General features: G+C 37.7%; 3 protein-coding genes, 1 non-coding gene and 1 pseudogene across 35 annotated transcripts; 1 reads left to right on the top strand and 4 right to left on the bottom strand.

Moving 5' to 3' along the window:
• Positions 1-41,916: 41,916 nt before the first annotated feature.
• On the bottom strand, positions 41,917-47,065 carry LOC100718414 (cyclin-dependent kinase 4-like; annotated as a pseudogene).
• Positions 47,066-51,386: 4,321 nt separating this feature from the next.
• Positions 51,387-58,998, bottom strand: Epm2aip1 (EPM2A interacting protein 1). The gene has a single exon (XM_013156307.3). The coding sequence runs from the start codon at positions 58,744-58,746 to the stop codon at positions 56,920-56,922; it is 1,827 nt and encodes a 608-aa protein (XP_013011761.1). The 5' UTR covers positions 58,747-58,998; the 3' UTR covers positions 51,387-56,919.
• Positions 58,999-59,124: 126 nt separating this feature from the next.
• On the top strand, positions 59,125-120,913 carry Mlh1 (mutL homolog 1). Of its 4 annotated transcripts, XM_003473471.5 has the most exons (19): positions 59,125-59,314; positions 60,421-60,511; positions 62,771-62,869; positions 66,384-66,457; positions 75,991-76,063; positions 77,505-77,596; positions 79,096-79,138; positions 79,249-79,337; positions 81,422-81,534; positions 83,793-83,886; positions 85,457-85,610; positions 88,938-89,314; positions 91,287-91,435; positions 96,064-96,172; positions 99,023-99,086; positions 101,896-102,060; positions 102,632-102,724; positions 103,003-103,116; positions 104,216-104,514. In XM_003473471.5, exons 1-19 carry the CDS (start codon positions 59,199-59,201, stop codon positions 104,381-104,383), a joined length of 2,277 nt encoding a protein of 758 aa, XP_003473519.1. In that variant the 5' UTR covers positions 59,125-59,198; the 3' UTR covers positions 104,384-104,514. The 4 variants fall into 4 exon arrangements, with proteins under 4 accessions (XP_003473519.1, XP_063116407.1, XP_013011744.2 ...); XM_063260337.1 differs by lacking the exons at positions 59,125-59,314; positions 103,003-103,116; positions 104,216-104,514 and adding exons at positions 59,327-59,524; positions 115,680-120,913 and having other exon boundaries at positions 60,426-60,511; XM_013156290.3 differs by lacking the exons at positions 59,125-59,314; positions 103,003-103,116 and adding an exon at positions 59,329-59,524 and having other exon boundaries at positions 60,426-60,511.
• Lrrfip2 (LRR binding FLII interacting protein 2) lies at positions 105,657-217,540 on the bottom strand. 29 transcript variants are annotated; one of them, XM_063260341.1, is made up of 30 exons: positions 217,352-217,540; positions 215,888-215,959; positions 202,263-202,573; positions 186,020-186,164; positions 167,961-168,047; positions 166,729-166,779; positions 162,010-162,066; positions 161,873-161,917; positions 158,199-158,267; positions 156,406-156,471; positions 154,768-154,842; positions 153,140-153,190; positions 153,014-153,058; positions 152,163-152,210; positions 151,670-151,726; positions 148,912-148,980; positions 146,572-146,661; positions 140,864-140,908; positions 139,497-139,613; positions 136,451-136,522; positions 131,156-131,326; positions 125,149-125,241; positions 122,794-122,886; positions 118,122-118,223; positions 117,759-117,891; positions 116,128-116,177; positions 111,997-112,117; positions 108,022-108,101; positions 107,362-107,466; positions 105,657-106,945 (listed from the first exon to the last, which is right to left on the bottom strand). In XM_063260341.1, exons 4-30 carry the CDS (start codon positions 186,107-186,109, stop codon positions 106,835-106,837), a joined length of 2,193 nt encoding a protein of 730 aa, XP_063116411.1. In that variant the 5' UTR covers positions 186,110-186,164; positions 202,263-202,573; positions 215,888-215,959; positions 217,352-217,540; the 3' UTR covers positions 105,657-106,834. The 29 variants fall into 29 exon arrangements, with proteins under 29 accessions (XP_063116411.1, XP_013011746.2, XP_013011745.2 ...); XM_013156292.3 differs by lacking the exon at positions 202,263-202,573 and having other exon boundaries at positions 105,657-106,602; positions 106,819-106,945; XM_013156291.3 differs by lacking the exon at positions 202,263-202,573.
• LOC111757892 (small nucleolar RNA U13) lies at positions 130,733-130,830 on the bottom strand. Its single transcript, XR_002792146.2, has one exon. It is a non-coding gene; the product is annotated as a small nucleolar RNA U13 (small nucleolar RNA).
• Positions 217,541-218,079: the final 539 nt, after the last annotated feature.

Here is a 218,079-nt window from a genome sequence, read left to right as displayed (position 1 = left end):
AGACAAACAGATTGTATCTTCTTCCCTTTGGGGTCTGATATAAGCTGCTTGAGCAGGGATCCAGGAATTCTCCTCCAGACCTCCCAGAGGATTCAAGAAATCTTGAGGGTATCCCTTCCAATGGGGACCTGGAGAAGTCCTTATTCCATCCATGAGGGCCACAGCGGGTGACCAAAGATATCAGCATGGTCAGTCAGCACCAGCCAATGCATCAGATGGAATGGCAAGCAGAAACACCAAAATAACACCCAGGATTTGGGGGCAGGTTTATTTGCATTGATGAACACTGATCAGGGTCACTCCCTAAATATCAGGCCCTGATCTCTGGTGCTCTAAGGCTTACACTGAATAAGAAAGCAGGAAGTTAAATGTAGAATGGTTTATCATTGGGGATAGGCTTATACAATGTGTATCATATGGATCAGCTATGCATCATAGTGACCAGTCGTTTCTAACAGAGAGAAACAACAGGGACTGGAGTAGTAAATACTTGGGCAACTAAGAAACTGAAGTATAGGTGACTTCCGGGAGAACATGGCGGACAGATAACAGCAACTACCGGAGGCTCTCTAAAAGACTCAGCTCAGAAGCCAGGAATGGTGTGGACTAAGGAGACATAAGCAGGTGGAGATATGCTCTGCTGACTCAGGAACGAACTGGGCTGAGAGAAGCCAACTTGGAATGCAGTCCTGGTGCTAAAACAGGAACAGAAAAGACTCGGTGTGGAGGCTGGAACCGTGCCATTGTAAGCCGCGATTTGGGTTTCCCGCCGCGCAGCGGCTGGCTGCCTCTACAGCGGCTCGGCAAGGAAAGAGACGCGCAGAAGCTCTGAGAACGGCAATCTGCGAACGGCAGGGAGGCGTGCACTGACTTGTGGTGAGGTGAGTGAGAGAAACTGACACTCTACCACAGTTTGACTCCAGCAGAGGACTTTCTGGGCCCGAGCAGTCCTGCGGGAGCAGGGCACGGTGGCGACTCCTGCCACACATCCCCCTCTCGGGCGGGATTGGTGAAAAGTGCCTGGCCTGCGTGACGCTGCCGGCGGACCTGGTAGGCTGTCCCAACCCAGATCCCAGAGCCTGACGGTGGCCGGGAGGGGAGACGCGTAGGCTGCCTGGTCCGTAACTCCCTGGTGCGCAGCGGTGAGCGGGAACACCTAGCTGGCGCAATTCGATCAGGCTGTGGCTGACTGGGAGAGAAGCTGGGCCTCTTATATAAGCTTGCATATATAAGGAACAGAGAAGAAGAGGCAGAATGGGAAGAGGCAGCAACAAGAAAGGCTCCTCGGCCCCCAATTCTGAGAAACAGGCAATAGCAGACACCGCACCAATACACATAAGGCACCATATAGAGAGCCTCATAGATCAATTCAGGAATGAAGTTATCAATGACCTGAAGCTAGAAGTATGCAGAATAGTTAGAGAAATGCTAAGTACCACCCAAGAAAAAACAGGTGGTGGAATGGAAGAACAGAAAAAAAGGGGAGAATTGTTGGATGGAGAAAACAGAGAAAGCATAGAATACGTGAAGCAGGTTCAAAGGGACTACCAAGATACTAAGAAGTCTATAGAAGACTGGCATAACAGCTTGAAAGAAACTAAGGACAGACTATCTGAACTGGAGGGCAGACTTGTAATATGGGAGAATGAAATGAAAAACTTCTTAAAAATAACAAAGAAACAAACAGCAATAATACAAAGACAAGAAGATGATAAGAGGATCCATAACTTAAGGATTAAGAACATAAAAGAAGAAGTAGGGACACAAACAAATGAACTACAAAAGCTACTCACAGAAATAATCCAGGAGAATTTTCCTAATTTAGCAAAGGGTAAAGATACTCAGATGTATGAGGCATACAGGACCCCAGCTACCTACAACCCAAACAGAGCAACACCCAGGCATATAATAATAAAAATTCCAGAAATTCAATACAAGAACAGAATATTAAAAGCTGTAAGAGACAAGAAACAGACCACTTACAAGGGAACACCCATCAGAATTACAGCAGATTTCTCTGCACAAACCATCAAATCACGAAGAGCGTGGGGGGAAATAATTCAAGCATTGAAAGATAATAATCTCCAGCCAAGATTGAGATATCCTGCACAACTGTCCCTGGAAATTGATGGAAAAACAAGGTGCTTCCAGGATAAAGAGGAACTGGGGGAATTTGCAACCACCAATTCAACTCTACAGAGAGTATTGCAGGATATTCTAAAAAAAGAAAAATACAAAGAATCCAGAAATAATGGCAGAGAGGCCACAGCGAATGGAGCAGAGAACAAAATGAAGAAGACAAACTGACAGCTACTGACAGAAAAAGAGCTTAACAGAAATGAGGCAGAGAAGATTGGATGATAGGAACAGCTATTTTGGAGAAAATGACATCTTAATAGGTAATACTGATTTAGTATCATCTTGTTTTGAAGTCTCATCTAGCTTTTGTCCTTCTGTCTCCAATGGTCTAAATAGGCTGTATCTTATTGGATTTTATTATGTATGATAGTATAAGCAAAAACCTTTTAAAGACAAGGAGATTATACAGAAACCATTGTTCATTTTCTGTTAGTCGATTCTAAATACTCTGTAATGCTGTCATTCTCTTGAATGGTTTTACATTGTTTTGATATACTTAATGCTATAGTATACGAAGTTGTACTCAAGGATTTCAAAGAAAGAAACAATATGGTAACTACTTTTAGGTTAGGATTATCTGGTGGTGAAACACTATTCTGCTTAAATGGTTATGTTGTGATCTGCGCTGTTTCGTTGTTATGCCCTCTTTTATCTCAATCTCCACTCCATTATTTACTTTTTTATCTTTATCCTTTTAATTAAAGAAAAAAAATAGCAGGATATATTATAGTAACCCACTTTGACTTTTCATTACCTTGATTTAAAGCCCTGTATTACTCTCACCATCTGGTTTTTAACTGATGTTCCCCTATTCTGTTTTGCTGGATAGTATCAGGTTCGAAAGTTTAGGCATCAGCTGTGAAGATAATGAGATTCATTATGACGCCCATTCTTGTTGACTTTTATCTACTTTTGAAGACCTACAATGTCTCCAATGTTTTGGTTTTGTCGGTTTTATTCTTTACTGTTTTGTTCAATTGTATTATAACTAATGATATAGGCAATTCTATTAGAGATAGCGGGAGGCATTATGGTAACCATTGTTGATCACCTTGTATTATGTTTTTACATTATCTATAATGTCCACCCTTTTGACTTGACCGATTCTGTTCTGTTATGTCACATTTGGTTTTACTCTCTTCCAAAAAAGTAATAAGAACCGTGGGAGCAATGAAACCCAAAATGTGTAATAGTCATGGTACAAAAGAGAGGAAAAGAAAGTGCTCCAAACTATATAACTGCATGTATATTTAAGTGTATAAGATAGAAAATGATATCACAGAGTTTTATTGGATCAATGAACAGAACTGTTTGCAGTATCATTGATGGAATGTCCACTTTACAAGCTTTAATTTTGTGACTTGAACAATTATTTCTAAGATGACAATATGTAATCCATTAACTAGTGATTTCCTACTGTTCATTTTTTTTCTGTAAATCTGTATAACTTGTACCCTTTCCCTGCTTTTTTTTTCTTTTCTCCTTAAATAAAATTAAAAAAAAAAAAAGAAAAAAAAAAAAAAAAAAGAAACTGAAGTATATTGGCTGGAGGGGGTAGAATTTTCTGTTACAGGGTAGCCTTCACAGCCCAGTGCTGGAAAATAGCCTTGATGATCAGAGACCAGATTGGGACTGCACTAAACTTGAATAAAGAAACTCTGAAATAATTCTTTTCTTCCATTAGCTTTTACAGCCCTTCCTCAACATGCACCTATTGGTTAAGGAATTTCTTAACATCCCTAGAATTCATTTCCTTATACCAGGTAGACATTTGTCATATCATTACTTCACAAATGTATTTTTATTTGTCTTGAAATAAAAGTACTGGGATGGGGATTTAGCTCAGTGACTTAAGCACCTGCCTGGCAAGCGCAAGGTCATGAGTTCAATCCCTGGTACAAAAAAAAAAAAAAAAGTATCAAGCTTGGGACATTTCTTTGGACTTTTCTTTTTAGGAAAAGGGCCCAAGTACATGTAAAATTAATAAAACTGTTCTAATAAAACTATTCTCTTGTTAATCAATTCTTACATTAATTAGGTTTCAAAGATCCAGCCCAAAAGCCCACACAAGAACTCTCTCCTTCAGAGTTTGCCAACAATATGTGCTCTCCTTTACTGGCTGGCACGGTGCTCACTCCAGGGACACTAAAGCTGAGATTGTAGACCTCCGACAAAATGCTGCCAACAGGTAGTATATCTTTGCCTCCTGAATCTCTGTTGTGGGAATGTTTGAGGCCATAGTGGTAGGACTCTTCTTGTTTCTTTCCCTCTAAAAAATTTAGATTGGCAGAAAACACTTTGCAAACTTATTTTAAAAGGCAAGAGAAATTTTGAGTGCTTTGTGACTATTATGGAACCCTACTTGTTCTTTTCATCCATTTTGTCTTCCGGAGTCATTTGTGAAAAGGAACAAGCCCTTAGGAACAAACAAGATATAGTTCTGTAATATATAAGCCTATTATTCAAGGCAGGTGCTGTTCTTCTGCAGACTGGTGGGTTTGTGGTTCCCACCAGACAATGTCTATTTAAGTAAAATTTTGCTGGGAGCCCTAAGACTGAAGGAGGTGGCCCATTCATCTTGTCTTATGTTCTATGAATTTGGCTTTGTATTCAAAGAGGGCATCTTCTCTGGTCTCTGCCATCTCAGGAACACAGATGTGGGCTTGTACCTGGCAGCCAGCCAGAAGTCTGACAACTCAAGATTTGTAAGATATTAAACAAAACTCTACATTGGACTGTGCCAAGCACTCAGGGATATTTGTGTTAATAAGAGCCTTCAGTCCACTCTGTTACCTGGGCTGGTGCTGGGAAAGTCCCACCCTGGTATCATCTGCCTGTCACAAATTAGCAGGTCTGTGGCCGCAGGCATCTCATAATTCTATGGGTGACTAAAAACAGTATGCACATAACCCTTAACTACCTGTGGTGACAAAGGTCTTTGGCTTTCTAGTCTGTCCTAGTTTGTCTCTGACAATAAACTTTGGGTCATATGTGTCAGAACTTCTGCAGTGATTTCCAGAATGCCTCTGACTTCTCTGATCCAGTTACCACTGTTACATCAATTCCTGCAATTCAGTTGGCCCCTGCTCAGCTTTATTTTTTATTCCAATTCACCTTGACTCACAATTTGTTTGCAAGTTAATTGTACCTGTCCTGCCCCATAGAAAAAACTTAAAAACCTAATGAAAAGCTCTCAATGAAATTCTGATCAGTATATCACAGACTGTGCATGCAAAGTCCTTTACATTTAGAACTCTGTCGAGTTTTGCCACGTCTTTGAAATAACTTTTAAAACCCACTAGAATTCCTTTCTCAGTATATTCTCATTTGCTTAGGAACATTTTAAAAATTATTTCTATGACTCAAATTTGGGGTCTGCCTTGTAATTTACTTCTCCCATAACAGCTCCCGGTTTCTTGTTTTATCCTACCTACGTCTTATCCTACCTAGATACCTGTCTTTCTGTCTATAAAGGAACAAAAGCATTGTCTGACCTTGTGTGCAGAAGGCCAATAAAAAGGTTGGAGCCCCAAAATATGGTCTAACAGAAATGTGGCTTACAAGCTCACTTTTCACTACTCAGTGTTTCTTTAGGTCGGCATTGACAGGGCTACATTTTTACTCCCTTTGTAGAGACCTTGGTCCTTATTTGTTTGCTCCACGTATGAATATTTATTATACTTTGAATCATTTGATTTAAAACTCTGATTTACATTTAAAACATCAGAGCAATGTTTGCTTTTTCTCTGGAAGTGAAATGAAACTGTATACTCAAACATAAAAGAAAGAAATAAGATAATTTATTAAGACATTTCAATAACAAATCCCTCTAAATCCAGAAAAGAATTACTTTTTTATTTCCATTTCCATATTTGGAAAATGTATTTCTCTGCCAAATTGTAGATAGTACAGTTGGACAGGCATGTTGTACCCTTGAATCATTCAGGCTATAACACAATTGTTATGAGAATTAAAAACTATTTTGCCACACAAACTGAGTCCAAACTATACCTTTAAAACTAGCCCACCTATAATCCTAGAATGAGGCAGAAGGATCATTGATGAGTTCAAGGATAGTTTAGGCTACATAGTGAGTTCAAGGTAAGCCTGAACCATAGAGGGAGACCCTGTCTCAAATCTTTTTTGGCCAGGCATAGTAGCACACACCTGTAATTACAGCACTTGGGAGGTTGAGGCAGGAGGATCTCTGTCTGGGCTACACAATGAGTTGAAGAACTAGATAGCTATTTGCATAGCAAGAAAAACCACCAACAGAGTGAAGAAATTTCTTCCACAGAGTAGTAGTAGAATTTCTTCCAAGAAATTTTTGCCAGCTATTCTTCAAAGAATTACTACCTAGAACATATAAAGAATGTGAAAAATCAGAACCTCCCAAATTTAAAGATCCAATCCAAAAATGGGCATCTGAGATGAACACATGCTTCTAAGATGAAGAAGTACAAACATCAAATAAATATATGAAAACATGTTCAACATCAGTGGTCATGTGAGAGCTGCAAATTAAAGCAACACTGAGATTCCTTCTCTTTCAGAAGAATGGCTGTTATCAAGAAATCAACCAATAACAAATGCTGCCAAGGATATAGGGAAAAAGGAACTCTTTTCCACTGTTGGTGGAAGTGTGGACTGGTGCAACCACTCTGGACATCACTGTGGAGATTTCTCAGAAAACTAGACTACAAGTTGTATTTGACCCAACTATTCCCCTTCTTGGTATCGTTCCAAAAGCATCATAACATAGCAATATATGCAAACCCATGTTTGCAGTAGCACAGTTTGCAATAGCCAAATCTTGAAAATCACACAAAGCTCATCACTTGGTGAATGGATAAAGATTCATTTTTTTATACAATGGAATACTATTCAGCCATAAAGGATAAACGAGGCCTTTCTAGGGAAATCGATGCAACCTTGAAACCATATCCTTGGGTGAAACAAATCAGACACAGATGTAAAAATACCACATTCTCTGGTGTGATTAACTGAAAGTATAAATAAAGACCAAAGTGTATTTTAGACATTTTGAAATAGGAAGAAATTGTTCCAATGGGGAGGGGAATAAGAGAAGAGGAAAGAAGAAAGGAAAAGTTAAAAAATGATAAAGGAGGAAAACACAAGAACAAAGCTTTTTTTTTTTTGAACCAGGGATTGAATTCACAACCTGGCACTTGCCAGACAGGCGCTTATGCCACTGAGCTAAATCCTCAGCCCAACAAAGCTTTTGTAAATAGGGAAGGGAGAAGAGACTGACGGAGGGGAAGGAATGGGAAAAAAAGAAACATACCATGTACACGTACAAATTCTCTATGATGAATTGATCACTATGTATATCTAAAATGTACCAATAAAGTCTGATTTTAAAAAGAGAATTACATCAACAGACTCTATTTCCAGAAAGAAAGCAAGCAAGAAAAAGAGAAGACTATATAAAAATTATCTCACCAATTTGCTCTCAAAATGCTTATAGATACTATAAAAATAAATCAGGGAAACAGAAATGATACTTTCCTACATTAAAAAAAGAAAAATTTAGTGATAACCCTACACATTTAATAGGTAAATATATCTTGTAAAACAACTTTTGCTCAAAATTTATGGTATTTCTCTGTATTTTTAAGATGTAAATTCATTTCCAGTCTTACCTGAAAACATTTTCTTCTAAGTTCAAACTTCAAGGGGAGTGATTCCCTTGGGGTCGGGGCGGGAGTGGAAAAAAGCTAAAAGTATTTGTTGCTCATCTCTGGTGAAATCTGATAATGAGATACTTAAAAATGAATTAAGAGTTCTATGATCAATTCATTTTAATTTAAAATTGATATTCAGGGTATGTGTACATTTTTGAGGCCTTTATTTCTCTGTTGGGTCCAACAGCCTTTGTAAATTAGTAAGCTTTTGGACTTGTGTCATGGATTAAAATTTCAAAATGAAAACTGTAAGATCTCTATTTTTGTCTGTACTTTGATGTATACATGTATACATGTATATGTGGTACACTGTATCAGCATGTACATTTACATATCTTAGCTTATTATCTATATAGTAAAAATTGACTCACAGCACTCATTAATTAACTCAAACTGTTTTTAAAGGTTATGTAATCTTAGTAAACTTTGATATAAAAATATTAGTCCAATTAAAACAAACATTAACATTCAATATAATGCAGAAACATAGCTTTTAGCTCTAGGAATTATTGAAGGTTATAAAAATTCTGAGCTTAACCTAAAAACAAGAGAATCAAATGTAAATGTGATGTAAATTCATAAATGTACTTTTAACAGTAGGTATATTTTAACAATAATAATGATTAAGCAAACCTATCTCACTCTCTTAGGAGAATCTCCATATAACACTAATAAACTTAATGCTTTTTTCTTATTCAGCTTTTGTATTAATTGGATTCTTAGGTCCAGCCAAAGAGCCCACATAAGAATTAAGGAAAGTCAGCTTTCTCTACAATAACAAGATTACTTTATTTGATTTTGGGTACCCTTTCTTTTTAATTAAAATTGTATCAGAAAATGCCAAAGAACAGTCAACAACCCAAGATCAACTCCAGAATGCTGAACGTAGAGACAACTCCAAGCTCTGTCCAAAGAGGGCAACTCCTAAAACTGACACCTTCCTGCTGAGGAAGGCACCATGGACAGCTGTGATAAGACACCATATTCAGACCTCAGCCTAAGGACTCACTCTGTTTCCTTTGCTTCCCTTCCCCCATGGGAACGCACATGTTGGAATGGCAGAGTATGTATAGATTGTTTTAAATAAACTCAAATCTTTCTCAGACCTCTGGAAAAGTCTAAAGCACTATGTCCAAGCCTTCCCTCCCCAGTGTTTAAATGGAACAAGAAAGATGTTCACTTGTGCACCTTGGGCTGTCTTATCAGCCTGCCCCAACTTACAAAAACCCAGTTAAGTGGCCTGCAGAAAACTTCAGGTTGTCCCAGTGTAGCTTCCCCTTTGTGCATCAACTTTAAATTATTCCTCCTTAATATACACAGCTCCATTTATACTAACGTCAGGACCAGTCAACTAGTTCAGCTCTGAACTGTCTTTGAAAAATTTATATACTAGAAGTTATACCACCAGGAAAAAGTTAACATCATAAATAACTACCTCCCTAATTTCCGGTCTTTTGATTGTTTTTAAAATCATATTTCTTATAGTGAAGTTTCAGACATTCACTCAACATATATGTGTCTCCCAATTGGATCTATGAGTTAGAATATTCCAATCCTACTATTTATACAACATTTACTTTATACTAGATAATATGCAAGGCAGTCAGGAGTTTGATGGTAAAAGCATAGCCACTATCCTCAACACCCAGGAGTTAACTATCTGTTAGAGAGGGTATAAGAAACTGTGCAACAAAAAAAATATGCAGCTTAGATTATAGAAGGTCAGCTTGGGATGGTGACATACACCTGTAATCCCAGCACTCAGGAGGCTGAGGCAGGAGGATTGCCATAATTTGAGGCCAGTTTGGACTACATAGGGAGTTTAAGTCCAGCCTGGACTATAAAGCAAGACCCTGTCTTAAAAAAAAATTGTAGAGGGTCAAAGGAAATCTGCCTTGCAAACTGAAATTGGCATTTAAACTCAAGCTCCAGAAAAAACATAGTTAGACCAGTGAACAGAGGAGGTAAGTATCCAAGCCTGAGAAATGACATATGCAAAAGCTCTGAGCTTCACAACTAAAGAAGTGTCAGGTTAAAAAAATTATAAATGCTAGAAGAGTAGGATACAAAGTGAAGTGGAAGGAGTAGGTAATGACTGCAGGATGGATGACAGATGACCTTCAATCCTGAAGGTCATCAGCATGGTTTATGTAGGTGGCCTCCAGGCCTTATGCATTTGCATTATGCATTTGATTGGTTCATTGTCTACAGCTTGGATAGATGGTGTCAACGCTACATCCACAAAGGGGTGGAGCCAGGATATAATGTATGGTAGGAAGAAGGTGTGTCTTGCTCTTTTGCCGGTTTCTGCCTTGCTGTTTGCAGTTTCCATGAACTGCAGCCTGCCATGCCACCCTACCTTGGAGCCAACTGAGTATGGACTGAAACCTCAAAAAACTGTAAGAAATAAACCTTTCCTTTCCCAACTTTGGGCTTCAGGTATTTTGTCTCAGCAATGAGTAAAAAGTAACTAAGACAGAACTTGCTACTGAGGAGTGGGGTCATTTGCTGTGACTATACCTGACCATGTTTTCCCAGAGGCTTTGGAAATAGCTTGTGGGCAGAATTTGGAAAGGTTGCCTAGACGTATAGAGCTGGAGCAGCCTAGGCTGTTCTGTAGTGGAGATTTTGGTCAGAGCTCAGGAGGCCAGAATGCTGATAGAAAGCCTCATGGTAAAGACCAGGCTTGGGAGGTTTCTGTAGGGAAGAAGGACTGCATTGGTTGTTGGACTCCCCGTGATGTATGTTATGGCTTGGCAGAAAGTTTGTCTGCATTTTGCTCATGCAAAGAGACTTTGCCTGAAACTGAAACAAAGGGCAATGGACTGATTAATCTAGAAAAGGAAATTTCAAAGCAATCGAATATTGAAACTGTGGTGTGGCTATTGTTGGGTGCTTTTAGCCAGCTTTATGTTGCAAATCAAGAGCAAAGAGCCCTGCAGGATAATTTGCAATACTGTGAGTTTGTTTAGAAGGAAAATTCCAGGAATGCTGTGGATTGCAAAAACAGAGTTCAGACTTTGATTGCTGAGGAGAAACACAGAGATAAGTAAGATGGCCCTGGGGCATCCCAGGAAACAGGTCCCCACCCTTTGCAGCCTCACTGCAAAGCTGCAAAGGTGAAAGAATTTGCTCAGAGGAAAAAGCTGTAGAGCACCATGCTCCAGAATGGCAATGAAGGCCACATGAGGTTCCAGAATGGTGGCAGCATAGAGAAGCTTTTCCTCACAATCAGGTAAACAGAGCCTAATGATCCAGGCAATCAACCTCTACAGCCAAGAGAGAGAAAAGCCTGGCTACTGCACCAGCTAACAGCAAACCTTGGCAGCATCCTCATGGTGCTGATTTTAGATGCAAGGAAAATGCACAAATTCTGAGGGTAAGACGGCTTCCACTTTAATTGCAAAGGGCCTGGGAGGCCAAGCAATGTGCCCGAGAGGGCAATTTGTAAAGATGTAAGGGTGAAGCCAAAGGTGCAGTGGAGACCCCAGAAGTTTGGAAAAGCCAGGAACGTGGATCATCCAAGGAAAGCTGCAAAAAGTAAGCAGAGAGGATTTAAGAGAAAAGCTGCAGGAACTGAAATCCCTGGAAGTGCCATGGGGGTGGAATCACCCAAGCCTTTTGGAGCGTGCAACCATATTGCTTCAAATGCTGAGCATGGAACTCTAGGACTTAATGTTTGTCCTGCTGGATGTTGGACTTGCTTTGCTTCCAATGCTTTATATTCCCCTGTTTGTAACTTTTGGAATGGTAATGTTTATCTTGTGCCTTTGCATTTCAGAAATGTTTAACCTTGTTTCATTTGTATAGGGGGTTACAGGTAAAAGAGTTTGCCACAGAACTTGCCACAGGAGACTTGGGACTTGGACTTTTCAGCAATGCTGAAACTAAGGACTTTGGCAACTCTTGGAGATGGACTAAATGTTTTTTTGTATAAAAGATGTACTTGAGTCCTGGAGGCCAGGATGGAATGTCATGGTTTATGTGGGCGGCCCCACAGGCCTCATGAGTTTGCATTATGCATTTGTGATTGGTTCATTGTCTAGAGCTTGGATTGACAGTGTCAGTGCTATACCCACAGAGGGGTGGAGCCAGGATGTAATGTAATGGCAGGAAGAAAGTGTGTCTTTCTCTTTTGCCGGTTTCTGCCTCGCTGTTTGCAGCCTCCATGAACTGCAGCCTGCCATGCCACCCTATGTTGGAGCCAACTGAGTGTGGACTGAAACTTCCAAAAACTGTAAGAAATAAAACTTTCCTTTCCCAACTTTGAGCTTCAGGTATTTTGTCTCAGCAACGAGTAAAAAGTAACTAAGACAGGATTCATGTGAAACACAAATACAAAAGCAATAATATTCATTATAACTCTAACATGTATATATCCACCTTCATTTAGAGGCCAAAGTAAGTTGAATTCAGGAGACACAGGTAGTAAGAGTTGCCAAAGAACTTCACAGGCATGAAAGTAAAAGGCAGGGAAAATTAACTCAAAGGCTTTTAGGAAAATTTTATTCTGAGTTACGGAAATAAAGGCTCTGGTTTCAAATATAAATATAAATGCTGAATTTTCTTTTACATGCACATGCATGTAAGTTAGGCCCCTAAGAAGAATTATTCTGATCCCACTGACCCTAATGGGTGCAATATTTGCTCTATGGAGTACACAAAGTTGAGAAATATACAAAAGTCTGAGAATGGATCACTTATGACTACACTTAGAATGTGTAGGAAAATACATGTTGTGAGAAAAGTATGGCATCATAAACCCTTTACAGAGTTTTAGCAAATAGCAGCACATACAGGGAGAGGAGGCAACATCCAGAGAGCCACTCTGTGCTCTGAAAAAGAAGTCCTAAGCCCTTATCTCTTACTAATGCATTAAGGTACAACCAAAATGGACCAAGAATACACATATTAAAACAGAAACACTTAATCTGCTGGAAGATAAGGTAAGTGAAACTCTTGAAGATATAGGCATAGGCAAGGACATTCTGAACAGAATGCAATTATACAACAAATAACATCCAAAACTGACAAATGATCATAGGAAATTAAAAAGCTTCTGCACAGCAAAGGTAACAATCAACAGAGTGAACAGACAACCTACAGAATGGGGGAAAAAATTTCCAAGTGTTCTTCAGACAGAGGACTGACATCTGGGATATATAAAGAACTAAAAAAACTTAAGACTCCCGAAAAAAAAACTCAATTTTTAAAAATGGGAAACTTAAATGAATACACACTTCTCAGAAGTACAAATGACCAATGAATAAATGAAAAAATGTTCAATTTCATTGGCCATTGGAGACATGTAAATTAAACAACATTGAATGTCTATCTTACTCTAGGAATGAGTATCATCAAGAAATCAAGTAACAACACATGCCTAAAACACTGCAGGGAAAAAGTAACTCTTCCTTTACTTTGTTGGTGGTAATATAAATTAGCCACCATGACTGTCAGTATGGATATTTCTCAAAAATGTGAAACTAGGGCTGTCATTTGACTATTCCTCTTCTAGGTATCTTTCCAAGAGTTAGTCATCAAATTATAGTGATACATGCTTACCCATATTTAAAGCAGCACAATATAAATCTAGATCTTGCAAACAGCCTATATACCCATCAACAGATTATTAAAGAAGAAAATTTCACTTGTATACAATGAAATATTATTCTGCCATAAAGGATAAATGAGGTATTTGTACATAAATAGATACATATTAAGACCACAATATTTGGACTTCCAGAAGAACTTGGCAGATAGATAGCAGCAGCTACAGAGGCTCTCTGAGATACCCCACTTAGAATCCAGGAATGCTGTGGTACATGGAGTCCTAAGCAAGGGGAGATACACCCTGCCGACCCAGGAATGAACTAAGCGAAGAGAAACCAACTGGAAATCCAATCCTGTGCTATAACAGGAACAGATTAAATTTCAGCGTGGAAGCTAGAACCCACACCACTGGAAGCTGTGATTTAAATTTCCTGCTGCCACTGCTGCGTCCAAATCTGCAGGGCAGGGAGAGAGATGTGCCAATGCTCTGAGAGTGGGAATCTGGGAACGCAGCTGAAAGCGGGACTAGCAGGGAGCCCTGCATCAACTTGCAGTGAGTCAGCAGAATGGGGACCCTTTCATAGAGTAGGAGGCTCCAGCAAAGGACATACTGGGACCAGGCAGACTTGCTGGAACAAGGCGCTGCAGTGACATTAGTCACATATTCCCCTCTCAAGCGGGATTGGTGGGGAGTGCCTGGACTGCATGACGCCACGGACTAAGACCCAGTAGGCTAGCCCAAACCAGGTCCCAGCGCCTGGAGGTGCACCCCAGGTAGGTTGACCTGGAGGGGCGGGCCCAGCAGAGGCTGCCCAGGTCTGTGTCTCCCTAGTGCACTGCAGTAGGCGGGAAGACCTAGCCAGCAGATTCAAACAAACTGTAACCAAAAAAGAGAAAAAAAAAATTGGGCCTCCCACATTCGCTTGTATGGAAGGAACAAAAAGTATGGGAAGAGGAAGCAACAAGAAAGGGTCCTCAGTCCCCAATCCTGAGAACATTGATCCAGGAAAGGGAAACGCAAAGGAAGACAGAAAACATGCATTATCAGACACGGCACCAACAGACATAAAGCATTATCTCCAGAGCATCATAGACGAGTTTAAAAATGAAGTATTTAATGAAATAAAGCAAGATATAAGTAGAATAGTTAGAGAAATGCTAAGCACTGCCCAAGAAAAAACAGATGGTGGAATGGAAGAAAAGCAAAAAAAGGGGAGAATTGTTTGATGGAGAAAATAGAGAAAACAAAGAATACGTGAAGCAGGTTCAAAGAGATTACCAGGAAACTAAAAACTCTATCAAAAGCTGGCATAACACTTGAAAGAAACTAAGGATAGATTATCCAAATTGGAGGGCAGACTTGTAATATGGGAGCATGAAATGAAAAACTTCTTAAAAATAAGAAAACAAACAGCAATAATACAAAGACTAGAAGATGATAAGAGGATCTATAACCTAAGAATTAAGAATTAAGAACATAAAAGAAGAAGTAGGGACACAAACAAATGGACTACAAAAGCTATTCTCAGAAATAATCCAGGAGAATTTCCCTAATTTAGCAAAAGGTAAAGATACTCAGATGTATGAGGCATACAGGACCCCAGCCACCTATAACCCAAACAGAGCTACACCCAGGCATATAATAATCAAAATTCCAGAAATACAATATAAGAACAGAATACTAAAAGCTGTCAGAGACAAGAAACAGATCACTTACAAGGGAACACCCATCAGAATTACAGCAGACTTCTCGGCACAAACCATCAAATCACGAAGAGTGTGGGGGGAAATAATTCAAGCTTTGAAAGATAACAACCTCCAGCCAAGATTGATATATCCTGCACAAATGTCCCTAGAAATTGATGGAAAAACAAGGGGCTTCTAGGATAAAGAGGAACTAGGGGAATTTGCAACCACCAATTCAACTCTACAGACAATACTGCAGGATGTTCTAAAAAAGAAAAATACCAAGATTCCAGAAATAGTGGTAGAGAGGCCACAATGAATGGAGCAGAAAGCGAAATGAAGAAGACAAACTGACAACAAACGACAGATAAAGAGCTCAACAGAAATGAGACAGAGAAAATCAGATCATAGGAACAGCTATTTTGGAGAAAACAAGACATCATAATAGCTAGTGCTGATTTAGTATCATCTTGCTTTGAAGTCCCATCAAGCTTTTATTCTTCTGTCTCCATCGGTCTTAACAGGTTGTATCTTAGTGGATTTTATTATATGTGATAATATAAGCAAAAACTTTTATAGACAAGGAGATTATACAGAAATCATTGTTCATTTTCTGACAGTTGATTCTAAATACCCTGTAATACTGTCATTCTCTTGGATGGTTCTGCATTGTCTTGATATGTTTGATGCTACAGTATATGAAGTTATACTCAAAGATTTCAAGGAAAGAGACACTATGGTAACTATTTTTATGTCGGGATGTCTTGTGGTGAAACACTATTTTGCTTAAATGGTTATGCTTTCACCTGCACTGTTTTGTTGTTATGCCCTCTTTTATCTGTCTCTTTTTTTTACTTTTTTATTTTTCTTTTTAATTAAGGGAAAAATTTAAAAAAGCAGGATACATTATAGTAACCCACTTTGATTTCCTATTAACTTGATTTGAAGCCCTGTATAGCCCTCACCATTTTTCTTTGACTGATATTCCTCTATTCTGCTTTGCTTAATAGTACCAAGTTCAAAAGTATAGGCAACAACTTTAAAGACAATAAGATTCATTATGACGCCCATTCCAGTTGACTATTATCTTCTTTTAAAGCCCTGTAATTCTCCAATGTTTTGGTTTTATTCCTTACTGTTTTGTTCAATTTTATTATAACTGATGATATAGGCAATTCTTTTTAAGAAAGCAAGAGGCAGTATGGTAACCATTGTTGATCACCTACTATTTTGTTTTTACATTATCTATTATGTGCATCCTTCTGATTTGACTGACTGTTCTGTTATGTTACATTTGGTTTTACTCTCTTCAAAAAAAAGTAATAAGAACTGTGGGAGTAATAAAACCCAAAATGTGTAATTGTCATTGTACAAAAGTGCTCTAAAGAATATAACTGCATATATATTTAAGTGTATAAGATAGATAACCATATTACTGAGTTTTGTTGGATCATTGAACAAAACTATTTCAGGTCTCACTGTTTGAAAGTCCACTTTATATGCTTTAATTTTGTAACTTGAACAACTATTTCTAAGATAACAATATGTAATCTATTAACTAGTGATTTCCTATTGTTTATTTTTTTCTGAAATTCTGTATAACTTGTACCCTATTTCTGTTTTTTTCTTTTTCTCCATAACAAAAAAGACCACTATATTCAGTGAAATAAATTAGACACACAAGCTTAAGTGTCACATATTTTTACTTATCTAAGAACCCAAAGTATAAATAAAGAAAAAAATAAAAGATAGTTAATAGGAAGTAGGTAGATCTTTTTCAAATGGGAAAGGGAACAAGAGATGGAGGAAGGAGTGAGGGAGGAAGTAAAAAGATATTTTTTAAAAGAGTTGAAGAAAATCTAGAAATAGAGCTTTTCCAAATAACAAAAGAAATAGGAGCTGGAGGAAGCAGGGAGGGATAGTAGGGAAATGGAAGTGTCATGTACATAAACAAAGACCCCATTATAAAGTTAATAATCATGCACTAAAAACACATGGTAATAAAAAAACTTAAAAAGAATAAATAAGCTATCTGGTCTGAGAGAAAAAAATGTAAAGAACTCAAAAAAATTAGATCTTACAAAATAAGAGACTTGGCCAAAAAATGGGCAACTGAAATGAACAGACACTTGTCAATAAGAAGGAGTCAATAAATACATGAAAAAATGTTCAGCACTGCTGACCATTAGAGAAATACAAATTAAATCAACACTGAGATTCTATTTCATCCCAGAAAGAGTAACAAATGCTGCCAAGGCTATAGAGGAAAAGGAACACTTCTTCATTTTTGTTGAGAATGTAACTAGTACAACCACTCTGAAAAATCAGAGTGGAATCAGTATGGTGATTCCTCCAAAAATTAAAACTAGGAATTCCATTCAATCAACCTATTATCCTTCTAGGTTTAACTCTAAAACAGTTAAAGGCATCACACATATTGCAGTGATATACACATACTCATATTTATAGCAACACAATGCAAAATAGCTAAATCATGAATGTGGCCTATATAGCCCTCAGAAGATAAATCAATAAAGACAATGTGGTATCTATGCTCAGTGGAGTACTCCACCATAAGAAGTAATAAACTTGAGTCATTTGTAGGAAAATGAATGCAACTTGAGAATGCATGGTAACTGAAATAAATCAAGACGGGGCTGGGGATTTAGCTCAGCGGCATAAGTACCTGCCTTGCAAGCAGGCAGTCGTGAGTTCGATCCCTGGTACCGGTAAAAAGAAAAAAAAAAAAGAAAGAAATCAAGACACATAAGCACATTTCATGGTGTTTCTTACATGACAAACCCAAAATATAAATAAAGAGCAAAATAAAAGGTAGGCAATAAGAAGTAACAAAACAAGCCTTTAGCATATGAGAAAGGAGCCAAGAGGCAGGGGGGCTTTAGATTTGATTTTTTTTAAAACTGGGGATTGAACTCACAATCTTGCGCTTTGCCAGGCAGGTGCCTATCCCGCTGAGCTAAACCCTGGCCCTAATTTTTTTAAAAAACAGAATTGTGATTCGTTGTGTAATTGATGCATGTAATTGTTGGGTACAACAAATGTGTGCAAATAAAAATACAAAGTTAAAGAAAATAAAAGATATAAATAATGCTATGGTTAAAAATAAAATACAAAACAATTATCATGCAATAGTAATGAAAAGACACAGAGTAGGGAGCTGTCAATTTCATTATCTTAAACAGGCTCAATTTTTAAAATATTTTTTACTGAGTTAAAACAATAATATGTATAATATACACTAATCCAAAGTGTTTGGTTCATTTAATTTTTATATAACTCCCACCTAGATCCATATTTGAACCTTTTCATGGTGTTAGAAGGTTCACTGCTGCCTACTACTAGTCTAAACCCAACTCTATCACTACTTTGTCCTCTAAAACACAGATGTGTTTTATACAGTGGGTTCTCTTTGGTAAGTTTCTTTCCTTAAACATTATCTGTGAAACTCGCCTACACTGTTTCAGGTATTGGTAGTTCCTTTCTCTTATTATGGCATGTGTTGGACTATATGAATACACCACAATTTGCCCACTCTGTCGATGAGCACTTTGAATTTGTTAGAGATAATTATGAAGTTGTTATAAACATTTTTGCTTATGTTCTTCAGTTAACAATATCTGCATTTCTTTTGGGTACATTCCCAGGAGTAGATATAGAATCACTGGGTCACAAAGAGGTTATACTGTTCAATTTAAATAGATTCTGCCAGTTTTCCAAGTGGTTGAATCAATTTATACTGTGCTGAAGTATAAACTGCCAACATTTTTCAATGCCAGGTATTATCAGTGTTTATAATTTTAGGTAATGTTGTATCTCACTATGGTTTTAATTATCATTTTCCTGATGACTGATAATGTGGTCTGCCTCTTAGTAAGTTTAGTATCCACATGAATGTCCTCTTTTGTGAAATTCACCCTATCACGGTATAGTGTTGTTTGTAATAAGTAACCAGTAGATAATAAGTTATGAGACACAGATTAGTCCATTTTCTCAGTGATATTATCACTACCAGATGGCTTGGGAGAACAGTGGACTCTGACTTAGTCTCCAGACCTCCATCATTCAGCTACAAAACACACAAACTATCATAAGCTCAGGAAATAAAATTATTCTAAAAACACTAATTGCCAATAAGTGCCTGAGATTTTACTAGATTCCAGTGATAGCCTGGTGTCATAAAATGTAATAAACACAGGTTAAACTTTTAAGGCAGAAACTTGAAAGTTGACCCCACTAACAATTAATGATATCTAATTCTGAAGAAGTTTTTAAACTATAATGATCCAATTTTGGCCCCTTGAAAGTAGCTTCCCTTGGCTAACTGAACCCAAATTTTCTTTGGGTTTGATGTGCAATCCAATCCCCCTGTCAAAAACTGGTTCAATAGCGAATATAGGGCACAATTCTTCCTCTTATACTTAATTAAATACTTGTCGAAGGACCACCAGGAAATCTTTCATCACTTTTCTGAATAAGCTTCCAGAGAGGATTTTTCTATTAATTGAGGCACTGTCCAACATGGAAGCAAGACTAGGAATCTAAACTTTGAGTTGTACAGATGCATAGCTCTGAACTTCACCTTAAGAATAAAGCCAACACTCAAAGGAACAGGACAAGCCCAAGGAATCACAGGCAAGTTAGTGGGAGCCATTGATGAGAAAATTCTTAAGCTTGCCCTATCTCAGGACTTCTATCTATGTGAGTATATCACAGGCTGCATTTAGTTGCCACAAACAAAATATGTGTCATTCGCTTGAACTGGAAGGAACAATTTTCTCTGATAATCAGAAGCCATGGGGTAAGAGGACATCTCTTCATCTCTCTGTGACTACATCCTAAGGACACTGGCTTTTTGCCCTCTCACTTGTCCTCTCGAAACTCCACACAGCACCTTCAAGGTAGGAAAAGGCTCTCCCTGCCTCCACTCAACTCTTTTATTAAAAAAGAAAGAAAACTCCCAAATGAACATCATGTTTCACTGGTCAGAAATAACAATCTGGGAAAAATAAGCATTTCACTCTTTAATGGGGAGGAGCCAAGGAAAAGGTTTACAGGGACTGCTGAGTCTGCCAAACAAACAAAATGAGGCAATAACTATCCTTATTACTTAAATTAGATTTCTATTAGTTTGAGCTAAAAGCTCTGGCTATTACTACTCTTCTGGCTACCATTATTATTCTATCACCATTCTATCTGGAATTCTGCCCACGATGATAGCAATATATAGATGCTGACATTTTAATTTAAACGAACTAAAATACAACTAAGGCTTCAGGCACTAGACACATGTTAGGTACTCCATAACCACAGGTGGCTAGTGGCTACCATTCTGGACAGTGCTGACCTAGAACTGTCTCTCTCACTGCAGAAAATTTTACTGAAACACATGGCTAGAGGACACATAATAACATGCCTGACATGTTATGTTTCTACTCAAGGAGAAAGTAGCCTTCAATCCCATGTGTATGAGCGCAACAGATAACCAGAGCTGCTTCCTAGTTCTGGCATGCAGTGCACACCCCTGAAGTAAGTATTTCTAAACTCCCTGCACTCTTCTGCTACCATCCCTGAGCTTCATGTAGTCCTTCCACCCTAAACAGTATTTATGCATAAATATGAATACCGCCTGAAAAAATGAACTATGCTGCTATGGAATTACTTATGCATCATATTTTGGCATAGAATATAGGGATGCAGGTTGGGCTGAGTAAACCAGCCACCCAGCTCTAAGCATCCCATTTAGTGCCTACAGTATTATAACTGGAAACCAGATCACTGCTCTGTAGATTCCCTTTAAGTAAAGAATTTTTTAAGTTTCTCTTTTACTTAAAAATGGAGCTAAAAGCTATAAGAGCAAATTCTGGGCTGCGGGTTTAGCTCAGCAGTGTAAGTGCCTGCTTGGCAAACACAAGGTCGTGAGTTCAATCCCCAGTACACACAGACAAAAAAATTACAACTAAATAAAACTGCTATTTTGATCTTGCAAAGCAAGCATGAAAGAAATTTTCTGACTTGATTTCACAAAAGAAATTTTTGGGGTTGTTTTTGTTTTTGTTTTTTTAGAAGGAGATGGGAATAAGCCTTCTGTAATCAACTGGTTCTAGCCCTATTTGACTAAAGCTGTGTAGAATTTTTAAGACAGCCAACTTTTAAGTCCTAAATTTCCCCTGATATTCATATTATGTCTTGACTCACCTCCAACTGACTCACTTGTTCCCCCTGACCAAAAAATTCAGAATATGTTTTTCATTTACACTTTAGATTACAAACAGAACAGTACACTGTGTGAGAAAAGCAGAAGCAGAGTTCCCAAGTAGGTTCATTATACTGATACTGCTTCATAATTTGATGATTGCAAGCTTAAATTAATACAGGACTAAAATAACTTTTATCTGTCTATCCTGAGGAAACAAACACTGATTTCCAAATGAAAACTACAGTAATAAGAAAAATTTTATTTAAAAATTAATATATATAATTCTTATAAAAGCGTATTTAAAAGGCTCTTTATAAAATATCCATAAACATCATTAAGTTTATAGGACTTACTAGTAGAGAAAAAAAAACTTCACTCAAGAAGTGTGACCCTGAATTTTAAAAATATACGACATATTTCTAAGTGGGAAAATTTACCATTATAAAATATCAAATCTTCCCCTACTAATGAATGTACACTTCCAATAAATCTTCAGTTAAAGACTAGAACTTTAAACAAATTAATGAAAGAACTCTCAAGTTCATTGAAAAACATAAACAATCCAGAAGAGCCAAGATATTTTAATGAAAACTATCAATAATACAGACTATTCTCCAATATTTTAAGTGTATTTATAAAACTGATATAATCTTCTGTGTGTGTGGTGCTGGGGACTGAACCCAGGGCCTTATACATGCAAGGCAAGAGCCCTACCACTAAGTCACATCTAGTCCCAAAACTTACATAATAAAGTGTGGCTCTACCGTGTGAGAATAAACACATCAGTGGTCAAAACAGAATATCCAGATATATTAAGCAACAAAAGCCAGACTCCAAAGAGTATAAACTGTAAGAACTGACTTAGATGAACTTCTAGTGCAGGCAAATCTAAGAAACCACAAATTGTGGTTGCCTAGAGAGAGAGGTGTTTTCACTAGAAAGAAGCGTAAGTGAGCTCTCTTAGGCAGTGGAATGGTTCCATACGGTATTTTGGCCATGGTTCTTGGCCACACATCTGCAAACACTTGATAAAATTCAATTAACCAAGTAGACTTAAATTGTTTTATTCCACAAGCAAGTATCTATTTTTTAAAAAGCATTAAGAAAAAGAAAACAAAGGGCACTAAGGGAAAATGGTACAAATCTTAGTCATTTTTAAACTCTCTAAGTAGAAATTTGCCAATATCTAACAAAGTGATACATGCACATGGCCCTTGATATGGGACCCATCTTAATGCCCATAAACAGGAAACTAAAGTATAGCCCTTCCACCACAGAATGTTACACACAATTAAAAAATGAGCATACATATATTCTGACCTGGAATAATCTCCAAAATACATTTGAAAAGTCAGATTTAGAACACTGTGCATATTATGCTCCCTTTATGCAGTGATAAATAAGAAAGGCTGATTGAGTATATACTTGTATCTGTTCAGAGGCATGGGGCAGAGAGTGGAAGAAACTTTTCTTCACATCTTTAATATTTTGGATTCTTAAATTACATAAATTGAATTTTAAGGCAGTGAAAAATTTTGCAGGGAGCACAATGGCACACAGCTGTATTCCCAGCTACTCAGAAAACTGAGGCAGCAGAATCAAATTAACAGTCTGGGCGATTTAGTAAGAACTTGTTTCAAAGTAAAATGAAAAGGTCTGGGAATGTACCTCACTTATACTTCCCTAGCACGCACAAGCCCTTGAGGTATATCGTTTCAGCACTGCAGAGAGAAATAAAAAGTTAAGTAATCTTCATATTTGAGCAGGCCATTCTAAAGAGATTGAAAGAAACACAGAAAGTGATACACATCAATCTGTGAAAACTGCAAGCTCTGGAACATCAAAGGGCCTTAGAAATAATTTAATGATACCCTAAACCAGCAAGATGAAGGGTAGAATCTTTCTCACACACTACGGACACTGGGATAAAGTCATATAGCATCCATCTATAAAAACGTTAAAGTACAAATTTATGACACAGCTGTTTAGCTACTGGGAATTTATGTACAAACATACTTTATTCAGCTATGTGATGATGTTCACTTCCTAGTTCTTTATACAAGCAAAATTATACAAATCCAAAAGTCCAACAACTGGAGAAATCTATACCAAATGTGATACAGCTTAGAACAGAACCTTGAAGATTTAAAATTATGAGATAAGTCTATATAAAAAGAAAAATGTCAAAATATGCAATTAAATTGAATAAATCACATCAGAGCATATTGCAGAGCAAGTTGGAGAATAAATTGGAGAGCTTAAGGGTATGTGTGTGTGTATATGAGTGTGTGCATGTGCGTGTGTGTGTGAGAGCATATGGGTATACATCTGATCTTTTGAAAGAATTCCTGCAAGGACACTTAGGAAATTAACGAAAGTAATTACCTTTGGGTAATAGATCTGGAAATGGGAAGAATGCTCCCAAACTATGAAATAATAAATGTGTAAGTCACTCAGTTTGTTTTAATTCGTTATTACAACCAAAGAAAACCAATACTGAGCATGTTAGTTAAATCACATAAATAGGGTTTAACAAGCTGAAGTGGTTAGATCACAATTTCTACAGCAAGTAACCCAAGACTTGAAGATTTAACAGCCTGAGCAAGCTTTCACAGTAATGAGCACCACACATGAAACCCAGGCTCACTTCTTGATCTTCACCCTAGCGCCTTATCCCCTACACCTGTTGATAGGCCAAAACGCCAGGACTAGACCATAAGTCTTGTTTCTGGTGTATGATGGTTCAGGTTATCAGCACAAGGGCTGTGGAAATCGTGGCTTGTTATTTGAGCATAATTCCTGCAACATTTACAGAACCTTTGCTTTGTTTACCCAGCAAAGAGAAAATATTTGGTGAAAACACAGCCCTCATATTTGCCTACTTTCCAAAAGGGTTCTCTGAAATTACCAGTCAGTTCAGCTGCCACTGAGAAAAATCTGTGAAACTGAAGGCCTTGCCCCACTTTCCAGGACAAGCGAGGCTAGAAGGGTGAGAGGCGGATAAGAGGTAGGAAAGGTCAGCACTGGGATGTCTGAAGATGGCCCAAGTCTTTCGACTGTGGTTGTTCCTGGGAGGAGAAGGATTTCGGTTCACAGGCCCTAAGAAACCCTTTCCCACTGAAGGACAGCTCTCCACGTAGGCCCGATACAGTCTGGCTGCTCAGGTACTACAGAGGACTCCTCAGGAGAGGGCTAAAGTGCAGAGGCAAGCCCCAGGGCCTCTGTGCTCTCAGTGCACAAGGCTTGCCAGGTGAGGCCCCTTGTGTGGGAGTTTTTGAACTGAGACTCAGGGAAGAGTCCTCGGGTGATAAAAGTTGGGGCAGGAAGCCTCAGACCGGGCAGCCTCACTTTCCACACTGACATGCCAATCTGAGGTTGAGAGAATATGATACCTACACCTAGGGAAAAGAGAAGCAGAAAGCGGCTTTGGGAGCTCTACAATTACATATTCCATTGTGCTGGATGACCAGCTGCCACATCCTGGGGACTGAAACTATCACATTCTGTCAGAATTTTAAGTACTTTTAATTTTTTTTCATTCATTCATTAGAAAAGCAAGGGAGAGGGTCTTCCCTTCTCTCTACAACGTTAGACAAGAGTTTATATCAGCAAGACCCTACCTCCACCCTACCCTAGACACCCCTGTTCACACTATTCCTTCCTGTAGGACCTGAAAAGGCTCCAGAACCCTTTGTACAACATTCATTCAACAAAACTGCACATTTGTGCCCCAAATAAATCCAATGTGCCATTTCCAGTTTCTGTGGTAATGACTGACCAAACACAGTATCCAGAGCGCCTTCATCAGGAAACAAGAAGCCAAAGATGAAAAGTCAATTGATCCCCAATTCACCCTTGGCTTCATCTCCCCTAAGAAGTATTTGGGCCCCAGAACAACTGTCTCTGAGTTGAGTTCACACACACTCCCAAGATCTCTTCTTCACCCACATTCATTAATATATTAGCCTTTTCATTACCCCTTGCTCCAGCCTCACCCACCTCCCATGGATGAGATCATCCCAAATCCATCAGATTTTGCACCAAGTCCAGGTTTTAAAAGCTTCCAGGAAGCCAGCTGTGCTTATAATCCTAGCACTCTGGGAAGCTGAATAAAGGACCGTAAGTTTGAGCCCAACTTGGGCAAATCAGTAAAATGATATTTTAAAAGGAGTAGGGGGATAGTTCAGTGTGAAGGCCCTGGGTATAATCTACTTGTCAATGTCAAAGGCAAGGAAAAAAGCCTCCAGGGCCACCCAGACCCCACTGCTTCCCATACACGATTTCCAGGCACATCCACTTTTCTCCAGGTTCTCTGGGCCCTTCTCTGGCCACGCGATTGCGATTGCTCTGAACACCTCGGCAAGGCCCTGTGTGTGCTTTCCGCTCATTCTCTGGACAAGCTCCTTCTGCCTCAGCTTTCCTTGCTGTACTGCGTCTCAGCAGCTCTGTGCTGTATACTTTTTTGTGCAAATGCTTTCCTCAGAAGCCTGACCTCTCAGGGAAGGGACTAAGTCTTAGTTTTTCTTATTATTTCTGCAACTCAAAAGCTCAACATTGTTAAATAAATAATTCCCTGGGCACTTCTTACTTATCGGAGACAGATGGTTAAGCTGGAGGAAAGGGAAAGAAAGAAAGATGGAGGGAGAGTAATTCAAATTAAATGATTTCACTTGTAATAGTGAATTTTTGGCCATTTCCTGGAAAGTCAAAACATATTGAACTGTCCGCTGTTCCTTGGGGTAAAGATACAAACTAAATAAAAGCCATGCACACACACAAAGAACAAGCCAGAAACAAGTAAATCCAACCAAAATAAAGTCATCAGAGCTGCTGGCTACTTGGAAAAGGAAAAATATTTCCATTAATAAATATTTGTTCAGAATTTAATGTTCAGCATACAAGGCCACATATCTTACTGTGCAATTGGTCCTGAAAATTAAAAAAATAAAAAACATTAAAAGCAAAGAATAATCCTGTAGACCAGCAGGTTTTAGATTTTTGGAACTGACAGTAACATTTGTACACACACATATACACACACAGAAGTTAAAAGGAACTTAAAGTTGCCAACTTTTTATTTTGCCAAAGAAGAATTTTTTAAAAAATAAGTACCAAGGGCTAGAAATTTACCTCAGTGGTATCAATGCCTGCCTGGCAAATGTGAGGTCATGAGTTTGATCCCCAATACCAAAAAAAAAAAAAAAATAGTGTCACCTACTATCCCTATAACTGCACAAAAGAAATAATATTTTAACTCCAAAGAAAAGAAAAAATGTTAATTGAAACTAAAAATGGAAATGTCTAAGCAAGGACCAGCAAAGAACCCTATATAAAATTTTAGTCTAGGATAGTATCCAGAGTATTTCAGCCCCAAAACTGTCAGACCCCTAGAAGATGATCAAGGAATATCACTGAAGAGCGAAGATAAATTAATTTCAATGCCCGGTTCAACTGACCTCCAAAGAGGAGACACTAAAGAGGCCTGTTTATGGCCAGTGGTGAGCCCACAATATCTCATCAGTGTCTTCTTGTATCTCTATTTGAATGAGAATAATTCAGGCAGGCAGCTGTGTATTAACAGATGAAATGCATTGAGCACTTACTAAGTGACAAACTCATGCTACACCCCTCTCAGGAATTTTGTCACACAACATCCCTAACATTTATTAAAAGAGAGGTAGGATTATTCCACGTGTAGGGGTGCCTGTGAGGGGCAGGGAGAGACAGGGACAGACAGACAGAGACACGCACTGGGGACTGAACGTTAGGCCTTCATATGGAGCTATATTCCCAGTCCTTTTATTTTTTATTTTTGAGGCAGGGTTAGTTGCTGAGTTCCCCAAACTGCATTTGAACTGCCTCAGCCTCTCAAAGTGCTGGGATTATAGGCATGTGCCACCACACCTGGCTGATTAGGCCAATTTTACAGGCCAGGAAACAGAATTAAACAAGTAAAGGGACTTCTCCAAAAAAGGCACAAATCCAAGTCTAAAACAAAAATCTGTGTTCACAAATCTAGGAATAGATGATGTACACACAGCAGGAGGGTGACTGGGAAAAATATAAAGGATGAACTTTAGAATTAAAAATCAAATCTCTGAAAAATCCAGCAAGAAAAATAACCAAAAAGTCAGCAACCTGCACTCTCAAGACAAAGGAGGAAGTTAAGCATCAGCCACCCACAGGGTACTCATAAGTCTTGACTCAGGGATTTGTGCTAAATCCAGGCTGATGAATAACTCTAACCTGTTTTCACTTAGGCTTCTGCTTTCCCTCAGAGAACCAGAGAGGTAAAAATGCCTGTCAAGTTAGAGAAGCCACAAGGATAAGAAACTCCTGCCACTGTCCTTGAATGAGATGTTTCTCATTCAAAGGAGAACCTGAGTTTACATAATAGCAGCCAAATCATCTCTCCCCTCAAATATCTCATGTATTTGGTAATGTTCTAATTAGTGACAGACTGTATATGTGAGGGTGGTTCCATAAGACTGTATCATGTACTGACATCTTACCTGTCTCAGTTTGTGGGAGAATACACACTACCATGTTCCCAGTCACAAAACTGCCTAAGTACACTTCTCTCAGAAACTTGTTAATTAAGACATGCCAGTATTTTAAATGCCAACGAATGGTCTCCATTCTGCCTCCCAAAGACCACAGCAATTTGCTTCCTTTTCAATATGAAGGGGGAATCAGCCCAGAATACAAACTAAAACATCATCCACTACTCCATGGAGAGGGCCCAGAGGGAACCAGGTGCTCCCCAAAAAACAGCCCCTGCCCAAGGCTACAAGTGAAAGGTGGTCCCTTCTGGATATTGGCCAGGCTAAGGTATATTCATCCACATTCCCAACTCCAGAGTTACCTTATAAATAAAAAATTAGAACTGTACATAAACATGCCTATGTGCTCTTTCCACAGCTCCTAACCTTGTTTATAAAAAAAGCCCCAGTAGCTCAGATTTCCACACACACACACACACACACACACACACACACACACACCTCATGGTATCTAGCATTCTCCAACACCGTGTGCCTACCATGTTTATTCACATGAACCTGGATTCATCTTGCTCTCTCCCACAGGCAAGTTTTTGTATTGCAATGTAACAGGGCTATCACTGAAGGCCAACCAATATACAGGTACAAGAGTCCTCTTCACGGAAGAAAAGAAAAAACCCTAGAAACTATTACCTCCTCTCTTCTAAGCCTGATAGCAGGCAGCAATTCACTTACCTCCAAGCCTCACTTTCCTTACTGCAAAGGATATTGTCTTGCATGACTGGACTGAACTCACCACTTCTTTCCTCAGTAAATAGTAACAGAGTGTCTACTGTGTTCCTCCCCCAAATGCTTGGAAGACTAACAAAAGACTAACCAAAAAAAAAAAAGTAAGACTAACAAAAACTCCTACCTCTCAAGACCCACGTTCTGGTACAGGTTATGACCTCTGAAATATGGATTGCTCATAAGAGTTCTATAGGATTTAAATAATGCATGAGCCACACTTTACATAGACCCTGGCAAAGAAGAAACTATTACTATAGTGATGTTCAGAGCATAAACCCTTTGGTCCATTATTCTTAAAAAGCTGCTCCTCTTATCTGGATGTTCCTCTCTTCTTGTGCCTCTCATTCTGCTTGAATTTTTCTTCATCTATCTCAATATACCTTAAAACTGAACTCCCTTTGTCCCAAGGAAGGATTCGGGAGCCAGAAACTTCTTTTAGTGATTGTCTACCTCTCCATTAATCCATTCTCACACCTCCACCTGGCATTAATCCTGTTCTATCACCATTAGAAGAGCCTAGGTCTTCTATGTTTATACACACCTTGGCCCAATATGGTGTTCTCAGATATTTCCAAGGAACACCACTAACCTGAAGAAACAAAAATCAAAAAGAGGTGAGGATAAGAGGAAAAGCATTAAAGAAAAGGTCTGGGGAACATGTTATAAGGACACTTGATACCTGGTCAATGTGTTCAGGTTTCAGTGAGCCCTGGAAATGAATAATTTTTGTGCTCCCCCAGGCAAAGAGTTTGCCTAGCCATGACCAAAGAAAACAGCCCGGGAGGCCACAGCTCCGCCCGAACGATGACCTTCCAGCTGACCACTACTCTCACTATGCTTCTCACAGTGCATCAGTTTTTCCCAGTATGGCACTAGAATTCTCTTTATTTCCTGTGTTGTGCACCGCTGGCCCTGTTTCTTCTAACAATTCTTTCCCCGTTCCAAGTGCTGCCTCCATTGACGAGAAGATTCAGTACTCCAAAAATACAAATATTCCAATCCAAATGTCACTAGACACACATCCTAAGCTCCACTTCACGTTCTTATAAACTCTTCTTCAAACACGGGGCCTGCAAGCGCTACATCAGCTACTAAAACAGTCTTCACCCCAAGAAGCAAAGATAAAACAAAAATAAGGTATACACCATAGAAATGCATCTTTGATAGCAGCTACAGGAGGAAAAAAACAGAACAAACCAGCAAAGATTAAGCGTTCTATAAATGTAAAGTCTCTATTTGCCGTGTGTTGAGAAGTCAAGAGAGTATTGTCTAATCCCAGATCCACCACTAACCAGCAAGTAAAAACAACTGGTGGCCTTTCCTAGACCTCAACTTCTTCATCTATAGAATAATTATGGTCCAGCTTTTGACACAGCAGTTGTGAAATTCTAAACAAAGAATCCCCAATAATGTCCTTTAGAAGTCAAACTGTGGCAGGTTTGAGTCACTCTCCTTATCTTTTCCTTCAAAATAAATGGAGGGGGGAAAAAAAGAACTATGCCCCCACGTCAGTGAGACCTGGCCTCAAAAAACAAAGGGCTGAGTTTGTAGCTCAGAGGCAAGGCCTTTAGTTACTCAGTACAAAGAAAACGTCCTAAAAATCAAATAGAAAACATCATCGTGTCTCACTTTGTAGAGAAAATAACTATCCAGAAGCTACTGATGCAGTTCTACATGTACACGAGTGGACATAGGTCCCTACTGTGGGTCTTGGCCCAAAAATAAGACTTAATAATCCATAGGCCTACAGCAAGAAGTTCCTACTCTGGGACTGCATCCCATATATACCTATCACACCTCTAGTTTTTATAAAGGATGCAAGAACCTGCAAAGGGTACTTGGACTCAAAAAAACCCATCCTGCAATTCTACAAAAGTGATCTAACTGGAAAGCAGCGGAAACTCAGTTCTGAGCCCCTGCCCCTTACAAGATAAGTACTTCCTAGAAAGCACTGAAGAGGACGCTCAGCAAAAGACCGCGCCTTTTCTTTACAGCCTTGCTTCTACGAGGCCTCCCAAAGGAACAGCTCCCCGCTAAGCGGCAAGGCCAGAATGTGGTGCTAGGGTCACAAGTCCCTTGCGTTGGCCAACAGCAACTGGAAGAGACAGGTTAGGGAGCTGGAAACCTCAAAGCCCCTTTTCGAATTGTTTCCTTCATTTTTCAAATTGTACACCTCCCTAAAACAATTCCCTAGCAAGTACCGAAGCTTACAACCGCCCAGAGACGCCCCCATCTGCGCGCAGAGATGGCCCGAGCGCAGCCCAATTCTGCTGGGTGGCGGGTGCGTGCTCGAGCCTGCGGGTTGGGGAAGTGAGCGCGGCGGAGCGCCTCGCAGGCAGCAGGCTTGGAGCCGGCGTACGGAAACGCTCCACGCGGAAGCCTGGACTTCCGAGAATTCAGCCTTGGTCCTGACGCTATCCGGCCCCTGGCTCGGTTATCTCAGGAAGTGGGCCGTGCCGCCCCGTTGGAGCAAGCCCTGCCAGGCGGTCAGGAAAGAAGGCCTGCTCTTGCGGGAAGAGGCCGACGCTCTCCCACACCCCCCTGCAGATCCCGCTCTTGCAGGCTGGCTCGGTCTTGCACCGCCGGCCCCGCGCCCAGGCGCCCGTCGGCCACACTCTGCGGGCGCTTCGCTTGCCGAATTGTGCGGGGGGCCCGATGCCGGGGGAAGTGGGCGCTGGGGCCGAGGATGCAGGCTGGATGTCCGGGTGGGAGCCAGGCAGGCCGCGCGCCGCGCAGTTCTGGCGCAGCGCGTGCCCCGGTCCCCGGGAGGGGAGGCCGGCACCGACCCCCCAAGCGCGACCCGCGTGACGGCCCAGGTCTGCGCTGGCACGGTCGCAGGCCCCGCCAGGATGACCAGGGGCCCTGCCGGGCCACCCTCGCCGGGGTCGTCAGCCCCCTCGCGGCCGCGTCCCGCCGAGCAAGGGCGCAGGCCCACAAGGCCAGAGGCGCCCCGCGTTCCTCGCGCCGCTACGCACCTCGCTAACCGCGAGTCCCACATGGCGGGGGCCGCGGAGCCCGCGCCGGGACCGCCGCCGCCTCGGGAGCCGCTGCCCGGGGGGCGAGGGCGGCGGGTGGAGCGGAAGCCCAGGAGCTCCGGGCGCCGGAGCACGGGGCAGGGGCGGCGCGGGGCGGCGGCCGCCCGCGGGAGCCCCTGCTCCCCGTGGCTCCACTCCTCGGCCGTGGTGAGCGGGACGGGGGCGCCGGGACCCCGGCGCCGAGCGAGTGCAGCCGTAGACGGAGTCCAAGTTTAAGCGTAGTTGCTACAGCTGGAAACTGTCACGTGCACGTCGCCGCTGGGTGGGAGGGGGTGTTTGTCATCGTGTGGGAAAGGGGCGTTTCGGTGTCTCACATCCTGCACGCGAAGGCTCCAATGGGGTGGCTCTAGGCCGCCTCTGGAAGACGAGCTTCGCGACGGCTCCCACGAGGCGCGCGCACGTTCCGTCCGAGGGTCGCGGCGGCCGTGGGTCTCCTCTACACGGTGGTCCGGGAAATTAGGACCCAGACCTTGCTGGGCATGCGCTCCTGGTCCCTTCAGGTCTTCCTCTAACAAAGAGCGGCCCTCTGCTCCCACTTGGCGGTGGCCTCCAGCCCTCGAGCGAACCTCTGTACTCACTGTGGGTTCTGGGGACTCTGCACGGTCAGGGTGCAAGAAGGCTGTGGGGCCTCGGTTGTCTCGAGGTTCGTGGCTGAATGGATGTCAAGTAAGAGCTAGAACCAAAAGAGGGGTTTGCCTTGTTCCCCTACGTCCTGTAAGCACAGTGAAGACCAAGACAGTCGGGATGGGTACGACCGCAGGCTCCTGCATTCCCAGCAAGAGACTGCACGCCCTTCGGGACCACCACCGCTCCACCGGGTGTGGGCAGCTCCTCGGAAACAGGAGACTTTAAACCCGCAGGGAGAGCCACCTCAGAAAGGAAAGCCCCCGCCGCTCTCCCCCGGGGCCAAGACTCCACCTACACTGCCTCCTGGTGGCGCTTATGTGCTTCTGGGAGACCCCCATGCTAGACACACCTGGGGAGGGAAGACCCGGGAGTACCACTAACACACAGGCCCTAATACACACACACACACACGGATAACCGTGGGTCAGGGACTAGTCTATCAGTCTAGCTGCTGGTTTCCTTACTTCTACAGTCTTCTTCTTCTGTTCGATTTCTTTCGTGCATTAACACTAATCCAAATGTGCTACATCACTTCCAGTTCCAGCCTTCAGCAATTTCGCATTGCCCGCTACAGACCAGATTAAGGAAGTAGGCATTAAAAACTACTAGTCACAATTTTATCCTACCCCTCTAGTCGCCCTTATTAGTGCAGTGGATACTCTAGTAGTTCTCAAATTTGGGGATATTTTAAAAATACTAATGTCTGACTCTCACTCTGCCACAATTGGTATGGGGAATGTCATGAGCATCAGGATTTTTTAAAGCTCCCCGGGTGAGTATAACAATGAACGTTTGGGCACCACTGTAAATAATCTCCAAATAATTGAGGCTACTTCGTATTTCCCAAACCTCCTTGAATCTTTCACTGTCAAAGAAACTGCATATCCTTCCTTCAATGCTTTTCCAATCTCCCAATTCTATATTTAAGAAAGATTCGTGCCACTTCTAGGATGCGTTTCCCTCTCAAAGAGTTTCCACTTCTCAAGTTCTTTCTTATATCCAGAAGAGCAAACCAAGAAATTGGTGAAGGAGCAGGAGGTTGAAGAGTCTCTGTACTTGACTGCTTTACATTAGTTTTCATAAACATCTTAGAATTCTATCACATTTTTTCTTCTCTCTTTAATTATAATCTTCAAAACAATCACATCAGTGTATCTTTTAAAAATTATTTCTTTTGCTTCTGCTTGTATATTTTTATCAGTTACACACTGGCACAGTTAAAAGAGTAGTCACCTAAATATCTCCCCAGAGAGCTGATTCTATGTATTTTAGTTAATTATTTTAATACCTGAGTTCATGTGTGATTGTTACCTTTGTTAGCCACCACCCCCTCCCCCAATTTCATAGCATCAGATACATTTTTGAGCTTGTGCTTAACCCGAAACCTTTACAAACTACTATTGAATTATGTCATGAGGACCACAATAACCACTTAATGCCATGATACCTGCATTTGGTATAATGGTCATACTATATCCAAACTATGTACCCAGATAGCTCAATCATATGCAAATACACAGCTCAGCAAGTAAGAAGAAAAACAAATCTTAAATAGATAATCAGGAACATAGAGTACATTTTGTCATGCACTTCATAATGACTTTTCTGTTAACAACAGACAGGGTATATGATGATGATCCCATAAATTTATAATAGTGCTGAAACATACAAATCACCTAAAGAAAGCGTATATGTCATGGTGTTGTAGTGCAATGCACTACTCACATTATTTTTGATAATGCTGACATAAACACTGTACTGCCAAGTACATAAAAGTGTAGAACACACAGTTAAGCATTGCACGTAATAATTAATGTTAATTACTGCTTATGTTACTGGATTACATATTTACTACTCTATATTATAGAATCTATAGTAATTTAATCATCACTGCAATAGCTTGTATCCAGATGTTCCCCTACACCTCTTGTTCTCATAGGTGGGACTTTTGGGAGGGGCTGGATCATGGCTGTGTGATGCTGCATTAAAGCATATGATATTGGAATTAAAGGTATGTCAACTAGGTTAGATTAGCATAGTTCTGGGTGTAAATAATAAAAGTACCATACTGAGTATAAGTGCTACAATTAATAGGATCATAACCTGGATGGCAATAGAGAGAAGGCAGGCTCACTGCTTGCTGCCTCCTGCCCGCTCTGCCATGAACTGTCTTCTATGATGCCCCTCTGTCATTCCACACTGCCTTGGAGCCATCTGACCATGGGCTGAAATCTCTACAAACTGTGAGCTGAAATAAATCTTTCCTTCTTTAACTTTTGATGTTGGGCACTATATATAGTTTCACTAATGAGAAAAGTAACTAAGACAGTTATTTAGAATATGCTCAGCTACTCATTTAAAAGGTCACTGTAAAACTGTACATATTACACTGGCAGCAGCCTCAAACATCATGTGATTACTGTGTCTTGATTGCATAAGGAGGCCACACCACGTGACTCACCTATACTGTATAGATTTGTGTAACTTCCTTTTATGAAGTTAGCACAATAACAAAATTGCCTCACAATACAATTCCTGGACTATGTCCCATCATTAAACAACACATGACTACATGTAAATAGATACTAGTTGACTCTCTGTAAAAGCAAGAGCTTATCAAATGCTGTATACAGGAGGAAGTAAATTTCTGTTTTTGTTCAACACTTATGTAGCATGATTTTTAAAAATCTTTATAGTAATGTAAATTGGTCTCAAAACAGTTCTCTAAGAAGGGAAGCATCTTATTTACTTTCCTCATTGCTAAAACAAAATATCTGACACCTAAGTTTAAAGAAGGAAATGTTTATTCAGCTCACAGTTTGTAGAAGTTTCAGTCCATAATCAACTGGGTCTGAGGCAAGGTGGCACATGACAGAGAGGCAATGATTCATGCACTAAAAGCAACAAGAGAGGTGAGGAGAGAAGGAGGAAGGGAAGGTGAGAAGGAGGGAGAAAGGGAGAACCTAAGGAAGAGGGGAACAAAGAAAGGGATAGGGAGAAAGAGAGACAAGTGAGGGAGAGGGAGAGGAAGACAGAGAGAGGAAGAGAAAGCTGAGAGAGAGGGAGCGGTCCTTTTGTCCTTTTTTGGTCCCTTATACTGCATGCATGCCACCCAGGGTTGGTGTAACACACGCATCCTTAATCCCAGCATTGGGCCATGAATCAACCACAAACTCTAGATACCTGCCCCTTGACTGCATGAGACTTTGTTGGGGATATACACATGCAAATCATAACAAGAACTAATTTTTCTCCTTTTACAATAAGGAAAACTAAATATGAAGCAAGTTGCTATGGAACTGACCGGTCAAAGCACTGAGACTGTAAAACAGAAATGAACTCAGAATAGGACTGGCTGAGTTTCTTGGACTCTGAGCTCAGACCATCCTGGATTGTGAGGCTGATAAATGATGTCACTGGAGATCACTGGGGACACAGTGTATTGAATTACACATTACATATGCCTACAGCTGGTCTATACAACAGAAAAACTACTCTAAAGCAAATTCTGTTTCTCAGTTCAACTTCAGTGAAGCTGATTCTTCTGTGTAACATTCTCAGAATGCCAATTAAGTATGTCATAGAAGTTACTAATCTGTTCTGACACTATAGGAGAGGTGAAGTGAATTACTCACATCTACCCAACCTCGAAACATAAACATATATCTCCTCACAAAGATACCGTAGAGATCCAGCTTGACCTGAATACAAGCATCTTACCTGCCAAACAGCCTTGGAATACATTTGAAACCCTAAAGATCAACGTAGTCTTAAGACAGTCACCTGAGCATGCTGTCCTAGTCATAAACGTTGTTTTGTTATGTTTTCTATTTAGAAGTACTAGGAATTCAATCCCAAAACCTTCACACAGAATGATATCCCTAACCCATTTTAATTTTTGAGACATTCTCACTAAATCACTAAGTTGCTGAGATTAAACTTGAACTTGCAGCCCTCCTGCCTTAGCCTCCCAGAATGTTGATATTGCAGGCATACATCACCACAGTGGCTGTTTGGTTTTGTTTGTTTGTTTGTATGTTTGTTTTTGGAGAGGATCTGGCTATGTTGCTCAGACTGGCCTCCAACTCCTAAGCTCAAGGAATTCTCCTGCCTTGATCTCCCAAGAAGCTGGGTCTATAGGAATACCACTAAACCCAGCTCAGACTTTTTCTCAGCAGACATTTGATAGGTTAGTATTTTTTCAGAAACTTCAGACATATTCTGGTCAGCCAGTCTCCTCCTTTGTCTGTTTTATTCTCTCTTTTTTCTAGAAATGTAGGAATCCTCCTATCTTGCTGCCACTGAAGACATTTCTATCCATAAATTGACTTGTTTCTTCTGTATTTCAGCACCTTACCTCTTTGGCAGTCAGTTCTTATATGCCAGGACTAGGCTTTTATAAAACAGATATCTACTTCCATACAGAGAATGTCACATTCTCAAAAATGCATATGTAGAGAGTAGACCAATGAACATGCTCATTCAGAGCTTTACAGGTATCCCTCCACACGTGTGTGTGTGAACGTGCACGCACACACACTTTCTCTCTCTCTCTCTCTCTCTCTCTCTCTCTCTCTCTCTCTCCTTCTCTCACAGAGAGGTCCTTTGTTTTGGCTCCACCATTTTTTATGAGCACAGATCTTCATATTGAGCCCAACACCAATGCTCCACTCCTTGCCTGCAGCAGGAGCTGCCCCTCTCGGCCCCAGAGCCAGACAAAGCCAGAGATAGATTTTTATCAATAGCTTCCACACTTAAACTCTCACTACATACTTTGCCCATCTGGATAAGCTAATATTGGTACCTCTATACTCTTACAACAGTGATTCTCAACCATAGGTGATTTTTTTCCCACAGCAGACACTGGGAAATGTCTGGAAAGATTTTTGTCACAATTCTAGGGGGAGGTGCTTCTGGTATATGCTAGGTAGAAGCCAATGATGCAACTAAACATCATATAATGCTCAAATAAGTCTCCCACAAGAAAGAATTATCCAGCCCAAAAATATAGTAGTTCCAAGGCTGGGAAACCTTATCTTAGAGCAATGGATGATTGTCCTGCCTTTAGCCACCTGCTAATAAGTTACCTAGAGATGCCCTGGTTTGAACCATGAGATCCCAACTTTGGACACAGCTACTTGAACTGGAGTGGAAAGTCACCTATCCCAGGGCAACCAGCTTACACACTGTTGAGTTCCCCCTAAGAAAAACTGCTAAAAAGATGTTCCAACAGGGACCACAGTGATTTGTTGAATCAAACCATTACTCAGCAATTTGACATGATGTTTAGGATGGAGAACAATGAGAAAGGGTAGTAACAAGAACCATTAGGGCTAGAGTTAGCTAAAGCCATCGATTTCTCTCTCTCTCTCTCAGAGAGAGAGAGAGAGAGAGAGAGAGAGAGAGAGAGAGAGAGAGAGAGAGAAGCAATTGGTTGAGAAAGGGAGGCATCATATTACATGATCAGTCATTAAAGGTCAACAAGACCTTGACAATTAGACAACAATTAGACCTTGACAACAAGACAATGACAATTACATGTCATTAAAGGTCAACAAGAATCATACTACTCTGAAGAAATAGCCACTTTATTCCCAATCTGCAAGAGGCCCAACTTAAAGGTAATTTTTATGACTCTTTGAGTAAAATCTGTGATCTGAAATACATGCAGTCATGAATTGAATTGTATCCCTCAATAAAGATATGTTGAAGTCCCATCCGCCAGCAACTCAGAATGTGATCTTGTTTACAAATACAGCTGTGAGTCATTTAACATCAGTGATATGTCCTGAGAAATGCTTCATTAGGGAATTTTATCACATTGGAACATCATAGAGTATACTTGTACACAAACCTGGATGGTATGTAGATATGTGGTCTGTGTGTGTGTGTGTGTGTGTGTGTGTGTGTAAGACTGTGGTAGATATATAAATGGTAGGGATGTATATGGAAAACAAAAAATATTATGTATAACTTACATATTATATTTTATATAATGTACGTAATAGGATGCAATAGAGATGCAGTAAACATGAGATGTATGTACTTCCATTTTAATACAGCATAGTATTAAAGATATTAGTATTAAATACAGCATAGTATTAATAATAAATAAAATAAGATATTATTTTAATACAGCATAGTATTAAAGATGTAAGTACTTCCATTTTAATACAGCATAGTGCTCCACAGTAGACATCTTATGTAAGCAGAAGTATATTCTAAAATAAAGACAAAAAGTATACTATAATAAATTTAGAAAACAGTACAATGGCTACAATGTCACTAGGTGATTAGAATTTTTTAGCTCCATTTTAATCTTATGGAATCATTGTTGTCTATGCAGTCCATCATTGGCCAAAAAGTTATGCAGTGCATGATCATATTGCTTTGCAGATATAATTAGTTAAGGCTAGATCACACTAGAGTAAGGTGGGCCTCTAATCCAATATGGCTGGTGTTCTTTTAAGATGACCAGACAGGTATGGTGATACACAAGTGCAATCCCAGCATATGGGAGGCTGAGACAGGAGGTTTGAGAGTTTGAGGCCAGCCTGACAGTTTGAGACAGTGAGGCTCTGTCTCAAAAAAAAGGAAGAGGGGGGAAAGAGGAGAAGGAGAAAATCTGGTCATATAAAGACATGATACATGGTTTCCGGGAGAACATGGCGGACAGATAACAGCAACTACCGGAGGCTCTCTGAAAACTAGGCTCAGAAGCCAGGTATGGTGCGGACTAAAGAGACATAAGCAGGTGGAGTTATGCTCTGCTGACTCAGGAACGAACTCGGCTGAGAGAAACCAACTTGGAATGCAGTCCTGGTGCTAAAACAGGAACAGAAAAGCCTCGCTGCTGAGGCTGGACCCCACGCCATTTGGGTTTCCCGCCGCGCGGTGGCTGGCTGCCTCTACATCGGCTCGGCAAGGAGAGAGACGCACGGAAACTCTGAGAACGGGAGTCTGTGAACGGAGTCGAAAACAGGACAGGCAGGGAGGCATGTTCTGACTTGTGGCGAGGTGAGTGAGAGAAACTGACACTCCACCACAGTTTGACTCCAGCGGACTTTCTGGGCCCGGGCAGTCCTGCGGGAGCAGGGCGCGCTGGCGACTCCAGCCACACATCCCCCTGTCGGGCGGGATTGGTGAAAAGTGCCTGGCCTGCGTGACGCTGCCGGCGGACCCCGTAGGCTGGCCCAACCCAGATCCCAGAGCCTGACGGAGGCCGGGAGGGGCGGGCCCCCGCGTAGGCTGCCTGGTGTGCAGCAGTGAATGGAAACACCTAACCGGCGCAATTCAATCAGGCTGTGGCTGACAGAGAGAGAAGCTAGGCCTCTCATATAAGCTTGCATATATAAGGAACAGAGAATATGGGAAGAGGCAGCAACAAGAAAGGCTCCTTGGCCCCCAATTCTGAGAAACAGGCAATAACAGACACCGCACCATTACACATAAGGCGCCATATAGAGAGCCTCATAGACCAATTCAGGAATGAAGTTATCAACGACCTGAAGCTAGAAGTATGCAAAATAGTTAGAGAAATACTAAGCACCACCCAAGAAAAAACAGATGGTGGAATGGAAGAACAGAAAAAGAGGGGAGAAGTGTTTGATGGAGAAAACAGGGAAAGCATAGAATACATGAAGCAGGTTCAAAGGGACTACCAAGAAACTAAGAAGTCTATCGAAGACTGGCATAACAGCTTGAAAGAAACTAAGGACAGACTATCTGAACTGGAGGGCAGAATTGTAATATGGGAGAATGAAATGAAAAACTTCTTAAAAATAACAAAGAAACAAACAGCAATAATACAAAGACAAGAAGATGATAAGAGGAGCCATAACTTAAGGATTAAGAACATAAAAGAAGAAGTAGGGACACAAACAAATGAACTACAAAAGCTACTCACAGAAATAATCCAGGAGAATTTTCCTAATTTAGCAAAAGGTAAAGATACTCAGATGTATGAGGCATACAGGACCCCAGCCACCTACAACCCTAACAGAGCAACACCCAGGCATATAATAATAAAAATTCCAGAAATTCAATACAAGAACAGAATATTAAAAGCTGTCAGAGACAAGAAGCAGACCACTTACAAGGGAGCACCCATCAGAATTACAGCAGATTTCTCTGCACAAACCATCAAATCACGAAGAGCTTGGGGGGAAATAATTCAAGCTTTGAAAGATAATAATCTCCAGCCAAGATTGAGATATCCTGCACAACTGTCCCTCGAAATTGATGGAAAAACAAGGTGCTTCCAGGATAAAGAGGAACTGGGGGAATTTGCAACCACCAATTCAACTCTACAGAGAGTATTGCAGGATATTCTAAAAAAAGAAAAATACAAAGAATCCAGAAATAATGGAGGCCACAACGAATGGAGCAGAGAACAAAGTGAAGAAGACAAACTGACAGCTACTGACAGAATAAGAGCTCAACAGAAATGAGGCAGAGAAGATTGGATGATAGGAACAGCTATTTTGGAGAAAATGACATCTTAATAGGTAATACTGATTTAGTATCATCTTGTTTTGAAGTCTCATCTAGCTTTTGTCCTTCTGTCTCCAATGGTCCAAATAGGTTGTATCTTACTGGATTTTATTATGTATGATAGTATAAGCAAAAACCTTTTAAAGACAAGGAGATTATACAGAAACCATTGTTCATTTTCTGTTAGTCGATTCTAAATACTCTGTAATGCTGTCATTCTCTTGAATGGTTTTACATTGTTTTGATATACTTAATGCTACAGTATATGAAGTTGTACTCAAGGATTTCAAGGAAAGAGATAATATGGTAACTACTTTTAGGTCAGGATTATCTGGTGGTGAAACACTATTCTGCTTAAATGGTTATGTTTTGATCTGTGCTGTTTCGTTGTTATGCCCTCTTTTATCTCAATCTCCACTCCATTATTTACTTTTTTATTTTTATCCTTTTAATTAAAGGAAAAAAATAGCAGGATATATTATAGTAACCCACTTTGACTTTCCATTACCTCAATTTAAAGCCCTGTATTACTCTCACCATCTGGTTTTTAACTGATGTTCCCCCATTCTGTTTTGCTGGATAGTATCAGGTTCGAAAATTTAGGCATCAGCTGTGAAGATAATGAGATTCATTATAACGCCCATTCTCATTGACTTTTATCTATTTTTGAAGACCTACAATGTCTCCAATGTTTTGGTTTTGTCGGTTTTATTCTTTACAGTTTTGTTCAATTGTATTGTAACTAACAATATAGGCAATTCTATTAGAGATAGTGGGAGGCATTATGGTAACCATTGTTGATCACCTTGTATTATGTTTTCACATTATCTATTATGTCCACCCTTTTGACTTGACCGATTCTGTTCTGTTATGTCACATTTGGTTTTACTCTCTTCCAAAAAAGTAATAAGAACCGTGGGAGCAATGAAACCCAAAATGTGTAATAGTCATTGTACAAAAGAGAGGAAAAGAAAGTGCTCTGTACTATATAACTGCATGTATATTTAAGTGTATAAGATAGAAAATGATATCACAGAGTTTTATTGGATCATTGAACAGAACTGTTTGCAGTATCATTGATGGAATGTCCACTTTACAAGCTTTAATTTTGTGACTTGAACAATTATTTCTAAGATGACAATATGTAATCCATTAACTAGTAATTTCCTACTGTTCATTTTTTTTTCTGCAAATCTGTATAACTTGTACCCTTAAAAAAAAAAAAAAAAAAGACATGATACACAAGGAGAATGCAATGTGGAGATGAAAATTAAAGTGTTATACATGTTAGCCAAGGGTTGTCAAACTTGTCAGAAACTAGGAAAGAGGCATGGAACAGTCTCCCTGGGAAGGAATTAATTCTCCTGAATCTTGATTTTTGACCCTCTAGCCTCCAGAACTGTGAGAAAGAAAGTTTCTGTGATTTTAAGCCATGCATTCATGGTATTTTGGAACTGTTGTGCCAAAATTCCTTTATCTACAGAAACATAAGTATATAGCTGTTCCTGTCAGCACTTCAGCCCCAGGCCTGGACTTTATGACTCTCTCCTGACCATCTTTCTACACCCCAAAGGTGTAGAGTCACCTGGCCCTTGGGGCTATATCTTCCAGACTACAGGCTTTTTTCTAATACATGTTCTTAGTATCTAGAACCCCATAATTCCCTAATTAAATAGCTCTTTGTCTGTTTTAAGAGTCTGATCAATCCTGATTCTTTTTTTGGCTTATTTTATTTCCCTATGTAAAAAAAGGACCAGTATCAAGAAGGTAAGATGGGGGAAGAGATATACCTGTTAGTATAGAGAAATGAAGCATGAAAAGGATAAGCCTCAAAAGGAAGATGAGTGGGGAATGTTATTAAGGCAGAAAAATATTCTCTGTAAAAAATTGCAGGAGCATCACAGCTTCAGAGACACCGGCAAGGTCCCCTTCTCAGTGGGGTTCTCTCCACTCAAGTGTCCAGAAAGGAAATGGCAGCTTCTCCTCCTTCTGTGGCAGCCATTCCACTGCTTACTCTGGGTCCCCATCTTTCTTACGTAGGTAAGGGTGTTGCAGGGCTCAGAAGGCAGAGGCTTGCTTGTGAAGATTAAATGTCAGCATTTTTGGCAGCAGCTCTGCTCCAGACTCCTCCATCTCAGATCCCACTGACCCTCCTATGAGAGGCCCTCCAGAGGTAAAGGCTCCTAGGGATAAAGATACAGCTCTCCGTCAGTCATGCTCCGGAGGCAGCCCAATCAGGTCAAAGATTCTGCCCAATTGATCAGCTTCAGAGTTTCCACAGAAAAGAGACTTTTGATGAAACATCTCTGCAAAGATACAGGCCACACACCACATGTCCACAGGGGTTACATATATAGATTTCAGAAGAATTTCAGGAGCCTGGTATCAGAGTGTAACCACCAGTGGTGTAAGGGCCATCAGGAAGCTTTAGATTCTGGCGAGGCCAAAGTCTGCCAGCTTGACTATCCCACCATTAATCACCAGAATGTCCTCTGGTTTTAGGTGTTGGTAAACAATGCAGAGAGCGTGCAGAAAATCTAGGCCTTTTAGAAACTGGAGCATCAGATCCTTAATGGTTTCAGTTTGCAAGCCTAGCGGAGGTGTCTTGTCCAGATCCATCTTTAGGTCTTGGTCTACATACTCAGACACTGGGGTCACCTTGATCTCCCAGTTAGCCATCAGCTGGACAACACTGAGATTCTCAAACGCCTTCAGCTGCCTTAGTAAGGCCACCTTACTGACTGTACTGACAAGTAGGCCTCCTCCAGCTCCTCCCTCCACTGAGGACTCTCACACTCTTGAGGCCCATGAAGTGTTTGTGTGGTGGTCATGGGCCTTGTACATAGTCCTATAGGCACCAACACCAATTTCAGCACAGGCTCATAGAGAGAGGTAGCCATTCTCAGATCAGGGGAAACCCTCCAGCCAGGCCAAGAGCTGCATAGATGGCACATTATCAGGGCCCCAGATCCATTCCTGCAGGACAGCTGGACACTATGAGCTAAACCATAGACACAGGCTGCAAGCTAGAGATTCAGACCTCAATCCTGGTTCTTGAGTCTGTCCTCCTAAAAGCAGACCAAGCACCAGCATGCTACTCCTTGGCCCAAAAAGTAGCCAAGGACCATCTGTTTGCCATGAGTGAAGAGTTATGAACAGAACTTGGACACGTGAGCTGGGCTGTGATCTTGTAAACATGGACACATGCACATTATTCTTTGAGATAGAGGTGAGGATAGGAACATAAATGGAGCAAGCTGTAAGCTGTGGATTTCCATTTATACTCTTTCTTGACCATGTAATAGTCAGGGGTGGGCATATACTTTCATCTTCACAGACCAAGAGTAATGTCCAAGGAACGTGTCCTAATCATGTTCTGTATGTACTGCTGCCTCTTTTCTCTTCCTGTGCTCTGACCCATGCTCCTATGGATACTGTTCTGCCCAATCAATCTCAGTGACAGGACCAGCATCAGCTCTGTCCCTTCCCTCACCATCCCAGGAAGAGAATCTGCACCAGACTTCATAAGAATCCCAGTTAATTCCTTGAACTGGAACTCCTAAATATGTCAAATCCAAAGTCAAAAATTCAGCTACCTACAGAGGGCAGGCAAATTTCACAACGGAGTGAATCTGACCAGGTATAAATACCAGGGAAAGGTAAAATCTGCAGCAACTTGGCTCAGCCAGCCTCCTTCTAAAGGATCCTAAATGTTGCCATGGAGATGGTGGGCTTGAAGGAAAATATCTCAACTTTTTTTCAGAGTCTGATAAATTTGATTTTCTTACGTGAAAATTCCCACTTGACTAATGCACCAGATAAAACCTAGCCACAAACAAGCCACATAGGTTTTGAAAACTTATTATTACTACTAAAATGAAACACCTAGAACAGGCCTGTTAATAAGTGGAGGCAAGCCCGGAGCTTTCCTCCATTGGTTTTCACTCACCTCACTGAACTCCAGCAAAACTGAGGAACTAGTGGGTTCTCATGTGTCTTTATTTTTGCAACATAATAGGACCTTCCCACCCTTTTCCAACTGGCGTCTATTTCACTCATTCCTATCATCACCTCTCATGTATAAGCCTGGCCTGGACTCATCTACCCAAGACCCAGCCTATTTCCACCACTTCTTGCTTGCTGCTCCTTATTCGACTCTGTTACAGCTCTTTCTATCTTGTTTTATATGTATTTGTCATTTATATACAAAATCTAAGATTTTTATCATGTTCTTTCTACAGTCCCAGCTCTCTGGTAGTTAGCTGACAATCCTTCTGGAATAAATAAAACAATAAACAGTATATATCAGTAATGAGACCAGTGGCATGAAACTACTAGATATAATTCCAAATTAGAATTCATGACAGTAAGTTTACCGTCATAGGACATCAGGAGTGGAACAAAATAACATTCGACAGGATGGCATTTGAACTGGAAAATTAATTCTCTTGGGGAGGCAGAGGAGCAAACGAAGGATACTTAGAAAATGAAACTAAAGTCTTAAAGACGAACAGAAAGCCTGAGGTGGACTTGATGGGGTGCTGAGTAAGACAGCAAATGAACTGAAGTGATTGAAACAGGTTCCCCAAGAGGGAACAGCCAAAGGAGGACTGAGTAGGAGCAACTAAAGTGGCAGGACGATAAGACTGAGAAGGTGCTGCCCACCATCCTGAGCCGTGCCACACTCCTGAAGATGTCTATTCCCTATGATGATGCTGTGATTGCTGTTTCTCTTCTTGGTCTGGAGAACCGGACCTAAGCGCCTCACCAGGCGCTGTTCCTCTTTCTTTTAGTATGCCGCCACCGTGAGGCAGGCGTTTGCACGTACAGGACTTCCCGGAGACTCGTGTTTTGTTTTTACCTCCAACCCAGTGGAACTCAGTACGTTCGTGGATCCAAACTGAAAGTCCTTTAAGTATTACACAGAGATATTTCTTTATATCATCTGAGACCAAGCACAAGAAAGACCAGACATTACAGTCTGAACCAGGTCCTCTCTCTTTAGTGCACGTTTTTCTCCTTACTAATTTATAAACTTTTACACACACACACACACACACACACACACACACACACACAGACTGCCAAGGCCTTCCACTCTGCAGGTGCTTTAAAAAAAATCTCTGTTTAGTGAGTTTATGTGAAAATTATATTTTCTAGTAAATTTTGTCTTTTTTTCAGAAAAATGAGAGTAAAAATATGTCACCCATAAAGCTAACATTCTAAAAGTCATTGGTTTTGTTTTGTTTTGTTCGTTGGTTGGTTGGTTTTTGAGACAAGTTCTCACTATGTAGCTCAGGCTGGTCTTGAACTCACAATACAGTCCAGGCTGGCCCGGAACTCAAGGAGATCCTCCTGCCTCAGCCTCCCAAGTGCTGGGAGAATATACACAAGCACTACCACATCCAGCTAAAAAAGTCACTACTGATGTTTAACAAGCAATTCAAAAGAGCTAGATTTGTCCACACTTTATGTCATGGTTTATGTCAGTGGCCCCAAGCTTCATGCCTTTATATTATGCATTTGTGATGGGTCTGTGCAGCGCTTGAACTCGGGGTGTGAGTGTTACACTGGCCTAGGGGTGGAGCCAGAATGTGATGTAATAGCAGGAAGAAGGTGTGTCTTTCTCTCTTGTGGTTTCCGCCTTGCTGTTTGCAGCCACCATGAACTGCCCCTGCCAGGCCACTCTGCCTTGGAGTCAACTGAGTATGAACCAAAATCTCCAAAAACTGTAAGAAATAAACCTTTCCCATCCCAGCTTTGGGCATCAGGTATTTTGTCTCAGTGACCAGTAAAAAGTAACTAAGACACTTTCTATGAACCATTAGCTATATATGAAAGAGTATAGAAGACTATGGGAAAAGGCTTACCTCAGATTAAATGAAAATCAGTTCTATTTAAGATTCTTTTTGGCTTTAAGTAACAGAAAACCCACCTCAGATTAGCTTAAATAAAGATGCACATACTTGCTGCAATGGCTTGTGCGTAGCATTTTTCTGTCCTATAAATTGATGCAGCATTTTAGAGTTTAAGTTAGCAATAGCAATTCATGTTTAAAATACTCTGTTTTTGGACTCAGAACTTCCATTTCTAGAGGTTAATTTCCGATAACAACATAGAACCAATAATATTTGTTGGTGGCACTTTTATTTAAACTCAAAAACAGCCCAAGCATCAATCAGTAATGAAATAACTAGTTAAAAACCAAAAAGTCAAGACACTGGTAAAATTGAAAGAGTAAAAAACAAATCACATAAGAATAAAATCTAAATTTATAAAAGTGATTAACAGAAAACCAATGATACACCTGTAAAAACTAATAGAAGAAGGAAAGAAGTGGGATGATATACATTAGTTAATCCTAATTAATTATAGGCAATAGACCATGTCTATCATTAAGCATATTGAGAAAAATCATATGAAAATTAAGCAGATAGAGAGATAGATGAAGCCAAAAGATCTAATCAAAGACAAGCTTATACATGGTTGTTACTATAACATAAGAATGAGGAAGGAGAAGAGTAAGGATATCAAAGCTTTTTATTATCTCTTTGGCATTATTTAAATTTTCTTTTATTTTTAAAACCATTAACAGACCTGAAAATGCAGACTAAAAGCAAATATTTATTGAAGACGATTTTTTTTCTTTATGTGTACCTGCTGTGGACATGTTCATGCCTGCTGCCTGTCACATTTATTAAGTAGGCCCTGTTGCCAGGGAAACAAGCTCTTCACGATACCAAAAATAAGATTGAAGCCTGATATTTATCAAGCAACCTTTCTCATGAGCTACAATACGTTTTTGAACTATCTTTTGGTTCTGTGTGATGCTGTCCAGCTATAGAAAGCTTGTGACACTGTGGCCTAGGGCACTCGATATAGGAAGGTTGTGACTACTAAAAGTGACATAAGAAGAAACACACTATCTGAATAGATATATAACAAGCCAAGAAATTGAATGCAAGATAGACAATAGGAAACAGACACATCTTTTGCAGATGATAAATGAACCAAGAAATTGGGGGGGGGTAAAGATAATTAAGATACAACATGTTACATACATGTAACAACTACCCACAATGAATATAATCATTATGTGCAGCAAATATGTACTGATAAAACCATTTTAAATAAATTTATTTTATATTTATAGATGATTTTATGTACAATGAGGAATAGATTAATTTTTAAACAAGATTTGAAAGTATTCCATTCAGGGATATAAAAAATAATGGAAAAAGGATACAAAATAATGAATGAATGAAATAAAAGAAAAGAAATCCATAAATTACAAAATAACAGTATTATATAAGGCGAGAGCAAAACTCTTTTAAAAGAACAAAAAACAAAAGCAAAGCAAAACAAAAACTTACTAGTGAGGCTAAGAAAAAGATAAAGACTAAACTTTAGTAATGTGAGAGAGTATAAAATCAAATAGAGAAGACAAAGCAAAAACACCATGAATCACTCACCATATCTGAAAAACCTAAATGGAAACTTTCCTAAGCAAATAAATGAAATTAACTAAATGTGTAAGAGATATAGCTGAAATGAAAAAGTCATTAGTAACTAAAGTAGTCCCAGCTCCATTTTAGATAAACTTTTCAGGGCTTCTGAAACAAGAAGTATTTGTGCTTTTAAAACATTTCACAGTATGTACATTAAATAGAAAAATTTTGTATTTTGTCTTATATATCCAATATTTTCATATCTCAAAGAAGTTTACGAGATTTCTGTGTAATCACTGAAGATTTCCTGTCTTAGTCACTCCTAAGTAGCCACTACCAAAAGACACAACCAGCTGTGAGGATTCTGTGATTTTCCACCATGAAAACAGGTTTCCCTGAAAATGAGTGAAGCGTGACTCCGGTCTAGTAGTGATAGCGATGGCAGAGTGGGGAAAGCATGGAACAGGTCAGAAAACTGGGCTTTCATCCTAGGCTTGCTAATTAACTCACGATAACCTTAGCCATTTCTATGGGACTCAATTTCTTTACATAGTAAAGGAGCTGGAGTAAATGATCTATGGGCCTTTTAACAGTTCCAAAAGTTCCGACTGAGAAGGTTCAGTGAGAACCTTGAGGAGGCAAAGCAGATATTAGGATGACTGAATAAGATAGCTTTTGGTGTGCTCAGCCCAGACCCTCCTGTAGTATTCTCCATCCACCCCAACCATGGTACTGGTGGCCGGAGTCACAACTGTTCTCCCAGGAAAAGAAGAGAGCATTTGAAACTAATGTTCAGAGAGAAGAAAGTGAAACACAAAGGGCCACAGACAAGCTGCATAAGGGTGAACAGTTTCTTTTGGCATCCTACTACACCAGATCAGTACCTGGGCCCAGCAAGCCTTTATTAAATAATTGTTGATTGCTGAATTTAATTCCTTCACAAAGCTTCCATGAGATATTCTTGCATTTCTCTAATCATTCTGCCATGACCCATGTGGTTCTTGAGGTTCTTGGGGTGAAGGACCATGAGAGGATGAAAAAATAAAGAAGAGACAAAGCTGGGGCCAGGTAGAGCCTTATCGTTCCTGTTGAGGTGGAGCCCTTATCCTCCTTATCAGGGAGGACAGCAGAGAAGGAACTGCTCAACCACTGTAGCACGTTTATTTATACCCTCCAAAGAAGGTCAATTTCAACCCTACTGCCTAGCAACTTGTTTGCCTAGCTGTCTTGGGCCCCTTGCCTTCTTGGAAATGGAACAGCTTGTTTATGTGGCTTGTTTTGAGCTCTCTGGGTTTTCAGGGCTGGTATTGTTTAGCTTCACACATGTAATCAATCTCTAGCTTCAACAGCTCCCTATATCATTCATTTTTTGTTTCCTCCTCCTTGTATGCTGGTGAAGTTACCAGGAAGACCTTTCAAACAATATGGGATTCTCCCCTTCATAACCACCACTCACCTCACTACAAGTATATGCCTGACCTCAGGGAGATAACATTAAGACCGAACTGCCACAAGTTCCTAACCAGGAATATGCAATTGGCATATAAGCAGAATGAGTCAGTGGCACTGTAAAGTTGTTACAGAAACCAGGGAGGTACACAGAAGCTGACTGGCAATGTGCTAAGATACAGGGAAGGAAAGTAGACGATGATAGTTAAAAGAGATATCCCCACATATTCCTTTATGGACAGAATGTTTGTCCTTTGCCAAGTTCCAGTGTTGCAATCCTAACCCTCCAATGAGGCCATTAGTAAGCAATGAGATGATAAAGGCGGACCCCCTCAAGGTAGGATTGGTATTCTTACAAAAAGACACTTGTTCTCACTTCTTGCTCTCCACTAGAGGGAAAAATGAGAAGATGGTCACCTGTAAACCCTTGGAAGCAGTCCCTCCCCAGACACCTTGACTCTGAACTTCCCAGTCTCCGTAACAGAAATAATTACAACAGCCTACACTGAGACAGCAACTTTCACTGAAGCTCTTTTTTCTCCTTTAAGTTACAAATTTTCCTTCCCATTATCAAAGCCAAATGAAAATTTTCACAAGTGGCATTCACACTTGATTGTGATACATTCATGGACTATTGTGAATCAAATTTTATTCTTTACTCATGCAATTTCTTGCTTGAAGTGCACAGGAAGTTATAAAAAGATGCACTAATAATAGTATGCTAAAGGAAGTCTCTTCATGAAACTGCTATTTTGGACTTGAGATTTTATTTATCTCACTGCCTTCCTAGTGCTTCTACCCCCAGCTCCTACCTATCTTCATGAACTGAGCAATTATAGTAATTCCTAACTATCTGAAGTCTAATTTACAACCAGTAAAACGAACATACAAGGCCTTACATGTTTTTATCAGTTTGTATTTTAATCTAAATCCCTTTTGGGAGTTAAATACTAGTGTTCCTTGGGATAACTTACCATAAATCAATGTTATGGTTTACATCAAAACCATTAGGGCTGGTCGTGTTATCTCAGTAGCAGAGCGTTTAACAAACAATCTCTAGCATCAAAATCACCTCCACTAAACAAAACCTCTTTGATTGTCTAAGGACAATCAAAGCATTTGATCCCAAGTTTATAATGTCTATTACAGAATACAGTAATCCAAATTATATAGGCCCTGACAGGTCATTACAAATAGATTTTTGTGGGTTGTTTTTGTAGTACTGGGGTTTGAATCCAGGGCTTTGGACACATTAGTGAACAGTGCTACCAGTGAGCTACATCCCAAGCCCTTCTATTTTTTTTTCCCCCTTTTGAGACAGAGTTGCTGTTACCAACTGGTCTTGTGGTCTTGAACTTGCAGTTGAATGCTCAGCCTAGGATATGCCACCATGTCTACTCAAAGTCCTTAGAGGATTTTGCAGCAAGAACTGGCATCACTTGGCTTATTTTTAAATGAAATCACTCTTAGCCAGGCATGGTGGTGCAGGCCTGTATTCCCAGGACTCAGGAGGCTGAGACAGGAGGATCACTGAGTTCGAGACGAGGCTGGGCTACCAAGTGAGCTCAAAACCAGTCTAAACTGAATGACAAGACCTTGTCTTAAAAAGACAAAAACTAAACTGAACTAAAGAATCACTCTTGTTCCTGTGTGGAAAAAATCTGTATAAAGGAAATATGGAGGCAGAGTACCAAAGAGTATGCCAAAAGGAATACATACACATGTTCACTGAAACACAAAAATTTTCATGGCAACTTTATTCATAAAGATCACAAACTGGAAACAATCCAAACTTACATCAACATTAGAATGAATAAATTGTAGAGCAATCATATAATGGAATAGTACACACACATAAAACATGAACTGCTGCTACATACAATACAGATTATTCTCACAGACAATATTCAACAAAAAACTGCACATAATGATCTCACATATAATTTTAAAATAGGCAAAACTAATTGATGACAATGAGTCACAATAATAGCTATCTGTGTAGGAGAGGTATAAAGTACCTCTTGGGATGATAAATATTTTCTACCTTGATTTGGGTGGTACATCCATGGGTATATAAAAAAATCTGGAGGTATACACTTACATCTGTAAACTTTTATCTCAATAAAAAAGCAAAAATATACTGAAAAATTATGTAATAGAGATATTATATGTTAGCAAATGTTTGTCTTCCAAATACTTCTGGTTTTCCTGTGATACATGGGGTGATTCACACTCCTTCACCTTTGGCATGCCCAAGGGCTGTAAGAACCTGTTATTTGCCCAACTTTCTTTTTTCAGTTCCCAAGTGAGAAGCCAACCTTGATGCTATCAGCCTGAGTTCCATAATGAGGACAATTTAGAGCAGGGACCAGAGATCTTTTTTCTATAAAGGGCCACAAGGTAAGTATTTTAGGCATATTAAAACTACTTAGCTTTGCTTCTGTAGAGAAAAAGCAGCCACAGATAACACATACATGGACAACGCTGTACTCCAACAAACTTTATTTAGAAACACATGACAGATTTTATCTGTGGGTTGTAGTTTACCAGCTTCCTACCTAGAACAGTCTTTAACTAAGCTGTCTGAGCCACTAACATTTTTGCAGTTGTTACCTCATGGCAGCCTAGCCTATCCTGACACAGGAACTAGCTTCCTGTTTTAAAAAGAACTAAAATACTAAACAGACTGATTTAGTGATTTTTTCCAGAGTCTTATGGAGGCACACCCCAAAAAACATTATTTAAATATTATCTAAATATTACTTTGATATATAATTAAATTGGCCATAACTAATTAAGTTTTCTACACTAAAAGCAACAAGGTTTTCTTAAAATACTAAAATATTCTTGATTAAACTTACGAAAGTAGTTTAAAAACAAGGGTTTCAGTATTTTACTGAGACTATTTTTTATGTATTCCATTTAGTCTTAAGGTTTCTGAAAAAACTGAACCTTAAGAGTTAATGAGTTGGCAAAGATCTAGAAAATTGCTATTGGAGGATGAAAGAAAAAATTTACACAGAGGCAACTCCTATTATACAGAGGTGAAACTGTCCCTTGAGAGAAACAAGAAGACCATCTATTCTTTACTAAAGACAACATAGAAAAATAAGTTATTTTGCTGTTGTTGGCTGCATTTGGCAAAATGTACAGAAAAGATGAACTCAGAAAGGAATTGGTCAGTTTGTAGGTAGAAATGAAAAGAATAAAGAGGCAACTTTTCAATTACAAGATAAAAATTAGAAATCCTTTTAACCAAGGATTGTGGCAAAGATGACTGTCACACCTACCATTAAATCCAATCACGAGTATAACAAAAGTTAATGCTTCAAATTTGACAAAAGTAACTTAAGGAAAGAGATTAATGGTATGGCTCTCTTATTCAAACCCAAAAGGTTCCTATTAACCAGAAATTGAGTTCAGAGATGCATGGGAACAAGAAAAGAAATGTAGCAAATCTAAAAGTACAAATTAATTATACCACATTGTCTCCCTTGAGGAGAAGATGATGAGGACATTCTGCAGGTAAAAAAGCAAGTGAAATGAACATGTAGTAACCAGAATGCCTGAGTAACCCTTTTAATATTCTGTTAAATTTACTTACTTTTAAATTCCACAAGAGCCAGACATCAGCTGTAAAGCAAAGTAACAAGTGAATAATATGCTGTTTTCTCTTGTAGGTTGATGCCTACAAAAGGAAAAATGGATATTAACTTGTATGAGGTATTATCTTTCTTCAATACCAAATATAACTTTTTGATTACCGAAGTATTTAAACAGCTGTCCAATTTCCTTTTCCCTATATGTAGGTTCCTTTGGAAATTTAAAAAATCTAGACTGTATGTCATGAATGTACTTATTACAAAGCAGATTTATGTGAGTTTGAATTCTACTCATGTTTACTTAAATGTTTTTTTAACCACATTCACAATATTCCAACCACACGCTAAGCATTGCACTAAACTCTCTGAATACAATAACAAGGCTCCTAGTCACAAAGACCTTAGCTTCACTTCTTAATTTATAATATGAGACTAAGAACTGCCCTTAAACAGGCAAGATGACTGTAAAGGTCAAATGAAACTTGTAACAGAGCTTCAAAGATCATAAAATAGTATACAAATACTTAGTTATCCAAACATTTAAATGCCAGGCACTATGCTAGGCATTAGAGATGTAACAACGAGCAAGACTTATGGTCCCTGCACTTACAAAGCTTACTCTAGAAATAATCAACAAGCAGCAATAACAAGTGCTAAGTGTATGGCTGAGGAAACACAGGAAGTATAGAGAGTGTACAGTTGGGCCACCTGGTTTAGAGGGCATCAATGAAGGCTTCCTAGATGAAGTAGTATAGAAACTGAGACCTGAAAGATGAATACAAATTTATATTTCATTCTAAGAGCAATGAAGAAAGCAGCAGAGTGACATTATTAGACTGACTCAGTTTTTGCTTGGGCAAAGGAAACTACATAGTTGGCAATGCTGGTGCCATCCAACTATGAAAGAAAAAAAAGGAAAAAGAAAGGACAAGCAAGTTTGAGGGCAAGATCAATGGTATGTTGTGCCTGTGAAACAGCTTGAGTGGATTTATGTTAGCAAATTTGAGGAGAAGATGATGAGGACATTCTGCAGGTAAAAAGGAACTTAGGAAAAAATCTAGAAAGGGGATATGAATTGGGGATTTGCATACAGGTGGTAACTGAAGCAGGAGGAGAGGAGATCAGCCAGGATACAATTCAAGATAGGTTAGGGCAACCAGCATTAGGCAGACTTCAAAAAATTAATAAAGTAAACTCTTAAAGTCAGACACTTAAGGGAAAAGGGGTCTGCAAAGAATGAGAATGTATGCCTGGAGATTATCTCCTGTAAGCTAAAATAAAGTAATTGAGTATTTCCATAATTGTGAGTTTGGTAGAACAGTTTGAGTGGCAATATGGGAGACAGAGATAGCAAATCTTTCAAAACAATTAGTAGAAATGAGATATGGAGAAGTAACTGTTAAGGATACAGTTTTTTTTTTTAATGGTACTTATATTAACTATATTCACCAGTACAACAGGATCAATAACTCTATACTTTAAAAAAAGTCATGCATCTATAAAATTACTTTACACAGAAAACAGTAAAATACACTTTGTTTTTCTACAAACAAGACTAGTTATAGCAAATTCCCCAGTGCCAAGGATTAAATTTTAAATCCTTGGCTTATATCCCCATCCACTCCCAACACATGACTAGATTTGCAAAACATACTAGAACATCACAAAATGTACACAATTTCAATATTTGAGGAACTGAGACTAGAAAGCAGAAACAGCTTCCAGGTCTCCAATAAAGCATTTGCTATGAAAGACAATACTTGAAATTATCAGGAAATTACCGGCAGGTTATTTTTCCAGTTTTTCACTACGCTGTTTTTTCAGACACTTAAGCTTAATCTTTGCTGATCAAACTATATTTTCTCCACACTTTTTCCGCCCTAATTATAACAACAGATGCCCTTTATGTTTGACCTTACCAGCCAACCTTGGAATGTTGAAATTAATCTTTCCTATTAAGGATTCCCTCCAGTTGTCTAACTCGCCTTCTGATTTTCTTCTACCGGTAATTTGACCTTGAAATAACATAATGTACATGAGGAGGGTCTACTGGCACTCTGGGAAAGACAATTCTTCATCTTGTGAGGCTGTCCTGTGTACTGCATGGGGGAAGGAATGCTTAGGCTTACATACCAGCAGAACCCCTACCCTTCCTAGTAAAAAAGGACAACCAGTCAGATTCCCCAAAATATTTCCCAGCATCCACTGCAAGGATTACTACCTCTGGTTGCGAACCATGAACAGCTTCTTTTTAGACTGCCTTGGAATCAGGCCCTTCTAAATTCTAGGATGCATCCTGGTTCTTCAAATTTACCACATTAGTGATCATGGAGTAAGGTGCTACAATAGTTAAGACAGGACTTCGTAGCACAACAGTTTTCAAATTGTGCTTGAGAATCTGAGTTACAAGTATTACAAGTATTATTTTTTATTTTAAAATCAATTTCACATATTAAATTTTGCACAGGCAACATACACTGAAAATTAATTACTGTCATGGCACAAAGCCAGTGTCTTACTAGAAATACAGAATTACTACAATCTGTCAGTAACATTTAGGAAACTTTACATTATAGGAAGTCTCCTAAATCAGCACTTCTTGAGAGTTGAAATTTGAAATTGGCTTCTTGAGATCTGAAATTTTTCTATTTGTGTGCTGTCTTAACTATTGAATGTATGAAGCAGTTTTAATTCTAGAATAAATCCATTTCCAGCAGCTAACAAAACCTGATACTGTATCACTTTAAAATAGTGTTTCCTTTACCCAGATTTCTTTATACGGCCATGCAGACAAAACAGGTACGCTAAAATATCTCAAACCTATAATCCTGAAGTGCAAAAATCTTTTTCTTCATTCTTTTGGTAGAGTGAAACTTCTATCCAGAATAGAAAAAAGAATTACTAACTGGCAACAGTTAAGACTCTATACTTACCATAGTCTTGTAAAAGACAAGCTGATAAAACAGCCCCTAGCTGTGAAAAATTCCTGGAAAATCTCTAAAGTGATAATTTAGGAAACTCCAAATTATAGGAAGTCTCCTAAATCAGCACTTAAAAATAGATTCTTGCTCATCTGATTAAAATTTTGTTTGATTACTATTAGTAGTATGAATGGGGTGGGTGGGGAGAAGGTAAGAAGGAAAAAAAATCAGTCAATATCTACTTTGGACTCAGAAATGCTTTAAAAAAATAGTCTCGAACATTTTGTTAGACAAAATACTGTATGTCTATATGCTTTTCCTTTTCAGAAATTTGTGAACTTGCTGAGTTTTTGGAAACTGAATTAAATATATTTAAGGAGTTGACAATTTTATACTATGTAACAGAATTTTAACACTAAAGAGCTAAAATTTTTGGCATGTATCTTCAGAACACCTTAAAAACAGACTTCTAATTCAACTCGCTATCAATACTAAACTTTGTTAAAATCAATTATATCATAAAAAGATAATGACTATGCCTTTAAGCCAAGTTTCTAAAGTGGAATTCTCATGTTTCAGTCCTAGGCTGCCACAGGAGATGAAAAAAAGGCAACTGTTGAAAGGATCTGAATTCTGACCCATTTTGATCTTGTAATAAACTTGGTGTTTTCCAGGAATCTAAATTAGTAAACTTAAAAACTTTTTTTTTCTTTTAGAATTGAATTCTTGTTCCTGTGCTTTACTACAAAGACTTATGGATTAGATTCAATTCTTTCTCTCATAAGATCATCCCAGCGGGGATCCATTTCAGTTGTGGCAACCCGGAAAAGGGCTTGAAGATGCTCATCTGTCAATGGCTGGCTCAATGTGTGTTGGTTTCTCGTCAAATATGCAAAAGCTTTGTCACAAATTTGGTTACTATCAAACAACGATGCCACTTTATAGGCAACCCCTTTAATAATTGGATAAGATTCAGAAGGCAATCCAGCATAGAACTGCCCCAAGTCTTTGACTCTGTATTCATTCCAAAGGTTAGTGTTTCCCTGAAGTTTTGTTAGTTCCACTCTTACTGAAATAGGTGCATATTCAGGCTTAAAGTTAAACGGATTTGCAAAAAGTTCTAAGTCTTTTTTAATGAATCTGAGGTCCTTAAAATGTCTCTCAAAATCTTTTTGTAGACGACAGATCACCATTTGATACCTGTCAGGCTCAAATATTTTTTGATCTTCCTTAAATTGCTGTTTTAGCTCATCAACAACTTCGCAGAAGGCAGGAAAGTCTGTTAAATCTTGTTCCTCAATTTGTCTTTGAAACAAATTCAGCTTACCTTCAAAAGTACAAATATGGTCGAAGGCAGTAGCAGCAAAGACTCCACTAATTTGTAGTTCTTCACTGAGTTCTCGAAGGTGGTCCATAATATCCACCAAGAAGCCAAAGTCACAAAGCCACTGCTTGTCTGTGAAATGGACAGTTGTTGCCCCTACTGAAACCAAAAATGCTTCTATTTCTTTTCTTAGTGAAAATATTAGTTTTAAAGTTTTCCCTCTTCTAAGCCAATTGTTCAGACATCGTCCATTGATCCTTTCACCATGCTCTGATTCAGACTCAGTTAGTAAAGGCTGAAATTCTGGTCGCCTAACACCTCTTGTCTTAATCATAACTATCCATTCAGATATGGTATTTATGATCTGATTAACATCTACATCATAAGAACTCAAAAGTTCCAAGTGAAGAAACCCTGAATAGTGGATAACATTCCAACAGTTGGGGCTTACAGCCTTTTCTCTCATGTATGAGACAAGTCCTGAGTTCTCACCAATCATCCTCAAAGTGTGTGTGGTGGTCAGTCCAACCATTCGCTGCAGGCTAAGCCCTGCCGTCTGCAGGGCCTCTAGAATTGCTGACATAAGCGCACCAACACTGAAGTGATGAGTTAGGTTGATTATGGTCAGAAGGTCTTCTTGCACCTCCAAATCAGAGTCCACGCCACGGATAAAGACAAGGAGATAGTTCTCATAGGCCACAAAGGCCTGGTCGTCCAGAGCAAGGGAATAAGCCCTAAAGTTCCTGGCTCGATTAAAAAGCTGACTACGCAGGTTATTGTCAATGCTGAGAATCCTCTGCCTTGTGATCTCCGGAGATAAATCAATGCCTTCCAGGACGCCTATGTGATCTGGCAGTACCTCTCTCAGAAACACCTCCATGCACTGGTACACAAAGTCCCCTTCACCCCAGCCGCGGCCCTTCAAAGCCAACAGGCGACAGAGCCCAAGGCCTGCACGAGCAGCTTTCTCCTCAGGAGTGAGAACATCGGCAATCGACAAATCGCCCTGCCGGAGACGCTCCACCAGGGCCGCACGCTCTTCCTCTGTCACATACCGCTCATAGAATTCGTGTTCGGCCTCATAGTGGCGCCTGACATCGCGTTCGCGGGTAGAAGCGACGAGACGGTGACACACCAGGCACAGAGCACCGTTGCCCTCCGGAGGCTCCACCACCAAGTAACGCTGGGTCCACTCTGGCCGGAAAATAAGAGCTTCGTCGACTTCCATCTTGCTCCTTTTGGGCGTCATCCACATTCTGCAGGAAGCCACAAGAGCACCGCAAACCTCAGAGAGGCTACAAGGAGAGGGGAGGAGCCGGTCGGGAGAAAAGCAGCTCCGGGGCTCTGCGACAGATCACCTCAGCGGGAAAACACCGGCCTCCGCGATGACACCTCCCCTTCCTATTGGCTGGCGATTTCGTATTCTCCTGCAGCGCCTAGGAAAAAACCAATAGGAAAAGCAGACACATTTTTCCAGTTGGTGGGCTGCAGACGCTTTAAGGCGGGACAAACAGATCCAGACACACACGCAGTTAAGAAATTTGACTGGCATATAAATTGTCCAATCGGGAGTTTCTGCTGGAGGGTGGTGCAGGATGTCGTAAATCCGTAGTGGAAGGAAGAACGTAGACACGAGGCACTGAGGTGATTGGCTAAAGGCACTTCCGTTTAGCATCTGACCTCCGCCTGGGCTCCTCTGGCGCCAAGATGTCGCTTATAGCGGGGGTTATTCGGCGGCTTGATGAGACAGTGGTCAACCGCATTGCGGCAGGAGAAGTTATCCAGCGTCCTGCTAATGCCATCAAAGAGATGATTGAAAACTGGTACGGAGGGTTTCGAGCCAAGTTCTCTTAAAGGCAACGACGTAACGGGCCTCTCCTCTGAATAGTGCGGACGCATCTCCATGCCTGGGCGGAAGCGCGTACAGCGCATGCACCAAACTCGGGCGCCCGCGCTGGGCCAGCTTTCAACCTACCCTGAGCAGAAGCGAGAGTTTCTGGAGCGCTCTCACTGGGTCTTTGTAGTGTTTGGGGGTTAGTAGTAGAGAAGTATATATGATACTGTTTTAATAATGCCTGTACGTTAGAAGCTGCTTACAACTATATATGTAAGAAGTGCAGAAATATACAAAATATAAAAGCTTATGTTAGGAAAAAAAATATTCTTCAGAGGATACCGTGTTGTTAGTGTTACCATTCCAGAAATAATCCATAGACACCCAGGGGCACAACCTGGTCTTAGTATTTATCAAGTTGCCCTTATTTTTGAAGGAATAATTTTCTCTTTCAGTGAATAACTTCTTTTTTTTATGCAACCTCTGGGCTGAATTTGCTTTCTTTATAGTTGCTCTGACCATATGGGCTACTCTTTGAAAGCACAAAAGATTTATTGATTTCTTAAAGAACTTTATACATTGCCATTTTTTTCTTTCCTTTGTCATAAGTGTATTTTCTTAAAAAGTAATGGTAGTGGGGCTGGGAATTTAGCTTAATGGCATAAGCACCTGCCTTGCAAGTGTGTGGTCATGAGTTCGATCCCCAGTACCGATAAAAAAGAAAAAGTAATGGTATAGAAAAACATTTAGCATTTTAAGTACATTTTATTAGAATCACTTAGGATCCAGAGGTTGAATAAAGTTGAAGTAACTGTAAAATTCGTTGAGGATAAGAGGCATATGCCAAAAGAATCCTACTTCTGCTAATCTTTTTTTCCATAGAGGAAGAGTGATTGGAAATGATTGTTTTGCCCTTCTCTGTTATACAATATGTAAATTCATATAATGTAGACGTTGAGCCTGCAAAACAAAGGAAAAATATATCAACCTAGCCCTTTCGTATTAGAGTTTTTGTCACTGTTTGGTCCATATTGAAATACATGCATCAAAGTTAAGTGGAGACTAATGAATTATTTTCTGTCTTTGATTTGCTAGTTTAGATGCAAAGTCCACAAGTATTCAAGTGATTGTTAAAGAGGGAGGTCTAAAGTTGATTCAGATCCAAGACAATGGCACTGGAATCAGGGTAAGTAAAACCTCGAGGGAGCAGGATGTTCCTGTGCTTTATGTGGTAACTTTGTAGGAAAAGCCAGAATCTTTCCCTATTCTGAAACTTGAGGTCTTTGTGGATGGGATTTTTGAGTGAAAAATTCAACTGCAATAGTAATTATGTATTGAATACCGGTAGGCACTGTTCAGGAGATAATGGTAGTGAAAAAATAGCCAAAATTACTTTCTCTTCTGGTGCTTCCATTATAGTAGAGGGGAACAAGCATTAAATAGGTACAATAAATACTGTCAGGTGATGTGAGAAGCAAAAGCAGGGAGGAAGATAGAGAAGTGAGAAGAGTGACACAATTTAACTTGAATGGTTCAGAAAGGCTTTAATGTGGATGTGGTGTTTAAGGAGAGACCTAATGAAGAACCAAAGAGCAAGTGATGAGACCGTCCAGAGAATGAATGTTTTAGGCAGAGATACTAAAGAGAAAGACTACGAAATAGAAACATGCCTGACACATTTAATGACCAACAAGGAGACCAGTGTGTCTAGAACAGAATGAACAAGGGAAGAGTAACAGGAGATGAGATCTGAGGGAAAATATGTAGGACCTTTAGACCCATGATGAAGTCTGTGGCTTTTATAGTGACTCTGATAGGATACAGTTAGAGGATTTTAAGCAAAGTGGTACATGATTTGGAAAGTTTTTTATAAAAAGTCCTTTTTCTGCTTTTTGGAAAATAGACTGCAGCAGGACAGGGTGGAAGCAGGAGGTTCTTGCAACATCCAGAAGAGGACAACAGTGCCTTGATCTAAGTTGGTGGCAGTAAAGATGTAAGAAGCAGTGATTCTAAGTTAATTATGAAGGCAAACACTCAGAATTTGCTGATACAGAGTGTGAGAGGAAGAGTCAAGAGTGATTTCAAAGTTTTGACTTGTGTAAACGGAAAAAATGTTGCCTTACTGGAGATGGGAAAGATTATGGAAGAAACAGGTTTGGGGGAAGATAGGAAGTTCATTTGGGGGCATATTTAATTAAGGTGGCTGTTTAAGATGTAAAATAAGTCAGAAAAAAAGGATAGATATATGATTCCTATTATATGGTGTAGAATGTGGAAAGTAGAATGATGGTTGGTAAGGAACTAGAGAATGAGGAGAGATGAAGAGTTATTACTTAAGGGCATCTTGGTTACTTTTCTGTCATTGCTGGGACAAAGTGCCCAATCTCAGAATTAAAGAAGAAAAGGTTTAGTTCAGAGTTAGTGAGATTTCAGTTAATACCCAGCTGGCTTCAAGGCAGGGTGGCATGGCTGAGGGGCAACCATTCTTGGTGGCAGAAAACAGAAAAGCAATAAGAACAAAAGGGGAAGAGTATATGAGAAGACTCTTTTAGTCCCTTATACCGTATATAGGCTAACCACCCAAGGGTGGGTGTAGCACTCATGCCTATAATTCCAGCACTGGACCATGAATAAATTGCAAATTCTGCAAGCCTGTTCCATGACTGTATGGAGCTTTGGGGAGCCATCTAGACAAAACCATAACAATGGAAATAGAGATTCAGTTTAGGGAAGATGAAAATGTTCTGGACGTGAATGGTAGTGATGGTTGCACAACAGTAGTGAAGTAACTAATGCCTCTGAACTGCAACACTTAAAAATATTTTAATGAAAATTTTATATGTATTTTGCTACAGTTTAAAAAGTTACTTAGCTGGATGTGGTGGTACACATTTGTAATTCCAGCTATTCAGGAGACTGATGCAAGAGGCTTAGAAGTTCAGGGCAACTTGGGCAACACAGGTGAGAGCTTGTCTCAAAAGTGAGATATAAAGAGCTAGAGGTATAGCTGACTGAGAGTTTCTTTAGCCTTTGTGAGGACCTAAATTCAATCCCCAGCACCACAAAAAATAAAAGTAAAAAGTTCGCTGTAGATTTGAAGTAATATTTTCAACTCTTCAAAAAAGACCTTGACATTGACTGAAATTACCAGGATAGTGAGTGTAGACAGAGCAGACATCTAAGGATAGAAAATCCTGGGTGATTCTGTTGTCAGGAGATGGGGACATGAAATGGAAGCAACAGATGATGCTGAAAATGAGCAACGTAGTAACAAGGGAGGATGTCAGACAATGTTGTAATCTGAACACCAAGTAGGGAAGTTACTGCAAATTTACAAACTCTGTTGAGAGGAGTTCCTTTCTGGATTAAATCAATGAATTATAAGTTCAGAAAGATTTGGAAAAGTGAATAACATAATTATTTACTGATTTTCTGTGTCTTGTAGAAAGAAGATCTGGATATTGTATGCGAAAGGTTCACAACTAGTAAACTGCAGTCCTTTGAGGACTTAGCTAGTATTTCTACTTACGGCTTTCGGGGCGAGGTAAGCTAAAGTTTAAAGAAATATGTAAACTATCTTGCTGATGACATTGTCATTTATCAGCGTATATTTCTCAACAGAGGTAAATAAGATTTGCTGTTTTTGCCAGTTGTGGTATTGCAGCACGCGGGAGGCTGACGCAGGAGGATCACAGTGAGGTCAGGCCAGGCTGGGCCACTTAGTGAGATGGAATCAGCCTGAACCCATGCAGCAAGACGCTGTCTCAAAACAACCAAAACAAATGAACAAGCCAAGATTTGCTAATTTTTACTTGTTAAATACAGTAGTACCTTGATTCAAAAACTTAATATATTCTACAATTTTGGAAAAGATGGCCATGATTATGTTTGTCACCCAATACAGAGTTGCACACAAAAACAAAGTTTTGCCTAACACTTCTATTTGAGAAACATTGTTTGCAAACAAAAGTGTTTGTGAACTGTAAATTTACATATTTGTACAATCTTGGTTCTTTCCATGATTGTGGTTGTAACTGTAGAATTAACCTTGCTATCAAAATCATGGAAAGAATTGAGTTCATGAATTGAGTTACCAATGTATATGCAAATTTTAACTTTATTTAATTTGGCTTTCCAAAGCTGTAAATTATTCATTGGTACTTAATATCCAATAAACTATTTTAAAGCTTAGATATTATATGTTGTATATACCCAACACAACATGTAGCTACATCCATGTAGCTTTTTTGGCAAAAAAAAAAAAAAATGAATCATTTAGTCAATATATAGATCTAAATACCAACCTACAGAAAATATAGGCTACATGCAAGGATAGTAAGTGATACTAACAAAACTACATGACAAAAGACTTGACAAAAACTACAAGGAAGGGCTGGGGGTATACCTCAGTGGCATACGCCTGGCAAGCATGAGGTTGTGAGTTCGATCCTGGGAACAACAACAATAAAAGATAAACATGCTGAACCCATATTGGCTGTTTGATAGTATTCAGTAGAAATTATTAATTTTCTTAATAAAAAATATTGTGAGGTGGCACATGCCCATATTCCTAGCAACATAGAACACTGAAGCAGAAAGATCACCAGCCTTGGCAGTTTAGCACTGAGGATTCAATCCTTAATACTGAACAAAAAAATACTGTGGCATTTGTAAATTATTACAGGAATATATGATATAGAAAATAAAAAAATTAAGTCTAAAATGGGATCCTCTTGTTTTTAATGACTTAATTCCTTATGGATACCTTTCCATCCAATAAGTGTAGACTTATATAGTTCTTGATGGGTATATACTATTCCATTATGAATAATGTACCTATATGAAGTTTCATCAAATGATTTTCTTTTGAACATTTAGGCTACGGTTCTTTCCTGTTTAATGCTCTGATGAATATTCTTAGATATACACTGTGTTTTGTTATTCCTTACTTACAAATTTACTAAAGTAAAAATACACATTTTAAAAATATTAGTAGTAGATATTTACTGCTGGTGGCCCACCAATCACATAAAATTGATGGTTTAAAAGAGTATACATTTATTGTTTACAGTTCTTAAGATCAGAAGACATGGGTCTCATTAGGCTGAAATCAAGGTTTTGGTAGGGATCTGTTCCTTTCTAGGGGACAAGAAAAGCTGTTTAATTATTTTGAGGAAATGAGATTAAAGGTGGGAGAGAGGAAAGAAGCCTATTACTTTTCAATTTTGGCCTCTCTAGTTTTTAAATTTCCAATTTACCTTATTTTTTTTTTTTTTAAAGGCAGCTGTGGGGCTGGGGATTTAGCTCAGCGGCTTAAGCGCCTGCCTTGCAAGCAGGCAGTTGTGAGTTCGATCCCTGGTACCGATAAAAACAAAAAAGACCAAAAATAAATTAAAGGCAGCTGTGACCTAGTACCTGTAATTTGGGACTATTTAGAGCAAACCAAGATAGTCTCAAGGACTCTCTTACAGTGAGCCCCAAAATGTTCCTAATAAGGATACTTTACCCTGAGGCTGCCTCAGGTCAAGCTCTAGGAATAGTTTTGTATGGACTTTGCACTCTATGGGTCATTTTCCAAGTTCATGGCCTAGAGCCTTACCTGAACAATCTTTAGGATTATTGTTTCACTGTGATTATACAAGATTTGTTTAGGGATTTGTGTCACCAGAGGTTCTGATGCTTTATGTATGTTTTACGTGTTACTTCCAGCATGGCCAGGCACACACGTAGAAGGTAGCAGAAGGGATTAATTTAGGTACGTTGACTGCAGTCCGTGCTCCTCCCCATTTGTTCCACTGGAAAGATCCTGTCAAGTAGCAGGACTATTTGCTGTGCCATTTGTAGTGGAACTTTTTCTGTGGTGTTAGGTACTGTTGTACTGTCGTGCATCTCTAATGTCCGTCATTACACAGGTCTCAAAATCATTTATATATTGTCAGTGATGAAAATTACAGGGAAATCTAGCCAACACCAAGTAATTTTTGAGCCTGAGAAATGTTTTTTGTTTTTCTTTATTTGGTTTTTGTTTTTGCAACAGGGGTCTAACTCTTTTGCTAAGCATGGTCTCATAACTCCTATGCTTGATCAGCTTGTAGAACCAGGTTGCTTGTTGAACCGAACCTTTCTCAGCTGTATGGGTACTGTCACACAGACCTCATTGTAGCACAGCTCCTGGGTTGCATACTGATGATGATGTCCTTTTAGTAAAAAGAGATACAGATCCCAAGGGACCAAAAAACCAGTCTTGTTTATAAGGGGAAAGAATGGATCTTAGGTTTTTTAAATGTTTTAATTTGTTTAATTAAATAATTTTAATTTTATGTTTCTACCCTATAATTACTTATATAAAGCAGTTTTGAGTAGCAGTCTCCAACATCATGTATTTGGAATAACTCCACTATTTTTAAGTTATTAAAAGATAAATCATTCAGGATATATTAAGCATGCCTGCTGTCATTTGTAGTAGGCCTGCGTATTAATTAAAGCCTTGGTCTCCCAACTTGGTGCTACTGAAAAGTGGTTGAAATTTTAACAAGTGGGGGCTGGTGTGTGGTCTTCAGGTCACTGGGCAGTGTGCCCTTTAAGGACTTGTGGTATCCCTTTCTCTTCTCTCCTATGGCATCACACGAGGTGAGTGGTTTTGCTGCCCCATATATTCCTCTCCATCTTGTGCGGCCTCAACATAAGCCCAAAAGCCATGGGATCAACTGATGATGGCCTCAACTCTGAAACTGTGAGCCAAAATAAAGCTTTCCTGTTAAAGTTAATTGTCTCAGATATTTGCAGCAATAATGGGAAGCTAAGAATGCTATAGTTCTATCACCTGAATACAGTGCCTATTAATACATTAATGCTTTAGTGTTTCCTTTTTGACATTGTAATATAAATTTTTTCTTGCTTTAATGATTATGCTACAGATTCAATTTTATATCCTTTTTTAAACATGTCAATGAAGTGTTCATTGTTGTCATATCTTAATATAAAACAGAAACATTGATTTAGATTTGTTTCCCTAAGCAATTTGTTTTTGTTTCATTCCATTTCATTTTCTTCCGTAGGCTTTGGCCAGCATAAGTCACGTGGCTCATGTTACTATTACAACCAAAACAACTGATGGAAAGTGTGCATACAGGTATAGTATTGTCCTTTTCTCCTATGTATTCATTGTGAAATTACTTTTTCTCAAGATCTCTGAGAATCCTGCCTAACCTCTAATGTTACTTTATTGTTGTTGTTATTGTTGTTAAGATTAAGAAAGGTTTATTGGGGAATAGAAATAGCTCCAGATATAGAAAGGGTACTGGCTAGGTTGACATCTGTTTCTTTGTTTATTGGTACATTTAGATACATATAATAATAACATTCATCATAGGGAGTTTGTGCCTATATATGTTATATTTTACTTCTTTTTTTCCCCATTCTCCTTCAACCCTTTTTCCCTTCTTTGTTTAAAAAAGCCTTGTTTCCATTTTTTCTTCTATTCTTTCTATTTCTTTTCTCTTCATTCCCTTCCCACACCCTTTTTCTTTACTCTCCTCCCCATTTTAACATTTTCTTCCAATTTCTCATTATTTTGGTCTTTATTTTACAATGAACGTATTTGGCTCCTTTGTCAAAGATAAGGTGTCTGAGTGTGTTTGGAGTTTTTCTGCATCTTCTAGTCTGTTCCATTGTTCCTTGGATCTGTTTTTCTTTTTTGCCATTTTTATCATAGGAATTTTATAATACTGTTTCAAGTCAGGAATTTTAATGCCATCTGCTTTGCTTTTGTTGCCCAGAATTACTTTTGCTGCTCTGGGTCTCTTCTGGTTCCAAATGAATATTAGGATTGTTTTCTGTAATTCTGTGAAATATGCTATGGTATTTTCATTGAGATCTCAATAAATCTATTTAATAATTTTGAAAGTATGGCTATTTTCATTATATTGGTTCTTTCTACCCCAGAACAAGGGAAATCTTTCCATTTTTCTGATCTCTTTTTCAGAGTACTATAGTTTTCAATGTGAAGATATCTATTATCTGTTAGATTGATTCCTAGGTATTTCATTTTTTTGGATGGCATTGTAAATTTCGGTGAATTCATTATGTGTGTACAGAAGTGCTATTGTTTTTTGAGTGCTGGCTTTGTATATAGTTGTTATTGAATTTGATTATTAAATCTTTAAGGTTATTAAACCTTATTAGATCTTTTAGATGTCTTTCAGTGAATTTTTGGAGTTTTCTGTGCAGTGTATCATATCATCTTCAAATGATAGTTTAACTTCTTCCTTCGTATCTGTATTCTTTTATTTCTTTCTCTTGTCTAATTGCTGTGGTTAATGAGAATAGTGATAGTGAATCCTTATCTTGTTCCTGATTTTAGTGTGAGTGTTTTCAATTTTTTTTTTTTTTTTTTTTGGTCTTTTGTCTTTTTCATTTTTATCGGTACCGGGGATCGAACTCACGAACACCTGCTTGCAAGGCAGGTGCTTATGTCGCTGAGCTAAATCCCCAGCCCCAGTGTTTCAATTTTTATCCAATTATTGTGATGTTTGTTATAGATGGCTTTTATTTATTTATTTAAAGATAAAAAAAAAACAGAAAAAAGGGTAGAAATAATATAAAACTTCAGAAAAATAAACAGTAAGAAATCACTAGTTTATAAGTTACATATTGTCATCTTAGCAAGTTGTTCAAGTTACAAAATTAAAGCATACAAAGTGACATTCAAATAATGACACTGCAAACAGTTGTGCTCAATGATCCAACAAAAACTTAGTAATGTGGTTATCAGTCCTACACACTTGTTTTTTATCTTAAAGAGGGTAAGACTGAACATAACAAAACGGTTCATAAGGAAACAATTTAAAGAAACACAGATTTCAAAGCAAGTCCACTGGAGATCTTCACTGTCTATCTTATTTTCTCTAGTGTTTTTCCAAATAGTTGTCCCCATCTTCACACACATTGAATACATACTGAACATTATAGAACTAATCAAATCGTTACAGGATGATGAAGGCTTTTTAGGTCTTCAAGACCTGATTTTGGGGAAGTAAATAATGACTACCATAATGTCTCTCATTCTCTTCGTAGTAGCTGTCTTTATCTTTACGTATGCTGAAATTGAACGTAAGAGACTAGACTAATATCACTGTGAACAGTGAATAATAGTTTTGCTAGATTTTATGTCATAATGTTACAGAATTAGCACTGGGTTTCTTAGTGTCTCTTCATCAGAGTATCTGTTCATTATATCATGTATTATATAATCTATTCCTGTAAATAGTTTAGAAATTCTTCCCATGTGTGAATCTCTACATGTATATCTATCCTTTCTGTATTATAGGGAAAAACAGATCAAAACAAGACAACAAAACAAATTCCTAGAAAAACATGAAATGAAAAAGACATATAGGACCACAGTATTAGGTGATCTACAGTAGTTACTATGCTTTCTCTTGTATTTTCAATAGAATTGTCCACATCATCAGGCATTATATAATTAAACATAGTGTTACATAGATGTTTTTATAAAAACACAACTTTGAAGACATTGTAGGGCTTGAAAGCAGTTAATAATCAAAACTGGAATGGATATCTTTTACATCTGGTCATCTTCAGAGAAGTTGCCTCTACTCTTAGACTTGATACTATCAAGCATACCAAATTCAAATAAAATTCAGTCGAGGCTGAACAGCAGTCTAACAAACCAGCTTTAAATAAGATCAGTCATAGTAAGACAATGTAAGTAATACAGGATTTTAGTTTAAGTTAATAGGAAATTAAGGATAGTTACCATGGTATAACCTGCTATTTTTGGGTTAGCTGTCTGTGCCCTCAAATCTAATATAAGTACACAGACTGAAACAAAATATAATCAAACTAACCAGAGCAATAAGACTACTGCTGTTTTTGGGTTAGCTGTCTGTGCCCTCAAATCTAATATGAGTACACAGACTGAAACAAAATATAATCAAACTAACCAGAGCAATAAGACTACTGTGACTTTTAAATCCGGATACACTATTAATAATGTCCTCTGCCTTCCTTTTTTTGACAATTTCTCCCTTTCCCTTTCTCAGGGTACTTTATATATTTTGGGTCCCACTGGCTCCTTTAATTTTTAGATTAGGGAGCCAACCTGTTATCCATCTGAGTGTTGCTGAGCTTGAGCTTGATCTTGAGCTGTACTCCTTTTCTTACTAAAGTCACAAGGTTTTCCTTCCTTCCAGCTGTGTAGTCCTACACTGCCTAAAAGTGTCGTAGCTTTCCAATCTATCTGCGGCTGCTGGACGAGTTGTCCCTATTTCTCTCTAACCAGACATACAGCATTTCTCTCTAACCTGTAACATACAGCATTGTTTTCTCATCTTTGACTCTAAGTTTATTAACCCTGTTTCAGGTTAAGTGTATTTCCTATTCAGGGCATCTCAATGGATCCTGCCTCTTAATCTACTCTGCCTGTGTTTCTTTTTGTTAGTATATCAGGGCTATGTATATTAAAGATTATAGCTTATTGTCTCTGCCTCATCTCTGCTGTTCTATTCTTCTGCTATTATTTGTCCACTTTACTCCTTCATTCCACTGTCTGCCCCATTCATTGAGGCCTCTCTGCCACTGTTGCTGGAATCCTGGTATTTTTACCTCTTTCTCTCTGGAATGTCCTTCAGTATATTTTGTAGGGTTGGGTTGGTGGCCATGAACTCCCACAGTTCCTCCTTGTCTTGGAAATATCTTGTTTCTCCATTAATTTTGAGAGAGTTTTGCAGGATACATCAGTCTTGGTTGGAGGTTATTTTCTTTCAGGGCTTGGACTATTTCCCCCCAGGCTCTTCTCAATTTAAGAGATTGTGTTGATAAGTCTGTCATTATTTTAATAATTTTTCCTTTGTAGGTAATCTGCTGCTTTTCTCTGGCTGCTTTTAATACTCTGTTCTTGTGGTGGATTTCTGGAATCTTGATTATTATATCTCTGGGTATAGATCTGTTTTGGTTGTAGGTGGCTGGAGTTCTATATGCCTCATTTATATGGATATCATTTCTTTTTCCTCTGCTTGGGAAGATTTCCTTAATCATATCTTTGAATAGTCTTTGTAGTTCATTTGTGGTTACTCATGCTGCTTCACTCACATTTTTTATTCTAAAGTTATAAATCCTCTTGTCATCTTCTAGCCTTTGAATTGTTTCCTCCTAGTTCTTGTTATTTTTAAGAGATCTTTTCTTTCACGATCACACATCATAAATCTCTCTTCAAGTTTCGAAAGGCTAATTTTAATTTCTGTCAAGGCATTTTGCCAGCTTTCAATGGAGCTTTTAGTTTCCTGGTAATCTCTTTGGAACTGTTTCATGTATTCTAGATTTTGTTTATATTCTTCATCAAAGGCTTCTCTTCCTTTTCTGAGTTCCTCCGTTCTTCCATCTGTGTTCTCTTGGGAGGGGCTTATCATTTCTTTAATTAATCTTTTTATATCTTGCCTCACTTGGATCAGAAGTACAGTTTCAAATTCATCTGTGAGGTCACAAAGGTATTTCTTTATGTCCGCTGATACTGTGTCTAATATTGCATGATTACTGCATTGTTTCTCTTCTGTATTTACCTCTCCTGGGCTTATTTTCCCAGGGTCAGGGGCTGGAGGTTTTTTTTAAATTTCTATCTCTTGTCATGTTTCTCGTTTCTTTCAGACAGGTGTATCCGGGGAGTCGCTGACCCTCTCTGAATTTAGGGTCTTTCCCAAGCATTCTGACTGGGGTTTTGCTGCCCTCCCCAATTTGCTGTTGTCTGAGGTACACGCAGGGACGCAAGGACAATACAGACTAGCCTTGAGCCTCTGAGTCAACACACAAGTTCCTTCAGCAACTTAGGCTGTACCTTGTGAACATCACAGAGTCCTGACAGTTTTGATCCTGGGTACTGGGTCCCCTCCAGAGGCGTAGCTCAGTCCCAGCAGATCCCACCAGTCCTCTTTGCGCCAGGGGTGGCCAATTGATGCCACCATGGTGCCAGGCTCTGCTCACCTCCAAGATGTTCTCCAGTCAGCGACAGCAGCCATGGGACCCAGTCCCCAGCACTCACTGAGAATCAATGCAGTTCTCCATCTTGGCTCCAGTCCACACTGCACCGCGTCCTCCCGCCAAGGGCTCGGGACTCAACAATTCCCATTATTGGTGGCCGTGGCTTCAGCTCAACTTGAGTCACCTGACTCCATGGCACTCCCAGCATAGTGCAGACAGGTCTCAGTGAGCGCATAGATTCCACCCCTCCACTTGCATTTTTCCTTCCTCTGCAGAGGTAAATTCTAGCTTGATGTGGTTTTTCCAGGTCTAGATCAGCATCCTGCCTCTTCTGAAAACTGTGCGGTGCCCAGCTTCGGTGCCCAGGTGTGTGGTCTCTCCACGGCCTCCTCCAGTGTGGCCTGGCGGCTCTGGTGGCTCTGCAGGGCCCTGGGACCCAATTTCCAGTACTCCCCAAGAGCCAATAAATCTCTCCACCATGGCTTGGCTCCACTCCACACTGTGCCTCATCCTCCCTTCAAGGGCCCAGGACTCATCCACTCTCGTTAATGGCAGCTGCGGCTTCAGCGTGACTTTTGATCCTTGACTCCAGGGCACACCCAGCACAGCGCAGAACGGGTCTCAGTGAGCATGTTGGGCTTCAGCCCTCCACCCGGGCTTTTCCTTCCTTTTCCTAACTTTATTTTTCCCTTCGGTTTCCTCCTTGGTTAATGCAATCGTTATCCAATCGTCTGGCCCTCTCCATGTTGTCAAATTCTAGCATCTGAGCTGTTTTTCCCCCAGAGGTTCTCTATCCAGCTTCCTAGCAAGCCACCATTTTTTCTCCTCCCCCATAGATGGCTTTTAACAGATTAAGATAAAGATCATCTATTCTGATTTTATGTAGGGTTTTATCATGAATGGATGTTGGACTTTGTCAAATGCTTTTTCTGGATCTGTTGAAATGATCATATGGTTTTTGTCCTTGGCTCTGTTAATATGGTGTATTACGATTATTTATTTGTGTATATGGAACCTGAATCCCTGCGATGAATCCTACTTGGTCATGGTATATAATCTCCTTGATTGATTTGCTACATTGTTTGCCACTGAATTCTCATTTCATTTCACTGTGATCTGATATGGATAAGATAATTTCAAATCCTTTTATATTTACTTAACCATGTTCTATGATCTACTATGTGGTCTATTTTCGATAAAGTTCCATGTGCAGCTGAGAAGAATGAATGTTCTGATGTGGTGTGAAAACACTATAGATATCAACTTAAGTCTATTTATTCAAAATTTGGTTCAGTTTTCATATTTCTTTGTTGATTTTCTGTCTAGTTCATCCATTCATGACAGTGGGATATTGAGTTCCCCATTACAATTTTATTAGTGCTATTTGATTTTTCATGTCTATTAATAGTTATTTGTAGTGTGCAGTTATTTGGTAGATATATTTTTAGGGTTGTTATTTCTTCCTCTTGGATCATTCCATTTACAAGAATATTCTTACGTTCTTTGTCTCTCAGTCAGTTTTGGCTTGAGATGCACTTTGGCGCAACCCCTGATTTTTTCTGGGTTCCTGTCAAATGGAGTGTTGATTTCTGTTTTTTGACTTTCAGTCTGTCAATTTCTTCTTCTTTTTTTTTTTTGGTCTTTTTGAGACAGGGTCTTGCTAGGCAGTTCAGGCTGGCCTTAAGCTCACTTTGTAGCCCAGGCTTGAACTCTCAGTGATCCTCCTGCCTCAGCCTCCCGAGTGCTGTGATTGCAGGCATGAGCCACCACGCCTGACTCAATTTCTTTTTGATTAAATGTGTTTCTTACATGCAGCATATTGATCTATTCTGCTAGTCTGTTTTGATTGGCAAATTGAGACTATTTACATTGATGGTTTTAATTGATGTGTATTGACTTAACCTTGCCATGTTATTTTCCTGCTGTTGGTTCCCTTCCGTACCCTCCCCCCATTTAATTTCCTGTCTTGCCTGGTAGATTCATTCTCTTGGGGTTCTTGAAGTTCTTGGAGTTGTAGTCCTCGTTACAGGACAAAAAAATATAAGAAAAGAACAACAACAAAGTGACTAGAAACAGTGTTCTCATTCATAAAAGAAGAACAATCAATCAAAAAACAAAAAAGACAAAAATTTCCACTTCAGTACTGTCATTTCTAGACAGAGTGGGCAGACAGATCACAGATTCATATTGATTAATCCCAGCAAACCAGGTGTAGATTTATAGCAGGATAGTGGAAAACCCAGCAAACCTGCACCTTAGTTCCACCAAAGTTCAGGCTGGTTTCTAGCTGTGCACGTAGAACCCAGTTTGTTCAGTCTGCAATACTGTATGTGCTTCCTGCCTGCTTGAACTTGGTTATGCCTTACCTTTACAGTGGAAGCTGTTAAATGGAGCCTGCCCACAGCTGCTCTGAGCTTTGAGCTCATTTGCTCTTCTCTAAGATGGTGACCAACCCATCCTCTTTCCTGGGGATATCTGAACCTGAATAACTAACCGTTCTCTACAGTCCGCTAAATCCACTGCTTTGTTCTACTGGTGCATTTCCCCCTGGAGGTGTCTATAGTGTCAGCAGTCACCATGCTCGTGCAGATTTGAATTGCCCAGTCTTTGCATTAAGCCAGAGCTCAGGGAAACAGCACTGCTTGCCACCACCTTCTGCTTTGTTGAGACCTCTTTTCTTCACTCTTCGTATGAGCTTAAATCCTCACTTTAGATCCTTGCTGGGTCTTAGGGACTCACTTCTCCCCTTTTACTCTTCTTCACATTGCTATATTCCAACATCTGGACACCAAATCTCAGAGACACTGTTTCTCTGCTGTTTACCACTCTTCCATCTTCTAAGAATCCTAGTGTTAACTTTCTTCTTTTCTTTTTTTATAGATTTCTTAATTACATTTTTTGTTTTAAAAAAGCAAAACAAAAAAGAATAGAAGCAATACAAAATTTCAGAAAAAAAGGTAACACTAATATATTGCATATTGTTATCTTAGAAGTAGTTGTTTAGGTTACAAGAGGTAAACACGAACAAAATAATCAAAACACAAACTGTTATTTGGATGAACTAAAAGGTTAGTAATATAACTATCTATCTTGTATATATTTGTATATATACATACATACATATACACATACATATACATACATATATATGTATACCTGTATACATACAATCTTTTCCCTTCTCTCTTTACCCTTGTCCCAGTTGTTCTTTCTTTTTGAGCAATTTATTTCCCTTTCATAAATCAAACTCACATTTGTAAATATCGTATTATCTCCCTAGTATTAATTTTCTTTGGTCTGAGATTTTAAATAACTTTTTTCCCTCACTATGGAGAAATTGAAAATCAGGGATAATTATTAAGTACACAGATACTTTAAAAAATGCAACTTAACAAGTGCTCAGCAAGGTGTCTCCCACATACATATATTAAGTAAGTGATAGCTGGTGGTATTATTTCTGCCCCTCTGCCCTTCAGAAGTACATCACTTTGGGCTGATTACTGGGCTATAGCTGGAATGCCGAAGGTTCATAGTTCCTTTGTTAGCTCCCAGCTACCAGCTCCCAAGTACATACCTGGGCTGGCTTACCTTCCATGAATGGCTGCTGGCCAACACTATTTTCAGAGGCTGATGAATGCCCTTGGAACAGAACAAACATGGGGTTCAGAAAATCAAAATTACATTTTTGTTCTTGTTAGTAGTGGCTATTTACCAGCAGAAGACAGGTAGGGATACTTTCCCCACTCCCTGGAAAATTTTAAACTTACAGATTTTTTATAAATCAACTGCTTATGCCTGTTTCCTAGTCTTCATAGGCAGATGTGTAAAGTAATGGAAGTGGGGGCGGAGCATTTTAGAGCCTGTGGCAAAAGTGCTAGGGGAGCCATGGGAATAGATGGACTAATAGGACTGCAGTCATCTCATCAGGAAGACTTGTGAATTGATTTCTTCCAAGGTCTGTTTCTTCAAGGGTTGTGTTATGCCCCACCTGGGAGCCCTAGTGGCTTCTCCTACGACAGGATGAAATGCAGGGTTTTCATATTGGGAACCAGTGCCCTCATGCCACCCTCCAACCTATTCTCCACACATTCCCAGCTACCATATAGTTGAAAGCTTTTGTGGTTATGTGGGTATGTTTTTCCTTTCTTAGATGGTCTTTCCTGCTATCTCCAGCTGAAACTATAGCTGCTTAATGCCCAAATTAATTATTCTCTCTTCTGCAATATTTTTGCCTAACTTCATTTCCACCCCACATTGAATGGTTCCTTCCCTAGATCACTTAGTACATTATTCCATTATTGTGGTAAAACTCTTATCGCCTTGTAGATCTTAGGCCCTTTTTTAAAATATTTACTACCAGGGCTATCAAAAGCCTAGTACCTGGTAGCTTTTCAATAAATGATTGCATAATGTATTTTCATGTTATCTTGGGCAGTTGTACAACTGTTGTGTAATAGCTCAGAACTCAGCAACTAAAAAATAAGATTTGGTACAAGATCTTTTTAACAATTCAGTTAAAATGATTATGGAAAGGAAAATAAAATGGTAATTAAGACAGTGTACAGCATGGCTATGTTTAATCTATTAATATAATAATATTCTTTGTTTACCCTTTGAATAAATATCTCTATTTCTATTAGATGTTAATAATCTCATGTACTTTCTGATCAGAGCAAGTTACTCAGATGGAAAGCTGAAAGCTCCTCCTAAGCCATGTGCAGGCAATCAGGGGACCCAAATCACGGTAAGGATGGTACATAGGAATGTGAATTGGTAGAAAAGAGCTTTGTATAAAGATTGAAATAAAAAATAAAATTGGCTGTGAAGTTTTGAAGTAATAATAAAATTAATTCTTTTTAGTTAATAGAAGCCCAAGGATGTCATCCTATAAGTAAAGCAAAACGAAACAAAGGGTTTTGTAGTGTGATAGCCTGTCCCTTATCTTTTGTAAGGGCCTGGGAGATTATTTATCAGGATGGCAGGAATCAGGGCCAGAGTAGAACATTCAGGCCAACTGCAGAAGACACAGGTTGGAGTCTGTACCTGCTCAGTCGATGTTCGTGTGTCTGGGGGCAGATCACTTAATATCTCTGACCCTACATTTTCCCCTCTATCAAATCAACAAAGAATACCTGCCTCAAAGTGTACTTTGTGGATCATTTGACAGTTTCATTAGTTGGGAAGAAGTCCAATATGCTCTCATTTCTATAGCATTTCAGTCCCTCTGTCGTGATCCTGTGTACCCCACTGTCATATTATACCTCCTGCCCCTCCACCCTTAATCCCATCTAGAGCACATCTCCTTAAGGCCAGTGTAACCTTTCTAGTTCCTGCGTGCAATGAAGCATGCAGGAGGCAGAAATGAATATGTGCTTTGCCATGCCTTACCAGGAGCCTTACCAGGGTGACCACAGTGTCACTTCAAGGAACTCCAAATAATCTCAGAAATTTTATGATTTCCTTAATTTGAAAAATATCTTTGAATACCATGTGTACTCATAATTGTTTATAAATTCATACACACCTCACTAAATTATGTGCTCTTCTGAACAAGACTCAGCTTTAAAGTTTGTCTTCACAGATAGCATGGTGCCCCTGTGTCTCGCCCACACTCCGGATATTACTGTTACCTTTTTGAAGCGGGGAGTGGTGTCCTTGGAGTGGCTAAGATCTGGAGGATGGCATGTAAGGCCCTTGTTTACTTGCACAGCATTGATAGCAAGCTTTGAGCACTGTCCCTCAGTGACACAGGCCTTGCAAACTACTGTATAAACAGCAGTTCACAGCCACTATTGGGCAGTAGTCTTGAAGGGCCTCCTCCTCTGTAGTGACACCTGTGCTATTGCTCAGGCCCTCTTAAATAAACTTGCTTTGGTACTCATAAAAAAATGATAAAATGAAATTTGTATATTTTCAGCACAAAACAAAGAGCCTGACATAGAGGTAATGCCTGGTACATATTTGAGAAGCTAATGAATCTGTGTGTGAGGCAGGAAAAATATCCTTTAATTCCTTTTCCAGTGTTGCCCCAGCCCTTTCCCTTTTCCTTAGTCAGTGCTTAGACTTGTGCTGTTGGTAAAATATCTTTAAATTTACTATTTTATGTCCCAGCTTTTCGTGGACAACTTGAGTCTTTCTTTCTGTGCAGTTATATGAATTTACAAGAAAATTAATCTTCTGTTCAGGTGGAGGACCTTTTTTATAACATAACCACAAGAAGAAAAGCTTTAAAAAATCCAAGTGAAGAGTATGGGAAAATTTTGGAAGTTGTTGGCAGGTACAGTTCAAAATCTGGCAGTGCTTTTCTGTGATTTGTCATCAAAGTAATGTGTTCTGGTGCTTATAAGTTAAGAACAGTTGCCGACGCAAATGGCAAACAGCAGAACTAGCCTATATATTATTCTAGTCAGGGTCTAATCGTTGCTTCTGAGCTTTTTATTGTCTCTTCCAGAAACAGCAGCTGGTCTTTGTGTCAGTGAGCATTCTTTGGCACAACCAAAACAAAATGATCTTAGCTCTTTGAGTTGAAATTGATTACAAGGTCAGGAGTTTGCAAGTGAAAGGAAGTATAGACAGTTGCTCCTTTAATAGGATAAAAACCAGGGTGATCTCAGCAATTTAACACTGTTGCCTAGCTCCAGTTATTTGCATTCTTTTCGTGACCCTGCTTTTGAATGTTGCCTGGAGGGTACATCTACTTTGCATAGTTTATGTCATATGATCCTGTGCCCTTGCCTAACAAGTGAAGACTTCTTGATTGGCAGTTTTACCTGGAATGCATCAGGTGGAATGGGATTAAAGTAGTTTCCCAGAGGAAGCTTACAGCCTGTTAATACAAAAAAGATAGGGAATTCAAGGCAGATGAAAACAGTGTTCTACCCATGGTTGACTTAATTCGCTACTACAATCGACTCCATCATGGGCTGTCTAAACTCATATGTCCTTGAGATATAGTAGAAATATGTTAACTTTTTTTATTTCTTCAGAAATCTAAAATGACTCAAACATTTGCTCATAATAAAATGACACATACTTCTCCATCAAATTTCTTTTATTTTTCCCTGTAAATGTATAAACCAGTGTCAGCTCCTGAAATTGAGATGTGATTACAAAATACAAAATACAAAATGAATGTTTAAATACTTAAAAATGTATTATGATAAAAGACATGTTGCTTTTTATCCATGGCAATTGTCTTTTACTCTAATTTTTAAAAATTTAAACATTTACCATTTATTTTGATCACTCCTTGTAGAGGAGTCCTGTTTTGGTTCTAGGTATGGTAAAATAAAATACTCTTACTTCATTAATGCTTTTGTTGGGCATAATCTTTCATTTATTGGGGACCATAGAGCAGTAGTAATTGTAAGATATTGGCACAAGACTTAAAGGCAAAGAAGAACCTGGCCTTGAGGTCTCTGAAAGAGAACAAAATGGGCACGTTTGTTACAATGTCAAGATGTCCTAGCAGCAGCCCACCCCTTTTGGAATACTGAAAATAAAACTTCAGGAAAAGAGATCATGCTGAGATTTCTTGAGTCCAGTCAGTAACCCATTACAATTGTTTGAGTCACATTTAGCTTTGCTATCTCTGTAAATAGTCTCTACTAGTTTATTTTCCAGAGGATAAGATAGTGTGTACTAAGATATTTTTGTTTATACATAGCTCTGCTTACATTGCTTAGCCCTACCAGTTTACTTAACTAAAAGGAGGCTCTGCCATCTCTTGTCATTTTGGTAGTCTTTGCTTATCATTCATTTTGTTTTTCTTTCTAGGTATTCAGTACATAACTCAGGCATTAGTTTCTCAGTTAAGAAAGTAAGTTCTTGGTTTTTAGGGGATGGTTTGGAATTGGAAAAGAAAGGAGATTTTTAATAATTTCACTGTCACAACTGTAAGCAGAAAGTCACTATATCTTCTTTTACCAGCAAGGTGAGACGGTTGCTGACATCAGAACATTATCCGGTGCCACAGTTGTAGACAATATTCGCTCCATCTTTGGAAATGCTGTTAGTCGGTATGTTGATATCCTACATATAAACAATAGTTTGCATTCATTATCCTGTTAATATCTAACTGCTGTATTGTGGAATCTGTCAGGATAGCACCGGCTTTAAAAGTTTTAATCAAACATGCAGACTCATTTTCATGAAGTCATTAATTCATGCAATCAACATTTCTGGGTACATGTTGTCTGTTAGACGCTATGGTTGTAAATAAGCATATTTTCTCTAGGTGTGTGTCTTCAAAATATTTATAACATAAAATTCTATCATCTTCCAAAACTTCTACTTTTCCTCTTACTTCCACTGTCATCACTTTAGGATTTCATTTATCATTCAGCTTTACTAATTGCCTGTCATATTCCAGGCTTTGTGCTAGAAGTCAGAGATATAAAGGCAAATTATTTTTGGCCCTCAAAGATTAGATTTGCAAGTGTCACCAAGGCTTCATTATCATGGAAAGCCTAAAAGAGAAACTTATCAGTACATAGATTCCTCTTGGTGCTCCCTTCTGCCTGTAAACACCATCACTTCTATCCGATTCCCAGCTGCACATCAGGACTTAAACAGAGCCCAAAGTTGACTGTGTCATAATGTGAAGGGAAGAATACTGAGACCCTCCATATGCCAAGGACGAATGAGGTACTGTGCATACACAGATGAATAGAGTATGACGCAGCCCCTAACTTTGTTTACCACAAAAATCTTTGAAAGCAGTTGTCATCGCAATACCAGATTTTTAGTTCAAAGAACAAATTATTCATTATTGAGCCAAACCAAGTTCCCAACTAGGGAACAACCAATTTACTTTTAATTACTGTCTCTCATTAAGTGTAAATAAATGAATTTTTTAAAGCTGTATTTCCAGAATGAAGGAAGAATTATATTCTGTAGTGTAACATTTAAGGGCTTGACCAAATTTCTACGATTCAAAACTAGGAAAATTCCTAGACTCTCAGAGATTAGGAATCCCTGAAAGCAACATTTTCTAAACCAGGTTTCCAGAACACTGACTTCTTGAGACATTTCAGGGATTTATTGGCTTACTGTGTTTGTGGAACACTGCAAGCTATACTGTCTATCCAGACCCTCAGAGGTCACATTACTGCAGATAAAGCTCCCACCATCCGTCCAGCCAGCCCTTAGTGAGTGCAGCTGTTTGCCAGGTTTTGTGTAAGTAAAACAGAATCATTCTTGTCCTCAGAGGATTCTCTAGTTGGAAAGTCAAATGAGATGATTTACTATTCATTAGCAATTGTGCTTACAGCTTCAAAGGAAAACTATTGGGCCTGATGGGAGGATCACTAGAGTATTGGTGGCAAATCTGTGGTCTTGTGTGCTCCAGTGGTCTGTTTGTACTACTGAAAATTTTAAAAGGTTCGCCATTACCTCTCTCGAGTAAGAGAGAGGGATCATCAGAGAAGTCTTTTTGAAGAAATAATTTTTTTTCTTTTTTGTTTTTTTTGGTTACTGGGGATTATATTCACAACCTCATGCTTGCCAGGCAGGTGCTGTGCCACTGAGCTATATCCCCAGCACTGAAGAAATAATTCTTGAGATATGAAGGATAAATAGGAAATCACTGCTTATCAGTTGGTTAGAAGTAGAGCTCTCTAGGCAGAGGAACCAGCCCTTGAGAAAGCCATCAGTCTGAAATAAGTATGATTTGTCTGACCAGTTTTTTACCTTCCTCTCCCCAATAAACATTCTGGACAACCCCCTTTTGGTGCTATTCATTATAGTAAGGAATTCAGCCGAGGTGAGTTTTTCTTGAAATCACGTGTTTGGGAGGTAGGCACTAAGATACATAAAATTTTCCGCAAAATAAAGTCCCAGAGCTCGTCATATTCCAGCAGTGCAGTAGTGCCTGGTGCAGAGCGTGAGTACTTGAAAACACTGACTGGTGGGTACATGGGTAAATTGCTGGGTGGATAGACAGTTGGATAGATAGATGGGCCGGTCTAGAGGAACTCAGCCAAGTCTCTGAGGTCTTCATTTGATAAAGTTTATGGGAAAGAACCCTGCATTTTCTAATGTTTTGCAATGTTTGAGTTTTCTAAGTCTCAGAAAGGTTCACGGTTACTGTCTTTTTAACTAGAGAATTGATAGAAGTTGGATGTGAGGATAAAACCCTGGCTTTCAAAATGAATGGCTACATATCTAATGCAAACTACTCGGTGAAGAAGTGCATTTTCTTACTCTTCATCAACCGTAAGTGAAAAAGAACTAAACGGGAGTGTAATCACAGAGAATTTTAAGGAACCCTGGAATTTCATGCCGAAGTGTAGTTTGATTAGGCAGAATCTCTAATCTTTGTCCTGTGAACCAGTGCACCTTTCTTATCTGCTGGAATGAAGAGACTTAAGTACTTTTTAAGCAGAGCTTTCCTAGCACAGCAAAACAGAGAGAATGGCCTTTGGGTAAAGACATTGTCATTCAAGGAAAAATTGAATGCCAACATCCTTAAAATTTGCCTTTCCTTCCCCTTCACTTTTTTTTTTTTAAACTAAATTTGAATTTAATTCAGGGTCTACAGTGAAATACATCCCCACAGCTCCAGCTCTTTTTGAATAATTTTTATTTTGCACAGGGGCTTATAAATTACTAAATTGCCTAGGCTGGCCTCAAACTTGTCATCCTTCTGCCTCAGCTTGCCCAGAATGCTGGAATTGTAGGCATGCACCACCATACCTAGCTAAGATTTTTCTTTATAGAGAATGAAATTTATGACCTGAAGAACAGTTTCAGGGAGGCAGTTAATTAAATGAGTTTATATTTTTCTCATATTTGTTTCCAGTACATATCTCCCTGCTGACATACCATTTGTCTGATCTTACTAAGTGCATTTTATTTTGCATTTGTCTTTAGAACTTAATTATATATGTGTAGGGTTTTGATAGTGAGAGTAGCAACAAATAATTCTACATAAAATTTGCCTTAATTTTCCATTTACCATACAGAAGTAAGATGTATCTCTCCATATCTTCAGTTTTCATGCTTATTTTTTTTTAATCTCACAGTATCTTTATCTTTCTTGTTTTAAAGGATGTCATAATAACTTTTGATTTGTTTCCCTTTCCCAGTTTTAGCAGTTAATCAGTCATAAATATTTAGTTATGCATATTTTGTAGCATTTACTCAAAACAATACAGGAAGAATGAAGAGAGAATCATCTTATAGAGAGATTCTGTGAAATCCTTTATATTAGCAGAGTTTTTTTCCTGCTATATTAGAAGGGCTTCAACCTGATACATACATAGCAAAACTTGTTACATAGACTGCTCAGAAAATGTTTTACATTAGTTTTTCCTAACCAGGAAGAATAATAGCTTTACAACAAATTTTGGGAACAAAGTAGGCAAGTGAAAAATCAGTTTAATGCCATCTGACTATCCTGTAGCTGTTTTTGTGGGGGCTGCTTATACCAGCCTTTGTATTAACATTGGCTTATCTGTTCACAGTGTCAAGTTTCTAGTCACGAAGAGAGGCCAGATTGTTATGCATACCTGCCCATTAGCTACCTACTCACTGCAACCTGGGTTGCAGAGACAAGGAATATTCCTTTATCCTGCTCAAGCTCAGAGGTCTCAGCAGAGTGGCTCTGTCCTTTTGTCAGTGCCCACACGGGCTTCAGGCCTGTGTGGTTTGCACATGTTACAAGTACACATATATTACTGAAGGGGCTGTGAAAGTAGTGAGCACTGAGAATGATAGTCTCCTCATCAGTAAGATCACAGCCACTCTCAATGTTGAAAGTACAAGGATGTGATACATCCTTGGTTAACAATTGTACAGGAGACAACAGATGATCAGCCAGTCATCTAAAATCTGTCTAGAGCCAAAAGAGAACTGTTTTCTGAAAATAAATCTTCCTCTGCTTTTAGTCTTACTTCTCCCAGTCTTTATTGTTTCCTACCCTTTCAAACCTGAATCGGATGCTAAATTTCCTTAAATACACATTCAGTCCCTTGCACTGCCTGAAATTTAAGGAAAACTCACTCTCCCTCTTCTGGCCCAGCGTGAATACCCCACTGGTGGAACTCTCTGAGCAGAGTTATCTGTGCTCTCATCGCACCATTTAGCACACACATCTCTGTAGCAGTGGTTACCATTTGAGTTTGGCAGCATAGAGTCTCCCAGCACTTGGCTCGTGTGATAAATAACTGACATGTCTTTACCAAATGAAAAATCTGAGACTGCAGTGTAGCCTGAGGGAGGGGAAAGCTAAGAGAGGCAGAATTTATTACCCTTTTGTCTTTTCTGCTACTTGATGAAAGGGGCACTTTGAACACCATAGTGAGATGCTAGAAAGTGGTAATACTTAAAGGGACCTTTGTTTATGAGCGTCTGCTATGTGCATCACTCTGGAGGCACTCTTCTTGCAGCAATTTAGTGGCTTCATAAGGTCGTACTTATGACCTCACCCCTAAGGACAGTTTTTATCTGTTTACTTTCTTTTCATGTTTTAGATCGTCTGGTAGAATCAACCTCATTGAGAAAAGCCATAGAAATGGTGTATGCAGCATATTTGCCCAAAAACACACACCCGTTCCTATACCTCAGGTAATGTAGCATCAGTCTCCTTACCCAAGTCTTAAAAGAATGGAAATTCTGCCTTGATCTCCTCTGAAAAAGAAGGGCTTGCTAGTAGCTGAGTACCAAAATTAGTGAATCATATATTACCAAAGGGATGTTCTGTTCCTGTTGACAGGTAAAAAGCAGTTGTTTTGTCATTTATTCACTAACTTAGCAGAACCTCAAAAGGAGCCTTTGCTGTGTTGGTGACAAGGAAGTGAATAATGTGTCTAACCCTTGCAGGAAGGGATGGACAACTTGTACACGGAGTAGACACGTGCACAGGAAGCTCTGAGCAGTCCTTCTACTGGGTCTGTCTGAGAACTGAAACAGCTACAGTTTCCCTTTGATGAGTGAAACTTTTGCTTTATGGAGATTCTTTACATAGCGTAACTATTTTTGATTGACGAGGGTTCACTTAAATAATTTAACAATCAAATTAGCACTTGCAGGAGAGGAGTAAAATATAGTTAAAAGAAGATTTTAGTTTAAATGGAGATTTGTTAACTCCCACGTGCATTCCTTTACTAGATCGAGTTAACACCTTGTTTCATCTCCATATTTTCAGGGTCTAAATAGAAGACACAAACCACATAAGATTTGAAAAAAAAATTAATGAAAGAACTACCAATGGGATTAGAGTAAAAGGAGATTTGGATGGTAAATGATAGGGTATACAAGTATAGGGAACAGCCATTACCCCTATGGCTAAGATAAAGTCCCTCTGTCCCCTCCCCCAGCCCCTTCTGGGCTGAAATGAATGTTGTTGAAGAGGATGTAGCTGTAGGTCACTGCATGGAGGAGAAGTCAATAAGTTAATTCCCAGGTACTGCTCTGAGGGGTTTCTGTGGAGAACTGCCCACCAGAAAGGATCCTGTGTACCCAAGATTGACACAAAATCCTCTTCTTCCTCTGTTGTCCTTCCATCACGCTGTACTGAAGAAACTTCACATTACAAAACTTCATAAGCAGAATAAGCAATGAAGAATAGATTTGGGTGGAGGGCATAAATTAATAATTGATACAGTCTCAACTATTTATTACATCTTAATAATAGAAAGTTCACTTCCATCTGTTCTTATTTTGATCCTCATAATACTAAAAAGTAAGTAAGGGGCAGATTAATGTTTATCTTGTTTTCACAGATGAGAAAACATCCAAAGAAGTTAAGTAAGTTGCCTGAGTTCACATATAAGAAATTCCACTAGTTCAAGAATGTTATTAATAGCATCATAAAATAAATGTGGCAGGTACATGCAAATTTATTTTTATGAATTTAATCCCCACCATAAGCCTATGAGATAGCTAATGCTGTTATGCTCACCTTACAAATGAGGAAATAAGCAAAGAAAGATGATATAACTTAAAAACTAAGGTTCTTAGGTGTCAGAGTCAGCATTTGAACAGCCACTAAGACTCAAGCTTAAGGTTTTGACCACTGCCACTTGGACTCCAGAAATCATCTTGGCCACAACATATACCATGTTGTGGATCCCCCCACACCCATCCTCCATAACCTCAGGTAATTGTGCTCTCTCGCTCTTTTTTTCCCTGCCAGTTTAGAAATCAGCCCTCAGAATGTGGATGTCAATGTGCACCCTACAAAACATGAGGTTCACTTTCTACATGAGGAGAGCATCTTGGAGCGGGTGCAGCAGCACATTGAGAGCAAGCTCTTGGGTGCCAACTCTTCCAGGATGTACTTCACTCAGGTAGGGCGTATCTCCCAGTTGGCTCTGTGGTACCTTTGCCACTTTGAAATATGGCTTGTTAGAGGTGAGAGTCCAGAGTCTTGCCTTGTGCTTTACAGCTTTCTTTGTAAATATTATTTTGATAGTTTTTTCAGCAACATTTACTTCTTTGAGCCTAATTGTGAAAGTATCATTGTCCTGGACTCTGCATAAGGCCTGAGTCATCTTCCTTACTCCCTCCATCTGGGACCTTGCTTGCTTCTTAGGAAAACAAGCTATCTGAATACAGAATGGCAGCATTTTTAATGCCTTCATTTTAATAGGAATGTCCAGGAGGAGACCCATCCCACCTACACACAGGGAAGAGTGTAAGGTCCAGGCCCCAGGAGAAGAGCAGAGGCTTCCGTGTCAGACAGACCTGAGTAAACCAGCCCTATCCCTACACTCACCTGGTCTCTGAGTCTCCCTCCATAAATTTGGAACTTATCACCCCATATTTAAGGACAGTTACAAATAGGTGGACAGTAGACCAAAAGTATTTAGTCCAGGACTTAGCACTGTTCATCTTAAGACAACCAAATATTGACATACAGTGAATATAAACTAAACACAACAACTGTACCTCTGCTAACAATAGAATTCAGCAGTAATAACATAGTTAACTACAGATTAGTAAAGTTTAGTAGTTATACTGTAAGGATAGAGGGGGTAAGGAATGTGAGACTGAAGTAAAATTTGAAAAATAGTGGAAGATGAAAAGGAGGAGAGAAAAGTGAAGTACCAGGTTGTATTAAACTATAAGAGGAAATTAATAGACTTAAAGTAAAAAAGAAAAAAAAAAAAAAAGAACCAAATAAAGAAAAATTGAAAAAACCCAGTGAAGAAAAAGAAAATGACTCTCTTTCCTTTTTTCGAGTAGTAAGGAAGGCACACAAAATCACTCAGTGAGGCTGCTGCTGCAGATCTGTGAAGTGGGACTGAAGAAGCAGATGGGGGGTGGTGAGTGGTAAAACCCTGTGTCTACAGCAGAACGTGCAGTAGGAATAATAATCCTAGGCCCATAAGACAGAGTGTTTGGGTCAGAACACCCTTTCGTATATACATGGTCCTTATCCCTCCACTCTTATATTTCAATTATGAACTATTCCAAAAGAAAGTATGTTTAGCATCCCCTCTTGACTTTTTCTGTTAGCTTTCTGTCACTATGACAAAATACTTAAGAGAAACAATTTAAAAACAGGAAAGGTCTGTTTTGACTGACAGTTTCAGAGTTTTCTGTCTTTGGTCACTTGGCTCCATCTCTGTGCAGTAATGCAGAACTTCATGGCTGGGAACCAAAGAAAATCCATCAATTTTATAAATCCATCAATCAATAAATCCATTAGTGAGTTGAGATCCCTCATGACCCAGTCACTTTCCAAAGGCCTGACCTCTCAACACTGCTGCTTTGGAGACCAAGTCTTCAACACATGAGCATTTCAGATCCAAACTATAACAGTATGCCACCTCCTAAGAGAAAGCTTAAAGTAAGATTTCACTTCCATCACTGTGGTCTTCAGAGTTTAATGGATTTTCTTGGGTTAGGAAAACTGGGGAGTTAATTTTTTTTTTTTTTGCCCCAGGCAGTGTCTTTCACATCCCTGTGAAGTTTGGAAGTTGTAGCCTGAGGGTAGGGAGTAGGAAAAAAACCCTTGGCAAGGATTCTTGATAGGTGATGCTCTTTTCTTCCTATCACATTCCAGCGGGAAGTGCATAATGACCTGTTACGTCATTTTGGGATGTGATTCATCACTGGCAACATGCTGATTCCATCATTAAGTTGCCCATCAACATCTAAGCTAATGGTTTTACCAGTCATTACCAGTAACTGAATCAGTTTTCAGTAGATTGCAAATTTATAGCTTTCGCATTTTTTTCTGTATTGATGATCATTCTTCTGTATAGAACTCTATTTCATGTGTTAGAGCTGTTTATTGTGATATATAGTTCCCAATAGACAAATGCTGAATTTTTTTCTTTTTTATTTGCCAGTTTTCAAAGGTCTGAGTTGATGTCCTAGCAATTTACAAAGTATTTATTGATTTTTCCCTCTCCCTACTTTTCTCTCCTCCCTTTTTCTGTTTCTCAGTATTTTTTTTTTAACCTATTAACAAAGCAGACTACTTTATTCCTTCTGATTATTTTTCATATTGTTGTTTGATGTGGTTGGGATTCATAATGTTTCCCAAAAAGCTCCTTGTGTTGAAGGCTTAGTTGCTGGCTGGCTTTTGGGAAAGGATTGAATCATGAAGAACTCCTAACTATCCACTGATAAGATCATGACCAGATAATATTCTGGGAGGCGATGGACACAGGAAGTGGACCATTGTTGAAGGGAGTGGACTGATAGAGGCTTAGTTCCTCTCTTTCTCTCCAATTCCTGTCACTGTGAAGTAAGCAGCTCTATTCTACTGTGGCCTTTTGTTATACCATTCTGCCTTGGCTAAGCGCACAGCAATGAAACCAAACACATATGGACTCCAAGCTCGAAACTGTGAGCCAAAATAAACCTCTTTCTTCTTTAAAGTATTTATCTCAGAGATTTTGTCACAGTGAAAAAAGGTGACTAACACAGTGCTCACGTGTCCATCCTTGTCCATTGGAAGCTCATTTCCATTGGCACCTTCATCTTTCAAGCCAATTGTACTATTTTTTTTATAATTCCTGTGCTTCTGATAGGATTTACTTTTCTATCCCGTGCTCTGGGTTGGCTGGTTCTCCAAATTGCTCCGGGGGGGACTGATGGCTACAGTCTGGAATCTGGGGTCATTACTGCTTTTGGGTGATTACTCCAGTTGACAGAGTTTGAACATGTATATTTAAAATGTAGACAGCAGAATGGTAGTTGTCCAGGATGGGTAGAAAGAAAATTGGAGGTTATTATTCGATAAATACCGAGCTTAACTTTTGGAGAATGAAAAAGTTCTGAAGAAATATAATGGGCATAATTGAATATACTAAATGCCATTGAACTCTAGCTTTAAATTAGCTAAAATGGTAACATTTATGTTACATGTATTTTACTATAATAGAAAAATAAAACCCCCTCATAGCAAAAGAAATAGACAAAAGTATGGAGACTTTACTTGGACATTTACATTTTAAACTTTTTAAGATTAGGACTTTGCTTAGTGAATTTAATACTTACAAAGCTTTTATTTGCTGTTCCTTCAAATTTTGGTCTAAATTGCTTCCATAATAATTCTGTAATGATGATTATGTACAGTTCTTTGTCTAGTACAGCTCCATTTTGGGCCCTGGACTTCTATCCTTCACATTCTGAGTCTTGCCATTGTCTTTTTGATACAGACTTTGCTACCAGGACTTGCTAGTTCCTCTGGGGAGGTAGTTAAATCTACACCAGGTATGACCTCCTCATCTGCTTCTGGAAACGGTGACAAGGTCTATGCTTACCAGATGGTTCGTACAGATTCTCGAGATCAGAAGCTTGATGCCTTTCTGCAGCCCATGAGCAAGGCCCTGCCCAGTCAGCCCCAGGCCCATGACCCAGGGGCTAAGGTACATGGTTCTAGTTGCAGTGCTGGGCAGCAGGATGAGGAGATGCTTCAAATCCCAGCCCCTGAGGTGGCAGCCACCAAGAGTCAGAACGTGGAAGGAGATACAAACAAGGGTGCTTTTGAAACTACAGAAAAGAGAGCACCTGCTTCCAGCCCAGGCAATCCCAGGTATGCCCTTTTGGGGAGGGTGCAGCTTTCCTTCCTTATGCTGGAGTTAAAACTCTCCTCACTGGCTTTTCATGAACCGCTTGCATCTTCTGTTGCTTGACTTACCTTCTGCCTCCACTGGGATAGTGCTGTGGCCCTGTCCACTGTCTGCTTTTGACCATGGCTTGAAAGCTACCACCACAGCATCCTCTGAAATAACCTTCAATGTCTTAGGTTCTAAATATTAGTTTAAAATACATCAGAAAAACAGCTGAAGATGTATCCTTTGTTTTTAGTGAAACATTTGAGAAAATCTCAATCCTACAAGTGGCTAGCGGGAGAAGCTTAAAATAGATCTTTCATTCTCCCAAAGCTGTTATCACCCCTTTCAAAAGAAGCGTACTTTGTGAATCTAGTGAATAAAGCCCCTCGAATTGAGCTAGTGATGAAAGAAAAGGAGCAGCGAGCAGCACTGATGAGAGTGAAGACTCACTTAGTTTTGAACATTTCCAGCGGAAGCTCTGCGGGTTCTCTAAGGACATTAACTTGCTGGTTCTGATTTAATGTGTACACCTGCGAACTTGGAGCTCAAGGTGAAATTATTTGCGTAAGGGTATGTGTGTGCTTAGTGACTGATCACCAGAAGTACTTGCACTAAGTGGCCATTGGAACTTGGATGGTTTTCTTCAACTGGCTCATGTTTGAGTCATCCTAGCAAGACAGATTCTAAGAGTTTTTCCCAGAGAATAATAAAATGTGTTGGTGTTTTTTTGAGCAACTGTTGTATGTCAGATATATACCATATCTCATTGAAGGCTCTTAAAAACTTGGAAAAGAAGCATTTCATTTGTTTATCCCTTGGGGAATAAAGTGATTTTTTTTTTTTTTTTTAACCACACCACAGTCTAAGATAGATAGACAGATTTTTTTTTTTTTTTTTTTTTTTAACAAGGTCTTTGTATGTAGTACAGGCTGGCCTTGAGCTCATACTGTGGCCTAGGGCGGTCTTAAACTCACAGTGATCCTCCTGCCTCAGCTCCCAAATGTTGGGATTATAGGTGTGCATCACCATACCTGGCTTTGAAGAACTTTTTTTAAAGCAGAGGTCAGCTCACCTCACTCCTGCTGGAACCTTCCAGTAGCCTCCCCTTCAGCATTAGAGGTAATGTACGTCCCTGGGCCTGCCTTCCCTCTGGACTGGGAATTTGCTCCCTCTTCACGGCGCTCCAGTCCTGTGGCTCTTATGGCTGATCTGAACTTACCCTCTGGTTGCCCTTGCTGTTCCTCCACCTTTGGAAGGCTCTGGCTTTCTGTAACTCAGGATTCAAGGGTCACCCTTGCCAGAGGTCTTCTTTGTCCATTTATGATCACTTTCTCCTCTCACTGCCCCATCTTTTTTTTTTTTTAAACTGGCAATCAAATTCATGGCTTCACAGTTGCCAGGCAGGCACTGAGCTATATCCCCGGCCCTATCATCTATTAATTATTTTATTATCTTAACACCAATCACTACTAAAAACTATCCTTTTTTCTCCTGTTTCTTTTTAATTTTTTTTTTTTGTCTTTTTTTTTTTTCGTTTTTATCGGTACCAGCCCCTCTCCTGTTTCTTTTTTCACCCTTCCATTACAAAATAAGCATCATGAGGGCAGGCAGCTTTTTTATCACTGTACGTAGTTGGTACCTCAGAGAGCTGATCGATTGGCAGATGAAAGAATGGAGGGAAGAAGGAAGCGGGGATGAAAATCAGTTCACTTGCTTAAGGCCCTGCAACTCTATGGGCCAAATCAGACTCCACAACTTGGTTATGCACAGCCATGTGGCCAGCTGCTGGAATCTGAGGTTAGTCAGATAAGCAGCATGCTGGAGGATAGATACCCTCCTGGCCTGCTACCAGTGTGAGCTGTAGCTGTGTAGGAACTGCCACCAAACTTGGCTGAGGTAAAAAATTAAAAGGGAGGATAATAATCTGCTGGTTTCTTTCCTTCATTGCAGAAAGAGACATCGGGAAGATTCTGATGTGGAAATGATAGAAAGTGGTTCCCAGAAGGAAATGACAGCAGCCTGTATCCCTCGGAGAAGGATCATTAACCTTACAAGTGTCCTGAGTCTCCAGGAAGAAATCAGTGAGCGGGGACATGAGAGTACGTAAGTGCTAAGGTGTGCCTAAAGCTCTGAGGGCCTGAACTACTGGCGTTAAAGGTTTTGGAGCTGCAGAAAGCGTTCATGTTCTCAGGGCGACCACCACAGTGTGCTAGGCCAGCCTCTCTTCCCATAGTATCAGCAGCTTAAAACAATTGCAAGAAGAAGAGAAGGGAGGAAACATTTTGTTTTAATTAGAATTAATTGGCATTCTTATTGGAGTCAGAGTAAGGCAGCCATGTCAGTGATTTCCAGTTTGTTTTAGCATTTTAATGATCAGCACTCTTCACCTGTGGACTGAATGGGCTGCTTTGCTGCTGAAAGTTCACAGGCTTTCCCGTTCCTGCCACCACCACTTCTACTGTATGATCTTACTCTTGTGACTGAACTTTTCTGTGCTTCAGTTTTTCCTCATCTATAAAATGAGATTAATTTTATTCTGGAAGACCATTAAAGATCAAATATAAATAAAACACTAGTTACAGAATATAGAATCAGAATATAGAATGTAGATGATTTTTATCCTAAGACAAAATAACTTTTTGGGCTACTTGATGACAGTTCTGCACTGAGTCTACATGATTTAGCTATGACCTCCCAGTTATATCTGTTATAACATACCTATTTTTCTTCCTTCCTTCCTTCTTTTTAAAAATTTTTTTATCCTTTTGAGACAGGGTCTTTCTTTGTACTGCAGGCTGGCCTCCAACTTATGGCCCTCTTTCTTCCTCAGCCTCCCAGGTGCTGAGGATATACTCATATGCAGTCACATCCAACCTGCATTTCTTGATTGAAATAGATTTCAACAATAAATTATAAACTGTGTCTTAAAATACAATTGTCTGGATTCATTATGAAAAGGGAGCAGAAGGAGTAGTGAGGGAACAATACCTTCCTCACTAATCCTTAACTTTTGAAACAGCTGCTCTGACTCAGTGGCCTCGTAAGTGTTATTTCTGTCTCAGTCTCCACTTGCTGGAAAAGCCTCATTCTGTCTTTCCTTGTTCATTGTCTTCTCTTATCACTCTAGGAAAAAGACATATAAAGGGTTTCTCTTTACATTTGAGCAGGGTAAAAACTTCTGTGACTGAGTTTTTGCCAGTTTAAGAAATAGATACCAGTTGGCTTCTGATTATTTCCATAAAGACTTGTTATATTAGCTCTCTTTCTCCAGTATTAAGTTTCAAATTGGGAGTATTGGAAGCACTTTTAAATTTAAATAATATAAGAAAAGTGAGCTATTCCTTGGGGTTTTGTTGTTTTTGTTTTTTGTTTTTATTCCTTGGCTTTTTAGCAGTCCCCTTCACAGTAGTTTTCTACACACACACATTCACACATATATATACCAAGCGCTATCGGGTTTAGGGCCTTGCTAAAACTAAAATGATTACATGTTGTCTCATTTCTTTCTCTTAGTCTTGTGAGAGAGAGAGAGTACGTGCTGTTTTCTTCTGTTTAGATGAGGAAATGGAATGCGAAGAGATAGATTATCTGAACCATCCAAACCATCCAAAAGTGACCCAGAGCCAGGCACTGTGGTATAACACCTGTAGTCAGGAGGCCGAGATAGAAGGATCTCTCAAGTCTAGGAGTTTGAGGCCAACAAAACCGTGTGTGTGTGTGTGTGTGTGTGTGTGTGTGTGTGTGTGTACACACGCGTTTGGTTGTCACTGGCAATAGACTTCACATAGAAAATGTCACCCAGTATTTAAGTGCAAAATCAGATCACTGGCCTATGCAGGACAAGCATATCATGTGATTCTGATCCCTCCAGCCAGAGTGCTTCTACCATGCACATAGTCATGAGGGAACCAGAGGACTGGGTCCTTCCTTCAGTTTGGCTTTACTTACTCTTCTGAGAGCAACATGCGGAGACCCAGGGCTTCTGTTGTGAAGTCAGATGCATGATCTGGCTTTGAAACACTGAAGGATTCTGACTCATTCTGCTTCTGACAGGAGTGTGTACAGATTTCTAGGGCTCTGGGGACATTAGGATACGAATGAAATACAGTTACTTTATGTCCTAGTAAGAGGCATGAGGAAGCCCAGTGAAGAAGAGCCCTGTGCTGGGTAGTTAGATGCTCATCTGCCCCTCACCCCACCCCACCCCTACCCTTCCCTGCTGGCAGGACTGTACTCCACTAGCTGTGGGTGCATCAGAGGAGGCCATGAACATCTGCTCAGAAAAATCTCTGACCCAGAAGTTTTTAGTGGATTACAATGCTCTTTCCTCCAGCGCCTCATTATTCAAGATTATTTGATGTTCTCCATCTTTTAAAATAATCATTTTCTATGTACACAGAACATCCTGTAGAGACATTCCATTTCCAGTGGGAACAGAGGGGAACACTTACACTAAAAATGAAGAAAATCAGCCTCTTCTTACATATGTAATAGTATGAGAATTTACTTGTGGTACCCACAGGATTAAAGAACAGATACAGAAGAACATGGTGCACAGGCCCCTTGCCATGCCTCCTTTCTTCCCGATGTCTCCACTTCCTCTTCCACCCTCACTTCCTTTTGGGTGGGTGGTATGTTTACTTCTTTCATTAAAAATAATGACATGGGTGTAGCTCAGTGGTAAAGCACTTGCCAGCCGATGTGGCTTCTTATTTTAATCGTAGGAAGTTCTCCTAAGTCTGTGATAATTAAAGATACGCTGTAAGTGGGGGTGGATGGGTATGTGTGATATAGGGAAAGATACGCTCTTATAGTGCCTTCTGAAAAGCTTACACTTGAGTTTCTCAGCCATATGGAGTTGGTTTGGGTATGGTGTTGGATTCAGTTTCTACTTGATCATCTAACTATTCTGCATTATAGTTCTCAGTTTATTTTTATCAGTCATACGTACTCAGTTGTTCTCTGCCTAAAGCAAATCCTTTCGTGGGGTCTTTGGTGACTCAGACTGCTTTAATAAATTACCATAGACTGGATGGCTCATTAAGCAATAGAAATTCTTACAATTCCAGAGGCTGAGGTGTCTGAGATTGACTTGTTGAGAGATTCATTATATGGTAAGGGCATACTTCCTCTCAGTATCTTCTAGCTGTGCTCTTACATAATGCAACAGGCTTCCTGGATCTCTTTTCTACATCAGGGCACTAATCCCAGTCGCGAAGATGTACCCAGTCACTTCCCCAATTAATACTGTCACTTTGGGGATTAAGATTTCAGCACACATTTTGGAAAGACACAGACATTTAGATTGTAGCAGTGGCCAATTGCGTTTGCCTTTATACTATAACTCACCCTTATTTGAAAATTGTTGAATTTAGAATTTCAGAGCAGCAATTGTTTTTCCTTAGAGCATTGAAGGTATTTTTATTTTTTTTCCTGATTTCTCCTATTTAGTTGAAAATGTAGCCATCAATCTTATTTAGTACTTAGGGCATGATCTGTGTTTTCTGAGTGATTTTAAGATATCTTTTCTTAATATCCTGCTGTACCAAGTATAGGTTCTGTTGTGTCTTACAGAACTATGATTTGACATTTTTCATCACTTCTGGTATATTCTCAAATATTTTGTCTTCAAAGTCTTCAAATATTAGCCTCTCTTCTCCATCCCTTCTGGAACCTAAGAGATGTGTATTATCCTCCCTGTTACTTTCCAGAAGCTCTTTTTAAAAGTTTTCTCTTTGCTTCTCTGTGTTTTAGATGACTTCTTCAGAGTCACCTACCATTTCGTTGCCTTGTCAGCACTGCCTAATGAGTTCTGTCCATCTTGATTTTAAATTATAGTTACTAAATTCATTTTTACAGTTTTTACATGGTTCTTTTGAAAATCTTGATCTTTTTTCAAAGTGTCCTGCTGCTTACTCATAGATTTAACACCTCTTGAACATGACCGTACTTATTTAACTTATTCTTTATTGATATTTCTAAGCTCAAGGCTTTGCAGATCTCCTAGTTTCTGATACTTTATCTGGATTGAAGATGGATTTCTACAGGATTAATTTGTATTTGATTCCAACAGGGATATGGAAAAACGACCAGCCCTGGTATCATTTTAAACTGAAATGTCTACTTAAGGTTTGCAAGCAATCTATCTGGCATAAATACTGCCTGCAAAACCATGAGAAAACCAGTTTAGGACCAGTTCATGATTACACACTGTTGGAAGTTTTTTTCCTGTACTATCTAGCAACATCAAACTTTGGGGTGGCATTTTTGCATTTTGAGGTAGAGTGGGCATGGAGCATCATACAGTTTTTCTTTTCACCCAAGGTGTAGCCTTGGGGTCTTAACTTTACACATGGGGCAGTGTCTTCTGTTAGACTCCCCATTTCAGTCCATTTTTAGGATTTGTCTTTTTGCACACAAACAAAACTTACAAAGACTAAAGTTCATAGCTCCTGAGATTCCTCTAATTTTAAATAAACATAGCTTCAGAGCTCTCTAGGTTCCTGTTGGATCGTTAATTTTTATCTTGTATATTCCGTAATATTTTAGAACTTTTTGTCGCATTTTAAACAGTTATGTGTTCTGCCTTTGGTTTGTCTTCAGTAGGAGACTCAGCTTAGCACCTTTGCTGTCGGGTGCGCAGTGCTGGTGCTTGGAACTAGAGGATGAAGCAGTGTTGGCAGAGTTCCAATACTTAGCCAGTTTCTGTTTTGATTTTGCTTTCTAGCTCTCCGGGAGATGTTCCAAAACCACTCCTTTGTGGGCTGTGTGAATCCTCAGTGGGCCTTGGCACAGCATCAGACCAAGTTATACCTTCTGAACACCACCAAGCTCAGGTAAATCAGTGCGTACATGAAAAGAAAACCCATTAAGCTAGAATAGTGGTGGCAAACCTGTGGCACACATGCCACAGTGAGCTGTTTGTATGTATTGAAAACTCTAAGGTTCACTACTGCTCTGCTAGAAGAAAGGTACAGGGCACAGGAAGCTGGGAAAGCAACAGGAAGTAGCTGTAAGGGCACAGGCTTGAGAATCAGACAGATGAGATTTCAAAATCAAGCTTGACCATTTTCCACTTACGTAACTATGAGGAAGTTATTTTCCTCAGATTTCTCCACTGTAACTTAGGTTCTTACTACTTAAAACTTGTAGGGGTTTTTTGTTTTTTGTTTTGTTTTGGGTTTTTTTTAAAGATTAAGAAATAAACTAAGATATAAACAACTCTTTTGAGGATAACAAGAGACATTATGGCAGCCATTGTTGATTTTCCTATGTCTGGTTTTGAAGGCCCATAATGCTTTCACTCTTTTGTTTTGATCAGTTTTATACTATTCTGTTTTGTCTGAATTCACTGTGTGTGAAGATATGGACAACTGTTTTGAAGAAAACAAGAGACATTATGGTAGCCAGTGTTGATTTCTTGTGTTGTTTTGAAGTCCTGTGTTGCTTGCATTGTTCTGATCTGCTTTGTTTTGTTTTGTTTTATTCTCTTTAAAATAAAAAAAGTAAAAATAAAAAATAACCTAAGTAACTCAGTTAAATGTTGGCTGTGTCCAGATGTTGAAGCCTTGGTAAGGTAGAGAATCCTATCTGCTTTGTGCAGTAAGTAGTATGAGGGAGCCAAGAAAATCTGATACCTCCTAGTTTTGGGAGTGTACCGTAGGCTTACTGTAACCACCAGACAAGCCAGTAAGGCTGATTAGTACATAAAGGGCGACCCTACCAAACCATATACCTCATTCATAAGTGGTAATATTTCTGTTGTTTCCAGCAACCGTGGTAGATCAGCTCCTATTTAGTACAGAAGCTATATCAAATATGTTCTCAAATAATTAATAGATACAGATTCTGCCACCTTGTATATACTTGACATCACTTATCTACTGTGTATCTCTTTCCCTCCAAGTCCTGCTGTGGCCTCAGAGTTCTTGGCCTTGTGAGTGTGGCAGCCGCTATACATTACTTGGACTTGGCACATTAGATCAAAACCTAAAGCTTATCATTGCCTCACATACCTCTTTGGGTACTCACAATCCCCTCTACTGAGGCTGGAAACCCTTTTGGTGTACCTCTTTATGAGTTCCATTGTTGCCTTTTCTTTTCCAGAATATCTAAATGCATAACTTCCAGGGTTCTAAATCATTGCGTTCAGGTTTTCACCTCACAGATACAAATCCAGGCCATTCTCAGTATTGTAGCTATAGGTTGAGCATCCCTAATCTTAAATTCAAAGTTCTCCAAAATCTGGAAGTTTCTGAATACCATCATAATGCTACAGTGGAAAATTTCACACCATGAAACTTTGTTTCATGCATAAGATTTTTAAAATTATTATGTAATGTAAAACTATCTTCAAGTTCTGTATCTAAAGTTTATGTAATATATAAGTGTATTTCTTGTTTAGACATGGGATATTGTAGTCAAGGGTTGTAAGGAGAACAATTACAATCAGGACACAGAATTTATAATATTATTTATGATGGTCACCCAGAGTTAAACACAGAAAGTGCAGGAAATCTATCCATAACATTAAAGACTCAGAATTTGAAGCCAGAAGCCTAGAACCCATAGCAATGTCCTGCATGAATCCAGATGAAGACCCAGAGCTCATTGACAGTGCCTCCCACAAGTCCAACTGGAGGTCTAGAGCATGAGAAGGACTCATGCCAGTCTATTTCACCAGTCCACATTGGGAAGGTCCAAAGGTTAGTGGTGGAAGCTAGAAAGTCTGTGCCAGCAGGGTGAAGGAGCTGTGCTGGTAGGTTGAGGTTCTACACTGGAGCCAAGAAGTCATGCTCAAAATAAGAATCAGGGCTGCTCTGAAAAGCACCACAGCCATCCTCAGCAACACAGAGGTCCCAAACTCCTCTGTCGATAAGAACAGTCAAGTACATGCCAGAAAGCCAACATGACAAGTTTCTCCTGGAGATTAAGGGGCACACCTCTTCCCTTCTGGAGCCAGGAAGTGATGCTTGATGTAAGGACCAGAGCTCCCCCAAAGTGAAACACAGCCACTCACCAACAAGGTCCTGAGCTCCTCCGATGACAGTGGTTGAATTCACACTGGAGAAGCTAGCCATGACAAGCTCCTCCAGGAGAATCAACGGCTCAAAACATCAACACTTAGGAGAACTCACAATGCCTCACTCTTCTCCACATCTCTGTTTATGCTGGCAGCTTTCCTCATGTGGAACATCTACACTCAGCACCATGCTGATTTAATTCAGCTGGTTTTAAATCGACCACCAGTTTTTAATCCATAACATGGACCCTATCCCCACGATAACATATCTGTGTAAGCATTCTAAACTCTGGGGAAAAGTGATTTACAGGTTTAAGTGGGGAAATGGTAAGCAAACAAAATAATGGTGAAAGTTTCACTGTAGGCTATTGAAAACCTTTTACAGCAGCAGCAAAGTGGGGACAAGCCAGACTTTGTTCACACCTGTCTTTGGAAGCTGGCCCTCCATATCCTTGTCTGGAAAACATGTTGGGAATTCCAGGTCTCTAGAAGAATAAGAGATCTTAGACTGTTAATTAGGTTCCACAGCAAGGCAGAATCTTCTGTTCGGCCCATTTGTGTTTCAGGGGTTACTTCTCCTATTTATCCTTATTTGGTTGGGTCTCAAGTATGGGTTCGGCTTTTTCTTAAAGTCATTTTTTTTTTTTCTTTCCTAAATTTTCAGTGAAGAATTGTTCTACCAGGTGCTCATTTACGACTTTGCCAATTTTGGTGTTTTGAGGCTATCGGTAAGTAGATTGTCTCCTCACTTCTGAAACTTTTAACTGGTCACTTCTGAAAAGAGGAGTGCTGTAGTATCTTACATTAACTTTTCTTAAATATGCTGCTTAAGAGTTTCAGTACTGTGTATTTTGTATTTGGGGTTTTCTAATTTCAATAAAGTTTTGTGTCTTTTAGCAAAATAGTCATTTGGTAGCCAGCTTAAACAAATGCTAGTATTTATTTTTATGATACTAGAAATCAAACCCAGCACCTTATACATGGCCAGCAGGCCACTCTGCTATTGAGCTACATCTCTGTTCCCCTAAGTGGAGAAAAACTAACTTTCTTAGTTTTGCTCCATTTGTTTCAAGACTTTTCAGTGCTTATTTTAAATTCAGAGTAAAAAATCATACTACCTATCTTTAGAATTTTACTTGATATACTCTACTAGAATTTTAAGTTTGGATTGTATTGAAACTGTAGATCAATTTGAGGAGAAAAACTGTTAGATTAATTCCTTAGTATTTCACATACTTTATGCTATTGTAAATGGTAAACAATGTTTCCCATTTTTATTGCTTATATAGACATACACAAGAATTTTGTACATTGACATCTTGCAACCTTGCTAAACTTTCTAGCTTTAGTAACATTTCTATGGATTCTAGTAGCTTTTCCACATAATCATGTCTTCTGAGCAGAAAAGTTTTGCCTCTTCTTGTCCTATCTGGTTAGATTTTCTTCTTCTCAACTGAACTGGCTAAAACTATCAATACAGTGTTGAATAGAAATGGTAAGAAAGGAAATCCATTTTTTGTTCCCGATCTTAAGATCATGATGTTAACCTAAGTGTTTTCATAGATGCCTTTTGAGGGTGAGGAAGCTCCTTTCTATTCCTTGTTGGTTTAAAGTTTTATTTAGGAATAGTATGGAATTTATTCAGATTTTTTCTATATCTACTAAGATAATCATAGAATTTGTCTTTTTATTAAAATATAGAATATAATACATGGACTGACTTGGATGTTAAACCAATCTTGCTTTCCCTTGAATGAACACTGCTTAGTCAATATATGGTATCCTATTATCAGATTTTATTTGCATCTATGTTCAAGAATGTTACTAGTATGTAGCTTTCTTGTATTGTCTCCATGTGGTTTTAGTATTAGGATAAGACTATCCTTGTTTTAATGAATTGTTAAGTATCTTCTCCTTTTCCATTTTCAAAGAGTTTGTACAGAATTGGTCTTTATTCTTTTAATGTTTGGAAGATTTATGACTGAAGTCATCTAGACCTGGAAATTTTAATAGGTGAATGTTTTTGCTACAAATTCAGTTCATCAGATACAGAGCTATTCAGGGATACTTATTTATTCTTGGGTAAGCTCTGGCCTTTTTTTTTCAATCTGGCTAAATTTTTAAATTGGCAGAGAATTTTTAGTATTTCTCTTCTTTTAGTACTTAGAGATTTGTGTTTTTTTGTTTTCTAATAGTGTCAATTTAAGTCTCTTTAACTTAGTCTAGTAAAAGGTTTACTAATTTTACTGATTCTCTCAAAGAATTTTTATTTCATAATTTTTCTCTTAGTTTTTGTTTTCTATTTTGTTGATAACTGCTCTGATCTTTATTTTTTCATTTATTTTGGTTTTGTCTTCTGCTTTACATTTCTTAAGTTAGAAGCTGAGGTCACTGGTTTGAAACCTTTTTTTATCATATAGGTGCTAAGGGCTGTAAATTTCCCTTAAGTACTGCTTTACCAGCATCGCATAAAATTCGGTCTCATTTTCAGTCAATTCAAAATATTTTCTAATTTGCCTTTCATTTATTATATCTACAGATTATTGAGAACTGTAATTTAGTTTTGTGTCTTAGGAATTTACCAAAGATTACTGATTTTTTATTTAGTCCCATTCTGGTCAGAAAACATACACGAAGCCCTTTTTATACCTCTTGAGACTTGTTTTATATATTGTGTATACTTGAGAATTTATATGCTCCATGTTGTGTATCAAATTGATAATGATGCTCAAATCTTCGATATTCTGAGAAAAGAATATAAAACTCAGCTATCATTGTGAATCTCTTTGCAGTTATCTTAGTTTTTTTCTTTAAATAACATAAAGCTCTTTTTGGGTATACAAACATTTAAGACTGTTATCCTTTAAATCCCATTATGAAAAAAAAAATCACCATGCTGTACGTTTATAACATGTAGAAGTATCACAAAGTAACATCAGGAGAAAAAAGTGAGATATATATTGCCTTATTTTAACCATAGGTTTCATTTTTCTTCGTCTTATGATTTACCTGAAATGTCATTGAACTTATTCTTTCTTGCTTTTATGATTCAGGCAGTAGAAAGGATGTGCCTGTTTCCTAGAAACATCAAAATAAGCTGCATGCGTCTTTAGGCCTATGTGGAAGTTCATCTCCATGTTCACCCTTTCTTCTTGGTTTGGAGGGGGCGTTTAGGGACTGAGGTTGAAATCCAGGGATGTTCTATCACTGCATTTTGGGTTTTTTTGGAGACAGTGTCTTGCTGAGTTGAACTGGTTGGCCTCTAAATTGATATCCTTTTGCTTCAGCGTCCCAGGTAGCTGGGATTACAGGTACAAGCCATTGCCCAGCTGCAGTTTTGTTTACCACATCTTTTGTTGAAATCTTAATTGACAAGAAAGAGGTTTTGTTGTGGATTGTTCGGGTATTTCTTTTGGTGGTGTTTTTCACCTGCTTTTCTGATAGTGATCTGTATTCTGGTAATAACTTTGTGGGAATTCAAGCTTCATTTAGATAGCCTGTTAAGGCTTGCTCCTTAAGAGTCTTGCTTTTTCCTAGGAGCCAGCACCACTCTTTGACCTTGCCATGCTCGCCTTAGACAGTCCTGAGAGCGGCTGGACGGAAGAAGATGGTCCCAAAGAAGGACTTGCTGAGTACATTGTTGAGTTTCTGAAAAAGAAAGCGGAGATGCTGGCAGACTATTTCTCTTTGGAAATTGATGAGGTGTGGTGGCAATTCATATACTTCTGTTGTACTCTCCATGTGAGTTAGCATGCCTGTATGCAGACCACAAGTTATAGCCTATATGAGGACCAGAATACGAGGCTTCCCCCAGAAGCAGCACATGACCTTTGGTATCCTCTCACCCCCCATTTGCATTTCTAGGTTACAGAATTGTACTATCATCCATTCGTGCCACTTTTGTTTTCAAGGTGAAGGACACAGACACAAGGGTGAGATGCATCTCACTGTCCCTTGTAGGCTGCAGTAAATACAATTGTGCCACTTGCTCCAGTTTCTTCCCATAACCCCTGGATCGCTGGGGCTTTACTCCTGACGTATGCGTTGATTAGTGAGCAGCTGCAACAGGAAGGTGGTTCTGCTGCATATCAGGACAAAGCTGTTTTAACTGCTTAGCTCTTCTGCCCCCAGTGCCCAGCCTACCTGCACACCTAAATTCTCAGAGTGACCAGTCTGAGGACAAGGTCTGGTGAAGAACTATAGAGAAATACAGTTCATTTAAACTGTAACAGTATTCTTATTAACCCCTTTCTGACCATTTCCCTATATGCAGGAAGGGAACCTGAATGGATTACCCCTTCTGATCGACAACTATGTGCCCCCTTTGGAGGGACTGCCCATCTTTATCCTCCGACTAGCCACAGAGGTAAATGATCAAGCATACTAAATACTCAAGCAAATATTAAGGGTATGTTTATGTGTGCCAGAGGAAGAGGGTGCGTGAGTCCACTTGCATCTGAACTATAGATGACAAAGGGAAATACCTGAAAGTGCCATCCTCACCTGAATATTCCTCAATACTTAGCAATCCAATGTAGTTTTAGTGCCTAAGATACCATATTTCCTTTTTGGCTGTCTATGGCTCCATTTAAAAATAATGCAATGAGTATTATTTGTCTTGAAATACTGAATTCTTTGAAACAGGTAAATTGGGATGAAGAAAAGGAATGTTTTGAAAGCCTCAGTAAAGAATGTGCTATGTTTTACTCCATCCGGAAGCAGTATGTATCAGAGGAGTCGACCCTCTCGAGCCAGCAGGTACTCTGCTGATGCCTACTGGCACTCTGGGAACGGGAAGAGTCCCCACATTCTTTCATTTGTCACTAGGTTCAAACACAATGGCCGCCTTTTTAAATTTTCTTCTGCTAGTTTAGAGTCATTTTAAAAACTGTCAAATGTAGAAACACATGCCATCATAGTGACAGGGAAACCTGAGTTAGATAGTACAAGGCTGCTAGGTCTGTAGCTCCCTTTGCAGGCAATTAAATGGGCTTTCTGCCTTCCTTCCCCTTACAGGTCAGTTGGATACAAAGATCCTGGGTTGCAAATGTTTGTCTAGTCAGATAACCGTGTTTTTCAATCAACAAATATTTTAGAAAAGATGAGAGAAAAGGGTAAAAATAATGTAACAACCACAGGATAGCAACTTGAACACATCATTACCCTCAGTGATTGCTTACAGGCACCCCTTGAGGTGAAGTGATCTGTTCCAGGTTCATCCATGAGGAAGCTGCAGGACAGGTGGTGTGCTCTAGGCTTCCCAGGGCCTTGAGTACCTTCCAGGCCTTCCTAGGTCCTGTCAGCTGCTTCTCTATGGAACTTTTCATTCCAACAGACAAGGCAAGGCAGCACACTTGCCAAACTGTGCTGAGAGTATCTTTTTGATTGGAAAAGTATACTTCAAGGAAAGGGCAGATGACATTTTCTTGTACATGAGACAAATAAAGCTTAGAAACAACATGACAAAATTACCGTTTTTTTTCATCTGTGCAACTTTTAGGAAAACACAGCTAGTTGAATTTAGGTATTTCAGCTGTTGTCATCCAGACATCAGTCAGCATCAGTGGGTTAGATTGTGCATTCAGCACATCCTCCCTTTACAGATATAGAGGTCCCATAGAAGATAGTTCATAGAGCAGTGACTGCTTTTGCCCTCAAAATCCTTGTTCCATGTGTTCAGGCCTATAGATTCCCCCCTCCTCCCCCCCAAAAAAACTTGTATTGAGGCCACTTCCCAAGCTTTAAACCACACAGCTCATTACAAGCCACAGACACTTTCCAGACCCAATGCCCTTCCCCTCAGCCCAGAAGCCAGTATGTGCCAGGAGGCTTATGACATCTAACTTGTGTGTTCCAGAGTGAAGTGTCAGGCTCCACTCCAAACCCCTGGAAGTGGACTGTGGAACACATTGTTTACAAAGCCTTCCGCTCACATCTTATGCCTCCAAAACATTTCACAGAAGATGGAAATGTCCTGCAGCTTGCTAACCTTCCAGATCTATACAAAGTCTTTGAAAGGTGTTAAATATGACCATTTATGGGACATGGGGTGTTTTGTATTCCAATGTTGTGCCTAAGATTTAAGGTTGAGTATGTGCACAAGTAGCACATCTTCCTGTACAGTGGGTTGTAAATAAATTGTCAGATGTGTCCTAACATGGTTTCATGTTAATTTCATTACATGTGAAAATTTTCCTAGATTTATTTTTGCTTATCTATCAGTCTCTGTTCATGAATCCCAAAAGAGGTCAGACTCCCATGGGAATCTGATATAGTGTACTTCAGGCACCAATAAGCATTCTAAAAGATTTCTAAAAAGTCTTGAAGATTTCTTTGATTGTTCTCTAACTTGATAAAAGTATATGTGTAATATGTGTGTCAGTTCAGATACCTATTAAAAGACCTGAACAAGTAAGAGACTCTTAACAATTCCTGAGAAAGTTATAAGAATCTGTATTTTCAGTAACCAAAGTTAATTTATTAGGGTAAAAACTTGAAAGAAGAAAATAGTTACTCTTTTAACTAGCTATAAGCACTAGCCACTTAGGAAGTTTCTAGGTATTATTGTTTGAAGGAGAAAGTATAGATTTCAATTGTAAGTGCCAAAATATGCCATCTTAATATTAGACTACATTGATAGCAACAGAGCCAGGGAGGAAGACTGGTAGTGGTTTTAAGGTAAAATCCAGGCACAGAGGTATTTCAGTTCACAAACTTAATTCTTTCCATAAGTTAGTCACAACGTGAATTACACAAGAACGGAATCAAATTCAATGATTAGGCTCGTTGTTGGACTAACGGGAAAATTTGGTTCAGTTCTCATCCAGTTCGGTCTGCAACTAGACTTACAAAAAAAATTAAATTTGTGAACTGAGGTAGCACTGTAATGGACTCAATGAAGAAAGTTCTGTGGAAAAGAACACGATATGAATAGAGCCATTTCATATAAAAAAGACTGGGACAACAGAATGGAAGCTACGTATTTGTCTGCCTATAAAAAAGGCAAGTTTCTGGCAGTTAAAACTCCAAACAACAGAGTGCGGTGAGCTCTGTGAGCCTGGTGTCCTTGAAAAGAGAGAGGGTGTGGTTTCCCAAGGAAGGGAGAGCTAAACCAAAATGTCTGTTAATTCCAGTTGGGGGATGAGAGGCTAAATCTGCATTTCAGAGCATTTCTCACACCCATCACCAGCCACAGAACAGTTGTCACTATTAGAAAATTTACAGGATGCCAGCTCACTTCAGGAGATTGGTTTCCATGTCTTTAAAATGAAGGGTAATTACTCTGAAGAAGGGAACACTTATTGGAGATTTTATTCACTTTGAGTTTATTATCTAGTTTCAAATCTAGCTATTATCTTAAATGGTCTTAATTCATTAAAGTTTTTCCCAATATATTTTCTGTGTAAGCACTTTGAAGCTACATAATCATTTCCATAAAACCACCTTGATTCTGACAGCAAAAGAACATCACAAACCCTGCAAAGTGGATATACCGGTAACTTGACTTAAAACCAACCTCAAACTTGATACCTTTAGATGAAATTAACAGTTCTTACAAGAAAAGTTCTATATTCCGGTTATTTTTCCTTGAGAGAAAAAAGAGCAGCAAGACAAGAAAGGTATCGTTGCCATGATTTGCTTTTAAAGGTTCCTGTATCAAAATAAGTGTGTCATGGTTGGCAACAGTGTGTGTTTAATAGAATCTCGAGGCAGATCTCCCACCTGCCTGTCCATCCCCTCCCTCTACCTCAGGGCTTGTCTGAGGTTTCATTTCACAAATAAGCAGCACATGAAAATACTATACAAGATACAGCACAGTGGATAGGGAAGACTAAGGACCTCACTCTTGCTTTAAGAGTAAACGTATTGGGCTTCCCTGTCCCATGCAGTAAAGCAAGTTTTATATACACTACTCATGTATTTCCTAACATTTTCTTATATAAATTTAAACATTTTACAAAAAAGGGTTTTTCCTCCAAACATAAGTTTGAGTGAAACACAGATTCTCCACCAATGAAGTTGTTTTCTTCACTAAAGTATGAATGCTGACAGGAAGACTAAATGTCTTTTGCACACTGGCGGTTACTGAAGTCTGCACTGCACTGTGGAGAAGGCACTTGTGTTTTCTGAGGCCTCCAACAAGTGTCTCAGCACTCAGAACTGTTGTCCTCTGACCCCAGCCAAGGCCTCCAAGTGCCCAGACACTGAGGCAGCTGGCAGAGGAAACGCTGAGTAAACTTGATCCTGAAATTAAAAAAGCACAGACCAGTTCTTAGTCTCAAATAAAACTACAAATAAAATCCAAAGTGATCATGAAGATTCAAACCTGCTTCATTCTCATAAATTATAAAATACAAAGGTGCCTATTTTAATGACAAAACTCAAACAGTACTGAAAGGGGTTTGTGTCAATATATGAGTCAGTTCCACTAAGCCACACAGGCTCCACAGAGCTGCGCACCAGGGCGAAGGGCCTACTACTGCTGGGCCAGAAGCGCTGTCCTATTGGCTTTCATCTTCTCCAGCCGCTTGGCTAGGTGGCTGTTGGTCATTTCCATCTCCTCGATTTTGTCCAGTGCTGTTCTTAACTGGAGACAGGAAAAGCACAGTCATTTTACATGGTTAGAAACAAAACTCGCACTCCTCTTTTAACTATGGAAAAGTGAAGCACTGCTATTGCCTGGGACTCCTCTCATCATTCAAAGATATGAACAATGATACTAAAGACTATTTAAATCTTCAAGAAGTTGTTTAAACATAAGAGAAGTTGCAGAAATAGATTTGATCTGAAACAATAATTAAAACTACTTTTTAGCTTATTGACCAAAACATACAAGTAAATGGCAGTCACTGTAACCCAAAATCAATCCAACTAAGGAACTACACTGCTATTTCCTTAAGGTTTGACCCACTATTAAATTTCTTACACACTAGAAAACTTTATTTCCAAAAGATTTTATCTCTTAGGACTTCACTGTCTCAAAAAGCATATAAAAACAAGTACCTCTCGTTGTAACTTCCTCTTTTCTGCTTTCAGTTCATCTTCAACTTTCTCAGCATTCTCAGCAGCAGTTTTGTATCTCAGCACCTGTCCCTCAAGCCGGCTAATCTATAAACATAACATCATCAGCATCTAGTATTTGCCACTACTAGTGGGTAGCCAAGATGGAAATCCAATGTCATTGCAAATCCACTTACGATAAAGTCACAGCTCTTTCTCCAAACTCAACTATTTTTATAAATCCAGAAAGATCCCCAGAGTGTGTAATAGCTGTATTCATTACAAGCCAATTGCCCATGTTAAATTCTATGATGTCTATACTGTAAAAGTGCCAAAGTAGCACTGTAGGAGGAAACTCACTGGATGGAAACGTTTTTGGATTTACGAAATATACACTAAGTGAGTTTGTTATAAGCTATGATCTTAAATTCTGAAATAGCTACAAAGAACAACCAGCTACAATTTCTTGTGTTTTCAGAGAAAACAGAAGCCTGAAGTGCTCTACTGGCTATTCTATTTTAATATATACAGCTGTTTTAGACATTTTACTGAAGAAGCAGCTTACAGAAACCTAAGCCCTCTTAGTTTTAGCCACTATAGATGCAGGAAGCAAATGTGTTTTTTAAACAGGAATTTAAATTGGTTCCATACAAAAGTACTTACACTTTGCTCCAAGGTCGTTATATCCTGTTCTGCCTTTGAAAGCTTAAATTTGTATTCACTTATTTGTCTATTGGCATCTCCTGAAACATAAGATAATAATGGGTTAGCATCACCCAGAAAAGAAGAGCTGAAGCACCAGGCAATGATGCCCTCTGCAGCATACAAAGGAGATGCAATCTAAGATGATAAAATACTTAGTACTCAGCAGCCTGGGTTCAGGATTATGTACACTCAAGAAAGTTTTAACATTTATGTTGCAACAGTAGCCCTTGCATCAGCACTGAGACATTCTCTCCTCCTTGACATGTATGAGAACTTTGAGAAAAAAGCCTTGCCAGGCAGCAGCAACCCTGCAAACTTAGCTGCAGTCCTATGGACCGCGGAGTCTCAAATCTCATGGGCCTGGGCCCTCTGGGTGCTGAACCCAGCCCTGCACCTTCCGATCTCTCAGGATTTGCCTCTGCTCTCTCTGTCCTCAAGTCCCTTAGAGACTGCTTATTTTCATTTCCATTTCCTCCTCAGTATTTGTAAAGTTTCTTGACCTTTGCTGCGTTTCATTCTTTTTATGACATCATGCTTTTTAAATAGTGTATGTAAAAAAGGGGTCCTGTCTTAGCCACTTAACAATTCTAATGAACTGCAGTACTGGGGACCGAACCCAGGGCCTTCACACTGAACTATATTGCTAGCCCTTTATTTTGAGACAAGTTGTCACCAAACTGCCTTGGTGATAGGCTAGGCTCAAACTTGGCAGTTTTCCTGCCTCAGCCTCCCAGAAGGCTGCAATTACAGGCATATGCCACCACATGTGGCTTAGCCTTCTTAAATCAGCTTTTGTACCTAGACAAGTGCTTCGCACATTGTATATGCGTCAATAAATATTTGCTGAAATAAAAGCTTTTTGATAATATATTGTCACAAATCACCTGGCCTAAGAAATATATCATTTAGGTGAACATACTGGTACATGTAATCCCAGCACTTGGAGGCTGAGGCAAAAGCATCACAAGTTTGAGCCCAGCCTGGGCTAATTACGGAGACCTTGTTTCAACATTAAAAAAAAAAAAAAAAAAAAAGGACTAGGGGTGTAGCTCCATGCAAAAGCACTGGGTTCAATCCCCAATATAACAAAAAAAGAAAGGAAGAGGAGAAAAAGAAAGGTATTAAAAATAAAGAAGCTTATGTCAGCAGCAGGTGAATCTTAAAAATGTGGTGCATATATACACATATTACACTATAAAAGAGGATAAATTTGAGTTATTTGTAGGAATATGGGTGCCCTTGAGACTATAATGCTTAGTGAGATATATCAGACACAGAAGCTTAAATATTGTATGGTTTCTCTTGCAAGAGAAACTCAAAGTATAAATAAAGAGCAAAATAAAAGCCAAGGTAGACCTTTTGTAAAAGGAAGGGCAGGGGAGGGGGTTAGAGTTGGAGGGAGAGAGGGAAAGCAAACAGGATTAAGATGCCATATACACATGCACAGGCTCCCCAGAATAAATGTATGCATTATATAATGCAAACATACACTAATGAAATAAAAAAAATAGTTCAGAAATGATAAGGAATAAAAATTTGCTCTAAGAACCCAAAGTTAGAGAAGCCACGCTAGGTCTGGGAGAAGTACAAGAAGCTAATAGGCCCTTCCTGTAAGCCACACAAACCATGTGGGACCCAGGAAGACAAGTCAGTTTGCCCTTCCCACAAGCGCACCTGTGCATGGACTGAGACTCAAGAACCATACCCACACTCCTATATGCAACTGGCTGTTTCAGAGGACAGGCTCAGTTGATAGCAACTGAAGTACAAAAACAACTAAGTACTTGCATTATTTGCCTGTCTTTGCAGACCTAACACCAATAATCTGAGCATCTACCAGGACAACAGTATGCAATATAACAAATATGGGAGATTTCCTTCTGTCTTGTTTTTAAAACCCAATATTGTTCTGTTTTGTTTTGATATATTGTTTGTTTTGTTTTGATATATTGTTTTGTTTGATGTTCTGTTTTGATTGGTTTTATTCTGTAGTTGTAGTTGGACAACTACTATGAAAATAATATATACTATGGTAGCCATCGTTGAGTTATTATCCTCTTTTGAGGTTCTGTACCACTTTCACAGTGTTGTTTTGATTGGCTTTATTCTGTTTTGTTGGGTTTTATTCTCTTTAAAATTCTATATATATTTATATAAACTTTAAAAACTCAAATTTAACAAAAATTAACTCTGAAATGATAATTGAATCATAATGGCTATAGAAGATGAATCAAATGTAACCTACTCTAGGACTTTTCTCTTTCTCATGATAAAAGTTACAAGTATATGTAATCTTTCCAAGAGATTTTAATCAGGACAGTTACTGTCATCTCAAAAGTAATAGGGTTATAAAGTCACCTCCTAAAGCTAACTCCTTTCATAAGCTCTCAAGCTTTACAGTATTGGAGGTTTTTTTTCGTTGTTGTTCTGTTCTTAGCCCCAGAAATCTACTGATTGTCAAAGTGTTCTGGTTCCTCCACCAGATATAAATACCTTCTTATTTTTAAATGCGTAAATGCCTTAACTCAGTCATTTCATGACTGAGAAATCTAACTCCAAAAACTGTGTCCAACAGCTAAAGTACTGTCCAGAACCAAAAGTTGCCTCGGCCCTTTTCCTAGCCTCCTGTGATTTTCTCTTCACCATCCAGGTTCAGCCTTCCCAAGTCCTGCTCAGATCACTCATTCCATACCTCTGTGCTGGATACTTTTTCCTTCTTCAAAAACCATCTCTACAACAGTTAGATGGCTCTAGGAAGCATTCGCAAATAAATGCCAGCCAACTACTGTTTGATTTCCCTTTTTTAATCTGCTGCTCTAGGCCAATCTGTTTAACTTGTATCCTGCCCTCTAGAACTCTGAAAACAATCATTGTACTAGTTCAGGCTCACATCATAGCTTCCTAACTAGCTACTGCACCTCCAGTAATGAGCTTGTCTTTCTTTATCCACCCACCATATAGAAATGATTCTAGGCCAAGATAGTCCTTGAGAATACTGTGAGGGTCCTTCCTAGCTGATTTCCAAAACAGGAAGTAACACTAACCTTAAAGCTAGTATGACTAAGCCTAATCCAAAACATCTTTTTCTACTCAGCATTAACTCAAATTAGATGAAAAGGCCATCAAACAGTCAACACTTTAAAAATCTGCTGTCAGAGAAGCCACCATTAAATCAGAAAAATAAGTCGGGAAGACTACCCATACCTTATACATGATCACTAACAAAGGCCAACTATACATGGATGGCTGCTGAAGTATCTCAAGTAGAGGATTTAGTCTGAATACAATACCTAAAATAAATAGGTCCAAAATACAAGGAGAGAAAACTGGAATAATCTGGGGAAGCTTGAGTATACTCAACTTTATATTATAACCTTGTTTTAAATTCCATCTTAAGATTAATCTAGATTAAGAACAGTACTTCTAGGAAAATTCTGAAATTACTCAATGTTCATGAGTCTCAAGTCTCCAATTATCCAAGATAAATTCCACAAATGCTCATGGGAAAAGTGGCTGCATGGCAGCTTGGAGATGGCACATGAATGTGCAAAAGGACATTGTTAGGGCAAAAGCATTTCACCATTTGCAGAAAGTCCCTAGAAATCCCTAGAAATCCCTTTGCCTAGAAAGGACAGAAGCAGTAACTTAGTGCTGAAACCACAAGTGAGGAGAGCTGAAGCCTAGCCAGTCTTTTTAACACAGTGTTATTAATGCCACAGGTTTTCCCTATTGTGGGTATTGAGGAGCAGCTGGGAAAATCACTTGTATATTTCCAATTATTTTTGTATACAGAAAATTTTCTAAAAAATATTTAACTAAACAAAAAGTGTAACTTCATTGATGTTTCCATTTTTGGTACAAGCCACTGTGGCAGCCTTCCTATGACCTCACTCTCGGTACACAGACACAGCCTGGCCTGTCCCTAATACTTACTCTGCATCTCGATGAACTGCAAGTCTGAGCCGTTCTGCAGCCCTGCCAGGTCACCTGCTGTGCCATCATCCCTGGAGCACTTTTGACGTTCTTCCTCTAGCTGCAGCTTCAGCTTTCTAATCTGAAATGGAAATAATAGTCACCACCAAGAGCCACTCTCAAATGAAGATGTGTGGCCCAGTAGCCACAGCAGGGAACAAAGCAGATCCTTATGTGAGCCATACAAATCACTCAAAAAAAATTTTTTTTTTTTTTTTTTTTTTTTTTGCGCGGTACCGGGGATTGAACACATGACCTGGTGCTTGCCAGGCAGGCGCTTATGTCGCTGAACTAAATCCCCGGCCCCCCAAAAAATTTTCTTGTCTTTTTTGGTACCAGGGATGGAACTCACGACTGCCTGCTTGCAAGGTAGGAGCTTATACCGCTGAGCTTAATCCCCAGCCCCCAAAAAATATTTTCTTAGGTACCTAATATGAGATACAAGGTTCTAAGTACTAAAGATCTCTTTTAGCTCTAAACAAATGCAAAAATGATTGCACCTGAGGATCAGTTGTCCTAATAAAAAAACAGATCTAATTTATCCATGTCTGTAATTCCAGCATTTGGGAGTTAACACAAGTTTAAGGCCAGTCATAGCTACACAGAAAGTTCAAGGCTGGCCTGGACTACTCTCAGAGACTGCCTGAAAACAGAAACAAACCAAATAAACACTGTATTCTGTTGTTTGTGCAGTTTATGGAACAGCAGGGGTATTTTGTTAGTTTTACTAAAAATGGAAATATCCATAAAGTTATACTTTTTGTTGGCGGGTAAGTTAAATATTCTTATATTCTTGTTTAGAAAACTTTATGTACACAAAAATAGTTGAAAATATACAAGTGGCCTCCACAACTGCCCTCAATACCAGCAACAGGAGTCTCACAACGAAGCCTGGCACTGGGATTAAACCCATCCTTTCCAGAGACCTCTCTACCCTGTTGACATACACAAGCTTAACACCATCAAGGGAATCAAACTTTATCCCAAACACTGCTATTATGTCCATTTCAAAAAGTGTCGCCCTTTCCTGCACTGGTAGCACAAGGCTCTGTACAACCCATACCCTTTATTTACAAACCTTTCCTCATGCCTGAAACTCTTTCAGTGAACCCACTAGAGATATCAGTCCATCACTAGCAAAGCCTCTCCTTCCTCAGGTTCTTCTCAGTGCTCTAATAGAAACATGCTATGCTATGCTCCTCGGTAGTCTCCCCAACACTGGCTGTTTTTAGATTCCACAGCCTCCTACCACTGACCCTGGGTATGGAACAGATGTCCTCTTGCTTTCCTTGCTATTGATGAAGCAAGGAAAAAGCTCCATCCAGAAGCCCCAGTTCTTAATCCCACCTCTTCAAGTTTTACACATTACCACTTATCATTGCTATCAACCCACTCCATCATCGTTGAACTTCGGGACTCCTAGTCCCTCAAGAATACTGTCTTAATTCTTGGTTAAGTACAGGCTCCCTTTCTGTCTTTTAACTCAAGTCTGAGTTTCTAAAAGGCTTCCCCTCTGAGGATCTTATCATCTACCTCTTCTTGCCCTCAGCCACTTACACCAAGCTATGTACTAGATATTAGATAGCCACAGTCCCTGTACAACTTAGTCCATGTATCTTCTATCTAACCACAATTCATCTTTCTAGACGACTCTTTCTAGACTCTTAACATTCTTCAACTTCACAGGAACTGTACTTCTAATTCATTGATTCCATCTTCTTCCCACTGTGTCTTGGTGTATTTTTCAATATGTCCTCTCATCCATCTTTATCCACTTTAATTTCTAGGTTCATTATCACCACTCTCATACATTCCCTTACCTCTCTTGTCCCATTACACATGATGGTAAAATCTCTCTAATCATCCCTTGCCCACTTTTATAAGGCTGAACATAACCAGAGACACAGATACGTTGAGTCCATAAGCATAAATATTTTAACATATCATATAATTATGGTATCACTTCTTAATTATGTTTGTTTCTCTACCTCTTTTACACTAGACTGTAAGGTCCACTGAGGCAGAATTTTTTTTGACTATTTACTTAAATATCCCAAGTGCCTAGAATAGTAGCTGATAAATCATGGAATTTCATTTAACATTTGCTGATGATTAAATAACAGTAAGGAAGAAAATAATATCATTCAAGGAATTTTCCCAGAACAAAAGAAAAGCAGTTCCTAAAATTGACAAGCACAGTAACATGCACAAAAACTTCAAAATACATCGCTGTGAATTTCAAAACAGTAGAAAGAAAGAAAATAGGATACTAGCTTACATACAAAGGGGACACTGTCACATACAAAGATCAAAACTGACCCCCAAATCCTCGATGACCACAATGGAAGATAGAGAATGAAGAGTTTTTTTTTAATCTGAAAGACAGTCATTGCAATCCAGAATTAAATACCCTTCCAAACTATCAACCGCACAAGAGGATAAAATAAAGACACTTTCAGGGATGCAAGATCATGAAAAATTAGTGGCCCATATCCTTTTCCTCAGAAAATTAAAGAAGATATGGTCTGGGAGGCATACAACAAGAAGCCAATTTACTCTTCCCATGCAGGGGCCAGGAAGAGAGAAGCCAGTTTTTGCTTCCAATGAGCTGACCTGCGTGCAGGCTGAGAATCAAGTAGCTCCCCACTCCCCATCCATACTGCACCCCCCATAAGAAACTGGCTGGTTGGAAGGACAAGCTGAGTTGACAGCAACTAAAGTACAAAAACAACGAAATGCTTGTATTATTTGACTGACTTTGCAGGCCTAAGGCCAGTACTCTAAGCATCTATTAAGAAAATAATAATATGCAATATAGTAACTGAGGGATTTCCTTGTCTTGTGTTTGAAATCTAATATTGTTCTGTTTTGTTTTGTTCTGATTTATTGTTTTGTTTTATTCAGTGTTGTGTTTTGACTGGTATTACTCTGTTTAGTGTTATTTGATTTTACTGTGTCTGATGGTATGGTAGTCACTGTTGATTTCCTAATTCTGTTTTGAGGTTCTGTGTTACTTTCACTGTTTTGTTATGGTTGGCTTTGTTCTGTTTTATTTTGTTGGGTTAATTGTTCTTTTAAAAGCACAGATAAAGGAGGAAGGCACAGAAGACTAAGAAAAGGGAGCATAACCCTGTCACAAAGAAACATTTTCATATGCCTAAAGGTTATCACATCTCTCTATGGAAGCAGTGAATTAAAAATGGGTAGAGTCAGATACTATACAACTCATCAGATGGAATTAAAGAGTAAAACTGACACATCCAAAAACACTAGTAATGGGTTTATATTTGTGTGGATACTGAGTGTCATGGCATATCCCTAAAATCCCACAATTGGGAGGCTTAGGTAGGAGAATTGCCAAGAGTGTGAGGCCAGCCTGGGCTACACAGCTGAGTTCAAGGCCAGCCTAAACTAGTAAGACTGTCTTAAAAAACAACACAAAACAGAATTGGGTGGCTAAGTTATTGATTAAAAACTAAAATCAGGCAAATAAAACAAGAAAATCCACAATATTAACCTTACAGAAAATGAACAGTTGTAAAGGAGATGAAAGGTGATCCTAGACTATACCATGGCTCCCCTGGGACTAGTGTTTACAGAGTCTGGAAGACAGACACACTGAGCTCACACTGTTCCTTCACTAGGAGTCTATGGGAGTGGCAGCAACAGAGGATGAAAGGCAGGTGTGTCCTCATCTTCTACAGAGGACTGTCAACCGGAAACACCTAAAATCCAACAATCAAGAAGCAGCACAAGCATGTTTCACATTGACAGAACACACCAAGGCTGCTAAAAGAACTGAAAGGAATGGTCAGGGTTGAAGAAAGGTGACACACTGCTCTCTTTACAAGTTTATAGAACTAAATGTCTCAATAAAGTTTGTTTTCTATAAAAAAATTTTTAAAAAGAAACAAAATATGAACTTTAAAAAGTAAAATAAAATATCTTTTTGACCCTTTTAATCTAATGGAGTGTTAAGGTTTGAAATAAATACATTTCCAATTTGTAATGAGTATTTTAATTTAGTAACATTTAACATTAATTGAGTCTGGCAAAATAAGTAATACTTTTCAATGGAAAGAATATCTTTACCTGAGATAGTAGCTCTTCCTTTTCTCCAGCAAGTTTTCGTAGCCGTACATCTACCAAAAAAAGGGTTGCAAACTTAATTTGTAATGCGGCAGAATATAAACAATTAAAGATAATTCCCCAAAATCATAAGTAGCTAATGTCTCATAAAATACTTATAGCTCTGACAATAAAGCCTAGTAGTACTAATTAGAAGAGTATTTAATTATCCCAAATGTACATTCTACATAACCAATATTTATCAGGGCACCAAATATATTTGCTCCAAAAATAGGAATTTTTCCACAAAGAGATAAACTGAAGTACAAAAGAGGCTGTTTTCTCCTTTAAAACAATTGGAAGCTTTCACCAGGAGATGGACAACTCAAAAGCCAACAGTATTTGCAGAGCCTTACACCTTCAGCAGGAGAGTTCAAAACAAGCAAGGAGGAAGACAGGGAATAAAAAGGACAGATGAGGGCAAGTTAGAGCAAAGAAAACAAAGGAACACAATGCCAAAAGAAGCAACTTCCACAAAAACTAGTGGGTAGAGAGAAGGGAATCATCTCAGAGGACAACCAACAACCTCGGCAATCTGGGGCTGGGCAGCAGATAGCTAAGGCTTTCTCTAGGCCTGTAGAGAAAACTGCTTAATCCCAAGTAGGCATTAAAATATGACTATGGGATAAGGAAATACCTCTAGTTCAGTTAAAAAAAAAAAAAAAGCAGCTGACATCTGGTCCACCACCACCCACAATTAATAAAAGTTACAGCCAAATGTAAATTTTGATTTCTTCAGCATTTTCCAATCAGGCAAAAGGAAACACCCTGAACTGCCTATAGCCTTCTACTCATTGCTTCTCTAGATCTGCCTTTTCACTCACCCTGCAACTTCTGTTTTATCAAAGTGCTTTATAATTAATTACATTTCTAGAATTCTGCAGATCAGTAAATATGCTTTTAAAACATTTCATCTTCTGCCACTGCTACAATATCTCTCACATACATAAAAATAAAACAGCAAATGAAAAAAATTTGTTTCCTAATCGTAAAAGTGAGCTGATGATATATTATCTATCTGCTACTTTTCACTTTCAGTAATACTGCAGGATTTTTCATTGTAACAATGGATGGGGACCTCAGTGGTTTCCTCCCAAGAATTAGATTAGCAGAGGTTAACATTTAAAGAAGCCCTTATTTAAGAGTTACACTCCTCTAATACGTATTCTGATTATCTATTTCCTGCCTTAAGAAATGTAGTAGCAAAGAGTTACTAAATCCTGGAATAGTGAAACAAAACCAGATATTCAGGGAGAACCACCTATAAACCTACTTGGAAAGTCTCTTGCCAGCCCAGAACATCCCTAGGATGAGCATGCTAAACTCTCTCTGCAGTAAGTTTATATTAAGTTAATAGTAGTATGTAAAAGGCTCATAGTGCTTCCAGTCAGGGACCTTATAGCTATATTTGCTATCTTCTAATGACTCATACCCTGGCGAGATGAAGGATGTCTGATGACAGCGTGTCCAGATACTTCTTGAAGATGCAGACTCAGATGACCTTTAATATGCTGTTTTTGTTTTCTGAGCTGGGATATAAACAAGCTAGAAGCCCAATAACATTAATCCAAGACAAAATGTAACTAGTGTCTTACCTAATGGCCCTTCTCCTGCTGACTCCAAGACTTGAGCAGCTTCCTGGGACACAACAGTAATGGCTCCAACCACTGGTTCATGATTGACATCACCATTGGGAGTGCCATCAGGGATTATAACTAAGCCATGTTTCTGTGTGGAAGGGAAAAAAAACAGACAGCCCACATGGAATCAGGAAGCTCTGTGAAGAAACTCTGCAACAATGTGTTTGCCACAGGTAAAACCTAATTAGAAATAATTATGTAGAAAATACCTTTGGGAAGGAAATAACTTATTGTACCATACCAAAATTGTATTCAAGATAAGAAAGATGACAGGATGGAAGGGAGGAAGGATCTGAGCTCCAGGCTCTGCTAACATACCTCTCCTGTCTTCACTGTTTCCTGCAGATCAGCCAGTTCCTCTCTGAGCATATCTCGCTCATTCCTAAGGCAGGCAATGTATTCTTTCTGTTTCTCTAGTGCCTAGTATTATTAGGCAGGGTAGCAAGGGAAAGAATGGCATAGAAAAAAAGAGCAAGTGAAAGGTAACTAATTCAAATAAGCAAAGATAAAAGCATAAAAAGCAAGGAAGCAGTTAAAAGTTTAGAAGCAAACAACTGGGAAGAAAACACAGCTATTTGCATACAGATCACACATCTCCAGAGAAGGGTTTTAGTAGAAACTGGTTCTCATGCATGAATTTGGCAATACATGCTTATCACATCAACCAGGAAGACAAATCTTTTTCCAGTCAATGAAGAAAACAGGAAAAAGAAAATGAAGACAACAGAGTTCAAATTTCCTCACTGAACTCCTGCGTATTATTTTCATTTGTAGAACTGAAAAATTGACTTCATTTAACTAAAATAGTTTATTCAAAAATGTACTTGACATTTTTAAATAGAAAAAATGGCTCTGGGAAAATATTTAGTATAATGTGCTATTTTAATATTGGTTGTATGGCTATTCTCCAAGCAATGTGGCAAAGTATTTAATACCACTTAATCCAAAGACAGCTAATCTCCAACAGGATTCAACTAAGACTCACTTGGTCTTCTAAAGCACTTTCAAAATGTGAAAAACAAAAACAAAACACTGAACAAAATAGATCCCACCTGTGGTAGATTACAGATTTCAGAATCAAGTTCTTGGATCCTGGCACATGCTTAATTTACGTATGTCTCAATTTCCTCATCACAAAAAAAGAATAACAGAAGCAGCCATCTCATAAATGGAAGCTGAAAAGAGATCTTAGCATAGTGCACTGCCTAGAGTGTTTATGACTACAGGAGACACCTCAGGGAACACGCGTTTGTACTGGCAATTCCTCATCTTATCCTGAATCTCGAAACTGTCATAGCTTAGAAAGCAATGCAGAAGCAGGGCTCTATTTGGTCATCAGTGACATAGCAAGTCTACTTAACTGTATAATAAAATAACCCAGATTTTAAAAGGCATTACCAAGTCACATAGTCCATGTAGAAACTGGATAGCTGGGCTGTTTCAAAAAAGCCAATTGCTACAATTTTTCTTTTATTAGTGTTTTCTATCAGCATTCTTATTAACTGGAGAAGCTAAATTACAACAGGTAACTGCTCGGTTTACTGTGAGAAGTAGGTCAACTATTTACTTATTGATGGCAGAATAGTTGGGCAAATTTTTAAAATTATTCTAATCCTTTGTGATAGCCTTGTTATTAAACTACTTGTCCCATCCTCATTTTGCTGATCAGAAAATTAAGGCTGAGATGTGTTTTTGTTTTTGTTTTTTTTTTTTTTTTGCACATAAGCTCGGGCCAGAAAATAGTTTTGAAATTATTTTTAGTTCCAAACCACTTGCATGCAGTTTTTTTTAATCATAGTCCCGTTAGGCTGTATTATGTTCTTTATCCAAACTACAATGTCAACATCTAACTTTCCAAAATTTGTATTCAAACTATATATGTCTGAAGGCTGCCTGCTGAAGTGATATTTTAAGTTTCTAGCAACATATAGTATTTAAGGTATCAAGTTAGTATTAACACTCCACTGTATTAACAACAAAGGAAACATGAGAATGAAGCACAATACTTTCCTGTTGACAGTTACTTTACTTTCTGCTGTTTACGTATTTTTATTTATTAGTATCTACATGCATAGTTATATAAAGCATCACCACAGGTAACTGAGCAAAATAACCACTGCCACAACATGCTTTATATAAACAGTATCATGGAATATAAAAGACTCCTTAGGAAAAGACCAATTTGAAACTAGAAGTTCTAGCAAATACTAGTGCAAGCCCTTTGCTCCCTCTTTCCATGTCTGTAGCACTGGGTTTTATTTTTATATTTAGACTTTTTTAATTTCATGTCCCCTAATTATACAGGAAAATAAAATATACTCTGTATAGTTGCCCATTTCACCACAAAGTTTGAAAACTACTGAAATAACTTATAATTGGATCAAACGTATTCACACTGGATATGAAAGCTGCATTACCTGACCATATAATCACTACCCTTGTGTTTGCATACAACAATAGTTCTTAGGCTTTTCTTTTTTAAAGTGAAAAGTACATGTTTATGGAGATCTAAACAACTTTTTATTCTTGACCAAACCTCAAATTTAAAAGCTAAACTTCTGGGCAACAGGTTCAATCACTATATAATTGCATAGGGAACAAATATAGTTGGAACGGGAATGAATTTGTACTGGCTATCCAGACATATCCAAGTAATGATAAACACATGTTCACAGCAGCTGTATTCACAACAGCCAAAAAAGGCAGGAACATCCTAAGTGCTCATCAATAGAGACATATGGTATACAGACACAATGGGATATTATTCAGTCTTGAAAAGTAAGGATATTCTGATACATGCCGCAACCATCACAAACCTGAAGGGTCATGTGCTAAGTACAGTAAGAGAGTCACAAATATAAAATTGAACATTACATGATTCTACTCATGAGATACTGAGTAACCAAACTCATATAAACAAACAGAAATGTGACAGCTAGGGGAAGGTGGGAGGCAGTTGGGAGGCAGTTGTTTACAAGGAGTACAGAGTATTAGCTTAGAGAGATGAAAGTGTTCTGGAGATGGACAGTCACGATACCAGCAAGCAATGTGAACATACTTAATGCCACTGAACTGTATTTTAACACAATTTTTCAAATTAAAAATAAAAAGGGGAAATGAACTGGTGTTACACATCTTACATAAATCTTGAGGGACATATGCTATGTGAAAAAGGTAAATCCAGAACATTATGTAGGATGTGATCTATTATAACATTCTGAAAATGGCAAAATTATAGAAATAGAGAAGAGATTAGTTCCCAGGGCTGGGGGAGGGGCAAGTACAGTAGATATGACTATAACAGAGGTGATGGAAAGTTTTCTATCTTGTCTTATGAAAATATCCTGGTTGTGATATTGTACTACAGTTTTGAAATATGTTACATTTGGGATAAACAGTAAAGAGTATACATCATCTCTCTGCATTTCATATATGTACCTGTACGTATATAAATCTAAAATTTTCTCCAAAAAAATTTTAATTTTAAAAAGTCAAAGCTTGGAACACATTATGGTATAGCTTCAGAATGAAGGACTCTATTTATTTAAAAATGACAAGGCAATTTAGGAGCTGAGTAATCTGTCTTAAAAGCATGTCTTTTTAGTAGCAAAAATAAAATAAAACTGTTGCTTTGAAGAGCTATTTCATAAAACTGAGAGTTGAAGGTTTTACTACAGCCTTGAACAAAATCAGTTTGAAATATTAAGACAACTATATGAATTAGACACTTTGGATCTGCAGATCTGTGCTAAAGACAATTGTGTAAGGTCCTAAAAGAAGCCCATTCGGGATAATGACTAGATTTTAACTGCATAAACTGTCTACTTTGTACAACATATTTTTCATGCCTCATTTTAAACTTTACAACTAAAACTTTAAACAAAATTAGCAGTTCACAATTACAATTTCAAAATAGTGTTATTTATCCCCCAGAAAGCTTTACTAGGTATGGGTAGAGTTTTAGAAACTCAGTAATTTAAATAATGTAAAAGTAGACTTAGTTCTTTAAATTTTTGGTCTACAGACTCAAAAAGTAATGTGGTTTTCCCATGTTTATTAATGAGAAGATATGGTAAAGTAATAAAAAGAAATGGATACTGCTGACCAGTGGGCAGGCTTCAGAGCATCCCTAACAGTGGGAGTTACAATCTAGAACACTAACTTTTGGGAATGTCTCTTACTGGTACTCTTGGTGATTTTTACCAACTTTTTTCTACTCCACCTAACCTCACGTAAAACAAGACTTTTCTTATTTGTTCTTTTTCCTTCCTCCATCACAACTCTTCCTGATAAGGTAAGCCTTTGGCAGATACACATAGTATGAATGGTTTCTGAGCTCCAGAGATGGGATTAGGAATCAGAGGTCACATGAGATAAGGAATTTTTTCAGTCTCCAGGATACTTGGACTCTATCTACAGGGCTAAGCCCAACAACAGCAAAGAGGAATATCCCCTTATCTGGGCCCCTGCTTTGGGGAGTTTGGAGTTTATAATTAGAGTTAGCGTCACAGTTTGGCAACTCAGCCAAGTCTTACATTCCTATCCACTTCTATAATTAAACTAGTTTTAATCTCTATTTTGTTCACCAAGGGTTATAGGATGCTAATAATTTTCCCCCCATCTCCACTCCCTATCTTCTTGGTTCTTATCCAAATTCTTGTAATATAAGACTACCAAACTACACAGAAGAGTTTGAATTAAATGTTTGTGCTTGCTTTTGGATAGGAATCCTGCAATCATAAAGAACAACTTCCTTTGAAAGTTCTTACTTCTAGGTTTTACAAGCTGAGTTTGCTGGAAAGAGTTCTTTCCAAGCATAGTATATCAAGTTTTCCCAAGGAAGTCCCTGTCTTTTACTTACTCATATTTCACACTGTATAAATGCACAAGACGACTCAAAAGGACAGATTCTTAAGAATCTCTAAGGTAAATTCTATTGGTCTATTCCTTGTAGATGAGTTGCTAATGAAAACCCAACTTCAACTCATACCCCAATTTTTTTATCTTTCCAAAGAAGTGTCTCCTGGAAGTCAAACACCTCTTTTGTCATGTTGTCTATTTTCTGCTGCATGCGCTGATTTTCCTGCAGAGAAAGGGGTAAGAAAAGTAACAGAAGAACAGAAATAAAAAAGGAGAGAGTTAAAAAAAGAATAAAAATTGGAAACCTAAAAAAAAATGGAATGAAAGTCTGTGATGAACAGAAAAAAGAAAGAGTGGTTTGCTAAACGGAAAGATTACATTCCTTGAGTCTTGGCAACATAATCTTTCTGGCTTGCCCCCATAAAAATAATCAAGGGAGGCCCTAGGGGTGACCCTCAGTGGTAGATGTACTTAGCATGTGCAAACCCTGGGTTCTATTCCCAGCACTGCAGGAAAAAAAAAGGCAAAAATAAGCAAAGGGACTGGGAATAAATAACTTCCAGCCACAGCTATGGGGCAGCAAATCAGACAGGATTTCTGTATACATACAGCTCCATATGTATACTCTTCCTTTTATAGAGTGCTTTATTTATTTATTCACTTATTTATTTTGTTTTGCAAACATGCAACAATGTGTATTTCCAGAAGAGTCTATAATGGCAGAATCTATAATTCCAAGAACATTCTAAATTACAAAAGAAAAACTTGTTAGAAACACTGGAGTTTAACAGTTAGTGATTCTCAAAGAACTCTTTTGACTGGGCAAAGAAGCTAGTGTACAGCCTCGTAACAGTTTTCTCCCTGTGGACTACTGAAAAGCTGTCACTGCATGCTTTTCCCATTCATACATTACCTGTTTTGCCAGGCAATTTTCAATTCTAAACCAAAAAGAATTATTTGTCATACTATGGTATTTCACTTCTATGTAATCCTAGCCATTAATATCTAAAACATCTCCGTTGTAAACATAAAAAACACTGAAAACTAAAGTGTTTAAAGTTGGTGTACCCTTTAACTCTGGAATTTTTAAAGGAGACACAGGAATAAAGAATAGAAACCAAGAATTATAATCCTCTTAAACACAATATGCAAACAACTGGAACAGTTAACCCTCATTTAAGCTACTAAATTTGAGAAGCAGTTCCAAAAGTAGTTTTATTACTATTTGAAATCTTGAAAGGGAGAAAATATGCATCTTAATTAGGAGAAGAAATAAGAAGTGGTTGGAATACTGACACAAACAGAAAAAGGGACAAGAAAGAAAAATCCTTTTCACATTATTTTTTAAATGACAGTGGGCTATAGAATTTAGGTATGTCTCCTACCAGACAGGAAAAAATGAGGACAATGAAATCACATATAATCCAACAGACTGTGATCTACATCTGCATTTACACCTATAAATTCTAGCTGTATGATTTTTTCTTAAAAGTCATAAAAACCATACCAATTCACAAATAAAAAAAAAACATTTTATTAAGTGGTTCTGGTAGGTCATTTACAATGAAAACAATTAAGTACTGCAGGTGCAAAAAAGAAGAGGAAAACGAGAGGCAGGCCAGAGTCTGAGCGCCAGGAATGTGGACAAGTCTGGTGAGCTGTGTCTTTCGGGTCATTAAGAGCTGGCCTTCCCAGTATCACTAACATGTCATCAACACTAAATTAATTCATGTTAGAAGTCCTTGACGACCACACCTAGTTAGTGGGCAGGATTCTCTTCAGACTTCAACGTCTGGAGGAAAAACACACACTTAAAAACCAAGGTACATGCAGGCCCACAAAAACGATAAATACTTTTCAAAAGGTCAGACAAGAGGCTAAGGCAAGAGAGGACTGCCTCAAGTGTGTGAGGGCAGCCTGGACTACAGAGTGAGTGGAAGACCAGCTTGAGTTACACAGCCATACTTTGTCCCCAAAAAAACAAACCAAAAAGGTGTAGGTGGACTAACATCATCCCACTTAGGATATTACCAACAATGTAGCAAAAACCTAAACTTCTACACTATCCAACCTTCATCTTTTGTACATAAGGCATAGTTCTTGACAATCTTTTCTTTCTCATTTAGCTATCTTAGAAAGGTATCTAACTCAGGAAAATTTAACTTGTTATATCTTAAGAATCACATCCCAAAAAGTAGCATTCACTATGTTCCAAAGAATAATGGTACTATGTGATTTTTCCTGTTGTCCATAAAGAGTGTACTTAGAAATAAAAGATATTTAACCAAAGCTTCGGCTGTTCAAGAGGAAATGTTTATAGGCCTACCTTTATAGTTCATGTTTGAAAAATTTTAAAAGACAACCAAATATGGACACAGAAGTAATTCTTTGTAACATTTTAACGTTCTTCTCTTTCCAACACATATACAACTTCATCCTATGTGACTTTTTTCAAATTAAGTATTTCCATAGTTCACATGCATACCTCAATAAGTTCATCTCTTTGTCGAAGGCCTTCTTTAAGTTCATCCATCTTATGCTGTAGCACACTACACATATGCTTCTGCCTTTCCAACTCCTGTTATAAAACAAAGGACATGACACATAACAAATCTGAATACATGTAATACAACAAAGAAGCCAAGTATAACATTCAGAAATACCCTGAACTGCTAACTTACAATAACCAAGAACTGAATATTACACTATAAAATGTTCATCTTAGATGAACTGAAAGGAAATGAGAACTATGCAGGCTCTTAATAAAAATGATTCGAGGGGCTGGGGATTTAGCTCAGCAGCATAAGCACCTGCTTTGCAAGCAGGCAGTCGTGAGTTCGATCCCTGGTACCGATAAAAAGTTAAAAAAAAAAATAAAAATGATTCAAAGTATAGGGGAAAACTACTATGCTAAAAATGATGCAAAAATTTAAAAGCTTAATAAGGGCAAGGGTCAATAAATTAAACTACATAAAAATTATAACTCTTGAATGGTAAAGACACCAGCGAAGTAAAAAGATAATGACAAACTACCAAAAATATAGTACACAGTTACTATTTCTTCATATCCAAAAAAATCTCTAAAATTAAAAAAAAATCAGCTGCATAGAAAATGTCTGAAGAAATGGGTAATTTACAGAAAAATACATACAAACACCTCTAAATATGGAAAGATGCTCATATGACAAAAAATGCAAAGTAAAACTGTATTTCTAACTAAAATACTAGTAAAACTCCAAAATGCTTACATAGGAAAATCTAGCAATATTACCACATACCTTTCAACCCAGAATCCCACTCTTATCACACTTTATTTGGTAAAGGTAATTTTGCAAAAAAATATAAAGTTTTAATGCAATACAGTATATTATTTTGCTGGATTACTTAAAATCTTGCAAGCAACCTGAATGTCCATGAATTTGAAGCTGGTGAAGTAAACTGTCCACACAATAGGATAACCATGCATGGTGAAAAAGAATTGGGATGATTCTTCTATACTATCAGAAAGTGATAAAATCAAGACACAGAACAGCATATTTATATCACTTTTCAAGAAAGAAGTGATACAAATACATATACTTAATTCATATGTTACAGTATTTTGAATGATGTGTGTATCTATGCATAGCATGCGTGCTACTGTGGGCTGTTCATTATCATTGAAAGCTGTAAAAGGTTCGTCATCCCTGTATGTACCATCCTTTTTGACTAAAAATAATTCATATATTTTCTTGGACTTAAAAAAATGAAAAGGCAAACCATTAAATTTTAAAATTCCGTAAATGGAGGCAGAAAAGGATGAATGAATAAACAAAATGTAGTATGTATATAGCACAGTATTATTCAACCTTAAAAATAAATGAGTTCTTGTCACACACTGTCAACACAGATAGCCTTGAATATATTATGCTAAATAAAATAAGTCAGTACAAAAAGACAAATGTTGTATATTTTAATTATAAGAAGCACTTAGAGCAGTCAAATTCATAGATACTGAAAAATAGAAATGCCAAGAACAATGAGAAATGGGCACTGTTTAATGGGTACAGAGTTTTGGTCTTGCTAGATCAGTTTGGGAAATCTGACACACAACAATGAACATACTTAACAACTGCAGATAGTAAACTGCACCCTTTAAAACTGTTAAAATGATAATTTTATTTTGCGCTTTTTTATCATAAAAACTTAACATGTAAAAAGCAGTTCCTACGTATCAAAAATTAAAATGCAGAGAAATAACCTGTATGTCTGACAACTAAGTGTAAGAAAACAAACTATTTCAAGTAACTTTTTAAAAATAATACTTTGGGTATATATAGCCTCGTGGCAAAAATAAGAGCCAAACCAAACCAAACACTTGTAACTATTTTCAGTAATTATACTGGTGTTGATGTTGGTACTGCTATTTTGGGTCACATGAAATAAAGGAATAAGAATATAACATAACTACTATATCGCCAGTGACTCTGAGAACTAGGAACTATAAAGTGAGAAAAAGGAGACAAAGATGTATAAAAAATTAAATCTCTAAAGTCCTAAATATAAACTGAAACTTAAGGACAAACTAATAAAATATTTTGTAACTGAAAACAAAACACCCATGTATTTATTTCCCAGATATAAAGAGTGACCACCCTCAGAAGCAGAAAGCACCCCTAGCAACCACAGTGCTCCATGAAAACAGGACTAGAGCTCCTCGGGCAAATGGCAGATTTCAGGTGCAGGAGAGAAAATGTACAGGATGAGAAGGGAACACCTCCTGTCAGAAAGCAAAACACATCTATATTCATCAATAGTATATAGTAATCAATCTGAAGAGGCTCATTAGCAAAAAATGGGACAATTAAAAAAGCGTTTGACAACATCAAAAAGAATATGAATCATTTTCAACAGTTACACACAGATCTACAATGTGATCCAAAATTTCCACTCTTACATAGATAATTACAAAAGAAGAAAACATGTTCACACAAAACACTGCACACAGGTACAGTTACAGTAAAAACATTCCTAATGGCTGAAAGGAGAAACAATTCAAATGTCCAACAATACAAATGGATAAACAAAATGTGACATACATGCAATGGAATACTAACAGACCATAAAAAGGAAGGATCTTCTGATATATGCTACAAGATGGACAAATCAGGAAAATATGCTAAGGAAGATGTCAATCACAAAAGAACACACATGGTTCCATTAACATGAAAGTGTAGAATAGGGAAACAGATACACAAGTAAATCAGTGGTTATTTGGAGCTGAGAGCAGGAGAGGAGGGAGATGAGAAGATGACTGCTAGTGGGTATGTGGTTTCTTCGTGAGACATTAAAAGTACTCTAAAACTGTGTGGTGATGGGTGCACTTGTATTTATGTGAACTGTATCTTAGTAAAGCTGTTTAATACAAGTAAATAGATGAGTGATAATAAAATCAGAATATCCTTATTCTACCTTCCCTAATGAACTGTGAGATCTAAGTATCCAGCTACAGCGTCACAAAGAGAAAGTCACACACCTGCCGGTTCCTAAAGGAAGGTAAGTGCACCACCATATGAAGTAGATGTGGCAAAAAGGCTAAATACAACTGACGTATTTACAAACACTAGACGGGGAAAGGGAACATGGTAAAGATGTTATGTGAATGACATGTATGACTAGGAATGTGTTAAGCAATCTACTTTCTTCAACACATAAATTGCAGGAGAGAAAAAAGGTGAAAGGGAATCCATTAATTGAAAAGCCTTACCTACTAATTTCGAGGTATGGAACTTACTTGGGTCCTGATTTTTTTTTTTTTTTTCTTTTTACTCCAAAAAGAAAACTACCTAAGGTACTTTGGAATTGATGAGCATTAACAGTGACTAAATATGTAATATGAAGGAATATTAATTGTTTAGGTACACAATGTTCTTATGCTTTTTAGAGTCCATACTGTTCACTAATATTCATATTAAAATATGAGGAGCTTAGAACTTGCTTCAATATGAGACCAAGAGAAATGGGTAGGGCAAAACTGACAACAGACTGACAGTAGTTGGGAATAGGTAGTAGATTCATAAAGATTCATTATATTGTTCTGTATGATTTTTTAAATATTTAAAATCTGTAATAAAAATTTTAAAATATCAAATAAGCTAATTCCCTATTAAACTGCCATTAAGAAGATACACTAAACACTGCACACAGGTACAGTTACAACAACATTCCTACTGACTGAAAGGAGAAACAATGCTAATACTCTGTTTTGAAATTTTTTATCAGTATCATTGCTTTTGTTGAATGGGCCTTCTCCACTCTCCTCATCTGCTGCTATAAGGTAATACACCAGACTGCTCGGCCTCTTTGTATATCTACACATCAAACATTATACTACCTAAGGCAATACTGCTATCTGTTTGCAGTAAGAGAGCTCAGGATGAAAATATGTTGACAAGAGATTATCTCAAAGCAGGCATCACAGTATGTAAAGCAGATTTTCAGGGTATTAAAAAAGCTTATAGACTCTAAGCTGGAAAAGTCTTTTTAAAAATTTCAAATGTTGTACACACTAAGATATCGCTATTAGAAAATGATAGGAAAAACTAAGTTGGTTAAAATAATCATAGATACTTTTATTTTTAAAAGTGCTCAGGGGTATTTGAGACACTGAGACAATGACTCACTTTAGTTGTGAACATTAAATACTTAACATGAGATTTTCTTCTAATCTGTAGAAAAACCAGAAATATATATTAAGAATGTACAGTGAGGCAAAAAAAAAGAGGAAACATGAAACTCTAGGTAAAGCATGATGGCTCAGAATTTTCAAAACTGGCCTGCAAGACATAAGGAAAATCAAACAGGAAACAACCTAATATTGCCAAGAAATTAAACTTTTCAATGAGCCACTATTGAGCCAATATGAAAATATCAGAGGCTGTTTTTTCACCTACTGGATATGTCCTCCTTTCCTAACTTTTTTGTAAAGAATAGTATTAGGGTTACAGTTAAACTGAATGGAAAGTATAGAGCTCCTATGTATCCCCATCTCCACAAATACACAACTGTCCCTACTATCAAATACTGCAGAGTGGTACATTTGTTTGAACCAATAATTATGTCACTATCACTCAAAGTTCAGTTTATATTACAGTCTACTCACTCTGTTCAGTATTACATGGGTTTGGACAAATATATAATAACATGTACCCACAATTATGGTATGATACAGAATAATTTCACTGTCATAAAAATCCTCTGTGTTCTGCCTATTCAATACCTCCCTACCCGAAACTCCTTTTTCAACATAACTAAAATAAACTGGAAGAATGTAATTCCAGTATTTGAAGAAAGAAATTCTAGAAGATGGATACAGCTTAGAGGCACAGTGCCTGCCTGGCAAGTGCAAGGTCCTGAGTTCAATCCCTGATACAAAACAGAAGAGGAGAGAAGAGGGGAGAAGAGGGGAGGAGGGAGGGAAAAGGAGGAGAGAGGCAGGGAGGGGAGGGGAGGGGAGGGGAGGAGAGGAGAGGAGAGGAGAGGAGAGGAGAGGAGACAACACTAATAATTCTGGCCTCTGCTTCTCTCTCATTATGTTCAAAATTTCCTAAATTATTTTCTAGATTTTCTTTATATGAGCAATGGAATAACAATTCATTTACAGCAACAATATCCATTTTTCCCTTGCTTGCAACTTAATATTCGAGTCCAATATGCTTTTAAGAGGGCTGATTTGTCTTCGGCATTTGTTAAAAATTCTAGAGCCTGATTATACACTTTAACAATCTAGCTTTTAACCTCTAAAGAAAGTATCTGTCTATTTCTGACTTATGTTCCTATACCAGTTTGTAAGTAATTGGTTAAAAACTTACTTTAAGTCGGTTCTCTTTAGTTCATAGAAGAAAAAAAATACATTATTTACATTATTGAGTCTCTGGAGCTTTGTGATAGTTCCAGCCACTTAAACAGGAAGAAACAATTTGCTATAATTGTCCAAATTAAAGGAAAATAAAGATAAAACCAGTTGTGATCCATTTTCAAGATACTAAAGGCGGTCCTAAGATTTTCTGTAAGAAAATATTTTTTTTCTTTTTCACGTAATGTGCCGATGTCGTAACAAGATTTGAGGGAGGCATATCTCATGCATGAGAAATGAACATCCAATTATCACACTTAAGAACTGAAGGATCAGAAAAGTAAATTTCGAAAATTTGATATCATATGGTGTTCTATTTTCTTTTGACTGATACATTATTCCCAAGTGAGTTACAAACATGGAAGAACTAAGGATTAAATCTAGGGAGGGTGAGATACATCTTTTTTAAAATTTTAGTTTGAAATACAGTCTTGCTAAGTCACTAACAATGGCCTCAAACCTTCTATCCTCCTGCTTCAGCCTCCCACGTAGCTGGGACTATAGGCATGTCTTACCTGTGCCTGGCTAACCCCATCAGTTTTCAAATGGCAAGTTTTTATTTCTGACCCAAGAAAACAGTGTAAGAAAAAGCATTTACCTTTGATTTTTCTTCATTTTCTCTATAAAATTCTGCCATCTGTTCCTCCTGTTCTTCAATTACATCCTTGAGGGTATCGACCTGGTATATCAAATTGTTCTTCTCATTGTCTAGCTGTGCATTAGAAACCATAGCTTTCTTGTATTTCTCTTCCACTTCAGACAAAGACTCCTAAATAAAAAGGTAATCAGCTTGAGATCTAAAATAAATACATTTTATGCATACAATGAAACAAATTTATAGTACTAGCACAAACACATGAAAAAGCACTTTTGCAAAACAAGCAGTTTGAGAATTCCTTGTTTAGTAACATGCACATAAAACAGGAAGACAATAATCAGCCAAAAATGCCTTTCTAGACATTTATGTCCTCTCTGCTCTCCAGAAAATGCAGCCTCTGAAAGTTGAAAAGGCTTGCAAAAAATATACGTGTGTAAGCATCAGAAAATGTAGAATTATTAAGTATTATTCTTGTAGTTCCTAACAAAGTGCCTGGTATTCAGAATGCAGTGATAAACAGAAGACAGCCTCCCTTTACACACATACAGTTTATAAATATTTGAATTCCACCACTTGCTAGTCTTGTTTGGAGTACTTTTCCACTAAGCATAATAATGCTAATGTGTATGTGTAAATATTTAAGCAATTATTCAAATTAGTCATTTTAATAAGTAATATAAAAATTTTTATTTTTTAAAGCTACCACACAATGCCTGAAATGCTATACAGTGCAGTTTTCTACCTAAAACAGCTTGTGAGTTTTTTAGAATAATTGCATCTAATTCCTAGTCACTTTTTTAGAATTTTTGTTTTTGAGGTAATAAGAACATTATTTCACATGAAAAAAGAAATTGATTCTGGAAATAAATTTTTAAAACACCAGTGTAATTTTAACAAGTCAAGATCACTAAGGTAGATCTAAGAATCTAGAACCCTTATTATAATCAGTTAATTTTTGACAATGGTATCCATATAATTCAATGAGAGAACAACAAATGGTGTTAGGACAACTGGATACTCAAAATGAATCACAAATCTAAATGTAAGAGCTAAAACTATAAAACTCTCCAAAGAATACAGAAGCAAAATCTTCATGGGATTGAAGTAAGTAAGGAATTTCTTAGGCTAGCTATAGTGGCATATGCATGTAATCCCAGCATTTGGGAGGCTGATACTGATGCAGGAGAATAGCAGTAAGTTCCAGGCCAACCTGGACTACATAGTGAACTCAAGACCAGTCTGAAATACAGGGCAAGACCCTGTCTCAAAAAAAAAAGTTTATGATAAAAAACCAAAAGCATTATTGACAAAGAAAGAAAGAAAGAAAGAAAGACAGACAGACAGAAAGAAAGAAAACGAACAAATAGGCTTCAAGAAAATTTAAACCATTTTTTAAAAGATTTTTTAAAGGGGAGTTAGCTCAGAAGCATAAGTGCCTGCCTGGCAAGCACAAGGTCATGAGTTCAATCCCTGGTATAAAAAAAAAAAAAAGCAAAGACTTTTTAAAATATGATAGTCCAAATATTACAAATGATATCATCAAGAAAATGGAAAAAAAGTAATATAAATCTTACATCTGTTAAGTGACTTATCCAGAACATATAAAGGAGTCTTACAACTCAACAATAAAAGACACATACCTCAACTTTAAAAACAGCAAGGACAGAAATAGTTCTTTCTCCAAAGAGGAGGCACAAATAACCAGTAAGCACATGAAAACATGCTCAAAATCATTAATCATTAGGGAAATGCACATCAAAATCATACAATGCGAGGCTTTCACTTTCACTAGGATAGATATAATCTACAATAAAAGACAAGGGCTACAGTTATGGCAGATTTAGCCCTGTACAAGGCCTTGGATTTAATCTCTACCCATACATCCACTCCAAAAAAAGAAAAAGAAATAGGGTAACAAGTGTTAGGATATAGAAAAACTGGATCCCTCATGAATTCCTGGTGGAAATGTTAAATGAACAGCAACTGTGGAAAACGGTTCAGCAGTTCATCAAAATGTTAAGATAGAGTCACTATTTGATCTAGAAATTTTATTCCTAGTTATTCACCCAAGAAAAACAAATAGATGCCATATAAAATACTATATACAATATTCACAGCATTATTCATCACAGCAAAGCAAAATAGAAACAACTCAAATATATTATCAATTGTTAAACTGGTAAACAAAATCTAGTAAATCCATACAATGGAGTATTATCCAGTCACTTTAAAGTATCAATACATATTATGACATGGATAAATCATCAAAAATTTATACTAAATGAAAAACCAACCAAAGTAGACCACATATTGTATGATTTCATTTATATGAAATGCCCAGAACAGGCAAATCTAGAGACAGAAAGTTAATGGAGACCCAGACTAGGGAGGGAATGTAACAGAATAAATAAAAAACTATTGTTAATGAGTTGCAGGATTCTTTTTGGCATAATGAAGATATTCTAAAATTGGTTTGTGGTAACAGTTGCACAACTCTGTGACTATGCTAAACACTTCTGACTATACATTTAATGTTCAAATCTCTATGATGTGTGAAGTATAACACAGTAGATACAAACACATACTTTTAGTAACGATTTACAAAACAAAATTGAGTAGGTAGGCAAGATTTAAACAAGTATTGGGAACATTTAAAATAACATAAAGGATATAAGCAAAGTGAATACAATGACCGAAAATCACAGTATCTTGAGAGACTAACAGCAGAATAGGAAGATTTTCACTGGAACCAAAACTAACGAACACAGATTTTAAAAAATTTCTTCCTCAACCATGCTCCCTCCAGAAGAAACAGTGCAATCAGTTTAGTGGAGTAACTTTCTATCTCCTATATATCTGAATCTGTCACTGTTGAGCGCTTAAGTGACCCCCACAGGCTCATATGTTGAAGGCTTCATCCTAATGCAGCTACGCTCAAAGGTGGAGACTGGAGGGGGGGGGATTAAGTCACAAAGGTGCTGAATGAATACATTAATCCATAATATAAGGTGACAGAAATTCCATATAAGGTGACATATAAGGTGACAGAAATTCTAGCAGTAGGGCATAGTTAGACAAGGTAAGGTCACTGGAGCACCCCTCTGAAGGCTTTATTTGATCTCTAGCCCCTTCTTCCCTCCCTCCCTCCCTCTCTCTCTCAGCTCCCCAGCTGCAAGGAGATGCTCTCTACAAAGATGTTCTGTGCCATCCCAGACCCAGATGGAGCAAAGTGACTTTCGGCTGCAACCCCTGAAAATGTGAGGCAAAAACAAACATTTTCTCCTTCAAGTTGGCTTTTTCATGTCTTTCCTCAGTGACGAAAACGTTAACACTGATACCCCTGCCTCCATTTATATTCTTACTACAACTGAATTATTTTTACTTTTTAAGATTTACTTCTCAACTTTCCATGATAAATGTAATGATTATAGTTAAAATTTTTTTAATTTTAAAAAATCATACAGTATACATTTTGTTCTATAGCTTGGTCTGTATTTTGAATGTCTTAGAAAGCTTCCAGTCACTAGAAATAGATTATGCTTTTTTATTTTATACTAAAATTTTGTGCTCTAATTTTGTACTAAGATTTTTTAAAGTATTAACTTTAGTGATTTTTAGAAGGCTTAGTTCTTCAATTTATAAGTGGAAGATCTTTTGATTACTTACATTTTTCAGTACTTTACTGTATTTTCTGGAAAACAGTACACACTATACTGTACTGTATACATATAATGATCAACTTTCCTGAGAAAGAAAGGATGAAGGAAAAAGCTCGATAAAGTACCCCAAAAAGGCAAACATAATAATTAAGAATACCTCAAAATAATTTGATTTTTTCCTAATACAATTACATATGAAACTTTAACATGATGTTTATTTGATGTACTAAATTTGTCCCCTTGATCCAAGATATTTCCACCAGCTATGCCATTAAAACATTAAAAGGGTAACTGAATTGTGAAGATTCGAGAAGTAACACTAAAAGCGGGATGCCAGGATACACACCTATAATCAGTTATTTGGGAGGTTGAGGCAGGGGAAATTACAAGTTTAAGACCAGTCCAAGAAATTTATTGAGATCCCGTCTTGGAAAGGGGAAGAGGGAAAAAGGGAGAAGAAATAGAAAGAGAAAAAGGGCTAGCGATATAATTTAGTGGTGAAGTAGCCTGGATTCACACCCCAGTACACACCACACACACACACACACACACAATGACAACATTAACATCAACTAATTCTGTAGGTCTCTTGATGTTTACTGGCAATCTCTCATGGGGCTGTACCAGCAGCTTCTAGGCCTCCTTCAGGCACTCCCAATAGGTCTTCCTGCCCATTTTGGTCCTGGCTTATAACTGTGAGTTCCTTATGGACACATTACGCTCATAAAGGTTTTGGCTGATATGAGTCACTTTAAATCATGCTGAGGAGAAGGATGAAAGTCTTCCTTATGAGGTTCACGCTTTGTCATTTAGGTATATTCTGAGTTATCTTTCTCAGTGCCTTGTTTTCACTTTTTTTAAAAATCGGTTATGTATTCTGATTTCAAATCAGTACTCAATATTCAAAGAAACTTTGATTTCTTCATAATAATAGTATTGAATGTCCTAACAATATATGGGGAAAAGAAGCTCATAATAACCAAATGACACAACCAAAATGTCCATCTCACACAATGGTACTGAAAACTGTAGTCATTCTTACTCGAAAAGATAAAGACCATTTAAAATATCCTCCAAATTTTTTATAACACTTATAATCCCTTTTGACCCAGGATAAAAAATTTAAAGGAAAAGAAAACACAGGCCTCCTGTTTACAGGTTTCTTCCCCTTGGAAGTACATATTCATAGCATTCATAGCCACTTCTTTCTCCCACTTTTAGTTTGGACTGAGTTTGGTTACAGAATTAGATAGTACATTTTTCATTTATCTAGGAAGAATTTTAAGGTCCAGTTCTCAATAATGACACTATTAGACTATTACTAAGTGTTTATCCAATCTAATTTTGTATGGCTAAGACACAAGAGACATGCAAATATTATATAAGTCTTTAAAAACTATAAAGTATAGTAGAAATAAAGTATAGCAGAAATACATTCCAGAAATGTTACAAAACATTTAAACATAAGCAGTGATTAAAAGTTCACCTTTCCTATGCTTTGCCAGTTAAGCACATGCTTGAAAGACAAACACTGTTAGTAAAGCTATGTGCAGTGGGTTAAAAGAACTTGTGAAAACACCATTACCAACATTTCTGCGAAAAGAACATGCTTAGGCTGCAAAATGGGCCCTGATACCTTTAGTTCTTTAAGTCCCTGCATGTATCTCCCTTCTACATCCTGTATCTGGTCCTTAAGGTCATAGATATCCTGTAGGACATAGGAATGAACCATTTCATAAAACCATGCACAAACATATCAAGTCTAAAAAGGAGTCAGATGAAAATATAACTTACTTTTGGATATTCTAGACTAAAACTAGGACAAAGTACAAAATCGCAACTCTACCTCCCCAAGCTCCTGAAACGGGCACATAGGTCAGATGAGGTCAGTTGGAGAAAGAGCTGGAGTAATCAATATAGTGTTAAATATTTTCTTGGTATTAATGCTGTTAAGAACAGTACTAGCAAATGGTGGTAAGGCTATAAAGATCATGGCATTGTTGGCATAACTCTTAAAATTTCCTAAGTCACAAATAATTTTTGGCACAATATAATTATTATATATGAACAAAACTGTCTTTAATTGACTTGGCTACTGACAACAATGTGGTGAGGAGGGGTGTTAAATATAGTTTGAATACAAAGTCAAATTAGATATTCTATTCTGAGGATATAATTTAAAAAATGAGAAAAACATTTGCTCCAAGTGTTACCATAATTCTTACAAGTGACATAGCTTAAAGTTTAAATGAAATATATTGTTTCCCTTGTGTGTGACCTTGTTATATAAGGTCTATTCTTGGATACTCAATTTAGGTGAAATATACCTGCCACAAGGCCCTGAATACCATTCTACAGTTACAGACAGCATCAATCATACTCAATTTTGGTACTATACTTTCCCTGCTCCCTTCATTCCCTTCCTGGTAGATCTGTCTTTTACTCAGTTTCATGTAAGTGGCATTTACTGAGGACTTACTATGAGCCAAGTATTAAGACACAAAATTCTCAGCTCCTTCAAAGAGATCATTCTCTCAAGGAAGAAAAACAAATGGGGGCTGGGGATTTAGCTCAGTGGCATAAGCGCCTGCCTGGCAACCACAAGGTCGTGAGTTCAATCCCCAGTACCACAAAAAAAAAAAAAAAAAAAAGAATCTAAGTCTGAGCCTGGAAGTCCCTGGCCTTGCATCCTTGTTAGTATCTAAAGGCAAGAATTTGCTTTGACAGCACACCCAGCATTTATTCTTGGTAAATTCCTACTAGGACCTCAATAAATACCAATACCTTCAAAGTCATCAACATGCTGGCCTGGGTCAGTTCTCCTTGCTACTGTTGCAAACCTCTAGGTCCTCCCCTACCCCCAACTTCCAGCTCTCTTTCTCAAAGCTTATTTCACAAAAAAAAAAAAAAAAAAAGAGCCCTATTCCTACCCCCAGCTATCACCTTATTTATCACTGCCTGTCTCTGCCTCCTCCTCCACAGTGCCAGCAGTAGGACCTCCACTGTAGGTAAGTCCATCCACCTGAGCCCTGGCCTTTCCTCTTAGTCCTCAGGCTGTTTGCTCTGTCAATTATTTTCACCTCTTCTTTCTCCATCCTATCACTAATGGTTTGGTCCAATCCATGAAAACAATAAACTATCTCACCAATAAAATCTTTTCTTAATTTCTTAACCCCTTTTGTTTCTCTCTCTTTCAGTCTGTGTCTCTCCCATTTCCTGCCCCACTCCCTGCTTCAATATATCCAATTCAGAGCAGATCTCTTATATTTTTCTCCCTTCACATTTTTGATTGCTACCTCATCCTCACTATTCCAACCACAGGATCACTGTTGTCCTGGGCTCCAATGCATCTTCTGAATTGTGACTAAAGTTTCCTTACTGAACATACCACAGTTGTCATGGTAAAATTTAATTCCTTTCAAGCTAACTAGAAGATCCTTTGTGATTTGGTCACCCACCATTTCTCAAGCATTCTCTCTTGCCCACCACTACTTCTTTTTTTTTTTTTTTGTCTTCTTCCTTTTTATCAGTACCAGGGATAGAACTCACGACTGCCTGCTTGCAAGGCAGGCGCTTATGCCACTGAGCTAAATCCCCAGCTCCAACTACTTCTGATTTCTTATCCTATCATTTGGCAACTCTATTGCACAGAAAAGGTTTTAGTTCTCTCAATGCATCTAAGAAACTTTACTCCCTTCAACTTCTTTGTTTAATGCTTACTCTTCCTTCAAACCTCATCTCAGAATCTGTCTTTTCCAAAAAGCTTTTTGTCATCTCTTCTCCTAACTGAACTTAGATGGTGCTTTCCTACATTAACTTATTCTGTTCTTTGCTACTCCCAGAGTATTACATCAACTAGTTTTACTAATGTATGTCAACTTGTCTTCACTGTGAGACAGTGCTTCTTTTTTTTTTTTGTCTTTTTCATTTTTATCATTACCAGGGATGGAACTCACGACTGCCTACTTGCAAGGCAGGTGCTTATGCCGCTGAGCTAAATCCCCAGCCCTGAAACAGTGCCTTCTTGAAAGCCAGAATATTTCCCAGATAAATTTCCAGATATTCAACAAACTTTGGACTAATGGAAGGAATGAAGGGATACAGTTTCTGTCGCTATACTTTCCCATTTCTAGCAACAAGTTCAGGAAATAGATATATAAGCATATTTTTAAGTTCTCATCTTCCTCACAAAAGAGATAATGAGGATGTAGACTTAACTAATGACCAAATAAGCTTTTCATTATCTTAAGTATTTGTGCTATACAAATATAACATCTATTACTATGAAAAACTGAGATAACTACTCAATCAGTCAAATAATACTATAATGGCTCAGAAGACTAATAATTCCTAGGCTGGTTCTCTGTAAATCCACGTATTTTCCATTTAAAGCACAGTCAATTAATTTTGAGAGAATTACTTTTGCATATGTAATAAAGATTCTTTTTGGCATTAGCAAAACTCATTCCAATATCACTAAATTTTTACGAAAGAAAACAAAAAAAATTAATCTCATTCCTTTCAGGCTCTAAAACATCCAACTGAAATCTTTAAACTGTATATAAGCATCTTATTAAAAGAATTCATACTCCTTTCTAATAAGGAACTTTCTAAATGATAAAAGCTCCAGTACACTGTGAAGAAACCAAAAGGCAAAAAGCAAACCAAAATCTACAGTTTACCCGCAATTCACTTAATGAGGTGTCTGGGTCTATTAAGCTGCTGGTATCCCCACTTCCTCGTCTAGAGGAATTTCCACTCAGAGGAGTTGTTGCTGAGGCAGAATTTCGGGATGATGGCTAGAAAAAGAGAAACACTGCTGAATTTTTGCTTCTTTGTTTGCTGTGGACATTTAGAAATGGGGCAGGTTTGTGGAAGCAAATGTTAAGCCTCAAAAGGAAATACTAATAAAATGTAGCCAAGAAGTTACCAAGTACAACTGATGGGACAGTTAGATTGGTTTGGGGATAGTTAGATTGGTTTGGAAAGACAGAAACTAGGCATACTAAGCACAATTTCATTAATTCAAAACCTGGTCACAGAATCTAGAATTCAAGATAATTACAAGGAAATATTTTTATGGAAGTTGTTTATTTTTGAATTTCATCTTTGCTATATTTAAATAACAGGAGGTAAGCACACCAAATCAATTTAAAGCAGTTTCAGAAATGTCTAACTAGGATGTAACTGTATAACTTAATGTTTCCCTATTTAGTTCCCAAAACTCCTTTAAGAATCTATTTTTGCCTAATTCTTTGTTCACAATTATGGAAATTTGCAGCCAAAACCAATTATATTGTATGTATCACCATAAATTTGGACCACTCTTTCCAAAATCAGTTTAAACGTAAGATTGTGTTCCTGATTGATGAATGACACTGATACATGTGTCCAGTGACAGCCATTAGCCACATGTATGTGCTGAGCACTTGAAATGTGATTAGTACAAACTGAGATTTAAGCATAAAATGCCTAATTTGGAAGGATTTATTTGGAAAAAAAGATAAAAATATATTAATAATTTTTCATTTTGATTATATGTTAAAATAATTTGGATAGTTGGGTTAAATACTACTTTTTCATGGGTATAACATATTAATCTTGAAAAGTTATTTCCTTGACTTTCTAAAAATATTTTTAGAATAAAATTAAAAGGTTATCACAAACGCAACCTCCAGAGAGTATTTTTCAAGAAGGAATTTATCTAATAAAAAAGAAAAAACCCTCAGAGTTTATTACCATCAATCCTATAGACACTTTTATTTCTAGTGTTTAATGGCTTCTTGGGATCAATTTCCAGAGAAATAAAAATCAAAAGAGCAGGCAAAAACTAAGAAGTGATATAAAATAAATGCAGTCTTTTCCCTTCCCAGAGTTTCAAATGATTTAACTTCAGAGGAATTTTCAGGGGTCAAGGACAGGAAATAGATAAAGAGAGGAAGAATAACTTCATCAGACAAATTATAGTAAAATAAAGAATGAACAAGTCATAGAAACTAACTTTAACTGACCTTGGGAATTTAATTCCCATTGGAATTTATATACTCACCCTTGTGTAATTTTCAGCATACTGTTTGTCAGATTTTTCATCCATCTAGGAAAAAACACAGATAAAAATCAGGAAATATGTTTAGAATGTTTTTTGTTTTTTTTATTAAGGGGAAAAAATAAAGAAGTGATCTCATTTGAGTCTTCCAAGTTTAATGATACTTGGAACCTAAAAGTAAACATACTAAAACTAGAAAGAAGTTAAGCCACAGAAGTCATATCAAGAACTGTTAATTCTTATCCTATGGAAGACATGCAGTAAGCAAGCTGTGTTTACTGGAAAGCTTACAACTCAGTGTTTTATTTTTCAAGGTATTTAAAAGCACACTGAAGGAAACTACATGTAAGTTTTAGTACTATAAAATATCAATACAAAAAAATTAGATATATCAAAAGTAAAAGTCTGATAAAATCAAAAGTCAAACGATTTCAACATTATTAGGACACACCACACAAAAATAAGACTAGCAGCCAAAAAAGTTCACATTGGACTAAAACATGTTAAATGTATCATTGATTTATTTTCTCTATATCATGGATTTGCTTTCTTTTTCAGTAATACACAAATAAAACAAATATTTAAATAGCACAGAAGGGTATGAGAAAGAGGCTTCTCACTACTGTGCCATACTCTGACCACCAGTCACTATAGCAACCAAGGCCTAAATTTTAAAAAGTACCCTAACAGTAGTGTCCTCCAATAAATTCTGTTGCCTTGTTTCTCCCAATACCAAATCTGAAAGTTTTGAAAAATATTTCATTTTTCTTTAAAGCATTTATCACTTCCTCGCACATGATACTTATTCATTTGCTTATAGTCTGATCTATCTCTCTAATATAACTCCTATAACTGTTTGTTCTTTTCTATATTTCTAATACCCAAAATAGTGCCTAATATACAGCACTCATAATGTCAGATAAATGAATAAATGCATACTGCACTCATAGACTTACCTTATTTAATAGTTTTATAGTAACCTGTTACTTTGATAGGCCATAACTGAGTTAAGGTATCTTCGCTGATAGGACTTTAAGAGTTCTTTCAGACAGTGTTTCACAAAAGGAAGTACCTTAAAGATCTAGTCCCAAAATCTGACTTTACGCTAAGCGAAAAAATTAAGGTGACAGAGTTTGTTAAAGGTTGAACAATTATTAAGTATCAGAGTTGGATACAAATGCCAATTTTATGAACGTCAGTGTTTACTTATATTTACTACCCCAATTACCACTAAAAATGGAAGTCACACAGAGATTTATATGGAAATAAATATATCCAGATTTCAAGTCTTAGACCAACCACCCCAGCCCAATCGAGATTATACAAAACTTGCTTGGTTCCCTATTAAAACATGAAGCATTTCTGTCCCTATTCAGATTGAGTCATCCTAATGTCTTCATAAGTCAATGTATTGAGCAGTATTTTTTTATTTTTAACCTGATAGTCATGTTTATAAATGCCTTCTAGTATTATAGGTACTACACCAGTGATAGAAATGCCACTTTTAGACATGTAACTTGTTTGCTTCTTACTATTATACTTTCAAAAATAGTTTTATTTAGATTATTTAAAACAATACACAAAATGTTTTACAACAAACCAGTGATGACATAGATGAAAGTTGTTTTTAACACCACCAATTACTGTCATAACAGGAAATAATCCTCCCTCAAATATGCACTAGCAAAATGCATTGCCTAATATTCAAGGTTTTCAAAATGTACATATACATATCAATAACCTATCTTATTTTCCTCAATTTCCAACTCAGTTAAAGACCAAAGCAAGCAGCACCCAAAATTAAAATATTTCAAATCTGTTTGAAATCTTGCTCATATCTACTTCCTTTAAAATTAGTCCCAAACTCACCCATTTTTAAGCAGCACATCACCTTGGACTAATCTTAAATTTCAAAGGCTGCATACTGAACTAGGCCATCACAATGTTGATTCTGCTGTTTTCACTGTCTTCTGACAAATCCTAATTTTCGCAATCCAAACTGATCATGTGCCAAACTTCAGGTATTGCTAAGCCAGCAAAATGCTCCGAGCAGTAATGCTGCAGTCCAGTTATTTTGGCTGTAGGGGCTTGGCCAGAGACTCTTCAGTTCTTAATTCTGAGACTATACTGTGAGGCTAGGAAAAATCTCTTATATTCTAAAAGCCCCCATGGAAAGTAACAATGTCTACATTTCCAAAAACCCCATATTCATACTCTTAAAAACCGCAAGGGATTTAATAGTGCAAATGTCTTATTTACAATGACAAGCGAATGCTCATAATGACTAAAAAGTATGCTATATTCTACAAAAGTTTTTCAAGTGAATTAAAATTTAATCATGTTTAAGGTATAAGACTATGTAGTCCAATGACGACAAACCTATGTAGTACATGTGCTGCAGCCAGTGTTTATTATCACTGAAAGCTCTAAAAGGTTTGCCATCACTGCTATAGTCTAATAAAGTACTTATGGTGTAGTTTATTCAGTGCAGTCATTGGATCCTAACCTCCTGTTAACATCTAATTTATATATGCAAGTTGAATATCCCTTCTCTGAAATACTTATAACTAGAAGTGTTTCATGTTTTGTATTATTTTGGATGTGAGAATACTGACATACACATAATGAGCTATCTGGGCAAGCAGCAGTTGAGTTGGGTGTCCCAAGTCTAAATATAAATTTTATCTGTATAAAATTCATTTTTATATATCTTACACACATAAACTCAAGATAACTTTACACAACAATCAGTGTGCCTATTACTGATTGCAACCCATCACATGAAGTTAGCTGTGGGATTTTTCACTGTGGTTTCTTATCTGTAATAAAAATTTAGTATTTGATACTCAATCCATCCTGGCTTTACAATGCTATTTAAAAACTGTTTACAAAAACGATAAAAAAGGATTTAAAAAAAAAAAAAAAACCTCCCCAACCAGAGAAAGGAAAAGAACAAACAAACAACTTTTTCTGAGGCAGGGTCTCACTAAGTCATTAAAACTGCCCAGATTGGGCAGGAACTTGCAGTCCTCCTACACTAAGCCTCCCAGAGTGTTTGGTTACATGGATGTGCCACCAGACCCAGCTGAGAACAATAATTTTTTAAAACAAAACTGAATGAGGATTCCATTTAGAAATTATTATATCCCTTCCCTCTATTCTAGCTCAACCTATAGAACAGATAAGTAAACAAAGCTAAAGCAACCATAATATTCATCATCTTACAGAATTAGGGTCTGGCACTCTTTTTCAGTACCTCCATGCCCAAAAGTTATAAATGATTAGTCTATAAGTATATATTTTGTACACAGTGAAGTAGTAAGAAATTGCTCCAAAAATCAATTAATTGTCAACATTTAAAAATTTGACTATTACACATGAAAATGGAATTTCCTGCTTATCTTTAAAAAGCAGGGAAGGGATCAAGCCCATCCCCATATACACATCTGTGTGTGAGGGGGCATAATGGAGACTGGCCTCTGACCCTGGAGGTACTCTGCCACTGAGTGACATCTCTGCTCTCCACCCTTCTTGAGACATGGTCTTGGTAAGTTGCCAGGACCGCTTTCAAGCTTGTTATCTCCATGTCTCAGCCTTCCGAGGACAGAGATAATGCTGTATCTGGCTGAAGTCCCCTTTTTACTTGTCTATAATGAACTGAAGTATAGCATACTCCCTCAAAGAAATACTACCTGAGAAAGTTACTTGCTCTAGAGGGAGAAAAAGCTTTGACAAAAGGCAAAACTAAGTATATTATTTAAGTACTGTACTTACACAGCCATTTAAAAATATAAAAGTCAGTGACTCCTAGGCTGTAAAATAATGAGAGGATCTGCAAAGCCCCATTCTAGAGAATCCCTTTGCTTACTGCGTTACAAATATATATGTAATTAATTACTAGAATCCTAGGATATAGCTCAGCGGCACAGTGTCTGCCTAGCAAGCACAAGGTTGTAAATTCAATCCCTGGTACCAAAGAAAAAAAGTTAATTAATAGAGACAGAGATTTTAAAAACAATCTTCTCATTTTTATGCAATTACTAAAGGAACTGCCAAAAAACAAATGTTACGGAGAACATAACAACTAATTCAGAAATCATAAACTGGAGGCTCAGACAAAGTTTTTTGCCCCCCTTTTTTTTTTAAACTTTTTATCGGTACTAGGGATCGAACTCAAGACCGCCTGCTTGACAAAGTTTTTTAAAGAACAAATATATACTATAAATTTAATTGTTTATACTTATGGAAAGAGTGTTACAAAGAAAAATAATAAAATTGGCCGTATTTCAGGGGAATAACTAGTTTTCTGACTTTACATACAGTGAGAATTATATTCAATCAATGGCAAGGATAATACTGCTGCACAGCAGTATTTGAGAATCAAATATCTGACATACTTAAGAACCACACTGCAAACTATTTTCAGCTGGTTATGGTGGTGCATCTATTGTTTCAGCTAAAGATTGCAAGTTCTAGCGCCTTGGCAACTAAGTGAAACCCTGTGGACAACTAAGTAAAATAAAAAGAGCTGGCATGTAGCTCAGTAGTAGTGCACTTGCCTAGAATATGCAGGTCCCAAAGTTCAAGCCTCTATACTTAGATAAATAAAATTTCAACACCAGGCATAGTGGCACACATCTGTAATCCTAGCTACTAGACAGTGAAACAGAAAATAACAACTTCCTTCTCAGGATTAGTAGCACAGAGAGACTGCAAAAACAAAACCATTTGCTAGTATAATTAAAAACAGTTCAGAAACAGCTACTGCATATGAGTGAAGTGGTATAACCAAGGATCTTTTTATTTAAAAATGTCTACATTTTCTAGAAAGAAATGTTGCCTCTCCTCCCTTCCAAAGTGCTACACAATTACACAGTGTTTATTCATGGGCAAAACTGCACTTATGCCAGTAATAGAGATGAGGTGTCACAAAAATGAGGTCAGCAAGCAGATTCTGACTGGGGTTCCTTTATTAAGAGAAGCGCCTCAAGGCACATCTACTGACTGTCTATTCTCAACTGAGATCTCAGTGAATATGAAAGCAGCAGACTGGCACACTTTTTCAAAGTGATGTTGTGATCCAACTGTTTAAAATCTATTTAAATTCTTCCAAATTATTACAAATTAATCATGCTTTTACTAAGTAATATATTTTACTATTCAGCTTTTTAAGTCTACCTATCGCTGTATAGATTAGATTCACCAAAAACAAAAGGGGAAAAATTTAAGATCAATCAGGAATATCTGAAAATGGGTTGGCATTAGGTGGTATTAAGGAATTAATTTTTTTATTTATGTTTTGTTTTGTTTTTGGTACTAGAAACTGAACTTACGTTCCCATACTTGTCAAATAGGCACTGTGCTGCTGAGCTATATCCCTGGCACTTTTTATTTCATTAAGTATGGAAACAGCACAGTAGATCTGAAAAAAATCTGTTTGAGATGCATGGTGAACTAAGTATCAGGAAATGACATGATGTATGAGATTTGCTCTAAAACAATTCAGAAAAAAGAAGGGAAAAAGAAAGAAACAGATAAAACAAAATCAACAAAAACACTGGTAACTGTTGAAGCTGCTATATATTAGTAAATATATTCTAAAACAACTGTATTTTTGTGAATGTTCAAATAAATATTCCCTAACCAGAAAATTACATTCCTAATTTTAAAATAGCTTGAAACAGCACAGTCACTCCATGCAATACACTCACACTGGTCAAATCTGGGATACTGACGTCATCCACATCAGAGACAATGCTTCCCCTACGACTGGTGCGACTAAAATAATCAGCAGCAGAAACCTTTCAATAAGAAAAAAATGAGATACTTTTAACAGTTGAGAGGAAAAAAGGATAACATTGGCCTATAGGTGAAAAGTTGTTTTCATTTCTGTACACTGTAAAAGATCATGGAATGAAATAAAGAAACTTCTGCAATCAGAAAAGTAAAGTGGTTCATAAGCAAACTCACAATTCCCTTAAGTTCTTTCATTCATCTTAACTACAATTCTATGCTATAGAGATCATTTATTGCCTGAGAGCAAGCAAGTCTCCCATGCTTAAAACCCCTGATCTTCTCAAAAGAGGCATTTCATTTCTAGGACAAAATCTATAAAAAACCTCTACCATATATCATAAAATTTATAATTCATTATAGTTATCTGTTGAGTATGAATAATGGATTGTAGGGTGTTTACTGTACTTTTTATCTAATTTCTGTAATTTTCCCCTTTTTGTATTTCCCAAGAACATGAAATGTATGACAAAATAACTTAAGGAAAGGAACCACACTGGCTCTTTTGGGTTCCCCCAAAGTCATCTAATTTTCCTACTTTAAGCTTTGTCACCAGTCTAGAAAGCTCTAGTTCCAGTCCTTTGAGCCTTGGTGCCTACATTTCAAATCTCAGTTCATCCCAAGGTCCTGAGTTTGCCTCCTTGTACCTCTCCGCCCAATTCAGACGTCAGCTCAGAAGTCCATTTTCTTCACAGAAGCCTAGTCTGACCACTCCATCCAAAGACTCACCCACATACGTGCCCACACTTCAATGTTCACTATCACATCACTTGATTTTTTCCTTCAGTCCCTGGGATTTCTTTCTTTTGTTCTGTTCTTTACAAGCTTATTTTCTATCTCATTCACTAGAATATAAGCCCCAAAGTCAGAAATCTGTTCTGGTTTACCACATTATTCCTAGCAATTAACAGTTATCACAAATGTAACAAAAGCACACCATAAACAGAATTAATAGATTTTCACTTTACTCATTAGCTATTCCTGACTCAGCTGGCCATTTACTTTGCTTCAAAACTCTTCTTGAGTAAAGTAATGCAGAAACCTATCCATAAAAACAAAATAGGCTTAACATTATCAAGTTCTGCTAAGGGTTAACACAACCAAGCAATTATATTTTTATTCACAATAATAAGATTTATATATGTTAATATTTATTAGCACCTACCATCTCAGAATTTTTATAGTTACCATATAGTAATTCATTTAATTCATATGATAAGCCTATCTACAAAGACACATCACCACTATAAATACAAAAAAACTTCCATTCACACAACTAATATGTAGAAATGAATACAAGTCCAGGCATTGTGATTGTATAATGTCCCTGACCTTTCCACTCCACTGCTTTTCAAGGTACTTTGAAGTGTTAAGGCTTGTTCTATTTCAGCTGTAAGCATGAGAACTAACAGGTTTGTAAAGGGACAACAAATATTTTAACGAGATGAATTTTTGGTACCCCCCATCTCACAAATATTTGATGTTCCTTTCTCTGTGAAAACTTGTGGGTTTATAATCTTTCACATAACATGATACATTAAATAATGTGTATTTTTCTTAAAAGAATTATAGTCTCTTTAAGGTTCTTTATTCTACTTTCAAGCTGACACACAATGCTCAACAATGTAATTACAACAATTAGCCCCTTAAATTTAACAAAAATACCATCAACTCTTTATAATAAATTCCTAGCTTCATAAAAGAATAACCTGGTACCTCATTTCTTTGAGCAGCAATACTCTATTCTTGAGTGCATCCTAAATTTTCCTCTGATAAATCTTTCTCACATTTTTGAAAAAAGATATAAACTAATATTCTAGTACTTTTAATATAGCTATTTGTTGTCTCCACAATTATTATTAGTTGAATATCTGAGAGTAGAACTTCTTAATTTTTCCTTCAGTAGCTTGTTAAAAAATTTCATAGGTCTCAGATGGATAAACATTGGTTAAGCTTAAATGCAAGAGTAAAGAAAGCGATAGGGTTATATAATTTGTACTCCATAGTTAGGAATTCTTTACAGTGACAGCATTTTTTCACTTGAGAAAAGTAAAAACCTGAGTAAATAATTATACATATGAGACATGAGAGCATGTATTCTCAAAAACATATATAAGACAAATTATTCACGTAAGTAAATGTAAGGAAACACTCATTTTTGTCAAGTATAAATTATACTTTCCAATAGATTTCACATGATCACACACTGTTGTCCCTTTAAAAGTCATCACATTTGTTTGCATACAAACCACACTCACCACACTGTCCCTTCGCACACGACTGGCATGATCAGAAGACACAATGCTCCCGTTGTCATCATTGATGAACTACAGATATTAAATGCAGATGATAAAAAAGTTTCAACTTCACTATAGTCTTATCTGATTTTTAAAAACATTAGGGAAGGTTTTAAGAAACATGCACATACTCTACAAGCACTATAATTGACAAAACTTAGTATATGCCATTAAGTAGAAAATCTGTTACAAGACACAATTATAAGCTATTCTAGAAAAAAAGGAAAAAGAAGGTATTTTAAAAAAGCACAAAGAAGAAAGTAAAATTTTCTTTAAGTTAAACAAAATGAAAAGCCTGAAAGAGCTAGTCAAAACTGGTAGGGATCGCCTGCCTTGCAAGCAGGCAGTCGTGAGTTTGATCCCTGGTACCGATAAAAACGAAAAAGACAAAAAAAAAAACTGGTAGGGATATCATGCCTTTTCAACCTCCAGTCCCTATGGGGTCCTACTAGGGGTCAATAAACATACTTTATGTTTCAGTTTGGGATATAAAAAAAGAGTATCTTTAAAATGAAATAACATATATCAAAGACGTAATTTCCTACCAGCAAGGACATTGAAGTGATGATTCTTATTTGCCTTTATTTATCCCTCTGCAACTGGATGGAGATATTTCTAGTGTTACCCTACATGGCAAGCCTTCTGGCTTACCCAAGAGAAGGCTCACCTTCAGTATATATGGTTTCATCTCCATTCTGACATCACTAAGAAACCATTCTGGAATCACTAACTGTGATTTTAGGTCACAAATGAAGTAAGATCTAGGCCACTGACAAGACATGGTCCTACATTTGATTGAAAATATATTATCAAATTTTGTTTGCAAGGGGCCATCACTCTGGGATTTTAAAAATTCTATCAAACTCAAAAATTGCCACACAGAATTTTATTAGAGAGTACATTAGAAGTTAACTTTCTCCAGTGTGTAAAAAGGCTTTTATATTCTTAAACATTCCTAAGAAATATTTTTTAAATATGAGTGGCATTTTTGAAAAATACCCCTTGGAAACAGCAGAAATGAAGCAATCACAAATGTTTAAAAAGCCCACAACTCAACTATAACATTCTACAAAGTAATCTCTGATGATCATTAAAAATTTAATAATTTCTTTAGTTCTGACATTATTAAAGATAGTAAGGTAGTTCTTAAAGTCATTGTTTGCCATTGGGAATGCAAATTAGTACTGGTTTCTTTGATTGTTAATATGGTAATATACATCATAATTAAAATTTATGTTCTTCAATCCCATCTCTATGATACACAATTTGCCTTACAAATCTGTAAGTATACAAAACCTTAGATAAGAATGTTCATCACAGCCAGGCCTGGTGGTACAGGTAACCCCAGCACTACGGAGGCTAAGACAGGAACACTGTCATGAATTCCAGGTGAGCTTAAACTACATAATAAAACTCTGTCTCAAAAAGGCACAAAAAACAGAAGTTTTCCACACAATTTTCTCTCGTAGCAAATATTTACAACCTAAATGAATGCTGACGGGGAAATGGTGTTCAAAATGCATACCTAACACACTTATAGAATAATATATTGCCATTATAAAGATTGTGCTGATATGAAAACCTCTAAAGGAATTAAATGGAGAAGGCAAGGAATATGGCTTGCTAGGAAAAAAAATAATGTGAAAAGAAGATGAAACTGGGGCTGGAGGTTTAGCTCAGCAGCATAAGCGCCTGCCTTGCAAGCAGGCAGTCGTGAGTTCGATCCCCGGTACCGATAAAAAGGAAAAAGACAAAAAAAAAAAAAAAAAAAAGAAGAAGATGATGATGATGAAACTATTCTGTATGAACAGATACAGAAAGGGCTAAGGATGCAGCTCAGTGGCAGAGTTCTTACCTTACACGCATAAAGCCCTGGGTTTGATTCCCAGCAGCACAATTCAAAAACAAAAAGGAATAGACACAAAAAGACGACACTGGGCAGCAGAGTTTATGTTAAAAATACAAAGTACTCATATATAAAAGCACTCTGAAAAAAAAAGAGGTTCTATCTGAGGATTGGTCTGGAGGTTTCTACTTCAGATATTCCTTAATGAATTTTATTTTTATAAATTTTTATACTCTAGAAAGATTAGGCAATTAGAACTGTTTTTGTTTTGTTTTTTATGTGACAATTTTTAAAACTTTGTTAATTTCTTCTCCTACTCCATGACAAAAGTGTTATTAAGCAAGTGAAATGGCTACATGTAGGTAGACAGAAAGGAAAAACAGGGTAGCTGACTCAACAGTAAATTACTACTGCTGAGAACACAAGAAATTTCACACAAATTAAAAACCAAATATAAAATCTTGAAAATTTTCTAGTGGTGATGGTTTCAGACTGGTTTAAGGAATTCTGCACTTCTGGGTGTGATGGCGCACACCTGTAAGCCCAGCACTTGGGAGGCTGAGGCAGGAGAATTGATATGAGTTCAAGGACAACCTGAGCTACACAGTGAGTTCAAGGCTAGTATGGACTACGGAGTAAGACCCTGTCTCAAAACAACAACAAACAAACAAACAGATTCTGTGCCGAGTCACATTCAAACAGAAACAATCACTTAATTAGTACTGCATTTCATTTTTTGTATACTAAGGGAATACTATAATCCATGCACAACAGTGAGAAACAGCACATTCTCAATATTCTAAATAACGCATACAGGTTAATGACACACCAAAAGTTTCTATTTATAGCATGCAAAGAAACTCGACAGCTCACCACAGGACTGCTTCGGGCTGAACTTGCTCGTGATGAGAAATAACTGTATTCAGATGGCTATAAAGTTTCCAAGAAAAAAAAGGCTTTACAAAAGCAAGCAACTTCTTTTTCTTTTGGGAATACCGTAGTTGTCACAGACCTAACCTGACCCTTATCCCCAGGGTGAAGGAAATTCACTGATCTGGAACTCTCCTCTACTCCTACCCTACGATCCTCCAGCCCTCTGAGAGGAGAGAACAGGGTTGTTTTGAAAAGAGCTGCTCAGACTTCTTCAGGAAAAGCTATTGAGCAACAAAGGGTTCTCTACTTACTCTACTTAAGCCATGATTTTGAGCAGGCCCTTTTGCGAAGCTTGATTAAGAGTCACAACTGGCTAGCTGAGTGAATAAATCACATCTTTTAATTACAAGTCAGGTTAAATAACTTTTCTTTGTAAATAATCTGTGCCCTCCCACATCATCCTTCTCCTCACAACTTCCCCATATAGACTTACAGTTCGAGAACCATAAGGGTTATATAATCCACCACTGTACAAAGCAGCCTAGAGAACAAAAGAAATGTCATATATCTATTTAGCATTAGGTTGCTTCAAAAATAACTCTTTCTTTTACAGCATTCATTTCCCAGTTTCGAAGAATGAAGACTGAAGGTAGTAACATTCTTTTGTATCGAAAAATTGATGAACCAGTCTCATAGCTTCGAACTCACATTTCACTACAATAAAATAGCACTACAAGCTATACTGTTTCCTTTTACCAACACATAACAAAACTAATAACATTAAGATTTATTAATTTATTCTCTCAAAAGAAAAAACAGAGCAGAAAAAGAAATCTGTTAGAGATCATTATGCCAATTGTCAAAATAAAATAAGTTATAAAAATCTCACCATCTTAGTCTATTAGTACAGGTCACAATACAACAACTTGAAAGCAACCAAATAACAACTTGCATGTTACAAAGAACTACTGCATTAGCTTTCTAGTCAGTTTGCTTTATTAGAATACAGATTAATATGGTCAAGGTCATAGCTGTCCCAAAGAAAAATAGGACATCCTTTCATGGGCATCTCACGAGAGTACATGTGGTGGGACCCACTGGAAATCTACTTTCTTTGTAGGAAACAGATTCTAACAAGCAGTCAGCAGTGTGTACTTCTATAAAGGGAATATCCCTATTCTTAATGCTCTTAAGTTTTATATTTTAAGCACAGATGGCAAATTTTGCCACACACACAACACTAAAGCCCTGTGCCCTTGACTTATAGAAGAAAGCTTTCCAAACACAAAGTAACACAACCATGATTCCAGAACAGTACACATAACACAAAAGGAAAATACAAACCAGACTAGTACTTCTCAGCAGACCAGAATTTGAAGTAGGAGAAACCTATGAAAAAAATGCATTACTAAACCTGAAGAAAAGCAACTGGTAGTTCTAAAGACAACATACTCTTCACAAAGTACTAACCCTTTTACTCTTAGATATCGCCAAGGGGTCACTGTAGAGGGAAGAAGACTGCTAAGAAACAAAGACAAAGCAAAATAAATAAGCAAAAACAAAAACTGGTCTCAGCATCTTGAAAAGAAGAAGCTTATAGCTTTATATTGTGTAATTCATTAGCAGTTCCTGCTTGCTTAAAGTAGTTTAGAAATACATGCAGTGAGAAACATATTATTAGAAATCTTTTTAAAATGTGAAATGTAAGGGATAAGAGAAAATCATCTGGTATAGCTGTCCATAGGTATGTCAAAGTCCTATGGGTTTTTTGAACATTATTGTTAGGATAAGAGATGGGAACCTTAGAAAACACTAGGGAAAAGAGGGCCATGGCATTTGAGAGTGCGGCAAATAGCAAGCACAACCCACTTACCAGCAGTTCTTGTGATATTTTCACTGATGTCATGACAAATTTCTAATGGTTTTAGCTTGGTTACCGGGAAGCAGAGCTGAATTATAACAACAAATGCTCTTTTCCAAATAGTTTAGGAGACTGGTATATCAGGGCCAGGGATACAGTTCAGTGATATAGCACCTGCCTGGCAAGCATGAGGTCCTGAGTTCGATTCTAGGCAGGCATGCCCGCACCCACCCACACACAGACACACACACACACACACACACACACACACACACTGAGAAAGAAAATTGGTATGTCAAAGTAAGCTATGGACAAACCGCTTTAGTTTAATCAAATAAACTGTACCTGTCACAATAAATCCATGTACTGAAAATATGGCTTTTTAAATTTTTTAATTTTCCTCAGACACACTTTGCAGTATGGAATAATCACATTCATCGTGGGATGTTGACACATGTACGTAACACATTTTAATGTTCTCCTTCCTTTTCTCACTCCTCCCTGTCCCTTCATCTCTTGATCACCCAGTATGTTTTTTAAAGGAATAAAATATCATTTCCTGATGTCATGTGAGAACATGATTTTCATGTCTTTTTCATCAATCTTAATCAGGCATAGAAAATTAGGAGTGCTGACATTATGTGAACAAATTTAACAAGGTCACCACCACCACACCCCCGTAGGTTCTGAGGTTTGAACCAAGAGCCTCACACACGCTAGGCAAGTGTTCTCCATGAAGCCACACTCCCAGTCCTGAATTATTCTAAATGATTATGTGCCATATGCTGAATGTGTTTTTTAAATATATATGTCAAATGCTTCTAAAATAGAGAATCTAACATTAAACCAACAATTACATTCTTATCTCATATACAGCTTAAATTTCCCTGTGGAAACTTTATTTAAAGGGTACTCATCTGTTTTTGTTATTGCTGCTGCCGCTGATTCAGTACTAGAGATTGAACTCATAATCTCATGCTTGCCCGGCAGGTGCTTATGCCATTGAACTAAATCCCCAGCCTAAAGCTAACCATCTTATGAAATGTACTTGTGCTTATTGATTTACCAATTTCATTTGAAGGCACACTCACGTGGACTATACGAATTCAATGACTAAAAACTAGTATATACACAGCCATTTGTCTATTAGTTGAAACTAGTCAAAGTGCAAATTAGGGGATTAGCAATATGTTAAAAGTGGATAAAACACATAAAGTCAAAAAACTTAAAGACAGACCCGAACGTAGTATGTAGAAGTAGGTTTGCTACGTCTAAGACTGTGATAGTTCCTCTGATCAAAGTAGAGGCCACTCTGAAAAAAGCAAATTAAACATGTTTTCCTAGATTAAATGTTGGTGATGTAACAACACAGATAAAATCTGAACACATACAGGCAAAATGTGACATTGCCAAATTTCTTTCTCCACAATAGTGTCTTCTAAAGCCCTGAATTGATTATATTAAGAAAAGGTCAATGTAATAATTATTTCAAGCTTCTCAAAAAACTATTAAAATTTAAATATTTTCAAACATGTCATTGCTAATATTACTTTAAAAACAAGCAATAAACTAGCAGACAAACAGAAATGCAAATAACTTATTCTCACTTCACACTTAAGAATGTTCTTGAAAAATCCAGGACAGCTGAATAATTACCATTTTTATAACCCAACTAGCAAAACTACAGAAATGATTAGAGTTAACTGATTCTAACTTCTCTTACCCCCATTAGATGGCAAACTAAACTGATGAAATTAAATTACAAGAGGGGGAAGGAGGAAAAAGAAAGGAGTACACACTGAATATGGTTTGTTCTAAATCATCTATGGCAGGTCTGTTTTCAAATACCCTGTATAAAAACAATTTTATACAGTGTGATTACTTGAAAGAGTAAAATTCCCTTTCCAACTTGTCTAGCCATCATTTTTACTCACTGTTAAGTACATTTACACAATCTCTGACCTAAGTCCTTTTTCTTCACTAAGGACCTTGCAATCAAGAGCACTTTACTGACTTCCCACCTCTACACACCTGGCCCTGCCTTCCTGGGTCACACCCCACTCATACTCTCAATGAGGCACTAACAGTCATTGCTCTCCATAGCTCTCAAAACAAAAATTGCCAAGGCTCTGAGTCATCTTCCTTCCATCACGCTCTCCCAAAACTTCCCAAACCGCATCCTCCTCCCAAACCACCATCCCACCACTTCTATGATAATCTTGAATCAGCAGGGAGCTTGGGACTACACTTCCTTTGCAAGTGATACGGCAATGTAATAGGAAAGAAGTGTTCCTAATGCCCCAAGAAAGTATCTTATAAATATCTTCCTCTTACAGAAATGTTTAGCGAGGTGACTAGAATAAAGAATATATTAATTACTTCTATAGTTTACTTACATTACAGGTTAAAGAATTTTCTGTAAGCTAATATGAGAACACTGTCATTAATACTTCACTAGTTTCTATTTTAAAAAATGTATTTCAGTTCCCAAAGCACAAATTTTGAGAATGAAAGTACACTTGTATGGCCAACAATATCACAAACTAAATCATCAATTTCTAAAACAAGGATGAATATTCACAAAATCCATTCTTGAAGTATATCCCAAAGGACAGCTCATAAGTGAAAACATCCCTTTGATGAGCTTCTTGTGATTAACTAACTATCCAACTTAAGATCCACTTAGAATTAGGATTTATTAATTTATCATTAAATCTTATGAATAAAAAAACTCCTTAAGTAAGATTCTAATGTGTCATGTTTCAGCACCATACAAAATTTCAATAATGTTTTAGGAGCATATCAAAAACAGTCATAACCCATAAATTACCTAAAGTAATCAGAAAATTATGAAATGACACACAGGAGAACTAACCAGTAGGTCTTTATGAGAACCAAAAGATCTCTTCTTCATTCCATAAGACGGACTATGCAAATGATTCTGGAAGTAAATATTTTAAGTTAATGAAAAGCATAGTGAAGTCGTTAAAACAATAAAATTCACCTAAAATTAATGCACACAAAAATGAGTATAAGATACAGAGCAGTCGACCTGAAATCTATTTTCCATCTGTTAATAAAGGATTCACTGCACTTGAATAGCTAAGATATGTGGCCTCTCTACACATCCTCATCCTTCCTCACCTCCCCTTGTGCCCACCACCTAGCTTGGTATCTAGCCAGGTAAGGAAAACTAGATTAGACTAGAGTCAGGCAGAATGTGGAGACCTTCACTCCACACCTCTATGAGTCCCTCTATCTTCTTCATTAAGATGATCAAAGGCTCCTCCTTCCATTCTCTTCTTACCTAAAAGTCAAAAGCCATCTTTTGAATCAACAAAAACAAGATTGAGGACAAGCAATAAAATGTTGCAATGCCCAAGATAGTACTCTTAGTGGCCTCACATGTGCCACTCCAGTGGAAAACCAAGTGCTATGGACTGCTTGTTGTAGAGCAGCAGTATTACTAAATAGTCATTTATACAAGGGTCCTTTTCCTATGTAGACAGGCAGAAATGTATAGAGGGGGATAAATAACAGTAATGTTGGGCTAGGGATGTGGTTCAGTGGAATAGCATCTACCTGGCAAGCACACGGCCCTGAGTTTGATTCTTGGTACCAAAAATGAGCAAAAAAAACAAAAAAAGAATGTTACTAAATAGAATAGGTGTTAAACAACAAATCCAAGCTAGGTATATACTACTCACCTAAAATAAAAATGTTCTGTAACATGTACTCTCTCCCCTTTAATTGCTAAATGTAATAGATTGTTGTAGGAAAAACATCTCACATACACAGCTAGGTCTGGAATGTATAATTACAAATTCACTTTTCTTTTTTTATTAAAAATATGCATCTTTTCTTTCTATTGTAAACATTCTGAGGTGCCTAGAAATTCAAGAAGCTCAATGATACAGTAACCCAAGAAAAACAAGCTATAACTGAAACCTTCTTAGCTAATATGACAATACCAAATTTAACCAAAATGTTTCGATATCACTGATGTTAAGTCATCTATCATTCCTGAGTGTTCTCAATTTATTAATTTCCCATCTGCTAGCTTCTGACACAAACTCAGGCCTGTGTTATTGTGGCTCAATATGTATCAGAAACATTGCTCATGCCTATAATTCCAGCTACTCTAAAAACTGAGACAGGAAGATGGGAAAATCAAAGCCAGTCTGCGCAATTTAGTAGGAACCTTCTTCAAAATAAGAACTAAAAAGGAGAGTGTAACTCAGTGGTAATATGCCTAACATGCCCAAGGTGCTCTTCTGAGTTTAGTCCCCAGTACAAACAGAAAAGAGGGAAGGAAAGAGGAAGAAAAAGGAAGGGAAGAAGGTGAAGGAGAAAGGGAGGAAGGGAAGAAGAAAGCAATTACCAATCTTGAATAAAGGAGCAAATCATTTAATCTGAACCTGAAATTCTTTTTTTTTGGTACTGGGGATCGAACTTATGACCTCACACTTGCCTGGCAGGCACTTATTCCTGCTGAGCTAAATCCCCGGCCCGAATCTGAAATTCTAAAGGAAGAATTTATTACTGATAAATTATGCCACAATTATTAGTCACACAAAAATATTAAAGTTAGTCATAATCTATGATTAGCATTGGCAGGTATTAATACAGTAAAACTCCACTCTTAACAAAAAGTCATGCACAACATACTAATGATGAAATTCTTGATGATTTATCCTTGATAGTACTATAGTGGGTTTCAAAAAAAGGTGAAAGTTGCTGGTGTTTCCAAAGTCCAGAATACCAAAAAAAAAAAAAAAAAGAGGTAACATTTACAATTAAAAATCCAATGCTACTTTAAAAGCAAAAATATTAAACAAGAAAGCTACTACATTTTATTTAACTAATATTCTTATACATTGTTGTAATTGTATACATTGTTATAAATTACTGCTTAACTGAATGTGTATTTAAAACTATCTATTTAGGGCCAGGTGCAATGGTGCACATCTGCAGTCCCAGCTACTCAAGAGTTTAAGCGCAGCATGAGCAACACAGCGAGGACCTCTCTCTCAAAAACAAACAAAAAGGTATGTTTTTTTTTCAAAGAATGAAATTCATAATCAGTGTGGTGGAGTGATTCAATATCAGTGCATTGTAAGTCAATAGTTTAAAGAAACCTTTCAAAATAAGGATTAAGCATTCTGAAATCAACAATACTTTATAGTGTGTTACTGTAACTTTTACCATCCTTCCCATTGTTTATAAAAGAGCAAATTTTGTTTATAAAAGAGCAAACATCCAGTGTCACGAAAAAAAAAAAAACCTAACATGATCATGTTTATATTACAAAAGAATAATTACAGCATCAAAATGGGAGAAATTTCCTTGGATCAACGTGAAAATATATCTGAAAATTTTCCTCAAGAAAATGCTAAACAAAATGAGAAAGTGTTTGGAACAAAATGTGGAGTGCATAGTACACATACAACTGTGACAATAAACAAAAGGCAAATAAAAACACCTAAAATTCATAAAACCAGACAATATATATTTCATATCAGGTTTCTTTTAAAAAATAAAATAGGTGTGACATCATTTACATGTGCAAAACAATGAATTAAATAGTAACTATACAGATTCGTGATTTTCTAGCATCGCTGGTAATCTTACCCAGAATGTCAATGGTAGTATAAATACTAATTGGTGAAAATATCTTTCTTTTACAACTCTTACATCCCTTTAGAATTTAGGGAATGCTGTTCAAAAACTTGATCCAAAACAGTATTTTCTTGAGGGTTACAACTCATTTATAGCAACAGTGGGTTTAATCAGCATTTTAAAAAATAAAGTAGAAAATAAAATATTAGAGTGTTGTGCACAGTAAGAGTTAATGTTATTTTGTGGAACTTTTGCTTCAATAATATTTTATATATATATACATATATATGCATATAGTAATATATGCTCAGGAATCTACATGTGCATACAAGACCATGTGGCATTTCTTGATGTCAAGAACACAATTTTAAAAGCTTAAAATAGTGTATGATCAGATCATACATTCTAGACCTAATAAGGCATTAATGACTTAGATACAATAAAGACTTGCTGTTCATGCTCAAGATGCTTTTTCATAAAACAAATGCAGAAACTTCAAAAACCATTATTTCATATAGTGGATAAGGCTAAGTCATATAATTTTACCACTGGTATAATTTCACTGAAAATCTGATTGCATTAAATGCCATGAAGTATCACAGCAAAAGATCTGCATTTGTGTTTTTCTTACTCTACAACTAATGAAAAAAGCAAACAATAAAGATTATTATTACACGGGTAAAATACACGCATACACTAAATACATTTTACACCATTAGTAAGTATATACATGCATAAACAAAACACATTACTACTCAAGTCACACATGCTAGCATATAAATTATCCTCTCAAAAATATAAGTTCACAGAAGAAAAGAGTCATATATCTTCTCAATCTCTGTACAGCAACAAAGGAGTAAGTTTTAACAAGCTAAATTGTTTTAATTTTCTTTTTCCAAAATATAATGCTAAATTCAACTGGTTTTAAAAACTGAAGATTAGGGGTTGGGGATTTAGCTCAGTGGCATAAGTGCCTGCCCTGCAAGCAGGCAGTCGTGAGTTCAATCCCTGGTACCAATTTAAAAACAAAAACTGAAGACTAGGCTTAGTGCAGGACTCAGCAGTAGAATTCTTTCCTACAGCATATGAAGCCCTGGGTTCAGTCCTCAGGACCACACATACATACACACAAAACAAAGTTAAAACCTGCTCATAACCTATCTACTAGGCAAATTCACATTTTGGACATACCAATTGCTACTAAAACTTCTGGATAAAATCAAAAGAACCAACCTTACTAAGTAAAAGTTGGTATGTATGTTGCTTAAAAGTATATGATTTATCAAAGGAAGGAAACTCAGAACAGTATTGGCACAAACATGTATTTCCAACCTTGCTATTATAACTTAAAGAAACTTGTTTAGCACTCAAAGAAGCTTGCTGTATGGTTCTTTTTAAAGTACTTAAAAAAGGGGCTGGGGATTTAGCTCAGCGGCATAAGCACCTGCCTTGCAAGCAGGCGGTCGTGAGTTCGATCCCTAGTACCGATAAAAAGTTTATTTGTTTTGTTGTTTTTTTTTTTTGTCTTTTTCGTTTTTATCGGTACCAGGGATCGAACTCACAACTGCCTGCTTACAAGGCAGGCGCTTATGCCGCTGAGCTAAATCCCCAGCCCCCGATAAAAAGTTTAAAAAAAAAAAAAAAAACGAGCAAACAAATAAAGTACTTAAAAAGAAAAATCAAGTATCTCCCGGGGAAACAAGACAAATTTGTATGTTATTCTTCTGAAAAATCACATATTACATAATCCACTGATTATCTGAGATTTCCATAAAGGAAATCTTAAAAATTGAGTTTGTAAGCAACCAAAATATTTATGATTTTAAAAAAAGTTTACAAACTTACTTTTTAAAACACAGTAGATTACAATCACCAAATGGAAACAAAACAATATGATGAACTATTTATGAACACAAACATATCAATAGCTAGTATGCCAGAACATACTGAGGTTATTATAGTATATTCTATAAACAGTGCAGATAAGAAGAAAATCAGTTTGGTTAAATTAACAAATACAGACCTTAACACACAAGATTATTTTACAGATGAAAAATATATAGATATAAATATATATAAAGCATTATCCCAGTGAGAATTAGAAGTATGTTTTGAAAGTTTAAAGCACAATTCTTTAAGAAAAGACAGATCTGTGTTTAGCACAACATGCAAGCCTTTAAGGAAATTTTCATTTATCTTGATTTACAACAATCTATGCAAAAACTGTACGACATTCTATAAAATGTTAATCAAAAAGTTAAACCATGGTAATTCCTACACAGGTGACAAGCACATATTTTTTTAAAATCAATAGCTCTGTCTTTCCATGTAATAAAATTGTAATCAGGAGGGAAAATTTTAGCTATTTTCTATTTTAAAATTTCTTTAAGACATAAAAATATGTGACACCTAAAAACCGCCGATATTATTAGAAACAAGCAGATATTACTCTATAAAATCAACCTTACACTTTTTTGAAATCAAAGGTTGTTCTACAAGAAAAATTAGGCATGTATTAGGTGAAACTGATTTTAGAATTTGTTTACCTACAGCAATAATTTGAAAGTGTCACTTTATGATGAAAGAATTTTGCCAATATTTTTTATTTTAAAGGCAATGGCATAAATGAACATTATCAGACTGTTGATAATTGCTGTTAATGAAGAAAGCTCACACTCAAAACCTTTGCTATTTGCAGTACACAAAGAACTTAACATACAAACCCTGTGACTGCCACGACTCCGAAGGGACATTGTATTCTCAGCCTCCTTATAAAAACAAAAATAGTGAAAGTCTATGAGTGACTAAATTAAGTTAACAGACAAAAATATCAGAGGCAAGTTTATAGGTTATTACAAACCAGATAAGGACGAAGATGACTGGACTGGTGGGAATACCTGGCCCTTTCTGAATCTTCCTGGGAAAGGAAAATGTAATGTAAGTCAATTACTGAATAGACAGGCATTTATTGGAACAACAGAGCAAAAAACATTAACAGCACATCAAAGTCTTACAGCAAGCAGGTTTGGATAATCTAGCTTCAAAAGCTGAGCTTAGGGACACAAAACACTTTTCTTGAAAGAAAACAGAAACAATCTTGGCACTGTTTTTACTTTATCAGTCATACAAATGTCTGACAACTTCTAGGTTGCTAAGTATATTTGACCAAGAAAGCTCAAAATATTAAGATAAAAATAAGCAAGTATAATTAACTAGCAGATGTTGAGCTCAGCAGTAAAGGGAGTATCTTCCTCATTAGAAATGTTAGTTTACGCAAGATAGAAAGAAATGCTTATCACAGATATATTTTAAAGAGATTACATATGGCTTTTAAAAACACTTGAGCTATAATTTTCAGTAATTAGGAGGCTGCAGCAGGAAGATTCCTCAAGTTCAAGGAAAGCCTGGGCTCCTCTCTCTCAAAATGACGACGACGATGATGATGATGATGATGAAAATTTTGTGCTCACTGTAAATAAGTTTTCTTTTCCTTTCACCACTCCAGTTGGAAAGAACTCAAACAGACCCTGACTGTGTGTTGTTAACATAAAGAATCACTTACACTTAGAGGAAAGTATACAAATATTTTAGAGTTGGTAAAGTTATCAAGAGTCCTGCCTTAAGTTTGTAAAACCAAGACTGACCAAACAGCCTAACAGTTGACTAAACTACATGCAATTCTAACCTTTTGCACTTTCAGCCATTAGCAATGAAGCATTAAAACCTGAGTCATGTGAAATCACAGGCTTAATCCATAGCATATAATCCTCTCAACTATAAGGAATATCTTTCAGAATCGCAAAGTTCAAAGTATTAAAGTAATTTAAATTGACTAAGAATCTACACATAATGTCTGATTTCACTGCTATCAACATCAATGCTATTTTTTCAAATGAATCAATGTTACAACATTCCTTGGTAATCCAGCATGATCCGTACATAGGTGAAACAAACAGGCACTATCTGACCATTTCAAAATAGAACCAGTAATTCAACCAAACCACTACTTTGATGTCCTGTTTTTGTTATGAACTTTAAGTATATATTTTTTAATTACTGGTTAACATCTGCTTTGTACACTGCTGCATTTGATCAAATCTGTCCTAAAATCTGTTTCTAACCATTGCTATGATTTAATGATTCTATCAGGTGTTTTAACTTTACCAACTCTAAAATATTTGTAAACTTTCTTCTAAGTGTAAGTGGTTCTTTATATTAACAACACACAAGGTTTATTTGAGTTCTTGGTGAAAGGAAAAGAAAACATTTACAGTAAGCATAAATCTTCATCCTTTATATAGTAACGTCACAAAACTTTGGGGGCATATGTGTTAACCCAACATACAGTTAAAATGGCAACTAATTCTAGATTAGATAGCCTAATTAGTTTTTAAAGCACTACAGAGGTGAGTTAATTCTATATTCGCCATGTCCTGGGGTGACATTCAAGGTTCAATGCCCAACCTTCCATTTATGTTATCCTTTCTTTCCTTTCTACCAACCACAAAAGAGCATTTCTAAAAAAAAAATTCCATCTAAAAGTACATCTTATCAAAGATATGGCAGACTGATGAACTCATATTTATTTTCTAGTATGTCTATGATTTAAAAATTCTAAAACACCTTAAATACTGATACACCTCTATACTGCAGCAGCTTTTCTTTTTAGTTCCATTTGAAATGTGGCCTACAAAGACTTTAAAAGATTACAGAATAAAATGTAAATCCCACATATAGCAATTTGAACACAGAATACACTTTATTTCATACTCATAAACTAAGTACTATTCAATAGTATTTTCTGTAACAATGGAAATGTTTTATTAATCTGTGCTCTCAATATGATAACCCATGTACCACATGGGGCTACTGGGTACTTGAAATGCTGGAAGTGCAACTGAAACACGAAATCTTAAATTACATTTCATTTTTCAGTCTACACTGAATTACCAACACAAGGTTAACTGCTAACGTACAGGACATATTTCTCTAAACCTATCTGAGAAATGTGCAAGTAAAACTGTAAATTTCTATTACACAAAAATGTTCTAAGTACATATCCTACTAAAAGTCTGCCAAGTAGCATCACTCTTATGTAGAAAGGTGAAGGAGCATTTTGGATAGTTTTAATGATCTCTCCTATACTGAGAACTTTTTACATAGCGACAAATGTGAGATAAACAAAAGGAAATCTTTGTAAAAAGACCCTGTTAGTAACTTTATAATTACTTTGTAAGAGCATCAAGGGTCCATAGATCTAATTTCTTCATTTCACAGTAAAGAAAGGTACAGCATAGGATTAAGAATCTACAAGTTCCTAAAATGGGACCATTTTAATACCCAACTTGTATTCTAAGCTCTTACCAAAATGCTCCCCCGGGGCTAGGAATTTAGCTCAGCAGCACAAGTACCTGCCTGGCAAGCACTAGGTCACAAATTCAATCCCCAGTACCAAAAAAATAAAGTTATACCATGACAAAAAATGCTCCCCTTCCGACTAGTATTTCCCATCATTACTCTTATTGATGAAACTACACACATATCACAGAACTGTTTTCTAAATTATTTATTTTCATGACTGTTACGGCTTGTATCTAGATGTATCTCCAAAGTCTGAGTCCAAAAAAAAAAAAAAAGCCAATGCAATTTTAGGGCTGGAGATTTAGCTCAGCGGCATAAACACCTGCCTTGCAAGTGTGTGGTTGTGAGTTCGATCCCTGGTACCGATAAAAAAAGAAAAAGACCAAACAAACAAAAGCCAAAGTCTCACAGTCATAAGGGAGGTTTTTCAGAGATAGTCTGATCTAGAGTGTGTGATCCTGGGATAAGTGTATGACGCTGGAGTTAACAATGTGTGATTAGGGGCAACCTACTCGGGATCCCTTCTGTCTCTCTCTAGGACAGCTTTCTTTCTCCCAATAAATATATCCTGCTCTTAAAAAAGAAAAAAAAAAATTGTTCGGCATAGTTCTGGGTGTGGACTATAGGAAATCCCACCCTGGATGTGAGTACTAACCACCCTAAGGGCATGTACTCTGTCAAGAATACAAGGGACAGAAAGGGGGCTGCTGTGGTCGCTCGCTGTTTTCTACTTCACTGCTTGCTGTCTTCCTGCCTGTCAGGAACTGTTTCTCCTCTGCAAGGTCCCTCTGCTATGCCACCCTGCCTTGCAGCCAGCCAACTATTAAACTGAAACCTCCACATAGTGTAAGCTACAATAAACTTTTCTCCTTTAACTTTGGGTGTTGGGTATTTTGTGCAGCAACTAGAAAAAATAACACACACACAAGGGTCCCTGAACATAGGAAAGGTAAGACCTTTTTGGGGTGGGTACCAGGAATCAAATTCAGGACCTTGCACTTGCCAAGCAGGAACTGAGCCATTGAGCTACTTCCATGGCCCTAAAGAAGACTCTTCATTAATGCTTTTTTTTATTTAATGTTTTCTGGTATGTCCTAAGATATCAGCAATAAATTTTAGGCATTTTAATTTTAAAATTACAATGTATGATTAAATGTATCTATAGGAACTTTGTGATTTCTTTTATTCATACAAAATAATTTTAATGCACCAACTAACACTAACCAAGCTACATAAAGATATAGTCCAGGAAATTAATTAGGCTAGCTGTCAGTTATAAAGGCTAGTCTATTACAAAATAACAAAAACATACATGAGGAGTCCCTTACTTTTAAGTTACTTAATGTCTTTTTTCTTTCTTTTCTAAAATGGTATCAAAATGAGAATGAGAAGTTTTAAATTCAAAGATCATCACAGTAACAAATATTTTAATTATGGCTAAACCTTAAAATGCTACTACTGAAAGTATTTCTTATGAAAGTTCCTTTTTTATCAGCAATGATATAGCAGTTATTAACCATTTATAAATCACAGACTTGAAAATAAAATTTAAAATACCAATGATCATTTCCTATAAACACACAATACATTCAGAAGTTTGCATGAGATTTTCAAGCTTCATAATCTAGCCCCCAAGCTTCCTCATGTATCAAGTTAAGAAGTGCTACAAAAGTAGACAGCTGATGAATTTACTAACCTTGGAAAAATGTAGGAGTCATTCATAATAACTAACATTCTGGTTTACAATTTGCTATTGTAACTAACAAATTTTAGAGTGGTGGTAAAGGACATGAAAAGGAGCTCAGAGAGAATACTAAAAGTAATTTTCAGAGGGAACAGAGGAATGGCTTCAGTCATATCTCCATGAAGACTCTATGAACTTAATTTTTTAAAGAGGGAAGGAGCAGAGGAAGGAGGAATTTGAGGAAAGAAAAAAAAAGAACAAAGCCATAAAAAGAAAAAACACATTTGTTTATGAAATCATTCTTGAATAGAGGCATTCATGTGATGAAAGCAAAGCTACTGACTACAACAGAAAATGGCTGGACTATACGTATACATGTGATCCACCACCAACAAAATACAGTCTCTCTGATCCTTAGGTTCACAAAGGCCAAACACTTTTAAGACTTTGCAAACTATTAGTCAATGTTTTACTTCAAGATTGCATTATTTCAACAAGCTATCACAACATGCAGGACAGGCAATCCTGGCCTACCAGCCACTTGTGAATTTGTCCCCATTTCTGGTCAAAGGGATGATGAGAGTGCTACAAATGCAGAAGTTTCATAAACTAAATAGTTTTCCACACATTGCAATCTCCAAAATTCTTAAATAAATTACATATACTCTCTCTAAAGAACAATAATTGCTGACTTAGACATTTGAAACACAGGAAATTACTAAATTTGTTCAATAATAAAAAGATACATGGCTCTTTGCAGTCTAGAGAACCATAAATAGAATGTACACTTAAGAATAATCCCCCACTTATTACTTAGTATAATCTAGTACAACGTTAGGAATATAAAAAAATGTATATAGTATTAGTTACATTTCAGTCCAGGAAAAGTATTCAGTATTAGTGCTTAATACAACCATTTCCCCCTTTGTATAACACAGCATCAAAAAATATTTTTATGGAAATTTTTAGGGCCCAGTCAATGTCAGAAAAAAAGGATAAAAATTAGTATTTCATAATCCTTCAATTATGAGCTGTGCTACTATAGACATTGTTATGCATGTACCACTGTAATATGGTGTCTTTAACTCCTTGGGGAAGATATTTAGAAGGGGAACAGGTGGCTCAAATGAAATTTCTAGTTTTAGTTTTTTAAGGACTCTCCATACTGATTTTTCAGTATGTGTTTATTCTAAACACAAAATTATACTGAACATTTGTAAACTATTAAAAAGCATAAGAAAAATTTTAAATCAACCATAACTCCACAGTCAAATCCAAGTATTTGATGGCAATCACTTCTTTCTAGTACTTTTTTAACTTACAGATGGATAATGGTTTTTGTAACAAAAAGCTGGAGCCCTATCAATTTTACAGTTTTTTTTTTATATTTTCTTACATGAATGAATATGTTTCAGAATTATAAGTTTGAATAACTTGACAGTAACATAGGCGCTGTAATTCAAATTCCAGGACATATAGGTCTATACTAAATAATTCTCAACTCTAAAGCTACGTTAGGTAACATAAGATGAGCATTTATAACACCATAATAACTAGTAACAATGTACATAATAACAGCTATATATGTTATTTAAAACAAGTATCGCATTTATTTTGCTAACACAAAATGATTTGTTAAAATATATACATCAGTTTAGAATATCCCATTGTTTCAAATAGAACCAGATTCACATCCAATTACATTAACCAAATATTGACGGGGAAGGGGGATGAGTAAGAAATTAGGACTATTCTCCCTACGTTACCTCTTTTTGTTGTCGTTCCAGTTCTCTCATGCGTATATCTCTTGCTTCTGCCCGAGCAGCACGTTTTGCTGCTAGCCTTGCTTCTGCCTGAAAAGCAATATAAGACTCAACTTTACAAAATAAAAACAGTAGCAGTAACAATCTGCATACCCCCTAGATTTGAGGATAAAAAGTAGAAACGACATTACTTTCTAAACAGGCTGAAGAGACAAAATATAGATCAACAAGTCTGACAGATTTCTTTGAGCAATCGCTATATACTGCTAAATCTTTTTTCAAATCTGAGCCACCACCCTTAACTGCTTGCTTGATTACACATTTCATGTACTTCACAAAGTACACTACGAATCTTCCCAGACTTACTTTTTCCAGCATTTTTTTTCTCTTATCAATTTAGTCAAACTAGAAACTTCAAAACCAACTGCAGTTTTACTGTAATTGTTAGCAATATTCAGTATCCAAGTAACAGAATTGACAAAGACAATTCTTTACCACTCTGTATGTCAAACTGTTACCGGTTCTCTCTCTCTCTCCTTCTGTTTCTGTTTCTGTCCCACTCTCCCTTTCTCTCTTCCCCTCCTCTCTTCCTACCTCTCTTTCCTTAAATTGAGATATAATTTACGTATCAAGTTCACTAATTATAAAATTCAGTGGTTGTTAATTTTATATTCACAATTATATACAACCATCACTGTTAATTTAAGCTTCAAAACAACCCTGTATCTGTTAGTAGTCACTTCCTATTACACCTTCCCTCCAGCTCCTAGCAACTACTAATCTACTTTACATGTCTATGAATTTGCTTATGGTAGACATTTCATACACAGTAGTTGGATTCATGCAATATGAATATTTCATCTCTTGTTCAGACTATTACAACTGCCTCCAACCCATCTACCTATCTCCATATGTCTTGCTTAGAATCTGTCCTATGATTTGATTTTTACATAGTTTTAAAACCTACAAACTAGGCTTCCAAAATGAATGTCTGATAATGTCACTCAGCTGTCTAAAATCCTCCACTGGTTCCCCATTACTTATGGTTAAAGCAAAGGTTTCTTGGAACAGCACAAAGAAAAGGCAACAGTGAGACAAAAACAGAAACAAGATTACTCACAATCAGCCCACCACCTTATCTCCCAGAATCTGCTCTATATAAACCAGACGTATACCATCTCCCTCTGTGCCTGGACTCTACCAAATTCTGCTATAAGCCTCTGTACACAGATCATCTGCTTGGATGACATGCTCTCACTTCTCTCAAATTCAAATACAACACCGCATTCTATAAAGACTTCCCCCTTTCTCTCTTTCATCCAGTAACAGTATACACCAGTGACAGCAAATCTTTTAGAGTTTGCAATGATACAAACAGCCTGATGTGACATGTGTGTCACAGATTCACCACCACACCCACACTTCTCTTGTGGCTTCATTACATTCTATAAAGAGTCATGCTTCTGTCACTCCATAATTTTTATGCTGCAGTGTCCGCTAAACAAGCAAATGAATTTTAGGCAATGGGCCAGAGTATCAAGGAAATGAGATAAGGAATTAACCTGATATACCACAGGAAACTTAAATATTGTATCTTCTTTTTGGTTTCTATTTTGTAGTGGTTTCCTCTGCCCTTGGCCACATCCTAACTCTGATTCAGATTATCCCCTGTGATAACTATAGTACTTGCTTCTTTCTATGTTGTCCTATTTGTAGTCAATGTTTAAAAGGATCTACTCTGTGTAAGCAACTATGTAAGGTGCTGGAAATACAGAGTAAGATATGACATCTCGGCCCTAAAGCAACTCACAATCAAAATTGAGGGAGACAAACACAAACATTTACAGGAAAGGAAGCATGCAGAAGAAAGAAGTTAGTTTTGCCCAGCATAGTCACCACAGGCTTTCAAGAAAAGGAGACGGTTTAAGAGTTAACTCCTATTTACCCTAATTCTGTCAGTTTCCAGTCTGCTTCATGGGCTTACTAGTAGCAAATCACCTACAAAATAACCTGTAATCTATAGACCTTAATCTATAACTACACACTTCTCCAGAGCAACTGGTATTTTCACATGAATACTACACTGGTCTCTATCTTTTTTTTTTTTTTTTTTTTTTTGTCTTTTTCATTTTTCTCGGTACCAGGGATCGAACTCACGACCGCCTGCTTGCAAGGCAGGTGCTTATGCCGCTGAGCTAAATCCCCAGCCCCTGGTCTCTATCTTTTAAAAACCTATCCTCAGGGCTGGGGATTTAGCTCAGCGGCATAAGCGCCTGCCTTGTAAGCAGGCAGTCGTGAGTTCGATCCCTGGTACCGATAAAAAGGAAAAAGACCAAAAAAAAAAAAAAAAACCTATCCTCTACTTCAAGTTATCTGCCTTTTTAATCCCTGTAGACATTACTTTACTTTCTACTAGAGTTTGTATTTTATAGGAAAAGATTTCAAAGCTAAGCTGTGCTTTAGTATACAGAAAATACATTTTTAAACTACAAAAATAATAAAACTTGCAAATCTTTTAAAAATTTATAGCCATAGCAATGACTAAGAATTTTCATTTCCATGTGTATTAGCTTTGTACCTATCGTCTCTCTTAAAAACTTAATTTAAAAATTAAGTTTCAGCCTAGTAGAGAGGCACAAACTGTTGAGGCAGTACTGCAAGTTTGAACACCACCTGGGCCAACTTAGCAAGACCCTGTCTCAAAATAAAAAATGTGAAATAGGCTGGGGATGTAGCTGCATGAGAAAGCCTGGGTTTGCTCCCCACCAAAAAAAAAAAAAAAGCCCAATTTCATCCTTCTAGGACGTGGCAAATTCTGCACAATCCAGACTGAAACATGACATCTCTAACAAAACCTAAATTGAAATCTGCTCAGTCACTGAATCAATAGATCACTAAAATCTGCTCTTTAAGAAAACATCTTTCACAACAAAAGGAAGCAAACATTTAGGTTTCAAAAACACACAGGCCCTCTTCTCTTTGTTAACTTACCAACTTTCTCCTAAATTCAGATGCTAGCTCTATTAGAGAGTGTGGAAGAAAAGCCACTAAACCACAAGCTTTAAAAACAGGGAATCAAGATGTAAAACTAGTACATCTGCCTCTTTCTTAACACTGCTACCAGGTGCCTGAAGTAACTCCAGTAGCAAGAATAGCAAGGAGTCACAGCTGATTCCAACTCACTTTGCAGAAATTTGAGACCAGCAAGTACTATGTGACTATCACTGATGTTCTAGATTAACTTTATCAAAAACATGCTTATAGTTACATATCTCAGGCTAAATATGCTATCCTGCTTGTTGTTGCTAGTGTTGGTAAAAACTGGTTATCTCAGAGGCAGTCCCATGAACATTTACACACAGTGTAAAACAAGTAACTATTGGTATTAACAAAGCTAACTCCACTGAGCCACTCAATAGCCAGAAAATATACAAATACAAGGAAATAGTTAAGGATGTCGGCATTCACATTAGTAAAACTGGTGGCAATCCCTACACAGTAGTTTTTGTGCCAATTATGAGCCAAGTATTAACATGCCTTTTGGTCCAAAGGGTGGAAAATTACCCGCAAAGATGGCCAGGCCAGTGGAATCCCACTGATTGAGGCTATGAATTACATTCTACCACTCATAAAACTGACAAGCCTCTGTATCTATGTCTGCAGGATATCTATAAAATTGAAGATAATGGCACAATCCCTATGTTCTAGCAGAAACTGTAGGCTCAAATCCAACATGGCAGTCACTTTTGTTTTAATCATTTTTTGTTACAACTTAAGTCTGCATAAATGCACTATGAAGCTTTGAGTGAATCTCCTACTAGGAAAGATGTCTGTCAAAACGCTGTAACATTGCTGGTGACAACAAAAATGGCCCACCAATAGAAGCAGTTGACTTTACTGCTCAGGTGATTATCCTGAACCACCCAGGGCAAATCAATGCCAGCTGTACTCCTGCAGGGACCTGCCTGCCACACAGCATAAAATGCTTTCAAGGTTGCTGGGTGAACAGAAAAGAAATCACTGTACTGTACTGTAAATCACTGTACAAAGTTAAAGGATGGCCCTAAATTTCTAAAATCTGGTAATGTTGCTATCATTGATAAGACATATTGACAAGACCATATGTGTCGAGAGCATCTCTAACCTTTCTTTGGATCATTTTGCTATTTATGATATGCGACAGAGAACTGCTATGAGTGTCTCTGAAACAGTGGATAAGAAAGATGTTGGACCTAGCAAAGATACCAACTCTGCCCAGAAAACTCAGAGAGCATTGAATGATTACTCCTAATAACCTGCACCCCAATTTTAATCAGTAGTAGAAGAATGGCCTCACAGCTCATTGTTTCAACAGGTCATTTAAGTTTAATAATAGAAAACTGGCTGATGCACGGTAAAACCTTCAGAAGTAAATGGAATATTCCATGGACTATTTGGACTTTTGTTACAAAGAAGTTTTAAGTTTAGTGTTTCATTTTGGATTTTTACACAGGGTCTCACTGTACATAGTGCAGCCTGTCCTTAAATCTGCTAAGTGGCCCTGACAGGCAATCCTCTTGCCTCTGCTTCCCAAGTACTAGGCATATGCCACCACATCTGGTTCTGCTTTGGTCTGTTTTGCACTGATGTTGCTATTGTCGGTTTCACTGGTAAGCTCGATAATGTTCAATGGAAATACTCCGTCAAAAATTCTCAGATTCACTAAAACAGATCCAATGAGAACGTAAACATTTTACAGCTATTGATGGTTATAATAAACAATTTAAGCCAAAGTTAGCAAAATTGTCAGCAAAATACAGAGAAATCAAAACACTGCTCATGTACTACCACTGGAAATGTAAAAATCTATAACTATTTTGGAAAAAATTGTGGTAGTTACTCAGAAATCTGAACAGAGTTATATAACCCAATAATCAGCTCTAGATACATACGTAAGAGAAATGACAATACATGTCCACATAAAATGTTCACAACATCATTATTCCTAATAGTCAAAAAAGAAGAAATAGAAGACTAGGGAAGTAGTTTGGTGGTATGTGCAAGGCCGTTGGTTCAATCCCCACTACCACAAGTAAATACAAAGTAGAAACAACCCAAATCACCATCAACTGATGAATGCATAAACAAAGTGTGGAATATAGATAAAATGGAATATTATTCAGTCATAAAAAACACTAACACAAGGTACAATATGGATAAATTTTGCTTGCTAGCTATTAAATGCCACATGTTGCATAGCTGTAGCTATATGAAATGATCAGAATAGACAAACACAGAGAGACAGAATTAGAGTACTTGATTGCCAAATGTAGGGAACAGTAGAGATGAGGCATCACTGTTAATTAAGAAGGGAGTTCTTTGTATGCTACTGCAATGTTCTGCGATTAGGTAATAGGTGATGACTGCACGTTCTTGAAAATACACCACAGTAGCTGAAGTCTACCTTGCTTCTCCTTAAAGCAAAGGTTCTCAGTATCTCTCTCACTTCTCTGTCCAAATTATTATAATCTGGCTCCTACCCAACTTAAACTAAAATTGTTCATGTAAAGGTCACCAATTGGTTCCACCTCTAATGGAACCAAACTCAATGGAATTTCTTTATTCTTATCTCATCTGTCCTTCTAGACTTTCACCATTACTAACCAGTCATTCCTTCTGCAGCCTCACACCTCTTGGCATTATGCAATATAGTGCCTCTTGGATCCCTTCCTTACTCTCTGACCTTCATTCCTCAGAATCTTTTATGGGCACATTCTTCTTTGCTAGATCTGTGGGGGCGAGGGGTGTCTTTCTGAGACAGGGTCTCATTATGCAGTTCAGGCTGCCCTTAGACTTACTTGTAGCCAGGCTGGCCTCAAACTCATATAATCTTGCCTCAGCTTTCTGAGTACTGGGATTATAGGCATGTACCACCATGTCCAGCGAGTCTTCAATTTTTAATACAGAAAAGTCTCTAGGCTTGACATCATGCTCTTTTCACCATAGGTGCTCCCTCTACAAATCTTTATATCTAAACCACATTTTTTTCTCCCATAGTCAGTTCTGATTTAATTGTCTACTGTAAATTGGAGATGTCCCCCAAGAACCTAAGACCAGTATGTTCTTAATTTATGATCTTTCCCTTAAACTTCCTCGTTAAGTTATCTATCAACTGCCCCACTAACCAAAATATGAAATGAGGAATTCCAGAAAGATGGCAGAGCAATAAACAGCAAACTGCTCCAAGATTTGAAATCCAGACACTGGAAAAATAGTAACTTGGGGAAGAAAAGAGGGAGGGAGGTGGATCTCCAGGACACAGGAAGGATCTGAAGGAAAAACTTTAAGAAAGTGAAGGGATAGACCTCAACACAGGAAAGGGCAACCTACAATTTCTCCCCAAGTCCTGGCTTGTGGCATGAGAAAGGAAAATTAGATCTCCATAGAGACATGGTAAAAGCAGGTGACTCCAAAAGTCTCCAGGGAGAAACATAACAGTGGATCAGAGCAGTGGATACTGTGTGCTCCAAAAGCTGGTCAAGGAACTTCAGGTCAAGTGACTTAAGTGTCCCTGGTTGGACACTAATTTAGAGAGGGGCCAAATGAACCCAGTACTCAGAGTAGCTATGTATTGACTTCATTCCAGGGGTCCCATGTTAAAGCCTCAGTGATGGGGGAGAGACAACCAAATTTGACAGCATGACAGGATAAAAAGTCAACACTCAAAAATGAATAGCATTCCTTTACACAAATAATAAACTCTTTGAGAGAAAAATTAGGGAGACAACACGTTTCATAATAGCATTAAGAAAAATGAAATATTTAAGATCTAACAAAGTCAGTCAAATACCTATACACTGAAAATTATAGTACTCTGAAAAAGGAAATGAAAGAGGAGACTGCATTAGAAAGTGAAAAGCACTCTGTTCTTGGATAGACAGAATCACTCTAGTAAAAGTAACCATATTTCCAAAACTGTTATACAGATTTAATGGAATCACAATCAAAATATCACTATTATAACTTACAAAACTAGAGAAAATAATCCTAAAATTGATATAGAACCAGAAAAGACTTAGAAAAACAAAGGCAGATCTGAGCAACAAGAGCAAGGCAGAGGTCATCATGATCCCCAATTTGAAGTTATACTTTAAAGCTACTGTAATAAAACAGCATGGTATTGCCAAATCTATCAATCCAACAAACAAAACACAGACTCAAAGGTCAGTGGAACAGGACAGAAGATGCAGAAACAACTCCAAGCATTCTTAGCTGCCTTATCTTTGAGAAAGAAGCCACATACCTTCACTGGAAGCAAGAGAGCCACACAGTAAATAGTGCTGAGAAAACTGGATTTCCACATGCCTTGACCCATATTTCTAACCATGCACTAAACTAAAATAAAAATGGATCAAAGATCTAAACATTAAATATGAAACACTAAAAATTTGCTGGAAGATACAATAGTCTAGACACAAGTATAGGCAAAGACTTCATGAACAAAACTGACTGCACAGGAAATACTACAAAGAATCAACAACCAGCAAAAGAAACCACCAACAGAGTAAAGAGACAACCAACAGAATGGGAAAAAATTTTATTCCTTGATGAAAAACTAACACCTAGAATATATAAAGAACTCAAAAAAAATCAGGCTCCCACAAATTTAAAGGCTCAATCCAAAAATGGGCATTTGAAATGAATAGACATCTCTCCAATAAAGTACAAGCAGCAAATAAATATATGAAAAAAATGTTCAACATAACTGGTCACTCAAGAAATGCAAATTGGCTGGGGCTACCCCAAGGTGAGAACCACCAGCATCTCCTGAGATCTGCACCATGTTGGAAATTAGGGCCCTGGGAAACCAAATAACCAGCTCCCTCCCTGGTAAGCGGTAGTGAGCCTACCAGCGCATGGGCTGAGAATCAAACATCCCACCTCCCCCACCTTCCTGTTAGCAAATGGGAGCCAGAGATCTGAGCATCTCTTGGGAGATTGACCATATGCAATATAGCAAATAAGGGGATTTCCTTCTACTCTCTTTGAAGGGAAATATTTTTACCACTGTTTTACTTTATTCTGATTAATGTTATTGCTCTATTCAATATTCTGTTTGGATAAGTTCTATAATGTTCTGTATTTCGTTTTATTTTGCTATACCTGACTGAAAGAACAACTATTGCAAAGATAACGAGATATACTGTGGTACCTATTACTGTTATCCTGGTAACCTGCTCTGAAGTTTTGTACCAATTTCACTACACTGTCTAAATTGGCAAAAAAAAAAAAAAAAAAAAAAAAATATATATATATATATATATATATATATATGCAAATTAAAACAACACCTATATTTTAGCTCACTCCAGAAAGTAGGGCTTTAACAAGAAATAAGTAACAAATGTTGATGGGGTTGTGAGGGAAAAAAGGATCCTTGTCCACTGCTAGTAGGATTGTAAACTGGTGTACTTACTATGAATATCAGTATGAAGAGTCTTCGAAAAACTAAAACCAGAGGTTGCATTTAACCCAGCTGGTCCCCTCCTAGGTAACCTCCTGAGTTAAAAACAGATCAGAGTGATATATGCTTACCCATGTTTACAGCAGCATAATTTATAATAGCTAAATCTTGGAAACATCCCATATGCCCATCAACAGATGAATGAGGTAAAGAAATTGTGGTATTTATAAGTACTAGAATACTATTCTACCAAAAGGAAGGAAAAACGTCAGTCATTTGTTGGAAAATGGATGCAGCTAAAGATCATAATCTGAAGTGAAATAAATTGGACCACAAGTTTAAGTATCACATTGTTTCGCTTATATGAGAAAACCAAAGGATTAACAAGAAATATAATATAGGATAGATACTGGGAAGTAGGAAGAATATGGTTAAATCATAAGGGGAACAAGGGAAGGAGAAAGGAAAAGGGAAGGAATGGAAAAAGTAAAAAAGAATGGAAGGAAAAAACAGAAAGTTTTTGTAAATAAGGAGGGGAAGAAAAGTTGAAGGGAGGAGAAGGGAATGGAAAAAAGAATCAAAATAATTATGTACAGGTACAAATTCCCTATGATGAATGTGACTAATACGTATGATAAATATGAACTAATAAAATTAAAGTAAGTTTTAAAAAATATGAAATGAAGAATCATAAGGCCCCTTCCCTTCTTAAATACCTCCCTCCACACTCACTAAGCCTTGCCTTACCTATCTCGTGCCCATTAAGTTTCCACTCCATTGCTATTATTTCCATCCAAACTTTCTATTTTTACTGTCACTGCCTTAATTCAAGCTCTTATCTGTCACAAAGATGTACAGTAGCTTTGTTTACTACCACCACTCCACATACAGTACAAAAATAATTACACTATAATTCAATGTGATAAAAGATGGACCTTTCAGTGGTTCCCCTGTCCTTTTCAAAATCAAATTTAAACTTATCAAACAAATTCTTTCTGATTGGCCTCCACTTTCTTTCCACATCATATCCTCCCAATGTCCAACTCCTTCCTAGCCACAATGAGCTACACTATTCTAGCAATTTCCCAGTACTTTTAGCTATCTTACACTCCATGCCAATAGAACGCTTAGAACACAATGTGTAAAAAACCATAAAGCAATACTGCTGATTGAAATATGTATTAGAACTTTTAACAGAGACAGACAGGAAAGATACTTTCTGATGTGATTATAGTAGTCCTCTTTGGGAAAGAGAAGACCAATCAAAAGAAACAAAGAGCCTTACACTTGGTCTATAATGTCTTCTTTCTCTCCTTTTTTCCTATCATTTTTAAGAAATTATCTGCAACAACATTTGTTCATGTCAGATGCTAAAAGGAATACTTAATTTATCAAAACCTTTCTATAGTTAATATTTTCCAAAAAGAACAATACATGAAAGCACATACACAACTGCCTTTTAAAAGAATCCTGAGAAGCCAGGCTGGGTCTGGAAGCAGTATATCAAAATCAAGAAGAAATCAATTTGCCCTTCCAATAAACTGTGTAAGCTACTCAAAGTCCAGGAAAAAAGCCAGATTACCCCCTCCCATGAGCCAATGAGAGCCTGGGCTGACATGATAGCAACTAAGGTCCAAAAACCACCGAAAGCTTATACTGTCTGATTAATTTCGCAGGCCTAGGGCCGGAAGTCTGAGCATCTATTAGAAGGATAACAGTGTGCAATATAGCAAATATGGGGGATTTCCTTCTCTCTTGTTTTTGAAGTCCAATACTGTTCTCACTGTTTTGTTTATTTTGACTGGCGTTATTCAATGTTCTGTTTTGATTGGCTTTACTGTTTTGTTTTAGTTGATTTTAACATATCTGATGGAATGGACAACTGTTGTGAAGACAAGACATACTACAGTAGCCACTGCTGATTTCCTATTATCCTGCTTTGAAGTTCTGTAGCACTTTCACTGCTTTGTTTTGACTGGCTTTACTCTGTTTTGTTGTGTTGAGTTTTATTATCTTTTAAAAAATCAAATACATATTTTTAAAATTAAAAAAAAAAAAGAATCCTTAGGCCAAGGATATAGCTCAATGGTATAAGCAGCAGCCTGTAAGTGCAAGGTCTGAGTTCGAGTCCCAATACAAACAAAAAGAGAATCCTTGGGTAAGGGATGCCAGGTAGTGTTTCTCTTCTGCCATGACCCTCTGTCATGCTGTCCTGCCTTGGAGCCAGCTGCCTATGGACTGAAACCTCTACTAACTTTTCTTCCTCTAACTTGTGGGATATCAGATAATTTTTCTCAGCAACAAAAAAAAGTGACTAACACAGGTAAAAATCTGGGAATCTTAATCTCTTCCTGGTTTCAAACAATTATATATTCCTTTTATACAGATCATTTGACAGCAAAATATTCTTTTGGAAGGAGAAAGGAAATCTAAGACTAATAAATAGACAATACAGGAAACTTTGCATCTGTGATAGTATCTAACCAAAAAAAAAAAATGTGCATGTGGAATCAGCTGCTCAGGAGACTGAGGCAGAAGGATTACAAACCAAAGGCCAACCCAGACAACTTTATGTGATCCTACCTCAAAATAAAATCTTCAAAAAAGGAGGGGTGAAATAGGGATATAGTATGTATGAAGCCCCGTCTTCAATCACAAGTACAGCAAAAAAAAAAACCTTTTGGGGGAAAAAACAAGTGCTCCCAGTAATGGCTAACTAAGCCTTCTCTTATTTCTGAATAGAAACATAAAGCAAGTGACAGATACTGAGAATAAAACTGAGTATCTATTATAGAACCAGTGACACCAGGCTGTGCCTGGAGGTAAGGGGCAGAGGGACAGGGCAGTGTGGGCAGTGGGGAAGGGGAGTATTGCCTCAACCATGTCTTCCACCCTCCTTTACCTTAATTCAGGTTTGTAAGTGGGAAACACATGGAGAAAGGTCTATACTCAATAGGAATCCATTGAATTCATCAACTAATGCCACCTGAAGAAATTCTAAAAAAATAGATCTGTTCTTTCAAAAGATTTGCCTAGGGGCTGGGGGTTTAGCTCAGCGGCATAAGTGCCTGCCTTGCAAGCAGGCAGTTGTGAGTTTGATCCCTGGTACCGATAAAAAGGAAAAAGACAAAAGATTTGCCTAATAAAAATAGTAAGTACAAAAAAAGAAAAGTTTCATATTGTTAACTGAGAAGAAATGGAAAAACATTCACTTTTAAAATTGAAAAAAACTCCCATTTCATAGTAATTTAGGAATTTTTGTGTACCAACATTGAAAATACTTTTAAATTTTGCCTCTTGTATAGTTTTACAAACAAACCTAATTTTCACAGAACAATCTGAACCAAATAAATAAGATAATCAAAAAAGTATCAAAATTAAGAAAGACTCTAGACATGACCTTGAAATGCTGGAGTTCTTGAGGGCCAGTCCAAGCAGTGACTGCCTTCACCTCTACACTTTCTGTTTAGAAGATCTCATTCACCCTTATCAGTTTAATCACTTTTTTTTTTTTTTTTTTTTGGCACTAGGCATCGAACTGCACTTGCCATGCAGGTGCTTATGCCGCTGAGCTAAACCCCCAGCGCTTAATTACTTCTATATGCTCACAAGTCTTAAATGTTTATCTGCAATCTAGATCTCTCCTTTGAGTTCATGACTTATATTCCTAGACTGCCTCTTTGATGTCGAAGTCTCACAGGAATCTTAAATGTAACACATGCCAATATTCATGGTTGTCCCCTTCTCACTCTTACATTTCCTACCATCTATTCAGATACATAAACTAAAATGTTCCTTGTCCACTACCCAACCATAATCACTCATCAAGCTTCTGCTATTTATCTCTGCATTCCAACCACTTCTCACTATCTTTACTTTCAACATTCTAAGTCAGGACACTATTATTTGCAAGTCTCATGATTTGCCTCGTTGCATCCACTGATGCCTCTCTCTTTGACAGAACTTCCAACCTGTTAATAAATCATCCTTTTAAAGCATGAATCTGGTCCTGTCATACGATTCATACACACATTCAATGTTTTTCCCATGACTTTTAATGCACATCAAAATCCTAAATATGGTCTAAAAGTATCTATATCACGTCTCAGTCTCATTCCAATTGACATGTGAGCCAGAAATTCTTAGCAGTGGGAAGCTATACTGTCCCCTAGGATGTTAAGCAGCATCCTTGGCCTGTACCACAAAATGCTACAGTAGCACACTTTCCTCATCTCACCCACTTCATTGTGATAATATAAAATGTCTTTAAACAATGCCAAACATGATCAGGGAAGAAAATCATTCCTTTGTTGAGAATCACTGGTCTGTATTACTTGATAACCAATAACTCTGTAGCTTTCTCTCCTCCATATTGCCCAACTACTTCTACAGTAATGTTATGGAAGACACCATAATTACAAAGAATACAGGAATTCAGTACAAATTAAAGCTCTATCACCACCACCACCCCATCTTAGTTACAGAAAAAAAAAAGTGTTGCTGAGACAAAATACTCGACACCCAAAATTAAAGGAAAAAAGCTCCTTTAGCTCTCAGTTTGTAATGGTTCCTGTCCATAATCAGCTGGCTCCAAGACAGAGTGGCACACAGCAGAAGGGCAACAGGTCATGGCGGTGGAAGACAGCAAAAGCAACAAGCAAGGGGAAGGAGAAACAAGCCTCTTTCTGTCCCTTATACTATATAGAGGCTACAGGCCCTAGAGTGGGTGGGGCACTCACACCCTTAACTCCAGCACTGGACCAAGAATCAATCACAAATTTTGTATCAGCCACCTCTGAAAAGCCCAGCCCTCAGGACTGCATGAGGCTTTGGAAGGACACCGCTAGACACAACCATAACATCCCCCACTCCTCAACTAAATGACCTTAAGCAAGTTAATTCACTTTTACATGTCTTGGATTCACCACTGATAAAACTATTACAAGGAAAGTACCTCATGGGGTTGTTCTGTAGACTGTATTAAAGTAATTAGACTGCACATAATACAAAGTAATTAGCATAGTACATAATAACTGAATAAATAGCTGCTCCTCAAAAGCTTGTCACACATTCTCTCTGGCTGGAAAAGCTCCTTCCCACATCTGACAACTTCCTCCCCTAAGAAATGCCATTAATCCTTCAAAACTCTGGTGAAACAGCACTTCCTGATTCAAGGAAGTCTTCCCAGCAGCCTCAACCAGCCAAGCACAGACTTTTTAATAAAACTTTGTACTGCTCTAAGCACATAACAGCTATAAATAAATATATTACATACTCTATTTCCTCAGGTAATACAGTGCTTGTGACAGATGATTACAGTTTTCCAGACAAAAAAACTACTATAGTAAGTATACCTGAAAACTGGAGAAAGGATCCATTATAAATTTGTTTACTTAGCATCTATTTCCCCTTTAGAAGCTAAATTCCATAAAGGTCATGACCACAGCAGTTTTGAACAGTGCATATATTCCAAGCACATTACAGAAAAGGTGCTCCACAACTATTTACTGAATGACACTAAAAACTCATATTCTTTAAAAAGAAATTACATTCTAAAACAAAAGAAAGTATTAATACTCACAGTTACTGCTAATGATGGTAATTCTGCATCTTTAAAAAGCTTTTATGCCTGATAAAAGTTGTGGAGTTTTTGTTTTTGTTTTGGGGACGGCTGTTTGGTTGTTTGGTTGTTTTGTGGTACTGGGGTGTAAAACCAAGGCTTCTGCTCTGGCTTTATGCCTGCTCCTTTTTTTATTTTGAGATACAGTCTTGCTAAATTATCCACACTAGGCTCCAACCTGCAATCCTTCTGTCTCAGTCTCACAGAATGCTCAAATTACATGCATCTGTCACTACTCCTGCCTTGAAAAACATTTTTTATTCTTAATTTATTATCACCTAAAAATGAGTAAGTTTAGTAGTGAAATTACTATGATAAGATAATAAGAATGTCAAGGTATTCTGGTTATCATTCCATAAAGCAACACTACAAAGTATTTTTAAACTCAGCATAATTTAATACACTAAGTATAATTCTTTCCCCTTGTATCTTTTTCTTCAAACCATTAATCTATAATTTAAAAACAGTGGTGGGGGGCTGGGGAATTAGCTCAGCGGCATAAGTGCCTGCCTTGCAAGCACGTGGTCATGAGTTGGATCCCCAGTACCAAAAAAGACAGTGTTGCATGCCTGTAATTTCTACTACTCTAGAGGCTGAGGCAGAAGGATCACAAGTTCAAGACAAAAACTTCTGGTTCTGCTAGATTCCTAGAACAGCTGGAATGGCTATTACATCACTAGGCAACAAAAATCTGTGTGTACACCCAGTGGAATATTACTGAGCAACAGAAAGAAATAAAGCTATTTCAAGGATTAGAGAAGTAATGAAGTTCTCATTCGAGTTACAACATGGCTGAATCCTTAAAATATTAAAGGGAAATAAACCACACATGAGGGGTAAATATTGCATAAATTCATTTACACAAAACACTTAAACTAGTCAAATTCATAGGGACAAAAGTAGATTAAATATTATCAGGGGCTGAAAAAGAATAATGAAGAGTTATTGCTTAAAGGCTAGAAAGTGTTTTTTTTTAGGTTTCCTTTATTTAAGATTAAAAAGTCACAGAAAAGAAAACCAAAAAAGCAATACAGATAAACAAATAACAAGAAACCAAATACAATAACAGTATAGGTTTACAAAACAAGATGATAAGACTTTGACAATGGTTCTAATATCAAGAGAGTTGCTTAGATTAACAGATATTGGCAGGAGTTTCTTAATGAAAAGGTTTTAGAAATTAATAGTGATAAAGATTGCACACATTGTAAATGCAATTAAAGTCACTTAATTCTACACTTAAAAAAAAAGGAAATCCAAACATTCTAATACCCACAAATGTTAAATAACCCTAAAGTTTTCTTATGATTACAAGTAGATTCACACACTAAATATGTATACATGTAGATCCTACTTAATATAAAAATCTGTGGACACTTTATGTAACAATTATTTCCTATAAAAGATAATCTGTTTCTATGTTGGATAATCATTTCTTAGATTTAAGAGATCTGTGGTTTTTGGAGGAGTTATGATCTTGAAAGCAATCACAGAATTTTAAAGCTAGAAGAAATTTCATCATCAGGTTGAAAACTAAGGGTCATTGTGATTATTTCTTTTGGAAGAAATGAGCATAAATCATATTTTCTTAATTTTACCTTTAAGCAAGGAAGGTAGTAACCAGGTTACTACCAGGTTTCAGTGATATCTTAAAAAGATTGCACAATATTCAAGAGGCTTCAATTTCTTCTCAAAGGAATAGCTGCTACAAATAATATTCACCAAACTGACTACACTAAGGCAACATAACTAGTTTTCATTCCACATTCATCTTTCTCCTTCTGAGAGGGCTAGATGCTTAAAGGTTCCCAATTTGACATAGTAAGTATGAGCTTCCAGATAATTTTCACTGAATGTCAACAGGCCTTCAAACTGGTCTTCTGGCACCCTAATGCACTTGCTAATGGCTCCTGACACCTGGTACCCAGACTCTTCAAAAAGCTGTAAATGCCTGAGCTTTCCTAACAAAACAGCAACATGTTTGTTATGAACACACAGGGTTTACATATCCATTCAGGAGCTTGGCTGTGGTGGCACACACCTGTAATCCCAACACTCAGGAGGCAGAGGCAAGAGGATTGTTGCAAACTCAAGACCAGCAAGGGCTACAAAGTGAGCTCAAGGCCAGCCTGAACTGTATAGTGAGACCCTGTCTCAAAAAGACAAAAATAGATACATACATACATACACACATACATAAATAAATAAATCCATTCACATTCACATTCCTTGCCTTTCCAGAGCAGCCTTCAATCATTTCGATGTCTTTTAAAAATGCACTCAGGTTTTGCAAGATGACAAGAGTTCTGGAGATGGACGGTAGTGATGGCTGCACAACAATATAAATGTATGTAATGCCCCAAAACTATATATAAACTGACAAATTTTGTATGTCTTTGAGTGTATTCTTAAAATGCACACGGTTTGATATTTTAACATGCAAATTATTCAATTTGTGAAACTTATGTCCTTTGTTTCTTTCCATTCTCATTACTTCTTGTTGTTGGCTTATTCACCAAGTAAAATGCATGAAAACGTGAATATATAACCAAGAAGCAAAAGATGCTTTTTTAATTTATTGCATTCTCTCCCTATCCATTTCAAAACATAAGTGAAGAAAGATGAATTAAACTCTTCAGATTTAACTGAAGAAAAGAAAGAAAAAATTAAACTGCCATTTATGTTGTTAAAGGGGTTTGTTTTCATTTCTAATATAAAGCAATACTTTTTTATTCCATTGGAGTCAATAAGATTAAAAACTATCAATGCCTATTATATGTATGTAAGTGGACAATATGTAGCTATGAAGACAAAGGAAAGAAAAAACTCAGAAAGAACACATGAGATAACAAAACTGCTAAGCATATTTCCTCTAGTTTTTAAAACTACTGTGTCTCATATAAAGCAGTCATCGAAGTCTTGTATCTTAACAAAAATTATCCCTTTTGGGCCACGGATTTAGCTCAGCAGCTAAAGGGCCGCCCTGGCAAGCACAATGTCATGAGTTCGATCCCCAGTACACACCCCCCCAAAAATTATCCCTTTTGTGTCTGACATAAAAGCAGTCTTTTGGATTTTGTTACTAAAGTGAACATATTCAAGGCAGGGATAATGTTCAGTGGTTCAACTACCAGTACTAAAATAAAATTTAAAAAATTGTCATATGCATATTCAGAGTGAAGACAAAAACTAGAAATACTACCTTTTGATATTTTTTATGGTAATAATATTTTATTCTAGTATAACTTTTAATAATGGAATTAAACTTAGTTATTTCATAGCAAAATAATAACATACAGGGAAGAAAAATACTCTGCAAGTATAAAAAACTTAATCACTCAGACTAGCTAGGATCATCTGTACGTTTTGATTTATAATTCCATACCTGATAGCCATCAAAATCCCCTAGAAAGAAAGGAGTAAGAGGGAGTGAAATAAAAGAGAAACAATGTGAAAAGAATTTAAGTAACACTTTTCTGAGCTCAGCTTAGATGGGGATTTGCCACATAAGGTAATAAGGCCTAGGAATCTACAGTGAGAAAGCTCCCGTAACAGCAAGCCACAGCCAGCTGTTTGTTATCACTGCAAGTCCCAAAAGCTGTTACTAACCAAAGGAGTTAAACAAAAAAACCAAAAAAAAAAAAAATATGTTTCAAAAAACAACCACATAACTCACTGAGCATTTTTATAATGTAATTATTATTTCTCCAATGCTCTATCCCAAATTTAAATTCTGATGATAAAGTACAAATTTCAATATACCAAGAATAATAGAACTCAGTTAACCCATAAAAATATAATGAAAAATTTTAGATGAATTGAATAGACATCCAAGTATTTTTTTTATCCTAATATGGTATTTTAAAGGCTAGAGTAACATCTTGTTCATAGTGAACATGCTAAAATTCGCTCAGTGAATATTTTTATCTTTCACCTCAGTATTTGCATAAAGCTCTCATCTGACCAACTCAGTTTTGAAAGATAGTTTATCACACATACCTCTCTGGCAATGTTACTCAAAGCTTCATCTTCTGCAGAAAATCGATCTTTTACAGGTGTCCTTTTCCTTCCAGAACCAGGAGTCCCCATCTTGTGTTCTCAACAGTCTTTTAAATCTGAGAGTAACTTTGCTTTGTGTTCAGGCCTAAATAAATAGAAACACAATTTAGAATATTTCTTTTTGTGCAGCTTTGAATACTCTTTCATACATTCAATTTTAACAGAGAAATATTTCTCTTTGGAGAAACTAATAACAAATACCTTTGTCAAATTATTCCAATAAATTTCAGAATATTTAAATTTATAAAAATTACTAACTTCTTACTTTCACTGAGCTAGTCATAACAAAACTGCAGTAAACAGCAATTGTTCTTTCACTGTTTAAAATTAATACAGTTGTTTCTAAAATCTATTTCCATTACAGAGTAAAACACATTTCAGAAATGATACTCATCATATAGTTTAAGAAGAATGTTGGGGTCGGGGATTTAGCTCAGCAGCATAAGCGCCTGCCTGGCAAGCTTGAGATCGAGAATTTGGTCCAGAAAAAGAGAGGAGGAGGAAGAGGAAGAGGAGAAAAAAGGAGGAAGAGGAAGAACAACAACAACAACAATAACAACAACAACGTTTAAGAGGTTTTATATTCAGCCTTAAAGGTAGACAATAGTAAATTTGCTTCCAGCTAAATCATAACCACAGTAAAAGAACAAATGAAGTCTCATTATTCTACAAATAAAAATGTAGACATATTCTAATTCTAGACATGTAAAAATATATACATGGGGGGAAAAAAGACTTGGCTGGAAAAATATCAATAGTTTAACAATTGTTTGTTTGTTGAGATGAGGTCTTGCTACATAGCTCAGGCTAGCCTTCAACTCATGGTCATCCTCCTGCCTCAGCCTTCCAAATGCTGGGATTATGGGAATAGACCAGCACCCCCAGTAACAGTATCTTTTTTCCTCTCTCTATCTCTCTCTCCCTCTCCCTCCTCTCTCTTCCTCTCTTTCTAACAGCACTATGAATATACGTTTTGCTGCTTGAATCTCTGAAATTTCAGCAGCATTGAGGGAAGGAAGATACAACTCTGTTCCTAGAATAAATATGAGCACCTGCCAGTGCCCAGTATTACAGGTGCTGAAGGTAACCATGATAACAAAATTGATGTAACCCAACAACTAAGAATATAACCATGGATCTATGTAATTAAAATTATTAAACAAACCTATTTTACAAAGGAAAAGACAAATTCATCTGTCAGGATTAGAACTTACTTGATTCAAGCAAAATAAGCCAGAACCACTACACCCCAAAAAAGTTTTCTCCAATCAAAATTCAGGCCACTCATATCTGCACCATTTATTACCCAGTTATCTTGTTACATATGTCGTACAGAATGAAGATTAATAATGATTTATTATTTCATATGGAGATGATCCTTAAGAAAATAATTCATTTAAACATAAGCAAACAAAAATGTATATCTGAAAGGAGCAACTGATAAATCTAAGCCACAATATAAGACAATTCCTGAAAAGCAAAATTTTCTCAGAACTCTCCAATCATTTCAGTTTCAGTGTAATTTTAAAGGTTATTCACTGAATAGTAATAGTACATGCAAAGATTAGCTACGTACTGAGAAAAAAGCAACGTTTTATAAAATTCATTTTTAGACTGGAGTAGTAATTTAACAAATGCACTGTGGAACCATCCAGTATTTGTCCTTCAGCCAGCTTTCCAAGGACAGTCAAAAAGCCATTTCATAGAAACAGGAGGAAAAAAAATGTAGACATATACGTTCTAGTTCTAGACATGTAAATATAATTACACAGAAAAAATGACTGTGGCTAGGAGAATACAGTTTAACAGTGACTTTTTTTAGAACAGGATAATAAGTATATTTTTTGTTTCTTGAATCTCTGAAATTTCAACAGTATCAAGGAAAAGGAAATATATTTTCTAAAAAATAATTAGACCTAAGGCTAAATTTATAAACTGGTCTCAAAATGGGTTGCACTGAAATTAGGAACAATACATCAGACAACTGAGACACACTACCTGAAATCGCCATTAATGGCATTCTTCCAAATGTACATCTTTCTCCTCTCTCACTATAATCCATTTTCCTTCTTCCTCAACTAACACTTAGACCTGGCAGGGTATCACTAGCTCAGAGACTGTTTACAAAATTATCCTTTGATAACACTGCCTCAAAACAGAACTCCTTCAACAAGCACTACACTAGTCACCTTTGAGAGAAAGAAAATAGCAAAGGAAAAATGAGCACAGGATGTAAAGAAATAGGAACCACTTCTTGTCCTATCTTTCTTGCCTTTCCTATCTAAAAGGAGCCTCTAGGTATGTTTTTGACTGATTAACCTTTTCGGTTACATATAGGGTGTGTATCAACCATTACCTATTTCAAAGAACAATCCAGTGTTTCTGGATTAATTATATTCTTTGTATCCTGTAATCAGTCATCCTTTTCAGTATTAGAAAAATTAAACATTTCCAGTTTCTATGTATCTATCTTGTAGTAACTCTAGAACATTCTGCATTAATCGAAGAAATGATTCCTATCATACTCAATGGAAAACTGCTTTTCAATAAAATGACAAAAATAAAGACACAGATTCAGAAGAATCTTAAATTAATTATTTACAGTTTTCTATCCAAAGGACTTTCAGACAGTTTGTATCTAAGTAGGTTTTCTCAAGACTACTGTTTTACATGCCATGTTAATTAATGGTTATCAATTGACCTAAAGAACTGAATCTGATCAAGATGGGTCAGATTCCAAGTACAAGACACAGAGGCAAGAGAAAGAGAGTGACATACACGCAGAGAAAAAAAAAAAAAAAGATAGAGGCTGAGTCTATAATGACATAGATCAAAACGTAAGCTTAAAGTCCTTATTCATTTGGGAGGTGAGAGGAGATCATGGGGGTGCCAAGCTCTTCCACAGACTCATTCACTGATGAGTTCTATAGGTGAATGTGCTGTTAGGAGGTGGGGCCTGTTTGGAAGTGGGTCACTGACAGCATAACTTGGAAGAGTATATTCTTGTTCCTGGTTCCTTATCTGTCAGCTTCCTGACTACCAAGGCTGAACAGCTTTTCCACACTATACTGTTTATGCCTTGAAGCCAGCCAACCACAGATTGAAACAATGAGTACAAATAAACCTCTCCTTCTTTAAGTTGTGGGTGTTAGGTTTTTTTGTCTCAGTGAGGAGAAAGTAACAGACACCTTCCAAAATAGGGAGAGTGTTAACACTTTCTCTTCTTCAATGAGCTTCTTATATAATATATATATATAAATAATAGATGTCTAAATATATAATATATATAAATAATAGATGTCTAAAACACTTATTTTGCCATATTTAAATGGCACTTCATCATGATATGTGGTTCACTGTTATAAAAATAGACTATGCACATACTATGAGTATATAGCATTGTAAATATAGCACACTGAGAGGGTAAAAAAAAAAAAGCTGGGCATGGCACTGCATGCACAGGCTGAGGCAGGAGTATCAGAGCGAGTTCTAAATCAGCCTGTGTTACATACTGAGTTCAAGACCAGCCTGGAGTGCATAGTGAGACTCAGTCTCTAAATAAACAAACAAACAGGCAGGCAGATAAATAAATAAATAAATACATACATACATACATAAATCACACTTAGTTCTGTGCCTCTGTAGAGCCTGATAGACCCAGTTCCTGTATATTATCATGGAGAATGCAAAACGTTGTATATCTTTTCATCTGAGATATAATTACAGTTAATGCTGATCTGTACAATAATACATTTCATAGTTATTCATAAACATATCCAAGTAGAGTGTCTGGAATGCTATGAACCAGACACTTAGAAACTGGAGTTGTTGCCACTAGACCAAATTTTAAGTAGGAAAATTTTAGTTCATCTGACTGTACTCCCACTTGCTGTGTTGTCCTGCCCACAAAATTTGGCTTCTTCATCTGCAAAGCAGAATAACAACTGACCATCTATGTAACATGGTTAATATAAGGTTCAAATGAGCCATAAAGCAGTTATAGATATTTAGTATCTTAATATTATCTTTAGTTACTATCACTTCTTTTGTGTATTTCATTTATAAAATTGGCAAAATAGAATCCTTGTCCTTCTTATGAGTTTATACTTTTCCCCCCCAATCATAGAGATGAAACCCAGGGCCCCATATATGATGGCCAACAGCCCTACCAATGAACTATATCCCAGATCCAGTGCCCTTTTTTGGGTGGGGAAGATGGGTTCCCAATTTACTGACCAGGAGTCCCTGAGCCTCACAATAAACCTGTTTCAGTCTCCCAACTAGCTGAAATTACAGGTAAGCACCACCACCAGGTGACAACTTCATACTAAACAAAAACATTCTCAGGTCATTTCTTGCTACATGCATGTTATCACTAGACATGCTGAGAATTTTTACTGAAGCATGGAACAATATGGAAAAAAATGTAAATGCTTTCACTAAAATTATTATTTTTTTTAAATCGGTACTGGGGATCAAACTCACGACCGCTTGCTTGCAAGGCAAGTGCTGATGCTACTGAGCTAAATCCCCAGCCCACTAAAATTATTTTGGTATAGAAGATATTTTTACAATAAAGACAAAAAGAAAAAAGTTAAAGTATTTTATGATTACTCAAAGTCCACTGATGAAACTCCAAAGAATACAAGCATTTTGAGAATATAGCCTTAGTATGTTTTTAGGTCCCCTGATAGAACACAATTGACTTAGAAGCAAACAGACTGAATGGTACAATTAAAATCCAAGCACTTTTTTTATTTCTTTTTTTGGTCTTTTTGAGACAGGGTCTGACTATGCAATTAAGACTGACCTGGGGCTCACTTTAGCCCAGGCTGGTCTCAGACTCCCAACAATCATTCTACCTCAGCCTCCTGAATGCTAGGACAGGACTGCACCACCACATCTGGCCCATGCACATCATTCTATGTAAATTTTATCTCAAAAGAAAAAAGAACACTATACAAATATTAAAATCTAGTCTAAAATATTTAGGGTTGAAATGTACAGATAGCTGCTACTTACTTTAAAATGGAACAACAAAACATGACATGATGAAATCCATATCAGAAGTTCAGGAGTGTTCACAAGTACAACTCCTTCAATTTTGCTGTATATTTGAAAAATTTTATAATAAAGTGTTGAGTAAAACTAACTAGTTTAGAGTAGATGATTAGGTAAGCAAAAGACATGGGACACTCAGGCAGGCTAAGGGAGTAGGATTACAAATTCAAGCCCAGCCTGTGCAACTTAGCAAGACCTTGTCTCAAAAAGTAATAAAAGTCCTGGCTATGTACTACAGTGTGAATGCCTTAGATTTAATCCTTGGGAAAAGGAAAGACTATAAATTGCAATTTTTTAAAGTTCTGATTTGAAAAAGAAAAAAAAAAAGACAGGGCTGAGGAAGTAGCACAGTGATACAATGTTTGCCTAAGTGTTCACAAGTTTTGGGGTATGACCCTCAACACTATAAAAAATGAACAAAGAAAATAAGGCACAGATAATTACAGCACTAAATGATATAAACAGTTACATATACATTAAAAATTAAGGTTACAGGCAGCCAGACATGGTAGCACATACCTGTAATCTCACCATTCTAGGAGATTACTATGAGTTCAAAGTCAATCTGGGCTACCATAAACAAGTTCAAGGCTAGCCTGCACTACAAAGCAAGACCCTGTTCGCCATACCCACCCCACCCCCCAAAAAAACAGATTATGGGCAAAATAAGATAGCTGAAATCTCTGAATCAAAGGGTGAGTGAGGTTACAATTAAAGCTGTTAATTCTACAAAAATCTAGATGAAGCCATCATATGAAAATGAATAAATTAGCAAAACCTACAGAAAAAAGGTGTATCAGAAGTTAAGAAAATGGGGCTGGGGATTTAGCTCAGCAACATACGCACCTGCCTTGCAAGCAGGCGGTCATGAGTTAGATCCCCAGTACCAATAAAAAAGTAAAATAAAATAAAAAATAAAAAAAAAGAAATTAAGAAAAGACTGTTCTTCCCCTACTGAATTGTTTTGCAGCCCTTACCAACAATAAATGGACCAAAAAAGGGTTTAAACCAGGTGAAGTGACATACACCTATAATCCAAGCACTCTGGGAGGCTAGGGCAGAAAGATCACAAATTTTAGCCCCATCTAGGCAATTTAGCAACTCAGCAAGAACTCATCTCAAAAAAAAAAAAAAAAATTAAAAAGAGATGAATATGTAGCTTAGTAAAAGGCTGTGGGTTCAAAACCCACTATTACATAAAGAAAAAGTGGGAGGTGAACACTACATTCTATTCTATTAATGCTCCGGCCAATGTCATACAATCTTAACATGACTTTGTAATAAGTTCAAAAATTGAAATAACTTTTTTCTAGTTCTCTTAAGACTCCCTATTCTGGATCCTATATATTTCCATATAAATTTAAGGTTCATCACTTTTTAGGGGAAAAAAGAAGAAGACAGTTGGCATTATGACAGCAATTACTAAAAAAAACTATAGATGAATGTGAGAACAAATTGTACATTAACACTGAGACTCTAATCCACAAAAATGCATTCTTTCCAACTATTTAGATCTTTTTTGGTTCCACAACATTTGTGTTTTCAATATATAGTCCTTGCACTTCTTTTATTAAGTTTACTCCTATATAACAGGGTCATCTTGAAGATCCAATAGATATGAAACTTTCTGTCAGTTGTAAAATGCTAAAGAAAAAGATATTATCAATGATAGCAAAAAACAAAAGCCCTGAAATCACAGGAAAAAGAGTGACAAAGAAAAACTCATATGCAAACTCTACACCTAATTTTAGTCTTCAGTTGATGTTGGGAGCCACCACATTGCCGAGCCGCCGCATATAGCGATCATGCGGCCTGTGGTAAAGAGCAAAGCCTGAGTTAGATTACCCCTCCCATCGAGCACGTTAGTTTCCTGCTTACCGCGTAAACAACCCGCTCAATAATATGTTAGCCAATCAGCTTGCCTTGCTTACTTTAATATGATTGGACACTGTATCCGTATATATACTGGTGCCACCCCTGGGGGGAAGTAGAAGCCCAAAAGGAGCCGCGGAGAGCGGACCGGTAGAGGCTTCGGAGCGAAGCACGGAAGGAGCCGCGGGGAGCGGACCAGAGGAGGCTTCGGCTGGGAGCGATCCCAGGGCAGGCTGTACGGAGAGAAAATAAAAGAAAAGGTTGTCCACTGCCAGACTTTGTCGTGTGTCCTTCCTGCCGGCCGGGAGCGACATCGACATTTGGAGGCCCGCACGGGGAACAACTGATCACCCCCGAGACGTGGTAGTGGACAACGTTCCTTGATACAGCACTGCGAGACAGGTGAGCAGGGGATAAACCTGGGCCCTGGGTGGCACGCACCTACAGGGTTTTTAGACTCCCCTCAGGCTCACGCGTAAGTGGCGGATTTTTGGGCCTCACGCGGTGAGTAACATATTAAATATGGGTAACGTACCGAGTAACGACACCCAGCCCTTGGTACAGGTCCTCCGGAAGCTCTTAAAGTCCAGAGACCTCAAGGTGGGACGCAAAACGCTGGAGAGCTTTTTTGAGGAGATTGATAGTTTCGCTCCCTGGTTCTTGCCCACAGGGCACTTAAACCTGCCCTCGTGGGAGAAGTTGGGCAGAGATCTTTCTCTAGCGGAAAGGGAGGGCGGGGCTTCGGTCTTCGCTCGGCCACTGTGGGAAATGATATATGCATGCTTGAAGAGCGAGGGTGGTTGCAGGGAAGGTTCTCAAGAGCTCATTAAAGTGCGTAGGGCATTCGAACAGGCCCAGTCAGGGAGCTCCCGGGAGGGGTCCGTCAAAGGAGACAAAGATATAAAGGAGGAAGACGGGGCTCAGGCCTCGGAGTCGTCTGACTCCGAGAACGAGGAAGGCTTAGACAACGATGAGACCAAGGAGCCTAGATGCCAAGAGGATAGGCCGCTCGATAAGGAGTCGCAGGGTTCTTTCCCAGCGTTGCGCCGCGAATTGCGCTCCGCTCAACTTGGTCTGCGGAGGAGTAGAGAGCTCCTGGAGCGAGAGGGAGGCGAAGCCTTCCGCCCCACCTTGGGGGCTGTTCCCGGAAGCGATCCCTCGCCACGAGGCGGCCGCGTGGGAGCTCCCTCCCCTTTCGCCAGAACAGGAAGTAATGCACGGGCCCCCATTTTCCGCCCAATCACGGCCGCCGTCTTATGCTCCGCCGCCGGCGGGTCGGTATTTTTACAGGCGGCTTTGGCAGGGGGGACGTTTGTCTCATGAGGTACATCCACCACCTGGGATAGATAGTGGCCCCTACGGGATATTTCCTGTACAAGTAGCTATGGGCCAGGGACATAATGCATGGGAGCCTTTTGAGATAAAGCAGATTAGAGAACTTAAAAATACAGTTACAACCTTTGGGCCGACTGCGCCTTACACCATTGCCATGCTGGAGAACCTGTCTTCTGGGCCCCTCACCCCCGCGGACTGGATTCAGCTGGCAAAGGCGTGTCTGCCCTCGGGTAGTTACCTGGATTGGCGAGCCTGGTACACAGAGTTCTCTGCCGAGCAGGCTGAAAAAAACGCCGGTCGAGAAAATGGGAGCTGGGGATTTAGCTTAGCGGCATAAGCGCCTGCCTTGTAAGCAGGCAATCGCCAGTTCGATCCCTGGTACCAATAAAAAAAAAAAAAAAAAAAAAAAAAAACGAAAAAGATAAAAATAAAAAATAAAAAATAAAAAATAAAAAACAAAAAGGGGGAGTAAGCCAAGGCCTGCCTCCAAAGGCGCGGTTATCTATGGCATGACAATGGATGGGCCCGGATCCGGTAATCAGCTGGAACCGAGGCGCGGTTTGTGTTTTTCTGCAGGAATCGGGACGAGAACCACTGTGGGTACCGGAGAGACTGACACGGGCGACAAAGCCCTCGACTAAAGATCAGACCTGCCCTACCGGAGATCCATCACAGACCAACCAACAAGATGAATAAAAATAGCGGTAGCCCAAAATGGACAAAAAGATCCTCAGGCATATGCATGGCTCGCTCGCCTTACCTACGACCGAGTCTAGGGACGGTGAGCTTCCCACACTCCTCCTCTAAAAAATTATGATATAGCAGGGTAGATGAGTCAATGACGGGTAAGAGCATGCCTCCCCAGCATGACTCAACCTAAGACAGGCCCTACCCCATACCGCACGAAAGCGGCTGAATTACTAGGTTCCGCCCAAACCAAATGTCGCCCCGGGGGGATCATGCGGAGCGACATGAGTGTATGCCTGTGTGCATCCAGGTTCCGTCCGGTTCCTTCCTGGCCCTGGAAAAAGGACGAGGGCCTCGGGGCCTCGGCAGACTCGGGGACGGCCGACCCGGGCCGACGCCGAGAGCCCTTGGTGGGCCTCCTATCAGGGCATAAGCCTCTACACTCAATTCAGGACGGGCTGCGATGCGTAGACTTATTTAAAATGAAAAAGGGGGAGATGTTGGGAGCCACCACATTGCCGAGCCGCCGCATATAGCGATCATGCGGCCTGTGGTAAAGAGCAAAGCCTGAGTTAGATTACCCCTCCCATCGAGCACGTTAGTTTCCTGCTTACCGCGTAAACAACCCGCTCAATAATATGTTAGCCAATCAGCTTGCCTTGCTTACTTTAATATGATTGGACACTGTATCCGTATATATACTGGTGCCACCCCTGGGGGGAAGTAGAAGCCCAAAAGGAGCCGCGGAGAGCGGACCGGTAGAGGCTTCGGAGCGAAGCACGGAAGGAGCCGCGGGGAGCGGACCAGAGGAGGCTTCGGCTGGGAGCGATCCCAGGGCAGGCTGTACGGAGAGAAAATAAAAGAAAAGGTTGTCCACTGCCAGACTTTGTCGTGTGTCCTTCCTGCCGGCCGGGAGCGACATCGACAAGTTGAGCCAAGGGTACATTAGGGATTGTACATTTTCAAACACAAACACCCGCATACTGAGTGTGAAGGTTTTATCATTTCCAATTGACTACATATTTAACAACATTAAGAAGAAATGGAAATGTTTTCCTTATATCTGATGTCCTCTTTCTCACCACCCAGGATGAATTCTATTGCTAACACTCATAATAGCTATATACACTAATGTGAACAAAAATAAAACTTTGAATATAATGCAACAAAAGAAAAAATTACATTGAATAAACAAGATCATCCCAGTTTCTTTTTAACCTATAATAAAACAAAACACTGAGAATGTCCAAATTAACAACAATAGCTTTAGTAAGTCATGGCCACTCAATAGATAAAATAAATGGCAGCATTGGAAGAGTCATGGGAAGCAAAAAAACAAAGACAAATTTTATTTGTCTATTAGGTAGGAAAAAATGACAAAATGCCATATAAACTATGATGGCAAATGTGTAAAACTCTGTACATACAAATAATGACAAAGAAAATATAAATTTCTTAACTTTTTCTTAATTTACCTTATCTAAAGTAAGTTTTTAAAAGGTGTCAAGTTAAAAGCTAATTATTGGGCTTTTTCATAGTGTGGAAATATACTTGTAAGAATAACCAATTCTGGTTAACAGAATGGCATAATAATGGAATTCCAAGTAAATGAGGAACATACTGAAAACTCTGAGTTAAAAAATCACCATCAGATTAATCTTTAAAATGTTATAGAATAAGAAATCTAACTCAAGAATCAAGCCAGTCAAAATGAAAATGAAAAAGCAACAATAGATGTCCTTTAACATTCTGGAGAAAAACACCACTTTTAAAGTGTACAAATTTTATCAGAACAAAATCATTTCAAATTTTCAGTATTTCCTGAAGACCTCAATGATTGCTTTTACCTACATACCTCACTCCTTATAAGAGGGAAGAAAAGAGTAACACAACATTTGTCATGTTGGTCAGATGTATAATTAAAATTTGTCTTAGGGCAAAGTAATGTCCTGAAATGGTAAATACGATATAAATCAGGGGGAAAGTTAGTAAAATATAATACAATAATAAAATTATAGCATTTGGGAGGTAAAAATTAAAGAAGGGAACACAGCTGAGAATTCAGTTATGATTAGCTTACTAAAACACCACCCTCAATCTAAAGACACATGCATTGAGTCCTACTTTTTCTATCTTTTTTCTTTTTCTTTCAGTGTTGGGAATCAAACCCAGCACCTTGAACACATTGGTCAAGCAATTACTATGAGCTACACTCCCAGCCTTGAGTTCAACTTCAGATACAGCAGCTTTCCCTAGCCCTATATACAGGTTCCACCTCCTTGGATTCAGCCAACTATGAATCAGAAACATTGGGGAAATATTTATTTTTTCCTTGTCTTTTTTCAGAAAACAATATAGCACAACTATTTATGGAGTAATTGCATTGTATTAGGTATTATAAGTACTAAGTACATACTTATAAGTAATCTAGATATTAAGTATTATAAGTATTTATAAAGAAAGGCTTGCTTTTTTACAATAGAGTACTATTCTACCATAAAGATGGATAAGCCTTATGAAGTCTTATAAGCCTTATAAAGATTAGTTGTAAAGTCTTATAAGTAATCTAGACTTTAAAAATATGAGCATGTGCACAGGTTGTATGTAAATACTCCTTTTTTTGGTGGCACTGGCAACTAAAACCCTAGAGTTCTTTACACTGAGCTACACCCTAGCCTTTTTCTTTTTTAGTTTTCTTCTTCTTTTCCAATCAGATTTGATTGATACATTTTAGATATACATAATTATTGCATTCATCATACAGAATCTGTACCTGTACATAACTTGCTGCTTTTTAAATCAGATTTGATTTCTACATTGTAAATACACATATTGATCACATTCACCATAAAGAATTTGTACCTGTACAGATAGAACTTGATTCATTTTATGCCAGTCTATTATCCTCCCTTCAACCAATCCTCCCCTCCCCATTTAGAACAGATTTGTTGGGGCTGGGGGTTTAGCTCAGCGGCATAAGTGCCTGCCTTGAAAGCAGGCAGTCGTGAGTTCGATCCCTGGTACCGATAAAAAGGAAAAAGACAAAAAAAAAAAAAAAAAAAGAAAAGAATAGAACAGATTTGTTTCCACTTTTCTTTTTCTCATTTTTTTTACTTTTCCCTTCCCCCTCAACTCTCCCTTGTGCCGCTTCCCATTTGAACATTCTCTTCCTATTTCACAATACCTAATACACATTATCTTTATTTATACTTTCGGTTTCTCATACCAAAGAAATGAAGCAGTACGTACACATGTATCCAATCTATTTTGCTCAACGTACTGGTCTCAGGTGCATCCATTTACTTAGAAATGTCTTAGGCTTATCCATCTTTATGGCATAATAGTACTCTGTTGTAAAAAACAAGTCTCTCTTTATACATTCAAAAGCTGATGGGCATTTGGACTGTTTCCCAGATTTAGTTATTACAAATTGTGCTTCTACAAACATGAGTGTGCATACATTGCTGTGGTATGATGCTTTAAATCCTTTTGGAAAGACACTAAGAAGGTGATACTTGGGTTAAACAGGACCGCTAGTCCTAGCTTTTTTAGGAATCTCCACACTGATTTCTATGGTAGTTATACCAGTCTAGACTCCCACCAACAGTGAAAAATGGTTTCTTTTTTCCCCACAGTCCTGGCAGCACTTGTTATTGGTTGATCTCTTGATAACAGCCATTCTTTCTCCTCTGGGACAGAATCTCTGCGCTGTTTTAATTTGCATCTCTCGAATGACCAGTGATGTTGAGTATTTTTTCATATATTTATTTGCCATTTGTACTTCTTCATCTGAGAAGCGTATATTTATCTCAGATGTTCATTTGTAGACTGGATCATTAAATTTGGGGGGCTGACTTTTTTGTAGTTCATTTTGTATTTAAGATAGTCATCCTTCCTCTGAGGAAAAGCTGGTAAAAATATGCACTACGGTTTGTCTTCTTCACTCTGTTGGTGGTTTCTTTTCCTGTGTAAAAACATTTGAGTAAAGTGAGATCCCAGCTGTTAATTCTTTATAATAGTGCTTGTACAATCAGGGTTCTGTTTATAAAATCTTTTCCTACACCCATGACTTCAAGAGTGCTACCTATTATATCTTCCACCAGATTTAATGCTTCTGTTTTAATATTTAATCTTTGATCCATTTCAATCTTAGTGTACTGCATACTGAAAGGTATGGAGAAAGCCTGTTTTCCAAGCATCATTTATTAAAGAGATTATCTTTCTTTCAGTGAACATTTTTGGCCCCTTTGTCAAAGATAAGGTGCTGACTGAGTATGGATTTTGTGTCTACCTATGCTACTGAATTTGGTTATTAAACCTAGACCTTTGGTGGAGTTTTTGGAATCTTCTGTGTAGAGTATCATGTCACTTGCAAATAAATATAAAACTTTTTCCTGTCCTATTGCTATTCTTTCTATTTCTTTCTCTTGTCTGATTGCTCTGGTTAACCATTCCAGAACTATTCAGTGGTAATAGTGATCATGCTTGTCTTGTTCCTGATTTAGGAGGGAAATCTTTCAGTTTTTGATCATTTTGTATGATGTTAGCTGTTAGTCTGTCATAGGTGACTTTATCAGATTGAGACAAAGACCATCTATTTCAATTTCTTGAGTGTTATTATGAAAGTGTGTTGGACTTTGTGAAAAACTTATTCTGCACCTATTGAGATGATCAGATGGTTGTTGTCCTTGGCTTTGATTCCAGCCTCACAGTCAGAAACTCAACTGAACTTCAAAGGAAATAAACATACAAGATCACTGAGATTATCCACAAACCTGCCAAAAAGCTACTGCTGGCTTGCTGGGACAAACCAACACAGATCTGGACTCTATCTCCAAGTGTTGTCTCCCAGTAACAGCAGAGACAAACCTTAAAATGGACATCTTTTTCCTCCCTCTTTCTTTCTCTTCCTTTTTTTATTCTTCTTTATTGTTTGATCTTTTTAAAAAAAATGAATCTAAACATGGTTTCTAGGGTTTTGGGTTGTGTGTGTGTATATGTGGTACTTGTTCTGTTCTGTTCTTTTATTTCTCCCTTTTCTTTTTCCCTTCTGTCTTTTGCACCAGTTTGCCAAAGTTTGCATGATTCTTCATCTTCCAGCCTTGCTTCTAATCTCTTCCTCTTCTTCTAGTTCTCTTTTCCCCAACCCCTTTTAAATTTTCTCCTGAGAAGAAAATTGGCATATTCAGGGCTTGTCTACTGCACACAGTAAATAAAATGTTGTTTTAATTTTGTTATATAACCACAAATTTAGTTCATATAGTAAAGTGGCAAATTGTTTACCTCAGTTTGTTATTTTCTAGGATGTTTTTGACACCAATGTTATTGCTGATTATACCTCTTTAGCCAAAGTGACACAATTATACTAACCAGCTGTTCTTCCTAGTATTTCAAGACTGTTTTACATTTTTCTGTATTTCACAAACTGTTAATCAAAATAAACTGTATAATTTATACATTAATTTACATTATAAAACAGTATAGCTAGAACAGTCTTGAAAAATCTTCTGGAGCATTTTGAGGAGAAAACAGATGGATAGAAAACTACAAACTTTAACCTTAAAAATAATGAAAACAAAGAAAGGAAACAATCATGATATACTACTTGGCAGGGTAGTGAATAATATTTATTTAGTTATAATGAAAACACCACTTACTTAAAATTTCAAAACTGTACTACTGCAGGGAGGGAAAGTAGAAAGTATACTGAAGAAACACAGAATAACAATAAAGCCACCAGTAATTCCTACCATCTAAAGATACTACTATTTTAATAATACAGGTATTTTTTTAAACAAATATAGGAATAAAACATATGTGCCATTTTGTAATCAGGTATGGCAAACATACTCTATGGTGCCTCCCCATCCTGATCACCATTTACAGTGTTCATTTGTGTAAGTACCTACCCATATATATGGGTAGCACCTATGATTTCTAAACAATAGAATATGGCACCTTTTATAGGTTACCATTCTCATGATTATGTTACATTGTATCCCTATTACAGATTACTGCAGAGAACTCATTTTAATGGCTTTATGAAATGATCATTTTGAGGGACACCACAGGACCAGTACCAACTGAGGTTCCCTCTAAAAGCTACAGCAAAAAATTGAAGGCTGCCTCTTAGATGACCAAGTAATCTCTGGTGACAGAGCTTCAGAGCTAAAAACCTAAGAAAAGATCAACAATCTAAGTGATCTTGTTTGCTTTCTCCTCAGTTTAACCTCCTAGGGAAGAACTCAGTCCAGTCAATACCATAATAATAGCCTCAACACACTGACTACAGACCCTAAAAAGAGGAACCAACTCTAACATTCTCAAACTCCTGCTCCACAAAACAAATGCAAGACAATAGACCAGATTTCCGGAAGAACATGGTGGATAGATAGCAGCAGCTATGGAGACTCTCTGAGATACCCTGCTTAGAGTCCAAGAATGGTGCAGTGTGAGGAGTCCTAAGCAAGGGGAGATGCACCCTGCTGACCCAGGAATGAACTAAGCTAAGAGAAACCAACTGGAAACCGAATCCTGGTGCTATAACAGATAAAATCTCAGCACAGAAGCTAGAACCCGCGCCACTGCAAGCCGCGATTTGAATTTCCTGCTGCCGCTGCTGTGTCCAAATCTGCAGGGCAGGGAGAGAGACGCATGAAGGCTGTGAGAGTGGGAATCTGCAAACGGAGTTGAAAGCGGGACGAGGGAGTTGGAGAACATGGCGGACAGACAACAGCAACTTCTGAACGCTCTCTAAAGGCTCGGCTCAGAGGCCAGGAATGATGCGGACTAAGGAGATACGAACCAGTAGAGATATGCTCTGCTGACTCAGGAACAAACTGGGCTGAGAGAATCCAACTTGGAATACAGTCCTGGCGCTAAAATAGGAACAGAAAAATCTCGGTGTGGAGGCTCGACTCCGCGCCATTAGAAACCGCGGTTTGGATTTCCCGCCGCCGCCCGGCGGCCGGCTACCTCCACAGCGGCTCAGCAAGGAGAGACGCGACCGCCGAGCTCTGGGAACGGGAGTCTCCAAACGGAGTCCCCACGCCATCGGAAACCGCGGTTTAGATTTCCCGCCGCCAGGCGCCCGGCTACCTCCATAGGGGCTCGGCAAGGAGAGACACGCAGAGGCTTGGGAACGGGAATCTGCGAACAGAGTCGGAAACGCGACGGCCAGGGAGGAAGGCTGACTGGTGGCGAGGTGAGCGAGGAACTGATTCCCTACCGCAGTTTGACTCCAGCGGAGGTTTTTCTGGGCGCGGGCAGTCCTGTAAGAGCAGGGCGCGGTGGCAACTGCAGCCGCACATTTCCCTCTCGGACGGGATTGGTGAAAGGTGCCTGGCCGGAGGGACGCTGCTGGCGGACTCCCTAGGCTGGCCTAGCCCAGATCCCAGAGCCTGACGGTGGCCCGGAGGAGTGACCGACTTCCGCGTAGGCTGCCTCCTCCGCAACTCCCTGGGGCGCAGCGGTGAGCGGGAACAACTAGCCAGCGCAATTTGATCAAGCTGTGGCTGGCAGGCAGGGAAGCCGGGCCTCCTGTGTAAGATTACATTTTATAAGGAACAGAAAATATGGGGAAGGGAAGCAACAAAAAAGGCTCCTCGACCCCCAATCCTGAGAATCTGGCAATTGTGGACACTGCACCATTATACATTAAGCGCCATTTAGAGAGCCTCATAGACCAATTCAGGAATGAAGTTATCAATGACCTGAAGCTAGAAGTATGCAGAATAGTTAGAGAAATGCTAAGCACCACCCAGGAAAAAGCGGATGGTGGAATGGAAGAACAGAAAAAGAGGGGAGAATTGCTTGATGGAGAAAACAGAGAAAGCATTGAGTATGTGAAGCAGGTGCAAAGGGACTATCAAGAAATTAAGAAGTCTACCCAAGACTGGCATAACAGCTTGAAAGAAACTAAGGACAGACTATCTGAATTGGAGGGCAGACTTGAAACATGGGAGAATGAAATGAAAAACTTCTTAAAAATAACAAAGAAACACACAGCAATAATACAAAGACAAGAAGATGATAAGAGGAGCCATAACTTAAGGATTAAGAACATAAAAGAAGAAGTAGGGACACAAACAAGTGAACTACAAAAGCTACTCACAGAAATAATCCAGGAGAATTTTCCTAATTTAGCTAAAGGTAAAGATACTCAAATGTATGAGGCATACAGGACCCCAGCTACCTACAACCCTAACAGAGAAACACCCAGGCATATAATAATAAAAATTCCAGAAATTCAATACAAGAACAGAATATTAAAAGCTGTAAGAGACAAGAAACAGATCACTTACAAGGGAAGACCCATCAGAATTACAGCAGATTTCTCTTCACAAACCATCAAATCACGAAGAGCATGGGGAGAAATAATTCAAGCTTTGAAAGATAATAATCTACAGCCAAGATTGAGATATCCTGCACAACTGTCCCTGGAAATTGATGGAAACACGAGGTGCTTCCAGGATAAAGAGGAACTGGGGGAATTTGCAACCACCAATTCAACCCTACAGAAAGTATTGCAGGATATTCTAAAAAAAGAAAAATACAAAGAACCCAGAAATAGGGGCGGGGAGGCCACAACGAATGGAGCAGAGAACAAAATGAAGAAGACAAACTGACAGCTACTGACAGAAAAAGAGCTCAACAGAAATGAGACAGAAGATTAGATGATAGGAACAGCTTTTTTTTGGAGAAAATGACATCTTAATAGGTAATGCTGATTTAGTACCATCTTGTTTTGAAGTCTCATCTAGCTTTTGTTCTTCTGTCTCCAATGGTCTAAACAGGTTGTATCTTATTGGATTTTGTTATGTACGATAGTATAAGAAAAAACCTTTTAAAGACAAGGAGATTATACAGAGACCATTGTTCATTTTCTGTTAGTCGATTCTAAATACTTTATAATGCTGTCATTCTCTTAAATGGATTTACATTGTTTTGATATACTTAATGCTACAGTATATGAAGTTGTACTCAAGGACTTCAGGGAGGGAGTCAATATGGTAACTATTTTTGGGTCAGGATTAGCTGGTGGTGAAACACTATTCTGCTTAAATGGTTATGTTTTGATCTGCCCTGTTTCGCTGTTATGCCCTCCTTTTTCTCAATCTCCACTCCATTATTTACTTTTTTATTTTTATCCATTTAATTAAAGGGAAAAATATAGCAGGATATAATATAGTAACGCACTTTGACTTTCTATTATCTCGATTTGAAGCCCTGTATTACTCTCACCATCTTGTTTTTGACTGAGGTTCCTATATTCTGTTTTGCTGGATAGTATCAGGTTCGAAAGTTTAGGCATCAGCTAAGAAGATAATGAGATTCATTATAACGCCCATTCTCGTTGACTTTTATCTACTTTTGAAGACCTACAATATCTCCAATGTTTTGGTTTTGTCGGTTTTATTCTTTACGGTTTTGTTCAATTGTATTACAACTAATGATATAGGCAATTCTATTAGAAATAGCGGGAGGCATTATGGTAACCATTGTTGATCACCTTGTATTATGTTCTTATATTATCTATTATGTCCACCCTTTTGACTTGACCGATTCTGTTCTGTTATGTCACATTTGGTTTTACTCTCTTCCAAAAAAGCAACAAGAACCGTGGGAGCAATGAAACCCAAAATGTGTAATAGTCACTGTACAAAAGAGAGGAAAAGAAAGTGCTCTAAACTATATAACTGCATGTATATTTAAATGTATAAGATAGAAAATGATATCACAGAGTTTTATTGGATCATTGAACAGAACTGTTTGCAGTATCATTGTTGGAATGTCCACTCTACAAGCTTTAATTTTGTGACTTAAACAATTATTTCTAAGATGGCAATATGTAATCCATTAACTAGTGATTTCCTACTGCGCATTTTTTTATTCTGTAAATCTGTATAACTTGTACCCCTTCACTGTTTTTTTTTTCCTTTCTTTTCTTTTCTCCTTAAATAAAAATTTAAAAAAAAAAAAAAAAAAAAAAAAAAAGAAAGCGGGACTAGCAGGGAGCCCTACATCGACTTGCAGTGAGCCCTACATCGACTTGCAGTGAGTCAGCGGAACGGGGACGCTTTCATAGAGTAGGAGGCTCCAGCAAAGGACATACTGGGACTGGGCAGACTTGCCGGAACAAGGCGCTGCAGTGACTTCAGTCACATATTCCCCTCTCAAGCGGGATTAGTGGGGAGTGCCTGGACTGCGTGATGCCACTGACTAAGACCCAGTAGGCTAGCCCAAACCAGGTGCCAGCCCCTGGAGGTGCACCCTAGCGGTGAAGCCTATCATAGGTTGACCTGGAGGGGTGGGCCCAGCAGAGGCTGCCCAGGTCTGAGTCTCCCTAGTATACTGCAGTGGGCGGGAACACCTCGCTGGCATATTCAAACAAACTGTAACCAACAAAGAAAAAAAAAAATGGGCCTCCTATATAAGCTTGTATGGAAGGAACAAAAAGTATGGGAAGAGGAAGCAACAAGAAAGGGGCCTCAGTCCCCAATCCTGAGAACACTGATCCAGGAAAGGGAAACACAAAGGAAGACAGAAAACATGCAATATCAGACACGGCACCAAGAGACATAAAGCGGTATCTCCAGAGCCTCATAGATGAGTTTAAAAATGAATTATTTAATGAAATAAAGCAAGATATAAGTAGAATAGTTAGAGAAATGCTAAGCACCGCCCAAGAAAAAACAGATGTGGAATGGAAGAACAGAAAAAAAGGGGAGAATTGTTTGATGGAGAAAGTAGACAAAACATAGAATACGTGAAGCAGGTTCAAAGAGATTACCAGGAAACTAAAAACTCTACCAAAAGCTGGCATAACAGCTTGAAAGAAACTAAGGATAGATTATCTGAACTGGAGGGCAGATTTGTAATATGGGAGCATAAAATGAAAAACTTCTTAAAAATAACAAAAAAACAAACAGCAACAATACAAAAGCTAGAAGATGATAAGAGGATCTATAACTTAAGAATTAAGAACATACGAGAAGTGGGGACACAAACAAATGGACTACAAAAGCTATTCACAGAAATAATCCAAGGGAATTTCCCTAACTTAGCAAAATACTCAGGTGTATGAGGCGTACAGGACGCCAGCCACCTAAAAAACAAACAGAGCTACACCCAGGCATATAATAATCAAAATTCCAGAAATACAATATAAGAACAGAATATTAGAAGCCCTCAGAGACAAGAAACAGATCACTTACAAGGGAACACCCATCAGAATTACAGCAGACTTCTCAGCACAAACCATCAAATCATAAAGAGCGTGGGGGGAAATAATTCAAGCTTTGAAAGATAACAACCTCCAGCCAAGATTGATATATCTTGCACAACTGTCCCTAGAAATTGATGGAAAAACAAGGTGCTTCCAGGATAAAGAGGAACTAGGGGAATTTGCAACCACCAATTCAACTCTACAGACAATACTGCAGGATATTCTAAAAAAGGAAAATACCAAGATTCCAGAAATAGTGGCAGAGAGGCCACAATGAATGGAGCAGAAAGCGAAATGAAGAAGAAAAACTGACAACAAACGAAAGAAAAAGAGCTCAATAGAAATGAGGCAGACAAAATTGGATGGTAGAACAGCTATTTTGGAGAAAACAAGACATCAAGATAGCTAGTGCTGATTTAGTATCATCTTGCTTTGAAGTCCCATCAAGCTTTTATTCTTCTGTTTCCATTGGTCTTAACAGGTTGTATTTTATTTAATTTTATTATATGTGATAATATAAGCAAAAACTTTTATAGACAAGGAGGTTATACAGAAACCATTGTTCACTTTCTGATAGTTGGTTCTAAATAACCTGTAATACTGTCATTCTCTTGAATGGTTTTACATTGTCTTGATATGTTTGATGCTACAGCATACGAAGTTATACTCAAAGATTTCAAGGAAAGAGACACTACGGTAACTACTTTTATGTCAGGATATCTTGTGATAAAACACTATTTTGCTTAAATGGTTATGCTTTGATCTGCGCTGTTTTGTTGTTATGCCCTTTTATCTCAATCTCCTTTTTTTAATTACTTTTTTATTTTTTTAATTAAGAAAAAAAATAGCAGGATACATTCTAATAACCCACTTTGATTTCCTATTAACTTGATTTGAAACCCTGTATAGCCCTCACCATCTTGCTTTGACTGATTTTCCTCTATTCTGCTTTGCTTGATAGTACCAAATTCGAAAGTATAGGCAACAACTGTAAAGCATTCATTATGACGCCCATTTTGGTTGACTAATATCTTCTTTTAAAGTCCTGTAATATCTCCAATGTTTTGGTTTTATTTTTGCTGTTTTGTTCAATTTTATTCTAACTGATGATATCGGCAATTCTTTTTAAGAAAGCAAGAGGCAGTATGGTAACCATTGTTGATCACCTAGTATTTTGTTTTTATATTATTATGTCCATCCTTTTGATTTGACTGACTCTGTTCTATTATGTCACATTTGGTTTTATTCTCTTCAAAAAAAAAGTAATAAGAACTGTGGGAGTAATAAAACCCAAAATGTGTAATTGTCATTGTACAAAAGAAGGGAAAAGACAGTGCTCTAAAGAATATAACTGCATATACATTTAAGTGAATAAGATAGATAACCATATTACTGAGTTTTGTTGGATCATTGAACAAAGCTGTTTCCAGTCTCATTGTTTGAAAGTCCACTTTATATGCTTTAATTTTGTAACTTGAACAACTATTTCTAAGATAACAATATGTAATCTATTAACTAATGATTTCCTATTGTTTATTTTTTCTGAAATTCTGTATAACGTGTACCCTTTTTGGTTTTTTTTTCTCCTTAAATAAAAAAAAAGACAATAGACCATAAGTTGTTCTAAGCTGCTGAATTTAGATATCTACCATAGAAAAATAATGCACCAACTTTTAAATCTGAACAAAGCCAGCAAAGTTTAAAGATACAAAATCAATACATACATACATACCAAAAGAAAAAAAAATTAAAGTTTCATTTCTACACATCAACAATCCCAAAAGAAAATGAAGAAAGCAATTCCACTGACAATGGCACCAAAATAAACACTTAGGAATAAACTTAATGAAAAGGGGAAAAGACATATAGACTACAAGTATAAAACACTGTTGAATAAAATTAAAATAACATAAATTTTTAAAAATTCCATGTTCCTGGAGTAGAAGGTTTAATATCATTAAAATGCTGTTATGGCTTGTATATAGATGTCCCCCAAAAGTCTCAGTCAACAGTGGGGCTTTTCAGAGGTGGTTGGATCTAGTGTGTGTGATGCTAGGATTAAGAATATGATGCTGGGATTGATTCACAGTGCAATGTTAGGATAAAGGTTGCCCCACCCTAGATAGAAGATAAGGGACAGAAAAAATGCTGCTGTTATCACTTGAGGCTGGTCACTTGCTTCTTTGCTACTTAGCTGCCTTCTTGTTTGTTGCCTGCCATGAAATGTTTCTCCTTTGCAATGCCCCTCTACCATGCTACCCTTCCTTGAAGCCAGCCCCTATAAACTGACACCTCTACAAACTGTAAGCTGTGATAAACCTTGCTTCCTTTAATTTTAGGTGGCAGGTATTTTTTCTCATCAATAAGAAAACTAATTAAGACAAATGCTAAAACTACCCCAATGGACTGGAAATTCAGTGCAGTTCCTAACAAAATTCCCAGGAACTTTTTTGAGTTTTTCAGAAATAATAAAACCCTGTATTAAAATTAAAATTCATATAAAAGTCAAAGGATCCTGAATAGCCAAAATAATCTTGAAAAAAGTACGAAGTTGAAAAACATACTTCCCTGATTTCAAAATTTACTATAAAACTATAGCAATTATAAGTTTTATTGGCATAATGCAAACAAAAGATAATAGTCCAGGAATACAACTTCATGTATACAGGTAAATGGTTTTTGACAAGGGGGCTAACACTACAGAACAGAGAAGTTTTTTCAGTGAATAGTACTAGGAAAACAGAATATTCATACTCAAGTGAAATTAAACCCTTATACAAAAAATTTATGCAAAATTGATCCAAGAGGTAAACATATGAACCTAAAACTATAAAACTGTTAAAAGAAAACACAAAGAAAAAGCCATGACATCGGATTTGGCAATGACTTCTTGGATGTGATTACAAAATCACAGTCAAAAGAAAAACTAGAAGGCCAGGGATACAGCTCAGCAGCACAGCACCTGCCTGGCAAGTGCAAGGTCCTGAGTTCAATTCCCAGTACTAAAAACGAAAAAAAGAAAAAAACTAAGAGTTGGCTTTTATTAAAATTTAAAACTATATACCAGAATATACTATCAACAAATTTAAAAAGACATTATGGAATAGGAGAAAATACTTGCAAATTATATTTAAAACTGGTATCTAGGACATATAAAACATTAAGTTTCTGTCTTTTTTTTTTTTTTCCTTTTTTATCGGTACCAGGGATCGAACTCATGACCACACACTTGCAAGGCAGGCGCATATGCCGCTGAGCTAAATCCCCAGTCCCTAAAACATTAAGTTTCAATAATGAAAAAAGTTTTCAGTGAGTAAAGAACATAAGTAGAGATTTCTCCAAATATAATACAAATAACCAGTAAGTGCCCACAAATGATAATGACAATCAATGCAACGTCATTCATCATTACAAACACATGCAAATTGGGGCTGAGGATTTAGCTCAGCAGCATAAGCGCCTGCCTTGCAAGCAGGCAGTCATGAGTTCGATCCCTGGTACCGATTAAAAAAAAAAAAAAGCAAATCAAAACCACAATGAAATACTACTTTATACTTATTAAGGTGACTTTTACAAAAAAAGTAAATAAATTTTTCTAAAGGACAGAAAATAATAAGCATTGGCAAGGATATGAAAAATCTAGAACCCTTATACATTGCTAATAGGCATGGAAAATGAGGCAGCCACTGGAAAATAGCATGGGTATGTCTTCAGAAAGTTAGATACAAAACTACCTTATGATTTAATAATTCCACTTCTGGATACATACACAAAAGAATTCAAACTAGAATTTGAACAGGTATTTGTACACTCAAGTTCATAGCAACATCACTCAAAATCACCAAAAGATTGAAACCCAAATGTCCATCAATGGATGATTGCATGAACCATGTGATACATACATGCTACATCCTTGAAGATATTATGCTACATGAAGTCAAACAGAAGAGAAAATATTATATGAGTCTACTTAATATAAGACACCTAGAGTAGTTAAATTCATAAAGACATAAAGTAGAGAAAAGTGATTACTGGGGGCTACAGGAAATGAAGAGTTATTATTTATGGGTAAAGGTTTAGACTGAGATGAAACGATTCTGGAGGTAGATGACAATGATGTTTGCACAACAATGTGAATTACATACCACTGGATTAAACAATTAAAAACAGTAAAAAGGGCTGAAGGTGCAGCTCAATGGTAGAGGGCTTGTCTAGTACACCAAAGGCCCTGTGTTCAATTTTAGCACTGCAAAAAATAAAAAGTTTATATGATGGATTTTATGTTGTATAAATTCTACAACAATTCAAAAACATGGTTACGATGCTAAATGTTACCTACATTTCACTATAGTTAAAAAAAAAAAAGTATTTTGAGTGACTCACAAAGGATGAATTTGGCAACAAAGGAAGACATAACCTTTTAAATTTTGTCCACCTAGTTTTTTTAAATTCCATGCAAAACTGAAATCTTTTTTGCACCTTTAATCCTTAGAAATACTTAATTTAAAAAAAAAACAGTAACAACACATTTGCTAACTGCATTCAGTTTGTTAGATGTATATGAGTTCAAGTCATTTAACAGAAAAATATCTTAACATCCTAATTCTCTGCAGACAATATATCCTATTAATTTTAAGTTAGATTGTTCCTACTTGCTAAAACGTTTCTACCTCAAAAGTGGAGCTGTAAGAATAACAACAAAGTGTTCACAACAAGTAACTTAAATGTGTTTCCTAACGCAGTAAACATTATATCAGAAACTAGTTTAAAATTTGGCTTTCATAATGAAAGAATAGTAAGGCTTCAAAGTGCAAATATTGTAACAGAGAAAAACAAAACATGATTCTTTAATGAGGAGTTTAACATTCCCCCTCTGAAAAAATAAAACATAATCATATGCCCCTAAAGTTTTTCCCACTCTTAACCATTCTCTGTCCACTTCATTTTTCATTTTTCAAGGAGGGGAAGGCTGAACTTAGGAAGGGATAATAGGAAAAAAATAGATAATAACACAAGGAAGAAAGAATAAAACTACAGTTTATTTTTTCTCCTCACATTAAACCCTAAATATATCATCATCATAAATACGCTCTAAATTTTTGATGGTAAGAAAAACTACATTTTCTGTAGTAGCAACCTAATTTAAAGCAAAAGAAAAGGAAGTCTGCATGTTGAACTCTTCGAATACCTGACTTCGAATACAAAATAAACCTGCAGTTAAATATGTTGACAAGAACTTTGGTCAAGGAAGAATACAAGTTTTAACAGTTTTCTAGCCTAAGAAGTGACATCGGCTAAAGAACTTTAAACTCTAGTTTCAGTCACTAAATATAGAAAACATCAAAGTTTTCATACAGCACCACATGGTCCAGGGAGACAACTATGCAAGGAGACAGCAGCTAGTAATAATCTAAAAGTAAAGAAAGAACTTCACAGCTGAGTGCTGATGATATACACCTTATAATTCCCATAGTTAGGAGGCTGAGGCAGGAGGAATGTGAGTTTGAGGCCAGCCTGAACTACATAGTGAGATTCTACTTCAAAAAAAAAACAAAAACAAAACAAAAAGATATAATTTCATGCATGGTATTATATAAGATACTCTACAGTTCTATGGGAAAAAAACATAATGAGAATTTTGGAAAAATCTAATTTACCATTTGAAATCAAAATAATCCTTTAAATAATCCATTATTCCAAGAGTCTGTGTGATTCCAGTGACAAGTATAAACAAAAGCTATAGACTGAACTATTTCAACTTGGAGTATGGCCTCCCTAAGACAGTAAGACTAACGTTTCTTCTCTATTATATAACATTTGATGAATTCTTGGCAAGAACTCTTATATAACTAGAACATAATATCAAATATCAATGCCAGGACAATCCTATGCTGTTCCTCTTCCTTGTGCATATTTTTCTAGGGAAAAAAAAAACTTTCCTCCTTAGTTTTCCTTAATCATTCTCTTTCCTTAAAAAAAAGACAAAAGCTGGATCCCAGGATATGTACATACTAAGCAAACATACTTTCCAAATTTTAGCCTTAATCTGAAGGCAAACGTTCCTTGTAACTCTCTCTTCTGTAGCTGACACTTTTCCTAAACCACAGGTCTTCCTGACTTGCAGTACGACCAGGCCAGATTACAGTTATGTGGTAGGTTCTGTCAGGCGACCTTTGACAAGGCCTCAAAAATAGACCCTGGGCACTAGCCAGGGAAACTGCCACTCACGAGGTTTCGACTTCATCATACTTTTGACTTGCAGTACTAATTTTATTTTCCTCCAGTTTCTTTTATTTCAAAAAAAAACAAAGGATCCTGTACCTCCTCCTGATCATAAATGATCCATATTACATTGAAATGAATAACCTTACTCTCTGCTAAACACATCACAGAATAAAGACCGAATCTGTACCTCCTTCCTGCCTTAAGAAATTAATTCATCAATAGCACCCTGGATTGCAAAAGAACTTCTAGAGCTCAGTATTCACACAGGTTTGTTTTATTATGAATAGACTAGGATATGGAAAATAAAGGAAGTGTAGGTGGGCTATTTTTTCTCTTAACTAACAATATTAGCAGACTTCAGCAGGGCAAATGTTAAACTATTTCAATGTTTTTAACTGACATAGAACATAAATTTTGAAACAACCTATACATTTAATTGTTACCAATATAAATGGGTCTTATTTGACATACTATTCAAACTACATAGTTCTTTTACTAGTACAAATTCAATTAACCATTTGATACTCTGAAATGACTTAAATTGTCTTATGAAATACATTTACTAATATTTAAATGGAGAAATGGGTAAAGAATACATAGTAGGCTGGGGATATAGCTCAGCAGCATAAGCATCTGCCTGGCAACCATGAGGTCATGAGTTCAATTCCTGGTACAAAGAAAAAAAAAAAAAACAACACAAAGTCAATGGGCCAGGCTTGGTTACACACCTCTGTAACCCAGATGTTCTAGGAGGCTGAAGCTGAAGGAACACAAGTTCAACTCCAGCCTGGGTAATTTAGCAATTTAGTGAGACTGTCTCAAAAAATTTTTTAAAAAGAGAGGGGGCTGTCACTCAGTGCAAATGCCTTGGATTCAATCCCCAGCACCATTAAAAAAAAAAAAAAAAAAAAAAAAACTAAAAAATCCTTTCCAGCCAGATGCGGTGCTACACACCAGTAATCCCAGTACTTGAGACACTGAGGAGGACTGCCATGAGTTTGAGAGCAGCCTGGGCTACATAGTGAATTCAACAGCAGGATGAACTACATAGTAAGACTCTTATCTCAAAAAAAAAAAAATCCTTTCTTCTATGTACCCAAGAAAGAAGTTAATTTTTATTGTAAAACAAAGCTCAACATACAACTTATATAAATTTTAGCAATGTGAGTCCCAAACCTCACAGTCACACACTCAAAAATATACTCCCTATACATAAACTAATGGAAACACTTGTTTTACAAATTATTCATTGTAGAAGTGTTTGTGGAAGGTTAAAAACAACCTAAATGTCTGTTAAGAAATGGCAAATTATGGAAAAATGAACACAATATGTTCATTTATACCACACAGGACATCCAGTCTTATAAAAAAATGAGATGGACCTGTGTATTAATAAAGAATTATCTCTAAGACATACCAAGAGTAAGTATGAAAGCTACAGGATATTTCTCCTAAACATATGTGATTATATACATAAAAGAAAATTTAGAAAGGAATATATAAGAAACCATTAACAGTGGTGGCTTATCTAGATTAGTAAGGAGGAGCTAGGCAGGTGGCAGAAAGTAGGTGTATGCTTTTTGCCATATTAACGCTTTTCAAGTATAATACTACTTTTTAAAATTCCCACAAGAGTCTACTGAACCCATGAAGTCAGCATTTTCCATATATATAGACATACATATATGTATGTCTTCATCTGTACGTTACATGTGTGTTTGTGTATGTGTGTGCCCGTTTGTGTGTATGCCTTTTCTTTTTTCTATCCCTACATCTATCTATTGTTTTCCTTATCACTAAACTAAAACAAAAGCATACTAGGGAGCAAGTCTCACAGTCTCTCTAAGAAAGAAAACTCTCTCAGCCCTCCCACCATCACCATCACCAACAAAATAAGTACTAGAATACATAAAAAAGTATGCCATATAACAAACCCAAATTTTAACCTAGTGTCTCATTATTTTTAAGTCTAGCTAATTTACTGTAAGCTAAAAAGTTTAAATACTGAAAATACAAAGTGAAACACCAAAAAAATCATTTCTAAAACATCCACTACAAACGTATTTATAGAAAGGAAAACAAAGACAAAATATTTTAGTCATAAGGTAAATTTTGTTAAATTCCTTCTTTCTACAGTTTTTAAAAGATGGGTTTTTATAACAGTATAGAGTCTAGTCTTTATTTGCAAACTGATAAGGTAGTTTATTTTCCCAGTTAAGGAATCATGATTCTCCCTGGGGAAAGCAACTACCTAAATGCAAAAGGTTATGAAATAGCCTCTATAGACAGAGCATCCAGGGAAAGACATAAGAATTTTACTTTCTTTTATTTGTATTTTTTTTTTGTTTTGTTTTGTACTGGGGATAGAACTCATGACCTCATGCTTGCCAGGCAGGTGCTTAAACTACTGAGCTAAATCCCTAGCCCTTTACTTTCCCCTAAGTAATTGTCTTCAACACTCCTAGTACATTTCTTTAATATATATATATATATATATATATATATATTTTTTTTTTTTTTTTTTTTTTTTGGTACCGGAGATTGAACTCATGACCGCGTGCTTGCAACACAGGCACTTATGCTGCTGAGCTAAATCCCCAGCCCCTTCCTAGTACATTTCAAAGAGAGTATTTGGAATATTTTCTTTCCTATGTTATCAACTCTACCCCTTTCTCACTAGCAACAGGGTTAGCAATTCAAGGAGCAATGCAAGAAATCACTCCTTCCTTCCTGATAAATTAATTTCTAGTAAAGTCTTTTTATTTTGAAAAACAAAGATATATTGCCAAATATATTTTTCATTCATTACAGAGATGCTTCATCCTGGCCTAAGGTTTCCCTCACATCTCTACCTACCAAGATTCAATTACAGTGGTTTGTACAAGGGATTTTCCAACAGGACTCTTTATTCAAAGGGAACTGAAACTCTTACGTCACTGTCAGCAAAACAAAAATCAAAAACATTAAGGAATATTCTGAACATAAGACTAAACATCCAAAGTGACATGCCAAAATTTAGTGGAAAAACCAAAGGAATTTCACAACAGGATAACTTGCTATCATTTTATAATTAAGTGAAGGTCTTTATAAAAGATAATTAAGGTAAACTATCCCAAATTCCAGAAAAACAAGGGTAAGGGGAGCAAGAGCTCAATGATCCAATGTTATGTTTTTTTAACAATTTGAAAACCAAAAAAAGATCAAATTACAGCAATAAAGTCATTTCTAGTTTAAAATTAATTCATTCCAAAAATAAATCACAACTTCAACACACATTTTCTTCAATAACAACTTAATTATTCTCATTTTTAAGGACAGAGTGGCAAAATGAATGAGGCTTTCCACTCAAAAGATCACAGATCTTACAAAAAGGCAAATTCTTTCCGTGAACTTCTTCGTACCTTAGTGATGATACCTCTCCCTTCTCCTGACATTTAGTTTGCTTCTAGATCCCTTCATTTATCTTCTCCCATCTGGTTAAAAAAAGAAAAATGTAAAAATCAGAACAATCCATTTAGTAACTATCCTAAATCCAAGCATTCTTGCAAAATTTCAACTTTTTCCCTTTTCATACTTCATGACAGTAACAGTCACACAACAAACCTAAAAAAACAGTGTATACTTCCTATGAAATGAGTAAAAGCATCTAATTAGAAGGGAAGAAATAAAGCTTAGCTTTCCTCTACTTTGATTTTAAGACCCATATCAATGATTCACAAACTGACCTAACTTCCTGAATGAATCATACTTTCTAAAATTCTTCTTCTATATATTACAGTACTAGGTCATCATCTGTATTTGTTAAACAGAGCAAGTGTTGGTTAATTTTACAAGGCTTTCAAAAAACCATAAACTTGGAATCCCTGCCAACTAATTCTACCTACAACACTGCATTCTCCAACACCTGAACCTCTCCTAGATTTATCTTCAAAATAAAATGTTATTTCTAGAAAAAGCGTTATTTTAAACACAAAGAACTTATCCATACCCTGCTCTATCTCCCTGTCCGTATACTGTATACACGTTGTCTCCCCATTGTAGCAACATAAAAAATTATCTATTTTGTTATCTTTACAGTCCTCATTTATTCAATCTACTCTAAGGTTTTTCTGATTAGGACAGAAATTCTGAGTCACGAAACAGAAACTCGGAAGAAAAAGTGCTACGAAAAGTTTAGAAACAGTATTCCCCTACCCATATCTTAGCAGTTTGATATTTGCATTTCCCACCGTGGGAAAAATAAGAGCAAACACTCGAACTTCTTTCTCTCCAAGGAAGAAAAAAGAAATAGGCTTTTTTTTTTGGTCCTCCGTTTCCTCGGGATATCCACAGCCCAGAAAAGCCAGGCCCGACTAAAGTATGCAACTTTACAATGTGGGTGTGAATGATGCCCCGTGTTAGTCAAGCATTAACCCTGAATCTCCTAGCAAACGCCTTTTAAAACTGCACTTCAGTAAGGGTCAAGGAGGAAGGAGAGAAAAGCCCCATAAAAAAGGTACGCCCTCCATCGGCCCGATGCCATACCCTGGGGCGCTCCTACCCGGACAGCAACGGAGGGAGCCTGGCACCCTTGGGCACCCGACACGGAGAGACAGCGGCTCGAAATAATTTCTCCGACAATGGGAGCTACACCTTTGCCCGCGCGGAAGGAGGGCGCGCCTAGAACGGTGAACACCGCCCGCTACCGCGCACCCGGAGCGAGCCACAGGGGGCAGCCAGTCCTCTGGAGGCCCGGGCCCCCAGGCGGAGTCGGCGGCAGTGGGGTCTCCCCGGGCTACGGGGCCGGTAGGGGGCCCCGGCTCCGGGCTCCCGGCTGCCGGCTCTCCGGAGGCTCCTACCCGGCCGGTGGGAGAAGCGGCCCGTACCTGTCGCGCGGCGGACTGCAGCGCCTCCCGGGAAGGGCCGGAGCGCGACCGGCCCGCGGGGCTCCCGCAGGCGAGAGGCGAAAGGCCAGCGGCGCTGTGGCCAGACTAGGTCCCAGGTCCCCAGCTAGGCGGACCGAAACGATGTGGTGACTCCCAGCGTCGGTGGCCAGCCAGTCAGTCACGCCAGCGAGTCCTCAGCGGCAAGGCGGGGAAACCAGGGAACCAGCCCCGGAGAACAGCCGCAGCCGAAGCGGCGGGCGGAGGCGGAGGCGGTGGCGGCGAAGGGGCGTGGCCGCGGGGGTCAAAGACCCGCTCACCCGGAAGCACTTGTAACCCATACGGCTGCATTAGAGATTGGTCCGGTGAAGTGTCCTAGGCGAGATTCTCAGGGCCGCTACGTGCCTGCCTCCTTATCGTCGCACTATGAGTCGCTGGGGTCGAGCGGAAGGAAAAGGAGAGGACACTGGAGCGCGGCCGCCGGTAAGGCGGGGCCCGAGAGCCTATGGGGCGGAGGCCCAGGACTGCAAGTGAAGGCGGCTCCGCTAGTCCCACTAGCCGGCCTATCGCCTCCCCTGGACCTGTAAGGAGCGTCGTTGCCAGAGTCGATTCACTGCTGCTGCTGACCTGGTCGCCTCTAAACCATTGGCCTACTGGGTTTGGATAAGTGGGCCTCAGCAGCGCTCTAGATAGGACACGAGTATGTAGGAGTGGACGTGGTTCATCGCTTC

The sequence above is a fragment of the Cavia porcellus genome, unplaced genomic scaffold (genome assembly GCF_034190915.1).
Source record: "Cavia porcellus strain 051 isolate PalLab524CR breed Dunkin Hartley unplaced genomic scaffold, mCavPor4.1 scaffold_13, whole genome shotgun sequence".
NCBI lineage: Eukaryota > Metazoa > Chordata > Mammalia > Rodentia > Caviidae > Cavia > Cavia porcellus.
This window is presented reverse-complemented; position numbering and strand designations above follow the sequence as displayed.

Bases quoted from the DNA above. Each gene is read 5' to 3' on its own strand.
- Epm2aip1 (XM_013156307.3), bottom strand. From the start codon at position 58,746: ATGTGGATGACGCCCAAAAGGAGCAAGATGGAAGTCGACGAAGCTCTT.
- Mlh1 (XM_003473471.5), top strand. From the start codon at position 59,199: ATGTCGCTTATAGCGGGGGTTATTCGGCGGCTTGATGAGACAGTGGTC. The intron at 59,315-60,420 runs GTACGGAGGGTT...TTGATTTGCTAG, and splicing joins AAAGAGATGATTGAAAACTG to TTTAGATGCAAAGTCCACAA. The intron at 79,338-81,421 runs GTATGTTGATAT...CTTTTTAACTAG, and splicing joins TTTGGAAATGCTGTTAGTCG to AGAATTGATAGAAGTTGGAT.
- Lrrfip2 (XM_063260341.1), bottom strand. From the start codon at position 186,109: ATGGGGACTCCTGGTTCTGGAAGGAAAAGGACACCTGTAAAAGATCGA. The intron at 151,727-152,162 runs GTAAGTCTATAT...GAAACTTTATAG, and splicing joins ACCCTTATGGTTCTCGAACT to CCATCTGAATACAGTTATTT. The intron at 140,909-146,571 runs GTGAGTGTATTG...GTTTTTTCCTAG, and splicing joins GTATCCCAGATTTGACCAGT to ATGGATGAAAAATCTGACAA.